This window comes from Chrysoperla carnea, chromosome 1 (genome assembly GCF_905475395.1).
Source record: "Chrysoperla carnea chromosome 1, inChrCarn1.1, whole genome shotgun sequence".
NCBI classification, from domain to species: Eukaryota; Metazoa; Arthropoda; class Insecta; order Neuroptera; family Chrysopidae; genus Chrysoperla; species Chrysoperla carnea.
Genome location: NC_058337.1, coordinates 19,024,953 through 19,313,310, shown reverse-complemented (window position 1 = coordinate 19,313,310; position 288,358 = coordinate 19,024,953). Strand labels below are relative to the sequence as shown.

The following is a 288,358-nucleotide window of genomic DNA, read 5'->3' as shown; positions in this document are numbered from 1 at the left end:
GGATATTTCATTGTGGGTTTATGATTCATAACGTCTGACACCTGTGTTAATAAAACATAATCATATAAACTCACACTTTTATCAATGTAAAGATGCACGTTAAAATTTATTTGAAAAAAGCGGTCTGGGTGCGACCCGAAAGGTCCACACGAAAGGGCTTCTCCCCTGGACCCCCAAGCTCTGCCCCCTGCACTCGCGATGACGTTAAAATTATATAATTGATTAGTGATAATAATGACAATTATTCAATTTTTCATTCGGTACAAAAAGGTTTTACCGATTTTGCTCAAAATTTAATCAGGTGTAAGTTACATAATTATGCTTTAAATGAAACTGGTCAATATCAGCATTTGTTCCCATGTCAATATCATAATTTGCTATCGAGATACGCGAGACGAAAATTGAATCCGAACATACATGCATACAAACATACATATATCTGCTCACACGGACATCCTTTTAAAAACCATACTATTCGATTCTAAAGGCCTTGAAACGTGGAGATATGTCAAAATTTTTAATTTGTAAAATCGGACCCATTAAAATAACTATCCCACTGGGAAGTTAATAATCTTCAATGCTCAAAATTTTTCCTAAGTTACGAAAAATATTAAATATTGAAATTTGAAGATAATCTTGAACCAAAAAAATCTCATGAATTCCAGATAAATAACATAGAGATCAGAAGAGAAAAACAATTTTATTTCAAATAGAAATGAAATTCTAAATTAAAATATTTTTTTATCCAACAATAGTGAAAAGAAATATTTTGCAATAATAATACCATCCACCATCATCGCATAGAATAAACAGTATTTTTCATTTCAACTCTACACACACACACACATAAAAAAAGGATTTTTCTTCAATGATTTTTCTTCACTCGGACAGACCACCAAGTTCATATCATCACCATCGTATCATTTTCCACGAATAATGAATAGAAAAATGTTATGATAGAAAAAAAAGTCTTTCATATTTATTTCTGTTATTTTTTTATTTTTTTATTATTATTATGAAAATATTTTTGGTAAAAGGAAAAAATTTCATATTTTTTATCAAGCATAGTCTTCTTGCGAGTAAAAAAAACATAAACCACACAGAAAACAATTATTATTGTTGTAAAACACAGTTTTTTTTTAGTACAACGATGGGAAAATTATTAATATGCAAAATTAATTTTCATAAAAATCCTATATTCTGTTTTTCGGGTTTAATCTTTTCGTGAATGTTTGTTTTGGTACAAATATAATATAATCTCAACTTAATACCTTTAACAATATTGCTTACAAAATATCCGTTTAACTGAATTTTATAAAATTACATTTACGCCTATCTTTGCGTGTTTCTCCACTTCAGCTTATTCAAATTTTTTTATTATTATAATCACTTAGATGGTAATCACTTCTTAAAAAATGTTTTCTTGAAATGTGTGTTCTTAATGAATTTAGATTTGCGTTAAATTTGGTAATTATTATTTTCGTCGTTTGTGTTGGTAAAATGATTAATCCAAGTTTTCGACCTCAAGCGGCGAACGCATTGCTTTCAAATTTTCAACAAAACCTGAAATTGTTCTGCATTTATTTAGTTTTTGACCCTGATGAACTAATTTTTTGAGAACAACTAGACGTCAACTTTTTCCACATAGACTAAATTTTTTGCAAATTTGAGCTTTGAATTGTCTCTGTACACCAAAGAAATTCCAAAATATAGCTGCTCTAAATTTATGTATTTTTTTCGAACTTTTTAATTTTAAGTTATTTTTTGTCGTTTGGTGTATATGTTGAACACTAGGTCTATTATCTGTGATATACACACGAATTCTTAAATTTTAAGTTATATTTTGTCATTTGGCGTATATATTGACCACTAGGGCTATAAGCTGTGATATAAATGAACTCTGTGATACCCGTGGACACTACACAAGGATGCTCAACATAAACGACAGAATTGACAAAATTTGACGATATGACAGAAATTATAGCGTTGCTGCTGTATAATTATTAGCTATGCACAAAAGTGCGTATAGTAGAGCGCTCCATCTTCGACACCCTCTATTTTAAAAACGGTTCAACGTTTAAATAAAGGTTTCAAACAAAATTTGTAGAGAATTTTATCCTCTATATTGATTGAAGGCAAAGGAAACACACGTGATCATATGTCATTTTTAAGACAACATTTGTACTATTAAAATAAAAATTTGTACAAATATTCAGCTTTTTGTTATATTCCGAGGTGAGACCCGAAGATGATTGGACTACTAGGGAAGCATTAGCATTTTTTTGGAGAAGTAATTCCTATGGTACAAACATTGTTAATGATATTGATTCTTAAATTTTTCGACATACTAATTCAATTTTCCACTTAATGTGTTTAATGAATTCCAGGTTAAATTTCCTTTCGAAACGATTCATGAATAATGAGTCTATAATCCCAAAATAAACAATCGATTCGATTGATATTTCAACAAGTCTTTGAAAATAGGGCTTTATATCTTTTCTGTCGATAAAATATATGTTCTTAATATTTTTGATAGAATGTTTGTAGTAACCTACATTTCAGACATTCTCCTATTGAAGGTTGATGAACTGATTTTTTTCTTTGACACTTTTCATAATGTCATTAAATTAATAAAGTGAATATTCATGGGAATAACAGATAAATAATTTTATTTTAAACCTAATTATTATAATCTCATTATTTGGGGATTACGAAAACGGTTTTCAGGATACAGAAACAACAAAGTGAATTATATTATTGCAACTCATTGGATACACACATGGAATCAAGTTAAAATCGTTTATATTCGTATTATTATTACATAATCATAAAAGGTTTGCATTTCGTTTTTTTTGACTCGAGTTTCAGTTTTGTTTTTGTTTGTCCGTTTAGTGTAAAACCGCCAATAGAGTAAATTACCATTAGAATTTAGATAATTACGCCCGCAGTAGGTAATTAAATAAACCTTTTTCTGTTTCTGGCGTTTTTTTCGTTCGACTAAATGCAATAATGACGTATTTTTGAGTCGCATTTCTCCCCGAAATCTCAAGATTCAAAAAAAAAGCTTTTAAAAAAATATACGTGTTTTATGAGGATCAACTGTCCAATTTAAAGTGTTATTTTCTTAAAACCTATATTGACACGTAAAACAACCCGGAGAACTAAGTTAAATCTGAAGTCAGAACATGATGCCCCCATCAAACTTTTGTTAAAGATATTTTTTTATTGATTAGCTCCGAAACGAGCTTTTAGCCATAATATATTAAAATGGTCAACCCTATATTAAAAATGGAATTTTATTTACTATGCGAAAACATTAATTAAAAGATCATAAAACTTTGTGGCTATGAAAAATAATTTGAAAATGTAGAAAATATTTCAAGGCCCTTATAGTTACAAGCAATAAAAAAAATTGTTTATAAAATGTGTCATTACCACATTAATTATTATCGTAAACTTTTTTATGGGTACTTTGAATGCATAGAGTATAGTACAGTCAAACTAAGTTAACTATGTCATATACACTATACATTCTGTACATTTGGAGTTTCTTAATTTAGTGTGTCCCCAGACATAGGTAACTACATTTGTAAATTTTGTTTTCATTTTAAGAAAAAAAGTCATTCTTTCAAAAATTTTGCTTATTCGGAAAAGTATGTAGGCATATTTAAAACTTCTAAATAATGTACAGGGTAGCCAAAAAATTGAAATCACTATTTTTCTTTTTGGTAAACTACCCTTCCTTTTTATAAGTTGAAAAAATGTTATTCTGAGAAGTTGCTCGCAATTAACAATGACGACTCTATACAATATATCAAGAAGATCAGTATACTTTCATTAAAGCTTCATTTTTTATTTGAACAAAAGCAATAATTACAAAAAAACGTGTCAAAGAAAATAATAATAAATCAATTAGCAGAAAATTAATTTTCTTGGACACTAAGAATTGAATTGTCAAAGTTGGAAGATCTTGAAATTTTGTATGGAATCATAATTGTTAATTTTGAGCAACTTTTCTTAGTAACAGTTTGTTTCCTCTATCCAGAGACTGTATAAGCCCGTATACATTAACCACTTCTCATCTTTTTCTCGTAAAGGCTGTTCTAGAGATGAAATATGCTTCAAAAACGTAAAATTTTTCTACTATCAGTTTTGTTGTGTACATTTTTAACAACTTTGAAAGTCTAAGTCTAGGTCATATTTCATACTCCCAGCAGAACAGATTCTTCATGGTTCTTTTCTTCAACAAAAATCTTCTTCGCTAAGAAAGTATTTAGCTGGATATTATTGAATTTGTTGATTATTAACTATTGATTGATTGACTAACTGACTGACGAATCAACGTAAAGCCTAAACCGTTGACCGTAGAGACCGGAAACTAGGAAAGTATTTTCTGAAATTCGAAGTGTGGAAGCAAACTTTGTATGGGACAACTTGATTCCTTGCTCCATTCAACTTCATATTTTGCAAAGACATTCATTTATGGGAGCCGTGTCTCATTTTTTTGCTCTATTACATCGAAATTTTATTCAATTTTGACAAATCAAGTATGTAATTCTACTAAATTTGGGCCATTCTTTTCAAATTTGTGGTCAAAATTAACCTAGCACTAATAGGTTTCAAGAATGTGGAGGTCTGGTTTCGGAATTAAGCACATAAGTGATAACTAGCGAAAAACTGACATCACAGCTGAAAAGAATGGCCCAAAATTTGTGGGTTTCAAAAAAAATTCCAATAAGATCGGACCAAAATTGCCTGTGTTATTAAAAAAATCGAATTTTATAACTTGATGACGTCATCAAAATTCAAAATATTTAATTTTGCTCTATTACATCGAAATTTTATCCAATTTTGACAAACCAAGTATGTAATTCTACTAAATTTGGGCCATATTTTTCAAATTTATAATCAAAATTAACCTAGCTCTATTAGATTTCAAGAATATGGAGGTCTGGTCTCGGAATTAAGCACATAAGTGATAAATAGCGAAAAACTGACATCACAGCTGAAAAGAATGACCCAAAATTAGTGGGTTTCAAAAAAAATTCCAATAATATCAGATCAAAATTGCCTGTGTTATTTAAAAAAATCGAATTTTTGAACTTGATGACGTCATCAAAATTCAAAATATTTAATTTTGCTCTATTACATCGAAATTTTATTCAATTTTGATAAACCAAGTATGTAATCCTACTAAATTTAGGCCATATTTTTCAAATTTATGATCAAAAATTACCTAGCTTTATTAGATTTTAAGAATGGGGCGGTCTGGTCCCGGAATTCAGCACATAAGTGATAACTAGCGAAAAACCGACATCACAGCTGAAAAGAATGACCCAAAATTAGTGGGTTTCAAAAAAAATTCCAATAAGATCGGATCAAAATTGCCTGTGTTATTTAAAAAAATCGAATTTTTGAACTTGATGACGTCATCAAAATTCAAAATATTTAATTTTGCTCTATTACATCGAAATTTTATCCAATTTTGATAAACAAAGTATGTAATCCTACTAAATTTAGACCATATTTTTCAAATTTATGATCAAAAATAACCTAGCTCCATTAAATTTTAAGAATGTGGAGGTCTGGTCCCGGAATGAAGCACATAAGTGACAATTAGCGAAAAACTGACATCACAGCTGAACAAAATGACCCAAAATTAGTGGGTTTCAAAAAAAATTCCAATAGGATCGGATCAAAATTGCCGGTGTTATTTAAAAAAATCTAATTTTTGAACTTTTGACGTCATCAAAATTCAAAATATTTAATTTTGCTCTATTACATCGAAATTTTATCCAATTTTGACAAACCAAGTATGTAATTCTACTAAATTTGGACCAAACTTTTCAAATTTATGATCAAAAATAACCTAGCTCTATTAGATTTTAAGAATGTGGAGGTCTGGTCCCGGAATTAAGCACATAAGTGATAACTAGCGAAAATCCGACATCACAGCTGAAAAGAATGACCCAAAATTAGTGGGTTTCAAAAAAAATTCCAATAAGATCGGATCAAAATTGCCTGTGTTATTTCAAAAATCGAATTTTTGAACTTGATGACGTCATCAAAATTCAAAATATTTAATTTTGCTCTATTACATCGAAATTTTATCCAATTTTGATAAACCAAGTATGTAATCCTACTAAATTTAGGCCATATTTTTCAAATTTATGATCAAAAATAACCTAGCTTTATTAGATTTTAAGAATGTGGAGGTCTGGTCCCAGAATTCAGCACATAAGTGATAACTAGCGAAAAACCGACATCACAGCTGAAAAGAATGACCCAAAATTAGTGGGTTTCAAAAAAAATTCCAATAAGATCGGATCAAAATTGCCTGTGTTATTAAAAAAATCGAATTTTTGAACTTGATGACGTCATCAAAATTCAAAATATTTAATTTTGCTCTATTACATCGAAATTTTATCCAATTTTGACAAACCAAGTATGTAATTCTACTAAATTTGGGCCATACTTTTCAAATTTGTGGTCAAAATTAACTTAGCACTAATATGTTTCAAGAATGTGGAGGTCTGGTTTCGGAATTTAGCACATAGGTAATAACTAGCGAAAAACTGACATCACAGCTGAAAATAATTTTTATTTGAACAAAAGCTGTAATTACAAAAAAACGTGCCAAGAAAATAATAATAAATCAATTAGCAGAAAATTAATTTTCTCGGACACTAAGAATTGAATTGTCAAAGTTGGAAGATCTTCTTGAAATTTTGTATGAAGTTATAATTGTTAATTTCGAGCAACTTTTCTTAGTAACATTTAGTTACCTCTATCCAGAGACTGTATAAGCCCGTATACATTAACCACTTCTCATATTTTCCTCGTTAGGGCTGCTCTTTCTAGGTATTCTAGAGATGAAATATGCTTCAAAAACGTAAAATTTTTCCTTGGTAATTTTGTGCTTTTTGATGGCTCATTTTGATGAAGTTTACTATTTATAATGTCGCAGAGCAGATGTCACAACAATTTAATAAAAATAGTCATATTCGTTCCAAAGTTGTGCTATTCTCTCCAATTTGATATTTTAAACAGCTACGAGATTTGAAGAACTTAAATTCTCTGACAACAACCTTAGAGTTTTTCATAAATATTCTAACTACAAATGTACTCATATCTTAAGAACTAAAACACACACCAAATAAGAAGGAAAGAGTGACCTTTTTTCGGATAGAGAAGCTTTCATTAAACGTTCGAAACTCACGCGGTACAAAACACCAAACTTGAATGTTTCCCTATTTTAAAATCTCCTGAATTTGATAACCTTGCCCACAGTGTAGGTATAAAAGCACATTGGATCAACGTATCTTTAAGTTACCTATTAACCTTTAAAAGATGATTCGAAAGATCCTAAAAAATACCCCATTTTTTGTTTGTTTGCTTTATTAAAATAACAAACGGATAAGAATAAATATGCATATATGTGAGTCTAATGAAAATATTTTCTTTATTTTTGACACGAAAATATTTTTTTTTAATAATTATTGTTATCTCTCATTTTGAAGGTAGATAATTAAGTTAGATATTTTTATACATTTTCTTTCTTTCATTAAATTAAGATATAATATATTTTTAGAAATCAACTTGCGAAGGTATTTTTATTTCTTATATCTATATATTTTCGTTTGTTCTTCTTCATCTCTATGATATTTTATATGAACGCTTATCGTATGTTGGAATGTTTTAATGATAAATAATTATAATGAAAAAAAGAAAAAAGAAAATTAATTATAGTTAAATAATAAAAATTTATTAATATTTTCTCTCATTTTTTTTAATTTAATTAATTTTTTTCTCTTATTATGGTATTCTAAGATTTATTTTTGTTTTTGTTCCTTATAATTATAATAATTTAAAAATAGTAGCCCGAAGTTATCCCAGAATTTATTTTCTTTGGTGCTACGAGGCCAACCAACTTGTGAAAAGCTTTGCGACCGTTTGTTTTATACCCAGAAATGCAAATACTGCCGAAAATATGCAAAATAGTAATACTTAATGGGAGAGTCTGAGAAAAAAAAAATTTTGAATTTATTAATGCTGATCATTTGAGGATTAGTTTTAGTAGTTGTGTACACACACATACTGCGGTCAGTAAAGCGAACGATAGAACAGAGATCAGATATATGCTATCGAAACAGTTTTGATTTCCGTGGTATTTAAATGATTTTACTAAAGCTGAAACTTGTTATACAAATTGTTAATTGCATATAAATAACAGCTATGACTGTCAGTCAATAAGGTGTTAGAACACGGCTAGTTAAAAATAAATAAGATTCAGTTACGATTGCCGTTGTATTTAAATGAATTTATTAAAGCTAAAAATTCTTATACAGATTGAATATGCATATAAAAAACAGTTATGGTAGTCAGTCAGTTAAATATTAGACTAGTGCTGGTCAGTGAGCCCTTATATATGTACAATAAATAAATAAGGTTTAATTCATTTATTAAACTTAAAATATTTTTAGAGGCACTTAATTGTATTACTACTATAACTGTTCTTAATTTATGAGTGTCAGCCACAATGTTAGAACAGGGCTGGTCAGTCAGCGCTTATGTCTCCAACAAAAGTTGTTACTTTTTATAAGGAACATTTGTTACATTTAAAAAATCAGTTCTATCTCTAACGGTTTACAAGATGGATCCTACGAACACAAGACCTAGCTTGCTCATTTACAAACTTGACTTTTTCATCCTGAGTACCTACGCTGTAAAAATTTCAACTTGATATCTTTTTTCGTTTTTGACAGACAGGCAGACAGCCGGAAATGGACTAATTTACCAATTTTATGAACACCTACATCAAAATTTTGTTCAAAGTATCAATATTCTTAAGGGGTACAAATTTGGGTTAAACTTAGTATACCTTGATATGTTTTACAAATACACATGATATAGAAATAATACAAGGACTGATATGCAACACTGTCTAAATAAAGTGTTTCAATAAGTAACTCAATCAATCGTTTGTTCATATTCACTTGTTTTTATTAAAAATCAATTTTTTATATCCCTGCATTACGAAAAGCTTTAAATAAAATAATTATGTTATAGACACGTTTTACAAAGAGTCTAAATGTTAAAATCGCCGCTTTGCCTAAGTGAAAACAGAAAAAGCACATTTAAATAATTTATATCTCTTTTTTTCATATCCGTATTAAATTTGTTTTCAACTGCATATAAAATAAACGAATAAAAATTCCAACAAAAAGTACTTTTTTAGTTTAATAATGATAGATTAATATAAATATAATGGTCGTAAATAACAATGACAATAAATGAGCTATGTGTACCTACATAAAGTAAAAGACCAAGTATTAAAAGTGAAATAAAAGTAAATGCCAGTGTGTTAGAATCGTAATGGATACTATACTTATACAGTGTGTCGCATTTAAGATAAAGACACCCTCCTATTTTCGTTATTTATAGGAATATCGATTTAAAATTTTGCAAAGTCATATAGGGTGATGGGTGAAATCTCAATTTTAAGGTCATCCCACAACAAATTGGTAAATAGGCTACTAGTTAATACTTTGTCTAGCGTCAGAGATGGTTAGAAATATCGAGAAAAAAAAACTTATAAGAAAAAGTTGCTTAGAATATTTTTTTATACCCATCCTGACACCCATTTTCATGACAAAACTCGAGCATTAAATTTTTCCATTATTTTGGTTCACAGTCATAACTATTACAAGTTTATTGAAATAGACAAATACAAAACACTGTTAAATTATCAATTTGTTCAGTTTTTGCATTCCGTAGCACACTAGCTATCCAAGTCTATTTTTAATTTTATTAAAATGTCTTTTTTAATAACTTTTGTAACTTGGTAATCTTTGCTTAACCTCACCCTTACCAAACTACATCCTTCTAAATATTATATTAAATCCAATAAATACCTAAGACTGTTCCTCATTGCTTGTTTTTAAATAATTTTTACAATTGGCTGCTTTCAATAAAAATATTACAAGAATAATATATCAATTTTATGATATAATAAAGTCTTGTCCGATGTTTCGGACCGTTTATTTACATTTTACTCGTTAAATTTGAAGTTATGTAAAAAATGGTAAATACAGAAGTTATAAATTTTTTTATTACCAAGAATTTTCTTACTTGATTTTTTTCTCTAAAATAAATACCTTAGCCACAAATCGCTAAAAACCATTTTTTATCCCTTTTCACCCCCAGCGCACCCCTTTCCGGCTAAATTCAGCTGTTTTAAGTTTTTTTCTTGAGTTATACATATTATGTCCTACACAAAAAAACGGGTCCGATCCTTCAACTAATTTTTTCCATTTTTTAACTCATATCAGAGGTATTTAGGCTGGTGTACAAAGATATACTATTTAAAAAAAATTAAATTTCTTCTGGCATTTTACTGTTCCGTCTATGATTATCATTTTTAACCATAAATTGAAGATTTCTGGTAAAGTTTATAATAGTAAATGTCAAACAATTCATGGCCTTCTTTTCTGAAATACTCAATTAATTATGACTATTTTACACTTAAAAAAATTGAAAATTGTGTAAATATTTTAGCAATGTAAAACAATTCCTTCGAGTATCGTGGAAGGAGAATAAATGAGATGAAGAGGGGTGGAGGCTATAAAGCGGTGGTTTTTACTTTTGAGCTAAGTGAATCGGGCGGGTATCAAGCTAGTTGTTTAATAAAGCAGGTACTAGAAGCATCTCTATATATTGAAGAGGCTCTTTACTCAGACTTCATTATAATTTAACACAATATAAAATAGTAATTAACTTGAGGGTGATGAGTCTGAACACGTAAAATAAAACCTATATATATGTATCATTATAACAAAGTGGTGGTTTGAGTCACTTCTTGTATAGCTACTACACACCACACAAATGAAAACTGAAAAATTATTTCTTAAAAGAAATATATTTAGTGGATAGGGTAAGTATGGAGGCGAGATTTCATTATTGTTACCTATATTTTATGTATGTCATGACACATGCTATGAATTTCAGTAAATGAAAATTTGTCCAAACATAAGAGATAGTCATGGCGAGTAATTGATTGATTTGTTTCTTATGTCGAACCATTGTGCAGTTATCTTCTTGAATTTCAAAACAATCTATAATATTCCTGAATTTTTAATAAGTGTACATCTATTTTAATACATCTTTTAATTTTTTTAAAAGTTTAATTGCTATGACGATTTTATAAATCTCTCTAATCAGCTCACTTAGCTGACTTAGTAGTGATGGGCTAGAGCAAGAAAGCCTTTCAAATATGCCAACAAATAAGCCCATCTAAGTAAAATCACTTCAGATTAAAAGTAATGCAGATTCTGTTTCTTTATTGATGCTATCTCATATTGTATGACGGTATGACATCATACCATTTTAGGTGGCATCAATAAAAATACAGAAATTTAGTGTTTAAGTATGCCATGCAAAATGTATAAATATTCGCCAGTAGACGTATAAAACGTAATTATGAAAAATTATAGTAAGGAAATATTATTATATAAATGAAACAGCTGAAGCGTGAAAACCTATCCATTATTCAGGATATTAATCGTCTCACAGAAGTTTAAACTCCATCGTAATCGCAGCGGTACTAAATAGAATAGTTAATACGCTCGAAGAGGTCAGCGATTGCAGCTACTGGCAGCGGGAAATAACGCGCGTATTTTGTTTTAATACAATCCTTACAATCAACTCCCATTTCACCCTTTCCTAGGGTTTCTAGTTTTAATTGGTTTTTACTTTGTTACGTAAAAGTAACATTAGTCGCTGTAAGTTTTGTCCACAAAACTGATATCCTACGACAGGACTATTTCTGAATGTGTAGACGTCAATAAACCTCCAAATTTAATAATCTACTTTTAACAAATAATAAGACAATTCTGCTTATTACATAAAAATACCTTTAACAAACATTTTACAAAAGTAATAAATTTAACAAACCTTCTACTGCTTGACTTGTTAGCTAGTAACATAAAAGGTGTAAAAAGAAGATGCGAAGTTTGTTTAAAACACCTACCATTTACACATTTTTACTGGTACTGTTTTTTTGACATAATATATGATTTTATTTCGTGTTCTGTTAATAATATAAATTCAAATTAGATTTTCTAGCTTGATTTTTGAATGTCGATATAAGTGTACGTGCACGGGAACTGTGCTGAAGTGTACTTTAAATATTTTCTTTTCGTTTCGTACTATAAATAATACCATTAAAATGTATATATTTTTAAAGGATTCCTGAGAAATACTTCTTGACCCTTGAAAATTCTAATTGTTATTAAAAACAACCTTTGAGCGGCATTGCTCCCTCACTTGAGTCATGTTTCCTTCATTTGTTATGTTATTTTTAGATAAACTTCCATCTTTCAAAATCAATTAAGATGGATAACAAAGGCTGGAAATAGTCATAGTCTGCCGCAAAATCAGTAAAATAATCCTTAAAATCAGTATAACTAATCGCAAAATTTAGTAAAATATATTGAGGATTGTCTTATTTTGAAAACTGATGGCATAATTTGATTCATGTCTCAACTAAACTTATGTGTCGGGTGTTTCTTCAATTTTTCGTTAATACCCGAACGTTTATATAAATCGAATAACAATAAAACAAAATACGCACATTATTTGCCTCACAGTAGTTGCAATCGTTGACCTCTTCGAGCATATTAACTATTCTATTTAAAACCGCTGCGGTTACGATGGACTTTAAACTTCTGTGTAGTGTCCGCCAGTAAGTTATACTCAGCCACAATGGCCACATAGCATTTATGTATGGCCAGCCACAATGGCCACGTAACGTGTTTATTGTTTATTGCTAATTAAACTTCACACGTCTAAATAGCGTCTCGTGAAGAGCGTACGGCTAAGTTATACCCGGCACCAAGGGCCAAGTAACATTATACATTTTTTCAATTTTTTGATTCATATGTACTCATTTTATCATGAATAAATGTTTAATTTTCATAAGTAATATATATATAAATAAATATTGCACAAATAAAGAAAACTAATATTGACATAAGATTGATTCAGTGTAAAATAATGTACATGGATAAAATATACCTGGCCAACACGGTTATATTTTGTTTGGTTACCACACAGATGCGGAGCTAATTTGAGCAAGTAAGAAAAGCAGTTAATTTGTACTGAAAACTGCCTTTTGTTTCCTTAGATGCTTATTAACCAAAATACATAACGGGCTCACATCAAAATATCGCCAAAACATCTGATCAAACAATTTATGATCAGTTTTCATTACCTCCTCACTGTTGTTTTTAACCCTCGAACCAAAAAGAGGGATCTTATAAATATGGCTGCTATGTGTGCCTGCCTGCCTGTTGTGGCATCGTATATCCCCAACGAATGGGTCAATTTTGATTTTTTTGAAATTTGTTTGAAAATTAATATTATGGAAAGTGTTCTTGCTATGTTTCAAGTTCGAGTTCTGCACCCGAAACAACCAAAAAAGAAGCGATAATCGTGAAAATCGTTTCACTTTCAAGGAGGCTTTAAGCAAAAGCTTAATTAATGGAGAGTTTTCTTAGCTATCTTTCAAGTGCGAGTTTGTGGTTTCGTACCCAAAACATTTTTTTTCGGGGCTTTTTTAAATTTTATATATTTTACTACTTCTTTGTTTCATGTTGAAATTAATGAAAAATTTAAACAGCATCGGTACATAATTTTTTAATAATAATTTTTATATGAGTTTTTGAAATATAAAAAAAAAAAAACATATTATACCTACCATCAGTTTTCAAAATATAACAATATCTCATATACTATCCGGATTTTTACGATACATCTTTCTCTGTTTGTATATACTTGTGCAAAAAATTACAAAAGTCGTTCTCGTTACTGAAAACTAAAGAGCATTTCCATGCAAGAAAAAAATTTTATTCAATTTTCTTAGAAGTTCATCAGTGTGTATCACTTAAAATCGATAGAATATACGAATTGAAACAAATAGTAAGCTTAGTGTACAGTTTTACCCAGGTGTATTTTTTTATACGAAGCTCCCCTACATAGAAAGTATAAAAATGACACCGTAATGAAAGTAATGCATTATATAATGAAGAAGCGTAATATATTTGCACTTAGAGTTTATATATAATTCTTATTTTGTATGTATCTCTCCCATATAATATTTACATAAACCGAATGTCAAACAAAATGATGTAGCATAAAAATAAAATAAAGTTGATGGTTTACATCATTCACGCATTTAGTTGTTTGATAAAATTACATCACTAGTACAGTACTGATGATATAAATGTGTTATTCCATAAAAAAGTCAGTAGGGAAAAATCTCATTCCTTCTCAAACGTTAATTTAATTTTCATCTATTTTATTCTCAATGTTTTATTTATTTTCTGAAACAAAATTATTTCATTCTCCTCAAAAATTGAAACAAATTCTATATCATCAATCCCAATTGAAAAAATTGAGTACCGGAATTGAAATTCAGGCGTAAAAGATTCAACTTTATATTGGTAAATAACAACAAAAAAAAAACACTTTTATAACTAGCTAAACTAAAATAATTCCTATAAGTTAAAAAATTCATTTCAATTAATATAAATATTTCACGACAGATATTGGTACAGTCAAATAGCTTAAAACGCAACCTTTTTACATTTTTTTACGATGATTTTTTGTAACTTATAGCAATAATTTTCTACTTTTTAGTTTAGGTATGTATAAAAGCGTGTTATTTTAATTGGAAAACTATTATTTTTTAATATTGTGTAATATTATGTGCGCCTCCATCTAAGATTTTTTAGTTAATCGTTTATCCTGAAGATCCTGATCAGGATAATCGGACAAACATATCAAATTATTTTATTTTCACAGGTCCAAGATAAGTGAACAAGGTTTTAATTCAATCCGATTGTTTAAAATGGGGAAAATCACGTTCAAAGATTCCGTTACAAAGATACACAAATACTACATACCAAGCTAATAGAAGCGTGTTTAAATGGAAGTATTTATTACTGCCAGTCGTTGTATAATACAATAAATTTTTTTTTGTGCAGGACTATAATTTGCAGATCCTAAATTTTGAACTTATGCGAGTGAGCAAAGGTATTTTGAAATACTATTCGGAAATAATGAATAAATAATTGCATAAAATTTTAACTATAAGATCTTCCTTCGTAGAATTGCTATTTGCAAAATACTTGTTTCGACATTATTACAAACGACAGAATTATTAAAAAAACTTTAAAAGAACGGTATTTCGTTCTTCTTTATCAAAATCGTGAACTCTTGATCAAAATGGTGAATTTTATTTTTATATTTTTAAACATAATTTGCATTTGCAAAGTACCTTAGCAATTTTCCGTTTATTTATATTTTTACATTTAATTATAAAAAACAAAATTTAATCAAGGAAAAAATGTTTCTCTTCCTCTCAAAATGTGTATTTTATATTTCATCTGGTGCCCTTATATCGAGATTAAGGCTGTGGAGTAACCTAGACCTGAAAATTCTATTTATTTTTTACTTGTCTTCAATCTATTGGGTAAGAAAACTACTTATTTTTTACTAGATCAGAGACCTTAAAATAAGGAAGAGAGAAGTAAGAAATAGAAAGATCCTATCATCATAGCCATTGCACTCTCAGAGTCCACACATTTTACCCATATTTCTTCCTGGACACTTTGAATAAGTAGCACTGTGTCCTACTAAGGCATAATTGCCCCCCGTATGTTATTGGATTAACATATATTATATCATGCTTTAATTTAATGAATAAACTAAAACTATGTCAAATGATTTAATTTAAAATCGCAATTGGCCATTTAATAATAATTAAATGTTTTTAAGAACATTTTGAAAATTTCAATTTATATTTTAAAATATTGTACAATTCCAATTTCATTTTTTGAGGCTTTCCTCTCAAAATTAACATTAAGAGTTTTTATTTTTAAAAATATCTGTAAGCCGTAGAAAAGGACTTACTACACAAGTTAAAAGAAAGTGATAAGAGACAAAAAAAACTTTTAACATTTGTTTAGCCAAGACAGTTGAAGAATTGTCTAGCACACTTATGAGAGAGAAGCTCTGAAGAGCACACATGCAGATATAGCTTCTAGAGAACACATGAACATTTATAGCTTGTAAATGTTTACCTAATTCTCATCACACTAACGATTAGATAGCCATAAGAAGAAAATTTTATTTACCTCCTCATTTATTTAGGTTAGATTAGGTAAGAGTGGTGGTCCTGGGGTGAGACATACTTTTAACCATAGAGTTTATTGCGAAGATGAGTCTATCCCGTGCCGTTACTCCATGAACTATTTGGAGCTGTTTGAAAACAGCAAAAGTGCTTTGCTTCAATGGGCTCCAGATGGGACAGGTTCATTTCATCATGGCAAGATATCGTCTGCGGAAGTCCATTAATAGCGGCGATGATGTTTCATTTTATTTATAAAGCCTCTTTGAAAAGAGATAAGATGATCGGAAAGCTTGCGACCGACAATCTTGTACCATTTCTATCAATCAAGAAATGGTACAAGATTGTCGGTCACATTCACTATTCCCTGGAGAACACTGTGCTATTTTCTCTAGTTGATTCTAATTAACAGAATAACCTTAATTTGTAATTTTTATGGCTGAACTTGAAAAATAGTCAAAAATAAGAAAATAAAAAATTATCATCTCTCAGTAGAAAATTGTCTAATCGCTACAGAAAGGTAAACATATCGCCTCTAATGTTCATCTACAGAGTCTCTGTTATTCCACTAAGTAATTCAGGCAGAGCATTCAGGCGTTTCAACTTTTACTTTTAAAATATTCACACACATTTTTCATATAAAATACACCAACAACCAAGGAAAACCAACGCCACTTTGATTAAATATTTTTATATTAGAGACCCGTCGATCCACCTAGTACAGAACAGCAGTATAAAATAATAAAATATAATATTAAACAAAGAAAATGAAAATTGTTTTTCACTCATTTTTCTTCATTCAATGCAATATGGTACTATGGTAATTAATCAGGTCATAAACCTCTCTTCAAATAACCATAATTTTAATTAACATTTTTAATATAACATATTTTGTCAGATGTAGATGAAACCTTATAATATGATGTTCAAAAGAAATTGTAAGTTTATATTTTTTAAAAACTGGACCACAATATTATGCTTCATTTACACGGTTATTAGTTAACTGTAGTCAAGTCAGTATCGCAACTCCAAAATACTAATCTCTGCTGATATCATTAGGATTTATAATAAAATTATCGTTAAAAAAAAGTAATAAAACATACTTTATGCCCAATAGTGGTTAGTAATTATACCATGCATATATGAAATATACATAGTATATTAAGTTTAGTCCCAAGTTTGTAACGCTTAAAAATAATGATGCTAGGAAAAAAATTTTGTCATAGGTGTTCATAGAATCACCTAATTAGTCCATTTTCGGTTGTCCGTCCGTCCGTCCGTCTGTGGACACGATAACTCAAAAACGAAAAAAGATATCGAGCTGAAATTTTTACAGCGTACTCAGGACGTAAAAAGTGAGGTCAAGTTCGTAAATGAGCATCATAGGTCAATTGGGACTTGGGTCCGTAGGACCCATCTTATAAACCATTAGAGATAGAACAAAAGTTTAAATGTAAAAAATGTTCCTTATCAAAAATTAAACAACTTTTGTTTGAAACATTTTTTTGTAAACATCACTGTTTACCCGTGAGGGCGCCAATTAGGCGGGAATTTTATAATATGTGTACAAACTATACACTAAATGTCGGTCGGTAATTCAGAAACCTATAAAGTCATTTACATATGTACTATACTTGATTATCAGTTATGTATGTGTCATATGTTTGTATGTGTAATGTGATAAAGAAATCAACATTGACTATGCATGGTATTTCAACAATTAACTCAGTCAATTGTTTGTTTTCACTTGTTTTAATTGTAATTTAAAATTCAGAGCATCAAGTAGAGAGCAGACGTTTATTGAATTAGCTGATTTAGCCGATATCCAGTATCCCACTATGTGGAATAAGGCGTGCTTTTTCATTTTTTTTAACTATAATTTATTTTCTCATGCTTTAATCTCGCTAAGTAACAAGTTGTGTAATCTTTGGGCTACAATGTAGAAACAATAGCTATTGTTTTGCACCTTGTCACATGAGGAGCAGGCACCATCGCCACTATACCATCGTTGATTAGATAAAGTATTAAAGATAAGATTATGAATTGTTTATCCTGGTGATGTTGGTCATAGTGCTAGGAAAAATATATTAAATTGTTGTATAGTTAAAGGTTCTTAATACGAGTGCAAATTCTTAAGTAATTAGGACGTCTAAGAGTTTCGGAAAATTACTTTAAAGGCTTTTGTTTCATACATACATAAAATTCAAGCTAATAAAAGTGTCTTACTGATAAAGTGAAAGTCAATATTTACAAATTACAATCAATAAAACTAGATAATATAACTTGCCAATTGTATTAAAACAGATAAAACAACGACCTATGTTGCTCATTTACGAACCCCATCTAACTTTTTACTTCTTAAGCACGCTATAAAAATTTCAGTTTGATATCTCTTTTCGTTTTTAAGTTATCGTACTTACAGGCAGACAACCGGAAATGGACTAATTGGGTAGATTTCATGGACGAACACCTATACCAGAGTTTTGTTGGTGTCATCAATATTTTTAAACGTTAAAAACTTGGGATTAAACTTAATATACTACGATATATTATATATATATACATGGAATAAATATGTCTCATCAGGTTATCAGATGGGTGAAGATCGATATTATACCTATATAGTCTCTTTCACAATAAGCTTTCAATGGCTATAATTAGCTTCTTCTTAGAAATCAAAATTTTATATAAAATGTCTAAGGCGATTTGTAGAAGTGACGCCACTTTTGTCATATCTCCCCCTTTAATTACCGAGTTTTTGACGATCACATTTTGCTCATTCCGAAAGATTGCTACTATTTTGTACATGAAGTAAAACTTCTTTGAGTACCTACGTTGCGCAATAAAATACAGGTTATTACAAGGCAATAAAAAATAAGTGGGTTGTACAAAATAGGTTAAATATGTTCTATGTTTTGCTTTGTTTATACCATGAAAATAGATGTTTATACCCTTTTCAACAAACTAGACGGTGTCACCAGTAGTTTCTTGGAGTCGCGAATATTATACACAATAATAAAAAGTAAAGATGCCTTCAAAAGAATAATTAAGAATGATAATTAAATTTGGAATATTAACCATTCGGTCGCCTTAGTTTCATCAAACGAAGGAGAAAAATTCGTATATAAACATAACGAAATTTCATCAAACGACGAAAAAGTAGACAGTAAAGTTTAGAAATAAAATTATGAAAATGCACCACTGATCTAAGATGTACAATCTGCTTCATCTACTAAGGTGTGCCTTAACAGAATGTTTATTATTTTCTCGAAAAACAGAAATGCCATAAATCATACACGAGTGAGAAAACATGCCACATCGTCTGAATAATTTTTAGTGGAGACTATAGATACAAGTTTTTTAATTTTACACAATGTACAATCCATGTGAAAATCAGATTTAATAGAATCAATTTCATTATAAGATGCTTAGGATTATGAGTTAAGATCTCATTTACTTTGGGGAGCTTTCTCATTGTCGTGGGGCATATCTAGTCATTGTGACGACCGATCTAAAAATTTATAAAAATTTAAAAATTTATTTGAAGAAAACCTTAATTATTATTGAATTATTTTTCCTGTTATAATTTAACAGAAAATTAAATTAATATAATTAAACATTAATATAACATTTTCTTAGGAGTATCTTTAAATCGTGCTTAATTTAAAGATTTAAGCAGTTTGCATTTTTAACATACAAATCCTATATTGCTAGTATTCTTAAAGGGATGTTTTAAAGGGAAGTTGGCTTTAATTAAAGAAAAAAAAATATTTTTACATTATTATGCAACATCCGGTAATTTTAACTTAAATTTTAACACATTTTCCATGCTAGATGATTACAAAGACCGTATCGTATCGCAAGCGCTTATAAATATGGAACAATAAACTTGAACAAAGAAATCATAAAGACAAAAAACTATAAACATCCATGTTTTTAATATGCTTGTTCTATTAAACTATACTTATTCTAAGAATTATTTTATTAGAGTGTAAATAATAAATTCATTTTAAAATATTTTCTGTAAATAAACAAATATATTATGTATGTTGTAGTGAATTTATGAGATTTTTAAGTAATTTCCGTTTTTAAGTTTCCGTTATATAAATAACTGGTGTGTATAATATTTCTATATATTATGTATACAGGTATGTAAGAAAAATATATACATTTCCCAAAAAAAATACTAATATATCAATTTTTTTAATACAACACGTATGTATGTATGTATGTATGTATGTTAGTATGTTAGTATGTATCATCATGCTTTTTGTATGATATCCACGTTCCAACATTTATATATATATAAACTTTTTTTGTTTTTTTTGTTTTTTTCATCAGCTGTTAGAATGTTACTCGTATATTATAAAACAGAAGTTTCAAAACTGTTAGTACAAACTTAGAATTAGGAACATTTTTTGTTTATATGTGAGGCATATTTGCCAACATATGCTTTGTTTAAGTCGAGTATAAATCACATATGCTTATCTACTTTAACATAAAAATTATAGGTAAATACTAAGGATTTGAATTTTCTTTTTTTAATGTCTCCTATTTGTAAATATAGTAATCATGAAAGAAATTTATTTCCCTTTTGTCTACGAGTTTTTATGTTTTAAGATTTTTCGTGTTCTAGATATACCTGTACATTTATTTGTGACTGTGTAGGTCACATCATTTGGTTCCTGATTATGCTTACGATGTTGGTTAGACAAAACCGCAAATTAAACCTGAAGAGTTTAGCATTATTGCACTGAAATTAGATAACTTAAAGTTGCGATGGTGATAACACTAGCAGGACAGGGTTATTTGCTGCCGCGAAAAACATTTCTTTGCCAATATGTTTGATAATATGAAATATACAAAGACGGTTGTAGGCTATTTGAAGAGCGTTATTGTTTTCATATTTTTCACAGGAGCCGAGTAAAATGCATTAAAACTTATATTAATTTTTATAATACGTTTTATTACCACCTTAAAATAAAGCTTTTAAATTATTACTACCATTATTTCTTCAAGTAATTATTACTTTTATCAAAGAATGTAGTTGATAGGAACGGAGTTTGACCTTCAGAAACTTCATTCATTTTGTTGGAAATAGGGTTGCCACCTTAGGGTTGCCAGACTATAATTTATCTTTTTCCGTTGTATTAAAACGAAAGTTAAATGCAGGGCAATTTATATTTAAAAACCTAAAAGACACGACCACGCGTTGCTGTGCTAAGATTCTTGTTATATTACATTGTAGTAAACTATTCAAGGGGAACAGTAGGAGGACATCAGTCATGAAGACCACCATGATTTTTTACATACATGCCACTTTTAAAGAAACCTGGCGATCTCCATGGCTGATTTTCTACTACCGTTACCCCTTAATATAATGAAATTATTATTTACGAACGAAGACGGAAACGAAGACGTGTTAGCCGACTATGCTAACATAAGAACTGAAAAAGTAAGAAAAATCGAGTTTCACTGTATTTCGTTTATTACAAAATAAAAGGTTATACCTTAGCCACAGCAACATAAAAGGTTATACCTTAGCCACAGCAACACGTGGTGGTTATGCTATTAAATTGTAGCTTATATGAAACGTTTGTATTTTTAACATAGCGTCATCTATTGAGTACTTACTCAATCCAGTCAACAGATACCGCCATCTGTTACAATTGTTTGGAGCTAGCAGATAATTGAGACTGTCAAATAATAGACAAATAATTTGCAATAAAATAATATTGCGACTATAAATTGAGATGTTAGCTATCCTACTTTTCAAGTTGGATCAAATTGCACACGTTGTGCAAATCAAATTTAAAATCGGCTCAGTAGCTTAGGACAAATCGCGGACAAATAACGTGACACGTAATTTTTACGTATAAAGATGATAAATAATAACGTCTACATGATGGTAGTAATGATAACGTCTACAAGATGTATCCTTTTAGCGTATTTAAAATACGAATGCATACTTAACTTATGTAAACATGAGCCGGCCTACACACTACACATGCGTGCGCTAGTTTGAGATGTATGTAAATGTACTTGTACTTTTATTAATAAAACATTCAAGTGTTATCTACAAATTCTAAATAAGCTAATGTAAAATGGTTTTTAAAATACCGGAAATTTTATTTAAAAAAATTATTTTTGAATTTTCCCCGGTGATATTATTAATCGGTCGGAGAACGAAAAAAACTTTTAAAACGAAGTCTCCGGTCCAAAACAGAAGAGACAAAGACAGTAGTTGGAAAAGTGCTGGTCTTGATGAAAAACGGTTTTATTATTGACAATTTTAGCCAAGCAATACAAAAAGGATTAAAATCCCTATATATAGGAAAAAAAGTAGGTAAACAATAAGAAATACGGTTTTCGATTTCTAAAACCTAATATTTACTCAAGTAAGGTTATGAATATTGCTAACTGGAAAATTGAAACCGAGGAAAAAGTTTGAAGTGTATTTGAGTAAATATTAAACTACAATTGTTTAATTTTACTATGTTTTCCGGAGAAACTATCACTTGAAATATATATAATATTTGTTAATCAAAAATAAAAATCTGAATAATTTGAGACTATTTTCTTTACCATTAATCTAGCTGCACCTTTTTGTGTATACACACCCTTTAACCGTACTATTTTTACTTCTATACTAACTTGCTTTAGATCCTTCACGTTAAATTATTTTTTCAATTGAAATAATTTTTCATAGCTGTACCCATTCTAACTCCCACTGAAAAAAAAACACACACACAAATGATTATATTTAAGACAAAGTTCTATTTTTGAAGAGCTTTGTTGCCAAAGAAATTTTGATAACTGTTGGTAAGAAAATAAGAAGCGTAAGGATATGAAGTTCAAAAATGTATTATGAATAATGTAGTTTTTTATGATTTGTTATTTACAAATATATGGAATATTTTCAAATGACGAAAGGTGTTTTGACATAAAAATTATATTCCAACTTTCAGATAAGATTATATTTCTTACATTCTGAATATCTTATGAAACACATATTAATATTGCTAAATTCAATGGCAAGATAAAAATTTTCAAATATTTTTTCAGAAATTTATAATATTAAGAAAATCACTGTTGCCAATATAAATGAGCATTAAATAGATTTTAAATATAAATAAGCAATAAATAGATTTTAAAATTGATAGATTTCATTTTTTAAACATGAATGAAGAGAGAATTGTATGCCCCTTCAAATAAGATATCACAAGTTATTGGTTGCCATTTAAAATTTCAAAGTTGGGGTGGGTAGGGGTGAAGGGTTGAATCCTAAAATTCAAAGTACCTTTGTATTTTGTTTTCTACCGTTTCGTTAAAAAAATACCTGTTAAGTTATATTGGCTGTCCACGAGAAACACACTTAGACCCATATGATCCATTGTGATATGTGTTTACCACTATAATTTAATTTATCAGTTCATCAATTATTTTGAGTAGCTGAGTACACCTTTTTCATACATATACTATGCACGACACCAACCCATTACAACCATTAAATTAATTTTTTGTTGTGACGGCGGGAATCGATTTTCAATTTCAATAATAATTTTAAAATGAAGTGAGGTAAGAAACATTGCCCCATGATGTTTTAAAAATTTTCCACCTCATTTTGAATATGTGGTAGAGATTCAAAGTCAAATGAAGATAATCTCTGTTTTAAAACGAAAACACTTTTTAAAAAACTTCTGCTGTTTTGAAAAAGAAGCGAAGATTTGATTCGACTAAAATTAAATTTATCTATCAAAAAATATTATTCAAATTATAGTAGTTGCAAGTGAAAATATTATAATTAGTTTTTTTATTGGGAAATTAAAACTAGTTTCTACTAATAAAAATAACCCTAATGCGGGTTTACCCCCTTAACGGACAAACAAAAACAAGACTCAAACTCAAATAACTTAACTTTTCGCAAAATTTTTTAAATAGCGTGTTTTTCAACATTTGAAAAACCAATATTTAATTATATTATTATTATCTAACTGTCGCAAAACATGTCAGTCATTATAAAGTTTGCGAAAAGTTAAGTTATTATTTTAGTTTGAGTTTTCTTTGCCCTTTTAGTGGAAAATCATTATAAAACAATAAAAATAAATTTTTAGAAATCAGAAATTGAAATCTAGACAAAAAATTGAAATATAAAATAAATACTAAGGTGGAGATTTTTTTTAACATAAATTGTATCTATATTTGTTATTTTAACCCGAAATTTTTTCGAAACAATTTCCATAATTGCATTTGCCTGGAGTATTCATCGATACAGTTTAAATTAATAAATTTTTATTCATTTGTTAGTTTAACCTATTTGTATGGACTTTTTAGTATCATTATTTATCAAAGTTTTATTATTTATAAAATTCTGAAACTACAATTCCAATTCAAATTAATATGAATCCCAAGTGTGTAGTATTTGAACTATATTGTTGTATCATGAATTTGAATTCAATTGCTGTTAGTTAATTGCGAAAGTAAAATATAAATTTTACATTATATGAAAATAGTAAAAGAATAAATAGTTTTAAATCTACAATACCGAAGTGAATTTATTGCGGTTAGATGTGTAGAGATTTTTAAATTATACAGGATAACATAAAAATTTCTGCCTTACTTACGGCATTTCACTAGTTTGATAAATGTTTGTAACAAATACCACTAATGCAGTCCAAATTTACCAATTTTTCGTGTCAAGCATATGAAAATTTGAGTAAAAAAAATTTGCGCTCGATCAAAACTGCATTGTGCGTATAAAAAATGAACTATTAAATACATATTCATAGAGACCGTGAACTCTCCTGGGAAACGGGCTAGATTTTTCGAAGTCGCTGCTTAGTATAATAAACCTGGAGATTTTTAAAATGAGGATCAGAGAGAGCGATGTGGATTTAATGAGGCCTCCAAAATTTAAATGGGGGCCGGTTATAACAAATATGTCGGAAAAAATCATTGTAAATCTGCTTAAGAAACAGGCGATGAGGGTCCGGGGAGATAATTGGACATTTCTTTTTAATTATTCGCCATATCGTCACTTGTTTTTGTGTTGCGAAAATAATGCTCAAAAGTTTTCGATTGTCAGAACCACGGTATGATATATAGAGTTTGGATACATATTAAAATAGTTATGTTCCAATATCTAATTGTAACCCCTCATCCCTTCACTTTCTGTGTTAGCTCTCTTAAAAGCATTAAAATACTTCTTCTAAAAACACCGGGGGATCAATTTGGAAGATATTCGAAAAAATACGACCTATAATTTTTATCTATATTCCCATGTTTCTAAACCAAGATGCTTAAAATTAAATTTTCATAATTATTCTTGAACAAACGCCGAAAACTTCATTAAAAAATTGGAGGCTTTGTGTTCATATATACCTGGTCTTTACAATTAAAAAAATAATAATATTTTTAGTAAAGAATCTTATTTTTGTTACTGCATAATAAATATTGGGTACAAGTTTGAGAAAAAATCGTCTGTTTGTTCCATAGACATTCATGAAAATGACCATTTAATCGTTAAATTACCAAAGCCACTCGTACGTAATGATAGCGAGCGGATTTTAAATACGAAAATAACAATGTTTTCCATGCCATATTGTACTTAATTTTTAAAATAATTAAATTTTTATTATATTTTATTTATTAATTTCTGTAGTTCAATATAAAATCCTAACTCTCTAGGTATTGTCCCTAGGCCAATAGAGTTGCGAATTGTACGTGCTGTTTTCGGGTACAGGCCAGAAATACTTTTAATCTTTGGAGGGGCATACTCACGTAATGGACCTGCCGAGTCCCGAACCTGGGGACTGGAGTTTATTAAACGAATTCGACTAGAAATTTGGTTTTGGTTCTTTGTAAGTGATATAACTGGGATACTGGTTCTATGGAACTTCTAGTTCCTTACCTGTTTGTCTACAACTAAAATAAAAAACAATAACTAAAAACAAATTTTTTGTTTGCAGTTGTTCAGATTTTGCAAAAAAATGCCTAAAAACGCTATTTTTCAATTGACTTTATTTATTAGCAAATAACTATTTATAATAAAATTGACCACTCTATCTTCTAGCTGAAATTCCATTTTGCACTTAATAATTGAAAAAATTCTTTTTAACTTCCCTGTGGCATACTCAAGGCCTTTAGAGTCTAATAGTATGGTTTTTAAAAGGATGTCCGCCTGTGCACATGTATGTATGTATGTATGTTCGGATTCAATTTTCTGCTCGCATATCTCGAGAACAAATGATGATATTGGCATGGAACCAGTTTCATTTAACGCATAATTATGTAAATTAGACCTGATTAGGTTTTGAGCAAAATCGGTCAAGCCGTTTTTTGTACCGAATGAACAATTATACAATTGTCACTATTATCACATATCATTTTTATAGTTTTAACCTCATGGGAGTGCAGGGGCGAAGCCACCGCTGGGGTTGCAAGGGGCAAAGCCCCCGCTGGGTTGTCCACGGAAAAGTGAAAACAAAAATTTTTACAAAAAAAACCTTTTGCGTCGCACCTAGACCGCTTTTTACTTTGGAAAGATCGCAAGGTCTGAGCTTTTATCCGATCGCTATCTGCTAAGCGAGAATCGAAAGGTTGAAATATCAACTGTTATTAAGTATTTTGTTGCCTGAACCCATATTCAATATTAACAATATTTAAAGCGGTTTAAAAAAATGAAAAAAATGGACAAAATTTCTTAATTACAAGATAAAATTTTCAACTTCGCGATATGCGGTTTTAAAATTAACAAAGTGGTTAGCAAACCAAAGATTCAAAAAAAAATTAACCCGAGTTATGGCTCATTTCGCGATTGTGACCTTAATAACTCCAGTCTAAAGGTGTCAGGAGAGTGGACTTGCCAGGTTTATTGGGGGACACACCTCTCTGGAGATTTAAACAACTTCTGACCTGTAACAAGCAACACGTAAGCCACATCTTTTTCCGTTATTCTATGGGCCCACTCACCTTAACTAAAAAGATGATCTTTTTTTTTCAATTGAATATTTTATTACGCTTTAAAAAAAAATTGTTTTGAGCTTTTCATAGCTTAATTTATTTTCACGATATTAAATAGTAAACATGTCTGAGAAACATGTTGCCATATTTTATGTGGAACATTCGATATATAAAATAAATTTTCTGTTTATAATAAAATATTTATTTGCATACTATTATTATTATAAGCAACACACACAGATCAGTTCAAAATCCATTTTAAAGTTTATAAACGAGTTTCCAAAATGCTATTCGTTACTCTCTGTCTGTCACACTTGTTCTTTACGTTTACGTTCTTCACCAATATTCTTCAATTTACAGTAAATAGAGCAATATTATGGTAAAATGTATTACTTACATGCATACAGTTATAAAATAAGATAAAGAAAGAGATTATTTATATTTACTTTTTTATCGTGTTGTCTAAAATTTATGGTCTTATATAATTTATATTATTACTAGCTGTTAAACCCGCTTCGCTGGGTTGTTTTTGCACATTTAAATATCAAAATTGTTAAATGAAAGACTTTTTTTTTAATTCTCTCTGTAAGTAGTAACAGTAAGATTTTTTTGGCCGATCCCAGTATTATGTCTACACTCTCTGTGTGTACGGAAAAGTAAGGGAAAGATCGATAGAAACCCATGGAACATTCCAGAATATTCGAGAAAGTTTTAGAAAATTCGATAGAAATCCATAGAACATTCCAGAATGTTCGAGAAAATTCTAGAAAATTCGATAGAAATCCATAGAACATTCCAGAATGTTCGAGAAAATTCTAGAAAATTCAACAGAAACCCATGGAACATTCCAGATTGTTCGAGAAAGTTTGATAAAATTCAATAAAAATCCATACAACATTCGAGAATATTCGAGAAAGTTCTAGAAAATTCGATAGAAATCCATAGAACATTCCAGAATGTTCGAGAAAATTCTAGAAAATTCGATAGAAATCCATGGAACATTCCAGAATTTTCGAGAAAAATCGAAAGACATTTGCGCCAGTAGCGCCATCTAGTGAAAATTGTACTATTGACAGTGGGGCCTATTGTACTTTTAGAACTATTTTTTTAATCTATTTTCTATGAATTTCTAGATCATTTTTAATTCCACCCCCACCAAAGTCCCTTATTCACAATGGGAGCCTAAGGGCTACCCAATGACATAATCCCCTACCGAAGGTCAATGGTTAGTTTTAGGCAAAATCAGGGACATACAAACAAACACTCTCTTTTTATATATATAGATTTAACTAGATATCGTAGGGGAGAGATGTCCAACTTTTTAACTGTTCTAGACCAAGAAAAAAATATTATTTTAGGCAACACTCAAATAATTTGGATACAAAATTTTTTGATCCCTATCATATTTTTAATTATAGTTAAAAAACAATTTAAATATTTTGTATTACGCTGTACTATACGTATGTACAGAATGTCCATATGCTCATCATTACATTCAAATAACGGTCTTTTTTCAGAAATGATAAAATGTATTAGTAGAATTTTGCTAATCATTATCGAGAAAACCTTAATTTCGAGAGAAAATAATTATTTAATTAATTAATTAATTAATTATTTATGAGTGTTTTTATATATGTGTTATTAATAATAAGTGTTATTAATATTAATTTTTAATTATATTAAGTGATAATATTTTATCATTTAGGTAGGTACTATAACCTACTGTAAACCTTGATTTTTTCATTTTTTACATTTAGGTAAAACAAAAGCTTTACTAATACAGGGTGGATATCAACCATTTAGAAGCTCACAGGCATAGCGGTTAAAGTTTCAGCTCCGCCACCCTTTTTTGGATCGGTGGTTACAAATATTCTAGTAGCAATTATAATCAATTAAATGTTTCATTTTGGATGAGCGAACTTGTACACATAACTAGCCATCATGCACTTATTATTATTATTCTTATCGTTATATTTATCCCCGAACCAAAAAAGGGGTTTGATCAGTTTGACCGCTAGCTCTTCAGCGGATGAACCGATTTTGATTTTTTATTTCGTTTGATAGGTAATTTAATGGCGAGTGATTTTCATTCTGTTTTGATTGCGAGGTTAGGTTTCCGTTCCCCAAATTTTGTCGGAGTTTTTTTTAATTTTGTAAATTTCACTTGTTGATCCAAGCGATTGAATAGTAAGGTTAACGCATTTTGTTCCCTGCTGCATCATTTGTGAAGGCTCAGTAGATTCGGTTATTTGTGCGTTACATAATGACTCGTTCTATATCGTAGACATCTGCGCTTCCTTCCAATGGTAAGACAATGATAAGAAAGATAAGGGTAGCTTACATCTTTTGGAATAGTAGACCGTGAAACATCACGGGTTTTTCAAATGATAAATACATACTTAAAACTTCGTCAGTGGTTTCCTTTTGGCGAGTCTACCAAACTTTTCTCTATGATTTTTGTCGAAAAGCCTAGATCATTCTGAAAAAACGCAGTAACGAATTTGTTGCTTATGACAACATTAATAAAAAAATACTGCACCGATGTGCTTGCATACCACTTCGAACATGCCGTACTTAATTCTTTTTGTTTTTGAATACGGATATAGATGGTTCACTTTGGCTGAATTGATTAATATTAATTAATGTTATCAAGTGGTCAAAGTTCCCGGAAAATTCCTAGCTGCATTTTTCAGAACAATAACTCAAAAATGAAGTCATTATGCTCATTTGAAAAAGGAAACTTTTCGAAAAAAATCGAAAAGTTTGGTAGACTCATCATAAGGAAGTCAATCGCGAAGTTTCAAGTATATATTCATCATTTAAAATAAAAAAAACCGTGGTGTCCCACGGTCTACTGGCTTTATTATAAAGATGACAATTAGTAGTTTGGTGCCATGTAAAAATCTCGTGAGCTAATTGGTGCCAACCTGTTTAATAATGGGAAGTAAAACAAAGACCATTACAATTCTTGGTAATTTATACATATAATGCTACCATTACAAAAGCTTCATATAAAGTATTCAAAAACAGTTTTAATTTATTATAATGCATAACGAACACCAATATATACACAAAACATTAAACTTTTATACATAATTTAAAGTTTAATTGATCACATTGTATTTTTACTATAGAAACGTGCACGAATGATATAGTAAAGTCACCTCACTTCGACTGTTCGTACAACCTAGAGTATGCTCCCTGAAACTAACATGAAATTTATACATTTATGTATATATGTATGCATATAAGGGTATTATTTCTAAAATATATCTACGACATTTCATGTAAATTTATAAACTGTCTCTTGTTCTAAATTACGTTCGAACTTTATTTTAATCACTATTACTTCTAACTGAATGTCACTATTTGAACTTACCTTTTACAAATCTAACCAACAAGGGCTCTATGATACTTATAGGAAAGGAATTTTGAGAAAACTTTTTATATTTGTGGTAGATGTAGGTACTTGGTCACACAAACATAATGTACGTGTTTTAAATGATTATTTTCAGATAAATAACATTTTATACCCTGTATGTATGAAATATATATCAACGTATAATAATATTAGTCCCAAGTTTTTAACGCTTAAAAATATTGTTGCTACTAACAAAGTTTGTTATAGGTGTTCAAAAAATCTTCTAATTAGTTCATTTTCGTTAGTCCGTGTGTCAACCTGCACGTACCTAAACACGATAACTCAAAAAGATAAAAGATATCAAGCTAAAATTTTGTAATGTAGTCAAGATGTTAAAAAATGAGTTTGGGTTCGTAAATGAGCAACATTGGTCTTGAAAATTACAAAAGTTTAATTGTAAAAAATGTGCCTTATGAAAAATAAGCAACTAATGTTTGAATTATTTGTTCGTTAATTTTTTACCCGTGGGGGTGCAAATTAGGACACAATTTTGGTGATAAGTGTAAGTGTACGAATTGTCTGACGACTTGCATAAGAAACGAGTAAGGAGGCGGTACGGTTAATTGTCAACACTTTCGCCTTAGTGTATTTTAACAATTAGTTCAATCAATTGTTTATATACACTCATTTAAAGTATATAAATTGCTAAAATAGTTTGGCGGAAAATAAAATTATTTATTTGGGGATGCTGGCTTTTCCTTATCACTACCACTCATGCGAAAAAATTAATTTTCAAAACTCAAAAAAAATTAAATAAAAATGAAATTAAAGTAATAATTAGGTGCATTTAATAATTGCTCGTAAAACTTAATATTCGTTGTATGCAGAACTAAATTAAGCAAAACACGGAACTACTCATAATGCTATAAGTTCTATATATCTTATAAATTGTAGTAATTTTTAAATTACTATTCTAAAGTATAAATAGCAATATTTTTAATCAAAACTTTTTTTACTCCCAAAATACTACATGAAACAAGAATAAATAAAATTCGAACAAAACAACAAATTTGTAATCCCTTCTCTATAAGAGTTTCGTAAGAAACCGCTGAAAATAAAGCTTGGCAAGATCATTCTCTTTCACTTTGTCAATATTATTATCAGACGAAATTAGCAATTATAGACGAAACACTCGAAGCTATAAGAGATAGAAGATATCCGATTTGTAGGTAGGTTGTTGTATAAAGGAAGAATTTTAAGTCCGGAATGGATTCTGTAGGCTCAATTTAGGAAAAGGGATTTTTACTTAATTTTACTATAAATTGAATAATTTTTATGAATTAATAAAAACAATTTTTTCTTAATTTTACTAAAAATTTGATAATTTTCAATTTTTATAAATGAATAAAAACAAATGCTGCTTTTTTCAATAAATATGGAAACATTTGCTTAAAAATTAAAAGAAATACGTTAAAAATAAAAAAACCGCCATGTTTGATGATTTCTTGCGATTTTATCCTAAACTATACAGCGTATCTTAATCAAACTCAACTCATTCGATTCATCTTTTTATTATCAACAATTTTCTACCAAAGATTTACCTGTTGGATGCTTCATTTTTTTTTTTTTTTTTTTTTAATAAAAAAAACCGATATTTGGACTTTTATGAATTTTTTGCTATTAATGCAACAGCTACAGGGATGCAAACTATAGTGTGTTTTTAAGGATATTTGCATAGAATTACTGGACTTTTATTACGAATTGGTGCTTGTATGAAATAAGGTATTACCGACCAAACACTATCTCAAAGTGGAATTTGGTTTACAAACTAGGATAACATTTTAATTAATATAGGATTTTAAAGCTCAAAAAAAAAGAAAATTTAATTTCTCGCTTGGTAGTGGTTTTTGTTTGTAAAATATTAAAATAAAGCTATTGTTACAGCCCGTTTGAAAACTTGATAAAAATGAAATTAACTATAATATACTTCATACGTACATTTCATAAACGCGTGAATACAAACTATACATTAAACACGTTGTAATGTAATATTTTCAAATTACGTTGACATTTTTATCTAAAAAAATAAAACAAAGCTCTGTGTTATTACACACTGATTTATTTTAAGTGTCAAAATATAAATTTTTTAAATAAAAATTTTTGTTCATAAATTATATCCACTTTGAAAATCATAAAATTGAATTACAAAAGCATTTCCATATACATAGGGTACCTATATTTTTTGACCTAGATTATATGTCAATTACTCACACATTCGTTACCTACAAAAACAATAATTGAGTTTCTATTTCCGTTCAGATTGTTGCCAATACTAATTAACTGTAAAATTATTTATTTTAGTAGGTTACTAGCTTGATACCCGCCCGCTTCACTGAACTTAAAAGTAAAAACCACCGTTTTATAGCCCCCACCTCACTTGTTCCTACTTATCTCCTTTCCATAGCACTTGAAGGGATTGTTTTACGCAGCTATCAGTTTTCAATTTTTTTAATTGTAAAATAGTCATAAATCATTGAGTATATCAGAAAAGATGGCTATGAATTGATTGGCATTTACTATTTTTAACTTTTACAGAATTATTTAATATATGGCTCAAAATGATGATCATACACCTGCTCCATCTATTATCATCATTTTGAACTATAAATTAAAGATTTCTGTAAAAATTTAAAATAGTAAATCTCAGATTAAATTTAATTTTTATATTTTTTTAAAAATATATCTTTAAAAATTATAGCTCTTGTGTTATTCTGATGTATAAGCTATATTACTGTTTAGTTTCATTAAGAACCATTCGCTAATTTTAACGTGAAAGCGTACCAAACAATTAAAAAAACAAACAAACAAACAAACATCCTTACTTTCACATTTATAATATACAGGGATGGGTTTATTTTGTATTCATTGATTTGTTTAACCCTTCTAATGTCCGGTGTTGTTTCACAAATCATAGGCAATATTAAGAAGTTATTTAACTTGTAATTCCTTACAGCGGCAGTACTGTTTGAATAGGTTGCATTGATATTAGTTGTGGGGTTATAGCCAAAGTAAGGAAACAGTTTCCAAGTTACGTCATTCATGGAACAAACTGTGTACGGACTTACATTAATTATCTTTTTTTTTTTTACTCATTTAAAATTTGAAAATTGGAAAACTGAATCTGCATGTCTGTTATTAGTTGTAAACATATTTGAATTATACGTGCTGCCAACTTCAATGATTTTATTTTGTCGAAGACAGAACTTTTAGGGCACGTTCAACACTATCGTGATTGAATGGCCTTCACAGTTTTAATTTTTATTTCATTCAAATTTTGACAAATTAAGATACAGATTTTTAAATTTCGGAAACCTGAGAACTGAAAAAGGTCAGGTTCCACAATATGGCCCTTGAAGTAATATTGTTGTGCTTATTGCAAATAAATCAAAAAAAATGTACGCTTTTTTTATACCTATAAGTTTTGAGCTGTTTTTTTTTTTGAAAGTCATCAAATTGAGTTTTGAAAGTCATCAAATAGCTCTAAATAATAAAGCCTTCAAAACCATAAATTGTTTTAATAAATTAATTCCTTTATTGTGTGAAATACGATTTCATCATTTAATTCGAATGTGTTTGTTTTTGAGTGATTTGAGTTTATTTTTTCAAAAACACTACCAATGTACATACGTTGCTAGAAAAACTACAAAAACAAAATACTAGTCATTATTACAAAACACAATGAACAAAACGCACAAAAAAATACTAAATGACAAAAATTCACATTTCCGTGTATTAAATTGAAATGAAACGGGAATTAATTAAAACGTTTAATAAAATTAAACTTGAGTAGGTATGATGTGAAATAGATTCGTGCTTTTATTGTTCCATTCAATGAAACGATTGGCAATAAAACAAGTTCAATTAAAGTCTATGGTGTACGCTTTATATACAGAATGCTACAAAGAAAATACTATTTTTACTCCGACTAATGGCGATATGTAAGTATTTTCATCTTTTCGGACCTAGCTTCTAAACTACTTGTCATAGTTTGACAAATGAGGTATCGTTAGAAGCGTTTTGATCGTCCGCTGGTTAAAGGGACTATATATATTGTTATACTATATATAAGGGAATATATATTGTTATACTATATCACGAAATTATAACCGTAAAATAGTTTAAAATGTATGTATTTTCATCTGTTCCCTCCAAGCTTCTAATCTATTTAGAAAAATTTGCCAAATAAGGCATAGTTCTTTATTTTTTCCAATAGTTCTGATTTTGAAAAATTGTTTATGATGTTGGTCCAATGAATAATCCTAGTTTGTGATCTCGAGCACCGAATGCATCTCTGTCAAATATTAAAAAAATCGCGAAAACTTTGGCTTTCTCTCAGATTTTGGCGATTATATTCCTAAAGAACTAGTTGTTGATGGTACTTATTCAGGATGTTTTTAAAAAAGACTAAATTTGGTACAATATGAGACTTAGAATTGTCTCTGTTGACCCGTTAGAGTCCGAGTTAAAGCCTTACACAGTTTATCATTCTTTCAAACTTCACAGTTTTTTGCAATATTATGTCGTTCTGAATGAACTTTGATCTAAGTGATTCTTAGTAACTTAAAATTAAATAGCTCTAGTAACTTAGGAACTCTTACTATTCTTTTTGAGTGACTGATTCTTAGTAACTCCTTTCAAATATGCATAAAAAGAAATTTTCATTCAAAATTATTTCAGAAAGATATAATGTTGAAAAAAAGTTCGAAAAAGTACTGTCAAAAAATTTGTTCTTTAGGGTTATAATTGTCAAAATTTGAAGAAGGTCAAAATTTTCGCGGTTTTCTCGATTTTTACAGTGTTGCAAAGGCGCTCGAGATCATGAAGCTGGATTATTCATTTAGAAAATATCAAAGACAAGTCTGCAAAAAATCAGAACTACCGGATTTGACGAAGGCTCTGATGTATACAGTTCCGTGAATAAACTTGGAAAAGCTTTATCTAGGATACTATTCGGTCTACAGAGACAATACTGTATCATATTGTAGCAAATTCAGTCTACTTTAAAAGCATACCGAAAAGGTACTGTCAAAATTATTCTTTTAGGCTTATAATGACCAAAATCTGAATAAAGAGGACATTTTTTATTTTTCGATGATTTTTTCTATTTTTGACAAAGTTTCGCTCAACACTTGAAGGCGCATGCTTGGTTTATTCGTTGGATTAACATCATAACAAGTCTAAAAATTATCAAAACTACCGGATTGGAAGCTAATTATCCCGCATTTTCAGGCGACAAGGTTGATGGATAAATATTCTATTTCAGATTTTTAACTGATTGAATTGTTTCTTTTTCCTGAATCTATTCGAACGAGTCCCTGGACTTTCGTCCTCAAAAGCGCTTAACTAATTTTCACTTTGATAAGTTTTCATTGTTGTTCAAATGACTCCGTTTAATCTTTTTTGTAACATTCTGTAAGTATATACCTCTCTTGTTTTGTTTTTATTATTCTTATGAGTAGATGTGTGTGTGTGTGTGTGAGCTATATATATGTGTTTTTATTTGTATATGTGGAATAATATGATACTTTAAAAACTACTTAAAAAGCTTATGAATAAATAGTTAACCCGAATACAAAACATACGCATTGTTTTTTTAGTCGACAACTGAGGTTCCTTTTAGTTAGGTTATAATGTACGAAACACCGTTCATTGTTGTTATATTTCACAGTCGAACCGAAAGGAAGTTTTACATCAGATGGTGTTTTTGTAATTCTATAATGTACATACCATATCCATCCAATACATTCTTGTTTTTTTTTACAGATTAACTGAAAGAATTATTATACACTCGAGAATCGTTTTCTAAATAACAAATTACACATTGTTTGTTGGTTATTTTGAATTTATTTTTTATGGTTTCTGTTACACGTTTTTGTTACACAACGAGTACTCTTTACATTGAATGGTGTATTATATATGTTTACTGTTAGTGAAGATTGAAAAAATATAATTCATTATATTAAGTGTCTTTGTTTATTAAAATATGATTGAACCATTGATTTATTAAAAAATAAATTTATTATTGTGAATATATATGATTATTTTTAAATGTACCATAAAATCAAAAGCCCTTAAGACGGTTCTTCACTCATTTTTCAAGGGCGTGAAATCATTATTTGATTGGCGTGAAACTATATAATTTTTTTAAGACACCTCTTAAATATTCATTGGTGGGAAAAAATAATTATAAAGAAAAGCAATTTTCCAGGTAAGAATGGTTAAAATTGCATTTGAATTTCAAGCACACTATTATACCCTTTACCCTATCGAATAAGGAGAATTATTGGAATAAACAGAAATGAGAAATATTTTCAACTTTTCTACAAATAATATTTTTTGATGTACTAAAAATAAAACCTAGAAATTGTCTATAATAACCGACCAGGTAAAATCAATAAGCAGAGAAACTAAATTTGCAAATACTTCATGCGTCTTAAATACGACCAGATGTTTTTAAGAACACTTAAAATTCCTTCAAGACTCTTTAGAGAGATAGACTCCCTGCTTCCTGGACTGGGGTGCTACGAATATGATAGGATACAGATATTGCAAACGCAAACACTTTCCATTATCATGTTTTTTTTCTATAAAGCCTTTTTCCGAACTGAACCGATTTTGAAAATCATCGACAATTTTCTTGTTTTTTTTTTTGTATGGAACCCTACATTTGCACGTGAAACAAAATCGGTTCATCCACTTAGGGGCTATGATGCCACAGACAGACATACAAACACAGCGGTCAAACTTATAGCACCCTTGCTTTAGTTCGGGGGTTAAAAATGCCTCCCACTGATATCTAATTTCTCTGTTATTTTGACAGATTATCACAGGAAAGAAATACACAGTGGCTGAAGTATCAACGTTTTTTTTTAGATTTTAGTAAGTAAGTACGTTCTGAAAGCGTATATTTTTCGATTGAGTAAAAAACAATTCATATAATAATCTATTTCTCTCAAATCGCGGTCAAACAATATCGGCTCAGTTTGGAGAAGGCTCTAAGGAAAAAGGTAATTTAAAGGAGAGTGTTCTTAGATATGTTTTAAGTGGAGGAGGTTTAGGGTTCCATACCCGAAAAAATGTCAGGGGTTTTTTTAAATTTTGTAAATTTCACTTGTTTCATACAATGTTTATAAGATCCCTTTTCAAAATTGTAGAAATTCTCTGACATTACACAAAGTATGGACTGTGTAGAAAAAATATACTTTCTTGTGAGAAATCGAAAACCGGTGAGTTTTGAAAGATGGCAGTATGACTTAACCAACGATTCCCATTATTTGGTAGATAAAAAATATGCGATTAAATGTTCTAAAGTTTCTTAATATGTCAAAACTTTAAATTATTTGATGTGTAAACAGCAACATTATTTATATTTAAATTAAAACAACATTTATGTCCAATTTGCATAATAAATTATAACACATTTCATTAAATTACAGTTCGTCAAACACATCAACAAATATTACGTCTAAATAAATACTCACAAACAATATATTGTGTGATATGACACATTATTTTTGATGTTTGGCACCACAGAAAATCTTTAAGGTTTGCGGTTCTTTAATGGCAAAGCCATTTTTCATATAATAGAAGGTATAAATTGTATGTCTCTAACAATACCGCAATATAACGTATAAATGAAAACTGTCTAATCTTGTATCAAAATATTTTATTACATTACCAAATCTGTTATTACCTAATTACCGCATTTATCACATAAATAGTTTCTTATATTATATTCCGTTCATTTTAAATTGTTGCAAATAGAATACGAGTTGTTCATAATGCTGACATACATACTAAGTAACTTGAAACTTGATCATCGTTTTCTCGGAAAATTTAAGTAACTTGTATCTAAATTATGTTTTGAATCTGCTTAGTTTTTGAACAAAAATTTCAAAGAAAATTATAACAAAGAAGTTATTTGAAACGGTGGTCTACACATTGAGAGATTCCCAGGAAATCAGAAATTATTTCTAAATCTGCTATAATATTTTTATACCGTGTTAGTTTTCTAAACATATGAAAGCACAAAGGTTACTTAAAATGACAATTAAAATATAAAATATTTCTTTGAATAGAAAAATACATCACCATCTATCTATATTGCAAAGAACAAAAGTTGTCTTTAAAAATCGTTTTTTATAGAATGAATAACTCTTCACTGTTGCTAATGAAACTTTTATTAAGCTCGCGGTTTTAAAATTGTAGTAAATTTACGTTTATATTTCATCGAATTTATAATAAACGGCTCCTAACGTCTTAGACAGAAATTGCGAGTCATTCTGTTCGTACCTCAGATAGATGTAAAAACCGGATGCAACATCCAATATAAATTCAAATTCTCCCAGCTACTTAATTCAGGATTACCCTAAAATTTGAAAGTGGCACCATTTCTTATTTGTCCAAAACTACAAAAATAGAAAATTTTAAAAAAATTTTTATTTAACTACACAGTTGTCGACTGTTTTTGGGAGGTCAAAATCTATAAGAAAATGTAAAAAATTCTATGCAGTAATTGTAGTAATAATGGATGCAAGCAGCGTCCCCAGATCAGATTTCCGACTAATTTTCTGAATATTGTAAAAGTGGATTCGCTAATCCCACATTCTTTAGTGTATCAAAGGTATGGATGAAAGTCAAAAGTAGAACTTGGTTGATCTTCCTAACAAAATATTTTGGATACGAATCTTTTTTTGCACAATGAACATTGTTCTATAATGTAAATTGATTGTCCTTGATTGAATGTTCATTAACATATAATATAATTATTTAATTGAAAATACGTAGACATTGTTTCTACCCTTCATAAATAAAAAATTTTAAAAGCTAATATTCGTAACATTTTATACGGGGGTTGTAGGGAAGGTTAATTTTACTCTTTTTAATTCATTTTGAAAACTAGGTTCCAAAAAAATCCAAAAAAATTGGATTATCAATGCGAATGATAGATAATCCCAGTCTTTGATGCATTCAATAGCGTTAACGACACATTCTGTGAAAAATAGTCTCATTATATCACAAGTGGGAAATTGGATTTTTTTTAACATCAATCGTGTAGGTTTAAAAATGACTGCGATGGAATAAATACTATTTTTGGAGTTAAATGCGGTAAGAAGAACCGTACCTTCAGATAGGGGATAAAGAAAAAAATTTAATCACAAAAGTCGATCAATTGATCCAAATATCTCACAATAATGCATGCAACTAAAGTTGCATTACAACTAACGATAATTTTTTTTTAAATTTTTAATTTAAAATATTTGGAAAGTACACGATTACGGAGATATAGGCTGAAACGGTTTTTTTTCAAAATGCTAGCACTTTCGGCCTCTCTTTTGTAAGGGTTTTGTGCATTTATATTCAATACGTGATGCAAACCTATTTGTTTTTAAAAGTAATCCTGTAATTTAATGCAAAAAAATCTCTGTGGGCTGTATTACTAGTTACCATAAATTTCGTAACTACGCTTAAGATAAATTCAATTAAGGTAGTTACATACGAGCCGGATAAATATGAACTACGCTTACAGTAGTGTCCAACCCGAATAAAATAATTCCAATTGCCTTCTTACGAATAAACACTAATTAGTTAGCAACAAACTAATATTGTACCTTTTTGTTTCAGGTATGGTATTAAAGCAAAACTCACGATATTGAAACTTTAATTTCGGTAAGGTAAAAACAAAAAATAAAACACACTATACTGGCAACAATAAAATCAAATCTCCATTTTTTTACCTTTAAAAAAAATATACTTTGAAGGTTTTTAGTTGATTGATTGGACTGCAAATTATTTTATCGCTTTGTGGCAAGGGTTGAAAGGTAAGAAAATTTTTTCCTTTTTTTTTTTTAATTTTGGAAAATGTGTCCGGATTGTAAAAATTCTATGTTGTTACATGTTTTAAACGGAAATTAACCGACAGAGAAATTCCTTTTTTTACAAAGTCAAATATACTGAAAGAAGGTACTTTCAGCTTTCGAAAAAGGATAGGAAAATTCTTTTCCGTTCTAAATTAATCAGGTTATCTAACATATTAAAGTCAAAACTAAACTTTTTTTGTCCATTCATAACACGTTGAAAAAACTTATATGCTCTGTCATAATAGCGCGTTGTGACAAATAATGAAGAAGCTCTAAGCACAAAGTATTATTAAATTTGCCAGAGAATAATTTTTGGACGCCTTTAAGCAAGCTTTTTCTGGGCATAAGGAAAGGTGCATAAGGATAACTTTTCTTTTCAGAGAGATTTTAATTTTGTTCTTTATTATGTTCTTAAGTGACCAAAATCTCCTCCACACGTTTGATATTCGTTGTGTCACTTCAGTGTTGGAATTTCCGTCCACTCTATTTGTCCAAAAATCCAACTTTATTTATTATTTAAATCCAACTTGTTTGACATATAAATAAATCGGCAATACAGTTGGTGTGGTACTGAAGTCATGTGAGTGCGAACCCTGTAGTCCACACGCTTTTCCTACATGGGAAAAAACATTAAAAAAAGGTATTGTTAAGCTTCATAGATTATTCTTCGAACATGTACTGCACCTTATGCTGAAACGATCATTATCTCCATAGATAAATGATGTGTTTTATCCATCTTTCAGATTCTGTTTATTCAGTTTTTTCCAGTTTTTTTATTACCATTAAAACGGCTCAACTAATTCTGCTGAAAACTCTGTCAGTTCTTAAATACGCGATTACGAATAAGTCTAGCCAAGTGTTAATGTCATAACTGGTTCGCGAGATAATCGAGGCGAAAGAATCCGAACGAACATACGCACATACGTACACACACACACACAGACATCACATTGAAAAGGTTTGATTCGGATATTGCGGCCTTTTCGAAATGCGGCCTTTTCGGGTATTGCGGAGGTTTTCAAAATCGGCTCCATTACATTAACTTACTCTGGGAAGGTAATAAAGTTGGTTTAACATGAGCGGTAGATCTTTAATGTTGGAGGATAACAAAACAATGCTGCTCCCAGCCTATACTGCTATATAATAATTTGATTTGTGATGAAATTATGTAAGCTTCTTTTATTATCTAATATTTCAACAGTATACCTATTTAAATTTTTATATTTTTATAAACATATTTTATGTGTGTTTTAGTTTAGCACTATTATTCGTTTTAGCAACGGAAAAATCTAACGAAAATGTTAACAACAAATAATGAGACTGAGCAACAAAAGTATATACAAAGTAATACATAATAATAAATAATAGAGTACCTATAGTAGTATTATTTCATATACCTCACTACCTCTATGTGCAAATAGCGAACGTACAACAAAGTAAAAACAAGAATAAATTGTGCAGAAAAATATATAAGTTGATAACATAAAAATCTTAAAAGCAAATATTAATAAATCCCAATAAAATACAATTTTAAATCTAAAAACCACCTTCACAAAAGCTGAAAACAAGCATCAAACTTGAAGGTCCAAACTCCAAAATCTTGGCATCAAGCTCTTGATGTTTTTGTGTCTGAATGATTATTTAAGCCCCTTTTAGTTTTTTACTTGTATTTTAATATTTTTGGTAGCCCGTCAATATTTTTATTTTGATGTATAACATGACACACACTTATTTTTATGCTTTTTAATCCATAACTTTATGGCAAAGCTACCACTTTTTGAAATGAACTGTGTATATGTTCTCTTCGATACTTTTTTGGTTATTCTTATGTATTCTTCAAGTCCTCGCAACCATAACAAATGTAATGCATTAGCTTGAAGTTTTTTTTAATTTGTTGTTTTTTTTAATGTGATTTTTGACACGTAGGCTATCTAGGTCTATAGAGCTATCTAAGTATAGAGTTTGATTAGCTTCAACACTTATAATCATACACTCGGTACAGGTACCGTGACATCATTATCTGGAAAAAACCGTAATTATACTAGAATAAAGGGGTAAAAACTTCCCAGAAGATACATAATAAAAATCTCTTTAGTATTTTAGGTATAGCATCAAAACAATAAATGTAGCAACGTTTATAAATATTTATAGCTCAAAAAATATATTTTCCAAAAAAATACAGGGAGGACCATTTTAATCTAAAATTGCTAATAGCTCGTTTTGTATTTAACCAATCAAAAACTAACTTGACTAACAAAATTTGCAGAGTTTAATGGTGGACATCATGTTCTGACATCAGACTAGACCTAATTCCTTGCGTTTCTTTAATCATCAATTTAGATCCTTAACGGTAAGAGATTGTGTAACATTTAAAGTTAGAAAGTTGATCCTTAACTACGAAACGAGCTATTGTAGAAAATAGTCCACCCTGTACTATTCTTCATGGGTGCCGAAAGTATTACTTTCAGGGAGGTTGATTAAGGGAATCTGAGAAATTTAGAATCAAACTTATACATACGTCTTAAGTTTATATTACAATTCATGTTAATAATTTTTTCTGTTTATTTTCTTTCGTACCAAAGAAATGCAAGTGCATACCCTTGCGTAGATTTCCCTTGCGGACTCTACGCGGCAACCAAGTTAAATGAAAGCGAGTTTTTATTTTTGAAATGACTGCCGTTCTCTTAGTAAATGTAGAAAATGTTTTCTCAATATTAATTTTTTCTCAGCCTATATAATCATCGTCCTCAAGATATTCTACTAACAAAGTAGAATCAAATGAAATAAAACTCAACGGTATAAGAGTATATGTGTGATGATGAGGATGTAAAGAGAATGGGTACGATGGCCTTCAAAAGTAATGTTAACAACAGTTGTGGAAAAACGAGCGAAGATCGTAGTAGTAAAATATAAGAACGGATTTGGACTGAACGAATAACGGCTTGCTTCTAATAGTATAGCCTCAAGTACTAAATAATTGCATGGCGTCTGCAACAAGGACCATTGTCTTGCGTACAATAGATGTCGTTATTGTCGTTGTTTATGGTAGTGGTTTACTCACTATGGGAGTGCTCAATGTACTTCTCTCTTACGTCATATTATATATTGGCGGTTGTAGGTGTAGTTGTGAATAACAATAGGATTGTATAGTAATCTCACAGGGTGAGGCTTCTGTAATAATTTTTTTGAAATTAGTTTTTTATTTTTCTAGATATTATTTATACAAAGATGATTTGCTGGTATGAGAGAAGTTACTCTGAAAATAATTGATTTGGTTAACGATTACCGTATACCAAGAGTGGATTCAATAAATATCTTTTTAATCTCAACCAGAATGTAGGGTCTCACAAAGTTTGTACCAAACTGTTATTATTTCCAGCTTCCTGAAAGCATTGTATAGTACAACAAATAAGCGGACATGCATAGAAAAAGTGAGGAAACAGCTCCGATTTTAATGAAATTTTTTGTAGCGTGTTTATAGGACCCCCATAAGAAACATTCAGCCAACTTAACTGAGTCAAGAAAGGACATAGGACTCCAGCGGGGGGCATAGCTAGTCCAAGTTATTTTGAAATGCGTCTAGTGGGTAGTTTTGGTCGCTGATACGAATCCGATATCGGATTACATGAATTCTGTCACGTATTCCAAAAATCGTGCCATTTATGGAACAAAAACGGAAAACTAAGTATTTATCGTCTAAACTGTTCTCTAGGAGGTGTTTTTGATCGCTGAATACGAATCTGATGTCAGGTTAACAAATTTCAGTTTTTTGGTACAAAACCGCAAACTAATTATTTGACTACCAAAAATTGTTCTAGGAGTTATTTGTGGACACGGTTTACAAATTTGATGCCCGGTTTACAAATTTGATTTGAATTACACGGTTTTTATGATATCTTCCGACACTTAGTTTGCCGTTTTTGTAGCAAAAAAATTGTTTACAAAAATGGCACGATTTTCAGAGAACGTAACAGAATCTGTGTAATCTGACATTTAATTCGGAAAAGCAGCAACCAAAAATACTTCCAAAAAAGTGAAATCCTTGGCCAAAAATGGCAAGAATTTCGGAAGATGGGCAGAATCCGTGCTTTCAGATAACGCACTAGTAATTAGTGGCCAAAAATTCCTAATAGAGCAATTTGGACGATAAATACTTAGTGAAATACTTGGCAAATAATGGCATGGTTTTTGGAATGCGTGACAAAATGCGTTTATCTGATATCAAATTCGTCATCAGCGACCAAAAACCATGCAAAGTGAGAATTTTTTCGTTCATAGCTGAAAGTAGCATTTATGAAAAAGAATGAAACATTTTTTTTTTTTTGGCTTTACAAGCGTAACAAATTTATTTAAACCAGTAGTATTTGTTTTTCAATTGTTCCTTGGCAGATTGAATGTTGACTTAACAACATATATTGACAAAAAAAAGTTTATTGAAAACGCCTCTTTTCTATTCTTTTATTCAACGGAAAATTATTGAAAAAATATGCTTCCGTTCGGAAAAAACTCAAAAAATTGCTTTTCACAATAACCGCTTATAGCTCAAAAGCTTTCGTTTTCCTTTCCCAACCCACTCGACTCGAGTGAGATAGGTTTGTGGTAAAAAATGTTGGAGACCGCAGGGTATTTTCCCGGATCAAAACATAATTGCTCATCAATTAGCTGTTTGCTTGAACTTAACGAGTTGTTGTAAATTCCTCAGATATTTGCAGAAAAACTTTCACTGGTGACTTAAACAAAAAAGCAAAAATTCACTATGGTATGAATTTTAAGCATGGTCATTCTCTACATCTTTTTGGTGGGATTGGAGAATCGAGCCTTAGCATGCACATTTAGTCTTGATCTTTGTCTTGCTTTATAAATCTGACCTTAATCCTACCGTTGCACTTAGTCTTACAAAGCAAGAGTCTTGGCTTTTACTTACTCATATATGCTAACTTTATTATACGAGTCTATTTTCAAAAACTTTGAAGGGTTGTTATTAAGTAGTACATCATTTTAGTAAGAAGTTTACCAGCTTCTTCAAAGTTTTGAATTTTAAATGATCTTGAACTAGGTTATGGGGAGCCAATTTCTTCTTGTAAGGTATTCATCATTTTGAGTTATTAGCTTATTCCTGAAGATTTTATTGAAATTGACCTGTGAAGAAGTTAAACATTATAATCCTAACTGATATAATCCTAATTTCATGATGATGCAACCCAATAATATTGAAAGTGAGAAATATAAAAGAATGTATGTCTCCTCCGAAATTTAATCCTATCAGGGTGTAATAAAAATATTTATCGTCTTGTCGTATAATAAAATTTGAATTTTAATACAGAAAACACATTCACAAGACTTGATCTTAGTCTTGGCCCATACAAGTCATTTGAGCTGAGAACATGATCTTAGTCTTGAACCATACAAGTCATCTTATTTTTGCAAGCCTTGCGTGATCGAACAACGTTTATTGTTAGAACGCATATTGAAAATATCCGTTCAACTCATCGTTTTACAGTTCAAGATATCATTTAGTATTCGTCCTGTAATAATGACTGTTCCGTAACTCCAATTCATATGCCTTCTCTAGAAAATAATTTTACTCTTTAGCCTCTATATCACAATTATACTATAACACACAAACACCCATCTCTCACACAGCAGCAAATACTAGAAATTCCATCAAATAATAATCATAATAATCATATACGTACGTATACATACCTCAATGTTCGCTACCACTAATTCAGAAAGTTCTATATGCGATTCTGCGACCACCACAACCACACTATATACATCAGTCATTTCATTGTTCATATGGTTGCTGCATTCTGATTAGTACAGTTAAATCTCTTTATTCAAATGTATATTAAATTTAGTTTATCCACCATTATACAATAGAATCTTTTTAATGTTTTTTTGAAAGATATTTTAATAAGTCCGTTCACATCGGCCGTTTTGTTGGATGGCCCGAAAAAAAAATGTATATCTTAAAGTAAGCAATTTGATAATTTAGTAAACATTTTTTGGAATTCATTCAGTCTTGAAAATGTTTATCGCTGAAGTGCGGCAAAGAAAGCAGCCAAATCAAAACAAATCGATAACAATGAAAACCAGTAATATATTTCCGTAATACAAAATACGTTACACTTTCCTACATATCGGAGATCATATATCTGTAACTGCTAAATTTGTGTAAATTAACGGTTTATGTATGATTTATTTTATTGCACCCCTGTTGCACACGTTTTTACCCCGACGACGGCGCGGCTTATGTATGTTTGTTCATCTTTTCCCTCATAACATATAAACTACTTAATAATTATAAACTGCATAATTTGACAATTGGAGTATCTTTCAAAACGTCATTATCGTCCACTAGCTATAGGCTATGAGGTCACATTAAATTAAACATGGCGCCCTTTTGGAAGAACTACAAAAAAATAATTTTAATTAATTAATATCACATCGAGTATCAAATGAAAGAGTATAATATATTATATACAGTGCAAAAATATAGCAAAATATATTATATGCAACATTTCAGGTGAAGACACCCTCATATTTTCGTTATTTACAGGAATATCAATTTGAAATTTTGAACACTTACAGGGTGTGATGGATCAAATTTTTAAAGATACTTGGGGCCGATTCTCAATATTTTGCTTATTTTAAGTTTATTGAAATATTTGAATACATAACTTTTAAATTCTCTGAAAATCTGTATAAACAAATATTTTTAGCAACTTTTTGAAATAGTTATTTTTCGATATCTCTAACCATCTCTGATGGTAGTTAAACTATTAAGAATCGGCCCGATTTGTCAATTTGTAGTAGGCTGAGTTTAAAGTTCAAATTTCGGTTAAGTATCTTAAAAAGTGTGACCTATCACTCTCTCAGTATCTTAGTAAATGTGACCCATCATCCTGTAAGATATTTCTCTAAATAACGAAAATATGAGAGTGTCTTCATCTTAAATGCGACACACTGTATATTGTTATACTTTAGCGCTAAATTATATCACCAAAATAATCTTAATAAGATAAAGTTCATTAACTGAAACCCTGACGATTACTACAAAATAACGCTCTAAAAATTATTAAACAAGCAAATATTATCATCTGAAATTGTTATTATTATTATAGTAAAATCGTCATTACAGGCGGGGGATTGTTCTCTGGCAATCTTTTAAATCTTCTTTTAGATCGCCTAACTGTTATGAAGATTTTACTTATAATAACAATTTCAGATGATAATATTTTCTCGTTTCATACTTTTTAAAGCGTTATTTTGTAGTCGTCGGGGTTTAGTAGTCGTTGATAGTATCTGTTGGAAGGTACACACTGAAAAAAATTCTTAATACCAATCGATATGAGGTAGTCTTAATTTCATTGCGAGATCAAATATGGCGAATGGTGCCACGAATGTGATACAACTACTGTACGGGTTAATTCATCGATTTGCTTTATTTACAAGATTGTATATTCCAACTAAGTACAATTTTATTTTCCATCAATAAAATGCATGAATTTAAACTAAAATCAAACTCTTTTATAGAAGTAATGATTTTGTTTATTTAACTTCAGGGATTTTGTATCAATCAATTCATATTTTTAATTCAATCTCATTCTATTGTAAATACAAATATTTGGCTGTACTTGTTCCAATCGTTATAATATCAAACAGTGTAGCAAAAAAAAGCATCAATTTAACTAAGAAGCAGAAGACGAACTATTTACAGCTGCCAATAAAATTAACGTTTCAAATTCTATTCTGGACATTTTTCCCAATTTGTTGAATGAATGATTTATGCTTCTGGAAAGCCACAGCCAAAATTTGCAAATTTTACATATTATTTCAAATCTCAACTATATAGATAATGGTAAAAAAATTGAACTAGTCTCCGTTCAATACTATCGTTACATAATAAATCAGATATAAACCCAAACAACATAAAATAAATAATTATGTGATACGTGGCATATTTACTCCCGAATGTTACTCTATTCTATGACTATTTTTAATGTTTGTTTTTGGAAGTGTTTGAAACGATAATCGGAAAAAATAATCCTGAAAAAATGAGATACGAAAAAAAAAAACCAAAAAAGAAAAAAGACCCAGAAAAAATAATCCGGAAAAATAGACACAGAAAAAATAGATCCGGTAAAAATAGACTTGGGAAATGGAATCGGAAAAAATAGCGACGAAAAAGATGATATGAAAAAAATAGATCCCGAAATATAGAACACTGAAATTATTAGAGCTTCTCACGATAGGACGAATTAGGCAAGCGCATACTATGATATTCGGCTGTACTTTTCGGTATTTTTTTTCGGGTCTTTTTACGGCCATTAATTAAGATGTCCTTTCTCAGACTCTGGGCTACAGCTGAATCGGTTCATTAGTTAAGACGTGATTGCATAACACGCAGACAGAGTTATTTTCGCTTTTATAATATTAGTAAGGACTAGTAAGGATTTATTTATTACATACTATATTGCTTAATGTATAGGCAATTACATTATTAAATAAAAACTCCACATTTAATTATTTACATAATTATTAACAGATGTCCATAAATTGTATCTACTTCACCCTTAATTATGAAATGGCAAAACAAAAAATATGGTATTTTTAATTTCTTTTTTTTTTCACTTCTTAGGTGACGTAAATTATATTGGAAAAAGGGCGGAAATATTACATATCTCGAGCAAATTTTCACTTTCACCCTCGTATCCTCCACCCCCGCATCAGTCATTTTATTCGCCATTACCGAAAAAGGTTCCCCACACCCCGTTTACATAATGACAACAACATTGGAAGGACTACAGATGGAGCAGAACACGTCTCTATCTCTTAGTCCACAATAAATAAACACCGTGTATGTACATCCAATAAAAGGGATCGGCTTGTTAGTCAATATTATTCTCATTCGATTCGTTCTAAATTCTCCCAACGTGATAGATCTTTTGGGAAAAAACAAGGCACATAAATCTAATTGACGGCGTTTAAAATAACTGCTGTATAGTATCAATCCTCATACCACTTTTGTTGTTCTAAAGTAGATATTAGTAACAGATATATATCTAAATTTAGTTTAAATAGTTTTACTGTGTACATTTCCTTGATGCAGTTTTTATATATATTTCTTAATATAATTCCTTAGTGACCTAACACGATTTTGAATACACACATTCATGATTTCCACATACATTTCCAAATGAAATAGACAGACTGGTTGTTGTTATATTATGTGGTATTCTGTAAAATATGTCTCTACATTATGTATGTATGTATAGACGGATCGTATTCAAGTTCGTAGACGAGTCTATTGTGTCATTTTATTATTTGTTCCCCGTATAGTTATCCTTGGGTTAAATTCATTCTTTTTCATAGTACTTTAAGTAAGTAAATATATACTCAAGAACAAATATAAAGATATAATATTTTAAAATTTGTTTTACATATATAGATATATAGTTTTGAAAATATTCTACTCCGTAGACAAAAGTTATTAATGCTATCAAATTTCTTAGATCATAAAATGATGAGAAACCTGGATTCCTTGTTTGTTCTTGCTGCCTCGGAAGGGGCTTAAAAGTATACCGGTCTTGAATACTATGGTTAAACTTTCTGAGATATTTTTAGCAGCAGATAATAATAGATAAGAGTTAAAAAGTGGGAAAAGAATTAAAATATTTTTTTTTTTCATTTACGCAGTGTAATTAAAGTTTCATCTCATTTTATTCAACATTGAATGAATTTGAACCCCTTTTCGAGGGACCACACGAAAATATGAGACACCCTTATCCTACGGCCTATTTTCTAGAGGAAAAACGGTATCTTGGTAAATGGACTCCGGTGTGATGTGGATAAAATTCTTAGTACTTTTTAATGTCAATTGATTGATAACTACAAAACTGCAATAGCATAAATTTCATGAAACACCTGTTTTATTTAAGTTAATATACCTACAGTGTGTCGCATTTAAGATGAACACACCCTCATATATTCGTTATTTATATGAATATCGATTTGTAATTTTCATACAAGGTGATGTGTCACATTTTTAAAGATACTTAACACAAATCAGAACTTTAACACAGCCTACTACAAATTGACAAACAGGGCCGGTTCTAAATACTTTGCCTGGCGTCAGAGATGGGTAGAGGTATCGAAAAAAAAAAACTAATTAAAAAGTTGCTTAGAATACCTTTTTATACCCACATATCGATTTTCAGGATAAAATTCACATTTATAATTTATTCATTAATTTTTTCTAAAATAATTACAAGTGTTATATTGAGTATGTACGTAACTTTAAATACAATTGAAATATTTGAGAACGTAATTCAATTTATCAATTTGTCAAATTTTTACGTTCAATAGCACACTAGATGTAAAAGTTTATTTTGAAAAGGTTAATGGGTATAAAAACATATTCTATGCAATTTTTTTCTAACCATCTCTGGCGCTATAGGCAAGATATTAAGAATCGGCCCTATTTGTTATTTTTAAAGTAGGCTGAGTTTAAAGTTCAGATTTCGGTTTAGGATCTTAAAAAGTGTGACCCATGACTCTATATGAATGTGAAAATTTCAAATCAATAAGGATGTCTTTATCTTAAATGCGACATCCTGTATTAGGTTTTTTAACTTGTTATATCGGATATTGTCTAGCTCATTCTGGTTATTCTGCCTACATCAGAAGTAATTGGAGTTTTCTTGTAGGGTAATTTCTTTTCTTACTATAATTTATATGCATACTAATGTTGATTTAATTTTAACAATTGGTTTGGAATTCCTAATTTGATGGTACAAAATTATAGGTATTTTATTATCTTATGATAAATTATAGCAATTACCTATTCTATACATCCACTATTAGGTAAGACAAATGATATACTTAATGGAAATACTAGAAAAGAATCGAACGTATTTAACCCAATTCAATCTTGATTCAATACATAATAACTTACACGTCTAGAAAACAAAAGCATTTCCTTTGTGTTGGACGTGAGCCTAGGTCCTACAAAACATTCTGCCCCATTTGAATTCGTTTGATTGTCCTCAAAAAGTTTTTAATCTAAAGTTTACCTAAAATGCTTTAAATTTTTAACTTCGCAGCCACCTAAATTATTGGAAACGTGTTGGAGAATTTTGTTTGTTTTTTTGTTATATTAGTTTATTTAAATATCCTAGTTCATAAGTGGATGGAAGAAAACTTTGAAAGTAGTACAAAAATATGAGTCAGAAAAACTAAATAACACGCTTTTGTAAATAGCTGAACTAAAAAGTACACTATAAGAAATGTATGGCGTTTGCTACAATGATTGTTGTAAGCATTAGTAATAATACAGTATTGAATAAGGCTATCCTCCAGAAGGATTGTTGGTATCGCCAACCAGTATGGGCCTGACGCTCATATTGCATTGACTTCTTCTTCTCCGCCCTAACTACTGCTTATTTTAATAATTTTTTAAAGATACAAAAATTATATCATGTGAATAAAATAAGTGAATAATCGAACAGAGTGTAGAAATGAAATTAAATACAATAAAAAATTGGTTAAATAATAAAAACACAGTACCTTCATAAATAAATACAAGACTACACATTTAAAAACAATCATTAATAAATATTTAGAATAGATTTTAAAACAAACATAGAAAGTGTCATGTGATAAAAAAAAGAATAGAACACTCATCACACCCATATCACAGAAAGCATTATTATCACTTTTAGATGTTGGAGGGATGAGTCAGATGTTTGGGCCATCCAATACCTGTGTACAGGTCACAGATGTCACGTGCCCAGTGACTTCGCAACCTTATAATTCTGAGCTAGCCAGGGCCCAAGCGAATCAAGGACAAAAGCATCCAATGAGACCTTATAGCCTTTTGAAGATAACTCAACAGCAAGTTTATTATATTTGTCGAGCTTTTGCTGCCGAGCTACATTTAAGGCATCTGGAGCACCCTCAATTACTATTACCTCCATGGCTAAATCAGTTTGGCGTGCACATCAATACTGGCATAGTGTTATCAACAAAAAATTTCTTACCGTGTACAAAATAATTTATGTTAAAATATAGTATAGGTTTAAAAAAATCGATTGATGAAGAAAAAAATTATTTTTCTCAGTTGCACGAATGACTGTTTATCGTAATAGTGCTGATTTATAAACAATTAAAATCCGCCTTGGTTTCAATCTTAGAAGAATAAGTACCGGCGATTACCAAGACGCCCTCTTCGCTTTGGACTTATGCGTGCTATAAACAACTAAGTGTCAATTCTTTGAAGCAAGTAAGTTGCTTTAAAACTTTTTAGATTGTCTTCCTAAATGGTGCTTGTTATTTTTACCATTCAATTATATTAACCACAAAAAGACCATTTTCAATACTGGCAAATAAAGAAATAAAAATTTAAAATTTAAAAAAACTAAAAAACACGCTTGTTGCTAGTTATAAGTATATATGTATAATATGGTTATCGGTAGTATAATAAATGTATATAACTGATGATGTTCTATGCATGGGTATGATATTAGAGAGTTACATACGAACATACAAGCATACATACATACATACAGGTGAAGCTAATATAAGCGTGTTAAAAATAAAATTTTGCATGTATCAAAATCTTAAATTGTCTTCGTGATTTAAAGAATCTTTTAATAAAGAACGTTCTTAAACAAAGTCCTGAAGAGTAAAATTACAGATTACTTCAATCCATAGCCTTAATTATTTATTTGTTAGAAATAATCTAATTCGGATTAAGAACAATGTATAAGTCAGAGATATTAAATATTTCTGGCTTACATATTCTTATTAATTTATTACTTTGTTATTAGCTTTTTAATAATCCGAATTAAAGGCTTTGAATGAAGTTATCTGTAATTACTAAAAGAGGTACAAAAATTTAAATTTAGTTTTCAGCTTGCAAATGGTCATTTTGGAATTTAATTGTTCAGGTCTCGCAAATGATGAACTTGAAAAAAATGACGAAGAAACTTTTTGACATAAAATAACGTCAAAACTGTTTATAGAAACCATTATCTTGGAGAGAAAGAGACAATATGCTTTAACATGGGTTTGCTTAATATTTGGGTTCTCAAGAATCAGATTGGAGAAACAGTCCATATTTTTCATACAAAACTATAAGCTATAAAAGTGAATACCTAACCATTACATTATTTTAATAATAGAGCACGGGGTATAGAAGCATTTGGTGTGGGCTCGCGATTACGTGTAGCATTTTCATAGATCGATGGAAACTGGTGAATAAATTTTAGTTTATGCTCGGAGATACAAATTTGCAGTACAACATACTATTGACACAACAAATGCTATTTAGTGCCTCCGAACCATATTTGAATTTGGCTATCATATACTTGAAAAATACTTTTATATGTGAGTGAGTTAGAAGGAGCTATTTTACGAGCTTTATGTAAGATTTGAATCTGATTCCACAATGTACTTATGATTGTTATTGTATGGTTTTTTTTATAAACTGTATAGTGAATAGTTTTACATTATCTATTTTTACGTAAATGTCTTTCGTGTAGAAACATTTTAGAAAACCTGCACTATACAATTTATATTTTTGATCTTCGATAATCATGTTGTATGGATACCATCTCTTTTGTAAATCGGGATTAAGCTTACAACAGGCGATAAAAAACTAACATGGTTACGAATATATATTTTGAACTCTGATGTGTGGCAAAAATATTATGAAACAAGTGAAAACAAATAATTGACTGAGTTAATTGTTGAAATACCATGTATAAACAGTGATTACACAATCGTTTGTTTTTTTACGTGATGTAAGTAATGCCATGTATATATAACGGGACTGTGTTGTAACTCTAAGGTTCTAACTTAATTTCACGGGTAAACAGTGATGTTTATGAAAAAATATTTCAATCAAAAGTTGTTAAAATTTTTATAAGGAATATTTTTTACATTTAAACTTTTGTTCTATCTCTAACGGTTTACAAGACCCAATTGACTTATGTTGCTCATTTAAGAACTTGATCTCACCTTTTACGTCCTAAGCAGCTTGATATCTCTTTTCGTTTTTGAATTATGAGGCCCACAGATGGGTAGACAGATAACCGGAAATGGTCTACTTAAGTGATTTTGTGAGCACCTACTAAAATTTTGTTCATAGCATCAATATTTTTAAGCGTTCAAAACTTGGGACTAAACTTAGAATACCTTGATATATTCCTTATATACACGGTAAAACAAACATTATAAAAGAAATATTTTTTGTCACAAAGATTAAAGAAAGTGTTATAATCCAAAATTTTCGATGATGAGTTTTCAACAGAAATATCGATTTTAAGCATCCCTCAATTTATTGCGACTAAATTTATCGTGACATTTCCCATCTACCTTGCACCCGTATATACCTCACGCAATTTTCAGAAACCTTTCCCCGTACAATTTTGAAATGTTTTGTATTAGGGAATGCTTAAAAAAGGGACGCGTCTCTTCTTTTGTATTATCTTTTATGTAGACATATGAATTTTTCCGATCTTTTTTGTAAGAATGTTGATTTTTTGGATCTTAGACGTTTAGTAAAGTATCGACTCTTTAGTACTTACCTCGTGTACGTACAGCAAAATACAATAAAAATATCAGTTTTGATATGACAATCCCTGTATCCGTTTCGACCAATTTATGTACGTACAAAGATATCAAGAATGTGTTTAAAACTACAATTAATAAAATATATTCAAAAACGAGACCTTAAAAATGAAACTATTTGATTCTATATGCCAACACTGTTGAACATTTTCCAAGTGATTCAAAATACTCTCGACCAGTACACAATAGAGCAAAAAAAGTTAGACGACCTTGTAACATTTTTGTTAAATTTTGTTTACACACCGTACAAATTGCGTGATAGTTTATTATTTTTATCAATAATTAAAACAAAATTTATTAAGTTTTCCGATCTTAATTTGAATGAAACGTGAAACTTTCTGAATACTAATATGACTTCATAAACATGACAATATATTTTTTGTATTTTGTAAGTTTTTATAATCTTGATTCTATTCAAATACACGTTTTTATTCATACATGCTATAAATGTACAAAAATATAGTCCTGTACACTGTATTAAAGGAAAACGGAGAATGGCGGGGCGCTGTTATAAAACCGTTTGCTGACTCATAGAAAACAATTTTTAGGATTTTGGTCATGTGTACATTATAAATTTGTATTTTATACAAAACACCTTACAATAAGAAACATTCAATAAGGGAGAAATATCACTATAGTGATGGAGTTCAACTGCTCATGAGTTTTGTGTTTTGTGCGCAAATGAGCTTAGTAACGCATACTTTAACTTAAATAAATGATATTTATTCAAATAAATTAAATATTGTACACATTTAGTTATACAGTGTGCCGCATTTAAAATGAAGACACCCTCATAATTTCAACATTTATAGGAATATCGATTTCAAATTTTGCACAGTCGTACAGGGTGATGGGTCAAATTTAATAAGATACGTAACCCAAATCTGAATTTTAAAGTCCGCCTACTACAAACTGTCAAATGGTTCTTAATATTTTGCCAAGCGCCTTCGATAGTATCGAAAAAAAACCTATTACAAAAGTGGCTTAGAATATTTCTTTATACCTATATATCGATTTTCATGACAGAACTCGCATTTTTAATTTTTTCATTAATTTGCTTTTTACTGAAATTTATTGAAATATTTTAATATATAAGATTATTAAATTATCAATTTGCCTAGTTTTCACATTCCATAGCATGCTAGTTATAACAGTTTACATTTTTGTTTTATAACTAGTGTGCTATGGAATGTAAAAACTGAACAAATTGATAATTTAAAGTGTTGTCCATGCTGAGTGATCTTAATAGTAAAGAAATTTACCATCTTAATTTCTCCACGAAACACGTGTGGCGGCAGTTGATACTTATTTACCATTAAAAATTTCATTTTAAAATATATACACAGATAATAAAATAAAAAATGTTTCTATCAAATAATGAAAAAATTAAATAATGAAAAAATTAAAAATGCGAATTTTGTCTTGAAAATTGGTATATATTAACAAAATAATTGATTAATTTTTAACCGAAAAATTAAAATCATATCCTATTTTCGGTTTTACTTCAATTTATTACCTGACAGTTTTCCTGCGAAGCTACTATGTTTTGACACGTATTTTGTAGTTTAACACACACTGATTGGTCATATGCAAAATAGTACGGTTCACGAAGTCTATGCAGTTGGGAACTGGATGTTGTGGATGTAGGGAACTGGAGTCCCTAATAGTCACGGTAAATGGCTTAATTTTCCTGTGTTAGTATATTTTGATGATGCAAGACTTATGTTTCCTCTGAACATGGCTCGGAAATATGGCGTTTTTAAGAAACTCAGTTTTGGGCTACAGGAAAGAGTAAAAAAAAATTATACTCATTATTTCTGTAACCCAATATTAGATAAACAATATAAATTTAAAAATCACAAAACCCGACTGGGTTTAATAAAAATTTAAAGGAAAAAAACATCCAATAGTTGAGTCGGTTTTATTTTCAGCCTTTGTATGAATGTTTGGTCGTTTGTGGCGCTCGAGCTCTAAGGACCAAAAGTCTGGGCCAATTTTATGATTCTTATGTCAATCGATTTGTCTATTCAATACCTTTTCAGTGAGACTCCACTTAACAGCGTTCATCGACTTTAATTTTTATCTTTTTCACAATATTGCATCTGATGGTCGCCATCGATTGACAGGAGACAAATCGATCGACGCAAGAATCACAAAATCGACATATACATTTGGTCTCCAGAGTGTGGTCACAAAGAAAAAACATACATACATAGTCTGATTACAAATTACCACTCCTTTGCTTCGCGCATTCGAAAATTAAAGAATCATGTGGTCAGATAATAATTTTAATTTCTACTGAAACATTTCGAAAAACACATTGTTGCGTTAAAGTAAGCTAATTATAAAATGTTTAAGAACATTTAAAATATACAACTTGTCATAGTGGAATTCTGAATTAAAGCCTGCTTTATCATGCTCTTGTTTTCTGAAAGTATTTCTGAAACACTTTATATATAATTTAATATCTTCTTACTTTTTTTATGAGCTTTAATAAAACAAAATTTTTAGGCTGATATAAGTAGTGTGTATATATTTTTCCTTCAGAAATAAATATGTCAAATATTATTTGATTCATGGTCACGTGAGCAGAATTAATTATGTAATTAACGTATATACGTTTGTTGAAATAATATGCTTTTAGCATTACAGGATTATTTCTTAAATTTGTTTTGTTTGATTTTTTACCAAAATGACATTTGGAACCATCTGGGTCCCCTTTGCATCTGGGTCCCCAAAAACGACTAGTATTTCAATATGATGCATTAATCTTTGGAAGTTTTTTTATAATTATTCGCAAAAATCATTTCCAAGCTATTTACTGTAAATATTATATAGGCTGTCCCTGTAAACTCCATACTTTCCCGAGTGATAATTTGCTTCATTTGGCCCTATTTTACTTGGAATTTAACTTTTTTTTGAACTGAAAATGGAGTGCCCGATTTTTTAAACATTTGGTATGGTGACAAAAATAATAGTTGTTATGAACTCATTGGCGTAAAATACTTGGGGAGGGCCTTTTGGTAATAAAACGACCCATCTTTCTACACCAATGGAGCTAAATAATTCTAAGTACGAAATGAAGATTAAGTAAGTTGCTTTCCACAAGGAGATACTCTTTCCAAGAATTTAATACGCCAATGTTTTAGTCGAAATTTGCTTCTTAAATCATTGAAACTACCCACAAAATAAAATTTAATTACGAAAAATTATGTTAAACTGTTCCCGATATTCCTTAAATCAGAAACTATTGTTAAAAGAATACTGAGACAATACTACATCCACACATTCAGGGCTTGGTTCAAGATTTCTCACTCCATGATTCTGAAATGCACCAAGGTTTTAATCGAAATATGTAGTTTTATTTTTCGTAGCTCAATTTTGTCGTGATACCAATTTTTTTAAGTTTTGAGTATTTCAAGACAGTAACCAATTCCTACACAACCAACTTTTACCTTATTTGTGATAAACAACTCACTTAAATTAAATTTCGTTGTAAAGGTCACGTAATTCTGTTGGCGTTGAAATATGGTGAAGGGAATGGAGCCATGAGTAGAAGAATAACTAAAAGCATAAGCAATACGCAAAAAATTATATAAAATGAAAAAAATTCTAGCCGTTGAAAGTAGTATATCTTAATCAAAATTTATGCCAAAAAGCCAGCATAAAAATGACAGATAAAAAAAAATAAAAATTTGCAGAATTTTGTCACCTGCATCATTTTTCCGTTTAGTATAGTTTTCGAGTTGTTGGAAGGAAACTGTATTTCAAATTTACTAACTACGTATTACCAAATTTTCAACAAGCCCCTAAAATTTTTTGCTTAACATTTTTATTTCTTGTACTATTTACCGGAAACGGATCGCCTAAGTATGTTCATTGAAAGTGTATAAATTTTCACAGTATTTAATGGATTTTGATGAATGATATATTAATTGATCTATCATACTAACTAGAGTATGTCTTTTCACGCAATGTTTTAAAAAAATGCACGACACGTAAAAAATATTTATTCAGTGGTTATAAATATTAAATTTTCACTAACACACGGGAATACGTTGGTCAAGGTTTTTTTTTTCCAAATATTAAGAGTCACGTAATTATGGTGTCTATTACCGTCTCAGGTGATTTTTGAATGTTTTTCATATTTCTAATTCATATTTTAATATTTTATATTTATTTGTGAATTTTTTTTTTTTTTTTTTGTACAAATTTTTGTTTAGCGTTTCAAAATTTTCAAATATTCTTAAAAATAATGGACGTAGCTAAAAAGACAAATGTGGCCAATACTCCTAAACTTATCAACACCACTGTTTGGCTAGGCATTCTGGTTCTAGGCGGCTGAAAGTTTTTTTAAGTGTTATTTGAATTATTACAAATGGGGGAGAGGGAGTATTGTCCGAAAACCCTCTGTAAATGCTCCTAGGCTGTGCAAAAGTAATTGGCAAAGTACTTTAATTTTTAATTTTCATAGAGTTTGGACTTTCTAGATATAAGAATGACAAAAAAATATTACCTCAATAGTAAAATCTTTGGAGGAGCAGGGGGTGTCATTGAAATCAAGGGAAGTATTTTTTGAGATCTAATAGTTTGTTTTTATGGATAAGCTGTGCATATTTTTTGTGAAATCATGCATGCAACTTTGTTGCTGAATGTTCATACTGAACTTTCATAGTTTGTTGTAATAATTTGTTGTATTTTAGTTATTTAACATGTTTGTCAAATACAAAATAGTTATACAAAACCCGGATTCCACACCCATTTATGATGAGTGTCTGTTGATATGAGTTAGTTAGATAAAGCTCACTTTCTTTTAAAAATCGTTTGATTAAATATCGATTCTAGATCCCAGTTTTTGTGCTTGTTCTTACCCATAAACGAACTTTGAAATTAAAAAAATTCGGCAGATCATTCATTCATCTGTACACCGTTAGACATTTACAACAAAAATTTAAATATCATGTTCCTTACAAAAATAAACAATTTTTGTTAGAAACATTTTTTCGTAAATATTATTGTTTACCTGTGAGGGTGTAAATTAGGACAAAACTTTCGTGTCCATTTGTTTCAAAATCATACAAGATGAGTTGAAAATTTGCAGGTAGCTTCCACTAGTACCCTTGTAAAAATTTTAGAAAAGTACTCTTATACTTTTATACACATTCTACACAGGATAGCTCTCACTCAGTCAATTATTTGTTTTCCCTTGTTTTCAATAATAATTTTTAACCTCATAAAAATTTAATACTTGTCAGACCGCAGAGGAACAAGTTTATTTGATACTCGAAAACCCTGCTGGGAGATAAGACAAGGTCCAATATCTCGAAAACGACGGATTTCTCAGCAAAGTGTATAGGAAAAAAATTTTTGTCTTATGATGGTTGGTATTTTTTCATAAAATTGTATGTCAACTTCTTTACTTTAATAATTAAGTGGTACAATGATTGAATTATAGTAATAAGTACTAGGTATAGGGGACAGTCAAGTTGAGACTAAGTATTTAGTTTGAGTTGGTTCGTTGTTTTGTCGTTGTAGATATAATATAGAAAAATGTACATTAATCAATTGAAAATATAAAATAATGTAACACGCAAATATAATTTTTATTTAACGCCTTGTTCTGTGTGTATATAATTGTAATATTATTAAAACTAATCGTGGTACATAAGGCGTTTTACGGTCTGACCAATAGCTACGTAATTCAGAAAATTATTGCACTTATTCATTGAAAAATTAATTATCTATGAAACTACTCGTAGACACTCTAACTAGTGGTCAGTAAAAACTAATAATGTCAACCTACTTGGCAAGAGGCATAATCACTTGCATTTAACAACAAAAACAGCTGTTTATTGTTCTTAAACATTGCAATTATACAAATGATCTTTTCTTTAGAAGAAGCACACTTTGATAGAAACATAGTTTCATAACAACAACAGGTCCTAGGTAGCTATAACAACAGGTCTTTATAATATTTTTTTTTGTTTGTTTTATGTATAAATGATTATTTCTTTTTACTACTTCTTTTCAATATCAAAATATGCAATAATCAAAATTACACTTCTTCGATTGTTTTAAACAGATTATATGTATATGTATCAAATAATCATTTTTCTATTTTTTTTTTTTTTTTATTGTAAGAAGTATGTCGGATAACATTCGTTGAACAGATGTCCATAAATTGTTTCTCCTTCACTCTGTTTTATTGTCAAAACAACAAATATATATAAATTTTTTATTTTTAAAAAATTATATCTTTTTAAACTATAGCGCATGTGTTATCCTGATGTATGAGCTATATTATTGTCAAGTTTCATTCAAATTCATTCAGTTTGGGTGAAAGCGTATACAAACAAACAAACAAGCATCTTTACTTTCACATTTATAATATATAGGGATATCTTTGCTAAAATTACACTTTTTACAATAACTTTTATAATAGTATTTAATAAAAGTTATATTTTCAAACAATAGCGGTATGTTGTTTTTTATTTATGTCATGGAGTTGTTGGAATCTTATCTATAAAATTGGATAAATTTCATATCCTTAAGTCTCTTTAAATGTGGATATATAAAATAAATCTTGAATTGATAAATTCTATTTTAGAAGATAAATTTTCTAATACATCTACAGTCAATATACATAATGTAATTAATATTATCTAGTTAGTGTACCTACAGTAAATGGAAATATTTAAGTCTAGTTAAGTCTTAAAATCAGAAAACCTGTATCTGGGAATATGAGGAAATTTGCTTATATATCATATTTCTAACTATAGCAGTGTATACTAATAGTGTGATCAAATTAACTTTTTGAATAATTTAATTCTGAGTTCGGAGAAAAAAATTGAATTTAGTAGATCATTATGATACAAATTGAAGAAACTAAAATCTAACATTTTTTGATGTTCGGAAGGGGTCCAAAAAAAATGGTAAAGTGGCCTAATCCGGTCTTTCGAATCAGACACCGTCGGATTGAGTTAAAAATAAAAAAGTGTTTAATAAGCTTACGCGCCGTAAAAAGGCGAAAAGAATGAGCTGCGAATGAACCCGATTGGTCCATCGATGTCCCCACAAATTGCAAAAAACCATCGATTTTGCTCGAAATTTCAAAACTTCATAGCTCTTGTTGTTTTAAAGATTCAAAGCTGAGATTTAAATGGATTGTAGCTTTTGTACCCATGAAGTATCACACACAATTTCAGCAAGATCGAATGTATACTTTTTGCAAACCGCAACTGAATGCAAAAAACAGGGTTTTGTAAAATGGCCCTAAAAAAGTTGGGGTGCGGTAACGCGCTATTTTTTTTACGCGATCATATGCTTCAATAGTTAAAGTAATACCTACTAAAGTGTCAACCTCTCATCTTAAGTAAAAGTTACTAAAATATTAATTTTAAATTACTATTATTTTAAATTATAACATTAAAAATAGGATGGGAGTAATGGGAGCAATTATTAAGACTATAATGTCACATAACTTCTGTCTCTTAATAATTGCTCCCATTACCCCCATCCTATTTTTAATGTTATAATTTAAAATAATAGTAATTAAAAATTAATATTTTAGTAACTTTTACTAAAGATGAGAGGTTGGCACTTTAGTAGGTATTACTTTAACTATTGAAGCATATGCTCGCGTAAAAAAAATAGCGCGTTACCGCACCACAACTTTTTTAGGGCCATTTTACAAAAGTCCTTTTTTTTGCATTCAGCTGCGGTTTGCAAAAAGTATACATTCGATCTTGCTGAAATTGTGTGTGATACTTCACGGGTACAAAAGCTACAATCCATTTAAATCTCAGCTTTGAATCTTTAAAACAACAAGAGCTATGAAGTTTTGAAATTTCGCGCAAAATCGATGGTTTTTTGCAATTTGTGGTGACATCGATGGACCAATCGGGTTCATTCGCAGCTCATTCTTTTCGCCTTTTTACGGCGCGTAAGCTTATTAAACACTTTTTTATTTTTAACTCAATCCGACGGTGTCTGATTCGAAAGACCGGATTAGGCCACTTTACCATTTTTTTGGACCCCTTCCGACCATCAAAAAATGTTAGATTTTAGTTTCCTCAATTTGTATCATAATGATCTACTAAATTCAATTTTTTTCTCCGAACTCAGAATTATCTAAAAATTGACGCCATTTTTTTTTTATTTGATCACACTATAAGCCATGAAACGTAGAACTGTCATAACATTTTTTATTTATTTTTTCAGTGAACATAAAAACTTTCTCTCAGAAATTTAATCGTGAATATGTTACATTTGTGGAATATCATTTGAAAATAGTTATTATGTAACAATGTTCTATTTGGTAATTGTGTTATAGTTTATTACACTGCAATATTATATGGAGATTGCAAAGCCAGATATTTGTAACACATATTTTATTATATAGTTTTGCGTACCGGAATTGTCAATATATGAAAGCAATAGTGCTATGAAAATCCTCTCTTGTTCTCTTTTCAGGCCCATCGGTAGATACATTGTTAATATAAATTTTAACAAAAATATGCTGTAGATATAGAGATAAAGAATGGGTTTGATATAATATTACGTTATTTTATTAAACCTTGGGCTATCGACACTATCCACTTGCTCACCAGATAGCTGCACAATTACAAACTCAAATTTAATGAGAAAAAATATGTCTAAAGTTGTTAATGAACTATTCATTTTTAATCGAATTCAATAACAAAAAACAAAAAGTATTCAGTTAAAATGTCAAAAGTAAAGTAAAGTACTTCGTTGCCTAATAACGGTAACGGTATTAGGCAGCAACGGTTGCGTTGCCTTATTAGTTCACTTAATAAGCCGGAAAATGTGGAAAAGTGGTGGAACAGATCCGATTTCAAAAATTTTTTGTATACGTGTTCCTTAGACCTTAAGGAACATTCAGCCGTACTAATCTTGGAATTACAAAAAAAACTGAGAAAATTAGTTTAGTTTTCCCATCCTCAAAACACTCCAAATAGTAACAGTGAAAACAAATCAATATTTCACCTCAGAAATCGTCCCCTGAGGGTTTTTGAGGGAGCTGATCATGAATTCAAGGTTAAAAAGCAATTGAATACGGTTGCAACCCCATTAAAACTACCCCTGGAAGTGATAGACAAAAATTTTATTAAATTCAAAATTTTGCTTCAGAAATCATTCCTTGTGGAGTTTTTAGGTTCGTTGTTCACAAATTCAAGGTCAAAAAGCAATTGAGGATGGTTTCAACACTATTAAAACTACCCCTAGAAGTGTCAATGATAAAAAAAATTTGAAATGGCGGCAAGGCTGCCATAATTGGGTTATTTTTATAAGAAACACTGACATTCCAACACCTTTTTATAGGGTATTTCAAAAATTAACTCAATCAATTGTTTGTTTTCACTTGTTTATTCCGTTCATTATTTGGTTCCCGTGTAAATCCATATGAATTTTATTTGAATTTGGCGTAACTATCGACAAAGGATTGGAAGCAAAGGAAACTGAATGATATACCTAAATATTTCAAACGTAAGATTGCCTTAAATTCAAAACTATGGCTAGTAAAACATACCAGCAGAAGATAAAAGTAGAAAATATTATGCAATAATTGTTTTAAATCTGAATGGTGCCAAATAAAAACAACACTTCTTCAGCTTTTTTATATACATCAACATTTCACTTTTCCGTCAAAATATTTATTCAAAAAATAACTCATTATTATTATTATTTAAGAAAAAAAAAGTAAAATAAATATTTTGATATTTTTTTATTTGTTATATTTTATTCTTCTCAAATAAAAATTTCATTCGAGAATATTTTACCATTCATTTTTGTAAAAGGTTTTTCATGTTATTTTATTGTTAATATTTTGTAATACTGAAATTTGTGTTACGAAACGAAAGAATAATAAAAAGATGATGTTATGGCAGCAAAGGAATATGGTTGTATCATTGCGATTTCATAGGTAGACATGGAATGAACTATAGAGAATGTTTTTGTTATAAATTGATTTGTCAAATTTTCTGTTATTTATGTTTGATGAATTATTAAATTTGTGTATAGTTTATAATTTGTCGCATATCTACTTTTGGTGAATGTAGTAAAATATATGTATTTTTACATTGTTTACTCATATAAAATTAAAATTCGCAGCGCAAGAGCTGCGTAAGCTAAGCGAATTCCTTCAGAGATTGAAAAAATAACATATTTTTCTTAAATCGAATAGTGAATTTTTAATTTTTCAAAATTTTTATTTCGAAAGCTAAGCGTCTAAATAAAAATATTTTTTATTTTGAAAAAATTCAAAATTTTGTACTTTGCGGGAACCCCATCCCTTGTTTATCCGTCGATTTTCCTCATTATCCAACTAGACTTTTCAAATACCAAAATCCTTTTGAATACAAAATTTTATTAAAATCGGATTTCAATTACGACCACTAGAAAGTTTAGAGACAACATATGTATATAAATTTTAACGATGTTCATTTTTTAATATCGAGTAAGTAAGATCGATGAACATTGGAAGAAATTTTTCCAAAATTCCACCATCAGTACAAAAGCAATAGCTCCATTTCCTTCGACAATTCGCTAATATGACAATGGTTAGCGTGCGACTGCTTTTGGGACCAGATGATTACCAGTTTTTCAACCATAAAAAACATGTGGTAGCGTCTGTTTTAGTTATAATGGTAAGTATCGAAGTTCACTTCGTAAGTTAAATGCCAGAATCTGTTAAAAGATAGGCATACAAGTTATAAATACAAATGGATAGAAAAAAAAAACATGTTTTTGCTAGATACCACGTCAATTTTCATCATTTTAGAAATTTTTGTGAATCTAAAATACGAAAGTAGTATCCGAAAACTCATAAATAATAAGAATTATCATAAAGATTTGGATTCGAGGTGGTTGCGTCGAGATTTTAATAATAGCCAAACGATCCTCACTGCTGCTTCACAGATTCGGTTTCATATCCATAATCAGAGGCGAAACATACACCTACGAAATTTAAATTATCCCTAGAAGGCCGCTTCGTGAAATAGATAGATTTTGTAGCGATAAATCTCTCACCCACCTTGTACTGAATACGTTCCCAAAAAGTTATTCCAAAAGTCTTTCATGAAAGTAGATGGGCAAATTTTGTTATAAAGCGGTAAATAGATCACTTCAATTCAATTTTTGGGGCTTATAAAATAATTTATATTTCCTCCTCTGCTTAGGATTACGAGACTAAATCTTGGAGCAAGACGCCAGGTGGGATGGTACCATTGACAGGTATTAAAATCTAGAAACCGCTATCTAATACGGGTTTTTTCCATTCATCGTTCAAACCGTTAAAGCGTTTCTTTATTTTGAAAGAAAATAAAGCTAGATATAGAAAAAATAACTTTTAAAACAAAATTAACATCTAAGTCGAAAATATTCGAGTAAACTTATTTTCTTGGAATTACTTTAAATATCTTAACCTAATTTGAAATTTCAAGTGTTTTCTGATTATGTTGGGTTTGACAGTTTGAAATTTGAGTTTATCGATATAGGTATATCAAAATGTTGAAGAATGAACCCTCTTCAAAAGTTTTATTAAGAATTTTCAACATATCTATATAGTTATTATTAATATTCTTGCTTAAACTTTATTACTTATGTATATTTTAATTTGCAAAAAATTCATTAAAATTTTAATGAAAAAGAAAAAAGGAAAACTTAAAAGTTAATTAAAAATATAAATGAAATGACCAACCTACGTTTGCTCTCAATCGTTTTTTAAATAGTCATAATCATATTTAAAACGTACACCAACATAAAAGCTATTATTATTATGACATCATGGAAAAATATAATTACTTTTATCTAGTTTCACGAACTAATAATAAAACCACTCTTATGAAGTACACCTACAAAAACCTTATAAACGAAAGTTTTGCATACACACATAGATACCTACATAATGTGAAGTCATACAGATTATTTTATTCATTTAAAAGTCATTTTATTTCAACTGAAAGTTTCGGGTATTTCCGTGTAATCAATCTTGTCATGTATCTACTAATGACTATCACCTTTATATTAAAGCTATTAGTTATTCAAATTTCGCCATTTTATTTCATTAAAATTAGATCATTAATATTATTATGAGATTTAAACATACCTTTGACATAAAAATAATAATTGAGTAGATTTATAATAACGTTTGCTTCAACGGATCAATTTAAATCTTAGTTTTTTATTATTTAATATGTTACAAGTAATCAGCTTCTTATTTTACTACAAACCCAGACAATTGCTGCTATAAGAGCTTAACTTATAAACTCACATAAAGACGGAACCCATATATTTAGTAGGAACTCCCTCAAAACGTTTTTCTAATTTCTAATTGAATTGACTACGTACTATCTAATTATTGTCTATATATTAAAAATATAATGGTTATGCTAACTTATATTTGGCTATGAGGGAGATAAATATTCAACGAAAGAGATAAATGAGCATTAAAGTTTTTGGAAAATCGCAGGAAGCATTAAACTATGACAACTGTGTAGCTACTTTGCAGAGAAAACTTTATATTTAAGTTTGTATATACACAAGCAAAGCATTAAAGAAACATTTTTGTAACACCGAAAGCTCATAAAATTTAAAACTGTATCTGTCTGAAAAAAAAAAGAAATTAGCAATATTTTGGATCAAAACATATTCTCTTTCCAAGCATAGTTGACTTGGATTAAAAATCCTGTATTTTCTGAATTCAAATACATATCGGATCGAAAACACATACTAATTGTTAATTTCGATAATATCAGATTTTCCTCAAAATAACGTTTTTTTTTTTTTTTTTCAATTACTTGTATCTCTAAAACGAGGTTTAGAAAAACTGGCCACGAGACATAAAATGCTTAAACAATCCTAGATATAAGATGCAATGATTGTTTTCTTAAACTTCACGATTATTCCAACGAATTTACACTCTCATATAAACATTTTGTGGCAGGTCCCATCAACAATCATATTGTACTATTTAATTATGGCTTTAAATTTTTCATTTCCAACAGTACGAAAATTATAACATTAGAATGGAAAAATTCTGCTTGATTCGTGTCTTAAGGTATTGGGTTTTTCCAAAAAGAAAGAGTGGGCGAACAATGCATATTATTTCGTATAATTGTTTTATTATTTTATTGTATAGTGGAATTCCGCCGTAGATTTAATAGCAATCGAAATTATTATTTTCCCACCCAAAACACAATTAACATTGAATCTTCGGAAAAAATCCTCCTTTTATACTCCAACGTAAGATTGTGTCTAGAGCAAAAAAGTTAAGGAATATATGGCAACAAACTACTTTTTGAAACAGATAATCTTTTCCAATTCTCGGTCGAAAACCACTTGTTTCCTTTTTTACCCCAGCTTGTATACGGTGATTCAAAAATACTCTACGCGCCAGATGTAGACGTTTCTATTTCAAATTTTGAGAATGACTCTTTAAATTCGGCTAGTTTGTTTTTTAATTTTTCAATCGCTAATAAAGAGGAAACTATTTTTTAAGTGAACACTTCTTTTGGCACGTTGAGATCTTTTTGAGTGAAAAAAATCATGAAACTCGCGTCATCGCGTGTTTGCAACTCCTCCTAAACGGATCGGGCGCTTTTGAACAAATTTTGTGTTTGTGTTCAAGTGCCTGCGAGGATGGTTGAGATTCACTGTTGAATTCGGTCCACTACAAAATGTTTTTGAGGGTTGCGCACCAAAAAGAAACGCATATAAATTATATATTACATTACATCTTACTATTCAAACGTATTTATTTGCGCTCCCGTCATATTTATCTAGAATTGTGAACAGATATAGTTTTAGTATTATTCAGATATTGCGAATAGGTATTTATCAGAGCTATTTGCGAGCGCCGCGAAGTAGGCTTCCTGTCGAAGCCTACATCCAAGCCTGAGGCCAGTTATACGAAAGTTTTAAGTTGTCATTTACTTTTTTATCAGTTTCTTGTTGTTATATATTGTGCAATATACATCTTATGAGAAAACAGAAGTAAATTGAAAGTAAAATTAAAAATCAGCTATTGTTAACTTATCCAATTTATTAATTATAACCGAGATATATAAAACTTCTGGCATCGAAAGAGGGGAGACAATATCCTTCTCCGCATCTGTCGACGCCATTGCTCTAGTAAACGGGACTACGTTCGTTAAAGTTTTGAACAACTATTCATTTAAATAACAGATTAATACGAGAAAAAATACTTAAATGGAATAGATAATCAATATACTTAGTTGTTTAGTTTTTGAATCCAGACGTGTACCTACCTACCCACGATTTGTTAAAAAAGTATCTAACATTTATTACCGTATTCGTAATTTGATTGAACTTAATGTAAATCATCGAATTTAAAATACCTTTTTTTATACTTTTTTAAATTATAACTTACAGTCATACAACGTATAAAAAACTGACAAATAAAACAATAAAATATCGATTATTTAAATGCTATGATCATTAAAAAAAAATAGTTATAACAATAACTTGTGATTAAAAAAACGTACCAATGGTTGTTGAACAGCAGAGCGATCGACCGACGAACGACATGAAAAACTTTATAATTTAAAAATTTATACGTTTTTTTACATAATATGAATACAAAATTTCTGGAAAACAGTATTACCAGAATATCATGCTTTTAAAACCCTATGCTTATAACAAGTGCGATTAAAAAGTTATTAATTGGTCCCAAATTATCAGGCCTTTGTTTTTAGTAATTTATATGGTAATTTTGTAATCCCTGTTATGCCATTAACGAACCCGTTTTTCCAATATTATATGATGTGAATGAGTGAGACAACAATCAACTTTGAGTTGAACCAAATGATTCGGTCGATCAGGCGTCGATTAGAGGGGGTTGGTTGTTGAATAGAATGTATATGTATGTTTATATATGTATAAACGGTTGTCTATTTATACAGGATTATTTGTGTTTGACAGTATTAACAGTTTTCTTTATTTGACATACATAAATACAACCCGGTCTATTCATAAAGTATGCACTTACGAAGAACCCAATTGTCTAAGAGGTTATTTTTTGTTACAATTGTCATAAACTTTTAAACGTTTACGGCAACATTCTTAATTATTTTACTTTTGAAAATTTTTCGTTTATTTCTTTCCAATAACGGTTTTTTTATAATATTCTTATATTAAGGATGTACGAACGCCAGGGTAATTTTGGATAAAACGTTTGATTTTTTAAAAATATGAAATTGGAAGTTTAAATGAATTCTTAATGTTTTAGGGGGGGGGGATTAAGTTCATGGATGGAAAGAAAAGCTTACCTATAAAGGAAACTGATTTTCCAGATGGAAAGAATGGTTAAAGTTACAATTGAAATTCCAAGAAAATTTGGGATATTTTTTTTCACCATTTTAATAGTAGGGTATTTTTAATTTTTACCTGCTGTGGTTCTATAGAAATTTTTCAGTATGATTGATTTTTAACCCCAGAAATAAAGGTGGTGGTGGTTTTTGGTTTTGTTTGAAAAGTCATTTAATAAAGAGTGTTCTTAGCTATATTTCAAGAGCGAATTTAATATTCCGAACTCGAAAAAAGTAAAAATCAGCGACGATGTTAAGGAAAAAAGCAGTTTAACGGAGAGTGCTATTAGATATGTTTCAAATGCGAGTTTAGGATTCCATATCCGAGAAATTTATCGGTTTTTTTTTTAAATATTTAAACTTCACTTGTTATTTATTTTTTCTGGTTTTATTTCTAACCTGATCGGTTGGTTTTTAAGAAATTGAAGTTTAATGTAAAATATATTAAAATTAATTTTTTGCGCTTAAAACAATAATTCGCTATTTTTGATAATTCTTGGAATCTGAATATATATGAAAAAAAAAAGAGATACATTCAAAGGAAGTCTTATACATATGTTTTGGCTTCAACGGGATACAATTTAAGGAAGTTTTTTGAATATATTTTCAATTCGTATGTGTAAACAAGACAGAAACAAGGAATCATAATGGCAAAGGTTATGAAAATATAGTACGATTCGTTTTTAAATAAGTGTTTGGTTGTGATGATCATTCCTGCAATAGGGCGGTAATGAATTCAGTAACTATAGTCACTTTTTTAATTTTCTATTTTTCTCAATAAGCCATGACAAATTTTAAATAAACTATCGTATATTTTCACATTTATGAGTCGTAAAAAGTTTTGTACGATATATACGTGTGACAACGCATTATAAACGTAAAATTTCGCAGGCGTACGTTAATAATGCTCTTGCCTCACTTGTAAAAAATAACTGTTATTTTTATTTATAGCCAATTTTGTTACAGGTATTATATACAAATAACAAAATGAACAAAATTGAATGTTTAAATGTGCCAAGCATGTTTTTTCCCTAAGTGGTATATTTTTAGTTAGTCGATAGTTTTCGTGAGTAGCCAGGACGATAAGCTTAAAATGTATGGATAAATGATGGAATTTGATAAAATATTAAGGAAGATATCGCGTTGGCAAGAAAAAATAAGCAAAATAATTAATATATAAGATTAACGAGAAATGATGATGTATTACCTGTTTGTTTTTAGTTGATTGCACGTTAATTTCATCGCAAATCGTTAATTTAGTATTTTAGTAGTAAAGCATCGAGAGAGGATGAGAGAATAAAATTTGTCATGAACTGCTTTGAATAAATATTTAGAGAAAAATTGGTCTTAAAATTATTATGCGCCCTAGAATTTTATTTTCCAAATCCAAACTATGTAGCCGAAAACATTGACAAATGATGTTTCTGCTTAACTTTTAAATGCTTATTATTTTTGTACTTTCATATATTTTTGCAGTACCAATCAAATGCTTTAATTTGCTGCATCATTTGCAAGTTATAAAATATGAGAACTGTAAAATAGAGTTTATCACTGAATGTTCCTGTATTTAACAGTAGTAAAATATTATTTTAAACATTTAAAATAAAATGTTTACATTTCCACTGTGTGCTGAACGGATGGTGGTTTGGAAAATAAAAAGAAAGATAGCTCTCTCTATGTTTGAACTCAGTTTAAATAAATATTGATTTGATAATCTTCTTTTTTTTTTTTTAATAATATCTGTTTTTGAATATAAATTATGGTATACAAATAATTTTTATTTTAATTGAAAAGTAGTTATAAAAGAATCTACATATCATGGAAAAATGAACTATTTTCCAACTGACTTAAAATAGATTTTCTATAGCATTTATAATGCATGTTGAGTATCGATGTTTCTAGAACCATCGATCGTATTGCAATGCCGTTTATTTTTTCGAATAAATTAGGTTTTTATGTATACAATACAGTACGGCTCCATTCAAATTAATTAGTGAATGAAATACAAGGAACTATGAATAATTATTATTAACTACCTTTTGAAATATTCAACGTTAAATGAGAAACAAAGAAATGATTAATTTAAGTTTTTCAACAAATTCAAATAAATATCTTGATGAGAAAATGCTCTTACGTCGGTTGTATATTTTATATATTTGTATGAACAAATATAAGCGATATTTGTTTTATAAATAAAAACTAATATAGTTTATTCAAATCGTCAAGCAGATTAGATGGTTAAATATATCCTTGAACGCTAATATCTTGAAGACATAATATGTTAAAGTAAGACCAAAGTTCAAGGCTGAATGAGTACGATAAAGCAAGGTCAATTTTCGATGACTTTCCATTGTCGAGAAATTTGTGGATCTGAATAATTTTTTTAGAAGTGAATATTTCAAACGTCAACTTCATTAGTGAATACACATTATTGATGTGTCTAGAAGATAGGCCTAGTTTTAGGCATTTTTAGTTTTAAGATACTTGAAAATCAATTGCAAAATAAAATCCGCCTTCAGCAGTGTTTTAGGCAGCTCATGACATCAAATATCATTTCGAATCGAAAAAAATAAAGTGGAAAAAGTTGCTTAGAATATTTTTTTATACCCTTAGAATATTTTCTGTATACTTTAAAAAGGAAAGAAAAAAATAGTATTAATTTTTTTACCCATATACCGATTTTCTTGACAAAAGTCGCATTTGTAATTTTTTCATTAGTTTGGTCTTTACTCAAAATTATTACAAGTTTATTGAAATATTTGAATACATAACACTATTAAATTATAAATTTGTCGAGCTTTTATATTCCATAGCAAACTAGTTTTAAAAATTTATTTTTGAATTTTATAACTAGTGTGCATGGATTGTAAAACTGGACAAATTGATAATTTAAGAGTGTTATGTATTCAAATATTTCCATAAACTTAATAATTTTGAGTTCTATACTACAACATTGAAAAAATTAAAATTGTGAATTGTGTCATGCAAGTCGGTACATGGGTATAAAAAAATATTCTAAGCAACTTTTTCTTATCGTTTTTTTTTTTTTTTTCGATATCTGTAACAATCACTGAAGCTATGCAAAATATTAAGAATCGGCCCTATTTGTCAATTGGGAGTAGGCTGAGTTAAAAGTTCAGATTTCGGTTAAGTATCTTACAAAAAGACTGTATAATTTCTATTCGATATTTCTATAAATGATAAAAATAAGAGAGTGTCTTCATCTTAAATGCGACACATGTATGTATGTATATTATATAGTTTTTTTATTATATAATAAAAATAATATAATAACTAAATGATATTAAACGAAGATATTCGGTCTTACCTTTAACCAAAAAAATAGTGGTGTCCATCATCCAAAGACTCTGACAGAGGAAGTTTATAGTTTGTCGGATGGCAGGACACTCTGTTTGTTAAAATCTGACGCCCAGTTACTTTTCTATTTGTTTCTAAATTACTTTTTATATTAAAAAAAAAAGTTATTGATCAGTTTTAAATCTGTGACGTAATTACAAATTTTCTTGCTCACACACAAAAAAAAAGTTCCATTTTCCAGAATTTTCCAAGTAAGTAATTGAGATTGTTTATAACTAAACTACCTTGCATACTAACCAGCTCATCTTGGTCAAAAAAAGTGATCAACCTCTGAATCTAATGGAATAAGCTAATTTTTTGTACAAACCTTTATTTTGATAGAACAAATTTTTTTCAAGGTCAAAGTTCTCGAAAACAAGTTTTCGAGAACCGTTCTCAAAATCTCGTTTCTTTTGCCTTCAATCGTATTAGCATTTAGCATAAAGGTTGTAGACAAATTTTGCTTGAAACTATTTTTTGTATGTTGAACCGTTTTTGAAATAGGGGGCGCAGAAGGTGTTGCACTCAGCTTAACGTACTTTAGGGTCAATATTTATAAATATATGGTATTAAAAACTTATTTAAGTAGTATTTAACTGATAATTAAGTGAAAAAACTATATAATAGATAAGGTCAATCGTGAATCCCAGTCTATTATTCGATTTTTTCCATAATTATTCATTAAATATTACTTAAAGAATTATTTAATACCTTATGTTTATAAATATTGACCCAGAACTAAATTTAAACTTGGCGGAACACCTTCTGCGCCTTCTATTTTAAAAACAGTTCAACATGCAAAAAATAAGTTTCAGGCAAAATTTGTAGAAAATTTTATTTTCTACAAATTTTATAGAATGCTAATAGGATTGAAGGCAAAAGAAACGAGATATTTACAAAAAACTGATTTTCGAGACCTTTCATCTTGAATATCTAAAGACGCAATCGCGTGATCATTTGTGACTTTTGAGACAACATTTGTACTATCCAAGTAAAGGTTTGTACAATTAGCTTAGTCGGTAAGATTCCGAGGTGAAACCCTAAGATGATTGGAGTATATTTAACTACGTTTGTAATTACTTAAGAAAAGAGTGCTATGCGGCTACACATACAGTGGAATATTATGAAATATTGAATACAATATAATAGAAAGTACAAAAAATTAATAAAATAATGTAAAAAACTGAATTGTCATAAAACCAAAAACAAATATTTGTATGAAAATCATGTTGTTGAATGAAAAATTTCTATTTATATAAAAAAATAAAAACCATTGTTGATTATTGTTTTGTAATTTTCCAATTTATAAATGCAAATGAATATGTAAATTATTCGATTTACAGATTATTTATGATTAAACTTGATTTGTGAAATTGAAAAATAATAATAATTTTATGAAACACAATAATCTATTATTAATGTGTAGACACTGTTTCATTTTAATTATTTTCACATTTAAAATTGGCAAATAGTAAAAAATGTTATAGTTAGAGTAAGATTCGAATACTGAAATTATATTTTGAGCGATATATAAACAATTTTTCCTTTTTAATGCAACGAAAATCTGCCTTTCAATGTAAGATTTCCGTTAAGTTCATGCTTTGAAATCAATTTGATAAAAAAGAATTTTGGCTGATATAGGATCGAAATAAATGTTACATTATATAGTTGATTCCGAATTCTCCGAAGAAAAATGCAATTATATGAATTCACAATATCAATTTACGACAATTAGTTTCGAATTGTAGTATATAATACTGTGTCCAAAAAATAAGGTGACATTTGAATTTCAACTGCGCGCGTTTGTTGTGCATTATGAATTCCTTCCGCCCGGCCAAACAGTCAACAAGGAATATTATTTGAACGTTATGCGTCATTTGCGTAACGCTATCCGTCTAAAAAGGCTGGAATTGTGGAAATGCAATTCATGGTTTTTACACCACGATAATGCACCATCCCATATTGCACTCATAATTCGTGATCGTTTCGTCAAAAACTCAACCCATATCCACCGTATTCACCTGATCTGGCGCCGTTCGACTTCTGGCTGTTTCAAAAAACCGCTCCGGGGACACCGTTTTGATACGATAGAGGAGATTCAAGCCGCAGCGAAGACGGAACTGAATACAATCCCGGAAAGTGACTACAACCAGTGTTTTGAAGATTGGAAAATCCGTTGGCCATAAGTGCATTGCATCAGGAGGGGATTACTTTGAACTTTGAAGGGTATGAAATTGATTTCCAAGAATAAATAAAGAATTTTCAATAAATACAATGTCACCCTATTTGTTGGGCACTTTATGTAAAGACTCCAAGAATTATACATGTAGGGCCATTTTAAGCTGTTATGGCTAATAGCTCATTTTATAGTCAACCAATCAAAAAATAGCTTAATTAATAGCTTGTAGTCACAACTATATGATAATCGTCAATTTTTTGTCATGACAAAATTTTAGATTAAAATGCTAACTTTTAGCTCTGATATCTAAAAAAGTAAGGTAAGGGAAAAATGAAATACACAAAAATATTTAGAATCGTTCAAATGGATTTGTAATCATATACACAATAATCGATAATTTCGACATTTTCAAATTTTCATCAAAATTGCGTTTTTTCTTTTTCTATTATTTATTATCTAAAAAGCGAGGAGGCTTAGGAAAAAATATCAATTAGTTTCATTGATTTTCGCGCACGTGCTGATTGAAAGAGCGTTCTTTCTTATCAATGTAGTTCTGTTCAACACACATTTTCGAACATTTTGAGACAGGTCCCATGAAAAATCCAATTGAAATGTAGAATAGCTATCTTGAGTGCTTAATTTCTTACAGTGACACGAAACTCTTACTCAGAGTTAGTGAGGTTTCCATGTTGTATATTACGCTGATGAAAATTGACGATTTTGATCGCTAGGAATATACAATTTTTGGATACTGAATTCATCTGATTGAAAGAAACTGTTTTAATATAATTTTACACACTTAATCAAAAACTCTGATTATAAAGAAGGAAAGCAAAATTATTTTAAATTAGCAAAATGAAACGATAAAAGTTTCATGTTTGAAACCTAACATTATTATATTATTTTTTGTATTTCTAATAGGTACAATGGTATTAAAAGAAGACCACCATCGAATGAATAAAATCCTTCTACAAATACCATCATCCAAAATGTATGTGTATATAATACATATAATAGTTTATAAGGGGATTTATGTGAGTTAGAACGGGTTATTTAATTAAAGCATCGACCACAGGCGTTTTAATTCTAGCCTAGCCTTCGCTCCTAGATCAAGAGAACTAAATATCCATCTCTCTGAATAGAAAGCTGTATAGTTATACATAGCATCTACGTGTTTATACACAGTGTTTCATTTACAAAATGTTCGCATGGAAAACAATTTAACAAGAGAATATTTGTTATATTCACAAGGTAGTTAAGCCAAAATAATTAGTATGTAAAAGACCTTAACTAAGATCCCGATGGTTACAAAAAATATTTGCTCTCAAGATGTAATGCCTTCAAGGTCTCCTCGTTCTGGGCATATCGACAGACAATTTTAATTATGTTAATACTCATTAAGAATATATAATTAAACATTTACCATAAAAATTTAAAGTCGAATGACCGTCTCTAACTCGAGATAAGTTCAATTAAAATTCATAATACTAACATGGTGAGCACAGGAAAATTTGTGTTTTGTTGTGTTTTTAACAAGTTTTTAAATTCTAGAAGAAAAAAAACTATGTTTATTAAGATATTTTCCAAAAAACTAACTAAACATTATTAAATTTGATTGAGTTTAAAAAAAAGCTATTGATCGATTCTTTCTTGAGGTATACTCACTCAAAGTTATTAAAATTTTTTGTATAACAGAAACAATTATATTTAGAGTATAAGTAGTGTAAGAGGGATGTCTATTATATAAAGAATCAAAAATTTTTATTATTATTATTTATCATACAGAATACATACAGTACAGTACAGTATAGTTATGTGTGCTAAGGATGTGTATACATTCATATTACTTCTGTTGAAGTAGTATACCAAATTAGACACTATCGTACGGAGACAATAGCCTCAACATGAAAGCGTTAAATTGAGAAAAAAGACAGTCAGTCATGGGAATTGTTGAAGGAAGTAAAAACTTTAAACTTTGGAATGACTGTGTTTTTCACTTCCAACTATAGGTCCGTTATAAAACATTGTAATGGGTACGATTTGCGAAATCGAAATTTGCAACATATATTTACGTTTCATGGTTAGGACAAGGCATTAACACTAATTTTCAGGAGAAGTATACGTGTGGGTGTGGGTGTGTGTGTTTGTTTGTGCTCTTGGTTGAGATGTCGATCGATGCGTATTAAAGGCAATATGGTCCGAAAAAAATTGTTTAGCATACGGTCGAGTAATTTCGAATCTGGCGAGAATTTTCTTAAATTTTTTTCAGACCGATATCGCACGAAAAAAAAAAAAAATATTGACTTCGTTAAGGTGTCGATTGAAGCTTATTAACGGAAATATGATTCGAAAAGAAATTCATAACTTCGATTGAATTGTTTCGAATCGGGCGAGTTTTTATTTTTAAAATTGTATGTAATAATACTGGGCAGTTATTCATGTGAACCTCAAGGGTAGTACCAGACTCTATCCACGGCTTGTTTTTTTGAATTAATTAAATATAGGATGAGTAAATGAAATTTCATAATTTGAAATTGAAATTATTAATATGTTCATAAAAATCTATTATAAATATATAATAATTTTAAAAAATGCCATGATAATCAAAAGTTACCACAGATCAGAATTACTTAAGTAATATTTGTACATCTTTAATTATTACTACATAGTTGTAATTTTTTTGATTGAATAAGTTTCAGTTTTTAGGTTACGGTGTTATATCTGTTATATTCAAAGCATGTTGATGACCTGATACCATATATTTTTTCTGTTATTCTGTCAAATTTTCTCTACTATCACCAGTTGTCGAATTGTTGAAAGAGTATTTAATGGTTAATGTTTCCAGTTCGGTATTACTTTAAACAAAATATTTTTCAAGAACCAATATGTAGATGATGATGTACTGATATATGTCGTAACTGATGTTATCTACATCTGTCTTTATTTATTTAATAATATTATACAGCTATATCCTTTTTGAGATAGACAAAGAAAATAACATTTTACATACCTATTGCCTATGTAAAGATCTTCTACTTCAGTCATTATTGTATATAAACCTAGCTTCACCATGATGGTATTTTCTTTATCATTTACCTATGTACATAAACTAAGTAAATTCATTCATGTATCCTATCTATATTATATATACATATATTCCATAGTACACGTATACAACAATATATATTTTATGTATACAATATGGCTAGTATATATCAGGTGTACCAAATTAATAGGCGGCCCAATAACTTTAGTCGGAAAAAGGAATACATAAAATAGCCATTCTTAGTCCTCAATAACACAATATATTTTTTTATAATATTTAAAATCAGCAACATTTCAGATGGGAGAAATAATCTGGAGGTGGAGTAAGCAATGTCGCGACTGATATATCGACTCCCAGCCTAAATCCCTAATGATGGAAGTTTGTAATTTCGAGAAGATATTGATTTTATACTGTAAGGGTCACATAAGAAAGAATTTTTCGAAATTCATCCCTTAAAATGGTGAAATAGCGGATGAATGTTTGTATGAAAATATATATAAATTGAGTTCACCACTTAACCGAGTTTAAAAGTTCTTTCACCTTTAGAATGCTGCATTATCACCAATTAATATGGATTGTATTTTATTTTTAAAAAAAATAGGTTTCCGCACCAAAAGGTAATTATCAATTTTTATTGTTATTAAGTTAAAAGACATTTTTTGTGGAACAAAATCGCGCAAGAATGAATTTTTTTATAAGTTGCACCAATATTGTATTGTAAACAATATAAATAATTAGCAGTTATCCACGTTATAGCCTTCAATAGCCTTTAACTTAGCTTGTGTTCACTAATTAATGAGATGCAACTTTTAGTGCGAATCTCTTATAATTTTTGAAAAGAAAATGCGGCCGTCACTTGCTGATAATGTAGCATTCTATAGATGAAAGAATTTTTAAAATCAGTTAAGTAGTGAACACAGAAATGGCGGTTTATATATATTTTCATACAAACTTTCATCCCCAATTTCAACCTTTTGGGGGATTAATTTCGAAAAACCCTTTTGTATGTGACACAGTATAAATTCAATATCTTCTCGAAATTACAAACTTCTATCATTAGCGATTTAGACTTGGCGCGTCGATATAACAGTTGCGACATTGTCTATTCCCCCTCCAGATTATTTCTCCCATCTAAAATGTTTCTGATTATAAATAATTGAAAAATCAAAATCGGAGCTGTTATTAAGGACTACCGAGTAAAAACATTCATTGATGCGACTAAATGGGCGGCCCAATAACTTTCCATTGAAGCTTCTATTATTAAATGTTTCATACAAAAGTGTCAGCAATAATGTAGTTAATATTCGGTCAGATATTTAAACTAACTTCTCGAATAATATTATATTAATTGTTCCATCGAATACTAGATGATGTAAATGGAATGATTATTAATAGAAGGTCCAACATTAAAAACTCTTTGTTGCGAGTATAACTTTGTGATCTTAACATGATCATCGAAGGCCCTGTGAAGATCAACCACAAATTTTCAAATGCTGATGCCCATTTTTACTGTCGCTTTTTGGAAAAGACAAGAGAAAAATAAATTTGATTCGAAGCTTTTCTTTGTAAGCCGAATAGTTACGGTAGAGATTAAAAGTAAAATTATACCTATAACCCAAGTAATGGAACAGACGGATATTCTGTTACGTTAGTAATCTTATATTAAATTTATAATCAGTGAGGAAACTCAAGGTCATGTTACTTTGAATCTTGACATTGACATTTAAGGCTATTTGAAAATTTTTTATTTTACTATTATTTTTTATCAGTATATTACACACGTAGGGACAAAAATAAAGAATGTCTTATGATCTAAGTGTGTATTTAAATTTAATAATAACTATGAATTTTAGCTTTTTTTTTTAAGTTTATGTTTAAATGACCTCTCTAAGATCAACGACAAGGGCAAAACAGTTCAACGTTAGTATTTTGTTTGAGAATTATTTAAAAATAGCCTTGATATATAAAAAAAAATGGCTCACTTAATAAAAGTTATACGTTTGTTGTATGACTTTATATAATAATTTTGCATTCGATATTTACCATCAGTATTGAAAAAATAAGTTTAGATTAAAATTTGCTTTTTTATGTCTTTTACATGAGGGATGATTAAAAATGAGTGTTCCAAGTTGAAATTTTGAAATTCACCTTCATAATACCCATATTTTAATGTCACAAAAAATAGGCCCACAAAATGCATTTCTGGACCTCGAAATTTTTGTTTGAAAGATTTTTGAAGGAATACTTGATCACTTTCGCGACACTGTGTAAATTACTTATAACTATGTAAATTTGTTGATTCAATTATTTTAATATCAAGGTGTTATCATGTTATCTATGCATTATACACAAATGTATACACAAATAAAACCTTAATATTTTTATTTTATACTCTGCACAAGAATAATATGATTTTGGAATAAAATTCTCCTCCCTGGTATTACTCTACCGTATGCCCTAAAAGTCTACGGTCACCGTTAAATGATATCGTTCTATTTAAAAAAGTTAGAAACGGCAAAAATTGAATGTAAAAATATGTCCATATATGAAAATTAAAAGGCATTTTTATGCATAGACGAATTTAACATTCAATTTTTGCCGGTTGGGGGAAATAAGGAAGTAAATTTCAAAAAGACGCTCGCTGTTGTGCCTTAGGTCAAACAACGTTCTGTACCATTCAAACATGAAAGCGGGTACGCATTAAAGTTCACAATTATATTCGGCTTTTTATCGAGGTGTTTTGTAAATTAATGTATTAATGTATGTGTAAATTAGTGTAGAATAGGTGAAATAAAAGAAGTGTCATTCGCATTGAATAAATAAAAAATAATTGTGTGTAGTCCATAGCTCTTTAGCAGTTGCAGTATTTCATCGCTCACACAATATGTATAATGAATATCCAAAATATTCAAAATATGCGATAAAAATTGGTAAGCAGTCAAAGTTTTTATAACATTTTGAATTTTTATTAATTGCCAATTTGCAACTAGGAACCTCAAAATTTCCATGGACTTCATTCTCGTTAAAAGATAATAATAATAATAATTTCAATAATTTTATCATAACTAAAATTTTCTATTGTGCCATATTGATTTTTCAATTTTTACTTACTACAAACAAATCTGCAACTTATCCTATAGATATCAAGTTCATTAAAAAAAATAATTTCGGAAATTTGCGGTATGCGCACGGACAATGATCGCTATTTTATTCGTTGTGTCCAGATTTTAACATGTTTTTATTAAGTAGTTTTTTGTATGTCGGGACGAAATTTTGTTATTAATTTTTAACTAACTTACCGACGAGCTGAAGACTTGAAATTTGGATCAAAGCTCAGAAGTGGATGACACATTCACAAATACCAAAAATGCAGAAAAAAATGTATGTCAATTTTTTTATAGCGTACTAAAAAGTATAAAATAATAAATAGCTATTAACATACTTGTAAGATTGGAATTGGAAACGAAAAACATGGGATGCATGTAATGCAAAACTATAAAGAGAGTAGTGTCTGCTTCATGCACCCCTTGTTTTTCGTTTCCAATCTTACAAGAATTTTTATAACAATTTATTCTTTTATTCTTTTATACTTTTTTGTCCGTTATAAAAACATGGCTAGTTAAATATTTTTGTATTTTTTTTGTTTTTACTAGCTGACCTGACAGACATTGTCCCGTCTTTACTATGGATATTGAATTAGAATTGGTATAATTCATTTAAAAAAGTAATTTTCAAAAACATAGTGTTTATTATTGTAATGCTCTACGATACACAACATTTTTCGATTTTCGATATATTTGTTGATGCGTATATGAATAGGTTTTTTGGTATGCCAATACGAGAACAGACGACATACAATTGCCCATGTGAAAAACATGAATTTTCAATATTGATGCCACAAACATTTAACGACTGCCCTTGCGATTTATGTATCGACAATCCCGATGCTAGATGACTCGGTGACTTTCGTTTCACCTACAATTTACTTTATTGTGATTATTAATTTTAACTTACCTACATATCCAATTCATTAATAGCTATAATATGATTATTCCGCCCGCTAAGTCCTTTAAGCCCAAACGCAAGCTCGTCCCCTACGTAGCCTGATCGCTAAACACAAATTTTCCTACTATCCCTTGGACAGGCCTTTGGCCTGGCTGAAGCCTTCGGCGGTGGAGCTTGCAAATAGGTATAATAAATACCTATTCTCAATACCTGAATAATGATAAATCATGCCTCCATTCTATCAGATATTATTATTATTATTTCTATAGATAAATATGGTGGGAGCGCAAATAAATACATCGTGGATAGGAAGATGTAATGTAATGCGTTAATTATATGCGTTTCCACCAGTTATTGCATTTAATATTTTTTCTTAACCTGATATTAATGAACAAAACAAACAAAAATTACTGAAATTGTTCCATCCGTTCACGCATGATGCAGTTGCCTGAATTTTACTCAAAGAATATGTGGTTAAAATTTCAGCATAGGTATCCATGCAAATTAAGAAAAATATGAATTAAAGAGAATTGAAAACAGGTCTCCAACCCGGACTTCTTGGATTCATGTCAAGCGTCCTACCAATTAGGTCATTCGAGTTCTAGACACAGAGTGCAATTTTTTCAACTTTTTAATATAAAGTATACATATAAGTAATGACATAGAAAAGAAAAAACCAAGTGTATCTATCCATATAAGGGATGTACGCGCAGGGTACAAATTATTATTAGGGTTGAAATTATTTTTATGTTATTTTCAACTTTGATGATGAATTTTAGTGTATCTTTATGAATGTAGACGAAAATTAAGAATAAAATTTTTTAATATCTGCCTTGGTTTACCTAATATCGAAAGCTGAATAATTAAAAAAAATTTTCAATTTTCGATATTTTGCATTTTGCCCCCACTACAAACAAATTCTAACATTGAAGTAATCCTAACATTACAATCGATTCTCCCCGAAATTATTTAATTTTTTTCAAGTATTTTCTTCTTTAATACGTAACTTAAATATACCATGCTTTGTTAATTTTCAATTGTCATTGTGATAACAATAACTTTCTTTTAGAAAGCTAATGAAACCATACACCTGATTTGACGTATATTTTAATGACATTTTGAAATTTTTACTACCATTCTGTTTTGAATCTCATTGAACTTGGATTCAACAACCAGAATACAATCTGATATCCTGGTATATGACCATAAAACTTTTTGTTATGAAAATATCTGATGTCTATAACCATATAGAATACGATTTTTATATAGTTCATTTTGATTTGGAATTTAAATGATTTTCTGCAAAACCATAAAAGACAAAATGAAAAGTATTTTATAACTTGGCTGTAATAAAATATGTGCCCTAACAAAAATAAGAATGAATCATTTTTAATGCAAAATTTTTTTTAATCGTTTTCTGTGCTTTGCATGTTTAGTCGTTATTTTATACATTTCTTTCCTATGATGAATACAATAAATCTAATTTTACTGTTGTCGTAAGTTCATGATTTGTACCTATATAGTCTTATTAATTCAATGTTATATTTCGTATTCATTTAATGTACTTTCAACAGTTAAATTTCACTTGGAATGATTATAATATAATTATGTTACATTAATGTGTTTATTGTATACTTAAATTAACAAAAAATTGATCCTGTTTTCAAACAAGTATTTATAACATTTAAGAATTTCAATACATATTTGCACTAGAAACACTTCCAAAAAAAAAAAAAAAAAGATTCCCATTATAAAATATTTACATTTAAAAGTGTTTTGCAATAAACTTACTCACTGAAAAAAATTGTGACATTAAAACACTTCAGAATCGTGCGTCATGAATCATGACGTCATCTGTTATGACAATTCATAGTATACATAAAAGAGTTTATACAACTAGAGAACGCCAAGGCCCAAAACTATATGATGAATGAGAGAGAAGACTGGGCGAGTTCACCTGTGTCCTTGTCTAACGAATATGTTAACAGTATTTCTATTAAGTAAATAGTTAAAAAACGATTTATGGAATATTATTTAATACATTAAAAGTTATTTAAAAAGAAAAAACGTCAAAAGAAACTTTATTTACATAACAAACACAATATAAACAGTTAAATTTTTTGTAAAATTAACTAAAAGTTTTATTGAGTATTATATTTTTTAAATATATTTTTATAAATAATTATTTATTTTCATATAATATTTAATATCATCTTCCATTATTTATATTACAATATTTCTGAAAAAACAAATTGTGTACTTAATATGTTGCATACTTAGTTTAAAATACGGTCACATATGGGAAAATATGCAAATCTACATATTAAACACTTTTTCATATTTCAGAAAAAATAATACAAAGCTGTATTTATAACCAGATCCCACGCGTTCTCTATTTATATAATCTCTTTGGATTCAAAACCATTCATAGATAGATATTTATATTATCTTGAAAAATTTTTTACCTTAACATTAAATTTTTAATTAAATAAAACGATAAAAACCAGTTTCGATAGCATAGATGAAATTTTTTGGACGTTAAAAAAAATTATTTTGGAAGTGTCTATTCAAGAATTTCTGTAATACTTACTCTTTCTTCACCAGCTACAGTTCGAAGGGACTTGCAGAAAATATGAGCATTAAACATTAATGTTTTGTTTACGGTATAAGAAGAAGGTATAACCATTGAAAATTATGATCAAGAAAATTTGCTTGTTCAAGTCTTCAAATTTAAGACAAAATGAAAAAATTGCGTCCAGACGTTGTCGTTTTCAATTGCGTCTAGTTTGAACAAGCTTCATATTAGGGGGTATGTGAAGCAGACAAGTGTGTATGATTTGACATTATAAAAACAACCGAACTATTTTTAAACCTTCTAAGGCTTTTTTGACAAATTTAACCGGCTATAATAATTGTTCTAAAAATTATTTATATTTAATGTTCACAGCCAGATTTATTGCTAAAAAAAATTTCTTCACTTTCAGGTTTCACGTAGTACACAACGTGGAATGAGTGTTTCTCTTTACTTTTGAAAGGAACACAAAATTTTCCCTGGAGGACTAAATTCCTTACTTTATGACAATATTTCGATTAATTTATTTCTTCACACGTAGGGCCAAAACTACAATAGGGCAATGCCCCGGGGCCTCCGGGCTCTGGGACCTACTAAGCGAAGGGCAAAAACAGAAAAGTTAAACGAACTACTAAAATCTTATCGAACAACTTCAGAACATTAGCGAATTAAAGGTGATTTATAACGACTACCCGAATATCTCATCCTTCTTTATATAATTCATAATTTTGTAATGTAAGGGATGAAAATGCCGTATATTATTAGGTATTATAAGACTATATTGCTACTTTACATGATTGATGATTTTATAATGTCTTATGTTTTAACTTACAAATTAATATGTAATACAACATAAAAATGTGCAAGACAAATAAAACAAATCATTTATGAATAGAAATAATAATGCCCTATACTTGAGTTGACAAACTTAGTAGAGAAATAGGGCTTCGAACTTAGTCTTGCCGTGAGGCCCATTGAACTCTAGTTCCGGCTGTGTTCATATACCAATCGACAACCAAAGTAACGAAAACACAGTACTTGTAAAATATGAAAACTAATTTTTTCGCAGCATGTATTGTAACATTAATATATAAAAAACATATAGCAAATAGTATTTTTTGCCAATTTAGAAAATTCGTCAATAATATGAAGTTTCTGCGCAGTTTGATATTCCTTAATTTTATATTTCCTAAAGTTTAAAACAAAAAATGTATATTTTAAATTACCCACAGTCCTGTGGTGAGTTTTTTTTACAAAGAGTGAATATTTTCATTTTAAACAATATAAAAGTGACTCTCTGAAAGAACGCGTACATTATTACATGTACAAATATAAATGTTATTCTTGCATTTGACATATTTTTCTTACATATTTTCTACATAGTTTAAATAACTTGTACTTTTTTGTTTTTAGTATCTTTTTTCCAACAAAGAATTTCCAGATTTAACAACACCGATGTTATTGTAACCCTTTCATATAAACGGAACATAATTATTATTCTAAATTTAACAAAGCATTCAGGTATATATATATACAGAAATCTCTAAGAAATACGTGCTTCTAACTTTCAAAAATACAGAGAGATAAATAACTATTATGAATTTTTTTTATAGGTTGAAACAGATTAGAAAAATACAGGTGTAGAAAGAATTTCAAAATGCAATTAATGAAACACTGAAAAAAATTTCACATTTTAGATTTGATTGAATTGACTTGTGATTATCTTATTAGTAAAAGTCAGCGACACTTGCTATCGGACAAAGGTTTTTTTAATGGAAAACCGTATGTGTAATTATGTGGAGAGTTTTACTCAGAAATTTCATCTATGACCTGATTGTCTGATTATCATATTATGTCTTTCTTTAATACATTGTCAATTATTGCGAAATATGAGGAATTATTCTAACTTCCCAATTTTATTGTGGTTTTTGGGCGCAGAGGGAATGAAAAGGAATGAAAACAGCTCATTGTCTAAAGTTTTTTTTTTTTATATATTAAATAAAATAAAGTTCAAAAACTAAAACCCCGACGACTACAGAATCACGCTCTTAAAAGCATGAAAACAAGAAAAATATTTTCATCTGAAATTGTTAAGTTAAATCGTCATTACAGTCGGGGGACCTCTTTTCTGCCCTGTGAAAAACTGTTTAATCTTAGAGGTTCCCCAACTGTAATGACGATTTTTTTAAACAATTTCAGATTTAGTTTTTGAACTTTATTTTATTTAAACTATTTTGGGGCTATAATTTAGTAAGAAAGTATAACAATATATATATTTTTTAAAAGCACTAATTACTCCCTTTCATTTGATACCAAGCACACTATCTTTAAATGTAAGATACCAAACACGCTAAGATACCAAACACGCTATATTAAATTTAATTGTACGCTACATTGTCTATAACCAGCGAACAATCAAAATGCTTTAAACGATACCTCATTTGTCAAATTATGTCAAATAGTTTAGAAGCCAGGTGAGAACAAACGAACATACATACACATCGGTTAAACACATATCCCTTTCCATAGTATAGTCCGGGTAAAAGAAGTTTGATTCGAAAATTTAGTAAATTTGGCAGAAATCAAAAATCTTGTATTTATACAATTTAATTTTGCAAACAAAAGCTGTTAATTTATAAACAATAACGTTATTTACGAAATTTACTGTTAACGATTTTTTTACACCGCTGCCGCTATGAGTCACGTTGGAAAATGGAAGTTAGTATCATTCCTCATTTTGTACATTGTGTATAAGTTTTGTTAATCTTAATACACACTGTACGGGTATTATCTTTGTTTATATAATAATAATATATACTATCTAAAATGATGTTCAACCTTATTCATATTTCGCATCGGTGATCTTTGTTAGACTTAGTGTCTAATCGGGTTAGACTAAAAATGTTAGATATACCTATACCCATCACGTGACGCGGTTGCTGTCGTATATAATATTGAAAGGTATGTGGAAAAGCATCAAATTTGATATGTCTTCTCACCCGCAATACCTACTACGTTACATGTATGTATATGATGGTGTGTGGTTGTATATAGTTGTTAAATATTTATATATCAAGTTATTTTCTCCCCCTTTTAAATTAAAATCCTTTTAAAACAGATTTTGCTTTGCTATGGTAGTAGTGAGTATTATGTTGTGTATGTAGCATATATGTAGCAGGGATATTGTTTTATTCTTTCTTATCTTTTTATTTTTTGTTATATTTTTCCTTCCCATTTAATATAGAATTACTTAAATATTGTTTTTGTTTTATTGGATTTCATAGCCACTTCTATTACTTTCTTACTACATTAAACACAAAACTTGAAAGGATATTGATTTGAAAGTAAACAAGTCTTACAATCATCAAAAATATGCGTTTCCTTTTTTTTCCCTTTTATATTTGAATTGTATTATCTGTTTATATTAATATTCTCCAATGCCAATTTGCTTATTTAAAAAAAAAAAGAAAGTAGAACCGGCAAATATTCTATTCACACCGGTTCTTAATACATTTTCAGATTATTGAAATCATTGAGACACCAGAAAGTAAGCGAAAACTTTAATGAAAAAATCTAAAAGAGACTAAAGTATAAAAAAAAAATTCGAAGAAAAAATATTGGGCTCTGAGCGATACATTTCTTAGGCAGCCTGAATTAAACCTTGACTTCAGAATCATCAAACGAGCATCTTGAGCTCGTTAATGGTAACAGATAGTACTTTTAATTAGTCAGTTGTTTCTTAGAAAAGGGAACACTTTTTGTTCGAAACAGTTTTTCATAATTCGAAAATATAAGACAAAAATTTATTGGAAAAATCTAACTGTACGTAGTAAATTTGTCGATATTCATAAAAGACACTGGGAAGACTTAACAAACTAAGACCGCTGATATTTAACATTAAAAACCAACAAACATTGTTTTAAATATTTTATCTCCCTTGACTTTTAATACTGTTTATTTTTTATCGAAAATGCTCTTTTTTCATATTGAATTTCTACTGCAACTATTGAATTCCCAAAAATGTGTTTCAAATAAACGATGCTTGTTTTTTATTAGGAATAACTATTTTATTTAAAGTATTCTTCTATTTCTTATTGTTATAAGTATTAGATGAGTAAAAAATGCCAATCTTATGCTCAAATTTTTTTGTTAACAAATTTTTTCGTGTATTTATCGTCAAGGTTTTTTACCATAGCGGTTAAAAAATAAAACTCTATATTAGATTGATCTGTACATACACAAACAGATCAAACTAATACAAACTTGTCAAGAACGCCATCGTAGTACACACAGCCTAAACATATTGTTCTATCCTCAAAGATTGTTTAAAATTTTTTATTGGAAAACTTTGGTCGGCCTCAAATTCTTGCGTAACTGCATAAGATGCATTCCCCAGATATTTTAAGAAAAATTGTTACTAGTGTGTTAGATTGTTGAATTTTGTATGCTTTGTGCTGTATAAATTATTGTCAGTCTATTAACAACAAGAACCAAGCTGCGGGTAAATGCTTCTCTCTATGAATATAAATATACTTTAAATTAGAAAACTATCTTAAATTATATCGGCAAGAAATGTTTATCATTGGGACCAAAATTTGTATCAATATTATTTTTGAGATTTGCTTTTGAGTCTTGAAAAATGATATTTTACACTGGCAAAACAATACTATCGAAAATGTATACAAACTTTCAAATTCGATTTACGGGAAAACATGACCAAAATGACTATAGATTGTAAAAGCAAAATTGTTCACCTCCCTTAACTGCATCATTTTAACATACTGGAAGTAGCATTCAGTTATTACACTTTTTGATGCCATGCGTCCAGCTAGTTATTTTGTTCGAAAAAATACGAAAAGAACTAACCCTAGAATTATATTTGAGTATAAATTCTCAGCTAAAAATAAAATTATATTGAAGAAATTACATATTTTCACTGAACGGATTAATCGATAAAAGTGAATAATAGTTTTCTATAAATTTTCAATTTTAATCATTTAATGCAGTCACAACACAAACACTAAATCACAATAAATTGTGTTAAATACCTCTGAATATTTTTTAAATCTAAAAATATAATAAAAATAATTTTAGACGCTATACTTTTTTCATACGTTAAGCACTCAGATCAACATTTCTTACCCCGTACGCCAAGGTTTTTGATTTCGATTGTTCAGATGAGCAACTGCAACAACAGACCATCATTTTTCGCAGTTCAATTTTTGATATAACTTTCAACTATTAAAGTTCGAGTAAACAATAAAAGTAACTAATTCGTACAAAGCGTAGTTTTTTGTGACAAAAAAATTACTTAATCTAAACTTCGTCCTGAGAGTCCTTCATTTTCATTAGCGTAAAAATTTGAGAAATTTTAGTATTGCGACCCTCCAGTTTCCCACTGCGTTTCAGTTTTTGTAAAGGAAAATCTCAAAAATCAAACTTTTGGATCGGGCCGAAGCAACTTAGTACTAAGGCAAAGTAAGCTAAATTAGTCTTGGCTGAACTTAACGTGATAGAGCGTTGAACAAACCTTAAAGGAACAGCCTGAATATCGATGAAATTTGCTTCCAGATTACATATTGTTTTGGAAAAACTTTTTTTGGAAAACAAAAAAAAGCTGATTTAAAAATACATTCCAAAACAAATTAATTTGCACTAAAAAGTAAATATAACGATAATAGAATGTAGTTACAATTATTGTTATTTTTGGAGTCGGTGTTAGCCAAGGAAACAACTGTGACAGAACAGTTTGCTTCTCTAACTTGGCTGACACCGACTCCAAAAATAACAATAATTGTAACTACATTATATTATCGTCATTTTTTAGTTTGAAAAGTTTGTTTAAAGTTTTTTTATTGTGTGATTTTTAGTGAATCTTGTGATTAACTTTTTTTTGCTCCCATTGGTAGCCAACATAAAAACATTTTAAAATTCTAAGAAAACTTCTTCAATCGGAAGTGGTTGCAATTCTATCAATAACCTTAGAAATATATTAAATAAAATAAAAAATCATGTTTACGTTTAGTACCTAGGCGCTCTGTCAGTTTACTGATGTCCAACCCAACGACAAAAAAAACATTGATGGTCCACTTATGCTGAGGTTCTGACCATCTGCAGAGCCACCTAGCGGCAGTTAATGAGGATTTAAATAAATTTGTGTATAAACAAATATTTTCCGCAAGTGGTCATTTAGGATTCTTCTCAAACACCAACTTGAATTTATTTAATTTAATATCATTTTGAAAGTGGTCATTTTTGTAAACTAGAGATGGTCATTTCAAAATGACAACACCAAACTATAGTAAATGTATACATTTAAGAGGTATACTATTTTATTTTGTATGTTAAATTAACTAGACATCAATGAACCGAACTGCCACGAGGACTTAGTTTGACTAACGCATCCCATAAAAAATATCCCGTAAAAGATATTATTTAAAAGAATAATTCTCAAAGACGTTTAAATTCGTATTGAAATGTCTAGACTATAAAAATAAAATAAAAAACGCTTATTATAAACATATAGAAACTTAATAAACAAAGAACGTTTCAAAAACATGTTCAGCTCATTATTTTTAAATAAAATATACACCCTTTTTCATCGTTAATAAAATACATATAACATTAAATTAACATAGCTAGACTAGGAATATACCTACGAAAAAACCACATAATGAATTTGGTATAGCCTTACAAAATAAAATATTATACCTCTTAAATATATACATCCACTATAGTTTGGTGTTGTCATTTTGAAATGACCATCTCTAGTTTACAAAAATGACCATTTTCAAAATGATATTAAATTAAATAAATTCAAGTTGGTGTTTGAGAAGAATCCTAAATGACCACTTGCGGAAAATAATTGGGTACACACAAATTTATTTAAATCCTCATTGCCAAAACGTTGTGTATAAAAATCATTGTATGTACGTTCGTTAACTGTAAGTCGTTCGTTCTTATAGGTAGGTACTAAAACAGTATTTTGTGTTTTTCATTTGATGTAGTGTCTAGATACATGCAAAATGTATTTAAGGTACCAAAACTGTGTTTTATTCATGAAATGGTTATATCAAGTATGAGTACACAATGTTCTTTAAAACTTCATCTTTACTTTAAGGTAGTACCTACACGAAAGTGATATTCCAAGAATTTCTCAAAACTCAGAATATAAAATATTTAATTCATAATACACTTGCTGTTAAAATTAGAAGATGATTTACCATGCCATACATGAGATATTAGCAATTGTACGTGTACATGGGAGAAGTGTATAAAAATACACAAATTTACAAATATTATATTTATTTACCAATGAATGACGTCCACCATCTCTATGAAAAACTAATATAATGTAGAATACTATATTTAGAAAATATATAAATAAAAATAAAAATTATTTACCATATAGTTTCGATAAAAAACTTAAATAAATAACTCGTTTTAGCGATGATTTTTGTGGAAAAGATATGAAGACTAATGTTAAAGGCATATGTCATAGTGTGTGTGTTTATATGTATACTAGAAACAGTAGTGAGGAACTACAGTCTTGTGAAAATAATATATGGTATATGTATAATAGTCATAGCACAGTTAAGGCACTGAATGATAGTATTAGTCCAAAACTTTTTGACTGGACGGTCGCGGAGGAACTACCTTAAAGAAAGATTCTTTCTTACACTTTCAATAGATCAATAAAAGCTAAAGCTCGACTAGAATTTTAAAGAGAAAATCTCATTTAGAGTATGGGCTAAATGTAGCAAATGATGAGCATACCGAAAAGGAGGTTCCTTAAAAGGAAACCACAAAAAAAAAGTTATACCATAGGGAAATATTCCGAATTAGCTTCTCATAAGATTTTTATAGGGAAAATCACATGAGCAATAATTTTATTATTATTATTATTATTATTATTTTTTAAATAGGTAATTCCCTTATCTGATCTATAATAACCATTTTGAGCAATCATTCAATAGTTAGCGTCTTGTCAATCACAGCATACCACAAAAACCGGTAGTTAAAGCTGCTGAAATGATAAAATTTATATTTGTAGAAATATCTCAAAATTTATATGGTCTATCGCGAAAACGATCGGTTTACCGTAGCTTTGTCTCAGCTTGAAGATAGTTCTTGGTCTTTAATTTCCATCTTCCTCATTATATCTTAAAATTTTGCACAAAATTTTTCTTCCGAAACTCAATGGGTAATTTTCTTATCTTCCAATAATGCTCAAGTTCCACTACTGTACTGTGCTATTGGTATAGCAACAGTCTTGAATAGGCATATCTTAATATATCGACCTTTGATCCTAAGAATTAAAAAATCTGGACGCATTCGATTTTATAGATCGAGAGTTTAGTCCAATCCTACCACCACTTTTCCTATCTTTCACTGCTTCTTCAAAGCCCGGTTATTAAAACAAAAAAATTTGTGCTTTAGTATCGATCATATAGTTAGTTGGGTCGATCGGATTAACTTTCACAATATTCGAAATTATCATTAACCAAACTTTTCATTTTAATCCTCAAATTTTCAGACAAAAAAAATAACAGAAATTTCGCTTCATGATGAGTTGAAGTTATTTTGAACAATTGGTGTTTTTCATCATTAAATAATCAGTTTATTTATATTTATATATTTTATACTAGCCGTCACCCGGACTGCTGTAACATTATTATCAAATGCCACCACATCATATTCTCCTTTGGTTTCAATTTCTCTGCCCCCTTTTTCCCTTTTACCTGACCATCTATTAGACTTCGTCTATCTGATCGTCCTTTAGGCCCCTTTGACCTAAAACGTTGACAAAGAAGTCTATCCCAGCGCAAACAAATATAAAAAAAAACGACGGGTTGCACTCTGGGAGTGCCGGCAGAAGTGAAAACTTGAATATTAACGTTGTGCATTTTTGATATTTTGGAATGGCCAGGGAATAATTTTGCACGAATTGCTTTAATTATCAGTATAAAATTACTATCATTTATGTGGTAGAATACAATATTTATTTATTGCGCTATCGTACACAAACATGACAATTTCATGAACGAACATTTTTTACCCATTACAAAAAAAGTGTATAACGCCGATAAAGAAGCCTTCACTTAAAAAAAAAACCAAAACCAAAAAAAAATTTATTTTTAATAAAAAGCCAACCGCACACAGTGTTCCCAAGCGGTGTCACCCATCCAAGTACTGACTGTACCCAATGTTGCTTAACTTCAGTGATCGGGCGAGAGCCGGTGTACTGACTGTGACATAGTCGTACGGTTTTTCGATCAGGCCACGTGTCCTGACGCGAGTTTAACATTTTTTACCCATTACAAAAAAAGTGTACAACGCCGCTAAAGAAGTTTTCACTTCAAAAATTTTCCGGCAAGTTTTTTTTTACACTTTCAAAGAACATTAGGTACTCATTATATTTTCAATGTACGTACCTATGCAAAAGTTATAAGCATAAGGCAGCAGTATACATATATTTATCTTGTAACTTATTTAAATTCACAAAACATATTGTTTGTTTCCGTTTTTCTATGTAATCTAAAATAAATGTTTGAGATTATGATATCATTATTATAATTTTAATAATATATTCTGCAAAAGTTTTTTTCTAGCTGTTGTGTTTGTTTACTTTGTGTAATATTGTTAAGTGATAATTTAATCGAGATTTTAGTGGAAGAAGTGGAGACCAGAAGGTTTTTCAATTATTTTTTATCCTTTTTGGGGTATATTTTCGGTTAAGCTGGTTACTTCTTTATTGTTAATAGGCTTTCATTAAAATTAAATTTTAAAGAATTTTCATTTTATTTATTACAATAATATCAAAAAAAAAAAAATTCGAATAAAATGGTATTTTTAAGCGTACTTTAGCAAGCAGAAACTCCTTTGTTAGAAACTAGTCAAGTGCTAGTTAAATTCACATAGAGAAGGCTTTTTATACCATGTAACAAACAAAATAAGACAAAAAAACAGCCTATCTGCTTAAAATATCCAAGTGAAGTTTTTTACCAGGATTATCATCATTTACATGCAAGAAATGATCTATGAAGAGAAATGATCCTTATTCAAGATCAAAGGTCGCGAAGGTAGTTTTTTTTTTTCAAATATCTCGTAACCTGTTAGTTTTATGTCACTTTGTATAAAATTTGTTTATTAGTTCATTTTAATAACAAAATATTCGTAGTGATAGTTCTCAAGATATTTGGCTCAAAATAACCAAAAATATGAAAAAATTAAATTTAAAAAAAAAAATGTTAAGTTTAAAATAAAATATTTTTAATATTTAAACAAATTTTAAATATTTATATTTATTTTTATTTTAATAGTTTTTTTTTTATAAAATATTTTAGAAATTTTTCGTGTTGATTTCGAAAACTGTTCGAAATCCTCGGTAATTTTGTAAAGAGCCTTTTTTATATAAAATTAACTCACAAATAAATTTCATAATATCTAAATTGGAGATAAACTCAATAGTTTACGATATATTTAAAATAAAAATAATATTAGGTAATAATTCCAGTGAAAAAACTATAATTGGATTTTTTAAACAGAGAAACCATTATTTTCCTGGGTTATATAAAAAAAAACTATGATATTAACGTTCTTTGATAACATTAAAATTGATTTTTAATGTTTTCAGAGAATGTAAACCACGATCAGCTTTAATAATAAAATTGTTGAAACTTACCTTTGTGACTGTGGTATAAACGGTAGAAGCTTATTAAATAGAGTGAACTGGTCATTTCAAATGTGGTTACACTAAAATTAATTAACATACGGTAACATACACAATTGAAATAAAGAGTAGGTAATTAAAATTCAAAACGAAACAATACAATAAATGTCACATACAATGTTTACATTTTTGTAAGCTTTTTACAAGAGATGTGTGTGTTTTTTTTTTCAACCAAGTTAAAACTACATAATTAATTTTACTAAATTTTCATAATAACAATAATATATTAAATTTGTTGCAAGATTAAAATATAAAGATTTTAATTGCAGAAAAATTTAGAGAGCTTTCGTAAATTTACTAACCTTAAATTTATTAAAACAAAAGCAGTTGAACACACATTTTACCTTTTGTGGGTTCATAAACATAATCTCTTTTAACCAATGCGATATGAACCTTGTTTAAATTCAAATGAAAGTAAAGTAAATAATTTATGAATGATAATACATTCTGTTATAAAGTGTTTTTTCTTCACCTACCGAAACCAGAATTTTTATTAATTTTGGTTTTAGATCCCTTAAATTACAAACAAATCTAGTTATCGGTTTGAAATTGTGATACATATGGGTCGTGCAAACTGAAATAGGACTGTTTGAGAGAGAGGAAAAATTTGAGTACCAATATTTACATGCATATACAGGGCTATTGAATAAGATGTTAAAACGTATGGAGTAGAGTAAAAGGAGCACTCTCTCATATGGGGCTTCATTTTCAAAAGTGTCCATGATAAGCTGTTAGATTATAGTTCCAAAACCAACTAAAAAGGCGCTGATGACCACTGATGATTCTTGGCTATCCTACTCTATTAACTTGTTTAGTTATCTATCCTACTGTTATTACTTTGAGAGGCGCTGATGACCACTGATGATTCGATGTGAATTTGGCTATCCTACTCTATTAACTTGTTTAGTTATTTATCCTACTCTTATTACTTTGAGCACATGTTTTAAAATGTACACTTTTGATACATTATTTAATGCTTTACGATGGACACTTTTTATATACAGAGATGATTGTCCTTTTACTCCACACTCCATATTAAAACGTAAGCGGGAAGCATTTTGCCAAAAAGATGTTACCACTCAAATAATAAAGATTGTTTTCCAAAACATGTTATCACTTGCATATATATAGGTAATAACTCACATTTATATTATATTTTACTTCTATTTATTTATATTTAAGAATAACACAATATTACAATAATTATTTACAAATTTAGTGATTTTGAGGTTGGTGTGCCACCCGGACATGCCAGCACACATTTTAGAATACCAATTTATTCATCACATTTTCTAAATATTTTAACCACCTATTATCAATTCCGTCCTTTCAATGATTTAAATTTTCATGGTCGTTTATCCTGATACAGTTTCTATCACTCCGGTCAACCCTGTAGCTAGATAGCTACTCTATTCAGTTAAACTCACAAGAAAGCCGCAGACATTAAAACGAGATCACTTTTTCTTAAATTAAACACATTTAAGCAACTAAAATGTGTTTAATTAATGTTAATAACTTCCACAAATTAACGCTCTCAAACTTAAATCACTTTTTCTTTGTTTAACAAAGACAAATTTCAATAATAAAATTTAGGTTACAGTACCCCCCGAAAGCGGTTCTTTTTCCATTTCTGCGATCTTGTAACGAACTGTCTTTGTAAAATTTTATTTCGCTTAAGTTTATCAAAATCGTATTCTTGAATATTTAGCGCTAAAGTCATAAAACTAGAATTGTTACCAGTGTCTTTCAATGCCTGTTACTTAAAATCTCTCGGATAATAAAGTAGACTTTAAGAGATCTTTCTCACTGACGACTCGTTTTCGGTTCCAGTATCATGCGACTTTATCGTATATATTTTGTTGCAAAATAACACGAATGAATATAGCTAAAATCATTTTTTATTTTGATAAAAAATTGTTTGCTTCAATTGAATTATCAATACCTTCGACAACTTCAACTACACTAAATCACCCCTCTTTTTACGTTTGTTAGTTAAAATATCTCTAGAGACGTTACTTATTTAGGTACGCGTGGCGCCACTTGTACAATATACTGTGTATATGTCAACATAATATCATAATTTCCATCAGATTGTAGACTCGTTAACAAAAACTACACTCCAACTAACGCTAAATCAACACCTATTAATGAAAATCAAATCATTGAGTTATGTTAAGTTGGTCTATCTTCTTTTAACCGATATTTCATTTAGTTCAAAATACAGTAACCTTGTCGTATGAAAGTACGGGGTAGTCTGCATCAAATCCGGTAGTTCCGATTTTTTGCTGACTTGTTTATGATGTTGGTCTAATGAATAATTCAAGTTTGTGCCCTCGAGCGCTGAACGTAACTTTGTCAAAAATCGGTGAAAATTTTGGAATTTGGTGATTATAACCATAAATGACTAGTTTTTTGATGAATTTTTTTTCAGATTATTTCTAAAGTAGAATAAATTTGCTACAATATCAGACTAGAATCGTCTCTGTAGACCCAATATTCTCCGATATATTCTTTTTAAAAAATCATTTTTTCGAACTTTTTGCAATATTTTATCGTTTTGAAATAATTTTGACCCAAAACAACACTAGCACACTCCGTCAGAGGTAAGTAGAACTACTTCCAGCTAGAGTAGATGATGCAAAAATTGAAATATTGCAAAAAATTGCGAAGTGAGAATAAATTATGAATTTTGAATAGTCTCATAATGTACAAAATTTAGTCTAAAAACATCTTGAAAAGGTACTTCAAAAACTACCCTTTTAAAGTTACAATCGCCAAAATCTGAAAAAAAGTTAAAATTTTTACGGGTTTTTTCGATTTTTGACAAAGTTTTGTTCGTCGCTCGAAGTCACAAACTTGGATTATTCATTTGAACAACATCATAAACAAGTCTGCTAAAAATCAGAACTACCGGATTTAACGTTATCTTTGACGTATAAAGTTAAATTTTGAAAGGCTTTATCTCAGAAAGTATTGGGGCTACAGAGTCCATTCTCGTCTTATATTGTAGCAAATTTAGTCTACTTTAAAAACCTTTTGAAAAGGTTTCATAAATAAATAGTCTTTTTGGGTTAAAATAGCCAAAATCCAAAATTTTCACGGATTTTTCGATTTTTGAAAAAGATGCGGCGCGTTCGGCGCTCGAGGTCACAAACTTAAATAAGGTATTCATTGGATTAACATCATAATCAAGTCTGAGAAAAATCAGAACTACCGAAATTGATGCATACTGTAATGTATAAAGTTACTGTAATATTGGGTTTAATAGAAAAATTGATCAGAAATAATTGACTGCAAGCGCTAGCTCACCTAGGTACTATTCGAAGTAATGTATATAAAAATGAGAATAACTATTCCCCCATGTTACTGTGTTATTATGTTTCAGTGTTTCAGTACAATTTTTTGTCAGTTGTATCATAATTAAATATTGTTATTTTGAAATTTAATGGTTGGTTAACAATTATCATCAGAAATCTCTTTGTATTTTTTGTTGTTATATTTTCTCTATTGTGTGCTCTTACATACCATCACATTTATCATCTCAGCCTATTATTATTATCATTCATTAGTGCTATCTCACTTTTTTACTATGTCGTATTTTTTTTCTCATTCCATTTTGATATATTTCACCGTATACAAATTTATATATTATTTATTTAAGTGACCCTTCATATTTTGAAAGTTTTTTAATTATATTTGTATTATTTAAGTGTAAAGTACTGTATTTTATGAATGAAATGTCACCGACAGTGACAGTAATAATTACAATTTTTCAATTTTTTTGTTTTCATCTATGTCTCTATTTGTAATCTTCAATTGTTTTCCTGTTTTTTGTTTTGTCAGTTAAGTGTGTCAGCTTTTGAAAGAATGAAATATACGTTTAATTTTATTGATAGGATCAGTTTTTGCAAAATATTTAAGAAATATCTTTCAGTTTATATAAAATTTGAATTTCTTGAATGAAAACATCATTATTCATTGTTTAAATTTAAAGTTTTCTACATGAGTCATGATAAAGTTAATGCCATTAGAATACAGAGCAAAGTGTTCATTTTCGAACAAACCTTATGCGGCTAGGCCACCACAACACGGGCACTCTGCAACATAAACGGAGAAAAATGCATTTTCTTGCATAACTCCTGAATTTGATGAATTTTGCAACATGCATACATACAATCTTTTAGCGTCGTAAAATCATCTAATTAGTCTGCTCGTCTGTATCTATCTGTCATCACGAGAACTCATTAACGAAAAAAACAATTGATGTCATAGGTTAGTAAGGTATAAGTCTCTGTAAGAAATGAAACAAAAGTTCAAATGTAAAATATGTTTCTTATGAAAAGACAAACAACTTATGATTGCCACTAAATTTTTACTAAATATTATTGACTTGCCGTGAGAAAGTAAATCAGGGGAAAACATTAGTTTCCTTGTTCTCAAAAAAAATAAAAGATATGGTGTTGAAAATTTGTAGGTAGCTTCAAGTGAATCATTCAGTTTGAGTGTTAATCAAGTCAAATGAAAGAAAAAATTTTTTTAAAGAAATTCGTTAAAAAGGTGAAATTGTTTTAAAGAATACTTCAGAATATTTTCGAATACCAAAAATCCTATATAAATGTTTTTGTTTTTTAAAATTATCTAATTAACCAAATAATGCAAGTACTGATATTCGACATTGGTAGAATACTCCAGCAATTAACTAAGGCTACTGTTAGTTTTCACTTTTTATCTCCATAAATATAAAATATATTAGTTAAGTCCCAAGTTTGTAAGACTGAGAAATATTCATGCTAAAAAAAAACTTGGGTAAAGTTTATAAAATCACCTTATTAGGCCTATTTATTTACCCGCAAATCCGTCTATCCTTGGACTTAGAATGTAAAATGACTTGTAAACCGAAAAAGACAGAATAAACATTTTAATTAAAAGATTTCCCTTCTGAAAAAATAAACAAATTATGTTTGAAACTTTTTTTCGAAAATATCATTGATTTGCAGTGAGATCGCAAATCAGGGTAGGTTTTTCCAAAAGTGTTGAAAGTTTGTAGAAAGCTTCAGGTAATAGTTTTTTTTATTTTTTATTTTTGTTTATAAATTTGTTTTTAAGCAAATGATCGGAGAAATAAATTTTACTCAAAAAATTTTCGAAATATATACAAATCGGCGTTCGGGACTGATATTCAACACAGTCTAAACAGGATATTTCAACAATTAACAAAGTCAACTACTTATTTTCACTTGTATTTTTACAAATTTTATTTAAAAAATCTTTTTTGGCATTTACATCAAAAGAAATGCACAAATAAATAAAAAATTGTTCAGTTTATAAAATTTATTCATTATTTAATTAGTATATAAAAATTTTAATGTAAAGAATGAGTTTTTAAGTGTATTTTCATTTAATTTACAGATGGTGCAAAAGTTGCAGAATTCACAGTTAACTCACGACCAGATTTGCCAACATTTAAAACATCGAGCCAAGTATTTAAAGTAATTGAACATGAAACGGTTGTACTACCATGCGAAGTTACACATCCAGGTAAGCATGAAATTTAAATAATTTTATTTGTACATTTTTTTTAAACGTTTTAAAATAATATTTTTAGAACATAAAGTTATTTATCTGTAAGTGTATTTGATTACGTTTTTTAATGTTTAAATGCAATCTTTAAAAATATACAAAATTTTTACGCTATAAATACAATACAATAACTCATAAAGTTAAGTTAACATTTTTCCTAGTTAATTGGCCTGCGTCCAAGCGCAGCTTTAGAGAGTAATTTCAGAAAGGCTTAAACTTTCATAAGTGTTAACCAGTACCACATCCTCAATCGTAAACCTATTCCGCATTCTTAAAGAGAAGGAGGGAGGCTTTGGTCTCAATAGAATGCATAAGCTGCCACGACTTTATTTCAGAAAGGCTACAACAGGTTTTAGTTCGCAGATATTTCAAAAAAATATAGTCAATTTTAGATCGTCTACTAATGAAAGGAGACGCGTTTAGCTAGTCGTTAATGCTAAATATGTCGGTTTTATTTCTCATCGAGAAACTAATTTCAGAATGAATGAAAATTTGCTCGGCCATGAAAATATTGTTCGAAATAGCGTCTCACAATATTTTACTGCTCGAGGAGACGTATCAGATAGTCTAAGAATGGAGATGAAGTTACCATTACATTTCTTTGATTCAAAATACATCGCAAAGAACAGGAAAGGTATAATTTTATTCATGGTTGTTCATAATCGCATAAGTTGTTTGCTCAAATACTCGAATAGGAAGTGTTATACAAAAAATTTAATACCGAGTATTCCTTAAATTTTTTCGTAACTGTGCATACATAAAACGAAGAAAAACAGTAAATTTTGAAAACTCTCTTAAATTGTTTGTCAAAATGCATAAACGTTATTCAAGCGATAAGTTAGAGAATATCGAAATATCAAGCTTTCTAAAATATTATACTATTCTAATAATTTTTTGTAAGTCCCTTATGTATTGCTTAAATTTTGTTTAAGCATCTTTTCAAACGATTCACAGTTTATCACGATATTGAATGTATGATGAACTTTACAAATAATACTAAATGTAATGATGCAAAATAAAATAATAATGATAATAATAATAAAGATAATAAAGAAATTGGAGACCTTCTCTTACACAAGATATTTTACAGGATTAAAAAATTGCTTTAAATTTTTTATACAGATTGGCCCCAAATAGTTTGGACAACGCTCTATCAGGTTTACTACTCTTTCTAAAATTACCTTAGTATAAAAGTTTGTTAGCTGACTAGCTAGGCGGTTTAATAGTTCAAAATTTGTTATGTATCTGTTTTACCAGATGCATAAAACAAATATGTAAAAATATGGATTAATATCAAGTCATTGGCATAGGACGTGTAGGGTCATTAAACTTAAACCCACCTAATTCATACGCCCATGGATATAGTAGATTATATGTATGAAAGTTAGATTTAGGTAGAAATTGATTTTAATCATGGTTTACTAACAATTTGTTTTTTTAATTATTAGAAGCAGTTTTAACACAAAAAATGAACCGCCAGAAATTATATTTAATGAATGTTTAAATATGAAAACGTCGTTAATAGAGATTTAAGAGATCATACTATTTCCCTATAATAGGCATACTAATCCAAACTCTAACCTCACGATTCTAAACTGCGCTTAGGTTCTTGTCGACTTGTTTAGATGTCAAGAGTGGATTTAAACTACTTTATGAACGAAAAATGCTCTGTAACTACCCTGAGAACGTTAGTTTTAGTTTAAAGAGTATCTGTAACATTATCACCATAATTTTTCATATTTGAATGTTTGTGTTAAAACTGTCTTCCATACCCTGTTCGTAAAATCATAGCCTGTACAAATATTTTTTTCTTAAACGTATTTAAGTAAGTAAATATAGTTTGAACAACGCAATATTAAATTTAAGTTGATTTGATATTCCACTTATTTAAGCATTTACTAAGCGTTTGCATAATCGATAGATGTATAATCGAGCCTTAGAGGCTTAATAAAGTAAAAAACGGTAATATTTTAATGTTTTGACTGAAATGTGAACATTTAATACATTTGTTTTCACTTTTAAATAATAGATATAACGGAAGTAAATTGTGATGTATTTTGTCAACTTGTTATATCAATAATACTAAAATATTATTACACTAAATTGAATTAATTGAATATTTAAAATAATTGTTTCTTCTATTTTATATTCCAAAAATGATTGTTGTATATCCACCTAACACATAAATATCGTTAATTAAAACTTCGATTAAATAACAGATGTATATGTATATTTTATATGAACCTATGTACAATGTGCAATGCTGATACATAACTAAGCACCACAATGTTCAGATGGATACAAGATGTGCTGCGCAATTTTTTTTTCAACTTTCTAATACAATTATTGAACCGGGCAGTTAAAACAAACAAGCCGTGGATAGAGTTTGGTGCGACCCTTAGGGTCAACACGAACTTCCCAGCGTAATAAAAAGGTATAACAAATTTTAAAATATACATACTGTACCGACTCGAAAGGACTTGATTAAATGTTATGAAAATGTTCGGATCATTTTTTCGTTAATACGCTTCGATCAGCATGGCACGTTAACGTATTTGATATCATTTTTTGTTCGCGCGATATCGATCAGGATAAAATTAAAGAAAAAGCTCATCCGCCTCGAAAGGACTCGACGAGGAAAAATTGTCTACGGACGTACGTACGTTTGTACATATGTACACACACACACACACACACACACACACACACACACACACACACACACACACACACACACACACACACACACCCACTCGAAAGGACTTGATTAAATGTTATGAAGATGTTCGGATCATTTTGCCGTTAATACTCTTCGATCGGCACGTTAACGAATTTGATATCATTTTTTGTTCGCGCTATATCGATTAGGATAAAATTAAAGAAAAAGCTCATCCGCCTCGAAAGGGCTCGACGTCGAAAAAATGTCTACGGACGTACGTACGTAGGTACAAATGTACACACACACACGTATATTTCTTCTCCAAATTAGAGTTAATGGTTTTTCCTAACCATGAAACGTAAAGATATGTTGAAAATTTCGATTTCGAAAATCGGACCCATTAAAATCACTTCTTATAGCGGGAATTTAAAAAAGAACCATAGAAAAACCACAACACTTTTAATGATATAATGGTACGGATGAAATATTGGAATATAAAATTTGCAATACAATTTTGATAAAAACCATTAATCCATCACGTTTGACGATCCGATTTGATCTGCGTTTTCTTAATACTCTATTGCATTTCATAAATTGTTCTGGCCTAACTTCATGTTGTACCCTTTAAATAATTCGGACATAAATCTCAAATGTATAACCTGCCATTTCTAACATTCCGGGATGGATGAATTTTGTAGCAGAGAAAGGATCAGTCCTTAGAAAAAGTAAAAAAACAACTTTGGAGTAACTCCAGCGCTTCATATGTTGAAAATGTAATAGTCACACGTATCTCTGACAACGGAAATATATTAATCAGGCTTAAAGGGAATTGAAAAAAAGACACTAGAACCAAGACTCGAACCCGGACTTCTTGGATTCATGTCAAGCGCCCTGCAAATTAGGCTATTCGAGTTCTAGACCTGTATGTATCATATTACATCAAATATAGTCGAATAGACCATGATGTAAATAAATATCGTATGCATGAGTAAAAGTAAACAAAAAACAATAAATAATAATATTAATCATACAGTTTGGGAAGCGGGGTTGGCCGTGCGGGAAGGTTAAAAAAGTAGCTCGGACGCATCAGACTTTCATAAGGGACGTTCAGTGGACCCCAACGACGCTCCCATACCTCAGACGGACGATTTGGAGTTGACGGAAGATCATGGCGAATTTGCATTGTGAAAATAGACACGTGTATTAACTCGGGAGTATAAGATTTTCTTACTGGAAGTTCAGCTTGATGTCCTGGCCATGTTGTACCTTAACCTGACAAAAACCTTGTGGAGTGTTCTTAATTCGATGGTTTGATTTTTCTTTTGACACTTACACTTAATTATTTTTAGTGATATTCCCACTAGTCGACAAAGCCGGCTATCTTGTAACTTTCGTTTTTCGTGTTTCTTAATTAAACAAACATTATTATTATTTCATTGCTAATAGATTCAAAACACAAGCTATGCAAGTTCCAAACATACCGTATTTACCTCTGCTTCTAAACTGTACATAGTTTCCAAGTCGAGCGCACCGACACCGAACCTGTAATTGAGTATATATTTAGGATCCATTAAATCCACATTAAAAATACGTGTAAGTATTCGTATTCGTAGGCATACATTTTTAATGATCCGGTACATCACTATAAAATATACATTCGATTGACACTGCTCGCGCAAAAGTATTTTTGCGATTTAGAGGCTGTGGCTTGCGGAAATCGTTAGATTGTATGTTTTTCGTGTTTCCTTTAAAAAAAAAATTGACCGCGTTGGAGTAACTACAGGTAGTGTATTTCTTTGCAACTTTGTAAGCCTCCCATTTCCTTGCATCACCCTTAAATCACCAAATGATTGAAATGTCCACTTTAAAGCATGTAATTAACTCATCATATCTTAATCTGCGCTCGAGTTAACATATCTGTCTTGATCTGATTTTTTTTACTTATCTGATCTTCTAGCTTTCGCGCGCGTCCGTATAATAAGGGCTAATGCTAATAATTGGTGGAGGTACTTAGGAAGGTCCAAGCAATCTCTCATGTGTTAATCTCACGAGCTCGAGTTACACCCCAAATCCCCTCTTGGATTCCCCTACTATTTAATTAATGGAATACTGTGCATTTCTTCCTTTTCCTATAATGCTTACTTTACTTTTAGTTTTTTCATATATGATTGGAATAGGTGCTAAAATAGTGTAAATACTTGTTAGATTTCACAAATTCTTGCACTCATATTTCTGCACAATTTTTTTGAACAACCTGTACGTATGAAACCAATTGATGTAAAATACAAAATGTATATTGAAAATACCAAGAATGATAACCAGTTATATATTACATACAATTTATATACATATTGGAATATCTATGATAAATTGTTTGCCACAGAGTTATGAGGTCAATTCATCGTATCAGTTTAATATTCCAATGTAACGTTTTAAATTCAATTTTAAAATTATTATTTAGATGGATATTATATTCAATAGAATTATATGGCGCTTTATATTTTCAACTCAAATATGTTCGTATATATGTATACAGTCATGAATTCACTATATTTAAAATATTTCGGATAATCTAGTAGGCCCAATTATTCTAAATAATTTCATGAATGCTTAATAGTCTAAGAGCTGTTAAACAATTTGGACTAGATTCTTGAGGCACTATGGAAAATTTTGTGGTTGTCCCCTTGAAGGACCCCTAAATAAGATGGTCGAGATCTGGTTGGAGGGTAGCGACACCCTACCAACACTTGAATTTAAAAAAAAATGTTCTTTATAAAAAAAAATGTTTATGAAGCATTTTGAAATTTTTATATTCTTAAGTTGTATCCTTAAGGAATTGCTAAATCATAAAGTTAGACCTATCAGTCTTTAGATCCGACTGATAGGTCACACTTTCTCGATCATCTTGCAGGTGAAAAGGTTTGTCAAAATAGTTTGTCTTTAAGTATCTTTATTACTCTCCAAAAATCCCAAAGTGCCTCAAGAACGTTTTTGCATTTGTACATAAAACCATTTTCAACAGTCTGGTTAACAATTAGACCCGTCTGATTGGTCTGCCTTGATTTTGATGATTTTTCAATTCCTTATAGATCTTACTCAAGGATAAAAACATTTCAAAATGCCTCATAACTTTTTTTAATAAAGAAATTTGTTTAAAAAAAATTCAGGGGTTGGTAGGGAGCCGCTTCCCTGCAGCCAGGTCTCGGCTATCTTATTTAGAGGTCCTTCAAGGACAGTTACAAAATTTTCCGTAGTGTCTCAAGAACTTACCTCAAATTGTTTAACAGCTCTCCTACTATAAATAACATTTACGGTAGTATAGGCAGACTTATTGTGCATAACTATACTTATTCAAATTAAGACGGCCATTTCTGTAGGCTTTATTATGCATTGTTTTTTTAAATATATCCCATTCAAGACCCACAATAAGATTGTTAATTATATTTAAATATGCACAAATACAACAAAATACATTTTGTGTTTCCCATGCAATTACTGTTAATTTGGTTTATTAAAGAAAATTGACCAAAAAAGATTATAAATGCGGATTTTCATTGTTAGTAAATTATTTATCAATGAACTGATTAAATTTTAAATTAAATTATTCTATTAGTACTAGAGTTAAATTAATTAAATTCTTTTTAAGTTTATTATTATTTGTCAGTTTTTTAATTGTTCATTTCGATTTCTTGTTATTTTCCTTATGAGCCGTGTACTCGTTTTGAATGTCGAACATAAGCTGTTTTTTGTTTGCCAACGTTATTTTTGATAGTTATCATTCCACTTCCCTGTTCAATCCGCTCCGATTATAACTCCTTGTCAGTATTTTTTTATTTTTTTTTATTAAATTAATTAATACTACCTATATAAGTATTTCAAAACTTATTATAATGCATGTTTTTACTCGTAAATACTCAATAGCATCTCTGATTTTAATGTTTTTTTTTAATGTCTTTTTTTATATATTTTTTTGATATGTCAGTCGGGACATTACTTGTTCCCTCTCCAGATTATTTCCGCTCTCTGAAATGTTTCTCAAACAACATATAAAAAAGAAACATTTAAAAAAAATCTAAATCGGGGCTGTTATTGAAGAATTATTTAGAATGACTAATTTATGTATTCCTTTATGCGACTAATGTTATACACTTAAGAAAACTAAGCAATAACGTTAACAAGATCAGTTTATTAATTTTGTTATTATAGAATAACAACTTCTTCGAACAATCAGCGTACACTCAACAATTTGAAATGCACAAAGGTTACAATTTCGTAAGCAATGTTAGTTTATAATCTTAAGAAAACAATTTATCCACAGTTTACAATCTCTTTGGATTTATTATAAGCTAACAATTCTTACAATAAAACGATGACATATAAAACAAACGTTTCATATTTGATGTCAACTGAAACATCTTGACAAGTTGCCAACATTTATTTTTAACACCAAAACTCGAAGATGACCAATAGGGTTGAAAAGATAAAAATAAATTAAACTCTACACAAAAAGCTTACATTGCTTATTTTAAAGAAGCCTAAGAATTTTCTTAAGCTTATTGAAAACCGAATCATTATTTTGGCTTTCCCCTTAATTATGGTTTGATTGTTTGCAGATTTGTTGGGTTTTTATAGCAGCTTAACTGCTGCCTTATTTAGACAACAGATTTTCAAAACCATATACAAAGCCTAAAGAGCAGTTAAATTGGTAATTTTCAGTCTCCTATTACGTATTTCTTGAATTATTATTTTGATTCCCCAAGGCTGTTTAATATCATTTGATCAATTATTAATAACTTTAAATTTGAGTAGATTACTTGGAGGACAATCAAATATTTAGAACCTATAGGTATTATAAGTAGTCTGTATTATATCACACAATATACAAGACATTCAGATGGTATTTTTAGAAAATGAATAATATAACAATGCGTGTATGTATCTAATATCTATATGTATTACCATGGATAAAATTTTCAACTATTATCCTATGTGATAAGGGTCTTAACAAATACAATGGTACATGTAATAATGGCATACAAAACTGAACAGACCACAATACAAAGTATTCTAATAAATTATTAATTAGATTTTGATAATGTAACAGGTTGTTCTCTCTTTTTCAGACTTTATCTTAAGCCACATATGCCACTCAAAAAGTTGTTTGTACTTATGAGATGTTTTTTGATATTCAAAATTAAATTTACCGTAAATTAAATTAAAAAAAAATCATTACGTCGTTTTAACTGACTTCCAAGAAACATGAAATGGCAGGGCTAGGCTTTTACAACATAAAACTGACAAAACACCTAAATATATAAATGACTGTAAAATGAAAAAACGATGGATTTGCTTAAGGTATTTCGATACCGTAAAAATGAAAATGATACCAAAAATTTCAAATTTATTTATCAATTAATCGTCCTTTTATGCCTTTTGTGAAAAATTCATATCTATCTGTACAGTTTATGAGAAATTAACTATCAAAGTTAGTGTTTTTACCAAAAAAAGGTTTTCATTTTTATGCAGTTCTTCATTTTGGTATAAAGCTTAAAAATTGAGGAATATTTTTAAGTTTTTTCTGTAAATGGAAACATGTTTAAAAGCACTTATTAACGAAGCACTTACCACCATGTAAAAAGGCCTGTCTTTAATAATTAATTTATCGGAAACCGGATAGAGAATCGACTTGAAATTTATACAGAAGACGTATTGAATACTCATTAATTGACACACAATTTTGGTAAAACTGTCGTTTTGATGTAGAAACGCCTTAATAAAATTCCCTCTTTCAAAAAATAGGTGTCAATTAAAGGGGTAAATTTGAAATTAAGTTTTGACATATGAATGTTAAGACTATTAAAGATCAGCATAAATAGGTACTTTAAAATGTGACGTAAAATAAGGTAAAAATGGGCAAAATAATGCTATAGCTAAAGAAGGCTTAAAAATTTGGCGAGGAGCCCAAAAGGACTCAAATATGACTTGTATATTATTAGTTCATCCAAATTATAACAGCGACATTTCATAAAAACAATAAAATAATAACAAATTCTCAATATACTATTAGCTAGGAAAGCGTCCTTTTCTAGAAAACTCCTGCTTATGGTCATGAATAAGGATAATCGGCCTATGCCACAAACCTGCTTCGAGAAAAAATCTCTTGCACTTCGGACTTTATTTAAAATACAATAACATTATGTAATGTCCAATTCTGGTAACATTGTGTACCAAATTGCCAATTTTCTAAGCAACCATTTTTCTGTTTCATTGGAAAGGTAATTTATTGGAGAGTGTTCTTAGCTATTTTTCAAGTGCGAGATTAGGGTTCCGTACCTGGAATAACTAAAAAGTAGGCGATGATTCTCAAAATCGGTTCAGTTTGGAGAAGGCTCTAAAGAAAAAGGTAATGTTATGGACAGTGTTCTTAGATATAATTCAAGTGCGAGTTTAGGGTTCCGTACCTGAAAAATCTATCGGAAATTTTTAAAATTTTGTAAATTTCACTGAACAATGGTAAATATTGTTCGCAAAATATAGGTCTTATTTTACCAATTTGAAAAATCAAAGAATGTATCATATTTGTCGTCTACATAGAGATTGGAAACTTTTTCTGCCAAGTTTTTAACCATTTCTTTTTTAAATAAATTTTTCTACCTGTGCGACGGTAGTTGTTTTGATGAAGTGACAAAAATAATTTATAATAATAAAAAACATGCTTGTTAAATAAACAATGAAGTAAGTATGGCTTCACTTTATGATGTTAGTAAAATTAACTTGAAAGTTTAAATTATAAAATGAAGTACGGCTGTGTAAATAATACTTCTCTTCTGACGAAATAATACTTCTACGCTGACGGGCTAAGTTTTAAGAGATAATAATCATTTCATACTTCAATTGGAGTAATCAATAAAATTTCATAAATGAATTACCAACATACCAAGAAGCCATGGGTAGGATTTTGTGTGCCCTTGGTGGTCCACACGAATAACATCCCAGCATTTTAAACAGATATAAAAAATCTAAAAACTTTAAAACTCGACGGACTCGAAACGACTCCACCAAATGAAACTCTTTTCGGATCATATTGCCGTTCATAATCTTCGATCGACACCTCAACGAAGTCGATATAATAATTTGGTTGCCCGATATCATTTAAGTAAAAAATAACAACGTACGTACACACACACACACACACGCACACACGCATTTCTTCTCCAAATTTGTGTTAATGACTTGCCCTGACCTTGAAATGTAAAGGAATGTTGAAAAACTTCCTTTACTGACAAGTTAACAAAGGGGCTCCGCCCTGTTCATTTGTTGAGTTTGTTAAACAATGATTTTAAATTTATATCGGTACCTATGCGATACTAGGAATTGTTTAAAACAAATTAAAATTTCATTACACAGATAATAAATAGTATTTTATATTGTGTAGAATGTAGATATTCATTTTAGAATTAACAATCAAAGTGCAATTGTATTTTTACTTATTGGGAATTATTTCATAATTAATTATGAATTTGCAGGTAAATTTGAAAACGATAAATTGTCCTTTATTATTCCTAATGGAATATTAAATTATATTTTAACACCGAATTGATATTTACAATTCTTTTATGAAACTTGAGTGACTTTCAATCGCGTAAATCAGATGAACATTTTTCATATTTGAGCCATTTTGGTCGCGGCAGAAACTACGTTCGATTTTATATAAATAATATTTTATATTAGGGAAAATATTAGGAAAGCTCTGTCTGTAAAAAGTGGCAAAAAAGTAATAAAGTGCGTGTCGTACATACATAAACTTATATTTTTGGTAATTTTCTTTCATCAACAAATTATAATAAAATAATTTTGAAGAGAATAAAATGCATTTTCGTGTTGCGTATTTTAGGGGGGGGGGGCAAGTTTTTTTTAAATGAAATTGGGGACTTAGTGATACCTCACTCATATTATTTTATGAAGACGAATAATAATTGATTTTGAAAATATAAAAACTTCAGCGCTTTATCTCGAACCGTTTGTAAGTAATGTAAGAGTTGGCGAAGATTTCCCCATCACTATACAATAAGATGTGGCTCCGATAATAATAATTTTAATCCGCTAAAGTAACTCTGTGTCAAAGTTTATGAACGTGTTCTATGGAAGTGTAACTGAATCATATATTAAGAAATGAAAATAACCTACATATGTCAATGTCGTAAGTGTCGAAGAAACGATTATTTTTATGAAAACATTTGGAGATACAATGTCTAAAATGACATTGATACCGTACACCGTTTTGTTTTTATTCCCATTAAAAAAAGGATAAATACCTTTAATCTTTGAGATTCGGTAGTTTACAGAGTACTAATAGTTGATTATCATCAACAAATAGTTTTTTGTGTGTTACAGTATAAGTTGATTGAATCCATAATTAGCAGGACGCGTAAGATTTGAAGACCTAATACAATTTACCAGCTTCCATCCATTGATGAAAGTTTTGAGCGGCTGTGGAGGAATTCACCATTAAAGCTGGTTGCGCATAATTAATCACAAAAAAATTTTAATAAAAAATACATTTTAGGCCTTTATTGTACTAAAATGTCAAAAATAATTTCATCTATGAGTTACTCATACCCAACTTTTGCAAAAGCTTGAGGCGCTCAATTTAAAATATCAAAAATGAATCGGAACACCCCATCTACTCCACATGACTAATTATTTTTCGATTCATTCTTGATATCAAGCGCCTCAACCTTTTACAAATAGTCGCGTATGAGTGGCTCATAGATAAAATTATTTTCTACTTTTTATTCCAATAAAAGCTTGTCCTTTAAAAAGTTAACTGGACATTTTCAAGCTTCTATAATACTGCCAATTTCTTTGGTACAAACTAGTTGGATATTTTTGCTCAATCATTGGCAGTATCTATGCTGTAAATAAATATTATTTTTATTTGTTTTCTTGGAAAAAGGAAAACAGATATTTGATAAAATTAAATTAGGTTTTGAAGGGCAGTATATAAAAATATACATCCTGAAACACTATGTCTAATATAGGGAAAGGAAAAAAAATCTGATATTAAAGTATAAAAAGTTTTAGAAAAAGTCATACTAAGAGCGAAACTAATTATAGTTTCTGCTTCTAACTTTTGAAATTTTTCCCAAGTACACAGTTTAATAGTGAAAAACTATATCACTCCATTTTTTTCTTATATCTATACATATAAAATGCTTTGTCTTGAATGACTGACTGGCGGATCAAAGCACAGCCAAAACTGCTAATCGTAAAGACTGGAAACTTGGAGGGCATGTTCTTTGTATGACGTAGGAATCCGATAAGAAAGTATTTTCCAAAATTCTACTCCTAAGGGGGTGAAAAAGGGGACGTGAATTTTTTATATGGAAAACCCATGTCAATAATTTTAAAGACAAATGTAGATCAACGCGTTTGCATGCTTGTCATGTTACTATAGTTTTTTTTTTTTTTTTTTGTTAATTTAATGTGGTTTATAATATTTACAGAGAATTTTAATTATTACTCTTACAAGCGGTATGTAAGGAATGCTTAATTATAAGCTGAAAGTCTGAAACTATATTTTATCGTTTTACGAAATATTTGAAAAAAACCATTGAAGATAGAAATTTGAATTATTTTTTATAGATTTCTAAGGGAAAAACAGTATAATAGATTTCATTAAATATCTTCGAAATAATATTTAATACAGAACTACTAAAAGAGTTACGTTTCTATAAAATAACTACTTAATTTTTTCTTTCCTCTCATGAACACTATGTTCCTATCATAGATAAAATATTTATATTATACTATAGATAGGCATCTCTATCATCACCAAGGAAACTTGAGATTTAGTTCTCACTCCATTCACGAGATAGCGCTTCAATCAATTGACCGCCTTTTTTAAAATACTCAATGCCAAATTCTAAATATAATTTATATTTTTACTTTTTTTTGTTTTACTGTTTTAGAACATGTTTTGGTATCAAATTTTTACTTGAAATGCTATCAAATATCTTTTTTCCAAATCATGTGCTTAAAACAGTAAAACGAAAAATAATTAAATATTTTAAAGAAAAAAAAACGCTTTTAAATTATAAAATAAATTTATTAAACAACTAATCTTTACAAGTAAAAATTTTAAATCGTGTTTCTTACAACTAAAATTAAAACTAATAAATGTTTGCATCCGTGTTTGCATTTTCCAATCTTTTAAGATATGTTTCATTTTTATCTTTCAACTTTCGAGCAAGTTTTAACATATCTTTCGCAATATGGTAATATTTTCTTGCTGTTTTCGATAGTTCTTTCACCCTTCTCACATTTCCTTCTTTTAGTAAATAGATTTTTTTCTTTAAATCTATGAAAATAAAATATAGATTTTTGATAAAATAGAAAAAAAAGAAACAAGGTTGGCAACAAACCTATTTGAAACGCAGGTCGAATTTGTTCTTCTTCGATATTTATGGCCATAATCTTTCGACTCGTAGAAGCAATAGGCGATCCTAAAAATTGATTTCATTTAAATTTGCCGTTATTGAAAAAAATTAATAAAAAATTTTTTGAACAACAATTAAAAAACTCATATTCTATATACATAATATTATGATTTTAGGTGTCAAATAGTGAAAAAGTACAAAAGCTCCTAAATTTCAATAACAATTCCATTTTTTGTGATTTAATAAAGTTAAATTGAATCCAAACAGATTGTAAATGAGCACAAAATATGCCTTCTCCTGAAAAATCATACAGAATTGGATGGTGGTTCGCTATCAAAAGTTCTCCTTTAAAATAAACGCTAATAAAAGCTAAATTTTCCAAGCGGTTTAAGAAAATAAACTTGTGTTTCATGGCGATTTATTCAGTAGACAAAACAAGTTAAAAAATCCATTAATGAATATTTAATATCTCTTTATACAATAATAAATTAAACATACGTTAGTTACATAAGGATTTTAACTTACTACTTAAGTGGAAGCTAGGAAAAGCATTAGGCTTTAAGTTAGTTCGCAATTTTCCTGTTGAAGCCTGGAGTTTCATTTCGTCGGCGAAATGTAAATCGCAGACACGATAGTTTTCACGTTTCGAGTATTCGATGCCCGTTCGACCAATCGCTATTGTCCAATTTTTAAACTTCTGAAAAATTAAGTCTTCCAAGAATATTTCTATCCAAGTTAACAATTTTTTTACTTACCTCAAAATTCTTAGGAATCACATGTAAACTAATATCCTTCTGTGTTTTTACACAACCTTTCACACAACAATGAAAAACCATCTTAATATTTATTTAATTTTTAATTAATATTTTATTTGACACTATTGCAGATAAATTTTTGTATTAGTCTGTCAAATTTGACCAGGCAACTATGATCAAAATGATTGTAGAAATTTAGAAAGTTTATGTGATACATACAACGTTTTTGTAATATTCATTGCCTATACTGTATAAATTAAGAACTTGATCTACAGTAGTGAAATCTTTTGAACAGAGTGATAAGTTTTTGGAACTCACATGGTAAAAACAGTTCAAGTTTCTTATCTATATTATAATTAGTTGTCTATGGTTCCTATTCATATATCAAGTATTAAAATTGGTATCCAATTTCTGTTCAAAAAAATAAATATTATAGAGGAGCTGCGTAAACACTAGTTACTGTATAAATTACATTACACATCTTTGTTTTTGTTTGTTTATAGAAGTTATATAAGACAAATTTTAAATTATCGATCAATACGAAGAATTTACTGGTTTGAAGTATTTGAATACCTTTTGACTTTGGTACTATAGACATAATTCGCATCGTTCAACTTATGTATTATATATACATCACCTAGTAATTGCAAGTTATACTTGAGTGGCTTATGTATGATTTGTAATATTGTTGACATAGATAAAAAATGTCTCACGGTAAAAATTACAATATTTCTTGTGTGATAAGTTTGATGGAATATTTCATGCAATACAGGCTAGAATTTTTATGGATTACTCCATTATATTTTGTCGATTACTCGATTTCTTTGAAATTCTTGTTCAATTCCTAATAACAGTTGAATTGTGGGATTTTTGTTACATCTAGTTGCCTAATAGTCTACAGTACAGAGAGGGGGTATAGTTTCGTAATAAACACACATACGAAACTTCGTGAGTGGCTTTATTGCAGTGTAACTTACAACATTTACATTTACGGAAACTTTTTTACAAAAACGAAATTGGTTTTTTGTAAAAAAAACATGTCAATTAAATGACCTATTGAAAAAATATGAACAACCGTTTGCTTTTTTCTTGAATGCAAGATATATGAATATAAGAGGACAGAGTAATAGTGTCCTACAAAAATATTGGACCGTTTGATGTGACCTCCACCTCCAACATGTAGGAAAATTTATGAACAACGGGGGTATGCAAATTTATGAACAACCCGCTAATTTTTACACAATTGTTTAATAAATATGCGTAAAATTAAATGTACATACTGGCCTACATATTGCACGGGCCGTTTTCTCAGACCTACGGCTTAAACATGTCAGTTTAACGATTATATGTTTTATTATACTAACGCCCCAATTTCCAAAGTTTTCGTAATTAAAATTATTGTAGGTTACACTGAAAAGAAGCCACTCACAAAATTTTATGAGTTTGTTAGTGACGAAATCATATCCCCTTCTGTACTGTTGACTATGAATAAATGGAATTCTATATAATTCCAATACCAACAACTAGAATTAATTTTCATATTTCAATATTGTATTATTTTCATGCTTGTACATCAGGTTAAAAAAAGTATTACGCTTAATCACAAAATTATTTTTGCTTCACTTTTGACGTCTCAAATTTTCGTACATCATGTGAAACAATATAATTTGCGTAGAAAAACTTTTAACAAAAAGAAAACCGACTTCAAAAGAAAAACTTTTCCAAAACAAATTAATAATCACTAAAAAGTAAAAAAATAACAATAATATAATGCAGTTAAAATTATTGTAATTTTTGGAGTCGGTGTCAGCCAAGGAAACAACTCTGACAGAGCAGTTTGCTGTATTAGCTTGGCTGACACCGACTCCAAAAATAACAATAGTTTTAACTGCATTATATTATCGTTATTTTTTTACTTTTTAGTGATTATTAATTTGTTTTGGAAAAGTTTTTCTTTTGAAGTCGGTTTTCTTTTTGTTTTTTTATTTTGTGATTTTAAGTAAATCTGAAGTACATTAACTAATTTGTCACTAAAAAAGAATCATTGGTTGGCGTGATATTGAGCTATTCGTTCTCTTGTCGTGCATACTTAATGCAAATTTAAGACTTTTATGGTTTTCTCATGGATACCATTGCTAGACCAGAATGGAAAGGGACCACACGGGAAGCACCAGCTTTCAAATAGATAAAGAATCATCAAAATCGGTTCACCCAGTCAAAAGTTCAGAGATAACAAACATAAAAAAAAAAATACAGACGAATTAAGAACCTCCTTTTTTTGGTTTGAAGTCGGTTAAAATTGAATGTTTTGTAGATTTTAAATAGTCGCCCATCAAAATTGATCTGTAACTATACGACTTTTTTGTACTATTTCGATTAAAACTTAAACGTTGAACATGCTATTGTGAGTCAATCTCGATGCTTGCGAATTAATAAAAAATAACTTAAGAAAAATCTTTAAGGAGTTATAGAACGAAACGTTTGCATGTTAAAATTATACAATAGCTATCATTTTTTAGCTAAGTTAGGGAGAATCTGATTTTTATTACAATTCAGTGTTGAATGTGGGTACTCAAATATTCTGCAGCTTATTGATCAATATGAAATCAAAATCTTGGTATTTTACCGATGGATCTCTTATTAAAAATTTAATATACTTCAAATATTACTTCAAGAACTAACCTCAGTAAAGTGTCCCCGTTAAATTTTTGTTTAATTTATAATGCGTTTAGTGTCTCTAGCGGCACAAAGGCTCAATATCTTGAAAAATGCTTTACTTTCGGTGTATATGCATATACAGGGTGTTCTGTTATTAACTGCAGATCGTTGGCCTACAGAATAAGCTCATAAAGACGAAGGAAAAAGTCATTTAACAATTTTGGATCTGAGCCCTAATTTGGGCGCTACAGGTATGACAAAAATTGATAAATTAGTAAATTCACTGGCTATCATTCGATAACCAGTAGCCAATGATAATCAGTAGATATTAATAAATGTCATTTGATAATATTCAACCAAAGAAGGGGTATGAACTGATTTCAATTGGGTTATATTATTTTGAAAAAAACATTTAAACAAAACTATTATATTATTTCATTGATTTGTTCAATTCCCACTTTTTTTTATTATTATATTTTTGCAAGAAAACATTAGATTCTTAGTAAAAAAACAAATTACGTCACAAAAAGAATGTTTTTAATTTAGCGTCAATAAACAAAAAACGCCTTCTTTGTGACGTTATTTGTTTTTTTACTAAGAATCTAATGTTTTCTTGCAAAAATATAATAATAAAAAAAAGTGGGAATTGAACAAACCAATGAAATAATATAATAGTTTTGTTTAAATGTTTTTTTCAAAATAATATAACCCAATTGAAATCAGTTCATACCCCTTCTTTGGTTGAATATTATCAAATGACATTTATTAATATCTACTGATTATCATTGGCTACTGGTTATCGAATGATAGCCAGTGAATTTACTAATTTATCAATTTTTGTCATACCTGTAGCGCCCAAATTAGGGCTCAGATCCGAAATTGGTAAATGACTTTTTCCTTCGTCTTTATGAGCTTATTCTGTAGGCCCACGATCTGCAGTTAATAACAGAACGCCCTGTATAAGGGATCTTCATATTATATATCTAAATCTAAAAGTTAGTTACATATCCACTGCACAGAATTATGCACGTGTACAATATATCTTTGCCAGGATATTTATGTAGGTATTTAAATATTAAAATATTTCAATTTAAAAATATTTTCAAAGATAAGTTATTGTTTTCATTGCATAGTTGTTTTCCATATTTTATAATTTTATTCATTTTTATGAACTACAATTATATTTATTATATTTTTCTTATTGTTAGTTTTTAAGTCTGTATTATCAGTTTCTGTACTTTGTTTTTAACTTTTAATAATTGTGTTTTAAATCAGTCACTTGGATAATTTTTGCATCTTTAAAAGAATATCGTATTATATATTTATTTAAAACCTTTACTGTAGATAATAAAATTTCCTATCATTTTTGTCGTTTATATTACTAATTTTTTTCGTCGTAAAATGGCAAATTATTTATTGCTAATTATGTCACTATTATTAATAATTTTTAACTTCCCACTACAGGAAGCTATTGTACCAGTATCTTGATAAAAAAATTTATAGATATATTGAGTACATGTTGAATCTATTTAAATAAAGAAATAACTCCTGTAAGTTAGTTCATTATGGGCAAGAACGTAACGACCTTTCATATTATCTGCATTAAATGTTTTAAATCATGAAAAAGGTATTCTCAGTAAGAGAAGTTTGTTAATGATGAACAAACGTGTTATACAAAAATAAGATAAAAAGGACAGCTGCTACGTTTTCGTTTCTTTTACTGGGAGGTATAATTCATATTAAATTATAAAGCTTACCTATATTATTGAAATTTATATTTTTATCAAATATTCATCGGCCCTTCTTTTTAGTTATGATATCATTGACCCTACTTTTCAGGAATAAGGGGTTCAGATTTCCAAAGAAAAATACAATAATAAAAATTGGTACGCGAAAAATAAAAAAATACAAATTGAATTTATTTTTTAAATGAGGTACAAACCATTCTCTCAAAATAATGTTGATAGAAATTGACAAGAAATTGTCTAATTTTCTTCTTAAAGTGATTGTTTCTCTACAGTATTGTAAAAGAGTTTTGATTTATTGCACGGATAATATAAACCAAATACATGCTTTGTAGTCAAGTAATGAGTTAATTTTAGCGGTTCAATACCACGCAACTACAAAAATATATAAAATATTCTGCGCAAGTGATGCTTTTAAATTTGATAATATAGATATCGCTCTTCAATCATCAATACTTACTATAGTCATCTCTGTTCATCAAATGATGGATCGTCGATGAATTCATAAATAAATTAAAATTCTGTTTTTAAATAATCGACAACCATATCTTTTTATGGTATTATTATAAACTACAAGATTGTCTAGATATTTTAGATAGTTTTTATCACACTTACTAGATTTTTTTATACAGAAATATCCCATTGAAAAGGATAACATATATGATCAATAATTTTTTTAGGCAACTTTGAACGATAAATTAATAATAAAAAACCCGATGACCTTTTGTGATTTTCGGAAACTTTGTTAATAAAAAAATATATTTATAAAGTTTTATTGAATTCCCAGTATATATTCAATTCTGGCATATCTCTTTAAGTTACTGCGATCTAATATGTTAAATAAAGTATCACTCTCAGTACTTACACATAATGTGAACAGACCAACAAAGCATTTAATAAACAGAACATCGCTATAAAAGTGATTTTTCTGAGCATGTATTATTTTTGATTGACAGTTTGGAAAATAATAAAACATTTTAATAATAAAAAAAGCACAAAATTGTTTTTCAAAATATTATGTACAAAATTTAAATTTCATTTTAAAAATTGAAATTTGTTACGTAATGCATATATGTGTGTATACTGTTTATATAATGATAGATTGAAGAAAACATATGACGACACCATTGCGCCTAGAATCAATCCAAACCACCGTTTGCTACTGTTGTCAGTGAATAAACAAAGGGAAACACAAAGAGTATGATTAATACATCAATATATAAACATATATGTATATATAAATTTGTTTTGTGTGTGTAAAGTTTATGTATATATAATAGATAAAGTAAGTGAATAAATTTAAATATCATAAAATGCCGTATGCGACATGAATACAAATTTCAATATTTTGTATTATGTATTTGTATAAAGTTATACATAGTACTACTATATAGACTAAGGTGACATATTCAAATTTTATACACTTATCAATACAGACGAAAATATCGGTAGAGAAGTGGTAGATACATCGTCATTTCGTTGATACATCCAAATAAAAATTGTATGCCTGTTTCATACAGATTGTGTGTGAAAAGTCAAATATTAAAATTATTATAATGATCATTTAAAAATTCATATGGCCAGCATTCCGAAACTACATCTTAAGTATCTTAAGGCTATAACGACGCTACAGAAGAAAAAAAAACACCACGCTGTGGTAAAAAAAAACACCGTTAAAACAAAATTTTGAGAACTTGCTCTTAAACATGTTAAAAAGTCACAATTAAACTTAGAAAAACGTTAGTTTCTATGGGAGTTAATAAACTTTTTCTTGCACTTTTTCTTAAATATTAATTGAAATAATCAGTATAAATTATTCTTCTGTATCCCCAAACCGAAACTACGTACTTTCTGGCCGTATTTGACTCCAGAAAGAACGACTTTTGGGACTTGTTAAATGTAATGAAGTTAATGACTCGGTAGCATAGCAACACATGATCTGTCAAAATAAATACAAATACAAAAATAATAGTAAAATAAACTCAAAAATAAATATAAGAAATAAAATTACTAATTAATGAACTTTTCATCTGAAGGCTCGATCCATAAGGCTTTAATCATAAAAAGTCTGATAAAATCAAATGTGAAAGGTTACCAATCAAAGAAAGCGCTTGTTTTAGATGGAGCCAAATAATGATTTTAATTATTGAAGCTCTAGAAAAATATTTAGGCATGAGATATTTATGTATTTGCTTCTCAAATAATACTTTACTTGCTATGGTCTGTCTAATTAGATTTGTTTTTCTAATGGTTGTAATTGCAATAAAGAAAATAATTATTTTCTTAATTTTCGGGCTTAATCAAATAGTAAAATACCGGAAGATCGTATATACTTTCGCAAATGGGATCAGAAAATTGTATTTTTGGCAACTAAATATATTTAGTTTGATTGCATTATATTTTTCATACAAGATTTCCATTTTCAAAGAGATTTCACTTTCAAATGGTTGATTTTATCCTTGTCATAGTTTATTTTATGAAATATATTCATTGTTTTTTTTTTTAATCTATCTATAATTTTACAATGCATAGTAACATTGTTATCAAAACAAACGAGATATTCTGTTGTTGCTGTAAAACAATTTGTATGGAGTTAACAAACGTTAATCGTTATTTAAACGATTATTTGTCCGTATTTACGGCTAGCGGATACAGAAAAATAGTATACAACCCACGGCCATAAGCTGGATACCATGGCGGGTGTAATATAACAGCAACAAGTTCGCATCGGCCATTTCACTACACAATCCAGGAATTCAATCTTTTTGGCCTAGGGTCGTAATATACTATCTTATAAGAAACCAAATATCAAACTTGAAGCTTAAATTACTTTTATTGTAAATTAATCAAATATGATTTTATTTTACGGTTACTTATTTTTTTCACGGTAAAAGATTAATTGTGACTTTTTAACATGGTTAAGAACGTAATAATTTCTCATAAAAAAAACACTATTTACTTAATGGTGTTTTTTTTCCTCAACAACCTTAACCAGCAAAAAGTCTAAACTACAAAACTGAATCCCATAATACTCGCAAGAATGTATTAACAACTGTCTGTTTAAGTCTATAGCTAAATTTATTTTTATAAACATAGACCTTTCATTTTCAAGACGAGAAACAGTTCATAGGAATATGTGGTCATAGACCTTTTTATGAGATTGACAAAAATTATTACAAAACTGTTACTATCGTTTAACTTGAAAATAAATATTTAAAAAAAGTTTCATATCATTTCTTTAAGAGGTTTTTACCATTTAATAAAATTTAATTATATACTTATTATATTCACTGCACTTCAAACAAGAAAAGTCTTTAATTTGTTTATTTCTTTACAACAAACATTAACTTTTTTGCAACTCGTTAGTGACTTAACACTTTTCATGATGGAAACGTAAATAAGAACATGGAAGTTTGAAATAGTGCACATATTATATTGCGTTTCCGCATTTCTGAGAGCATATATTTGCATAATTTTTTTTATTATTTCATTATTTTTAATAAAAAATCAAAAATAAGAAAAACATATAAAAGTCAATTCAATAATAAATTCTTAAAAGTTTGAATTTTAGTTTGGTATCAGCTATAAGGCTCTTCTTTATAGATATGCTCTGTTTTGTATTTATTATAATTTAATAAATTATGTGGATATTGTTAATCATGTAGGGAATATCGATAAAGGCAATCATCTATTTCTAAATTCTCTACCATTGGATAAATTTATTAATTTATTTGGTTAAGTATCTCGTAAATGAGGCATTAGATCGAAATTTAGTAAAGAGCTTTTCCGTTCGTCTTTATTCGATAGTAAAATGTAACATAGTTTACAGCAAGAAAATATTTCAAGATATGGTTAACATAAGCTCGATAATTATCCTAAAACCGGTATTTAAATCCATTTCCGAAACTTGATGTGAAACTTTGTGTTTTACGTATTTCCCAAAGAGACATGAATCACTCTGATTAAAAATGAATAAATGAAGACTTTAGAATTTCTTTAAAATTTTCTATATGGTGCTTCCTATAACGTTTAAAGTCAGCCATGAAAAAATGTTTTAAATTAAATTATACGAAAATCAAATCCTACATTAAATCGCAAAACGCGATGTAAAGCTACTTTTTTGGGTTGTTATTTGGACTCTTAGGGGGGTGTGAAACTCCATTTTAACAAAAAAGGTATTATATATATTTTGTTGATTTTAGTTTTTTTTTTTTGGTAAGATTTAACTGGCGTACATTATTGATATTTCATCAATAAAATCGATCAATTGAGTAATCAGAGATGTTCAATATAAAACTTACTTTGATCATTTAGTAACCGCATCTTATTATATTAAATTCTGTACACATAAAACTATTTAATAAAAATTCACTGAACATTCCACAAGGGTATTTAATAATGACTTTTCACATTTGATTTGATTCAAATCTAATCTATATTGGTTATGTTAGTAGTAACAACAAACTAAGGCTATGTGGATCAGACATTACTTCTTTAATACTAACAATCTATACAGAAAGCTGATTCGTGTGACTAGGATTGAATATTTTAGTGTTTGGTAATGGTGTAGAAAGTATTCGACTTCTATAATATAACACATCGTCTTAGATACGATGTGATATTCCCACAAAGATAAAGGATATTAGGTATATAACGAAGATTTAAACCTCTCCGTTCTTGTGTATGAAATGTGCGGTATTATTTGTGTGGGTTTGAGGTAACTCTTAACTCTCTTATAAATATATATTTTTGTATATACACACATACACACAGAAAGTTTCTAAAGTAACTATTGATACCAAAGATGGCTTATGTTGATTTAATGATCCACGAAATAAATATATTATACTTAGAAATCTATGTGTTTGTTTTATGTAGATTGGTATAGATAGGGTGGCTATGCTGTATCATTTAAATATAAGATTTTGTTCAAACAAAATAATGAACAGGTTATATAGGCATATCCTTATATAATAATGGGTGTGAAAGTTAGTATGAATAAAAGCTTTATTCAAATAATATGATACTAGTTTTAGCTTTATTCTCATTTATAAACAATAAGGGAGTAACTATTAAAGTCGACCGTATAAAAATGCATTTCTTAGCATGTAGATGATTTCCAAAGGAGCTTCTTCCAAACATATCAGTTAATCTACTTCAAGCCTTTACTTACAAATAAACTGAAAGATTTATATTTTTACTATCACTTACCCACCCACGTTGCTGGGCAATTTCAACTATAAAAACAAAGACTACCGCGCTATAGCCGTCTCATCCTTTACCCTCACAATTCTCCTTTTGTTAGCCATTAAATGGGCAATATAAAGGTGAAAGACTTTTTGAAAATCGGTTACGTAATGGACTCAAAAACGACGGATTTTCATACAAACTTTCAACCCCTATTCCCTCCCCCGCTCCGGGGTATAATTTCGTAAAATTCTTTCTGATCGGATTCCTACGTCATACAAAAAACATACCCTCCAAGTTTCAGGTCTCGGATGAACGGTGGATCCATGAACGGTGGATCCGTCAGTAAGTCAATCAATCAGTCATTCAGGACAAAGCATTTTAAATGTTTAGATAATGGGTACAGGATGAAGTTGTGACACTTATATAACAGATATCAGAAGAAATTAAAAGACTTGAGAATCATATAGTCAAATTTAATATCGAAAAGTTGCTATTTATTAGGTTTAAGAGCCCTTAAGGACATACGTTGATGAGCGTTTAGAGAATTACAAAAAATTATGATAATATAAAATATTAAATGGTTTTGAATGTATTAAGAAAGAAAAAATACACTGTTATCGAATTAATTTCGTTGACTTTTAAGTGTAAGAAGTGACAAAAAGCAAGGTTTTAAATGGAACTAAATGGAAAATGCAAATCGATATTTCTCAAAAATATTATCAAAAACTCTACTTGAAACTTTTATCAGTTAATAATTATTTAAAGTTTTAACAGAATTAAAAAATTTCTTTCAATTTTCTATGCATTTGAAATGTTTTTTATTACTATATCCTACATGGGGAAATTTTCCCTTTATTTTTTCCTTATATTCTCCCTTTATTCCATACCCACGGGCTTCTAAGAAGAGACTCCACATTTTAAAATGTGCTGGTTTGAGTGAGTGATTTATGAGAGACAAACTGCATCAAATGGCGTCGCTATCGTTATTTCACATAAGCTAAACTAATATGGTAGAGGAATAAAATTTTGTTTTTTGTGTGTTGTGAATAATTTCTGAAATAACTGGATCGATTTTGATAATGGCCACCACCATTCCTCATATTTTTGAAATAAATTTAATATACTACTATCTACCTAATATATACTACAACGATTTCCGAAAAATTGGGTAATAAATTAAGTTACGAGTGGGAGAAAAGCAATTAAATGCGAGTGAGGAATGAGTTGATGCCAAAACCAGTACCTTGCCTGAATCCTTTATGAGAAGGAGAAGCGAGGCGTAATCAGAAGGTTTCAAGAAATTTGACAAGCTAGTTTGCGGGTAAGTACTTATAATTAACGAAGTACGGTTTTCAATTTCGAACGTAAGTGAAATATACGCATACGTAAAGGCACCGAAAATTCACTGTAGAGATACTGTCGACGTTCTGTATAGTGCATAAGAAAATATGCCAAATTCACAAATGACAAAAAAATGCATATATTTACCATTGGCTTTTTCACACCATTAAACAATGCTGTTAACCTATAGTCATAAAAATATTACACAACCAATCACCTTTTTTATATTTACTACATATTGATTGATTGTGTTTTGTTAAACCTTTGGTATCATAAAAATGTAACCGTGTATCCTGAAATTGCTTTTCACCATCAACCAATAACAATTTATGGAAAAAGTAGTAAAATATATTCATATATTCGAAGAATTTGGGGAAAATCATGTTATTTAAGAAATGTATCAATATGACTTGCTTTTCGCTACGTCATAAAAAAGTGTGGCTGCCAGTTCGAAATTAAGTTTTCATCAGAAAGATCAGTTAAAAATAACTTGTATAATTAATTTTACTACGTAGGTTTCAAGAAATTGGAAATTAATAAAATCTTTTGAAAATTGAAAACGCTGCAAATGAATGCTATAGAATGCTTTGAATGCTTTTTTTAAAGAAAAATGTTTACCCCTAATTTGGGAACCCAATTTTTGAAACAAAGGCATATAAGGTACCAATATCTTATATGCCTTTATTGCTATTTTATTATATCCTGTTTATATGTTATATATATCAAGGTATACTAAGTTTAGTCCTAAATTTGAAACAATATTTAGTATAGGTTAGAAATAAAACAAAAGTTAAGTGTAAATGTTCCTTATCAAAAAAAATACAACTTTTGTTTGAAACATTTTTTCGTAAACGTCACTGTTTTTCCGCGAAGGCGCATATTAGTGTCCATTTTCTCCAAAAATATTAAAGACAGGTATTTTTAAATTTACAGGTAGCTTTAACTAGTGGTCTTGTAAAACATTCTCGATAAAGGACACAAAATTTTGGAATATACTTTTATAAATTTTCGTAAGCTGTATAAATGGCGGACACACGTCGCCATAATTATGTTGGTTTTTGTAATTCATCTAATTTTATAAAAAAAAAAAAAAAAAAACAAGCTTGATGCAGCTCGTTTCAGTGAAACCTGCCCGTTTCACTGTACTTAAAAGTAAAAAACACTGCTTTATAGCCTCTATCTCTCTTTATCTTACTTATTCCCCTTCCATAACACTCGACGGAATTGCTTTACACAGCTAAAATATTTGCACAATTTTCATTTTTTTTAAGAGTAAAATAGTCATAATTCATTAAGTATATCAGAAAAGAATACCTTGAATTGTTTGACATTTACTATTATAAATTTTTGCAGAAATTTTTAAATTATGGTTTAAAATTATCATCAAAGATAGAGCAGTAAAATATCGGAATAAATTTATTTTATTTTTTTTTTAATATATCTTTATATTCTGATGTATTAGCTATATTGCTGTAGAGTTTCATTCAGCTCCATACGCTGGTTTTTGAGTGAAAGCGTAACAAAAAAACAAACAAACAAACATCCTTACTTTCACATTAATAATATATAGGAATAATGCAAACAGGTTGGTTTTCAACACTTTCGATATAGGATATTTCAATAATTAACTCAGTCAATTGTTTGCTTTCACATATATCACGTATTTTTTATGAAAATTTCATGTAAATTTCGTGTCATGTAGCACCAAGCATTTTTTTTTTTTTTTTAAACTATCGATAAAATTTAATAATGCTTAACTTAGATTCAGAAGACGTCTAGAGCAAATATAATTCCCAAGTGACAAAAAAAAACACAGACGCATGAGTTAAAACAAACCATGCTATCATTTTCTTAGTAATGCCAATTTAGTGAATGTGGGGTGACTTTTGAGACATAGTTATTATTCTTCCCAACATATTCATTGTTTCAAAAAGTTTTTTACCTAATCCTATACGCTATAACTATAAACAACATTATATTCATGATTCGATTGTTTTCTTTTATTGTATTCTACATCAAACTAGAGAGTCCAGAGGATCCATGTTTTTTTTCATTCTTTATATTTATATAAAAAAATATTATTCATTGAATTTGGTAATAGTTATATTGCTATGAATTGCCTTTTTCTTTACATTTACAACCTTGAAATGAAATGAAACTTTACTTTTTAGAAATAAATGCTTTATTCCTTTATACCAATTAAGTATTAAAAAATTTGCGGAAACTCCGCCCAAAAATATCATTTTGGTGCAAAAGTCTATGATATGCATAAATGTGCACGGTTGAGGGAAACCGTGGATTTTGGCGTTTCAAAAATTGGCACTTTTATCGAACCCTACGAATTTTCTATTCTATTTTACTAAAATTTATCACTTACAGATTGACTTAATTGGAAGAGACAAAAATTTGGTATAATCTCAAAACTTATAAAATGACTTTATTAAATTTTATGAAATTAACATATTTTCAGGAAGAATATCCGAAAGAATTTTTCCGTGAAGAATATTTTGTACAATATTCACCGAATGCGCTGACATCAAATACCCTGCATCATGTACTTGGACATCAATATACAGGTTATTCAAATAATTCAGAAACAGTTGGAGAATTTGAGAAAAGCAATTGGTTTTCAAAAACAAAAAGATGTGTCCAGTAATTTTTTATTTAATTTATCTTACTTAAACAATTTTCATGTTTGTTAAGCTTTCTATTTGTGTTTGTTAACGCTTTAATAGTTTAAACATTTTTTCGTTAATTTACTTATACTTTATTCCTTCTTATGACTGTGATTAATTTTTTTCAAAAATTATGAAATGGGTTTTACATTTAACATTTTAAATTGGAACCCTGTTCCAGCCCACGGTATTAATGGCAGGGTTTGATTTTCATTCATTAGATATAATTTTTTACGCTGTATATATGAAATATATATCAAGGTACTTAATAGTTATAGTCCCAAGTTAGGAACCAATACCGACCAATTTGTATAGAATTCGAATTGTACTACAATAAAGGCAATGGTAATATATAATTTTAATAGAGTTAGTTTTTTAATTTACATTTACAAAGAGAAGAACCCATTATTAAATATTATTTAAAAAAAAAATATAATAATAAAAATTATGTTGGAATATAGATAGAATATATGAATATAAACAGTAGTATAGAAGGTAGATACACTACATATACGTATAATATTATACATATATACAATAAGTGGTTATAACTAGAAAAGAATATAATAATAATATCCTTTTAATAATAATATCTAAGGTTTTATTTATTATTTGAGACGACTAAACCATTATATATTACATAATACATAACAGAGGAAAGGACAAAAATGTGGCAAAAATATCTTAACAAACTTGGGTGAAACACTATACATACGTATATAAGTGATGGGACGAATATTCGCGTATTTTTTAAGATTCGCATTCGCTTGCGCAAAAAACGATGCAAATGTTCAAACAAATGATCATCATTATTTTGTATCATAAATTGCAAAAAAAACCCAAACAACATTAATATTTACTTTACTCATATTTTTAGATTACTTTTTAAATCTAAATGTTGGAAAAATGCAATTGTAATAAATTGACCACAAATTAAACAAGACTGAAATTTGCTTTTAATGGACATATATGGTTTGTTTTTAATTGACTTATACGACGAACTCTTTTGCGTTAATGAATAATTATAAGTACTAGCTCGAATCGTGAGGAATTCCGCTCCATGTAACCCATGGCTACCTTATACTCGTGACTAAAAGACAACAACAAATTTCGTAGCAAAATGGTTTCGGAAAAATCAAAAGTTATTTAATTAATATAAGAATAAGAAAGAACATGTTATAAAGTTGTTTCATTTGAAATATCTTTACAGTTGCTGATTCGCTTCTTAATTATGTCTTCAGTATTAGGAAAACATCTATAAAAACTGTAAAATTAGAATTATGTTTGCCTGATAAATTTATTATTTAACTCATTTAAAAAACAAATATATATTTTTTCGTTAAAATTAATTATTGTCTAGCCTGCTTTTTCCTAAACATTAAATTTGACTAACGAATAAGGAAGATAAAGTATGGAGAGAAAAAAACATGCTGGAGAAATAATAAATAAGAAATTATTTATGTTAATTCATTAGAATTTGAGAGCGCTTCATTTGAAAGTTAACATTCGCATTCGCATTCGCGAATATTGGCAATAAACATTCGCATTCGCGTTTGTGAATGTACAAAATTCCACAGATCGTCTCATCACTAATGTATATATTTCAAATAAGTTTTACATCTCTTTCTAATATACGTGTATAGCAAATATAAGTAGAGAAACGGCATATAGTATTTATTATTTGGTACCTATGCCTTAACAAAACCAAATAAGAAGTTACTTGAATAACACCACCTGTATTTTATAGAGTTCTTTCAGATTGTTACGTTGTAAGACATTGTATACAACATACAGGGCAATAAGCGAAAGGGATCAATTTAAGTAAAGTTTTCCTTGCCACTATTCGATCTGTTCTGAATGTTTACGTGCATGGTGTTTCATGCCAACGCCTCTTGATCCTACACTTTAAAGATCGTGTTCTATGGTCCAGCCAACAAGAGACAGACTAAATTTTCAAAATTAAACAATATGGATTTTTAACAAAGTTATGTATGAAATAGTCTTCTTTAAATCTAAAGATCTTTCACATTGACGGCCGAAAGTCTTATCGACACTAGGTCGTTCGTAGGTCGTTAATTCAATCATGGGCTGTGCTTAAGTATAATGTGGGACATATTTATCTATATTAGCAGCAGAAGAAATAGTTAATTTGAAATTAATTGATGAAAGTTCTCCAGAGCACAAAAAATTATAAACATTGGGTTTTTATCATCACTGGCCTTTAAAAGCACACATATTTTGTTTCGCGCATTTTTTGCCATACCGTACTCAAATTACACAGTTAAACAGAAGCACTATTCATAAGCAGAAGGGCGTTTTTTTTTAAGATAAAGATACCTAGAATGAATGCTACTACAATATATATTATTTATTAGAAATATTAGATTTAATTCTTTTTTTAGTGTCAGCTGTCTTGCCCATCCCTATGAGTTATTTTTAAATCATTTAGAGATAGACGCAAGTTCTCCAGGTCACAAAAAAAGGTATAGACTGTGTTTTTATTATGACTGTCGTCAAAATAAAACACATATATTGTTTGCTCATCTCGCAATACAGACAAATTATGTAAGTTACATCTAATTGTGAATGAAAAATAAATAAAATATATAAGGTAACCTTAATGTCATAGAGAGAAAAAAACATAATTTCCCTTTGCAGAGTTAAACAAAAAACACTATGTATAAAACATAAGTAATAGTGTACTTTTTAGAAAACTTTGAAAGTACAAGGTATGTAATATATTAACAATAATAAATTTTATTCAGTTTTTTAGTAATCACTGACGAAAATCCTGACTCACACAAAATCAGTCTACAAAACTTATCTCAACAACTACACAGGGAGAAAACAGTGGCTTTTAATCACAAAATTTAAAAAATTTGATTTAGAATGTATTATACAATTTTACATTTACATATTGACCCATTGACATATGGGTCAATGAAATAAGACAAATTGTTTGAAATTATCTATGATCACTTTCCAGCAATATAATTTGTACCTAATGTTGTACAGTAGTTGATAAAGCGTACACTTTTCTCTACGAAATTTTTTTTCCCTCCTAAAAGGAGATAATTCTATGAAATAGTGGAGTTATAGTCAAATTCATATGAAACATGAAGCGTAGAGGCTTAATTTGGATGGTGATGTTTTTGAATGGTGATATTAGCTATTATGGCATCATCTTAAGTACGTGGTATTATGACTATGTGATATTTGCAAATAGCTTCTATCCACTTGCACTGATACCTCAAATGCTGATGCAAAATACCAGACGTATAGCTTCGATATACGCACAATGTCTAGTCTAACTAGTGTAAAACTTTTAAAATTGTTTTAAAAAATTAGTAAATAAATTAACTTAATAATAGATTTTATTTTGCAAAAAAGAGTGATTAGTTTTTTCTAAGCAACTTAATTTGAAATTTGAAAAATTATTGTTATCTATACATATAAAAAGCTTTGTCCTAAATGATTGACTAACGGATCATTGCACATCGCAAACCGCTTATCGTAGATACCTGAAACTTGGAGGGTGTGTTCTTCAGGGGACAGACTAAGCGAAAAAAACTAGGGTATAAGTGAGGTAAAGATTGGTTCTCTAAATGAATCAACGAAGGGAGCGAAGTTTTGGACAAAAACTAGTTGATAATAAAAATTTGTTGTTATTGATAATAAAAATTTTCATATTGATATTTTAACATTCTTCATTGATAAAATAAATGTTATTTCAAAATGTGTCACAATTGTTTCAATTCAAAACTAATATATTAATATTAAGATATTTAATTATGCATACTACGCAATTTGGAACAATGTGTGGTAATAATAACATAATAAAACAATGAAGTAAAAATTTTAAATCAAAAATTAATTTGCATAAATTTTCATAAACATCCTTTCACACACAACACAAAACAAAATACACACAAGCATTGTAATACTATACGACTTATACTCCTGCTACATAAGTATAAGTACATACTTCAAGTAACATTTTATGAAAATAATAATAATAATTTTTTTTCAGTCAGTTGAAATATATATTATATAATTTTTTCTTCATATTATATAACAACAATGTATCCTTCCCGTCTTGAATAAATTTATTTCTTTTCCTGTCTACTAAACAGGATAAACTAACAAATAACAGTAAAAAAAAGAAAGCTTAAATAAATATATTTGATATAAACTTTATATGTGTGTTTTTTTTTTTCTTTTTAATATTTTTTTACTCATAGATAAATTTTTTTTTTCTTTTGGTAAAAATTATTACACAAATTAGTTATGTTTGAGTCTTCTTTTTTCAAGAAGAATTTATGATGTTATGAGATTCAATAAATTGTTTTTTAACTTTCTAATAGAAAGTTATTGTTTTCTTTAAGAAAATTGAAATCCTAAATTTATATTTTTATATTTAAGAGAAAAAATCGTATAATATAAACAAATTTCAACATACTGAAAACAAAAGTTACTTATATTCTTTTGAAACACAAAATTGTTGTGTTTACAATTATTACGAAATGCATTTTAATTCGTATGTCTTACTGAAGTCAAATTTTTGCGCTCTAATAATTGTTAAATAAAACAATGAAAAATTTTAAAATCCGGTGGTAATTAAAGGGATAGAAGTCATAGAACGAGGTTACTACCCAATTAGACTTTCAGTTACATTTACATTTTGGGAGGAAAATTGTATTTCAAGACTGAAAACAAAATGTATATGCTTTCTAAACACAAAATTGCTGTGTCTCACTCTTATACGCCCTACCAAAACTAGTAGGTACTTTGTTATTAGTTTTATAAATATTTCTAAGACTTTCAAGTATATATTATCGTTTCCTTGGCCAAATGGTATACGATTTCTATGGCTAAATATTTTTATTGTGGGTCCTTAGGGGGATATATTTTAACAAAATGCATAATACAGCCTACAGAAATGCTCATCTTAATTTGAATTCTGTACATACATAAACGAAATACATGCTTTGTAGTCAAGTAATGTGTTATTTTTAGCTTTACAATACCACGCAACTACAAAAATATATTATAAATTGTGTTCAAGTGCTGTTTTTGATAATATAGATATCTCTCTTCAATGATGAATACTCTAACTATAGTCGTCTCTGTTCATCAAATGATGGATCTTCGATGAACTCATAATTAATTTTGTTTTTATATCATCGAACCTTATTTTTTTAATGTATTATTATAAACTACAAGATTGTCTAAAAATTTTAGATAGTTTTTTATCATACTCTGTAGATTTTTGATATAAAAATATCCAATTGAAAAGGATCAACTTTGAACGATAAAATAATAATAAAAAGCCCGATGACCTAGGAATTTTTTGTGATTTTTGGAAACTTTATTAATCAAAAAATGTAATTATTAAGTTTTATTGAAATCGCTAGTATTATTCAATCCTTGCATATCTCCTTAAGGTGTATGTCAATATAAAAACTTGTTTGCAAAGTCTATATTTGAACTTAATGTAATCGTTTTGAGATAAACTTAGGATTATGTCAACAATCGCTAAGCAGCCATTTATCTTAATCAATAAATGAGTAATTCTATGTTAAACGGATATCTTTCAGCATAGCGCATCGAAAACACGACTTGCACATTATCGTCTAGTGTAATTTAGTTTAAGACTACTTGGTATCCTTATATATGCTGAGCTATATGCACGCTTATCTCTATTTATATAAATATAATTCGAAAGTGTTTCTTGTAAAAATTAATATCAATTATGAAATAAATCAATCAAGAACATATTAATGCGACTTCAAAGAGTCGTAGCTACCAGGACTTATATTTGTTTTCTTCTCGATTATGTGTTCATATGTGTTGTTCTTTTTCTACATATTCGAATGCTATATGTATATCATTGTCTTCGGTTTGCTTACAGAAATCACTATACTGTTGTTGCTGGATTCCATTGTATATAAATATTGATTTTGTATCCTAAAATATTGTTTATTGTTGGGTATTCAATATTTTTAATTTGATTGTATAATGGTTAGTGTGCTAGCAGCATGGTTTTGATTTTCCTGAATATATTCTGATACGATTCCTGAGCTACTTCGGGTATGAGATGGAGGGCCGTAAAGCTGTCAACGAAAATTGTGTTTATATTAGATACTAAATCAAAAGTCTTGTAGAGCACGTTATACGACTTATGCATATATTATGTATAAAAAATAACGTCTTTGGTACATTGTCCGCAAATAGTTAAGGCTCAATAAAAAAGTCTATATGGTATTTTCTATATTACTTCAGATTACAGAGAATTTTTTCTGTATTAAATTACAGGAGTTATTTTTTATTTAAATATGTTCAGTATCACGTACTGAATGTAAATGAACAAAATCCTTACAAAAATAGGCGGGGAAAGTGCCTCTATTTTAGGGAAATCTGTTTTAAGCTATACCTCCATAACCATACACTTTAGACCAAACATTGTAATAACTTTTGTTGTGGATAATTATATTTCATTGTACTTTTTTTTTTTTGTATCACGATTATTACATATCATGACGATTTACTTATTGACTATTTGACATTTACTATTGACTACAGATAATTTTCTTTTTCTTGTACTAATTTACAGTAGTTATTTTTTTCTAGGTTAATAGGTTTATTATCAAATTTGGAGGGGAGGAGTGCCAACATTTTGAAGAAAACCGTTATGGTCTATAGTCCCGCAACTGCGCACTTAAAGACAAAAATGGTTCTAACCTTTTGCGTAGATAATTAAATTTCCTATCTTTTTAGTGAATTTGTTTTTTAATTAAAAAAAAATTTCAAGGGGTGGCCGCTGCTTTTGCAGGTAAGAAGGCAAACTATTTATTGCTTCGCGTTATAACTTCATAAATATTAATTTTAGAAAATAATGTTTGAAGTAAATGTTTAAGGAAATTTGTAGATTTAAAGGTTAAGTTATTGTCATTTTCTTGTTAATTTAACAAATATTAGAAGACATATCGGTCAAATAGTCAATAAGTAAATCGCCATAATCGTATAAGTCATAAACGGTAAGTGATACAAAAAAAAATGTACAATAAGGGAATGTAATTTAATTATCCACAATAAAAGTTATTTCCATGTTTGGTCTCAAGTGTATGGTTATGGAGATATAGCCTAAAACAGTTTTCCCTAAAATGGAGGCACTTCCCCCCGCCTATTTTTGTAAGGATTTTGTTCATTTACATTCAGTACGTGATACTGAACATATTTAAATAAAAAATAACTCCTGTAATTTAGTGCATTATGGACAAGAGTAACTTGTTCCATATAACCTGTATTATATGGTATCCGTGAATCATTTTCAACCAAGGGTTTCGACGAGAATATTTCAATAATACGTATTCGCTCCGTGCGTGAGTTTCGTTTCCATGGTAACGATACACTACTTTAATTATAGAATTGTATGGATGCATATATAATTGTATGGATTGCATTAAAGACTTACATTTAAAATTTAATATTCTTGTCTCACAAATTTAAATAAATAATTATGATAATTTACATTTGAAAAATAATATTTGTTCAATTTGATTTCTTATTTTCACAATTTTTAATGCATTAAGTTTAATTAATTAGTGTTTTTCAATAATTTTAATTTGACATTTCTATTACATTAACATGTAAAGAATTGCAAATTAGTCATAACAGCCCCCTTTAACTCCAAAATTTTTCACTTAAAGCGCTGGCATCGATTTTATTGTCCCCTACCATGACTACGCACACAACGAATATGAAACGTACGAAAAACAAAATAATGCCTACTTTATGCTGTAAAAAGGTTATGATAAAACAATAAAAGTTTTATGATATATATTGTTATATTGGTATTAAATCAAAGGTCTTGATGAGTATATTCCAATATTACAAATATTATGACTATATTAAATTACATGTGGCTGCATGTGTCATCCTTTATACAAGGTGCTCCAAGTTAGGACTTCATCAAATGGTAGATACAGCTTAAATAATGATTATTTCTGGACACACTCGTCGTCGGAAAAACCACTTTGATGATTTGAAGCTTTTTATTATTTTAATTTCTTAAATTTTAATACCCTTTATCAGAAGAGGACTCTGCTATAAGTGTATTGAGTAGCTTATATTTTAAAGTGAGGTCTTGATATTATAGTTTGAACCACCTTATACATATTTTAGATTATTTTTTTTCAAAAAATCTATGTGTGTAAGGACTATATTTAGATTTGTTTGCATTCGAAAAATATTTTATGAAAACAAAGCAAAGGTTCACTTCAAAACAAGATTCTTTCTAAACGACTGCTCTGGTCTATATTAATATTGCTCTGGTCAATCATTTTTTTATTATAAACGTAGTGGTCTGTCCAAACGATTGTTGATTTGACTGTGTTAGGAAAAAGCACTATTTATCCTGTTCTTTTATAAATCAAAACTTAAAATGACTTTGACGTCATTTTTATTTGAGACTGTTTCAAAATATGATATAAAAATTAAATTAACTTACTTTCAAATAACATTGAAAATTAAGTTTAAGGTCAAGCATATTTTCAGTTGATTACCAACAAAAGAGTTTTATACACACAGGTTTAAATATGAGTAATCGAAAACGTCTACCTCTCGGAAAAATTTTTCGGAAATTATTATTTTCTAAGTGCCCATTATGACTTCTAGACTTGATATTTTCTGCTAAAAGCTTTATCAAACAAATTGATAAATTTATTGATATGGTACCCTATTTTAAATTTCCCGGTTTAATTTTTTGAAAGAAAAAGTAAATTAGAAAAAAATGTTTCAAACAAAAGTTAACAGGTTTTCCGAGGCAACCTGTATTAGTAGGTCCTTTTTACCTTTGTATGAAGTCAAAGATACGTAGATTTTTGTTTGTAAATTTTAAATTTTTGATTTTCAAGCATACTTATTCGTTTGAAAACTACAAAAAAAATAATAAGGATTATCAAATTAAAACACGCGCGTAGATGAAACTTTTTATGCTTGTTGTCTATAATTGTTGCCAAGCACGGAAACTGCTAGTTTCCAAAATATCAATGAAGAAATAATCCGAAATATTCCCAAAAGTATAAAATGTTCCCGTCAAAGTCACATTGACATTTAATCAACTGTTTCCGAGCTTGTATTATAAAGTGTAAGCCTTCTTAAATTTTGGATAGATTTCAGCTCTTGGAAAAATGTTTCAAAGAAAAACTATTATTTTATCCCGTAAAACACGAATCTCTAGAAAAAAATGGTTACATTTAAAAAAGGAAGCTTGCTACAAATTAATAATGAACATGAGGCTTCAGGTCAAGGTCAAGATCTCAGCTAGTTGACTTCCGAAGTACCTAAAATTAAGTTTTTGGAAAACTTAAATTGGGAAATTAAAATGAGATACCCTATATTTTATTGAAAGACTTTTTAAAAAATTTTATGTTGCGGTCTTGCGATCCTCGATGACTTTCCTATTTTAAAACATGGTGTATTAATGTACTTGAAAGAATAATTGCCTACCTTGTAATGAATATTTTTCATTGATCAAATGCAAGATAGCTCTGGGCTTTCTCCTTGGAGGTTCAGTTGGAAGAAAGTCAAATAAAAATAAAAAGCGAATAAAAAACCAAAATATAATTGAGAAGTCTTGGCTTTCTCCAAGGAAGTTCAGCTGGGAGAAAGCCAAATAAAAATAAAAGCGAATAAGAACTAAAATATAATTGAGAAGTCTTGTCCACGTCGTGAGGACTATGATAGTCAGCACTCTAGTAAATTCAACAATGAATTCTAATTTTCCTCAAAAAATTTTTTTCTGTACGTTTAGTAAACGATCAAATGTGAGTTACCTGTAATTAAACACTTGGTCATAAAACAGTTGATTGCTATTAGAAACAAACCCCAGAATAAAACTCTATAGGCAATTGTTAAGATTGCAACCCATATAGTTTTCTTGTTTTCTTAATCCATACACATATATTAGGATCAAAATGTTATTTACATTTAATGAAGATAGCACCACCTTTAAGTATACCTATTCATTGTTATTAAATAACCAATTTTTGATAGTGTAACAGAGTAATAATCGTAACATTAGATTATGGTTGAGGTTATATGGGGGGTTAAATAATCATGATGTAAGAATTTCATTTCTTTCTCTGAAAATAACACAACACTGTCTTTAAGAGATTAAATAAAAAGACAAACTAACAACAATTTCGAAAAAAACATGTTTCTTAATTTACAAACAATTACTTTCTTGAGAAAAATGCATGCTAGAAATGTTTTAGCTTCGATTGTTGAAAGTATCTACTACATGTTATTTTTATTAACAGAATTTGTTATTGCATGTAACGTAATCATGAAACATGATACTTTACGGAAAAACTTATGTTTGTATAGCTTAATTTTTTCATCTTATTGACTGAATTCGGGAATTGCATGAGAAAAATCCTTGCGAGTTGCCTGCATGGACATTTTTATACCATCCCACCATGAAGAGTAATGATATCTTCTCCTAAAATTGAAGAAAATTTGGTTAGGCTTGTCCGGCACAGCTGCATCACGAAACATGGACATATAGATACCTGTGTTATTTGCACCAAATTCCATACACCTAAATTGAGTTAGAAAAGAGATAAAAGCCCTCGATTTTTCCCAAAAATCGTGAATTTCATTAACCTTGGTGGACGAAATTTGAGTAGAAGTAGAAAATAAGTCCATCTCACTTTTAAATGATCTTCTCAGTGGGTTGTAATTGAAGGACTGACTTGGTGTTACACGGAAAATGAATAGAAATCTTTGACAGATATTAAAATCTTCACGAAGGCGTCTCAAGCATTTCCCTGACCACATTAAAGTGTATAATTGATTTGTCACCGCCCGAATAGCAGAATAATTATTTTTTTTAAATTTTCCCTTCCTCGGTGAGAAGGCAGGTTGATGAAATTTTGTTTGAAAATCTACTTCTTAATCGATTTTAAAATTCTCTTTCGTCTATAGAATGCTTCATTGTCAGCAAATAACACATGGCATATTTCATTTTCTAAGCAATTAGGTTTCCGCACTAAAAATTAAAACTCCTTAAATTTTGAACACAGGTGGAGACAAGTGAGGCCCGGAGAAGTGAAAGTTATAGCGCGGCAGTCTTTGTATTCAAAGTTGAAATTGTCCAACGAACACGACATTCATTGACTGTTAGGCGGTACGAAGTTCATCGAGTCGGCTAGTTCAAAATAAAATTATTTCTGTAATTTCTACTCATTTGATAATTATTATTTTCTTAATGTAAGCCAAGAAATTTCAAATTTATATGCCTCTTCAAAGCTTTGCCCTGTTGCTATTTCTTTTTGACTGTCAATTCCAATCAATTAATTAATCTATAATTATTAATGGTTTTCAGAAAAACAACGCTGTACCACCCACTAGGCCCTTGCCTGCTTTTAAAAAAAGTTGTCATTAATTAATTTAATAAAATTATGATTAAAATTATATTTTTAATAATATTGTGAATACACAAACGGATATTTTGAACCCCCCCCCCCTTTTCTTTAAAAAAGGGGCGCAGTCGAATCAATTTTCAGCTAAAGTATGATGGGTGATAACTTTAAAACATATAGACCTTAAGGCCACATTGAACTAATTTAAATTTCAATTTCAGTAAATCAATTTAATTAGACCTGTACTCTGCTCGGTAATGTCTTTTATAGATCTTTTATAAAGTAATTTGTATAAAAAGTTGAATTTAGTAAATTTAAAATGCGGTTTTTTTCTTTATAGCTCTCACCAAACTGAATCGATTTTCTTGAAACATAACTAAGAACAATATTTATTTAACTTTCAAGTAATACGATGCATACACACAAAGACACATACATAGACCTAATATATCCCTCTTTTTTCGCCGGGGATTGATAAAAAAAACATATTACGGGATATTAAGATTTTACCTGGGCCACTATTATCCTCTGATGTTGGTTTCGAAAAGCATTCAAAAAGCCTATAAGTGTTTTCTGGCGTGTATCCAATAACTAAACTAGCTACACTAATAGAATATTATACAGAAGATTTATGGTTATAAATCTACATGAAATGCAATAAGTTTATATATATTTTACATATACAGGAGTGTAAAAAATAAAAATAGAATGATATAAGGATCATCATTTCAACGCTAATATGCATGGCATGGCGTATGAAAAAGAATATGTAGCTATGTGTGTAAGCACAGCGAATGAATGTTTTCTGCACTTCTGTATATTATTATTATTGTTATAGTATAAGTAAGTATCATAATATTATACATACAACATTGTATATAAACTTAGTACGTAAAAAGGGATAATAAGCTTCTCTGTCTCATTAACTCAACAAAACTGCGATCAAACCAAATGTTGCTTTTCAACAACTGGTGGTAGTAAAATTGTTTCTGTAATATTATTATATATTCTGTGAATTTTACAGTGTGACACATGAGCAAGGAGTATGTGTCTTTAGTTCCTTTTCGATGTAGAATTTTACGTACTCAACTTCCCAGTATAGGAAATTATCTTAATGGGTCCGATTTTCGAATTTTTAATATATCTTATGTTTAAAGTGGTACGAGGGCCTAGTCAAGTTAAGACTTGCGGTTGAAATTATTTGTACCTTATTTTCAACTTTCATGATCAATTTTGTTATAACTTCATGAATGTAGACGAAAAATAAGAATAAAATTTTTGCCTCGATATTTACCTTTGTTTTCGAAGTATCGAAAGCTAAATAATTATACAAAATTTTCAATTTTCGATATTTTGAAAATTATTCAATATATTATTTAAATATTTCTTACATTTCGCCTTATATTGTCAAATTATAACATAATTCATCATCAAAATTTAAAATATATATTTTTTTAAGTTTGTGTTCACAATATCGTGCTCATTTTTTTTTCAATAATTTATTAAAATTTTAACGTTAATTTAAATACTTTTTTTTTTTTTAATTTCCACCCACTAGTTTTGGATAAATCTTTGAAAATATATCATCCACCACTTTTGAAGTCATTTATTTATTTAAATAATCGGGCAACCCCCCCCCCTCAAATTTTCACAATTGGTTTGGACTTAGCCCAACTTTGTATACAAAAAAATCAAGCCTTTTATCCAAAATGTCCCTGACGCTCGTACATCCTTAATGATCAGTGTAAGGCATTCAATGTCACTAATTTGGAGAAGTATGTGTGTAGTCATTTTTTTCGTGATTGATATCGCGCGAACCAAAAATGATATCGACTTCGATGAGGTATCGATTGAACTGTATAAATGATAATATGATCCGAAAACATTTTTATTATTATTCGGTATTGGTATTTCATAATATTTCATATTGGTATTAGGTCTAGTCGTTTTGAGTCCATCGAGCTTAAACTTATTTTTTCATAACTATTTATGATGCTTGGTAAGTTCTTCGTGTGGACCTCAAGGATCGCACCAAACACTCACTACCCACGGTTTTTTTAAATGTGAGCTCAGCCCATTGCCTGCATTTGATTATAAAAAATACTTACTATAAAAAAAATTTTGTATGGATGAGTTAATATCTTTTTAATTATTATTGAGTGAAGATCAAAGCTAATACCAAGTGTAGCGAAATAAGGAATAAAATAATAGGAAAAGTAAATTGAATTTATTTAAAAATAAAGGTAATAACTTGCTTTGAACATTCTTAACACTATCTTAGAAGTCACAAATCATTAAAAGTAGGCATCTTGAAATATTGAAGCTCTGATTAGGAAAAAAATATTTGTTCAAAAGTTTCCTTGTAGTTTATAAACATAATAAAACAAATAATTCATATATCGGTCATATTGAAAATTACTCAACCTTTTTACTCAACTTTTAACTGCACTTACTATGAAAACAGCCAATAGTAGGTAGTAGCAAATGTGTTAGTGTTTAAAAGTTTTTTTCCAAGACGCTGAGAAGGCTAATCCAAAAACAGTGATGTTATAATCTGCCTGTTATATAACATAAATAGGTGAATTAATTTTTTCACGTATTTGATGAAAATTTGAGGTAAGTTGAAAGATGCAGAGTATAAGTTATGAAAAAAAAATTTTTAATGGAGATATTGCTAAAAAAAGGCAAACAAAATTTTTGCGCATTTAGAGATTTATAGATGATTTTTTTAAATTTAACATACATTTTCTTTACATAAAGCTATCGAAATAATTTTTTGAGGAATTTATTAAAAATATTTCTTTATTACCTTATGCAAAAGGACTCTCAATAGCCGCGTATACCGATAACAGTTAAAGACGAATCGACTGTTTTTAAACTGCAAAAAAATTTAAAACTTCAATTATATTAATCTATTCATCTATTAATACTTTCACACTAGCTTTTAGGTCGTGAACTTATTTTTACAGCAGCATTTGAGAATATAGGATGGCTGAAGACTTTTTTTCATACAATCTGTCAATAAAAATGGCTTGGCAACATTTAGCAAACAGATTAGCACATCATTAACTAATATTTTGACGAATCATATAGGGGAGAAATAACGCGTGAATGAGTGTGTTTTAAAATTAGGTCTATTGTGTCATTAATTTATCTGAAATGCGATTTGATCAATGAAAATAAAAGTTTGAATTCAATTGATAGAATATCGCATAATGAAATCAAATGAGTAGACTTCGAATTATTTTAGGAACTTGTATAGTGTGGCAGATGACCCTGATGTCCTCACCTTGGCGAGGAGCATGCCTCAGCGATTTATCTGAGATTGGACAACATAATAATCTATAAGATTTTATCGAAAATACACCTTAAATATAAAAATTTGAAAAACATATTATCACAAATCTAATTTATAAAGAAATTAATGTAAGACCAACGGATGAGGAGCTAGGTACACCAACAAGAAATTTAACGAAATTTATTTCACAAAATTTATCTTTTAAAAATAATAAATTTCTTTTTTTTTAGAACTTTTGTTGGACACTTTTGTTTTTGAAAATTAAGTTCATCGATCACCCAGTACGCCCATATTGTCGTAAATGATAATATATTTATACGTTACTAGAGTATATTTTAGTATTTTAGGTACACTGTGAAGATAGAATAGTTAAAATTCTCCCAAATGTATACTTTTACGAACTAAATTAGCTACGCTTATGAATGCTGAAGTTACCCTATATAACAAATGTATAAATAAACGCTCGAGTCATCTAATACTTTTTCGCGCATCAAACACAAAATTTATACAATAATTATATACAGAGTGTATCATATAAAACATTTTTGTTTCTTAGAGAAGCGGTTCGAAAACAATTTAGTCAAGCAATTCCAGATTAATTATTCATTTTCCAAATTTTTTTCATTTTTTCATACTTCACAAAAAATCGTAGTGCAGGAGCTGCGTTAGCTAACCGAATTCCCTCAGAGATTGAAAAAATAACATTTTTTTCTTAAAATCGACCATTTGCATTTTTAATTTTTCAAGAATTTTTAGCTTCTGATTAAAAAATACAGATTACAATATTTTTTATTTTGAAAAAAATTCAAAATTTTTTACTTTGCAGATCTTTCCACCCCTTGTTTATTGGTCGATTTTTCTCATTAACGAACCTTTCAAATACCAAAACCCTTCTTGATACCAAATTTTATTTAAATCGGACTTAAATTGCGACCGCTAGAGAGTTTACAGACAAATAAACGTATAGATGATACATATGTAGTATTTACATACATATGTATATACTAGCCTGATACCCGCCCGTTTCACTGGGCTTAAAAGTAAAAAACACCGCTTTATAGCCTTCCCTCTCTTGATGTGCACGGTTTTCAATTTTGTTAAATGTAAAATAATCATAATTTATTGAGTATATCAGAAAAGTTGGCCATGAATGGTTTGACATTTACAACTTTAATCTATAATCTGTAATTCAATCTATAATTTTGTGTAAAAATTTAAAATAGTTAATGTCAGATTAAATTTTATTACTTTTTTTTTTAGTATTTTCTATTTATAGCTCCAATTCCTTCGACAATTCTAAAAATAGCTAAGAAAGGTATCTTCATTTAACAAAAAAACTTCTATCTTCAAGAAATACATTAGAATTACTAAATACATGGTTAGCAAATATATAAAAGGCTTGCCATATAAAATATTGTAAAATTTGAAAATATCTCAAAATCAAATTTTGACCGTTAAAACTGATCAATTTTAATCGACAACATCTGCTGTCATAAAAAAGTCATAGAAAAGTTATGACAAATATTTTCTTTTACGTTTCTTTAGTTTTTACCCATGTTATCAAAATTTTTGTGCCAATGTTATGTGCTTTATTTCTAATCTTTTTTTTTTTTTTTTTTGCTTTCATTCTTAGATTCTAAGCCGTTGTATAACTAACTCGACAGTCTAAAATAACAAAAACATTTCCTTACTTACAAAATATAGCTTATAGGTATCAATTGAGATTTTCCCAACAAACTGTATAAGTATTTTTAATATTTTTCATTTAACAACTCAAATGTTTTTACTTGAAGCAATCTGTATACGCTAGTTTATAATATTTTAATATTGGTGTTGCCAAATGTGTCATTCGTACATAACCATACCCTACGAAAAATGTAATAAAAGAGAATTTAAATTGTGGAATGAGATACATATCTATTAAAAATTGACATAAACTGTTCCTTAACTAAATTATTATTACATTTGATGTGATAATTTTTTAATACTTTTGCTTAATAAACATTTTTATGTTGTTTTTAAAATTTTTATTTTTTATTTTTGTTTTAATGTTTTGTTTTAACGAAAGAATTAGTCAAAAAATAAGTTTTCCACAAAACAATATATGCAAATGGTTATTGAAAATTTAATCGACTCTCAATAACAAAATTTTAAAAAAAAAAAAAAAAAAAAAAAAACAAATTAATATGCACTAAAAAGAAAAAAAATAACGATAATATAATGTAGTTACAAGCATTGAAAATTTTGTTACAAAGTTGGGACTACACTTAGTATACCTCGATATATTTCATATATAAATGGTTTAAAAATATATACATATATAGTGTGTCCCCGGATAGAGGTAACTATACGTGTAAATTTCCTTATTTTGCATTTTAAGAAAAAAAGTCATTCTTTATAAGAAGTTTTGCTTATTCTGAAAAGTATGTAGGTATATTTCAAACTTCTTAATAATGTAGGGTAGCCAAAAATTTGGGATCACTATTTTTATTTTTGGTAAACTACCCTTCTTTTTTATAAGTTGGCGGAATGATACTAAGAAAAGTTACTCGCAATTAAAAATTATGACTCAAAAAGAAAGAAAATAATAATAAATCAATAAACATGTACTATCTGAGAGTGTAATTTTTTGTGGACTAGTTTAGAAAATTAAAAAGAAAATTTATTTTCTCGGATAAACATTCAATTAAAATGAAATTGCCAAATTGGAAAGATCTTCTTGATATTTTGTATAGAGTCATAATTGTTATTTTGGAGTAACTTTTTTTAGTAACATTTTGTCAACTTTTAAAAACGAAGGGTAGTTTACCCAAAAAAATAAAAGTGATACCAAATTTTTGGCTACCCTATACATTATTTAGAAGTTTAAAATATTCCTACATACTTTTCAGAATAAGCAAAACTTCTTATAAAGAATGACTTTTGTTCTTAAAATGCAAAATAAGAAAATTTACAAGTATAGTTACCTCTATCCGGGGACATAAATATACCCTGTTAATTTCATTTCACATACAATTTGTTTCATTATAACTTTTGATCAGCGATTATTAATCTTAATTAACCTGTAGTTTCGATTCGTTAATAGCTAAGCTATGCTTAACTGTACCGCTGAACACATGCTTTACTCCTATCTCTTGTACAATGAGAACTAGCATGCAGCTATCGCTTCGGCTCCACTTCATTAATAGTTATCGCTTCGGCTGCCGGGTGCAGACAAACTTTACTTCCACCTGTTGGTCAAATCAGTTTCGTAAATCGAAATAAAGATGACTCGGAAATTTTATATTTTTTATTCTATTATGTCTCTAATTTCCAGTTTTTAGAAACTTTTATCAATACTCCAACTTTAAACATAAAAACTTATCGATGGGGAATTAATCAGTCATTCTAGTATATCAGTAAAAACAAAACTTTTTTTGAGAGTCGGTTTACTTTCCAATCATTCAATAACCACTTGTGATAAATTGATTTTTTGAAAACTCTTTTCTTAAAACAAAAAGTTTAAAATAAGACCAAAATTTTGAAGATTACTAAATAAGTAGTATCATCTCGTCGCTAGATTTTTTGAATACCAGTTCTTTGGGTACTACTTTTAACTACATGATCGTATTAAATAGATAATGCCACTTTCTAGAAGAGAAAAATTTACAATTTTTAACAGCAAAATTCGTGTGAACGCAGACGAGATAAAGTAGAACAACGAAATGTTAATTTATTCTGAGTTCACATAGAAGTCTAAGAGTCAATGATTAATTTAGCGTTTAAGAAACATTTTTGTTCTTCTACATTAAAGCTATGAATTATTTATTTTATATAGAAGAAAACTGTTGTACTAAAACATTTAAAAAATAACGTCCAATACTTATCAATCATAAAGTCGCTTTGAATTTACCCTCAAAATAGACTGATTAATGGATTGATCGTGTCATATGCTATTAAAACAAAAATCTATCAAAAAAAAAGAAGACAATAAATAAAACAAAAACAAAACATAAAACAAAGCAATAAACAAATTGATTTTTGTTCAAACCTTCGTCACCAAAAACTCATATTGAAAAGTGTTATTTCAAGCGTATAATGATATAATTTTCTAGATAAACACCCAACAACATAAAAGCTACAGAAAAAATTATTAAAATGTAATCGTTATAAAACCATACAAAATATTAGTTATATATATTCGTTTTGAATCAATCAATTCACCATTAGAATAAAATACAAATGGACATTTATTATTAATAAAAAATGTGTAGATAATTCCTTTGAAATTAGTCTATTACAAGGTGTGCCTGTCAATAAACTTGTTTAATTTTTTATAAAAACAAGTGATGGAAATCTTTTTTACCCGACTGAAAAGGAATGATTATTTTTTTCGTGCGTATATTGTATGTGTGTATGTATGTATACAGGGTGGGTCATTTTAATCTATAATGGCTAATAGCTCGTTTTGTAGTTAACCAATCAAAAAAGACTTGAACACAATTTGAATCCATTTGAGTTTGATGGAGGACATCATGTTTATAGTTTTTCGGGTTTCTTTAGTAGCCAATTTATATCCTAAGCGGTGAGAGATATAATAACACTTTAAATTAGAAAGTTGATCCTCATAAAAACTAAAATTTTTCATCTAAACAATTTTTTTCCAAAAATGCTAGCTTTCGTAGAAAATGCAACTTAAAAATATGTCATTATTGCATTTAATCGAAAGAAAAAACGATAACTACGGAAAAATATTTTAGCCAAAAGTTGTCAAGCGCAAAAGAGGACACTCGCCTGTATCCATGATTTGGACCTACAATCATCGATAAACTGGAAGTGTATTTCCTTTCGATTAAATGCAATAATGACATATTTTTGAGTCGCATTTCCTCCGAAAGCTGACGTTTTTCGAAAAAATGTTTTAACCAATAATTGTTAGTTCTTTCATGAGACAAGAACAAAGAACTATGGCCAATCTGATGTCAAAACGTCATGTGCCCCATCAAACTCTAACAAAAGTATGCATGTTTATTTGTTGGTTTGTTTGTTACGCTTTCACGCTTAAACAAGCGAATGGTTTTTAATGAAACTGTACAGCAATATAGTTGATATATCAGAATAACACATGAGATATAATTTATAAAGATATGTTAATTAAAAAAAAAATAAAAAATTAATTTAAATTGACATTACCATAAATTACAGATTTTTGTAAAAGTAGTCATTTGACATTACCATAAATTACAGATCTGTAAAAATAGTCAATATAAAAGATTTCACGGCCATCTTTTCTCAAAAAAATAGAAAACCATACATATATTTTACCGGTGTAAAACAATCCTAACTATTATTTCGAGTGTTATAGAAAGAGGCTAAGCGAGAGCAATCTTTACTTATCTTAACTTTTAAACCCAGCAAAGTAGGTGGGTATCACTCTTGTTTTAATATAGTATAACAAGAGGGGTTTTTTTGTTCTGGAATATAAAAAAGTCTGAATTAAAATAAATAATTTAATAAAATAAAAAACCCGAGTCGCTATGTAAACAACAGGACTTATGTCTTTTGTTCAGATTTTATTTAACGCAGGCAATTTGTTATTATTTAATTTATTCGTCCGAATAAATAAATAAATTTTGATCTGATTACAATGAACATTGTTAAATAATAATAACGAACGGATCGTTAATAAAACTAATATTGTATTGAAAACATTACATTTTGTAACTATAAAACACCAACTAATATTAACGGGAGTGTTTTTTTGTATATTACATTTACAATAATGTGTACTGTTACAATTCACATCTTTTTATTAATACTACACTCTGGATGGATAGGCTAATAAAATTGATAGAATTTTCAAATAATTGGCAAGCTATTCAATATTAAATATTCGATATTTCTTTCGACTCGAATAATAGAATTTGTAATAATAATCATTTATCAATTTTTGAAAAGTTCTTCTTGAAAAGAAAAACCAAAATTTTATTATTTTACCCTAAAAATTTGCTCCAAGTGAAATCGAAAAATTTATGCTCTACGAAAAATTTGTATGCAATTATGTTACATCGATATCGCAGTACAACGCACAAAAAACAAACTGTCGAGAAGTTTACTTATTAAATCCCCAAGAGGAGAAAAAAAATTTCGTACGGTTGGATGAATTTTCTGGGTCACCATTACAAGTATGTGCATTTGACACGTACAGCAGTACTGTGCTTTGTCCCAAGGAATGTTCTTCCATTTGAAACCTTACATTTAGAAACTCTTATAGCTGCAACGTGCGCTCTAATATGTGATTAAATTTAACTTTAGAGGAATTATTGAACTAAAAACAGTGGCTGCATAGTTTTGGATGTTTTTGAAACATTTGTGGGCATACCAACCTGAGCAAGATTGTATTAGTGAGAATTTTAGTGCGAAAAATCCATTAGAAAAATCACATAAATAGAAAACTTTTCAGGTTTTCATAAACAGTTGATTCGTACCAACTCCATATCAAATATCTATTCCTGCAATATCTAACTACCAAGAAACTTCGGACTAGAGCCAACATGATGAGTACGAATAATAATAACCAAAAAACTTGCCAAAAATAAAAAAATGACCTAGAATTAGAAACAGCACAGGAGAAAACTCCAAACAAACATGATCCAAACAAACATGAGTAAAATAAAGCAGTCTAAATGACTGCTGAAACAAAATAAACGAAAATGTGACATTTAGACATTGATAGTTTTAGCTGGAAAGTTTTGCGGGTGGATGTTGGAGTTTTGAAAATGGATGATTTAATGGATTTTTGAGTGCTTCTTTCGAATTTCCACTCTGCTATCTCGTACTTTTGCCTCTCACTCCGTTGTATTCGAAAAATTGCGTCGAAAAGCAGTTTTTTGGCAATATCACCTTTTCGAGTCATTTTACGAGAACAAGTTTTATATACAAAGTAAAACTTCTGTATCTCTCTCTAATAAATGTATCTATCTTAAATTTTCTACAGTTTATGCCCATACAATTTTTTTCGTTAAATCATTAGTTTCGGCGTACGAGCGCGCTAGGTGATTATATTAGGTGAAAGATTAGGACATCGGGTTTATATTTTGATTGAACAGATATGTAACGTAGTTATCACAAAAAGATGATTCACCGGGATGCAAAATAACTCGGTGTAATAAGTGTCCTCCGTCGATAACATTCGTTGTATTTCCAAAAGTAATGTCTCCAGAATGTACTTTACATGCCTTTTACATTTAAGAAGAAGAAGATTTAACGCATTTACGCATGCCTTCGTCATTGAAAAAAGATAATGAAAATGGGGCAAGTTCGTACATAAGGAACTTCTCACCATCAGTTAGTAGATTTTCGCAAATAATATATCTTTTATTAGATACCATGGCTCTATGAAAGCAAACGACGTTTTTAAACGTTACACGCGTACTAAATGACTCAGACTAAATACTCTATTGAGTTCCAGTAGATGTTTCGTACAAAGAAGAGAAAGCAACCCAACATAAATACGACCCATAAAATGATATTTTCTGGTGCTCGTACGCCGAAACTATTTAATTTATGAAACAAATGGCGCGGCCATAAATTGTAGGAAATTTTTGTTTGTTTAATGTTTCATACAGGTATTTTTCCTTGTAAAAAGACTCAGAAAGGAGATTCCGTCAAAAATTCTTTTCGACGCAATTTATACAATATGGTTCCCTTCAGCGGCAAAAATGCGACGTAGCAAGGTAGAAATTCGAAAAGAGCACCTCAAAACCTAGAAAGTCACCCGCTTTCAAAACTCCCGGAAAACTTTGTAGGAAAGCCCTTTTTTTAATCAAATGATTAGAGTATCTGTGAAATTGATATAATTGATAAACTTGATGAGCTGTAAGTGAGCTTCGAGAGAGGAGATATTAAAAAATTAATACTTAATTCGGAAATTCGTATAGAGTTTTGAGCACTTCTTACTTATTTTACTGATCAGTAAAACCAACAATTTGTTTATTGATTGACAACACTTTTTTATAGTATAACTGCTGGTCTAATGTGTACTAAGTGTAAACTACATGTTTCATTTTTCTCTACGTGTGTCAAAGGCATGATATGAATACCAAAAACCTTTGTCTGTCGAACAATTCAGATTTTTTTCAAAAACAAACTGTCAATAATGTACTTTGATGAGCAGACATTAATATTTCTTGTTGGCAATTGCATGATCATTTCAAGAGTCAACCAACCCATGTATTATTTCATATTTCTGTCTATTAGACTAGAAAAGTTGTCATTATAATAAGATACAATTGAAAAAGTTTGTGTTGAATTTCTTGTTGAAAAGTTTTTGATATTTGAAAAAGAGATAGTAAAAAAAATACTTAGCCGGATTCATTCTAATGACAAATAGTAATGATATAACAAATTTTGCTAATGGCTTCAACAACAACAGCACTAGTGTTATAACCTACTTTAAAACCAAACATAAAAATTACATTTGTCAAAAAAACCTTTGTAAATAATTCAACGAAAGTTTATTATTATATTTTCAACTATTATGATAGCTTTAGAGTTTTTGCATGATGTAAATAGTTTAATTAAAATATTACAGAAAAAAAATTAAAATAATCTCATTACTTTTAAAGTAATTACCAAATCAAATATTACTATGTGACTGTTACTTTAATTCATTTATCAATACCGTATTTTAAATTGTGCCATTCGTTACACGGTCACGTTGCTGAATTATCCCAACTCTCTAATCGAATATCATCACATAATATCATTATATTTTTGTTTTTCCCCTCTCCTTAACCACGTTTGACCTCTTAAACGACCTTTATCTAAACCTTCTTTAGTCCCCTTGACCTGAATCAAACAATCCAAAAAATAATTCAGAAAAATATTATAAAAATAGAACAGGCAGTGTAATGGGACATCCGTTAGGAACTTTATTCCTTCCATACCTTTGCTCATTATAAATGTAGAGCTTACTTTTTTATTTACAAGAAATTTTTCTGAAAATTTAAAACATTAAGTTTTGATATCAAATACTTGCTCTATTATTCAAAGAATTTAATTTTATAGCTACTTTTTAGTTTATGAATTAATTGTAATATTGTAAAATTAATTTTAAAAATGACATACTCTTATACTTTTGATTTAGTAGTCAATCCAATATGTCCGCACATTTCAATTGTTTTGATCAGGATATTCACTCTGTCGTAACATAAAATTTCCTTTTTATCTGGATTATCTCATTTCTAATAAGTCATTTTCACAACTCATTTTTTAGTCAAAATAACATAAAATTTTGACAAAAAATGCAAAAAGTTTTAGTTTTCTAGGTTAACTAGATGAAAATAGTCAGTTTAGATGTCGTTTTTTCGTTTCAATTTCTTTGGTTTTACCTCCCAACCCGCAAACAAATCAGAACGATAACGTGTGAGAAACATAATTCCAAAAGCGCTTTCAATTTTACCTAACGACTTTTTTAATTTTCTTTCCTTACAAAACTTATTCGGACTATTAAGAACATTAAAAAAATTGAACAATCTTTATTCTGGAATCGGGCTATCGATCCATCGGATTTTTATTTATACAGATTTTATGGTGTTCTTTTCATCGACTTATAGGATATTTAACGTTGATTTTGGGTATAGCCAATGGAAAATCTCACAAATTAGATAATTCGGTTTTTTTGTAATTTTTTAACCCCCGAATTAAAAAAAAAAAAGTGCTATAAGTTTGACACCTATGTGTGTGTGTCTGTCCTTCTGTCTGTCTTCCTGTCTGTGATGAACCAATTTTGATTTTTTTTTTCGTTTGAACGGCAATTTAATGGAGAGTGTTCTTAGATATGTCGTATGTGCGAGTTTAGGGTTCCGCAACTTTAGCGGGGATTTTTTAAATTTTGCTTTTCTTGTGTATCGTACCTTGAATAAATTCATTGTTCTAATTATAGGTTAGAGCATATAAAATCTGGAATAGGAGGCACGAACTGCATATAGCCAATATTTTATTACTACATTTCCAAACCGCTGAAATATTGCGAAATGGAAAATGTTTTTATTTCGACTCCATTACAAAAGTTTACTTATTACAAAATTTTTAACAATAAACTAAAAACCATAAAAACTTTCCTATTTTATAAATAAAATATTATTTTATTGAAAAAACTAGGATATTTTAACGATATAAAAAACACAGAGGTGTATTTAAAAAAAATTGCTGTAATTTATTATATAATTATTATTTATGGTAAATTGGGGAATTGGTCGAATGCTACCGTTTTAATGTATGTACAGTGTAATTAAATTATAAAAGAATTGTGGAATACTAAAAAAATTTGTGAAAGCGTTCGTTTTATATAAACAAACAATAATTCATAACTTGTGAATAATTGTTTGTTAGTAGGTATAAAACGAATACTTCATAAAACTTTTGTGTGCTATACCTTTTTGCAGAAAGAAAATTTACCTTTGAGAGCTTTTGTCGGGTTACTAAGAAGAGACGAAATCTTTAACATTAGTGGTGTTTTGAACCACTTTCAAAACGTTAAAGCTTGTTAAGATTTTGCATTATATGAAATGTGAACTAAGACTTTTATTGTCAATTTTACTCCGCTTCATTTAGAACAGTAAATCTAGATATTTTACTTAAAAAAATACCCCGTGTCAATACAGGGGTGATTTTGTTTTTATAAGTTATGTTTGTTGCTTTCTATATATAAATATTTTGGAATTTTGATTGTCTATCGAATGGTAACATCAAGCTCGTAGGTAAAATCAAGCTCGTAGGTCAATAACGTTAATGACAATGCCCGGTCAAATGTCAAACGTGGGGGGTAGTTTTTGTTTATTGATAATTGCTGAATAACTGACATGTATTTTTTCGACTTCAAACCTATTAATATGTTTGAAACCTATTACAGACACTAAAAAGCAGATCAATAAGGTCAATGACAATGGCCGTTCGTAGGTCAATTGAGAGAGGTAGTTTTTTTGATAAATATTCGTTTATTGATAAATTTGTGACTCGATAATAAATTTTAATGTACAGTTTTTATGCTTGCAACTTGGTTCTTTTGGATGGGCAACTTCCGCCTGCTTCAGATTCATTATTGCTTCCGAATATTTCACCATGGTCCTTTTCTGTCCAATCACCTTCATATTCTTTAAATCATGATCTTTCTCCAAGCTGGAGTATTCAGCAATGTTGTAGGTGCCGCTACAAATCACACAAGTTAGAGAGAATTTCAACCCAGATTTTTGGCATCCGCAGACCTTCCCACAGTCAGTTTTGCAGGTGCAAGAAATAAGTTTCATCAAACTTGGTGGCGCTCTATCTTTTTCGCAGGCAACACTCAAACAAATGTTTTTGTTTTTTCCAACTGAAGTTTTCCCGATCTTTGTAATTTCTCATCCACTCTTGAACCTGATGATATACTCTATACGCGTGGAGGCGAGCAGTATCTTCAGTAGATGATAGAAAAGCCAAATTGAAACTATTTTTCTTTGCAAAATTGAAAAAAAGGCTTGTAACGATAGAATTTTAAAATCTCGTTGGTCTTGTTTCCGTCGTACAGCTTGTAGAAAAATGAAATGTTGTCTAATCGCTTTATGAAGTTCACCGCGATAATAATTTATTTCAATAAATTTCCTAAATTAATAATTTATAGAACGTTGCTTATAATACAGAAATGCCACTTTAGAGAAAAATCCATCTCGTGCTATCCTCCAACTCGTTTGCACAATATCACATGGACAATAACACTACATTAGTTTAGAATGTGTAAGTACTGGCTGTACTCTAAAATGTAGAAAAGAAAGATTTGTTAGAGTTATTTTTCCCATTTTCAGGCGGTTTCAAGAATTGTGTCGATTTTATTTAATTACGCATCGAATTGAAAGAATCCCACCATTGTAGCAAGAATACAATGGTAGTAAGTTTGTAGTGAGAGGGGTAGTTTTAGGGACGTTTACCTATTTGAAGAGGGAGGCGTTTGTGATGTAGAAATTTATATAAATTATTCTCTTGTTTTGATATTCCAACTTATGAAATATTTGGATGTCGATACAAACTTTTATTTAATATTTCACTATATCTTCAAGTTTTGTTTTGGCATAAAGTTAATTAGGCTCTTCGACAAGGTGCTCATCTATCTCTAAATTAAAACGGACAAAGGAAGGATTGTATATCAAATTGAGTACTGTTGGATGCAATAAAATGCTCAATAAATTTTACATAGCATATAGATGATAGTTTTTTATTGTCTTATTAATGTTTTTAGTCAATAAAGTTTTGCTTGTAAAGTTGCTTGTACAGCTCTTTTAAAACTGTTCCTCTGGTATTGGAATATTCTTGCTATAAGAAAGTTAACAATCTGATAATAACAATAATAATAACATTTAGAATTGAGATATTTAGTATAAAGAAGGTTAGGTTTAGACAAATATTTGCAAACAAAAGTTGTTGAACTCTAAAGGGGCGTATGTATAATAGTACTTGATCCTTGGTCTTTAGCATTACTGTTATAGAGATGTTAAACTTGTAACTATAATTATCCGGTCAATTTAAACATCCGAAGGTACAAAAATTTGCACCTAACTGCAATTTGGTATAGTATTGATCAAAATACCATCAAAAATAAAATCTAAAAAGTCCTCATCGACCCTAGATGAGGAAACAAATTTACGCGGGATCAAAGGTTACAGAAACGGGTTTTTCGCGAAACGGTAAGTTACAATCACCGATAGGAAAATATGTTTACCTGTATTACAGCTTCAGTGATGTACGTGGCGTAATTATACATATTATGACGATTGCAACTCTCCAACTTTTTGAATCGTTATATCTCAGAAACGGTGGCTCTTTCGAAAAAAAGTATGGAGACATTTTTATATTTAATTATCTGATCTACAATATTCTTCCGAGTTAATTTTATGATAACATAGTTTTGCTAAAAATCACAAAAATTCCGTTTTTGTGACCTATGCCGCCGCGAAAATTTTTTCTTACGTCTCAGATCGATGAGAAATTTTTAGATTTAATTTATGATGGTGTTTTGATAATTAACTTTATTTAGGTATTGGCAACAGGCTTAAGAAGTTCTAGTAGTTTCGGATAAATAATTGTTGAAATATTGCAACCTAAATGCAAAAAATTTTTTTTTTTAAATACAAGAAAAATGCCTTTATCGTTAAATAACTCTAAAAATATTAAAGTTACCGAAAAAAGTTTCGGGGGAAAAAATTTAGGGTTTTTTCAGCAAAAAAAGAGTTATTTAATGATAGACATTTTTTTGTATTATTCGAAATTTTTTTTTCATTCAAATTTCAATATTTCAAAAAATATTTATCCGAAACTGCTAAAACTTTTTCAGCCTGTTGCCAATACCTCAATTAAGTTGATTAAAAAGCGGCAAGTATGAACTTTGTTTTCATCAAAACTCCATCAATTTGCATGCAAATGACTTGAAACTTTTTTCATTTTCATGGTTTTTAAAAGGGTATGATATACTTTTTTTCACAAAACGTCAAATTTTTCTATTATTTGACGTTAAATACTTCGAATTTTAATCGCCAATAACTCGGGGAGTATTGACTTTTCGAAATATGTTTAAATGACACTTTTTGCTTAGATTCCGTTCCTTCTACCCATTCTCGTTGTCATTTAGAGCATAAATTATTCCACCCCCTGGGCAAGATCGCACAAATTTCTGTTTTTAACTTTTTTAGGTAAGTAAGCTTTAAACAATCCAGTCGCACAGTTTTTATAAAGATTCATTGACTTTCCCTGGATTTCGAAATTTTAAGATATTTATACATAAAGACTCGCTGTTAACAGCAATATTTACTATATTGTCAACATCTATTATTAAAGATTTATTTTACTTTCAATAACAAAATCGCAAATTGTTTAAAAACTAGTACATGTGCTTCAATATATATTACAATCATAAAATTAAAATAATGGTCTTATAGTGCACCCTATCTGTAGAATTTCGCATGTTACCACGTCAGCCTAGGGATGTTGTATAATATGTTTTATTCAAAGCGAATAGCTAGTCAACAACCCTATTACTAAAGTAAGTAGGCTACTTTTGTGGCCATGATCATGGTGGTAGGTGGTGATATTGGTGATTCCTGAATTCATAGAATATTGCTTATTGCACACTATATAGTTTATGTTCATGTAAAGTTCAAATATATTAGCGTGAACAAAAATGGAGTGACGTTACAATAAGAATATTTTCCGGTAACAATAAGAACAATATTCGGTATGAGGAAACTGTAAAATTTAAACATTGCTAAAAATCTAGGCCTTTTGCGAGATAAATATTCATGTGCAGTTCAGTGAGTCTAAATCGAAGAGCCCAGGTAAAATAACAATAATAATAAATAAATTTTATGTCATAAACATAATTCCTTGTCCCAGAATAAATATTTTCGTAATCTTCTACTCAAAACAAATAAAAAATATTTTCGCATTATTTTTCTAACAGTACGAGATACAAATTAAAATGAACTTTCGCCCATCCATAAAGGATTGATCCAACTTGTGGATGGGTTGCCAGTTGTGCCCTTTCCTAAACCGTGGATGCTAAATAAAGTCTTGTTTTTTCACCCTTTTCCCAAGTCTCGACCATAGTTAAGAAATCAAGCCTTGTGATCCGAATCGTCACCTTAACTTGGCTATGGCTAATAAATCCTATCTCGGTCCAGTGTTTGTTTGGATTAGCCTTGGTTAAGCGTTATAAATTAAGTTTTGCTAATTCTTCTCAAAATTTCAACCAAATCGAATGAAGCAAAGTTTGTCAGTTCACACCCGAGCTTTGACAAAGTGTCAAAAATAAATTTATTAACGTTTTCCAAACTTGTCTTAGCTTAAACCAAATATGGCTTACAAACTATTAATTTTCCATTTTTTGTCCAATTCTCGGCCAAATCAAAAGTTGATCACCTTTAATTTACCAAATCATACACACTTAAGTATATCATATATGTTCGATACGATGGAAATGAGGGTGGGCCAGCATTGTCAAGTCTTGAATATTTAGTCATTGCCAAATCCTTGTCAAAACGTAATAAATAATGCTTTCGTTATCCAATCGTTGCCAAAGCTAGTAAATAAAAGTGCCGAGTGCAAAAATTATCTTGCATGAAAACCAATATTACCAAGCTTGTCTTTTTTCCCATAAAAGGGCTATTCAGCATTATACCATATAACATAAAAGGGCAAAACTGTTAACTTCAATAGATTAACGCACATTACGTATTTTCGTTTAAACAAATAGAAAAAAATGAAAAAATTACCTTACAATATCACAGTAATGGTAAAAGCAATTAAAAATATCATGCATATATATGCATGCATAGTCCCTTAAGGGGAAATGGGACCTACCATGTTTTTTTTAATGGAACTGGAGAAGTGTAGTAATGGCTCATTTGAAAAAATTTTACTAGAAGAATACTACAAAATCGCAAAAGATTTTTTCTTGGGTTGAAATGGTTGAATTTTTTTTACATTAATTACAACGAATACACGTGCATGCTCTTGCGATTTGCGAACATGTGCGAATTTTTTGTATTCTTCTTTTCAAATGAGAAATTACAAGACATGCCCAGTTCCATTAAAAAAAAAGCTTCATCTCCCCGTGCCCTGTCAAGGGAACTGTGTGAGCGGTAGTGTCATTAAAAAAATCCGTATTATATCCATCTTGAATTCAAAAAATTTCGGCATTTCATCTTGAATCGTTTGAAAGTAATTTAAGCGTTACTGAACTGTTTCCCATCACTCTAAATATGAAATATTGGGCAGGGTTGTTTTTTTGATTGTGATGACCTTCCACGTGATTAGTAGTATCTTAGATTTAATGGGCTTATAATGAAGTGAAATTTCTATCGTTCTTTGTGTCTGATATTTGGAGTTGGAGGATTGTTTACCGTTTGGTAATAAAGAACATGCCATTTTACTCCTGGCTCTGGCATTAGAATTTATGGAAATGAATTGAAATTTTTGAATTTTTTATTTATTTTTTCAATAGGTAGAAATAAATGACAAATGACAAGAATATTTCGTCATAGGGTTTGAGAAATCGTTTCGAAAAATCTCTTTTAATTTTGTATCCCTTCGGCAATCGAAATTTTCCTGCTACGTATCTTAATGTTTTGCGAATAAAATGGTTTGTTTTAATAAAACGATTGTCCATTTAAATTTCGTAAGATTTCGTAAGAACATTAAAGGGCAGAAATTGAAATTTCATTTTCATTCGACACCAGAGCCCCTAATAAAATCACATTTTCTTTATGGTGGGTCTGTGATTTATTTGGAATTTATTTCTCTCTTTTAATACCAGTTCTTGTTATACTTGCTCTTTTTATAATTGCGGCTTCGCTAGTCTAAAAAAAAAACACGTTAATTTTGCGTCACTATATTTTAATACAAGCGACACGCTGCTAAAAATAACTCGTGGCAATACGATAATTGAAACACTGAAACTAAAACCCTATTTTATTAATACAGATTTCCCTTCATTAATTGCGTAGTCCCATTAACAACGTCTACATTTAATATTATTGAATTTAACAAAATCTAGACTCGTTAAAATGTTTGATCTTCTATTACACAAATCTGGTACAACAAAAGACGCTTTCGAGGTTGTTATTATGGTTATATTACATTTATTATTAGAAATTTTAGTCAATTTACAATACAAAACCTATCAGATTCAATGGATGTAGAGATATAATTATATAGATTTATTTATTAATTCTGTTGTGATTTTCATTTATTTTGATAATACCAAAAATTCATTTCAAACATGTTATCTTGTGTAGTATAGAGAATTGAAAACTGTGAATGAAATTCTGACAACAAAAATTCCATGATTTTATTGTAAATGATATATTTTCCGTGATTTTTGATTTCATAATTCATTTACCCCTTTTTATACAGTATACTTACTCTTTTTTTAATACCTTTTTCTTGTGGCTTCACTAATATAGAAAAATATTGTACTTTTTGTGCCCTAAATTGGGAGAGAATGGAAGATAAATGTTGAGCAATTCTAAAATGTTTTCGGAATATAATAACATCGAATAATTACAATCTTAATCAACTATTTCTTTTATGTGTCAACTGAATTGGGAAACATGATTCTAAACTCAAATGCTTTGTTTTCTACTCTAAATGGTTTCAAGATGATTTTTTGTAATTAGAGATATAAATTTTTTATATAACCAAAACCCAAAGTATTTCGCATTAAATAATAAAATTTTGATTAGAATGAAAACTTCTTTTTATATATTTATTGAAATAAATACCACCATACTCAATATTGATATTCTGAACACAACCATCGTCAGTAGCTAAATTTATTCATATAACACATTACAAAAAAAGTAAGACATTTACAGCAATTACAGTAACTTTCTCAACAAATTATTTAATGGGCTTTATTTTATTTCTAATATCGTGGTGCTTATTTCAATTACTATGTCTCAACTCGAAGTAAAAAAAAAATCAGTCTTATATTCTTTTTGTATGTTGATTCTATCCCGACCAAAAGCGTAGACTGAAAAATGGTTACTTTTTATAACATATAAAATTTAGAGGTTCATTGCTGTAAGAGCCTAAATTAACTCATCTTTACTTTGTCATTCTTGACTACATCATTTGAAACGAATGTGTGTAACACATTTCAGATTGAACTCTTGATTTTCCAGACAGAAAGTTATTATTTATAATGTTATAATCGAGAAATAAGTAGTGAAATTTACAAAATTTTTAAACTTCCGACAAAACGGGAAACTCTCGTAACTCTAACAAAATTATAATTTTATAAATGAAATAAAAATTTCATTCCTCTAGTTCACTTTGAGTTGACTTTGAATTCTCCGAAAATTCTTAAAAATTACAAAAAACACTATGTTTTGTTATAAAACGGGGTTGGAGATGTGGGGTAATTAGAAGCTTCGATAGACACTTAGGTTCTATCTGAACTTACATACGAATTTCAACGCGCTAACCTCATTGGGAATGGCTGTAGAGATGAGACCCTTAAAACGTCGGTAAATACGAATTTTTTCCTTCGGGACCTCTACAAACTGTCAAACTATCAAGTCACCTTTCAAACCAATATATAAATATAACAGTTATGTTTATGGAAGGAAGTAGAGACATTACACAAAAAGGGCCAAGCTATGACAGAAGTCGTAGCTGTGATAGCATGGACTTTGTGGTTAGAACTTAAGACCGGATATTTATAGATCCGTGTTTGATTCCCAGGCAATAATTATTCTATTAAATTTATTATAAAAGAACAAAGATTTTCACTGACTCTTATTATTAATATGAGTCGAATATTCAATACTGAACAATTGTTTGATAAGAATATACCAACTAATTGTAAATAAACTAGGCCAGTTGATAATCAGACAACACGTTTACCTCTTCTTAACTTCAGCTTAGCTCGAGTCCCTTCAAAATTAAGCAAAGACAACGCCATCGATGATATCAAACCAAATTCGAGACCATTGTATATGTGCTTAATTTTAAAAGCACTCGATCTTAACTCAAGTTAAGACACCATTCGTGTATTTTCTGATTATTAACTGGACTAATTTATTTATACTTCAGTACATTCTTACAATACAACAAAATTAAATAAAATATCATGGTAAAAAAGAAAAAATTAATGCATCTTTGAATTTTTCACAGTTGCTTATGAGATTGTAAAAACTTCGTAAAAAAATGTTGACCTTTCAGGGGCAAACCTAACGTCTATTTTTGGGCAAATTACAAAAACGCTATGCATCAATTAAATAAAAAATAATAAAATAATAAAAGTCTAACTGTATTTGTGCACATATTCGTTTTTTTTTTTCGAGTTTCTAGCTTCAAAATTGACTAGATATGAAAATTTTAAAATATAATCAAATATTCATGTACCCATAATTCGTATAAACATGTATCATAATTTTTTGAAATTTGTAAAAAACTGATTAAAACCCCCATCTACCCTAAAAAAAGGGGAGTTAAGTTCGCCCCTGAGAGATCGACATTTTAGTACGAAGTTATTACATCCTAATAAACAATTGTGGAAAATTTCAAAGATGCATCAATTTTTCCCTTTTAGATATTTAGTTTAATTGTACTATTACTAAACATATATGAGTACTATCAGGTATTTATGATACCATTAAGTGTTTGTACTATATAGGTTCAATGAATGTACATACGTACTATAATACTTGTACACAAAACAACGATGAACTGTTGTAATAAGTAGTTTTCTTAGAATAACCCAGTTTCCTCGATAATTCAAAAAAAAAAAAAGAGTAGAAATAAAACAAGTTGTGTGTAAGTTATATGGATTTGAAGGAGTATTTGATTAAAGTGCTTCATGATTATCCACATTATCCACATTGGCTTCCGCGATTACTTATATTGGATCTATAATTGAAATTAGTCGACTTTAATCCTTCAGTAACACTTTAGTCATTTGGTTTAAAAATTTTAATAATAATTTTTATAATTTGGTTTACGAAGAAAATATCTATTTACAAAATTAAACTATAGGAACCATTTTTTTCATAAATTTAACAGCTTTGGCTTACGAGCGCTGCAAAGTGTGGTGCATTGATTATGCTGGTTATGCTGAAAAACTTGTTTAAAACAAGCTAATACCTCTAACATATCTCTCAAAAGTAGTATGTCTCTTTTATTATAATAAAAGTCAGTTTTTCATTAAAGTTTTTATCGAGTACATGCTCATAGGGTATCTTTTGTTTATCGCCTGTCATTCGATAAAACATTGTCTATCGGCAGAACTCAATAAAATAATTAGTTTGCGTTCATTGAGCCATGGTTTCTGATAAAGTTAACCTTTTTATTTGCGAATATCTACTAACTGATGGTGACGTAACTGAAGTTAAGGAAGAAGGATTTAAGCCACAAATAAAAAAACGCGCCGCTTTCCCTACATCAAGCTGGTGTGGAAACGAGTTATTCAATGAAAACCCGTATTAATTAAGTAAACACTTTGCAGCGCGCTGGTACACCGAAACTATTGATTTTTTGAAAAAAAATCTTAAGACATAAATTGTAGGAAAATTTTTTTAGTTAGCTTTGTATATAGACATTTTTCTTGTAATGATATCGAGAAGGATATGAAAATCATTCAATTAAAAGATATTTTCATGATATTTCATGTACAAAATGATCTTCAAAATCGATTCAGTTTATCATATAAATAAGTACTATGGAAATGAATGGTCAATTAAACCTGCCTCAATTCATTTCGAAAAGTGAAATGATAAAACAATTAGGTAATTCAAATGAATAATTCAAAAGAACAAAGTCAACTTAGATATTTCAATTCCAATTAAAATATCTCCAATTTGTCCCAAAAAATGATTGCTCTCTAAGTATCCTCTTCATCTCATCTGATATCCTTGACCATCACTTTGATATTGATTTAAGAAGGATTTTTATAAATTTAAAGTGTTTATCTGTGCGTCTGTGTATTTCTCAGTGTCATCGTAGCCCCTAAACGGTCGGACCGATTTGATTGAGAACATTTTTAACCCCCGAACTAAAAAAAGAGGTATTATAAGTTTGACCGCTATGTGTGTTTGTCTGTCTGTCTGTGGCATCTAAACAGATGAACCGATTTAAATTTTTTTGGTTTCATTTGAAAGTTAATTTAACGGAGAGTGTTTTTATTAATGTTTCAAATGCTTAGGCGAAATATTTGTCGGGAGTTTTTTAAATTTTGTAAATTTCACTTGTGAACAATTATTGTTCAACAATTTCCTTGCATATATAACTGTTTATTCCATCAACCTATAACTAGCACAACTTGATATAATATATACTTAAGTATATAAATTTCATTTTATCTTTGTTAAATGCATACAACACCTTTAGTATGCTACATTTTAATGGTATTTTGTAGTTCTAATACTAAAATAGGTGTGGTATATTCCTTACGTAGAAATGCAGATTTTCCTCTCTTCAATCCGCTGTAGTAGTTCCGTGTGTACGTATATACTTTAGATTTTGTTTAACTAACATAAACGACTTAGAAGTAAAATACATTGTACACTTACTTAACGAATGAACGGCAATCTAACTTTATGGATAAACTTTTTCATTTTAAAATATATTTGTGTACATTTTATGTACATATATATGAGAAGGTTGTCAAGGTCAGTCAAGGTTTTGGTCTACATTTCTAAACGACCATTAAAATTCCTATCGAACTTTAACCCTGTATATTCGATGTCAAAAATGAATAGCTGAATGTTAATATTTTCGAAAGCTGACATTTTTTATATAGAATAACTTTTTTTCATAAACCTTATAATAAAAAAGTTTTCCATATGTAGCCAACTTAAGTAGTATAAGCGCTAGAGTTTGATGCGATAATATTTGGAAAAGGCATTTAGAAAAACCTTATATAGGAACTGAAGAGATCAGCGAAAAAGGTGATAACACTTCAAAGGCGTGCACCGAAAGAGTCGTACGAACCTAATGCACCGAACGAGTCAAAAAGTCTAACCTTAAGTCATTAAAAAAATGTTGCTAAGTTTGTCTATTTTTTCTAAGTTAGTTTCTATATAATTGAAAAGCGGCGACCTATCTTCTGAAATCTAAAATGAGATACTGAATTGAATGAACTAAAAATCCAATCGAAATTTGTTTCTTTTATTATTCGGAATGTCAAGTTTTACGTTAATTTTCTGTTGTGTCATTGAATTGATGAGTCACTACTGACTATAAAAATTTGATTAACTTTGACGATATTGTCTCATTATCTTTGCCATTCATTCTCAAAACGAAAACAAACTTTGACATTGGAGCAAAAACATTTTCATTTAAGGCTGTAATGTAAAAATTGTAATTATTCTTCGATTAGCGATTAAAAAATCTGTTAAAAAAGAAAAGTGGTTTTCCAGATAAGAGGGGTTAAAGTTAGAATTTCATAACTACGATTATACTCTTTACTCTATTGATTTGAAATTTGGATATGTTACAGGTATTCATATTCTACCTGCCCTAGGTAGATTTTTTATTTTCGATATCCGCTTTAATTTTCCCAATTTTCATTTTTCAGACCCAGGTACAGTGGAATAGGAAAAATTTCTATAATCTCTTATTGAGTTCTTAAGTTGAAATATTTTCTTATTAAAATGGTGAAAAAAAAATTTCTTGTATTTTACTAGTAAAAGACTCGTATTTGACTGTTTTTTGATATTTCAGTCCGCTTGTGAAAAGATTGCAGGAAACTTATAAAAATCACTCTGTTTAATATATACCTCTATATATTTCCTTGCCGTTACTTTCAGATGTCTCTAGTATCTCCTTATGTTTTGTAATTGAATGAACAGACTAATAATTAGACGAAACGATACGAGGGCCACATAAATTGACAGAAAAATTGACGTGGGGTCATGAAACGTATTTATAGCAGAACCCCAATCCACCCCCTTCGATCTTCGATTCAGTGTATTTTTGGGAGATGTGACTATTCAAGTCAGCTATTCAAAAAACTAGAATGTGGGCCAAGCTAGACAAGAACTTGCCAAGGCAACTTTCCCACACCTGCTATACCATGCCGGTGTAAATGATAGTATAGTTTACACAGTTGGTTTTCTGTACTATAATTATACCAAGTCAGTGTCGTATAAAGTTTCATACAATGATATTTTAAATGTTAATTTTTTTCGTTTTCGTTTTTCGACGTTTTAAAACAACTGTCATACTCTTTTTGTTTTTTTGTACAATTGATGGTTTAATTCTTTTTTTTTCCAGTAAATAGGTAATTAAAAATACTTTGTGTTTTGTTGTTCATTTTATTATTTTACGGTTGTAGTTAATTAAATTTCCTGCAAGTGAATTTTATTATGTAGAAATAAGTGATGGAAGAGTTTATTATTGCGTATGTACCAACATATTATACAGTTATACACTTGTGTTAATCATTGTTAGTTTTACCACACAGAATAATAAGATTTCTAACAATGTGATTGTGAATTTAAAGTTAGCTTAATATAGAGCTATTTTGACAGTCTTGTGAATATGATTCATTGTACAATATAAGGAATGTAGTTCTGTTATGAAAAATAAACATGCATTTTATTAAACAAAATGCAGATTTCCGAAGAAAAAAATCGATTTTTAGTCCTCCCTTTGGTAAGGACATTGCAATTTATAGACGAATTTATAGAATATTTGAATTTCATAGACGAATATTCAATCGATATTCATTGTAACGAAGGTAGTGGAAACTGTTCACATAATTTTACCGTAAATTAATACAATTTTATTATCCTCAAAAGATGATTCAAATTCGATCGATAAATTTAATTAAAATGATAAACTGAATCCCTTCCTTAAATTAAGACTTGTTTGGATAACACCCATAAAGAATTTTTCAAGAACCCATCTTTTCGTGACTTCATTGTGTGATACATTTCAACTAATTTCAACATACGTCGTCCGTTATCATTTCGATTTGTTCTTCAATCACCACCAAGTCATGTTCATCAACACTACGTCATCAATGAAGTACAAGAGTGAAGAATTTATAGACTCTTTAGAAGTATTTCTTCACTGTAATTAGAAATTGCATAAAATTGGTTTTCAAAATTTTTGATATTTTCAATATCACCATAATTTTAACAAACCAATTTCTAACCTTTTCTTTGTCGGCAATTGTACTTCACCGCAAGGCTATAGTTTTTTCTTTTTGTGTGGTTTTTCCCTAACTACGAATAATCACACAAATTAAAATCAAATTTGGTTTTTGAATTTGTTGTTTTCATTCAAGAAAAAAGTATCTGGAAACCAAAATTCCACGCACTTTTTTTTCTGGTCAGGGGAGGTAATGTTACGAAATTACAATTGCGTTGCTATCGAATGTATGTACATTCGATAGATGCGACTTTGCATTGTAGACAAATATTACCTTAGCAACGCCTATTTTTTGCAGTCTTTATAATTGCGAAGTCAGAGCAAACTCTTACACTTTTAATAGAATTAATTTAAAAAAAGTTTTATAAAATTTTAACTTGATTTCTGGATACAATTCATTTAGCTATTAGCACGATGACGTAAAAATTCAATGTTTTTTGTCTTTTTGAATATATTGTAGATGGTTGTTTGATGTATGTCAGGATAGCCTGACCGTAGCCTTTTAAAAAATGGCTCGTCCATTGGTTTCCATTTTTAATTTCGAAGTTCACCATTATAGGGCTTTCCAATTTAAAGGCAACATTAATATTCTCACTACATACGTTTTTTTGATTCATGAAGCTTTTGTATGTTACATTTTTCAAAATAAAAACCAAAGGAAAAGGAAATTGTGAGACAGTCCTGTTATTTTTGTAACGCTCGACAACTTTTTATCCATATAAAAGTGACAGTCATTTTACTCAAAATTGTGTTTAAAAATCGATACCAGAATCATGTTTGGAACTACGTATGGAAAGTTATAATTTACACAATTATCAAGTAGGTACAATTCATTTTTTCGACACCTGGCATAGTTTTTTTTTCGCGTCAAGGTTACTGAAAAGAGTGAGTGCGAAATATCGCTATTTTTTTATTCAAGTAACTGAAAAGAGCGCAAAACAAAAAAAAAAATTTCAAATTCACAATCGATAAATTTTACTTTTATAAGAAATAAACATTTTTAAGATTAATCTAGCAGAGGTACGTCTCTTATCTACCCCCAACCGCTTTTATTAACAATACGTCCCAGGAAAACAACTGTGGTTTTTAACTTTTTGAAATTATGTAACCAACTTTAAACACAACTTACATAAAATCTTGTATTATACAATTCTCGATACATACAGGGTGTTTTTTTAAGTTGACATATGCTTAAAACTCGATAAATAAATTTAATCGACGAAAAATGTTTTTTTCAATGGCACACATCTTATACTGGCATCGAATTCGATCTAAATTTTCAGGTTCAATTAAAACCGGATTCATAACTGACAAACATTAAACGAACGCTTTAAAGAGGTTTGTTCTTTGTAAATACGCAAACATTTTGCGTTTGAAACATTTTTTGGTAAACCGAATAGCTAGACAGTAATTGATAGCAAAAATTAAGCTTTTTGTGCAATTGTTATGTCTGGCAGTTTGATAAAAAATTATCTTTATAAGAAAACAAACCACTTTTATAGGATTTATTGGAAAATATTTTTCGAAGATTTCCTAGATTTCGCAGAAATAATTATTCGCAATAACAATTTTGAAACGAAAGAACAATTTTAGTGAAACTTAAGACACCCTGGACATGGTTTTTTCAGTTTTGTAGCAAAAAAGAAAACACAGGACCTAACGAATAACCGACTATGGTTTACATTAATAAATAATAAATAATTAGACCCTTAATAAATAATAATAAATTTACACTTCGCTTGGAAAAATTCATACTGACTTTACGTTACATAAACATAAGGATGATGATTTACACAAATTTTTAATTTATTTATTTTATTTATTTACAGGACAATATGTATTAGCATGGAAACGTGGCATTGCTGTTTTATCTGCTGGGTCAGTCAAAGTCACTCCTGAACCACGATTACGACTTATGAATAGTTACAGTCTAGAGATAACAGATGCGCAACCGTCAGATGCTGGTGATTATACATGTCAAATTGGTACTTTGGAACCCAGAGAAATTACACATACATTGGAAATACTAGGTAAGTTTTTATGTTATCATATAATGTAAACCTTCGAACTAAAATTACATTGATATAGATAAATACTACGATACTAGAAATTAAATTCTATATTAAGAAATTTTATTTAAAAATATAATTTAACATTTAAGGATGTTCCCGCGGCAATAATAGAAAAAATAGATTAGTAGATAAGGATCCGAATTTTTAGTATGTTATAGTTAACGAAATATATTATTGTATAAAACAAAAATTTGGGTACCTTACCGTTCAATTAAGAGAGTTTTTATTAATTAAAAATACACTAATACTTATACTATCATATATAATACTTATGTTATCAGATGCTTTAAACAAAAGATTCTGGGTATGTAGAAGCACATCTAAAACAGACGTTAAACTTGACCCACGTTTTCTGGCTCAATGAAAAACTCACTCTACTCCATACCTGATAATAAATAGATGGACACTTGAAATTAGAAAATTGTTATCGTTAAGAAACATTTTTTGTTCGAAACCTTTACTCTTAAACCGAACAGTTTTGGCAAAAACAGGCTGAAAAGTTTTAACGAAAATTGTTTTTGCGGAATCTAGACATTCTTCGCAAACAATTTTACAATAAAAATGGTTTGTTTATCTATCGTTAAAGACCATTTTTTTTAATTGAATGAAGAAACGATAAAAAACTATGCAGTTTCTTATAAGCAATCAAATATAAGATATTTTTGCAATTAATACTGTCTATTAATTACAACTATTCGATTTACAAAAAAAAAAATTTGTTTTTTCATAAAGAACAACTTTTTAATTTAAAGTGTTCGTCTAATGTTTGCCAGTTATGAATTGGAGTTAGGTTTTAATTGAACCGGCAAACCTACACTGAACTCAGTACCCGTATTAAATGTGTTATCTTGAAATTAATATTATTCGTTTGACGCATTTTCCTCGATTAAACTTATTTTCCAAGTTTCACGCACATATCAAGTTAAAAAAACAGCCTGTATATCTCCTATTTGTCAAAATAACTATAATGTCAAGTAATAATTCTCATGTCAACTATTTTAAATTGAATTGAAAGTATATAGGACGGTAGAAAAAACATTTCTTTTAAAAAGTTTTCTGTAAGAAAACTAGTATTTGTAACAAGAACAAGAAATCAAGATACAGTATTTGTGACTAGATACCCTTTGATCCTGAAATACTTCCTAATGCTTAACGTTACAAAATTCCAATTCGTTACCACAAACATTTGAAGGCGCACTTGATATGTTATGTAAATCAAATTTTATTTCTAAAAGTAAAAGCTTTTTAAACAGAAAGAGTACAAGTAAAATTAAATTTAAAAGAACAATATAAAATATATAAAAAATAATAAATTCAAAAGAATAAAAATAATATCAAATAAAATTTATACACAAAAAAAATACATAATAATTTTGTATTTTATGTGGTATTTGTCTTTTAAATCTCAACTGGCTTGTTGGATTTTTGCACACACATTTTTTTTTCTTCGCATCTTTGTTAACTATTTAGCGTGTAAAAGCTGAGATAGGAAAGTCTAAATGTATATACACATACACCATCAACGAAAAGACAATTTAACCGAGTATACCTTGAAAATGTTCCGCATGTTCAAAACTTACATTTAAAGTGGGATGTGGTGACACGATTTTATTACACCAACTTCCCACTTCAAAATAGTAATGGGTGCCGCCACTTGTCGGTCATTTATAATTTTATACAAGGAAAACAAGCGCACCAAAAACCCATTTAAATCACGTCGTTCAGTACTCTAGTGTTAATTTTTCGAAAGATGAAATCGGTTTTGCATCATTATCACTCACCATTTAAAAAATATGGAGCTCTCCAACCATGATTGCATCCTTTAAACTTAGCGAATAGAAAAAGAAAGTATATTTCGTAAAGTCAGCATTTGCCATCGAAAATAAATAGCGCTTGCTTTATCAACATATATAAAGTACAAAAATTTCAGCTTAATATGAAACATTTTGGAGGAAATCATGTAATATTCCAGACTGAAATTTTATAAGTAGGGGACAATAGTATACAATGATCCTTCAAGGTAAAATGACCCCTCGTTGTTTTAAGTGAATCATTTAAGCCGTTTAATATATTTATCGATAGAAAGCTTCCGCGTGATCAAATTATTTGTCAACAAAAACTTATGGCAATGTATATCCTAATTTGTGTTTCGAAGCAAAAATATTAATTTTACTGCTTACGATGTGGGGGTAAGGCAATTTTCAACGCCAAATTTCTTCTTTTGTGTTAGTTTTTGCCGGCTGGTTGTTTTACTGTTGGCTTCTATTGACTTTTAGTAATATTATAACACATTTTGATGGGCGTATAATAAATGTTAATGCCAGTTTTTACAACGATATTCAAATATGTCGTCACGGGGAAAATGATTCCCTTTATATAAGCTAAAATGATCCCTATTTCATGTGTAAAATTATAATATATAAAAAGATCCCCCGTTATGTGGTGCTTTTTGAATGTGATATTTTAGCTGATTTTACCGATGATTTTCGTTTTTATACTAATCGTTGATGCAAAGTTAAAGAACAGTTAATATTTTATGTGAACTGTTTGGTAAAAAAGCAATAAGATCATTTTACCCACTAGTCATCCGAGGTCGGTCAAAACGATCCATTTTGAGAAATATTGAAAGAAATACATCAAAAGAAATTAACATTCCAATATTGTAACACTTGAATAAAGAAACAAAAAAAAATTCGAAGTTGAATATATTTCGAATAGTTTGGCTGTAAATAAAGGTGATCAATATAGGCCACCTGTGTCCACTCTCAATCGGAGTCGTAAAGTAACTCTGAGTGAACTTTGATTTCCACAATTAAATAAACTTTTTTTTTTTAATTATTATCATTTTTAAACTCTCTATCCAATTTAATATACAAAATATTGAAAAGTTTCAAACAAAAGTTGATAAAAAATATTATACATGTAGAAAAAAATGTACGTTTCAAATTTAAAGAAATGTTTATATTTTTATTTGCTACACTTTTTTACGACCTACCATGCATTCAACCCAAAGAACAACAACAATACAACATTTTTACAAATTGTAAAGCTTTTAACGTTTATTTTATATGTTCGTTAAAGTTACGCCTCATTCGTTGAATCTACCACCATTTATTTTTAAAACATCCCTTGTGACCCCTTTTTCAAAGATCAAACTTTATAGATCGGCCGTCGTTTTTCTCTTAAAACAACATACATGTTTGGAAAAAAAATTACTTATAAATATTCCTTTTTTGTGTAAATATGTATGTGTGTGTGTGTGTGTGTGTGTGTGTGTATGTACGTTTCGTTTATGTGCTACGTTTAAAGTTTGGTTGGGACTTTCACTACTAAATTATTTAATTAGAAATTTTTTTTTCCATTCTGTTGTGCTCAGATAATTTTTTTTAATATGTTACGTGGATACTTTTTTATGTATTCCCATCGAAATATTTAAAATAATTGTTACTAAATTTTCACAGGGTGGGATAATACAAACCTTTTTAATTTTTAATAGAAATTAATTGTTTCAAAATTCTTGAATAATTTTCCAAACTATATAAATGTAATAAGAAGTGTATGGAAAGTGTTGAATATCAGTGCTTGCAATATATTTTTTTTTTTTAATAAGAAGGCCATTTAAAAAATCCAACGCAATTATGGCCGCCATATATTTTCTAGAATTTTTTTAGTTTTTCGAGAATGTTTTACAAGCCTACTAGGTGAAGCTACCTGTAAATTTTCAATTCTCTGTCTTTTATAGTTTTGGAGAAAATGTACACCAAAGTTTTGTTCTAATTTGCGCCCTCACTGATAGTGACGTTTACAAAAAAATGTTTCAAACAAATGTTTAAAATGCTTATTTTTGTTTTCTCTAACGGTTTTCCATCTGTCTGTTTGCCCGTCCGTCATCATGACAACTTAAAAACAAAAAAAGAGATATGAAGATGAAATTTTTATAGTTCAATAAACTCATTTTTTATGTTTTTGATCAAAGCGTAAAAAGTGATTTCGTAAATGAGCAACATAGATCAATTGGGTCTTGGGTCCCACATTGTAAATAGTTAGAGATATAAAAAAAGTTTAAATGTAAAAAATTTTGCTCATAAAAAACACTTTTAAACATTTTTTTTTTTACCCATGGGGATGAACATTAGGACAAACTTTGGTGTCCATTTTCTGCCTCACTATTAAATATAGAAAGTTGAAAATTTGCAGGTAGCTTCAAATAGTGATAGTGTGATTCTCAAAAATGAAGAAAAATAAATCTAAAAAATACTTTACGACAATTTTCTAAATTTTCGAAAACCATAACAAATTGTGGTGGTTTTTTAAACTTTTCTAATTTCTCTAGACAATTTCTAATCGAAAGTTCCTTTCTTTTGTCCAAAACCAACCAGCTAAGAAGTGTGCACTATTAAATTTAACTAATAAGGCAAAGCAAGAGTACGAAGAGGTATTGCTGAGCAAAGTAGTTTAATGTTTTATTAATAGATAATTATTGTATTGCCTATACACAAATGTATAAATTTTGGTTCAAAATGTCCACCTGCTGCCTCACAAGACATTATTTCTCATAAAGTTATTGAAAATGTAGCTCTCTGAAGAGTATCTAGGTTATCTTGTATGAATGTAGCTGAAGCCATAATATTGTGAATTATCTCATCTCTGGTGTATTACGACTGCAGCGGTATTCATATGTGACAACCCAGATACTCGACAGAGATCTACGTCTCCAATTACTATGAAGAGTAATTCACAGATATTCATGGGTAAAATTGATTGAAATTGAATAATGGTTTTTTATCTGTAGAATAAATATTCATCATTTTCAGAAGCCAAAGTTAAAGAAGGGATATTGATTGGTTCAGATATTCGAAAACTCATGAAAGACGAAGATTTTGAAACTAAAATGAACTTTGAAGAAAAGGAAGCATGGGTTTCTTTCAAAAAGTTGTAAAAAATGTTCTGGGCAATCAGAAAAGTTCAGACTACGTCCAATTAGTGGAAAATATGTTAGATAATTTCAGGAGATTGGTGTGCAATGAGCTTAAAAATCCATTTCCTAAAATCTCGGGGATTTCAGTAAGGAACACGGAGAGAGACTTCATAAAGATATAAAGCCTATGGAGAAACATTATCAAGGAAGATAGAATATTATTATGATTACATACTATTGCTAGATGTTGCAGAGGGACACTGAGAAGACCGAACATAAGCGAAAACTTTTAAAAACAAGCTTCAATGACAAGCGAAGAAGGTATTACGAGTATTTATAACAGTTTATTTTGTGAATCAGTTTAGTGTTTAATGTCATAAAAATTAAAATGTGAAAGTTAGCTTTGTATTTTTTTATTTTAATAAACATCGTTTTGAGCAAAAAAATTTATTTTTATATTTCATATATCTGAAAAACTTGATAAAATGTGATAAAAAAAAACATTATTCAAATTCAGCGCCCCAAAATTACCTAATGTAGATACTTTTCAAATCAGCAATTTTCAAGCGAGTATTTATAACAGTTTATTTTGTGAATTAGTTTAGTGCTTAATGTCATAAAAATTAAAATGTGAAAGTTAGCTTTGTATTTTTTTTATTTTAATAAACATCGTTTTGAGCAAAAAAATTAATTTTTATATTTCATATATCTGAAAAACTTGATAAAACGTGATTAAAAAAAAAAACAGCGCCCCAAAATTACCTAATGTAGATACTTTTCAAATCAGCAATTTTCAAGATGGTCAATTTTACATACCTGTGTTATGTGTTGTGAGGCAGCAGGGGGGCATTTGGAAAAAAAAACTTCAATTACAAATTGTGTTTGCAATAGATAAATTTTTAAGTAATGAATCATTAAACTACAAAACAAACTCTTTACTTTACTGGTTTTTAATAGTGTATATAACTGATTACATTTGACAAAAGTGTTGAACGCACTTTCGACTTAAAACTGAATACGCTGTTAAGCTATATCCATCGAGTCACGGCACATTCTGTATATACAGAAAATAATTTACACTACAAAAACTACCAACCCATAATATATGTATAATAACTACCATATATATTATGTAATAATAACATAAAATTTTGATTACAAAAATAAATATATTGCGTAATGCTAATCGTTTATGGCGTAAAATTGGATAGATGTGTGGGTGTGCATGTGAGTGTTTGTATGTAGATAGCATCATTGTAAAAAGTTAAATATATGTGATATATTTTCCTTTCTTTTATTATTTATGCAAACCTATCTCATTTTGGATGTGAAATGGCTCATACCACTTTATTATTCATCGGTATATTTTACCCGACTGTAAAGAAAACTCTCTCCTTAGATGATTTTTTTTCTTTATCTGATCCTTTAATTTTGTTTAAATATCTTTTTTATCTGTTTTACGTGATGTTAAGATATGGAATTTTAAAAACCTAGAGTTGTTAATTAATAGAGTTAATTACGTGTAGTAAATTAGTTAAAAAACTTAAAGACCCGACAGCGATAAATAAAATCGGAAAAGACAGAAAGACATTCAGTAGTTTCTTTTCACCTTTCAATTTCTTTTTTATTGATACCCTACTTGTAATTACCCAATTAATTAATGCTTCGCTCTGAAAATTCGCCATTTTGTGTTTCAAACACCTACCCAATAAGAATACTTGGGTTTTTGAGATAAACATATTGATACCTTACATGTTGAAATCCGTTGAGCCAGTTAGAAGATACGAGGTAAGAAAGAAATTTACAAACAAATATACATACGTACATACTCATTGACAGTCGGGTAATGAACTTGACTATTTAATGGAAGTTATGAGAAGATTTTGTTTTCGGTTAGTAGATAAGGATCACCTTTTAATTGATTTTTAAAATTTTTATTTATTCTCTATTGGAAAAGATTTCAATTAATGTAATATCTATTAAATCTTTTTTTGTACCAAATGAAAATAAAGTTCCCTAGAGTTTTCATAAAATAGATGATGGCTTTGTCTAAAAAAATACTTCCATCGGATTGAATTGAAAGAATAAGTCTATGAAACATGAATAACATACTCATATTTGAATCATTGTTCTAGTGACAATGTTCTCCCTAACAAAGTCATGCTAGAACAATTTTTTATTATTTTTTATCGCTACGTCGATTGAATTGTTGCTTCAAAAATATGCACTTGTTGGTTATGTTAATGCAAACATCGAAAAAAAGATTAGTCTATAGAACTACATTATTTTTATAATTAATTTTACAGGCATTTATTAAAGAAAAAATTTCAGAATGGATGATACACATCTAATGTCACTTAGCTTACTAAGTTCACTATCGCTGCTTTACTTAATCCAAGTCAAATCACAACAGATATTCACTTTTAATGATCATTTCATTGCGATCGAAGTTAGAGGGCAACTGCTTTTGTGCGCTATTGGAGGATATAAGCTTTAATTTGATACTAATCACTGGCTTTACTTGTTGATGATGACTTTCAAGTAATCATATCAAAAAAACGAATAAAATCGTCTATTTATATTTAATATCTGCTTTTTCCCTGTGGTGTTAACAATTAACCCGGCAATATAAATAATCTCTAAACAATTCTAAAAAGAAACAAACAATATCGTTTTATATTACTTAAACAGAGATAGGAAACATATACAAGTAAAATATATGAAAAAGAACATACATGACAGTTCTAGAATTTGTTAGACTGTACGATAACAATTAAAAGTAAAATATATGCAATAGAACATACGTGACAGTTCAATTTGCTAGACTGTGCGGTGACAATTGATTGTAACTATATAAATAGAGCACAGTGTGCGATACCAGGAGATTATAATACAGACTTTTCAAGTTAACTACAGAATGAGTCCAATAGACTCCAAGCACATTTCACATTACAAAAGTATTTTTGATGAGCGGGTCTATTATAAGTTAAAAAATTGTTTAATCGATTCAGCTTGCCATGAATTTTGAGAATATGCAAAAATATTTTACAATCTATCAATTTGTATTTTTTGTCTAAAATTTATGTTTTTTCATTCAAAAAAAAAGAGTTGTGGGTTATCAGAAGTTAAACATAATAGAGATAATTTAAAGTAAGTACAATGAACCTTTATGTTATGCTATATAAAATATCCTGATCAATTAAATTGCGGGTAATGTATCTACATATTGGGTCGATTACTAAATCAGGAGCATGTCTTTTTTAAACTTATATTAATTAATTAAAGTAATTAATTCATAAAGTATAGAATTAAAGTAGCTATGATATTTAATTCTTTATACAATAAAACAAGTTTTTGACTTCTTAGATTAATACTTTAAAATTTCAGAATTACCAATGAACAGTATCATGCAAGAAAATATGGAAAAAAAAAATTAAACCTAAAATTACCAACGCACAGAAAAAAAAAACAATTAAAGGAACCAATTACACTAAAGCACAAAATTAATATTAATAATTAATTACTGATAGAGTTATTGGTATGAAAAGAAAATAGTTCCTACGGGGTGCCCACGATACCTCTCGCTCTTTTTTTAAACGTATGTATACTACGTTCTCCTAAAATTCTCTTTCTAAAATAAAAGTAGCCGAATGTAAGTACCGTGTAAATTTTCTACATTTGTATCGATAATTTATTAACTGTATCAAATAATGGACTTTGTTTTAACCATTTTTAATGAAGACAAAGAGATATTTTCCATTCGAATAAATTAAAATTTATGTGATGTAATTTATCCTAAAACACTGAGTACATCTTCATGAAACACGATGTATATATATATATAGATACATTACTTATTTAGTAAGTTACGGTTTGAGATAATGGTTTTTAGTAAAAAGTTTTTCCTCACGAAAAATAGGAAATTATTTAGAAAGTAAAGAGAAAAGGTAAAATTTTATGTTGTTTTATTGGTCAGATCGTATCATAAATTTTTAGTTTTAAAATTTTCATCAGTTACTATAACTAACTTGTTGGTTGTTTAAACAGAGTTACATCATAGCAAACACGCTCTTATACATATACATATTCTTTTGTTTACTATTTTGTTTGTTATGAATTTTAAACAATACAATGGGGGATATTATAAACAAAGTATTTATTGTCATAAAAAATACAAAAACATCAGTAAAAACTTTTTTTTTTTATTGTTGCCGTTACGGGGTTTTTCACTTTGTATTTTAATATTTAATACCTTTTATTTTTATTTTTACATTTTTAAGATAATACTTAATGAATGTGATTATTGTATTGTATTTCTTTCCAAGTCAATTCAATGCATGTTTTTATTTTATTTGACTTTGAAATTTCGGTATGTCGTTTAAGTGTTTTATTTTTCGTTTTATGGTGCTTTTAGTCTTTCGATACACGGTAAACTGCACCAAACTATCTTGAAGGTTGAGTAATGCTAATTTGCTAATTTACGGTTCTTTTAACTTGCCTGTAGTTGAAATAATTATAAATTTAGGTTTAAAGAGCTGTTTTTTATACATTAACGCTAATAAAAAATTAATTTGGGGAAAATATTTAATGAATAATTGAGTAAGCTACCATTAGAAGTAAAGATTTTCTATCAGCAGGTGAATGATTGCTTTTTGTACCATTCATGCAAGTGTTGGTAATTTGCCAAATTTACAAAAAAGTTTTTTATACGAATCAGATAAAACCGAAAAATAGAAGTAAAGATACAGAAATTCGCAACCAGTTCAAAGCTGGTAATGTTGTCCGAAACACCATTCTAGAAGAAATTAAAAAAGTCGTCATCGAACTGTACCTGAAAAAAATTTACTCGGAGTGAAATGTCACAAAAACGGTTTTTTTGCGATTTTCAGCAAAACGGTAAGTTTTATCATAGAATTAGTTCAGGGGAAAATTGTAGATCACATAATTAAATATAAAAATGAAATAATACTTTTTTCTTAAAAGTCACCGTTTCCGAGATATAACTATGCAAAAAGTTGAAAAAGTTGTAATCGCTATATGATTCTATGGATGGGCTATAGATAACATATATAGATAACATTGAAAATATAGTAATATTTTCTAACAAATTTAAACAAATAATTACAAAAAATTTCATTTACAAGTTTAACATGAAAACTACTGAACCATTTACATGAAAAGACAAATTAGGCATAACAGCGAGCTTCAACGCCAAAATAAGCCACTAAAAGCATTGGCATCGATTGTTCGTGCCATAACTGTGCACCCAACGGATATATGTAATTAAAAATTTTATATATGTAAGTTACACTCACCGAGAGAAAAATATTTTTACATGTATTCCAGCTTCAGAGATGTATATACGTGACTTACATATTAGGACGATTGCAACTTCAACTTTTTCGTTATATCTCAAAACGGTGGCTCTTAGGAAAAAAAGTATAACATTTAAAAGGTAACATTTTTAATATTTTATTACCTATGTGCCGAGTAAATTTTTTTCCAGGTATCGGATCAGTGAGAACTTTTTAGATTTCATTTATGATGTTGTTTTGAACTATTCTACCAACTTTGAGATGAATGCGAATTTTTGTACCTTCGGATGTTTAACTTGACTGGGTAATTTTTAAGAATTAATAGTACGTGGGTGTATTTAAGTTTAAACAAAATCATCGTGGTAGGTAATTAAATACACAGTAGAATTCGTTTTGGTTAAGATTCAGTTGTTAAGAGAGAACCTATTGTATAGCCAGGATGTGAAAATATAGTCAATTTGGAGAAAATTTCTGCTCAGTATTATGAATATCCCAGTGAACTATTTCCGAACTATTACTTAATCTATAAAAGTATATTAATGAATCTCCGTCGAATCGGAATAACGCATAAAAAATTCGAACGTTTGACACATGGCAATAAAGGAACCGAAAATAATCAGCGAAGCCAACATGAATTAACGAAGCCAACAATAATCTCTATATAAGATTTTACTGTTAATTTTTTCAATCAATTCTATCTCAATACATCATACTCACGTCAATTAGAACGGCTTTTAACTTCATTCAGTGTTATATGTTGTAGAGAACAGACAATATTTTCAAAGTTATATGTTGTACAGAGTTATCTGACACAATTCTTAACAATTTCAAAAGTTTCACTATGCTATTTTATGCTATTTCAATCAAATGGAAGACTTATAACTAATTTAATTATTTTATTTTAAGCAAGTGAAAACACAATTGGCTGAGTTAATTGTTGAAATACCATGTATAGACAGTGTTGATTACATTGTCACATTACACATACATACATGTTACACATACATAACTGATATTTCCACATAATACATACTATACGATTAGCGCCTTATTTGCGCTCTCACGTGTAACAGTGATGTTAACGAAAAAATGTTTCAAACAAAAGTTGTTAATTTTTATAAGAAACATTTTTTACATATATAACATATTGACCTACTTTGCACATATACGAAATCGACCTCACTTTTTACGTACTGAACACGCTTTAAGAATTTGAGCTTGGTATCGTTTTTCATTTTTGAGTTATGGCCACAGGCGGAAAAAAATGAACAGACAGACAACTGGAAATGGACTAACTAGGTGATTTTATGAACACCTATATCAAAATTTTGTTCATAATATTTTTAAGTGTTACTAACTTGGGAGTGAACATAGTCTTCCTTGATATATATTACATATATACTTGGTATAACAACCTTGGGACTAAACTTAGTATACCTTGATATATATTACATGTATGTATGGTACAAAAATAGAGTGAAAATGCTACACGACCAGCATACATAAGCTAGAATACTATACGGTTGAATGGATACTTTACTAGACAAAAATTGTTTAAATACTTGATTCAATACGATTTAAAATAATATTACTTTTTACTTTTACTTGTAGGTTTTCCACGATTGCAATGGTATAAATATACCGTTGGACTAAGTCTTAGTTCTAACATTTTTAATATACATGATAACTTGCTAATGATCTTGATGATAATAACTTATTGATCTAGCGAGTATTTGTAACTATTCAAATCTGATATCTATCAATTTACTTTCTTAACGTATTTCAAAGAATATTTTCTCCAAACAGCTTTTTAAAGGTAAATTACGAAAAATGAATCTTCTTAGCTCTTTAGAGCTCATGTGCGTAGCAATCGAGAGACTAATTGAGCAATTTTGTTTCTATATTTATAAATGTAGAAATTATCACATATTCGATCGCTAAAATTATAAGTATGATCATTCCTATAATTTTATTGTATAAAAAATATATATTACTGTTGCAAGCGACTCAATCTTGAATGTAATTTTCATTTTTACTAATATTAAATTTAGTATACATAGAATTTTGGCATTATATGTCACACGTTAGTAAAGATCAAGTTCTTTATATCAAATTTAGTTACTTAATCTATAAAAATATATTAATGAATCTCTAATTCCCTTTTCGCTAATTCCTTTTTTGTTGTGTTAATTATTACCAGGACAAGGTTCCCTGAAAAAATTAAGAAAGTTGAGCGGAACCATAAAAAATTTAAGACAAAATATTAAATACAATAAATGGTTGAAACGCAAACAAATAATGTGCTATGTTTATAGGTATTTATGCATTTATTTGCGCTCCCACCATATTTTTCTAGAGTTGAGAACAGGTATTTGAATAGGATTGACAAGACATAGTAATAATATTAGTTCTTCGCGGGCGAGCTAAGCAGGGGCGGACTTGTGGATGGGCTTAAGGGGCTGAGCGGGCGCATTATCTATAGCTATTAATGAATTGGAGATGCAGGTTAATTAAGATTAACAATCGTTGATCAATAGTTACAATTATATAAATTGTAGTTGATCCCGGGTCATCTTCTAACAGTATAAATCATGAGATGAATAAAAATATTTGGCATTTAGGGAACGATTAAAATTGGGAAAACATTATTGATTTAACCAGTGATCACAATCATTTATCTTGATTTAATTATTTGAGACACAAAATACGACGAACAAGCTCTGTTCACAGATTTGTTGACTCATATTTGATTGAAAATCAGTTCAGTTCCGACCACCACTATACATGAGCTACAACAACTTCTATTATCTCGAGCAACCTCTATATTACCGTATATATTGTAAGATTAATTAGAAAATCGATGATGTTGTATCGATGTAGTAAGGATAACATCGATGAAGTAAAGGTAACGTGACCTACTGGATTCCTGACGGTCTGAAATATATGAATGAGGCATTGCATTTCGTTCCTAATGCTTTAAAAATTGACTTTTTCCAGGACCATATCTATAAATTAGTATGATTGAAAGCATGTCATTCATAATCAACCTGTACTTATTATTTTCCTTTTTTCTAAAAGAAGTACATGATTAAGAAGATTATTAAAACAAGAAGCTCAAAGGTACTACAAATATGAATAAATATTAGGAGTGTATAGAAGTAAAAAGAGTGCTGTACAAAGTATACAGAGGAATAAATTTAGGTTTACAGAGCTGTATGTGTGTACATTAAGGCTAATAAAATATTAATTTGGAAAATATATTTAATGGCACCATGTTAAAGAAATTACTACTATTGTAAAACTTAAATGAGGATTCAAAAAAAAAAAAAAATGGATAGCTTATATAATATCTGTGAACATTATTAATAATTAAACAATTACTCTAAATACACTTAAATTTAATTAAATTAAAATTTGTTCATAAAATCAATTATGCGTTATGTTAAGCAAGTGAAAACAAACAAATGCCATAGTTAATTGTTGAAATACTATATAAAGACAGTGCTTAAGAAAGTTTGTTTTTTTTTTGTAAGAAACATTGTTCACATATGAACAATGTAAACAATGTGCACAATTTTAACAAGATGGGTCCTACGGACTCAAGACCTTGATCTTCACCCATGCTGCAGCTATGTATTTACAAACTTGGCCACACATTAATATACGCCTTAAGTACGCTATAAAAATGTCAGCTTGATATTATAACAAATATCAAAATTTTGCTATAGGTGTTTATAAAATCACCGACAAGCATCAATATTCTTAAGCGTTTCAAACTTGGGACTAAACTTAGTATACCTTGATATATTTCAAATATACGTGGTATAAAAACAAAGTGCTTCATTTAACCTATGTAGGTTTTTTAAGATTATCTTATTACAATTTAAATGGAGAGTGAATATGAAATGAACGGAAAAACTATACCATAGATTCAAATTTCTTTTCATTATTTAAATGTATTCCGTTCCAAATAACTTTTAACGAAAACAAGTTCTAAGTTTAGTCTTTTAGGTTTCAATCGTGGCAGTAAAATCGAGTGTCAAGCTTGAAAATTTATTTCATGTACGTGTTTTCCAATGACTGAATATCTTTTCTATAAAGAAAAGGCTTCGCCGAAAACATTTTTAACCTTTGAAGTATGGTAGGCTACTATGCGAATAATTATTCTGGAAGATTAAAGTAAAGCCAGCGTCAACTTTGCTTTGAAAGTTAATAGCCCGTTCAAAGAAAATAAAAATTAGATATCATAAATTTTAATATAAGACATTTTAAGGTCATAAAAATAAAACTGAAAAGGGACATTTTTTGAGTTACATCTTGAAAAGTTTTTGAATGTTCAAGATTAGGTGATTTTTCTCCGAAGTAATGATGTCTGCAATTGCATATATTTTTTGATAATTTTATCTACGAATTTCCGGGCAGTTGAGAAACGAAGCGTCTTTAATACGCCACTCAAATCACAAATCGCGATGTAAAGCTATTTATGTTAAAAATTTGATCCTAAGCAGTTTTTATAAAATCTATAGAACTATCATACACGACATATTAATATATCATACACGAACCATCAAATACGACATATAATATATAAAATTGTTTTTAGCATCAAGCAGTTAGCAATTGTTAAAATTTTTCTTAATACACTTATAAAATAATTTACAAATAAGGAAAGCGATCTGAAGCATTTGTCAAAGCTCGAAATTTTCCATTCAGAATCATATAAAACATGCCTCATCAAGTTTAAGGATCTGGAGGGCTTTTTATTAGCACACGCATCAATCATTCGGTGATCTTTAGTCGCCTCATGAGAGATTTGGTCACGCGTTTTGAACTGGCTAATTTGTAAAAATATTTTTACCTGAAAGAACTCTTCTCAAAACTACTTATAATTTGTAAGGACTATGTATTATAAAATCGCCGCCTGGTCTTGTCAGAGGAAAATTATCAAGGTGAGGTCTTGAAGAGACAAAGGACGCTTTTCATATAGATTATTTTACAAATTAAAAAAGTAATAAATTTTTCATTTATATAATATATCATCCTATACGTGAAGTAGATATATATGGAAAAAAAAACAATGGCAAGAGTGAATTTGAATCTAATTTTGTGTACAAAATACGGACAAATGTTGAATGAATAAAAACATAAAATAAAAAATGTAACACTAAACAAAAAATGTATTTCGTTAAGAGTGATACGTTTGAAGTATTGATGCAGTTATACCTGTTGTAATAATAAAATATTAAACATAAATCCGCATCATTTACAAAGAATATTTAATAACGCAATTTACAAATGTTAATAATGCACCAAATTTTGGCACAATTTTTTTTTCTATTTATTTTTTATTTACAAAATGTATTAATATTATTTGAATGTAGAAGCTTACTTATGGCTGTTGTGTACAACTTTGTGATTGGGTGAAACTTTATAATTTTTTTAAAAATGCTCTTCAATATTCATTGGTAGGAAAAGCTTATTTCCAGATAAGAATAGTTAAAGTTACAATTGAATTTCCAGCAATGCGATTATACCCTTTACTCAATCGATTTGAAATTTGGGTATGTTATACTCTATTAAGTTTGAAATAGTGAAAGTTGTCAATATTCACTATTTGTTAGCGAGAAGTATACCACTATTGTAAATAGTAGTATACTTCTCACTAAAAAATAGTGAATAGTCACTATAAAATAGTCATTTTTTATACTTTTCACTATTTCGTTTTTAGAGAGTAGGTATTTTACCTGTCCTGGGTACCTACTTTTATTTTTCGAAAGTTCTATTAATATTCCCGCTTTTCATTTTTCACATCCAGGTTAAGTGGAATAAGAAAAATTTCTATTGTCCCACGGCAGGTAAAAATACCCACCCATTAAAATGGTGAAAGAAAATGTTGCAATTTGTCTTTCACCATTTTCACCTTCCCTGGGTACTTTTATTTTTCGAAAATTCTGTTAATTTTAGGTAGGTAAAAATATCCTCCCATTAAAATGGTGAAAGACAAATTGCAACATTTTCTTTCACCATTTTAATGGGAGGATATTTTTACCTACCTAAAATTAACAGAATTTTCGAAAAATAAAAGTACCCAGGGAAGGTATAAAATGAATACCTGTAACATAATATCAAGATTTCAAATCGATAGAGTAAAGGGTAGAAAATTGCCTTAATATAAACTTCCATTCACTGACTCATCCTTAAATTAATCCATGTTTAAAATAATAAATTGATAAAATAAAGAAATCTGCCTATGAATTAAAAAGAATTCGTTCGAGCCTTGAACATTATTTGAAGGATTTAGTAAGCAAATTGAAAGACTTCCAACTGCTTCGTATGAATTAGGAATTGCGCGAGTCTTATAATTTCCATTTTCATCGTTATAACGCATATTTTATGGAATATAGTTGCTGAAAAAAATATAAGAAATGAGTCACGTAAGTCTAACATGCATTATCTTTGAGTTTCGAATGAGAAAGGTACAAATTGAAACTTTCATATCTGACCGCCCTTTTCTATGCTCATAATTGATCACAGACCTAATTATATCGTATTCTCATCGAACCCACCATCAAAATTTTGCACATATAAAAAAACGTTTTTTAATAATTTCCATTAAGAGAAATAAAATCTGATTTTCGGTACGGACAACTAAAAACAGCAACAACATCGTATTTATATTTTACAAAATAACATTGTAAACTGAAATTGCTGTCGGAAACAAAAATTATCTACAGTAGAACGGATTAATATAAAACTGGTATACATATTATGTTCACAGCCGTACCCAAAATTTTAATTGAAAAACAATTTTTAAATTATGATATACCATTAATTGATTCAAAAAGTAAGATTAATTAACCTATCTTTGTTAACATTACCATAATATAAATTTCTTTTATTTAACCTTACCTTAAATTTCTATAATACATTTATGTACACAACGATGAATATTTTATATTCAGGTATATTTTCAGATTTTAATTTTTGTTGATTTAATTTTTTATCAAAATAAATTTAAGAATAATCTCTTTTATTTAAAGGAATAGATTCATGATAAAAAGTTATTGTTGCCATCACCGAAAACGAAATTTAAATTTTGAAGATTTTTCTTTTTACCCGACTGTTAAGGAGTGGTTATGTTTTTAGCGCATATCTTGTATGTATGTAAGTATCTTAATTACCTCGTATCTTCTAAACGACTCTTATTTTGGATATTTAGTTTCATTTCTTATAAATGTTTACTCCAATAACAGCATCTCCGTTTTGGCGAAGACATTGCTGTAGGTAACTCTTGCAGTTATTCATTGTTTGTCGTAGTATTGTAAGTAGGATTCGAACCAGCTCATGTCGATATGGTTTTTTCAGATTTTAAAGATAACTGTTTTGATAAAATGATTTCACAGCGTCAGCGCAATGCCAAGGAACCAACCGCTCATGTAAGACTGATTGGATGACGTGACGAGCAAAAGGAAAAAATACCTTCTGATTTCTTATACAATTTTGTTAATAATTATTGATGACTCAAGCTCTGTATTCTTAAATTATTTAAAATTTTGATTAATTATCGTCAAAACTTAATTCTTTTATATGCAGTTTAAGGTGTTACAAAGATAGATAGATGAATGCGTTAATTTACTGAAGTGATGAATCTAACCCCCAAAAGCCATACAAACCACGAAGTGTTATTATCGCTAAGTAAAAAATCAATGAACATAAATATTATAAGAAAATATCATCTGTTCACTGAAAATTATTGTTCTTCTTGTCTCGTTCTATCCAATGAGATGCTTCTATTACTTTTTTATTGATTTTAATGAAATGTTTTAATTTAATAAATTTTTTATCATTTTTTATCCATTTTGAAAATTAATGGAATTAAATTATTAATCCCATTCTGTATAATGGGTTTTATTTAACATGCTTTGTTTTTTCTTTGTCTGATACAAATATTTGGCAATAGAAAGTTCTAAGTTTTATAATGATCTTTTAGCTAGGATAGATTTGTGTGTGTAATATCTAAAAAAGTTTTACGTGGGGTTTTCAAAAGAGAAGGTCTCGCCCACCTGGGAAGTCTTGCAAGAAATCCGATAGAAAAATATGGTGAATTGGTTGTGTAACATTTCCATCCGTAGCTTGAAATGCCACTAGTTTTCGCAAACGTGATTGTTGTATTGTTTGGTCGTCCATAGCGTATTGTTTGGTCATCCATATAATATAAATTTTCACGAAATTTACCCAAGTGATTTCAATATTTTTATGAAAAAAAGAAATAAAATGGTATAAGGTGTTGAGATAGAAAAAGCTATTTAAGTATCATGTGTGAGGGTCTTGTCTTGTATAAAGTACACAAAAACATGAAATAAATGAAAAAATTTAATTTCATAATAAAAATCTATAATTTGTATCACTAATATAGCAACGTTCGTCTATAGAGGGCCAGGATTCGAGTCCCGGCTTGCAGGTCATTTCTATTTGTTTATGTCGAAAACGAGTCGTGTAGATATGAATCATTTTTTAGTTAAAAATGCTTGTTTTAATGTTGTTTACAACTCGAAGTTGACGATATGGTTATGAAATATTCTGTATAAAAATGTATTATTTATCAAGCCCAGTAAGCAAAAAATAATCTCTCCGATAATATCTAATCGAATTTATGAAGTCGTGTAGTAAAAAAATTGTGTTTTCGGTAAATGCGCCTCATTTAACACGTCAATTGCCATAAAATACCCCTTTAAATAGAAAAAAAATTTAATGGTAGCTCATACAGTATTTGTTTAATTAAAATTTCAAATTTTATCAATTTTTGTGGGTGTTCACTTTGATTGCTTTGGTAAGCTTTTCCCCATGGAGTTTATTAAGCTAGGTAAAACAGTATCATGCAATTATTTCAACAGTTCCTTTCAGAAACGTCAAAAAAATGAAAAGGGTTTGTGAGAAGCTTTGTAGAAACATATCAATAAAATAAATATTTACATCTGGGATTGATGTGATACATAAAATGTTGGGCCTTTTCTGGGCAGGTAAACTTAGATTGCAAATATCTTCGAAAATATCTTAAAATATTTATAGTATTATTTCTTTATAATGAAAGATACTTCAAAACTAATCGTATTTTGCACAAAACCGATTAAATCACGATTAGAGAGTTGTATATGTATTTCAAAAGCCCTCATGTCTTGAGAACGAAAAAACGCATGAGGTTTGAATCAAATAAAAAAAGAAAACCAAGATTTTCTCATGAATGTAATTGAGTTTAAATTTTTTTATTTCTTGTTATAAATTTACTTTCAAATTATCGACTTGAATTACAAATCATATCAGAAACAAGTGTTTACCCATTACTAAAAACAAATGTTATTGATTTTTTATAATTTCGCAATTTTTTTAAATATATTTTTAACTAGATTTTGCCCACGGCTTCGCTCGTGAAAATGATTCATTTCATTGTATTCCATAAATGATTCATTTCATGAATCGTTGATTCATTTAGAGAACCAATTTTAAAGACTTAGAGAACCAACTTTACTTGCATCTCCTTGGAAAACAATATGAATTAAAAAAAAAAAAATGAAATAAAAAAGTGATACAATATCTATATACTGCCATATACACAATGTCAACTTTGAAGATCCAAATGCTACCCTTCCTAATGAATCCTCAAAAATAATAAATCAAAAAAACGAATCCTATGTGATAATAGGTAGGTAATTGATTCTGATCTCTGGTAACTTCTTATTATTCTGTTATTAATATAAGAAAATGTCTACTTTCAGAACTTGATAAACGAAAAATAATATATAATTTATAACAAAAGAAACATAGTTCCTACCTGGTGTCCCACAACACCTCTCTTACCGTTAAGACAAGTTATTTTGCGAGTCGCTTCCAGACTATTGCGGATGTTCATGATTGATCCTTTCAAACTACCTTCAAAAAATTATGAGAACTACACAGAGCTAATTGGCGAAAAATGAAGTTTTCTCTATTTTGGATTTTTAAGCTTTGTGAGTGAACGATTTAGCCTACAGCCATCGTTTTTTGCTTATATTAAAGCTAGTAACATTTGCTCTAGCAACTTTCCTCGTGATTACACCCATAAAATTAGTATTTGCCCCGATATCTAAGTCGAAAATAGACCAAGTATGAAAATTTCTCTTTTTTCGAAAAAATGGCCAATTGTCGGAGAGCTGTATCTCAGTAAGTATTAAACCTACAGATCTGGTTTTGATTTCAAATTGTAGCAATTTTTTTCTTGAAAAAGTTGTAGAGAGTATTTTCTGAAAAACCGCATAGTTTCGGACTTACATTGAGAAAACCAAAAAAAGAGGCAAAAATTTGACCGCCATCTTGAATATCTCACTTCCGGTCGAGATTTTGGTTGGGCAACCGGCATATTCGGATTCAGCAGGGACGAAATAGGCGGAAAAGACCTTTTGTCCAGAAGTAATATGATTAGCTTCTAAAAGTTATATTTTCTGAAATTCTTTCTAGTCTAATACCTAGTAACATGACAAAAATGCAAACGTTGATCAATATTTGTCTATAAAATTATTAACATGGGTTTTCCATATACAAAATTTGCATCCCCTTTTTACCCCCATAGGGATAGAATTTTATAAAATATTTTCTTATCGGATGCCTAGGTCATACAACGAACACACTCTCCAAGTTTAAGGTCTGTACGATCAGTGGTTTAGGCTGTGCAATGATCCGTTAGTCATTCAGAACAAAGCATTTTACAGATATAGATTTACAAATGAGTATTTAGTTGACAAGGGAATTGCAATGGATGACGTCTGAGACATTGTAGCGCCTAAAAGAATGAACTAATTTTGATTTGTTTTGTTTCGATTGATAGTTAATTTAATGGAGAGTGTTCCCAAGAAACTAAAAATATAGGCCAAGATCGAATTTAAGGGTAATGATGTCAAATTTCTATTTTCCTCAAAATTTAAAATTGAAGGGTGGACAAATAAAACTTTTGGGTGGACAAACGAGGACAAACCCTTGCCTAGGAATGGCACCTGAACTTTATGAAAATTCGCATTTTGGGGCTGAATTAAATTTTAATTTCCTCATAACTTAAAATTGAAGGGTGGACAAATGCAAATAAAAATTTAGGGTGGACAAACGAGGACGAATAATTCTCAAACGAATGACATCAACATTTTATGAAAATTGACATCTGGAGTGCTAATGTAAGAATTTTTGACTTTGCCACAACTTTTAACTAGAGAATGGGCAAATGAACATTTTGGGAGGACAAATGTGAACAACTGATGGACAGGCGAATCCAAAGAGGATTTTATGAAAATTCGCATCTGAGGGTTCTATTTCTACAGGAATCAATAGTTCGGAGTAAATATTAGAGTAAAATATTTTTTTCCCTTTCGTGAAAACTTGAAAGTTATACAGGGTGTCTACTGAAGTTGGCTACATATGGAAAACTATGAGGTTTACGAAAAAAATCTTAAAAAAATAACCTCTTTATAAAAATCTCTGCTTTCGAAAATATTATCATTCAGCTATTTACTCTTGGCAACGAATGTACAGGGTGCACAACTTAAAAAAATTCGATAGGGTGTTAATGGTTGTTCAGAAATGTAGACCATTTAGAACATATAATAAGGGAAAATCATGAATGGAGCACGAAGGTGGATACGTTGAGATAAAAACAATTTTTAATAAAATTTTGCAAATTTTACTTATAAAATACGTTATCTGTTATCCTAATTAACCAGTCATCATACTTAAAATGTTTATTTGCTAGTTTCCAACATTTAAAACCAAATAATTATTATTTTGACGTAAGTAAAAACAGTTATCTTCAGTTCGGTTTTGCCTTTTATAATAAAGAAAGTTTCCCATATGTAACCAACTTAAGTAGACACCTGGTATAATAAAATTAAAATAAATATAATTTTACCTATGTTATGGTTAAGAATTACCATCAAGGATATGGTTGGTGCTTTCTGCCAATTTTCTTACTCAAATGTGTTATAAGATTATTAAAACCTATATTTTCTTGTTAATCGAGAACGGCTTATTTACTATCATTCATTGAACAGTTAAAATTTATTGCAACTTCTCAGTTAAAAAGACAGACGCTTCGATTACCAAAAAACATCTTGTATATATATATTTATACTTAAATACTCATAGCTACCTACCTACCCTTATAAATGCTGTTTGTGTATTCACTAAAATTATTAATTGCATACAGTGTACGTTGTTAAATAGTGCGATTTTAATGAAATTAAAATTTCATAAGCAAATTTTCCGTGTAAAATAACAATATAAACAACAGCTCATATATATTTTCTAATTTATCATCTTTACGGTATAGATATAATATTTAGAGATTATAGAGATGTATTAGAAAATAAGTTTAATGGGGTAATGTTTAGTACCATGGATTTAATTTACTGTGTATCGCTCTCTATATTTTCTCAACAAATATCATTCATTATCTTTGAGATAGGACCTATATGAAGACAACTTACTTACTTGTGATGGGATGAATATTCGCATTTGCGAATATTCGCGAATTTCTTAACATTCTCATTCGCAAAAAACGATGCGAATGTTTTTGACCAAAAATCATCATCATTTGTATCATAAATTGGAAAAGAACCCCAAACTTCACTTATATGTACTTTACTCATATGTTCGACAAATGCAATTTTCTATCCTCAAATATAAAAAATCTGAATTTTGCTTGGACTTATAGATTTGTTTTAATAGACTTATACGACGGACTCTTTTACTCCAATGAAGAATTATATGTAATAGGTCAACTTGTGAGGAACCGCGTGGCTGTCGTAGTCCATGGCTAACCTGGACTAAAACAACAACAAATTTCGTAGAAAAGTGGTAAAAAAAAATAAAAGTTACTAAATTAATATGAGGAGAACATGTTTTAAAAATAGTTTTATTTGAAATATCCTTACAGTTGCTAATTCACTTCTTAAAGTTGTCTATTAGGAAAACATCTATGAAAACTGTAACATTCGAATCATGCTTGCCTGGCACATTTATAATTTAACTCATTTATATAGATATAAATTTTTTCGTTAAAATTATTTATTGTTTTTTCTCTAGCCAGTTTTTTCTAAGCGGTACAATTTTAGTCCATCGGTATATTTTTCGTCAGGAGCCAACAGGATAAGCTCGAACATGAGGGTTAAATCATGGAATTCGATAAAGGAATATGGAAAATAAGATATGGACAGATAAAATATGCTGGTAAAATAATATATAAAGATTAATTACTTCATTAGAATTTGTGATCGCTTCATTTGGAAGTTTAACATTCGCATTCGCGATTATTGGAAATAAACATTCGCATTAGCATTCGAATTCTCGAATTTATAAAATTCAACATTCGTCCCATCACTATTACTTACGTTACTTACTCGAAGGCAAGTAATTTAGAAAATTGCTGTTTCATGTGCATTTCTGTGCAAAGAATTTTAGTGATTCGAAGAATTCTAAGTCATTGTTAATTGGTGAATATTTCGTGCCGTAACGAAACGTTTAATATTGTCACGGTAAATTTGAAAAGACCCTTAATCAAAGAACATGATGTAACTATGATACATAGTAGTAATTATAGCAACACGCACTAAATTTTAGAATTATTTTCACCGGATCAAATAAGTAAGCGAGTATTATACGAGCCCGTTATAAGCTCAAAAAAGGAGTATCATTCAACCTAGTCATAAAAATAAATATTCAAATTGTTACTTGACATCTAGAGTTTTCAAAATTATTATCCTATGCACTATTTGATGGAGATCCCTAGAGTGAACAGAAAAGATTACATGCTTAAGGAAGAGCCTCTAAGTAAAATCACTTGGCGTGGTTCTAGGAACGTACATTAGATTAAACATCTTGTGTTTTGCACCAACATCTTTTACCCCGAAGCACACGTACCTATAACCTAAAGCTGTCCAATATTTTCATTCTAAAAAAAAATACACGGCATGTAGGAAAAATACTGATATAAGAAAAGGCTACTCCCATCTTTTTGTTTAAAAAAAATGTTTTAGTAACCCACAAATGTTAACTTTGATTATTGGCACTACACTCTCCCCTGTATGTATTTGGCTTTATATTTTATAAGATGGTATTATTTCTCTTGACATATGGGCTCACATAAATTATCAAATTACTTTATTGTTGTTAATTGGTAAAATATTAGTAACGCCCTCCATTTTAATTACATATAATTTCAAGTGTAAAATGCTAGAACAACCAAACCGTACTTAATTAAATCGCAAACTACATTTTAACACCTTCTTATGAGAAAAAATTTTTGTAAAGAAATATTTTACTGTATTGCTTGCTATTGATTGTTAAATTTTGAAACAGCACCGTAGCGAATAAACCAAATATCTTTATAACAGTTACTGTGAAATAAAGAGTGGGATAAATTTGCGAATCTGAAAACGCTGTAGCATCAAAACAGATCAATTAACAAAAGCATTTAAGAAAATCATATATTTGAAGTGCTAAGTAAAGTTTCATTGGTATTCATAACTGAATAAAGCTGACTATTTAAGTTATAATTAAGTTTGATCTTGAATCTTTTGATTTTTGATGGTGTCTTAATTTGAAAATAACTAGTATCAAGAAACACTGACCACAATTGGTTGAAACATTGAATGATACAAAATTTAAATAAGTGTTATGTGTAATTTGTTAAATGATTTTTTTGAATAACTTTTTATGTTTCTTAAAATCATAAAAATTATTTGGAAAAATACAAGAGTTTTTTGTTTTACAGAGTTTTCAAAATCGCACACATTTTTATCCCACCCTGTATTACAAAATAATTGTACATAACAAGTTCCTTTTCATTAAAGATGAAAGTTAATGAAATTTTCAGTTACATTTTGCACTAAATAGCTTTGCAAGCAAGTAATAGAAAATTATAATAATTAAAGAGAATTGAAAAAAAATACAAAAAATGCAATTATTTCATACAAACTTTAAATGTAATTCTTTAAAGAACCAAACCAGTATTCGACTTCTAAACTTACAAACTTAAATTTTCAAAAAAATAACTCATCAATTAAAAAAATAAGCATTTTCGTACTTTGATACATTAATTTCTAATGTACCAAGTTACGAAAGGAACATAGTTCCTACCAGGTGTCTCACGACACACCTCGATTTTTTTTTTCTTTAATTTGTTTTAAATTTCACCTAGTTTTGGAGATATTGTCAGAAAAGTTCCAAACTGTATATCCTCGTCTCACGTAAGAGACATAATGTTTTTTTATGTTCTACTCATCAAACACTTCATTTTTTAAAAGTTTACCTTCATTGTAAAAACTCAGAGGATAATTGATAAATTAATTTCAGTTCGATATCTTAATTTCGTTGTGAGTTACCGCGATAGAAAAACTTAGGGTTAAATTTAATATAATCCAAATATGTTCCATATATTCAGAGTATAGGAAGTATTAATAATTGGAACGTTTTTCGTAACACATCAGTTTATATAAACATGCATGATTCAACGATAATACCATCATTATGCTTATTGTCGTGTTATATTAGATTGTATGTATGTATGGCACCTATGTATGTACCGTTCTTTATATATCTGGAGTTCGTTTTGTGCCCCTTTATTTGGTTTATTCAGATGAAAGAGATATGAATTCCTTTGTAATTGTCTATTTTCTTGGATCATATACACAGTTTATGCAAACATAACGATAGAGAGATGATCATAATAGTAAGATAAATATATTCCTGTTGCTTACCTTTATATCTAAGCTGTGTAGACATAAATAAACATCATTTGTATGCCATACTAGATTGTAATATTGTAAGGATCGGTTTAAGCTCAACTGTATCACATTAAAAAGTAGTTTAAGTTTTTTTATTTGAAATATGTAAATATACTTTATGCAGGTGTAGAAGTGGAGTAGATTTGTTGATTTATATTTATAATCATCATCAGATAAAAAATATCGTTGGAAAATTCACTAATTTTACATCTTTGTACTCGACTCTCCACGCATAAAAGGTATAAATTAACGAAGTAAAACAGCAAAGTCAACCATGTCAAGTTGTAGTAGCAAAAGTGTATCATTTTTTACGAGAGTTATTTTTGCAGTGATGAAGTGCAGTGTGGGTCTGAGTGAATGCAATATTGCGAGTAGAAATATCATTCTTTATGTGGTATACACTATTTCTTCCCCATCCCCCTCATATTTTTATCGGTTGCAGGCAAAGGGTGATTTCAAAAAATAGTAGGTACAACATTTATTCATAATTTTTTAACATTTACTCGACGTTTTTATTAGCGTGGTATATAATAGGTTGGCTGATAAGTCCCCGGTCTGACACATAGATGGCGTCGCTAGTATTAAATGCATATTATTTTTATATAGTACCAACCTTCAAATGATTCGTGTCAAAATTTGACGTCTGTAAGTCAATTTGTTTGTGAGATAGAGCGTCTTTTGTGAAGCAACTTTTGTTATTGTGAAAAAAATGGAAAAAAAGGAATTTCGTGTTTTGATAAAATACTGTTTTCTGAAGGGAAAAAATACAGTGGAAGCAAAAACTTGGCTTGATAATGAGTTTCCGGACTCTGTATTTTTTCCCTTCAGAAAACAGTATTTTATCAAAACACGAAATTCCATTTTTTCCATTTTTTTCACAATAACAAAAGTTGCTTCACAAAAGACGCTCTATCTCACAAACAAATTGACTTACAGACGTCAAATTTTGACACGAATCATTTGAAGGTTGGTACTATATAAAAATAATATGCATTTAATACTAGCGACGCCATCTATGTGTCAGACCGGGGACTTATCAGCCAACCGTTATCTATGTCATGGAATCTTTGAACGTAATTTTCAACCAATTCAAAACGTTGGATTCAAGTGACATAAAAAAAGTTTTTCTGTTTATCCTGCTTGGGATCTTCAGAACTAACGCTTTTTCTACATGAAAACATGGTAGTGCCTTGTGCTACGTACTGACGCGTTTATGGAAGTCTATATGACTTATTCCTTGAGACAAGCATATGACTAGTGTCAAGATCAACTGGGAAGTTTGCATATTTCGCAAAATAAATAATGGTTTGGAAAAATAACAAAAACACGTTTTTGTATCTAGCTAAACTAAAAAGTAGAAAAAATGATTAAAAAAAGTAGAATGATTAAAAAAAATATTTTATCGTAAAAATGCGTGGGGTGCTTTAGATATTTTAACATGACTTTACCTATACCAATATCTGTCAATAAAATATTTACAATATAATTGAATTCTGGCACCCCAATCTTTTTTATGATAATCATAGTTAATCATAGTTTTTTTAACTTGAAGCAATTATATTCTACTTTTTAGTTTAGCTGGTCGCCCTATTATCTCAGTTGGTTAAGGCGAAACCAATTCCGTCTGCGGTATGCTTAGGGTAGCGGGTTCGATTTCCGCCGTCGCAACAAAATTAATCTAATTAATAGTTATGATGGGCTGGAGTAGTGCATCGTATATACATGAAGGAAGGGAACTCAGCCTCTGAAATTGAGGAGCTGATAAATGAAATTACCAGCAGAAAGGTGGCAAAACACATGTATGGTATCACAATGGGCTCTATAGTTTAAGTGTGTCCTTCGTGGACAGCCAATAAAACCTAACCTAACATAACCTAGCCTAGTTTAGCTAGTTACAAAAGCGTTTTGTTTATAGTTTTTTTAAACTTTTATTTTTATTTTAGAGAAAATACTCCAAATATTCAGTAGGGACCATTCACATCTCTTTTAATTTAATACAATTGTGCACATGTAAAGGTCTAGTGCAGTATGTCACCTTTTATATTGAGTCCTACCCTATAAATCTGCAATTTAAATATAAAATTAAATCAAAAAATTTGAATTTCTTTAAATTTTTTTAATTCTTAAACAACTAAATTAAGATTTAATTTCATAAGTGTTTGTTTCAACAAGATGTATTTTTTACGCGAACAAACCATCTTCATAATAATCTATAAAGAAATTGCGTGAATAAGATGGAAATAACCATCGACTACCCTCTGCTTCACTTTATGGTAACGGTATTGCATCCACATACTCTAAAATGAATACTTTTATGGGATTTTTGGAAAGGTTTGCTGAAATTGTCCAACGTTGATCGCGTTTTGCGTTATAACTTTCAAAAAGTATCTTTTGATAATAATAGAAAATACAAATTAGACTAAATCCGATTTGCGGCTCTTTACGTTTAGCTGTTCTCGAAGTACGACTAATGTACAAAGCGCAATTTCCTCACGCCTCCAATATTTATTCTTATATATATATATCCATTACAAGAATTAGAAAAGAAACTCCGTGGCATAATTTTTCGGCCTCTATATAACGCCAGCACTAATAGTTGTTTTGATCACTGAATTGTAAAAGTTCTAAAATTCATAGAGGTTAATGCACTGTTTGATGATTATATTATATTCCTAAATGTCAGATAAAATTAAATTTCTGAAAGAATAATATTAATTTAAAAAAATATTTATGGTTAACGCTCAATTGCCAGACACTCGACACAAAGGGAGATCTTCTGTATATATTCATAATGTAAAAAATGTCTGATATTTAAACGATTGTAAACAAAAAAAAATCTATTATATAAAAAAAAAATATTCAATATGACTTTGCAAAAGCATTTTCTTTGATAATGTTCATTCAGTCATTATAATTCATTTTTATTTTATCGAAAGCAAATCCACTCCATAATCAAAGAAGATGGGGTTACAAAATAATAAAAAATAAAATAAACATATCATCAGTAACGAAATTTTTTTTCTATTCTATCAAAAAAAAAATATAAACATTTTTATAATATATAAATGTTTCAGCAATGAATTTTCTACGAAAAATCCCTTCCCCCTAACAGCACGGGGGTTCAAACTAAAAATTTTGCTTTAAACCATATAGACCTCTTTTAAAAATAGTTTTCTGAAGCCAAAGCAAAAAACACCTCCCAAAGCCAGTCCATACACCCCCCAAACAATTATTTCCAGAAAGTGCTAAATTTTTCGTTTTTCGCAAAAATATGGATGAAGGAGTCATTTTACGAGTAAGCCACTAATTAAAAAAACCGAAAGATAATAAAAAATGCTACAATTTAAAAAAAATTTAACCTCGTGGGACAAAATGGCATAAAATGGCAGCCATTCAGGGCCGGATTAATCCTCAACGGGGCCCTAGGCAACCATCAACTTGGGGGCCCTTTTTTCACGTCCGTTCCCTTCTTTTTTCGATTAAAAAATACAAACTTAATCTGACTCAATGCAAAGTATACCTAACATCTCGAATCGCTCTTGTCGCGTTGTAGCTCTTTCAGCATGATTTTTTTTTTAATTGCGAGAAGGATCGTTCGGCAGAACAATTTGTGATCATTAATGTTAAAAAAATCCGAAGAGCTATTTCTGTGTTAGGAAATACATCGGCTAATTGATCTTCCATTAGAATCTTATACAAATGACTATAAGTTGTGTCAAAGTAGTCGGAAATGTCCTTTTTAGGAACTTTGTCTAGTTCGTCGGTCGTCGCCTTTTGAATGTGGCCAATTGAGTTTTATTTTTTTGAGTAAAATTTATTTTCAGTTCTGATTATATTTCCTTTCACTCTCTAGAATTTTATGTTTGTAAGAAAATTTTAGAAGTCTTTTTCATTTTTTGGGGGCCCCCTAAAATCGGGGGCCCCAGGCAACTGCCTTTTCTGCCTACTTGTTAATCCGGCCCTGCAGCCATTTTAAACAATTCACTAAATTGGAAATATTGGCCGAACTATTTAACGGATTTCGTTAAAATTATAACAGAAAGTTGTAAGTAATAAGACCTACTATTGATATTAGTTTCATTAAAATCAATCTAATCTTTTTCAAGTTACAGTCAAATGAACTGTTTTAACATATGTATGTATACATATATATATAACTGGTAGGGGAAGGGACGAAACCCCACCAAAAAAATATGAGGAGTAGTTCTTAACATTGACTACAAACCTACAAAATTTGGATATGTACCGATATCTCCTTTTGCGAATATAAAATAAAAATTATAAAATTTCTGAAAAAAAAAATCCATTTTTGGCGCCATTTTGTTGGTTAAACATGTTGCACCACTCCGGGAAAGTAAAAAATTTCAAAAAATACTTACTTTGATGTGAAAAGAAAAACCCCAAAGTTTCGCTGCCCGAACTTTTAATCCATATAACTGCCTTTTTTTGCTTAGTTTTACTCCAGTACTACCATTCTATAGTTATAAAAGAAAAACTATTTTAAAATTACAAATTCAGGGGCGTATAGCACCAAGATTTTTACAAGAACAAGATCAGCCAAATCGACTTATTTTGAGCTAAGCTATATGTGGTAGAGCAATGTAAGGACATTTCAAGGAACACTTTGTATAGTGATGACTGTTAAGCAATTTTTTCAGATTATTTTTTTAAGTTCTCAAATTTCGAAAATTCATTTTTTCAAATTATTGATCTTTGATATTTTGAAAACAAAGCCAGATACACTTTCGTCGCGTTCTAATAATAATCATTATAAAAATTAGAAATAAAATTAATTAATTACATAAAAATATTTACAATTAATGTACAACCAATTCGTACATCCCTTATATGGGCTCGGAGTCTACCAAGCACATAAGGCATGCAATTTGGAGTTTCGGTCACTTTTTTTGGAAGTTAATATATAAGAACAATGAAAACCACAATTTTAACATTAAATACATTTTTAAGGACCTAGGTAACATTCTAAAACAATTAACCATGTTATTTTAACATTTTTCTATTTTATGTAAAATACTAGAATGGAAAAATGTAGCACCGTACAACCACTAAGAAGGACACTTTGTACCCAGTATTACAGAACAAATATCTATACAACCTAAAGACTATAAAAGTCAGAAGACAGCTTTACAATATGTTTTGTTTTTTTTCTCTACAACCATTTAGAGGCTCAGACTAAGTTAAAAACTATAAACATGAATGCTTGTTTAATTTTTTCCTTGTGTATCCTGTTTCGCTATATTTTTAGTTTACGTTGCAAAACATTACTTGTCTGTTTTTTATTTTTCTTTTCCAAGTGTTTTAATTAATTTTATAATGAACCAAGATATAAAAAAAAAAATACCTACCTAGTTTTATGCTTTATTATTTAAGAATACATAGTTCAATATTATGCTAAGTTGATTAACGATGAATTAGATAATCAAAGTATAAAGAGAATCCATAGGGTAAGTATCATTGAAGTTTACAGTTTTTTATTAGGCTGTAAACACTCTCTAAATTCACCTTTTTTGGGGGTAGTTGGGGGTTATAATCAGTTTTTTACATATTACAAAATAACTGTGCATCAAGAAAAGATGTTCTAGCTGAAGTATTTGTGCACATTTTCGTTTTTTTCCGACTTTCTAGCTTCAAAGTTGAAGCTAGAAAGTCGAAAAATTTTTTTTCCTCATTCAATCAAATGAAAAGTATCCATTTTGTAAGCCGTTAGAGATAGAACAAAAGTTTTCCTTGTAAAAAAATTAACAACTTTCATTTGAAACATTCTTTTGTAAACACTGTTTACTCGTGAGGGCACAACTAAGGAAAAAACTTTGGTGTTCATTTTCTCAAAAACGATAAAAAAAGGGTGTTGATTTTTTTCAGGTTAACTTCAACCTGTGGTTTTGTGAAACATTTTGTGTGAAACAGAAAAGCAAAACAAAAATCCAGAAAATACTTGCGAAAATTTCGAAATTTTCGAAAATCTTTTAAAGTATGTTCTAGAAGATTTTGCTCATTCAACTAAATAAAAAAAAAAATGCAATTTGAAATTTCAAAGTTGGGGCGGGTGAAGGCGAAGGGGTGAAACCTTAAATTCTAAGTACCATTTTTGAACCTCCCTTTCGGTATCTAAATCGACGTGCTTTCATTTAAAATAATCATCACATCAAGTCAAGAGTTTTTAAGGGTGGATAGTTTTGAAATGAACACACTGTATATAAAATATTTATTTACGGCTGGGATCTCGAAGCCTTCAAGTCTAGGTCTTAATCACCACTACGTCATATTTTGATACCCAAGTCATTATATCCAGGATAATTAACCAAATAATTTTGTCAGTTGTTAACTTCATCTGCTTATTCAACTAAAATAAATTCTAATTTTGTTTCAGTTCCTCCACAAATCGACTACATGACCGCCGATGGTAAGGTTGAAGTGAAAAAAGGATCATCTGTACGATTAGAATGTCGTGCATCCGGTAATCCAGAACCAGTTATCACATGGTCACGGCGTAATAACTTATTACCAAGTGGTGAAAAAACACGTGCCTCACCAAGTCTAACTTTAGAACGCGTGGATCGACATCAAGCCGGAGTGTACCAGTGTACAGCAACCAATGGCATTGGGCAACCTGCTATTAATCAAATTAATGTTCATGTATTATGTAAGTATATTTTCAAATCAATTTACTAAGCAGCAATTCAACCATCTTACAAAATTTGCCGGGGTGTTTACTTTGTTCAGAAAAATGTTTCTTATATGGTCCTTCCGGTTCGGATACTAAGTATAATAAAAATTATTAATCAATATTCTATTAAAATTCTAATATTGAGCAGAATCAACTGTTATTCCTGCTAATTTGACTAAAATTAGTAAAAATTTCCACTTTTATTTTTGTTTACTTGAGGTATTTCTAGCAAGAAAGCACTTGTCGACAGATTTGTCCTATTTTTTTCAGGAACTTAGAATAATGTTGCCTGTGAGATTACGAAATTGCGAAATTTTTTGCCGTTTAAATCGCAAGATAAACCTTGAGAGTCAAAGCATGTAAAAAATTGCGAAAAAAAAATTGGAAAGTTGAAAGGAATGTTTTTTGAATAAAAAAATAATAATAGCACCACGTCGTTTTGTAAACGTGATATTAATTTTGACGTAAATTTTCAAAATTAGGAAGTCATTAATTATCTTGTGTTTTAAACGCTCAAAATTTCTGAAACTTTGGGATTTAATAGTATCTAAGCCCTATTCTTAGCCTGTGAAAAAATTCGTTAAATTCTGTTGAAATTGTGTTTAACCCTAGTTTTAGCATAGAAACTGCAAATACCATGCTAAAAATACCTTAAATAAATGTAGTTTAATGGCTTAAATAAGTTTTTACTACTTTTATTTTCGAAGAACAGAGGCAACAAGAGCTACTTCGCTCAAAAAGAATAGAAAACATCACATTTTTGAAATCAACAATGCAATTTCGTAAATTCGTTCTTAAATTCGAATGGAAATTATTATAAATCCAATATCTCATTTGTTTGCCTTTTGCTAAAATAAATGACTTCCTTTTTTTTTTATTTCCTTTAAATAATCTCTTTCGAGTGGCCCTAAAACACACAAATTTCAAGAATAAACCGAGTGAAAATGGACAAATGTTTTCTTGGATGGTAAAACAATAATATCGTACTATTTGCTTGAATAGATTTAAGCCATTCAACACTTTGAGATTGTGATTTATATAATAAAATTTTCATATAATATTTCTATAATATAAAATTTGTACTCTAGAGACAGATTTAAAACATAGAATCAGAATATAGTTATTTTATTTCTTTTAAAATTAACTGCTATCTAAAATTTATAGCAGATAATTCTTATAACAACCTGCACAATGATTCCCTATCGACCATAAAAATTACATAACTGAAATGCTTAAGAGTAAATAATGACCTATAAATCTGTCTTCCTACACATAATTATTATAATTCTACTATATTTACGCTAAATGAATCAAGTGTTGATTTTGAATAAAATCCAAAAAATATAATTTCAAATAGATGTCTGACAGAAAATGAGACCAATTCAATAGTTACGCGAGGCCTATACTACAGTCGGTTTCAATCTTGTCTCGAATATGCTACAAGATCAAGACCAAATGTTAAACGAATAATCTAGACTATATCGAGACGAGACCCTGTAAATAAACGAAACTCAATGAGCCTTCTGTTTAAATTTCGATATAAATTAAAATATTCTTGACTCATTAGGTGTAAGCAAGCCGGTACGAGATGCCAACAAATCTCATGATATTTTGCACAACACTTTCATCTAATCCGTGGGACAACTGGTGTTTTGTTAAATGATCAATAAAGTCTTGAAATTTCATAAGTGGCTTTTTTTGACGAGTCTACCAAACTTTCCTCTTTTTCAAATAGGCATGATCGAAGTATGCCGGAAACATGAGTTTTTCTTTCTTGACAAAAACATACTTTTGTTTTAACGTACTTGCTAGAATTCGAAAATTATTTTGTCCTACAAAAATACTACACCGATGAGTTTGTATACCACCGCGAACATGCCGTACTTACGCATTTTTGTTTTTCATTACACACATTGTTCACTTTTGCGGGTTAATAATTATTTATGTTATCAAATGACCGTAGTGTCCCACAAATTTTTTGCTGTATTGTTTCAGACCGATTGCTTAAATATAACATTATCATGAGACTATACATATTTTTTGATTCGACAATTCTCGTTATCTTTTTTGTGGGACTTATATACTTTTATGTATACTTTAAAATGAGAAACTTTATTTACTAACCTTGTATTTATTTGTAGCACTTAATGTATATGTATGGCAAATATTTTAAACGTAAGTAAATTACTAACTAATCTAAAATGTTAGTAAATTACTAATTAATCTAAAAACTTCCGGTTGTTGTCAAACCAATTTTATTCTAATGAATTATATATTATCTGTACCGAAATATTAGATTGAATATTAATATGCCTACTATTTATTAATATATCCCCCAAATTTCTCATTATGTTAATTTTAAGGAGTTTCCATACCAAAACGAGTGTGTCAATTAATGAGTATCTAATTTATGAAAGAAAATAAGAACATAATTTTCATTTCTAAATTATTTTCATTAATTCAATAAGTGATTCAAAAGAAACCTTTTTACAAAAACCTACAGACCCAGGCGAATGGTGCTTTCATTTCCCATATCGTACATTGGATTCAACAGTCGATTTTTTATATCCCATATCGAGCATTGTATTCAACAGTCGATTTTGAATGTAAGCTTCAGCCAATTAAAGCGAATGAAACATGTTTGCGTGGAGTTTCAAATCAAAGAACTTATATCCAAATGTCCTTGGAAACTTTTTATTACAAATTTAATTGTGATTACAATTTGGTTACGCAAGTTGTAACTGGTTTGCTACTAGTTTACAACCATTCCGTTAACACAATTGTATACATGTGCGTTGGACCTTACAATGTAAACTTTTCATATTGTTTTGTCATGGTTTGAAAATTTAAACAAGCTTTTTCATTATTTGAATTTTTGTCTGGGTTTTTCATTAATTGAATTTGATTTAATTACATTCTTTGTCTTTAGCAGTTAGCACTTATTTTCATACCTTGGACATTAGCCTTGCATTACAATCAGCTGATGATTTCAATGATTAAAGAGGCTGGAGATATATGCTTTATTATACATTTTAATGTGCTGTGCTATATTTGGCGTTCTGACAATAGTTCTTTTTTCTATCGCTAGATAGAGTCTTTCTTAGCATTAAAATCCAATAGAATCCGGATTTTTTAATAAATATAACAATTTCGGATATTTTAATAATTATAAAAAAGTTAAGTGCTATCTTCTCTTTACTTTCCATACACCCAGACCACGCGAATATAGTTTATTTAACTTACTGTTTGTTGATTTGTTAATTAGTAAGTGAAAAAAGGAAATTATTCGAAATACACGAGAAAGTCCAGAAATCCTGGTTGAGAATTTTTGTGCCTCGAGAAATAAAAAAGGCCAAGAAACCAGAAATCCTGATCTAAAAATTATATTTATACATCAAATCAAATTTACATATAGTGTAGAGAATAATGATAATTTCAATGAAAGTATTATTTTTGTCTAAAAGTGCCAATTGAGACATAATACTTTCAGAATACCAACTGTCATACATATAATTTTTTTTTTGCAACGAACCGATACGTGGCTAATCTTTAGTCAGAATGTTAACGGAGATGCTAAAAACAGTTTGCCAAAACATCAGACAGGTAACCGGGGAACGTAAGTCTTAGTGGAAAGCCAAACATGTAAATAAACTTTTTTTGAAACGAACAGGAACGTGGCTGATGTTTTGTTAAAATATTAACAGTGATGTTAAAAACAGTTTGTCAAAACTACAACCAGGTAGCCGGGGACCGTAAGTCTTAGTGGAAAGCCAAATATGTAAATAAACTTTTTTTGCAACGACCAGGTACGTGGCTGATGTTTTGTGAGAATGTTAACAGAGATGTTAAAAACAGTTTTCCAAAACATGACCCAGGTAAGCGGGGACCGTAAGTCAGAGTGGAGAGTTAAACCTGTAAAAATTTTTTACTGGTTTTTTTGCATGTTTGACTCTCTACTCAGACTTACAGTCCCCGATTACCTGGATGATGTTAAGGAAAACTGTTTTTAACATCTCTGTTAGCATTCTGGAAAAACATCAGCAACGTAACTGTTCCTAGACCTAGGTCCCTTGTTGCCTCTCTAATGTTCCGGCTTTTGTTTGAGTAACCTTAAATCTTGCATATCTTTCTTGCTCTATAAGTATAATTTATAAATTTATTACATATTATTCACATACTAATACTAAAGAATAATTACGTTCAAAAGATTAGTTTCTTTATTTTATTATTAAAGAATAACAACTTCTTGAACCAATCAGCGAAATTACAACTGACTGGTAGCATTATTAGTTTTAAATCTAACGAAATCAAAAACGTTAGATTGTAAATCTTTTTTTGCGTTCATAATTTATCGACAGCCTACAATCTGACCAGATTTATAATAAACTAACAATTCTTACAAGAAAGCGGTGACGTATATAAATATAGTCATTGCATAAACAGGTGTTTAAACAATTAACTTTGTTCTCAATTTCGTCAATATTTCGACAATACAATTTTTCTAAAAGATTTATTTTGTATATTCAAATTAAGCTAGAACTTCATGAAAATTGGATTTTTTAAGTGTGATGCACGAATGAATTTATCGGAAGGTGTATCGAATTTAAAAATACAGTTTTTCCAAAAACATTTTATTGTGTTTTTTAAAGTACAACAAGAATCATCACATTGTTATATGTACCTAATCATGCATAAAAAAATAATTTCGATGTAGGAAAAGAAATCTGTGTATACGAAAAGCGTTTAAGTAAATGTTATTTTTATCCTATATAATGTTTATACAACACATACATATTTAGAAATATATACAGCAGATACACAGTTTAATAGTGTATGTTATCTAAAAATGGGGATTTGTTTCCGTATTTTAAAGTGAAATAAAGGGGAATTTATTCAACAATAAGCTAAATTCCTTAAGGCCTTTTTTTTATATATATATATTACGCACAATATTATGTGTGAATATGGTTAAAATGCAATCATTTGTTTATTCATCACATATACACTAACCGTTATATATGTATACTAGAGTCATACCCACCCGCTTCGATCGGTTTAAAAATAAAGATTGATAAAGATTGCTCTCGTTTATCCCCTTTGTATAACACTCGAAATACTGTTAAGTATTGTTTTACACAGGTAAAATATATCTATGGTTTTCTATTTTTTTAAATGTATAATAGTCGTAATTATTCATTGAGTATATCAGAAAAGATGGCCGTGAAATATTTTATATTGACTATTTTTACAGAAATCTGTAATTTATGGTAATGTCAAATGACTACTTTTATCATATTTCCAACTTTTGCTTGCTCACTACACTTCGGGAATTTATGAAAACTTAAATCGGGATTTAACACATTGGCAAACCATAATGATATTTTAACCACATGACATAGTGACCAAAGTTAGAATAAAAACAATTGTCTTAAAGTTTTATATATCTCTTTAACGAACATTTTTTTTTTTTTTTTGGGAAAAATTATTACTATTAAGTGAAAGAAAAAATAATTATTAACTAATTATTACTATTATTATTTCTATTTATTTATCTCATAGGCTCAGATCATGTCAAAAAGGAGCCGGCGCTGTAATAAGTAGTCTCAACATACCAAAAGGAAAATTTTAAAATATATATATATATATATATATATAATTTTACAAATTCTGGCTATGCTGCAACCTGAAGTAAAATGCGGCCAGAATAACCGTACTTTTAGCTTAGGTATGGAGAAAAATTAATTTTTTAATATTGAATATGGCCTCGGTAATGAGTGTTTTTAACATGAAACCATTAACTAAGCATAAAATTATAATAATAGATTTATCGTAACAGCTTAATGGATTTTGTTATTCAAATCATAATCATTATGAAATATCTCGGAAAAAATTTCATTTAATGGGGATAGGTTTTTTCTTCCTAAAAGTATAATCGAGAATATTAAAATAATATTTCAAAAAAAAAAATGTAAATAGATCGTGTTTTTTACCCAAAAAACATGATTTTTTCTTTCATTTTTTTTTTAAACATAAATATGTTTACTGTCGGTATAAATACAAAATATTGTCAAAAATGATTGAAAGAATAAAAAATTTCCAATTTAATTGAACATTTTTAAATGTCATTTTTGATAAAGGTCGATTTATGATGATCGTAAAAAAAATGTTCTTTGCAGAATGAAAAATAAAAACGAAAATATGTTTATCAAAAAACCATCATCAAATTTTTTTCCATCCTAAGGTAGAATAGATATGTGTTGGTTCGATATTTTATTTGTAAATAAAATTTTAATATCAGTGTCATCAAACGACTTTCAGATCAAGTTAAATTAAAAACCGATATCATTTACTAGCATATGCAACTCTATGTATGCATTAAATTTGATTATTAAAAATTTTACTTAAGCATCGTACTTAAGCCTTGTTAAGATACTTTTCACAGCCGATGGATGCCCATACCAGCAATAAACTTTTAATCTCGTGCTAATGTTAATCGAAGACCGCCTCAGTGGTCGTGCGAATTAAATCTTTAAAACGCTCGGCTTCTGACTGGGAGGTTGCGGGTTCGAATCCAGGCAGCGGCAGTGTGAGCAGATATAATTAATGGGGCGATAAAATTGATTACACTGTCGTCGCTTGTATAAGAGCGAAGTAACCGACTTCACCCACGTCTTAAAAATTTAATTGTACATATGTATGTAGCAAAATAAATAAAGACTAAAATTATGATGTGGGTGGCTTCTGTTATAGATAGGTTTGTGAAAGACGGAAGTTAAACCCCCAATAATCAAATTTAATGCTTGATGAAAGGTGTTCCAATTCTTAAACAAAAATTTTATTAACAAAAAATAGTTTAATATTTTTTAACGAAATGATTTTGAAATTTTTTGATGACAAATTTCCAAAACTTTGATTTAAAAAACGTGAAATTTTCTATAAAAATGTTTCTTATCAAATAGGACTCGAGAGAAACCCTTCAGACCACTTGTTTTTGTTTTTTAAGGCGGTACGTTAAGTTTAAAAGATTTGAGAATAACACTTGAAAACGCACGTGAAAAAATTCAAGAGACCAAATTCAAAAAGAAAAACAAGGCTCCCGAATGAGTTACAGGTTTTAAACTTGAAAAAAAAAAATTTTTTTTAATTATACTTTAAGAACAAACTTTTATTGTATTTAAAAGAGGGAAATAATTTTTAGGGAGTCACTCATATCTGACTATTTGTAAAAGTTAGAGGCGCTCAATACAAAATATCAACAATGATTCGAATAACCTCAATGTATGTATGTAACTACTTTTGTTCGGGTAGAATCTTGCAACTCAAACAACTTGCAACTTGAATTTTTTATGTTGAGTGCCTCAAGTCTATTTTCTACTTTTAGTACAGTTAAAGCTTACCCTTAAAAATTATTATTTATTTTAAACTAAAAAAGGTATGCAAATAAATTATGGTGGAAGTGACGGCAAAATCAAGACGCTCAGTCTGTTGAGGATATCTGCTTCAAAATTGAATTGCAAGATTCCAACCGGACAGTAATACATACAGACAAACATTGCCAGATAAAGAAATGCTTGTAGTAATAATAATAATAGTATAAAAATAATTTAATTTTTATAATTTTTTTGTGATTCCATTCATCACTAAAAAAAAAAACATAAATTCCGGCAATAACATTGACTATCATTATTCTGTCTTTGCATACATATCTGCATGTAAACTTTTTTAATTTACTGTAAATGATTTGTCACATTTTAACCCCCGACCTAAAAAAAGGGGTGGTATATTATAATTTTAACCGCTATACATGTGTGCCCGTCTGTGTGTCTGCCTATCTGTGACATCATTGCACCTAAATGGATGAATCGATTTTGATTTTTTTGGTTTCGTTTGACAGATAATTTAATGGAGAGTGTTCTTAGCTATGTTTCATGTGCGAGTTTAGGGTTCCGTTGCCAAAAAATTTGTCGGAGGTTTTTTAAATTTTGTAAATTTCACTTGTACGCTTATAGCTTTTCAAAATAATGCTTATGTTTGTATAGGAACATTTATATACGCCCGTGAGAAAAAAAGTATTTAATATTTTTTTAAATTTCAAATAAAATCCAAAAATTTCCATCTTAAAAATTTTTATTACGTAGGATCAAAAAAGTCTTCAATTTTTTATTTACAATAAATTAGTTTATTGAAAAATGTTCGTCCTTTTTTTCTTTGGGAATTTATTAAAAATAGCACATTGTCATTCAAGAATTTTTAGAGATCTACTAAATTTTTCTCCTTGCTAAATAACCTAAACATTAGCAATTTTATTTACTTTAACTGATATTTCTTAATATTTGCTTTCTTTTGTTTTTCTTAAAGTGTTTGTTTCCCTACAGTATAGTAAACATATAAACCAAATACATGCTTTGTAGCCAAGTAATGAGTTATTTTTAGCTTTACCATACCACGCAACTACAAAAATATATAATATATTGTATGCAAGTACGCTTATAAATTTGATGATATAAATATCGCTCTTCAATCATCAATACTATAACTATAGTCGTCTCTGTTCATCAAATGATGGATCTTCGATGAACTCATAATTAAATTCTAATTTTGTTTTCATCGGCAACCTTATATTTTTATGGTATTATTATAAACAACAGGATTGTCTAAATATTTTAGATAATTTTTTATCACACTCTCTAGATCTTTTTATATAGAAATATTCCAATTGAAAAGGATAATCTATATGATTCATAACTTTTTCAGCCAACTTGAACGATAAAATAATAATAAACAGCCCGATGACCTAGGAATTTTTTGTGATTTTCCGAAACTTTGTTAATCAAAAAATGTATTTATAAAGTTTTATTGCAATCTCTAGTATTATTCTTCAATCCTTGCATATCTCCTTAAATTCAATTTCGTAGAAAGAATTAAATAATTACAAAATTGTCTAGATTTTAACGCAATTACTGTATATCACGTCAAAATAAACCTAGCTTCCTACACCCAGGGCCGGATTTAAATTTCTGCCGCCCTGGGGCACTGAAGAAAATGCCGCCCTATGACTGAAATTTTATTTTAATAGTTTTGATATCTTATTTTTTAAGAATTAGAATAACTAATTAATTGAAGAAAAAAGGACCGCTTCATAACGAGCTAACTATCTGGTTGCAGATAAAGATTTTAACGCAATTCTTTTTTCAGTATGAAACTGTAAGACTTCCCAGCGATGCGTTGATGCAGTAAAAAATTTGTATAAAGTTTGTACTGTATGAAAGAATGAAGCAGCTTCTGGGGCGCATTCTACTGCGTGAACCCAAACTAAATTCATAGAATGAGCAGCACAAGGAGCATGTTCTGCAAGATATAATTTCATGAATTCTTGCCTGTAAGCCCGAATAAATCCCTGATACATTATTCGCGTTATCATATGACTGACTTTGACAATCTGAGAGATCAAGATTAAAAAACTCAAGAACAGATAATACAGCAACTAGCAAATCTTCAGCTTTATGTCCAGAGTTCTCAATAAACATGAGAAAAAAAATTTTTTTTAATTCTTCAAAAAAAAACTATATTTATCAATTCCAGAAAAAAAAATATCAAATTTTATTTTTTCAAACCTTTATGGAAATAAATTAATTTTATTTTAATATAGTTTTCACTTAAATTTAATATATTATAATATACAAAATTTTAATTTGATACATAAAATTATATATTTCTTGAAAGATCAAATGTTTATTTAAAAGAATTAGTTATTTATATATTGTATAGAAAATGTTTTCTCACTTTCCAAATTTTGCCGCCCTAGAAAATTTGCCGCCCTGGGCGCTAGCCCCGACTGACCCTAGTGTAAATCCAGCACTGCGCTACACCACTTGTAAAAACTACTTATAAATAAGGTTATACCAAATTTATTTTAAATTTAGCCTATAAAAATTCATAAGTCAACGTTCCCAAAACTTGATTTGTTAAAAATCACAGAAATAAATTTTATAAATTTCGTTACGCAAATATAGGATAAAATTACAAATTTGATACTCAAACACCTTTGTATAATAAATCACAATATTTTTTTTTACGTCTAAATCCTATGAATGTGTAGTACTTTACATGAATGGCACCCTTTAAGTTTTCCTACTTGTTGTTGTATGTGTATCGTATTAAAAAATATATATTCTGTATATATTTTATATACGACAAGAAAGAAATGTTAACTTTGAAATTGATGGGCTCTTGTCATTTTCTTCATTTCCACATATTTTTCTTTTCGTCGAGTGTTTTTGTCAAAAAATTATTTAGAGCATAAAAATAAATATACATATAGAAAAATATATTCATAGGTACTAAAAAAAATTCGAAAAATATGTGTTGTATAAACACCTAACACATATGGGAATAATATCTTACAAGTTTTGATAATTTAGAAATACCGGTAGTACCATTTTAAAAAAACAACATCAAAATGTCTCCACGAAGAATTTTTGGAATGTTGGTCTTTGAAAACTCCGAAATGTTTAAATTCAAAAGTAATTCATAAAACAAGTGAAAAAAAAAACAATTGACTTACTTAATTGTTGTAGTACCATGTAAAGACAGTGTTGATGACCCAATCAATTGTTTTTTTACGTCATGTAAATAAAGAAACATATCCACTATTAGATAGCCACACACATATAACTGATACCCACAACTTCCGAATCAGATCTCAGATCTTAGGGCTTATTTACTAAAACTGCACATTAAAACATTAAAATAGTATGATTTTCAGCTAATAGATGTGATTAAAAGAATTTGTTTCTACCGTTTTAAAGTGTCAGTGTTTCGTGTTTTTCGATGATTTCACTGTCCCTATTATAAGAACGTCAATGACTTACTAAAACTGCACATTAAAAATATTAAAACTAGTATGATTTTTAGCTTCTCGATGTCGTGACCAAAGCGATGGAGGTAAATAAAGGAAATTGGTAACTAAAACAGATGTTTTTGACGTTTTCAAGTGTCAGCGTTTCGCGTTTTTCGATGATTTTACTGTCCACATTATTATAACGTCAATGAAAACACAATTCCCAAAAAAAGCAAGCCAATTTTCTATTAAAAGCGTTGAAATTGATTTGTTAAAAAAAATTTCAACCCGTTCGATATTTTCAAATAAGAAAGCATTTTCTTTCAAATTACATGATATTGTCTACCGTCAATGACTTAATTTTAATAATCCGACACTCGGACTGCTGTATATAAATTTTAAAAATAAATTTATATAAATATAAATTTTACTTTTTTATTTAATAAAGGGCATACGTACGGAAGCTTGAATAGCTCATGATCAATTTATGAACAAGTGGCGCTACACTAGATTTTTTTAAAATGTGTATTACCCACTAGTATAAAACCGACTATCAAAAAGTGCGCTTGTGACTTGTGGCTATGGATACAAACCTTGAAAATGTGAGTCGGTGATAACTATTCTTTAATTAGCCACTACCGAAACTTGGAATTATTAATAATTTTATATCCGGATTTAATGATAATGTTTATAATTTGTATTATGTTGTTAGTTAAAATTTTTTATTAGTATTATTTAAAAAATATAATGTTTTTATAGCCTTTTCCCTAGGAAGATTAAAAAAAGATTCGCTAGATGGCAGAACTAGGGAGATACAAATATTTTGATTTACTATATTTTGATTTCCTGCCATCTAACGAATCTTTTTTTAATCTTCTTAGGGAAACGGCTATAAAAGCATTATATTTTTTAAATAATACTAATAAAAATTTTTAACTGACTACATAATACAAATTATAAACATTATCATATTATCATTAAATCCAGATATACAATTATTAATAATTCCAGACAGTTTCGGCAATTCTTTGGTTTCGGAAATGGCTAATTAAAGAATAGTTATCACCGACTGACATTTTCAAAAAGGTTTGTTTCCATAACCACAAATCACAAGTGCACTTTTTGAAAGTTGGTTTTATACTTGTGCGTAGTACAAATTTAAAAAATAAACTATTGTTGCGCCACTTTTTCATAAATTAATCATAAACTATTTAGGCTTCCGTACATACGGTCTAATGCCATACCATCTAAACGAACATTGATTAAATATACATCTAGAATGCAAAAAAGCTACTATTTTTACACAATATATATACAGGATTTTTCAACAAAACAAGTTCATGGGAAGTTTTTAAAAGAAGCAACCACATTTACCAATACTATGTTAAAGAAGCTGAAATAATATTCTTATTGGATCCATTTAAATATATTTTTTTTATTTGGTGGGAGATTATTTTATGTAATAAGAACAACACATAAGAATAAAGTATAATATCTATTTATAAAACAAAAAAATAATAAGTAACTTGTATAGACATGTAATTTGTTTGTTTATAGACGTGTAACTAATTATTTTGTTGTTTTATTAATAAATACATATTATACTTTAGTACAGAATTATATTATTACAAAAAATAATCTTCAACCAAATAAAAAATTATATTTAAATGGATTCAATAAAAATATTTTTTCAGCTACTTTGACATTGTATAGGTAAATATGGCTACTCTTTTTAAATACGCCCCATAAACTAGCTTTGCTGAAAAACCCTGTATATATATGTATATACACATTCTTTTCATATCATGCTACAAAAAGTAACATTGTACACACGCTCTAATTCCTCAATACAATTAAACAAAAGTGAAAAAAATACATATCTACATGATGTAGGCAGGACATCACTGTCAACATTTTATTGGGGGTGACAGAAAAATTCATTCACCCTTAACTCACTATTGTTATCTATAACTAACCCAACAAATAAGCATTAAACGCCAGTTTTGTCTTGGTAAAAAATGTAAAGGGACTTTTCATTCATAGAATGAATATTTTATTTCGTGTAAATGACTTTGAAAAAAATTTTTGCAATTAAAAATGCAAGTTTATCAAACTGCCTACTCGAAATTTCATTACGAAAATTAAGTATGTAGCAAGGTTTTCAAGCTCAATGGAAAGCAGACTCTATTCTATAACTGGTAATAGATTTACGAACACTTTAAATTAGAAAGTTGTTCTTGATTAAAAAGATAAAAGAGAACATTTTCTGTTCGAAACTTTTACCTGTAAACCTTTCAGTTTGGGTAAAAACGAGCAGAAAAGTTCGAAACTATTTTTTCGTATCAAAATTGTTATTTCTTATAATTGTTTCTGCAAAATGTGGACGTTCTTTGAAAGAAATTTCCTAAAAAATCCAATAAAAGTGTAAAAAGACCAAATTGAATGAACAAACGCACAAAAAGCTAGATTTTTGCTATGAATTTCTGTCTAAACTATTTATAAAGAACATTTTTCTCATTTCAAGTGTTTATTTAATTTTTGCCAGTTATGAATCATACTGAGTTTTAATCGAATATGTAAATTGCGATCGAATTCGATGCTGGATTCGTCTATAAGATGTGTGCGATTGAAACTAACATTTTTCGTTTGAAACATTTTCCTTGATTAATTTATTTATCGAATTTTAAGCATATGTCAGCATAAAAAAGACATCCTATATAAGACAAAATAGAGTTGGAATGGATTTTAATAAAAAATCTAATCAAACTGTCAAAATCAATAGTTAATCAGCTGAAATACAAATCAATTATAAATATATGGTATATGGGCAAAAATTTGATCTAATTATTTGACCTGTGTGCGTTAATCTCCTAGATTCATGTTGACAAACCAAATGGATTTGGATTCTACGATAAAATATCTCTTAAATAAATAAAAAAACATCTTGAAGCTCGGTCACGTAAAAATGTTGCTAAATTAACGATTATTTTCCCGCCATTTACTCTCTTTACACTTATTATCAGCCCGAAGTTCGAGAACTTATGAAGTTTGCCTTGACCGCCTAGTATCACTTAACAGATAATTGTACTTTTTATATAAAATAAATTAATATTTCCATATTTTTATAGTATCTACTATTTATTATTCAAATGATTATAAATAGAGAAAAACTTAAATGTTTGCATGTTGAACGAAGTTATGTTATATTTAAATGTGAAATATCAACAGATTGGAAACAAAATACAGAACTATGTAAATTCCCCAGATGTTATACAAGATACAGTGTTGAAGAAGATATTCCAATAAGTTATTTATATGAAATATTGTATATCTGATTGGAGTAAATGCAGCTTTTATTGCAAATTTATACCTGTAGTAAAATAAAAAAGTTGTAAAAATACCAATCCTTTCATGAAAAATATGTAATGGACTCAATTGTCTTATTTTATATTCCCGGAATATATAGTTTATAACCAATTTTAAACCTGACATTTAACTTCTGTTTAGAAATATGTCAATTTATAGATAATGGAATATAATAATATTTCTATTTTATAGTCAAACATAAAATATCGAAACGAATTTTTTATAAATAAATGTTGGATAAAATGACGAAATGAAATTAATCAATTAATAAATTATTAATATCACAATATAAAAAAAATTAAGAGACAAGACTAAAACAAGCTAAAAAATTGAAACTGAGTTAATTATTGAAAAATCCTGTACAGGTAGAGTTGATTATTTACATTATTTTTTATAAATTAGAATAGTTTAAAACCAAAATATATAGAGTGCGTCATATTTAAGATCCTCATATTTTCGTTACTTATGAGAATACCGATTTGAAATTTTTCACAGTCATGCAGGTTGATGAGTTACATTTTTTTAAGATACTTAGCCGAAATCAGAACTTTAAGCTGAGCCTACGACAAATTGACAAACAGAGTCGATTCTCAATATTTTGCCTAGCGTCAGAGATGGTTAGAGATATCAAAATAAATTATTTAAAAAAGTTGCTTACCGATTCTCATGACAAAATTCGCACTTTTAATTTTTTCATTATTTTGGTGTTTACTCCAAATAATTCCGTTTATTAAAATTAAGTTTTTTGAAATATTTGAATACATAGCATTATTAAATTATCAATTTGCCCAGTGTTTACATTCCATAGCACACTAGTTATAAAAGTTTATTTTATTTTTATAATTCTAGTGTGCTATGGAATGTAAAAACTGAAAAAATTAACATCCATAAATTACGTGAACATTTTTATACAATGTATATATAAAATATACATAGTATGTTAAGTTTAGTCCCAAGTTTATAACGCTTGAAAATATTGATGCTACGAAAAACTTTTGGTATAGGTGTTCATAGAATCCTCTAATCAGTCCATTTCCGGTTGTCCGTCCGTCCGTCTGTCAACCCGATAACTCATAAACGAAAAAAGATATCAAGAGTTGGACTTCGTAAATGAGAAACTTAGGTCAATTGGGGCGTAGGACCCATCTTGTAAACTGTTAGACATAGAACCAAAGTATAGATAGAAAAAATGTTTCTTATAAAAAAGTAAACAACTTTTGTTTAAAACATTTTTTTGTAAACATCACTGCTTACCCACGAGGGCACATACTAGATGCAAATTTTATAGTATGTATTAATATGTGTAATGTGATCAAAACTGTCTATACATGATATTTCAACAATTAACCCAGTTAATTGTTTGTTTTTACTTGTTTGTATTCAATGTAGACCCCTCTTATCCCTTGGGTGAGATTTGTTGGGACCTCCTTCCTCCTTACGTGTGCTATGCCCCATTGCACGTGATTTATGGATGTCCCATTATGTATTCAAACATAAAAATAATGAAAAAATTAGAATGCAAATTGTTCCATGAAAATCGATACATAGGTTTACTATTTGAAGCAATTTTTTCAAATAGTTTTTTTCGTTATCTCTAGCCATCTCTAACGCTAGACAAAATATTATAAATCAGCCCTATTTGCCAATTTGCAGTCGGCTAAGTTTAAAGTTCTGATTTCAGTTACGTATCTTAAAAAATGTTACTCATCACTGTGCACTGTGTGTTACTGTATGACTGTGCAAAATTTCAAATTGATATTCCTGTAAATAATGAAAATACGAGGGTGTCTTCATCTTAAATGCGACACACTGTATCAATTGAGCAGCTTATAAATTTTATAAAACGATCTCCTACTAGATAGTGTCATTATAACTGAAAATTAGGTTTGGTATGGTACTTCAGCCTTCCTCCACTTTAATTTAAACCCATCATTTAAGCTCCCACGTACTCCATTCAAATTATAAAAGAAATTAACTATGCAAAATTATTATTTATTTATTTAAAGTCGCTTTTTAACGGCGAGGTCATTAACGACTACTATTTACAAAACATTAATTTGCTAAATTTTACCTAATAAATTCACACTTTTAAGAAGGGAGATGGCTCGAAGACATTGTTCTTGATTATTTAATGTTACTTTGATGTTGTTTGACAGACCCATTACTCTTCATTGTTGTTGGAGGCTCTCACATTTCACAATTATATGTGGAACGGTCACTATGGCTCCACAATTTTGGCATGCCTCTGGGTTTGCTTTCGTTATCAGATGCGTGTGGGTGAGTTTTGTGTGTCTAATTCCCATTCTGGTGATCAGAACCTGGTTTTGTCGGCCAAATTTGGGAATCGAATCGAACACACTCTCACGCATCTCTTGCAGCTTGGTATAAAACCTTTTTTTACGATTTAAATAAATGTATATTACATAAAATAATATTAAATAATGTTTACTCTTACTGAAACCCCCTTAAGGATGTACAAGCGCCAGAGCAATTTTTGATAAATGGCTTGATTTTTTTATGTAAAAATCAATTCCGAAAATTTTAGGGGGGGTTGCCCGATTATTATAATAAATAAGTGACTTCAAAAGTAGGCATATTTAACATTGGTCTTATGGGAAAACGGTAGATGGATGATATGTTTTTATAGATTTATCCAAAACTATTCGGGGGAAATTAAAAAAAAAAACTATTTAAATTAGTAAACCTTAATAAATTATTGAAAAAAAAACCCGTTATGCCCGAATAATTGAGAAAATGTGAGCACGATAGTGGGAACAAAAATTTTGAAAAAACATAATATATTATCTATTTTGATGGTGAATTATGTTATAATTTGACAATATAAGACGAAAAGTTAAAATAAAATTTTTCGATATATGGGGTAATTTTTAAAATATCGAAAAATGATATTTTTGTTTAATTATTTATCTTTCGATATTTCGAAGACCAAGGCAGACATCGAAAAATTGTATTCAACAAAGATACAAATAATTTCAACCACAAGTCTTAACTTTTCTTATTGGTGCTACCCAAATCTTGATGATTTGGCTAAGCAGGGCGGAAAGGTTTTTCAACTCATGTAAGTAAAACAGTCAGGTGATTTTAAGATTCTAGATTATTGCCTTTTTCTACGTTATTTATACTTGTATGTGCTTATTTTCTCGACTATGCTTTATACATGCATTTCTCTAAATATACAGTAGTAACGAAGCACAAGCTACACTCAACTAATAATGTCAATAAAAGCATTCAATCTATTTTTTTTTTTCTTTACTATGTTTTAACCAGATCATCTAATACAGACAAACCATTTTGTTTTTCGTGTTTTTAATCATTTGAACCCTGAAAATAAAGACTTTTTCACCGTATCTAAGATTGTGATATTGGGATGGAATGTTATAAATCCGTTACGTAATTTCACTCTCCTACACTTTGAGTATAAACACCCTCAGACATTCGAGCAGAAAGAACGATTTCACTTTTTTCGCAATAATAAAATTTTCGAATTACATTTTTATCAATTTTTGAAATAAAAAAACCGAATATATTTTCTCAATTTCTTCGTAGTAGATTGAACCGCATGACATAGCCTCCATATAGCAAATTATAGCATCATCGCAACTCATTTCCAACGGCTTCCTTTAGTTTAAATGAACTGAGCTCCGGTAAGTGGGCAATCATTTGAGCAATTAATTTTTTTTCTATCTCAAAATTGAACTAGACGGTTGAAAATGAGGGTGTTAGTTGGTAGAATATCGGTTTGGAGAGTTTCAGGGATTTACCTATCTTCCCAGACCTTTTTCCCATTTTATAAAGTACAAAATCATAATTTTTCACGATTATTGAGGCTTTGCGCAATTTCACACTCTCTCTAAATAGGTTTACGGAGGGTTATAATTTATGTTAGCTGAGTTCACGTTACGGAAGCATATTTTTTTTTTTATGTACACTCAGTGTCACCAAAACTTCCATATATTACTATATGTAATCCGTGCATTTTTTTTTTTTGTATGTTTCATGATTTAAATAATATTAAAAGCCAAAAAACTCATTTCAAAAAAAGTATCTAACAATAAACAAGAAAACATCTGAAATTTTTATGATAAGCAAAATCGTCATTACAGTCGGGGGACCTCGAAGAGTAGCCAGTTTTCCACAGAACCGAAAAGAGGTCCCTCGACTGTAATGATTGTAATTGTCGGGGTTTTAGTTTTCGAACTTTGTTTTATTTAAACCATTTTGGAGCTATAATTTCATGAGAAATTATAGATATGCTGCTATAATTTCTTTCTTCTAACATATTTGAGATAAGTGTTATCAAAGCATTATGTCCGCCAGAGGGCACCATATTCAATTTAATTTGACGCCTATAACCATCGGGCAATCAAAACGCCCCTAATGATACCTCATTTGTAAAATTCTGATAAGTAGTTTAGAAAGTAGGTGGGAACAGACGAAAATACATACACTTTAACTATTTTGCGGTTATAATTTCGTCATTTAGAATAACAATATATATATTTTTGAAAAGTGCTAATTACGCCCTTTAATTTTTATACCAAACACGCGACCTATAAATCGAAATTTGATTTTCGATCATTACTTTACTAGAAGGCGCCATATTCAATTTAAAGTGACGCCTATAACTAGCGGGCTAGCAAGACGCGTCTAACGATACCTCATTTGTCAAATTATGATAAGTAGTTTAGAAACTAGGTCCGAACAGAGGAACATACATACATATGGGCCAAACACATAACCCTCGCCATTGTATAGTCGGAGTAAAAAAAAGTTGAAATTAGGGAGAAATATGAGTTTAATGATAGAGCTCTGCTGCTCATGAGTTTTTTTTATTCGCCCTTAAAAATGAATAGAATTTTTGTTCGTTTGCACTTTGTAGCAAATAAATAATAGAATTGCTCTCAGTTTTTATCACCCTTTTTATACACGTCATGTGTCACTCATTTAAAAAAAATAAAAATAAGGGCGAAGTTAAAAAAACGAATATATATCAACGACCGTAAGCTCCGAATGACATGAAAGTGTGTGAGTGTGATTTGAACGATTGAGAAAGATAAGTTTGGAAGAAAAATTTAACCGTGGCTCGAATGTTGAATTTATGCACACCAAGTTTACCGATTTTCGTGCTTTGACATATTTAGCATGTCGAAAGAAATTCAATGACAGCGTTATACGTAGAAAAAAAGGGCAGTATGATTGCAACTATCATACTAATGAAATGCAATTTTTCTATTTACTATTTCGTCAGCTTCAGACACCATGTCCTTTATTTCAATTTTACCAAGGACGTTATTTTAACATCAAACGTCTACCCAATGAATCCAAATAGCACGCAAACGGATCATATAAATGTGATTTAATTATGGGCTTACGGTCTATCACACTCACGTATATTAAATTTACTTTTTTTATTGTATTCTTGAATTTCTGTTTATGGCTTTATTTTAAATTTTTCATTAAATCTTGTATCAGCTAAAATTAAAAAAAATTTCATGTGAAACATTAATACAGAAAATAGGTATTGTCATAATTTTTCAACCATGAGCCCATAGTGCAACAAAAACTCAATTACTCAGTTCAGCTACCTTTTGGAAAATTAAGCGATGAACATTAATAAAACAACACGGAACATAATCTCAAGAACTGTCCAGAATGCAGTACTTTAAATATTCACTCCATTTTATTTGATGAACTATAATAATGAAGGTTTATTTTAAAAATCTGAACGTACTAATTCCGATGAAATTTTGAAAATTTTCGCATACAATAATAAAACTCCAAAAATAATTATCCCTATCCAATAAATGTGTTTATTCACCTTAATAAAAGCTTTTCTTAAGGCCAAAAAAACCTTTTTAAATTGGAATAAAAAAGAATTGATACAAGATATCATTATGATTTTTTAAACTTTTATTATCATTTGATAGGTACATTTGATCATAAAACCATTTTTTTTTAGAATTGATTTCATGTAAATAATTAATTGGCTCTTTGACGTAAGTACATCAAGGACTCAAAAGTACGTTATTGGCCAACGTAAATAAAATATATTAGACTTCTTATGACATCTTACCATAAGCTATTACACAAATTCAATCTCATCAAAATCGGTATACTTGTTTTTATGTGATGCATGAATAAACACACAATTAGACAAGCAGGCAACAAAGTAAAGAGTAAAGGATAGAGAGTAAAGAGTAAAGCGTAAAGAGTAAATATGTAGGGTAGGATAAAATAAACGGTGTTCCATAATGTATGTAAGAAATAATTTTTCTAGAATAGGTACGCAGAAAGGTGGAAGGATAAAGGAGTAACAAGTCATTTCCGAACGACCGGAAGTTTTAGAGGCTGTTGACAAGACGATATCATACAAATTTTTTCACTAAGTAAACTTTTATAGTCGTGGGTTTTTCTTCCGAGGTACCTAGAATTTTTATAATTGCGTGGAAAGCACATAATTTTTTATATTCAGGGCGTTATTTAATTTGATTCATAAAGTACGCAATGCAGAGTTAGCTATGAATTAGCACAATGGGAAAATTTTGAATTTTGTGATGTGCAAGCACACAGAACAAGTTGTATATTTTTTTACACAATAGATCAAAAAATGTAGTATGTATTAATCGCCCACATTTAGGTTCGACGTCCCTTCTATATTTAGCCTAAAACAAAACAACCTTCTATTATACTTTGAAAATAATATTCATTTCTAGAAATAATTGTCGATATTTGAGAGAGCTTCTTATTTTTCAAGATGATAAAACTCACAACAATATAAATGTATATTCTTGAAACAGAGAAAGACAGATGTTAAATCAAACCAATTGAAATTCAAACGTAAACTATTTACATTTTATAAAAATTGTCATATAATAATACCCTATAGGGAAAAAAAGTAAATCATTGAGGGAAGAGTCATTTCATTGTATACAATTCTATGACACAATTCAACATTTATCTTTCTATATATATTTTTTCTTTCCAATTTGTTTTAAAAACGATAGAAGAGCCTTGGGGTGGGTCGCAGTATGGGATATGATGGCTACAACAATCCTTGACTACACCATTACAATCAATATAGTTAGTATTACGCACGTGTTGAATTCGTTTCTATACAGTTTTCTAGTTAAACGTTTTGTAAAAATAGCAAATAAAATAAATAATTAAGGAAGTATAAAAAAAGGTCTATATCATAAAATTAATTTCATTAAATTCGAACAGTTTTTCAGCTGTTGGTAAGATTTTTATCCAATTCTATGTCCTCAACACTGATTATATTCTTCGAGTTCATAGAGAGTAGCTCAAGATACTTGGTGATTTTAAAATATATTGAAATTGAATTAATATTACTATGGCTATATCCACAAAGAGATTATTATACAAAGAGATGAATAAGAGAGAAAGTTGCCAGTGAGCCCTTGTCTAATCTGTATGTCATTGGCTGCATATTTTTGTTTATTGCTTACTTATGAAAACTGCGGCCACATACTGGAGAATATGCAAATATGCATGTTAATCACTTTTTCAATTTTTAGAAAAAATAATACAAAACTGTATGTGTTGGAAAAATTGAATTAAGGATATTAAAAAACTAAAATGTAATAAAATTTACTAAAAACTAACTTATTTTAAGTAGTTTTAAAAATGATTTGAATTATAAAATGGGCGAAAATTGGTTTTTTAAGTTTAAGGTAGTGCACAAGGGGAAATGTACAGCTAGACGTTACAAAAGTTCAAAGCTCAATATTTTAATCGACAAATGATTCTTGAGATAGACGGTAGACATATAAGATTTTGGCATTATTGGTTTATGTAAATTAATTTCTAAAAACAAAAAATTGCCATCATTTGTAAATTTGGGTTTCATATGGGTCAGTGCAATATGCAATATAGAAGCGTGGAAGTTGATAGCTACAACAACAAACCTTACTTTTGAGTATAATCCTTTGAAAATATACTAACTAGAATTGGCAACAGAGTGAGAACCACCTCTCCAAGATGATTGAGAAGGTTAATAAATTACGAAGCATGATTATTAATGCGCATGTCTTAATATGTAATTTAATATCCTGGCGCGTATTTGCAACATAATAATTGTCATTTAATAAATATTATTTAATAATGAAACTTTACTAACCTGTGATACATGTCTACTTTAAAATATTCCTTGCAAATAAAATAATATATAACCATTTTTAGAACTTTTATACAGAAGTAATTAAACAAACAGTAACTATTGAATCAGCTAACTTCCGTCAATATGATCATGCGCATTGAATACTATGCTCTGTTATTGTGTTTTTCTGTCAACTGTTTAAAAACTGTGTTATTGTCTTTGTGGTTATCTTCTGTGTGAAACAAAAATGTACATACTTCGTACACCATGGGACTATCTAGTAATAGATGATCTAAGGTGTAATCAATGACATTAGATGGCCTTTAGCACGTGTAGAGCGGGTTATTACTCTTCGGTATTTATAAAACTAGCAAATAAAACAAATAATTAAGGAAATATATAAAAAACTGAACTATACAATTACTTTCATTAATTTCCAATAGTTTTTCAACTGACTGTTTGTGTGTGTGTTTTTTAATCAATGAATAAAGTTTTTGCTTGAAAAATGTTATTTGATTTTTTATCATAATTTAGTTAAACTGAAAAGTTTCAGACCAATTGTAACGTTTTTCTTTATTTTTCTTTCGTCTTCTTAATTGATATTTGCGGTAATTGTCATTAGTTTTTTTTTTTTTTTTTTTTAGTCAATTGAAAAATGTATCTAAACAAAAATTCACTGATTTAATTGTTTAATTTAACAAAATTTTCTTGTTGATATTATGTCTTATAAAAAAAATTTTGGACCACTGCAGGTATTTGAAACATGGATTGAATGTTTTGAAGATTCACATTAAATTTTCTTCCATGTTAACTAAGAGAAGTAAAACTCCAAACTTGCTTGTATACAAAAATTTCGTCTTACTTCGTCGTAATAAGTGAGCCTAACAAAAAAAGTAAAAATTATTTCAACTCAGCTCTAACTTTATTCAAATTTTTATCATTTATTTGTAGCAATTGATTGTCAAGGAATATGATATAATTTTTAGAGTAACAGAAACAATCTTTCCCTTTTAGATGGTGTGCGTGATGCTGTACGCGGGAACACTTCCAGGCCAAAATTTTATTTGGAAGAATTATCAAATTTTTTAGATTTATTATTAGAATTAAACTGGTAGTTAACTTAGTACGATTAACCGACATAGAAATCTTTAAATATAATCAAAGGAAGGAGAGTTATGGTAGCTATGAGGGTTGATAGATTATTATTTCGGGATAATATGAAAAATATTTATATTTTCAAGACTTTCTTGCGGCTTCTCATGAAAAAATGATCATCATACCGAATGTTGAGTTTTGTTTATTTAATTCTCTAAGTTTCAAATCTGTGTTAGCTATCGATGCAAGCGTAAAATTAATGATTATTTCTCAGTATCATTTCAGCAGCAAATATATGCACCTTATGAACTAGAGCTTTGCCCAATTTGAAATATAGCAAGTTTAAAAAGATAGTTAGTTAAGATAGGTAGTTAATAAAATACTTTTGCGGCCTTTAGACTTGATTCTAAACACTGTTTGATAAATTGTTGGTCTTCTATGTTCAGTATGAGTTTTATCAACCGAAACTATTGAATTTGGTTATTGAAATTTTAATTAGTTAGGGAATTAGCACCGATTAAAAGTAACATTCATATGAAATTTCAGAATATTTTGTTACACGTAAATAACAGCCCGATAAACCTACAAAAAGGCCCAGATCGAATATCTATTTTTGCAAATTTTGAAACTCGTCGAAGTTTGGTCAAAATAAATATTGATGTGCAATTTCAGCAACGTGACAAAACAACAATTTTTAAAAAAATTTCTCTACAATAGTTATTGTGAAAATTCGCGATAGAAAAAATTATTTATTTATATTATTTAACTGTTAAGGATGTATGAGCATGACAACAATGTTTGATTTAAAGACTCAAAATTTTTTTATACATAGACTTTTAATCAATGAATAAGTGCTTAAAATATCAGCACCCATGCAAATTTTTAAGTGAAAGGTCATTGAAAATCTATATAAAATACATTAGCTCTTATGGAGGAATCTCAAAAACACCACATATTTTGAAAGTTTTTGATAATTTTTACTTGGAATGAATGAAAACAAATTTAAAAAAAATCTTTTCAATAAAAAGTAAACATATAAGCAATGGCATAGAAAGATGAAACCAAGTGTCTCCGACCATATAAGGGATGTAATAGCAAGATTAGATTTAGGGTTGAAATTATTTTTATCTTATTTTCAACTTTGATGATGGATTTTGGTATAACAATATGGACAAGATCCATCTCCACATCCATTCCTGTACCGTTTTTCATTCAAGTTATAGTTTTATCTTATCTTGTTTAATTGATTTACAAAAAATGAGCCCATTGTGAACTTTATGAAAAGTTGCATCAAAAAGCATCATAATAGCACATACATGACCAAAAAGAAAATCTATTTTTATCATTTTTTGGAAATTTAACGATGAAAATATTATTGAAAGTTCCCTGTTTTATGAATAACACTGTATTTAAGTATTTGATAAACAAAAATGGATATTTTATTATACCTACATTTGAAATGTGAATTTCCATTTCACTTCATCACTTTCATGTTATAAAAAAGCGGGGAGTCTTTTTTATTAATGTTGAAATAAAGTAATAATATACGAAATTATTATGACGCTAGATACATATTTATCCACATTGGGGATGCTTATTATATATAACAGGGTGATTTGATTTATACGAATTGGGGAAAGTATTATGTGTATCCATGGTGTATTCTTCTTTAGCTGTTTTGATTGATGATATCAAAAATTTGTTGAGAGTTATACAAGTACCTAATGGATGTTTTCCGGAAATAAAATCTTCACTTCTGTATATACATATATGTTGTATTCAACCATGTTGTAACTAGCCGTGATAAAGACGGGCTTTGAAAGCCAAATCAATATTTTTCTGATTCAATATATTATTGTACTCATTAATTGGTGAAAGTTAAATCTATTTTCTAGAATTTTACTTCAAAAAATTATGGATTAGATCTAAATTTATGCTTTAGAATATTTAAATGACGTTAAAAAATACCTGTATAAAACTTGTTAAATATTTCGAGAAAGCATGACAACTATAGCTGTACTGTGTATTCAACAGCGCACCAACATGTTAAGTCTAATATTTGATATTAAAACTAAAAGCGTATGATTACTATTAATGTAAATATGACAAAAAAATTCAAATGTACTATTTCAGATAGGCGTTTTTTTAAATATAGGTTTTTGCTTGAACTTAAAATGTAAACGAATTGTGTTTTAAATATCATGAAAAATTATTAAATTCGAAATACAAAATATCACAAATAAACTACTATAATACCTTCCAAATTATACAGGGTGTTCTGTTATTGATAGCAGAAAATTATGCCACTAAATTAAGCTTATCAAGACATTTGGAAAAGCTCTTTACCAAATTTTTATCTGAGGCCTGATTCGGGAGGTCTGGCTATGGGCAAAATAGAAAGATTTACTAATTCACAGACCTATCATATTCATTAAATTAGTAGGTGTCACTTTAGAATATAAAGTGTACTATCATAAAACAATAATTAATTGTAAATTGATTCAATTGGATAGTCACTTAGATGTGGGAGTTTTCAAATTTTTTAATAATGTAGGTACGAGATGGGGGGGAGGGGTTAAACTGTGTAATACATAACTCAAAATTCTAAACATGGTACAACTTTACAACACACAATATACATAGTGTGGTTTGTCTGTGAGTATGTGTGTCTGCATGTATTTGATTAAAACGGACTATGGTCCGTTTTATTAAAAACAGGCTTAAGGTATGCGATATTCGCACGATATGTTACGTACAAAACTTAATTTAAAAAGAAAGGGAGTGTAATAATACTTGGTTTTCATGGGTGAGTTTTTATAATAATATTAGTAGTCAAATAGAGTTTCTCTTTAAATAATTTTGCATTTAGAGACGCCTTCAACCATGATAAAATAGATCCTCTGTTTAAGTAGTGTTTTATTGTATGAATTTGATTTTGAGGATTGTATTTTTTTTTTAATTGATTATAATAAGAGTAGGATAATTATCTCGTAAATTAGACCTCAGATCCAAATTTGGTAGAGAACATTTTTTTTTTCTTAGTTTTTTCAGGAGACAATAGTTCTGCAGTCGATAATATAGCACCTTGTATACATATAGGAAGATACACTTTTTTAATGTTTTTTCGCTGAAATTTTATCATCATTCTAATAGGACCCGATCAGGTAATATCAAAATGATTTTTTATATATATATATATATAAGATGTCATAAAATTAGTGTGTTTGATTTTCGGTTTGCAAACAATATCTAGCTATCAGAAAGTTAAGAAGAAGCTGTCTGTTTACATTTGTTGTGTATGTCAGGTAGTATATAATTCGATAAAAGAGTTTTAAAAATTAAGAATTCTACTAACAGAAAAGATTTTAAGAAAGTAAAAGGTGCAATTTTAGTGTTTTTAAAATAACAAAGATGAAAGGGCTGTAACATTTAATTACACGAATAATACCGAATCTCAATAGCTGATCTAAAAAGTATTTAGTTTTGACTTTTTCAATTAATTGTGCGTTTATAACCGATCGAAATAAGACAACACTTTCTATGTTACGACGAAGGTAATTCACTATTCCGATTATTGTAGGCTTTGAAGTAACTACAGGTTATGTTTCTTGTAAAATGTTTAAATTAAAATGTTTGTTTTAGAATTTCTTACAAAAATATATTTCCTACAGTAATTTATAAACCAAAATCTAATTTATTACCCCGACTATACAATGGCGAGTGTTATGCGTTTGACCCACATGTGTGCATGTTCATCTCCTCCCACTTAGCTTCTAAGCTACTATTCATATTTGACAAATAAGGTATCGTTCGAGGCGTCTTGATCGCCTGCTGGTTATGGGCTATGTGGTGTCACATTAAATTGAATATAACCCCCTCTAGGTGGCATAAAGTTATGATTGAAAGTCAAATTTCGATTTAATGATAGCGTGTTTGGTATCAAATAAAAGGGCGTAATTAGCACTTTTCAAAAAAATATATATTGTATTGTTAAATCGTCATTACAGTCGAGGGACCTCTAAGATTTTTAAGAACAGTTTTCTAAAGGACGGAAAAGAGGTCCCCCAGTATATTGACGGTTTTACTGATTTTAACAATAGTTTCGAATAAAAATATTTTCTTGTTTTCATTTAACTGTTTTCCATAGGACGGGAAAAAGGCCCCCCGACTGTAATGACGATTTTACTGATCATAACAATAATTTCGGATGAAAATAATATCTTGTTTTCATACTTTTAAGAGCTAGATTTTGTTAGAGAGTCGGGATTTTACTTTTCGAGCTTTATTTTATTTTAAACAAATTTATACGACCACAAAATATTTTGAATTGTACTTACTATCTTTATTTTCAGTATTAAAAACTGCAGACTAAATTCTCCTATTCTGCTATTCCTGTTAAAGTCGTCCGACATACTATGGCAGGAATCAAATTCCAGGGTAGTAAACTCGTTGAGAGATATCATGAATCTATGCTAACTTTGTCTAATTTAAGCCTCAAATAGATGGCTTATTGTATTCTTTTATATCGAATAGTGAGTGCATTTGAACTTTAAATAAACCCTGTAGGTTATTAGTTACATAATCAAACACATATTATTCTACTTATGACTGATTTTTAATGTATCTCTATATATTATAAATACGAAAGTAAGCATGTTTGTTTGTTTGTTTGTTACGCTAAAACTAGCGAATGGTTTTTAATGAAACTGTACAGCAATATAGCTTATACATCAGAATAACACATGAGATATAATTTATAAAGATAAAAGATAACAAATTAATTTAATTTGACATTAACATAAATTACAGATTTCTGTAAAAGTAGTTATTTGACACTACTATAAATTACAGATTTCTGTAAAAATTGTCAATAAAAAATATTTCACGGCTTCTTTTCTCATATACTCAATGAATAAGTACCACTATGAAGCATTTAAAAAAAATAGAAAACCATACATATATTTACCTGTGTAAAACAATCCTAACCATTATTCCGAGTGTTATAGAAAGGGGGTAAGCAAAAGCGATCTTTACTTATCTTTTCTTTTAAACCCAGCGAAGCGGGTGGGTATCACTCTCATATATATATATATATATATATATATATATATATATATATATATATATATATATATATATATACAGTGGACCCGCGGTAATCCGACAAACGTTTTGAAAGATGTTGTCGAATTATCGAATTTGTCGAACTATAGAGTATTGTCACAAACCCCCTGTAGTCCGGAAGTTTTTGAAAAAGAAACTTTGTAATCCGACAAAGGGGTAAGATTTCAATCATTTTCTAATTTCAGCCACGAAGAATTCATGTATTTTTAATAAATCTGCATTGTAATTATCGTTATAGTTATGTTGGATTACAAGGGGTGCCGGATTAGACCGGGACCGGACTACCGCGGGTCTACTGTATATATATATATTTACAATGAACCTTTCATCTGAATATGAATAACATATTAGTATTATTATGACCGGGGAATTTCGAAAACATAAAATTGATTATTTTGATAATTATTAGTGAATGTTATCATCATTTTATGGATATACTTTTTTAATAACTTTAATGTAAAATTTGCATATCGTGGTAGGTAGCATGATGGGTGAATTAAATAATATTGATACATACCTATATCAGCATTTATTGCTATAGATGATTATATGAGTCACTGTATTTATTGACTGATTATAGCTGTACAAAATTTTAACGAATTTAAAAATATGCCATTAATCAGACGCTCGCTCAGAATTAGATTTCGTTGACGTTATTGTGATTACTCCATCAACATGTGATAAGAGAGGGGCGTCAAAATCGGTCCATAGCCGAATGTTTTCATATTCCATACAGTTTTCGTGAAAACTGTTGAATCTTGAGTTTTCCTACTCTTATAAATTATTTGAATGCCATTAAAAGTATAATAAGTTTCACAAATAATTGGATATATTTGATAATGTCAAGGAGGATGCAGAATTCTTATAGGAAATAGTTAGTTCTTCACTAACTTTGGTGAACAAAAATTTCAAGTGATTTAGTGAACAATTTATATTTCGAGGCAAATGCTATTAAACTTATTCTATGATTTTTCATAAAACGGAAAAATAGCTTCCCACCTCAAAAAGTAGATCTTGACTACAATGACTTATACCCATTACTACGGTTACTACTGCTATTCGTCAATACACGGCAAGAGATTTTTTGTGGATATGGTCATGCCGGTATCGGTGTGAACGCCATAGGGTGTATTGTATTAAGAAAATAGTAACAATTGCAAAAATTGTAGTAGAAAAGTCAATGCAGTATGGAAGTCAGGTGTCTACGTACTGGTTGGCGATACCCACAATACTTATAGATACTAAAGTATCTGTCTCTATACCAAACCAACATTGTAGGTAGCAAACACCATACATTTCTTACCGTGTTTATCATCCATGGGAAATTCGTAGCCCTGAACCCTGAACGCAAGGATCATACTATTATACTAATATCCTACCAAGTTCATCATTTACATATGCCACTACAAAGTAATATGTTACTTTAATCCACTTAATTCATTAATAAATAAAATCTGTTAAAAAACGCATTAAATTTAACGTAAAATATATGTTGGTAATTTTGTTTTAATCTTGCCTGCGAAAGAAATTTCTAGAAAACGGTTAATAAAAAAAGTATGAGACACTTTTTATCAGAAAATCAAATTTGCAGGCCAGCGTCCATAATTTACATAACTAGAATAGATGTGCAAGAAGACTAGTTCATCAATGACGACATGTTTGAAACTCGTGTATTTATACGAAAATGCTACTGTCAAACCTTGACTAGACAGTGAATCAAAAAAGCGAATGAAAAAATTCGAATACTCATAATATTGTATTTGTTTCAGATCCACCAGAAATAACTGTCGAACGGCCAATGGTGTACTCTGGTGAAGGATTAGAAGCGCATTTGGTATGCATTGTATATGGAGAAACACAGCCTGAGGTAATTATTAATGCATCTCGTTTTATTATAGATTCATAATGCAACTTTATCACGTTTTGGATAAGTGGTTTCCTTACTTAAAATAAACTGAATAATATAAGTCATTAAAATATATAAAGTAGTCAATTTCATCAAATGTTTCCAGTATATTTTATGATCCACGGTATTTTGTATACACCAGTATTTAGCGTTTTTAATTTATTGGTAAAATAAATTGATAATCATCAAGCTATATTGAATTTCTACATTTAATGTTTTACTTTTGGTTAATTTATTTCGTTTCATATATTGTATCCAAAATTTTAATATAAATAAACAGCGCAAAATTTTATTCGGCTCGGAATACTTTATAAAAAATTAATCCCACTAAAAATTTGGATACAGATATTTGAGAGATGTCATTATATTGATTCTTCTAGTGGACATATGAAAGAATACACTGTGTTTAAGTCGTGAAGCTATTCTATATAGTATAAATTAGATTTTTTCTTATTCATAAAAAACATATTGGAAACAAGTGAAAACAAAAATTGACTGAATTAATTGTTGAAATACCATGTATAGACAGTGTTGATTGCTCTATCACATTACACATACATACATGTCATACACATATAACTGATATACCCATATAATACTACAATTTGCGAATAATAATATGCGCTCTCACGGGTAAACAGTGATGTTTACGAAAAAATGTTTCAAGCAAAAATTGTTTATTTTTTTTATAAGGAACTTTTTTTACATTCAAACTTTCGTTCTATCTCTAACGGTTTACAAGATGGGTTTTACGAATCCAAGATCCAATTGACCTATGTTAGGTGAGGACCCAATTGACCTCAGCACGCTATAAAAATTTCAGCATGATATCTTTTTTGCGTTTTTGAGTAATCGTTTTGACAGAAAGACAGACGACAGACGACAGGCTGACAGACAACCGTAAATGGACTAATTAGGTGATTTTATGAACACCTATACCAAAATTTTGTTCATAGCATCAATATTTTTAAGCATCAAGTCACAAACTTGGGACTAAACTTAATATACTATGTATATTTCATATATACTTGGTATAAAAATTGGTTTAGGTTTACTAGAAAGTCTACAATACAACACCTATTTTTTTTTTCATATAAAACACAAACAAACACGTATAAAACTCAAACAAACTGATAAAAAGCTTCACATGCACAACACATTCATTCATTTGTGTATTGGATGTTCACTTGAAAAGTTGTGAGTGTTTTCGAGTGGGATATTAACTATTGAACCGTATAATGATTTCTACAATATAATTTATTACTATGTTAACATGAAAATAAATGAATAGAAACTTAACAGATTTATTTTTAATTAATTAATTATGTTTTATTTTGCTATGAAATTTTATTGAATAAATTGTTTGTTTTGACAGTAAAATTACAGTCTTTATTCATTAACAAATTATTTAAAAAAAACGTACTAATTCCATGCTGTTATTTTGGTTAAAATTTATTTGCTTTTAAAATGGTCTAATTTTGTGATATTATTTGTACGCCTTGTAAATACCTGGTGGTAATTTTTGGACAGGATATAGACAGGGACCGTGATGGTTGCCAATAATATTTAACTCAGTAGTCAGAAAGAGAGTTTGAACAGGTCCCGATGGAGACTATAATCACGCAAATGTGACTATAATCACATTTGCCGAGTAAAAATATCCAAAGAGGCGAAAAAATGATATTTGACCTGGCTTGTAGTTTTTTTTGTGTAGCTTCTCCAAAAGTAAAAGTATGAATATTTGAAACGGTTTCTAATTTTGAAGTCAAGTGTTGTTACAATTCCAGTTTAGAGAAATTTTTTGGACATTTACTTTAGTCCTTAAAATGTTATAACCTTAAGTAAAAAACACTAGAAGAAACAAATTATAGTCTTCACACTTCAACCAATCAAACACTTCAACCAATCAATTATCTAGGAATAAAAATCCGACTTTGTCGATAATTTGGGCTAAGTTGTTAATAAAAAAAACTAAGAAAATGAAATAGAATAATACATAGAGCAAATAGTTTTAATCCCTCGATGAAATCAAAAAGCATTTACGATTTTAATGCGTGTCCAAACATAATCGCTAGCTACAAATAACTACAATAAAGTAGTAAATTACAAACATTCCAGCATGTTCAAAGCTCAAACCAGTATAAATTCTTTATCGGGAACCTAAATTCAAATTGAGCTGGGTATGTGGGTCGCTGACAATTGGTGCATTACATAAACTCGGGGTTTCTAAAAACCTTCCCTACAAAACACGTCAAGTAAAAATGTTGGGCCGGTAAGAAAATGGCAATATAAAATATACAGTGTTTCGACGGAAAGCCGTAAATAGTTTTTTCTGTGGAAAATAATATATTTTTCAAAATATTCAAATTCAAAAAAGTATATCCACTAAAAACAAAAAGTTCTGAAAACTAGAATCGCACACTCAAGCACCTACCCGGAACTTTTTATATTTTCGAAATCCTGTTATCACATTTTGTAAATAATGAAAATAGATATTGCCAAGAAGTTTAATATAGCTAATGTAAAAAAAGTAGTAACGTACACATAATAAATACATTCTGACAAATTGATTTAATTCTGTTTGAATTACTGTAGTAGTACACTTAATTACAAAGTTGAAACAAAGGAAACTTCTATCCAACTTGTAAGATTAGTTAATTGTAGAGAAGCTTTACCACAAACCAAAATAGTAAATGTACATGCTTATTGAATACTAACATTTGTGTTCTAATGCTGTGTAGGTAAAAATTAAGAAATTTAACTGTTTTATTGTTATTAGGTACCGGCATGAAGAAAGTTTCATGTATCATAATTAGTACATATTAAATAATACGCAATAATTAGAGCGTGGTGAAAGTGTTGACATTGATTCTCTCTATATATACGAAGATAATGTTTTTCGTAACAAAATTCGTTAGGAGATTTTCTTCGGATTTCTAAGTTTCTGTTTCCTTTAAGTCCTACTTCTCTCCCCTTGTAAAAGTGATACTGCTTCATACATACTGTGTCTAACATATTGGGTGTTTAGAAAGTTCGAAATCCCATATGAATTTAAAAAAAATAGTGGCAGCAGTTCAAGTGGAATTCTCAATCTACCTATATATAGAGCTATATATAAAAATATATATATATATTTTATAGCATTCGAAAATAGAGCTCGCTGCGCTCGCATAAAGCTCTAGCACACCTGTTCACAATTCCTGAATACTAATTAATAAATGGTTTCTCAATACTATTAAAATACATGTTAAATATGGTGGGAACGCAAATAAATAGATAAGTATATAATAAGGTAATATGATGCATCATTTATCTGCGTTTCCACCATTTATTGCATTTAATATTGCTTCTTAAATTTTCTAATTTTCCGCTCAATTTCCTTAATTTTTCACCTAAATTAATATATCTTTATTTTTTTCTAAATTAGATTAAAAATTTTTTTTTAAATTCTAAATTGTTTTTGGTCCGTTTTTTTAATCTAATTTAGAAAAAAATAAAGATATATTAATTTAGGTGAAATATTAAGAAAAAAGTTTTGAGCACACCAGAAATATGTGTACGATATTTTGACAACCATTGCTATTTAACATTCGCATCAGATTTTAGTTCAAATTTTGGTATCAAATTGGAAAAAAATATAAAATAATGCTCCTACGGAAAGACGCCTCCCCATATTAGTAATTTAATTGTGATTGTATTTATTAATTTATCTACTGCTTCTTAAATAATTATATATTTTCCGTTTGTTAAACCCGAATTCGTTTTTAACTCATCTGTTTTCCAATATGGTATTTCATTAATTTTAACAACCGTAGCAAGTTTTGAGTTAAGCCTATATTTTAATGAGATACACAGTAGACAAACGTTTGGTTGGTATATATTTTTAGTTTATGTTTATAATATTATATTTTTAATTTTTCAGGTACATTGGTATCGTGATACAATGTTATTGGATACAACAGAACGACGTATAATGGAAACACGTGGATCACGACACACACTTGTTATTCGAAAAGTTCATCCATCTGATTTTGGAAACTATACGTGCGTAGCAGACAATCAACTTGGTAAAGCCCGTAAAGTTATTGAACTGACAGGTAAAGCATTTCATATTATTAATTTTCGTCGACAGTGTGTCCATCGATAAAATTAACCCATCAGCACTCATCTTATGAGCATTTTGTTCACACTTTATTTAAAACATAATAACATTCAAAACTCGATTTAAAACAAAATAATTGAGTGCGAGGGTCTTGTGACCTCAGCATGAGTTCCAGATATGAGTGTTTCTTACTTATCCAGATCCCACTTAACCAAGTTTTAATGTATATTTCTTTCAAGTCCTTCAGAAATTGTGGAATTTCTCTTTTTTATGCAGTAATAGTGAAAGCAAAATATTATTAAATTTTCGAACTCATTCGTGTACTTTTGTCACTTTAATTTAAGTCGTACTCAGTAAATTAAAAAACTTGTGGTAGAAATATAGTGAAATTACTTTAAATTAATTAAATAATTTAGATAATTTCTCTGCTCTAGTATTTTCACTCTCAAACAACATTCAATAATAACGTAATCAAACTATTTTTTATTAGCTAGTTATATTTTTTATAGAGGTTATAATACGCAAAGTTAAAGAATGTTTAACGCGCGAAATTGACGCATATGCAGAGCGCGTAAGCAAATCTCTCAACGCGTGACTTAATATTACCGAACGATTGATGCGAGTGCTGACGGTTTAACAAGAAGAAAAATCCATTGTTTGTACCCTGCATATACGTAGTAAAAATGAGGAGTCTATTAAATTTTTTCTGTTTACACTCTGAACCTGTGAACTAACATCCCATTTTTCTAATAGTACCAGATAGAAGGAAAATTCAAATTCAAGTATTGTTCCTATTGAGAAAACATGTTTATGTATTTAACCACGGTATGGTTCTATGGTCTTCCGAATCTTAGTTTTTGAGCTACAAATTTCGTTAAGGGCGGACTTAAAGTAGTTCGGGCAGAAATACAGTTAAAAATTAAACTTTTTTTTCTATGCACTCTGACTTTTACGACTATTTTTTATTGATTTATATACTCGCACAATTTAAAATGCCCTAGTGAGTTTTTTTTAGTGAATTTTTTATGCATTAAGTTTTCTGCTTCTTCTTCGTTGAAGATCCGTTAAAAAAGAAACATATTGTATACTAACTGTAGCCAGCGCCGGGCCAAGGGTTTAGCTAGTGGAGCGGGCGCCTCAGTTTTCAGGTTGCAAGAGGCGCCAAAATGCCAAAAGCTCGCTCTACCTAGATTTGGGGGTAGAGGTGTTGGTTGTAGCGTTTAATGATTTGTAAGAAGTTTTGATCTTGAAAAAACATTCATATACAATGTCTTAAAATTGAAAATTGAATTCCCACTCAAAGCTAGTAAAAGTTATAGGAAATTTAAAATTAAAAAGTAACTTATTCATTTCGTTTTCCTGCATGTCCCACTTAAAAATTTCACAATTTTTGTTCAAAACATTTTTTCGAGAACTTAATAGATACAGAATAAATTAACTGCAAAATTGTTATAGGGAACTAAGTTTTTGCATAAAAGAGAACGATCCCAGTTGGTATGATGCATTTTCCTATACAAGAAAGATTCTTTTTTGGATATCCTTTTTCGAAACTTACTAGGCACAGAAATTGAACTCAAGTATCTATAAGTAGAATTTCGAATTCTGCTTGTGCCGTTTAAGTGTTCCTTTTGATGACCTAGAAAGTCAAGGTCAATTTCTAGGCCCAGGCATAGCGAAAATTTTTAAATTCTACAACTTTTGTATAAGTTCTTCTACTATTTCGATATTTTTCATGCCCACTGTATGGAGGTTATAGACACGGGGTCAAGATCAAGACAAAGGCATGGGATCTTTCTTACAGGTTGTGCTTGATACTTAATTATACAAAATTGACACAAAAATATCAATGGTACAGTCTGTAATTGTAAAGAAAATAATCCAATTTAAGTCTAACTACTCGTTAATTGTGCTGAGCCAGTGACTGGTATTATCTCAAAATAAATTGACAAAATTCTATTTGGGTGTATAGTTTAATCACAAATTATACAGAGCAATTTTATTTTCTTGAAAAGTATCAGTTTTTGTGTCAAAAACTCTTGCTCTTGCTTATCCCATTGGTGAACACACTATACATATATTTAAAAGATTACACAAAACATACATATTGAAAAGAACTGCTTAACTGGACCAAATTTTGTTGAAAGAAAACATAAAAAGTTTCAATTTATATTGGAAATCAGCCAATATTTTTCTATTTTTCATGTGATTCTTCAATTTGATTTAATTCATTTTGGAAAATAAAACGAAGCGTTGTAGAGCTTTTACAATATTATTTAGGTTGAACTCCGTTTTCTCACGAGCTTTCTCAAATTGACTTTTTGAAAATATCAGCTTATAAAATTTTTTTATAAGCTGGTCCTACAGTGTACATTTGTACATATATTAAACAATTCGCTGGGTAATTTCAACTTTTAAACAACGACTTCCACGTTATATCCTGCTAATGCCCTGCAAGACGGACAGTGTCCACTCTAAAGACCATCTTTCATCCCACATGCTCCCCATTAACTTCCCCCCAAAACAATAACTTTACTTCCCTCCCTTGGACATTTAGACAGCCATCATTGTACCTTCGGCTTCCAACCACAAAGCTCATTGCACGCTTAATTAATTATAGCATTATACATTTTGTTAAAATATATCCCCTTAAGGACCCACAATAAAAATATTTAGCTAGATTATAAAATTATTAATTAGCTAGACCGGTTTCGATTGCTTTGGCAATCCTCTTCAGTAGCATTAAACCTCTTAAAATTAAAAAGTCTTAAAATTAAAAAATATTTACAAATCCGAAAAAAGAACCGCATCAATCTGAAACAAATAATAATAAAATATTACCCTTAAAATTAAAATAAAATTATTTACCCGATTATAATAATAATAAATCTTTATGTTACACCCTCTAAAATAATGTAACTGTCTGCTTTCACCTAAAACACAATAAAATATTAAGTTTTAATCCTAAGATAGGATTATCGTTATGAAAATATCAGAAAACTAAGGGATTAAGCCTGAAAATAAAATGTAAGATAAGAAACGTTGTAAATATAAAATAAAAAACACAGAAATAAAAATAAAGAGAAAATTAGATTACCAACAAAATAAACATTTTAATCCTCGGTATACCTAAAACAGAATAAATAATTAGAATTTAGAAAAACCTGCAACAAACCAAAATAAAATTAAATGAAAATAAGCAAATTAAAAACAAAAATTAAAAAATAAAAATAGAATTAATTAAAGAACAATAGAATAAGTATTACCAAATGAAGTAAAATGGTGTACCTAAAACAGAAGAAATTATTAATTAGCGTACCTAAAACAGAAGAAATTATTAATTAGCGTACCTAAAACAGAAGAAATTATTAATTAGTGTACCTAAAACAGAAGAAATTATTAATTAGCGTACCTAAAACAGAAGAAATTATTAATTAGTGTACCTAAAACAGAAGAAATTATTAGTTAGTGTACCTAAAACAGAATAAAATATAAAATAAATAAAAAAATGAAAGTGAGCAAAATTATAAAAATACAAGAAAATAAGTTGAAAAAATAAAAAATTTTACCAAATGACAAACTGAAACAAACAAAAAATCAAATTAAGTAAAAATGATAAGCAAAAATAAAAAATAAAAATTAAATCAAAAAATAATAATAGGAAAGATAAATAAAAAAGATGAAAAATAGCATAAAATATCGATTCTCGAGACAACACAAATGAAACAGGTAACTAAAAGAAACCCTGCCCAAATTGTGTTTTGGCAGGGTTTTGACACAATTTGGGCAGGGTTTCTTTTAGTTACCTGTTTCATTTGTGTTGTCTCGAGAATCGATATTTTATGCTATTTTTCATCTTTTTTATTTATCTTTCCTATTATTATTTTTTGATTTAATTTTTATTTTTTATTTTTGCTTATCATTTTTACTTAATTTGATTTTTTGTTTGTTTCAGTTTGTCATTTGGTAAAATTTTTTATTTTTTCAACTTATTTTCTTGTATTTTTATAATTTTGCTCACTTTCATTTTTTTATTTATTTTATATTTTATTCTGTTTTAGGTACACTAACTAATAATTTCTTCTGTTTTAGGTACACTAATTAATAATTTCTTCTGTTTTAGGTACGCTAATTAATAATTTCTTCTGTTTTAGGTACACTAATTAATAATTTCTTCTGTTTTAGGTACGCTAATTAATAATTTCTTCTGTTTTAGGTACGCTAATTAATAATTTCTTCTGTTTTAGGTACACCATTTTACTTCATTTGGTAATACTTATTCTATTGTTCTTTAATTAATTCTATTTTTATTTTTTAATTTTTGTTTTTAATTTGCTTATTTTCATTTAATTTTATTTTGGTTTGTTGCAGGTTTTTCTAAATTCTAATTATTTATTCTGTTTTAGGTATACCGAGGATTAAAATGTTTATTTTGTTGGTAATCTAATTTTCTCTTTATTTTTATTTCTGTGTTTTTTATTTTATATTTACAACGTTTCTTATCTTACATTTTATTTTCAGGCTTAATCCCTTAGTTTTCTGATATTTTCATAACGATAATCCTATCTTAGGATTAAAACTTAATATTTTATTGTGTTTTAGGTGAAAGCAGACAGTTACATTATTTTAGAGGGTGTAACATAAAGATTTATTATTATTATAATCGGGTAAATAATTTTATTTTAATTTTAAGGGTAATATTTTATTATTATTTGTTTCAGATTGATGCGGTTCTTTTTTCGGATTTGTAAATATTTTTTAATTTTAAGACTTTTTAATTTTAAGAGGTTTAATGCTACTGAAGAGGATTGCCAAAGCAATCGAAACCGGTCTAGCTAATTAATAATTTTATAATCTAGCTAAATATTTTTATTGTGGGTCCTTAAGGGGATATATTTTAACAAAATGCATAATACAGCCCACAGAAATGCTCATCTTAATTTGAATTATAGCATTATAGTCATTAGATCAGAATGGTTCAATAATATGTACGTATTGTAATAAAATGTGGTCTTGTAATAATAGCTCGTGACTCGAATAAGTAATAAAATAAGTTTATGTATTGCACTTTTATCTAAACTGCGTAATGACCTAGATGTTATAAACGCAGTAAAATTTTAATAAAAAACAAGTGAAAACAAAAAATTGACTGAGTTAATTGTTGAAATATCATGTAGAGCGTGATGATGACGACATCGTTTATTTTTAAACGTCACGTAAAGAATGAAAGATATTCACTCTTAAATGGCCACACACACATAACTGATATTCCCATATTAATACATACTATAAAATTTTCTCCTAATTAGGGCCCTCGTGGGTAAACAGTGATGTTTACAAAAAATATTTCAAAATTAACAAAAGTTGTTAATTTTTTTATAAGGAACATTTTTTACATTAAAATTTTGTTCTATCTCTAATGGATTACAAAATGGGTCCTACGAACCCAAGACCCATTTGACCTATGTTGCTCATATACGAACTCGACCTCACTTTTTACGTCCTAAGCACGCTGTAAAAATTTCAGCTTGATATCTCTTTTCGTTTTTGAGTTACCGTGCTTACGGACAGACAGACGAGCAGGCGTTCAGACGAACAGACAACCGGAAATGGGCTAATTAGGCTAATTTGAAGAAATTTGTAATTTTCCGACGAATCAAACAGGTATCGGTTAGTGTTTTATACATTTTAAAATACGTTTTAAAGCTATATTGGCTACAATTTTTTATGATCAAAGAAGTAATTCCATGCAAACTAATTTAAAATGTTTTTTTTAACGAATAACCGAATTACAAATTTATTGTAAAAAATATATGCATTAACATTTTTAATAAACAAAAAAATATTTTCATATATGCTTGCAGAATTAATCCAATATTTTTGTTAAGCTAATAAAGCACATCCTAAAAATCAAATACATAAAATATTCTATACTCATGTCAAACTTTACATATGGTTTATTTCAATATATAGCTGAAAACGTTAACCTCTGAAGCACCAAAATGAAAATTAATACACATGTGTGTTTTTGATATAGAATGTTATCGAAAGTCCAAAGAGATATTTAGTAATTATTATTGGATATCTTGTGTCCCATAAGAGCAATAGTCAGTAAATCCAACTACAGGTTGGCAATAAGGATGAATTCAAAATCCAAAGTTGTATAAATTTGAAAAAAGATTATAAGTAGCTGTAGTGATACAAATGATGAATTTATGACGATAAATCCCCAAAAATTTGGTGTTGCAAACGGTTTCTGTGGAAATTAAAACATTCTAAAACCGTGAGCAACGAAAGAGCAAAAAGTTCTGCCAGATTGTCCTAAAATCTTCCGGTAGTTTGATATAATATTTGAGGAAATATTATGTAAAAACTGGATATAATGACAGACCATATAGCAATCGATACTTTATATAGATTGACTACCGGTATGTATAAAGATAGACTGAGGAGCCAAAGCCGTCAAAATTTACGATAAAAATAGTGAAATTATGTAAATTAAGCACGAAAAAGTTGAATATATCAATGCCAGATGGATTCTGTGGGTGAAAATAAATACGAAACGGACGTATTATGTTCAAAATTACTAAGTTTGCAGTAATGTCTGAATGCAATTCTTCGTGCAGCTTTCAACCTACGAAGGGGACTTTTGGATTTGCAAAAAAATTTACAACTTAATTTTATTTTCCTAAATGTATAGACGCTGTCAGTTGCTGATTTTCAAAAAAAGCATTCTGAGAAAACAATATAAACAAATTTTTTAGTTTGCTTTTTAGACCAACTGAATTGCATTTTGTTAAAGAAAAAATTAGTTGCAGGATCGGACCCGTTTTTTTTTGTGTAGGACATAGTATGTATAACTCAGGAAACAAACTTTAAACAGCCGAATTTAGCCGGAAAGGGGTGCGCCGGGGGTGGAAAGGGGTAACAAATGGTTTTTAGCGATTTGTGGCTAAAGTATTTATTTTAGAGAAAAAAGTTAAATTGGAAAGTTATTGGTATTAAAAAAATCTAGTTTTGTATTTCCATTTTTTACATAACCTCAAATTTAAGGAGTAAAATGTAAAAAACTATTTTTTTTGTTTTTAGCTTCTCTTTTTAGAAAAAAAATCGGAAAATTTTGAAATTGTCAGGAAACGTTCGTTTTTTTATTAGCAATAAGTGGAATTTTGCTTTAAAAGTTAAATAATTTTTGAGATATTCAATTTTTTAGCAAAAACCACCCCTTGCTTGAGCTGGATGAACAATCTATTTTTTTTCCATCGTACAGAGTTGAACATGGTCTCATTTTCTTCGTAAGGATGTACATTTTAATTTAAAAAAATAAAAACTTAAAATTGCAATGGAAAAACATTGTTGAAATCGCCAAAAACAAACGTTCAATTTTTTCATGTATACTTTTTCAATGTATAATGCCTATGATAATTATACCATTAAACAATAAAAACGTTTTCATAATTAATATTTTTGCGTTCCCTATTTGTTACCTGTCATTTTATATATAAATTTCTAAAAAATTTTCATTTTCATTGCTAGAAATGGATTATTAGATTTTTTAAATAATTGAAATTTGTGCAGTTGTAAAAATGCTATTCGTGGTACGAGCCCCGCATTTATATATTTTTAAGTTCATTCATAGATTTCCGAACCTTTTCTTGCAAAACGCTGCATACTTTTTGGAGCCACTATGTTGCATTATGATATTTTAGATAGTAGATAAAGTACAACGTTGCGTATTACAGAACACACCATTTGAACCGAGAAAACCCTGTTTGTCAACTACATACTTCCTAATAGAAGAATGCACGGAATTTTATAAAATTTATAGCCTCAGTTTGTCATTTTAAAAATTACTTAAACAAACACTGGCTATATAGTTCTAAATGGCGCTCAAACATTTAAGTATTTTGGCAATATTGTTAAAAATGTTACGTTTCGTTTTTAATTAATGAGGACTTTCTCAAGCAACTAAATACATTACGATTTAGCAATAGATACAGGAAAAAGACATAAATAGTAAACAATCAATATTTCTTGGATCATGATTGTGATATATTATATCAAATATCAAAAATATACCAACATGTCGATTGATTAACATATTTAAAATTTACAAAATAATTACACTATTCTTTTGAAAAAATAATAACAAAAAAGTAGCAAATTTTTTTACCCACACGTAACCATCAAAAACAAACAGGTTGTCTATCACTAATGGTCAGCAAGCAAAATTAATAACGCGTGGGCATAGCAAAATTTATTTTAGTACCGCTAATATTTCAAAACAAAAAAGAAACTTCACAAATAAATATAAACACGATACATAAAAAAAGGTCCAAATTCCCATTTAGCTCCATTATTTATTCTTAGTAATCCTGTATACGGCTTAAGTAATGTCATGATTCACAGAAACAAATAAATTTCAAAACCTCAAGAAATTGAATCGTAAAACGATAACATAAAAAATCATATTTTATGTAGGCAAACTTATAATATATCTATAAATACAAAAAAATGAACTTTTATTATCGGATTTAAAAAGAAAATGAAAAAATTATTTACCTCTATTGTAAAAATATTTTGTTTTTGTATAAAATAGACACATAAAAGTATAATGTTGTTTTTGATAAAATAAATTCTATTTCTGTCTAACAATAGATTTTTTCCTAAATAAACTTGTAATGTTTTATTTCTTTTTATAGCTTTATGCCTCTTTTCCGTTAACGAATATCCATATGCTAACATAAGTCTAACGTCTTATCTTTCCACAGATAATGCAATTGAAAATCTACTTGCAAACAGGTGAAATATACAGAATTTAAAAACATAGAACCTCAGATTTTCATAATGCAAGAACTATCATATAGAAGGTGTTTCAAAATCGCAAGGCACTTTCTCAGAAGCGATCTTCTCTAGCTCAAATTGAGCAAACAGGATCCTATAAATATATATGTCAGGAAGACATTTATTACTCAGATATGAGAAGTTAAAAATATTGCTCAAAATAGCTGGCTATTTCCACCACTATGTACTTCGCATTTTGGCTGTACATGACATGACGTTTTTGTTTCTAGTATAATTATCTAAAAAATAAATAAAAAAATGTTTATCTGAACAAAAATTATTTAGTTTTCTAAAACAGTAAACAATAAAGTAAAATGTTTGTTTAGGTTTTCTTGTAAATATTTAAAACAACATTTTTGTATTCATGAATATTTTTACAAAAATACAGTTCAATGCATGATTATGTAATATTTATAATTTTTATATTTTTATGTTTATAGGTAAACCGAATCCAGCCATATTCCGGAGTTCAACATTAGGTCAATGGCGTGATCGATATAATATTAGTTGGATGGTTGAATCACATGCACCATTAGAAGAATTAAAATTGTATTATAGAAAGTTACCTGATCAATTAGAACAAGAACAACTTCAACCATTACAACATCAAAGTCAACAAATTCCAAGACGATATCCAAAGAAGGTAATAGAAAATGAATTACTATTAAATTTTATATTATGTATAACGTTAGTATCTACCAGTATGTTGGTATGCAATATGTATTGTTTTAGTTCTTACAACAATACTATCTCAAAAACAACAAATTTAATAAAATTGTTTGAAATAAAGGTTTTATAGTAGTTTCAAGAAATAGTGCAACCAAATCAGTTTTAAATTTAAAATAATATTCCCGTCTAGTTTTTCAACGGAATAATTATGTTACAAATGGTAGTTTTAAAAAAAAACATACTTTAGAAAAAATTGGAGTGTAGGAAGTTATTCTAATACCATCGAAAAGATGCAAAAACACGTTTCGAAAAAATGATTTTGATAAAAACTCATATTTTTGCTTTTCGGGAAATTGTGCGGAAAACATATTATTTTGCAACGAAATTTTTTTACAAAAAGATATATTATTAAAAACAAGAATTTCAGACTAGAACGAATTTATTGTGATTCATATGAACCGAGAAAATTAATGGCGAAAAACGCGATATTTTCGGTCATAAAACAGTGTTTTCTCGTCAAGTTTCGATCAGATTTAACTTCAGCTAGGTTCATTTTTTAGGTTTTTTTATCTCTAGTACGCAAAAAAACCCTGTTTTTTGCATCTTTTCGATGGCTTTTTAACAACTTCCTACACACCGATTTTTTCCAGATTATGTTTTCTAAAAAACTATTATTTTTATCCCGTTGAAAAACCGGACGGGAGAATTATTTTAAAATCTGAGGTATTTTCATACCTACGTATTTACTGCACTAAAACTAAACAAGAACTACAATCCATTTGAACTACCCTACAAACGGAAAGTATATGTGTTGCATTTATATGACCCTTCAGTTCCACTTTATATGCGTCCCAAACTTCTTAATTGATCTAGAAAAAATAAATGTGATCGAATGGTGGTAGCAGGTGGCAAAGTTGAATCGTCAATTCTCTCTCGAAAGTGTGTAATAAAGTTCATTTTTCATCTTCACTGTTTCACTGAAGTAAGCAATGATAATTTCAAAAATGAAGCGCCGGAATCAATATTTTTTATTAATTTGTGGGCACGGTCCGAGAAACCCAATGTAGGTTTTATCACAAAAAATGAAGAATGCGGATGTCAGTCATTATTTTTTTTCACAACTAGTTACATTGTGAAGCCCAAATATTCCCACTGATTTCAACAAATAACGTTTTGTTAGAATTTTGATAAGAGCTCGGAAAACATATCATATTTGTCGTCGTACAAAAAGTTTAATATCAACTTACGTCAAACCAGTATAGAATACACAGTACCTACATAATTTGATGTCGTTGGAATCGTGGTTATAGTCCGAGTAGCAAAGAACGTCACTAAGTATCATAAATAATCCGATGGGAGTTTGTCAAATTTTCGAGTGAATTTTAATTCAAAATATACATTTTGATCTTCTAGATATAAGTTGAACACCAGTCTTTTTTGAGAGAATCTTTATTTTACGTGTAATAATTGATGGACAAACACTTTTAGCTTAAGTTTCGTTCTCCTGAAAAAAATTTACTTCACGGAATTACTATAATTATCAGCTAACAGTATTTAGTAATGAAAGATTAAGAGATCGATATCTTATTTTGCTTTTGTACAATAAAACAAATCCATAATAGCAGAAACTAAGTCACCCTACGCCCCAGTATGTCTTTTTGTAACGCTAACTCTTTCTAAAACAAACAGCCAATTTTGAAACGGTTTTCGCTATCGTGAATATAATTTTTTTCTGAAGGTTGTTATGTATAGTACATCCTGATTAAAATTTCGTTTTTATCCCATGACAAACCCGGCTTAGAAAGTACAATAAAATAGTGTTGCAGGTATGCATTGGAAAATAGCAAATGCAGCGAAAAAATATATGAAAACTTATTTTATTTTGAAATGTATTTTTCTACTTATTAAAATTAGTTATCAGTTTAATGTACTGTCAGTGCTTATTTGGCTGAATGTAAATGTACTATTTTAACAATATTTAAAAAATAGTAAGTGTATTATTTATTTTTAAACGAGTTACAAAATTTATGGTGATTGTATGCGGTTGTTTTTCTTAGAAATGAAAAAATAAGATTTTGATGCTTCTATCACGGAAAAATAGAACTATTTTCGACAGAGTCTCATTGCCGTATCCTAGAACCGAACTTTGTATAGGATATTATTATCCTATTGGAATATATTCTAGAACTATAGATTGGCAATTGCCATGACATTGGCGACTTTATGCTTCACCTAGATATGTACCTTAGAGTCTTTTGTGAATTAAAGTCTTTAAAAAAACATTTTCCAAAACTTGTATGCCACTGATTGCAAATCATTTGTGTTACTAACACTTTTCAAATTTTGGCTTTGTACGAAAAAAGATAATTGTTTTTAGCGAAAATAGTTGGATAAATTTAGCGGATTTTGGCTAGTTTTTTTTAAAGGTTTCTTTGGATGTAAAAAATACAGAAAAGGAGCGTTCCGATTCATACAATATAAAAGATTTTCTTTCAAAATCATATATCATTTAATGAATAATTGATAAAGAACTAGTAATAGTTACGGTTCTATAAAATTTCTACTAAATTTTAAATATCTACTAATATTTTCAAATATACCCAAGTCTGGTAACAAATAAAAGGGCATGATGTGTATATTTAAAAAGTCTAATCTAATAAAATTTATTAGATACTTCTCATCTATTTCCATGTAACCATAATGTCCCACAGCGAAGTGTGGTGGAATAAAGCTAGTATATTATAAATGTGAAAGTAATTTTGTTTGTTTGTTTATTTGATTATTTGTTTTTGACGCTTTCAATCAAAAACTACTGAATGGTTTTGATTGAAACACTACAATAATACCTCAGACTAACACATGAACAATAATTTATAAAGATATTTAAAAAAAAATTATTTTAATTTAGTCTGGCATTTCACTGCACCATTTGTGAGTAGTATCGAACCATAAGTAAAAATTTTCTGTAAAAATGGTAAACGTAAAAATGTATTAATGGTAAAAATCCAATTCATAGCCATCTGTTCTGATATAACGAATGAATTATTAAATATATAAACAGTTTAAGTTTAAGAGGGTTAAAATCATCAGAAGATATCTCGGGGTATTTTACCCATTTCAGGGTAGTTTTATTCATGGTTGAATTAGACAAGGTATGCTCTTGCGCAGGTAGAGGAACAGTGAGGGCATTCTCTCTCCCTCGGTTATCTCTCCCACACGGTATCCAGTCACCGCCATATTGATTATTTGTTTACGTTCGAGCTGTCCAGTTGGTCCTTTTGTGATACCATATATGTATTTTACCACTTTTCCGCTGATAATTTCATTTATCAGCTCCTCAATTTCAGAGGCTGAGTGCACCTCCTTCATGCATATACCATGCACTACAACAGCCCGTCATAACTATTAATTAAATTAATTTTTTGGAACGGCGGGAATCGAAACCGCTACCCTAATCAGACAGCAGACGAAATTTGTTACACCTTAACCAACTGAGCTAATAGGGCGAGTTGTCTAATAAAAGATTGAAAAAACCTGAAGGCTCATTACATGTTTTTCCGCCATTTTTACTTTATAATTTTGAGGATTTCGATGGGGAGCTTTATTTGTTATGGTCTCTTCTTTACCAGTAATACTATTACCTTTATAAAATTTGACTACTATTTTTCTGTAAGAATGGCGCTTCGTTCCTTTTTAACCAGCTATATTTTTTTAAAAATATCTTTTCATACTTAAAATGTATTTTTGTTCATACAAAATATACAGTAGTTGTTTAGTATATATTATACTCGTTGTACTAATAACAACAAAGAATAAATAAAAGAACAAATATATGTATATGAAGTCTATATAGCGACAACAATAACAACAACAACAAAAAAACCTTTATATTGAATTTATCGAGTGGAAATTGATTTGAATAAAACAGATTTCATTCTTCTTCAACAAACAAGCGATATTTGTGTATATAAATATAATAATCATAAATAAATATATTTATTATTTTATATCTACTTTGATTTGTATTCATTTCTACATATTTTGTATGTGTTTGGTAAATTGATAAGTGTGTGTTCATCTGGGTACTAATCGGCTGAAAAATTATTTCTAGTTGTAAAATTATTTTCCGAATTCCGAGAGTAAACGAGAAATTTTAACCTTACTTGGACATATCCCGAAAAGAGAAGAATAAAGTTGATAAAAACCCATGTCGCCACTTTAAAAAGATTACGCTCATCAAATTTATTTACATAATTTCTGTATATGTAAGAGTCAAAAGTTCTCGCACCACAGTCACTCTTTAAAAATTAAACAACTAATTTTTTGCATCGTAAGTCTGTGGGTCATTGTCTGTGGGTCTGCGGATCCACCCATATGGGCATGATGGACATGCCCATCACCTAAGTAGACTAATGATTTAATAAAATTGAAGAAAAAAAAAACAATCATCGCTTCAAATAGTTAGCCTATTGTTCCTAATTTTATAAACCCCCATCTGATAATTTTTGGGGGGAACATTTATTTTGTTTAAAAATTCGTTTCAAAGCATGTACATAACAAAAATCGACAAAAATCATAGCGAGATCGATAGAACAGTACTTCCGGAAATCAATTTACATATCCCCATTAGATTCCGTTACCAATGATTTGGGGTAAAGATTGTTTTGGAGGTACTCGACTAATTTCAGTGGGGAGTTTTGCTACCTGAACCAAATGTTGGTGTCAAGGACTTGAATACTGACAACTCTTTCGGCGAACATAGCTACCGCAGAGAGATCGTTTTCTTCGCGGGAAAAATCTTGGTTTCGTGTCTCAATGGGACAGGAAAGATTAGTCGAGCTAGCTCTCATAAACATCAGGATATCGATGACATTATCAATGCTTTCGCAAAAAAAAAAACGAAAGCTTGAATTTGTTTTTTTAAATAAGTACTTAAACAAAATTATTTAATGTTTAACGTATCCTAGCGTTAAATTTAATTTGAAGTTGTAAAAATTGCATCAAAATTTGTTCAGTAGTTTAAAGTCTAAATGTGACAACGCTGTGATGTGCAAACAAACACGCTTTTACTTTTGTAATTTTCTCACAGGTTTATTAAATTACTAGTGTTTGTCTCACGGCTTTTCCCACTTGGGCAAATACACTGTACAAAATCTTGGGCAGAGCGTCATATATTTTGTAAACATCCCCTTTGTAGGAATGCACTTTGTCGATCATGAGCGAATTCATACTCCAGATCGCATTTTTCCGATTTTCGGGTGGCTGCGCCGTACCCATCACCATTTTGATGGCTGAATCCGCGCCTGAGCAAAGTAGACTTTCGAATAATATAAACTGATTTGGTAGCAGGCATGACAAAATAAAGAGTCATCGAAAGTATTTTTTAAAATTACTATACTTCTCGAATATTCAACTTTTATTACGCATGTCATTGACATTGGCATGTTGTTTGATATGCAATAACTCGAGGAGTTTGTGCCACTCAGATTTAACAAGGTAAAAATTGATTTTTAAACTTTAGAACGGCGATATTCCAGAAACTGATCAATTTAGGTTCAAAGTTTTCTTGAAAATTTTTTAAACAACATTAATTCTCATGAATGGTTATAATATTCGTGCCCAAATATCTCATATATATTTGGTTTAATAGAACAGAGTTTATTCAGCTTTAAATTTTGAACAAATTATTTAAATTTGCATCACAAATTTTATTATCTACTGAGAATTTTTCCTTGTTGTACTTAATATTATAGCAGTATGGAAATGGCGGATCATTTCAAATTTATTGCGCAAAGAGAGGCTAACAATAAGCCAACAATGAATACAGTTAAAAGAGTAATTATATATGTTCATAAAAGAATAATCACATAGATTACTGAATATTTAGTGACATAAAAATATTTTTAACAACAAAAAAAAAAAGGCTTAAAAGAAAAACATTCCAAAACAAATTAAAATGCACTAAAAAGTAAAAAAATAAATCAGTTACAATTATTGTTTTTGTTTTTTTTTTTTTTAGTCGGTATCAGCCAAGGAAACAATTGTGACAGAACGAACAGTTTGCTACATTAACTTGACTGAAACCGACTCCAAAATAACAACAATCGTAACTGCATAATTTTTTTACTTTTAGTGCATATTAATTTGTTTTCGAAAAGTTTTTTTTTGAAGTCGGTTTTTTTTTGTTAAAAAATTTTTTATTTCGTGATTTTTAGTAAATTTAAAGTACACTAGCTAATTTGTCACTAAAAAAGAATAATCGAAATCGTTTGGTGTGATTTTGAGTTATTTGTCCATTTTTCGCGCACATACTTAATGCAAATTTAAAACTTATATGGTTTTCTCATAGATTCTATTGTCAAAACTGGGGCAAATTGAAATGAGACCACACGGCTTTCAAATAAAAATCGGTTTACCCAGTTGAAAGTTCTGAGGTAACAAACATAAAAAAATACAGTCGAATTGAGAACTTTCTTCTTTTTTGAAGTCGGTTAAAAAGAGGCTATATCTATATATAAAAATCACAATGTGCAATATTTATCTGCAACCGTTCTAAGGAATGCTCAACTCTCACAAAAAATTGCTTAGCGAAATTTAATTATAGCATAGAAATTTTTAATAATGACATCATATCGAATAATATGAAATATTTTATGTACATGTTGTTTTAAATTTTAATAAGCATTTCCCCAAAGGAATAAAATAGGTACTCTAACAAAAACCTCTGTCAATTATTGATCCGTACACCGGATATATCAGGAATATGCAGGTACATAAGAAGTATCGTATCCTCATTTTTCCTTTTAGCAACAACTGTTCTCTTACATGCATATCTGAGGGATTTATTATCCATCGTATGAAGAAATTTGAGTATACAGGGTGTTCTGTTATTGATAACAAAAAATTATACCACTAAATTAAGCTATCAAGACAAATGGAATAGCTCTTCACCAAATTTCGTTCTGAGGCCTGATACGGGAGATGTGGCTATGGTAAAAATAGAAAGATTTTTGAATTCACAGACCTATCAAATTCATTAAATTAGTAGGTGCCACTGTAGAATATAGAGGGGAGTATCATAAAACAGTAATTGATTGTAAATTTAATTGGATAGAAAATACTAAAAAAAATATTTGTTTGTCGTTATTTATAAAGAAAACAATACTTATTTATCAAATTATTTTACCAATACACCGACGCTTAGATGTGGGACGTATCAAATTCTATATTAATATAGGTAGGCGGGGGGAGGGATTAAATTTTGTAATACATGACACAAAATCTTAAACATCGCATCACTTTACAACTTCAACACGCGATATGCATAGTGTGGTTTGTCTGTGAGTATGTGTATCTTAGCATTTTTAGGGTTAGTGATATTCGTACGATAGTTTGCGTACAAAACTTAATTTACAAAGAAAGGGAGTGTAATAATTCTTGGTTTTTGTGGGTTAGATTTTATAATAATATAAGTAGCGAAATAGAGTTTTTTTTATAATAATTTTGCATTTAGAGACGACTTCCACTATGATAAACACATTCTCTGTTTATGTAGTGCTTTATTTGATGAATTTGATTGTGAGGAATATATTTTTTAATAATTGATTATCATAAGAGAAGGATAATTAACTCGTAAATTAGGCCTCTGATACAAATTTGGTAGAGAACAGTTTCTTCTTTTTTTTCTTAGTTTTTTTTATGTAGCAATAGTTCTGCAGTCAATAATAAAACACCTTGTATAACCTTCTCATCAACATAGACAATCTGAATTAAACTTGATATCTTTTGCATTTCTGGTCAAAAATTCTATTTACATGTCGACTATTGTTACATTTTTTCTGCATTCAAATTAGATTTGCTCAATTTACTTGAAATATGTAGGTGATAAAATATAAAATGTACAAAACGAAACAATAGAAAACAAATAAAAAATAATGACTGAAACATGAATTTAAAACTTTTCTTAATGAGAGAAATATATATCCAGTACTTTAAAGACATATTTTCATTTTAAAGTTCTTCTGTCAACGATGCCTTTTCACTTGAATTAATTGTTTCTCAGAAATACTATTCTTCAAAGTTTTCAACTTTTATTTCTTATTTTATTTTAAACTATCTTTTTGGATTTATTTTTGCAACAAAAAAAAAAAAATGTATAACAATTTTATTGCACTTAAAGATTTTATATCTTAAACATGAAAAATAAGTTTTTCTCACATTTAACAAATACTACCAATAAAAAGTAATTTTATTGTATTATATTGCAAAGTTAGGAATTATAATTAAATGTATAAAGTATGTTATTTATAGGTCCTTAAGCAAATGTTCTCATTCAAAAATTTTATGCCAGTTTATCACATATTGATACAGGATTATTTTCTTATTTAATTCTTATTCTTACTAAGTTGTATTAAATTAACTTTACTCATTTACTTTGCATGTCTTTGTTCGAATTTTGAAAATAAAGAGTGTACTATATCAAAGATACTATTTATAATCCATAGTAAACGATTTTTACCCCTCCATATATACTTGAGAGAAGCATTTGTAATCGTTTATTATCATATTTGGCAATTCGAAGACCTTGCGCAATTTTTTTACGTCACGGTATCCACTTTCATATTTTATATGCATATACACATAGTAAAAAGAGAAACCGTTCATACGGAAAGCAAAAAAACAACGTTTTTGATCAAATTTCTCGATTTTCGATGTAATTTCGTGATTTTCTCGGAGAATAATATATATTATTTGATATATCGTTTTTTTATTCCGTGCAACTTTCATATTTAATTTTTGTAGATTGCTTTTTATATATACAACTATATTAACTTTAAAATTTTCGGCCCTGTTTGTGATCCGTTGGTTTAATATAACTCGTACACAGTACACAAACTTTTGGTAGAAATATGGTGAAATGAAATATGAGTTATTAATTTAATTATTTTGATTATTTCTCTGCTCTAATATTTCCACTCTCAAACATAATTCAATAATCGCGTAATCAAACTATTTTTAATAAGCATTAAAAAATAAATTGATTTTCCGTTACAGAAATTTGAATTTCTCTCACTACCATAAAGGATGTCTACAAGTCTGACAAGCAACATACTATGACGTCACTTCTGTGTTAAACTTTGATTTTCCGTTATAGAAATTTGAAAAAGATAATAATTACTAAAATAATGACTTTGTTCAAATGTCCAGCCAATAAAGTTATGGAAAAAAAATCTTTGAACTGAATTTAAATTTCATGCATCTATTGTAACTGAGTATTTTTTCGGCGTGCCTTTATTATATATAGATTATTTTGGTATTGGTTATATTATATTAAATTTATATATTAAAAAATTGATTTGAATGACATACGATTCTAATTCTTCTTGTTTTTTGTCTACAGGATAGTACACTAATGTACGGTCTAGCAAGTACATCATATCATGGTGGTCCTGGTGAATGGCATGATGTGTTAATAACTGGTAATCGTGATCGTCAACCACCAATGAGCTACATGATACGAGGACTTGAACCGCAAAGTTTGTATGAGGCGAAAATTCAAACAAGAAATAAATATGGATGGAGTCCTGTATCACCAAGTTTCACATTTCAAACAACATCCACCGGTTTGTTTTACATTTAAAGAATATTAGAATCATCACATTATAATTGTAAAAAAAGTCGCCCTATTAGCTCAGTGGGTTATGGCGTAACCAATTCCGTCCGCGGTATGCTTAGGGTGGCGGGTTCGATTTCTGCCGTCGCAACAAAATTAATTTAATTAATAGTTGTGATGGGCTGGTGTAGTGTATGGTATATGCATGAAGGAGATGCACTCAGCCTCTGAAATTGAGGAGCTGATAAATGAAATTATCAGCGGAAAGATGGTAAAACACATATATGGTATCACAATAGGCTCTATGGCCTAAGCGTGTCCTTCGTGGACAGCCAATGTTACCTAACCTAATTGTAAAAAATATCCATAAAAAAAAATTTCGAACGCTTAAATATGATAAGTTTCGCTAAATTAAAAAATTTTAAGACAATATGATATTTAAATCATGTCTTAACGTTTCGAAAATGTTCGTATAGTAGTGTGGCAATGCTATGTTTCCAGCACGAGCGTTTATTATTTTCAGGTGGTAACGTAGAACGTCCAACGTTAGTTGACAAAAAAAACACGATTTATATCGGGAAGTCTTACAATATTTACTCAAGTGTTGCAAACGCGCGTTTTGCTGATATGTTGCAAGGATGTGGTTTCGTTAACGCGCTTTTTACACTAGTGAACATACCCAATTTAATGAACAGCATTAGATAATATCCAGAAATAACAGTCTGATGCCAAAGCAATTTGTCGAAAATGGTTATTAACAGAAACGTTATTTTCAGAAAACAGATTTTAGTTTTTAATTTAACAAATTTTGTTGAAATTTTTTTAAATTACCGGTATATCAGCTTATTTCTCATACGTAGAAAGAGCAGATTAATGAACTTTGACTACGTGTTGTCATTTTTGTATTGAATATTCGATATTTGATAACTAGGAGTTGCGGCTCGCCAACTGGCGACAATGATTCGTACTAATTAAAATCAGCTGAAGACTCAAATTCAGCAGTTACAATTTCGACTACCAGATGAGAATACTTTTACATCAACATTTTTAAGATCAATAAAAATATTCAAATTCAAATCAAGTAAATTTCGCCAACTATCGATAAAAATTTGTACTATTAAACTGGACCGCTTTTTCAGTAGTTCCAATTGGGACCACCTGATTACTTTTCATTTATCAGTAAGCACTGGTTTCTCTCTCTAAAGTTCATATTTTATGCGGTCTTGGTTTTTAATTTTATCTATTTATTATTTCGTCTATTTAATTTTTCATAGTGAAAACAACAATTTACATCGAATGTTTTTTTTATAATGATTATTTATTAAAATTTAATAATCCAATCGAATTTATATTGTCATAATATTTTTTGCAGATAATGTCATACGAGATATTGAAGTGTTCCCATCATACAATAATGTTGGATCAATATCATCTTCAACATCTGTAGCTGTCAAACTACAATACAATTATATAATTCATCTTTGCTTACTTATTTTATTACTTTTTATTTCAAAAGTGAAATAAAAGTAAAAACTATTTCAATAAAAAAAAAGTGAATTTTATTTTCATTAATTTTTTTTTCTTTCTTAAAACAATTTTGAAAAAATTATATATTTTGAAAAGAAAAAACCTAAAATAAAGTGTATGTTGATTTTAATTTCTAATAGAAAATAGTTTTTTAATATAATTAATGGTGTAACATAATTTCAATGGAAAATATTTTTATATAATGGAGAGGTAAATAGTTTTTGATGTAATGAATGGGTAAGGCTTTAAAAATATGTGGGAATAAAAAATAAATAAATAAATAAATTTATTTCATGCTTGTGTAAAAAATAAAGTTAAGTGAAAACTATTACTTTTTATTGATAGTTATTTGGTGTTAATAAAGCTTTATGTGACTAAATAAAATATAAATGGAACTAAATACACAAAATATACACTAGTGCCATCTAGAATACTATTCAGTTCAAGGGAGCATTATTTAATTTTTTTTATATATTTATGTGTAAATATTGTTATTAATTATCTTTATGTGTATAAAAAAATAAATGAAATGTTTATATACAGAGAAAATACGGTAATAGTTATCTATTTAATGAGATGAAAATGTATTTATTTTCTCATTTTCTTTTTGAAATTATACATATATCAAAATTTTTGGATTGAAAAATTAATTATATTCTTGAATATTTATAGTTTTTTTTCATAATATTTTTTTTTTCTGATATACGATTAATATTTAATCGAATAATCGAATGTTTTATACTTATGAAATTATTGTCTGGTCACACGATAGCATCTTGATTAGTTTTTATGTTTTTTAAATGTGAATGAGTCCGCTCTAACGAAGTAATTAAAAGTGTTTCTTGAATTTAACTTACAGGACCTTGTCATACCCCAGTGTTAAACTAGTACGTAAATACGGTATAAAAACATTTGACACCAAGTGAAGTTATATATTTGACACCAGGTGAAGTAAATCGAATGTTCTCGAGAAGTAAGATCATTCAACAACTTGATTGAAAGAGACAATTATTTGTATTTAGGAGCAGAAGTTCTGTTTCTTAGAATTAAGACGGCTCAGTTTGTTAAATTATAAACCTTTTTGAAGCGCATGATATTTCCCCATTTTTATTTTTACAATAAACTTGTTGTAATGGAAGTCAAAAATTCTACAGGCGCGTTAGATCAAATGTAATATATCTTTAACTAAACACATTTTATTTGCTTAAAATCCACTTTATTTAAGATTTTGTCAATCAAAATATCTTGTTGTTTATGCACATTTCGACTTGTTATTCATCTTCAGAACAATGTTCTGAATTAAAGATCAGTTACTTAATAATTAAATTGTACAGCTTTAATTATTATTACATAGGTTTCGTTTTCTCGATTGAGAAAAGTTTTAGTTCGCTGGGTCATAAAGTGTTATATCTGTAGCTATATTCAATCTTAAATAAAGTGGATTTTAAGCAAATAAAATGTGTTTAATTAATGTTTATAACTTCTACAAATTAACGCTCTCAAACTTAAATAACTGATCTTTGGTAACCTCTGATTACTATTCATAGACGTTTTTTTGTTTTTTAATATTTTTTAATAGTTTTTATACACACATTAATAATTTCTATTTACAAATAATGAAATTTTTATTATTCATAATTAATTTAAAAAAAATAAAAACAGTTATTCAAAAGATTAAAGTTTTTACTTCCGTTGACAGTCTCCATGACTGACTATATTTTTTTAAAGAAATAATTCTGGGTTACAAAGAAAAATTTGTGAGTCACTTTATGAAATTTTTAAGAACTAAGCAAAGATAGATAGCTTCTTACGCGTTGTTTGGAATAGATGTATGGTTTGGTATTATGATTACGAGTATTTATCCCAGAGAAACATAAAATAATAATTAAGAGGTTATCGTGTGACTTTTTATTTTTTTCTCGAAGGTTGTATATCTTTCAGGTATATCTCGAATGCTTGCGTACATATATATATACTAAATTAACTTAAATGTGAATTAACGGGGGAAAAGAAATACAAGATAATTTATATACTCTACCTGTCGTTACAATTTTTAATTAATTGAGATTAAATCTTTCTTTTTTTTCCGCAGTAAGTTAGCAGATATATGTATTGTAGTCTTATAAAGAAATTTAAAAATAATTTTTTTTTCTTAGAATAACATTTTCATATAATGAAAATTTAATTTTTTATTTTTAAAATTTTCCAACACGATTCTTAATTCTTTGTGTGAGTGTCGTCTTTTGTTGTCTATTTTTTGTTGTTAATTATTTATTTTTAATTATATTTTAAAGAAACAGAGTAAAGATGTTCAAAATTTGTGACGATGAATTTTATTGGTGACTTTTAGTACTTTATATATAAGTATCTGAAGAATCTTTTTGATGTTATGCGCTTCTTAGAAAGAAATTGAAAATTCTCTCGAACAAAAATAATTATAATAGCCGACGATACATTAAAACCGAATCTACCTGGTCATTAAAAGAGAGACACCATTTAATAAGTATACCTATCTACCGATACAAAAAAACTTAATAGAATTTTTAATATCACATTTTGGTACATTTTTCACATATATTTTACTGTATTTCCACTTCAATCGGAAAGGGTATTCTACATGTTTTGATGCTTCATTAGATGTTTCCATGTTTCCTCTTTCTGTCATAAATCTCATAAAAAGCGGGCTTATATCATGCAACAGGGGCGGACTAGCCATATACTAGTATGAGAGAATTTCTGGTGGGTCTACGGTCAAAAAACAAGTAAATGGGCCTTCGATTCAAAATGCCCGATTATTCAATTTTCAAATGTGAATAGCCAAGTACTTTAAGTAGTCGAATATTATACTATTCGAATATTAATTTAAGTAGTTGGATTTAAAAATTCAAATTTCATTCGCCATTCGATTGCGTGTAAAAGATCATTTCAGAGTCAAGCTGTACACAGTCAAGAAAGGGTAAAACATACGCCTGCCAATGATAGAAGTGCGTGGTCGATCAATTCTTGACTAGCGAATCCGTTTACTTTTTTTCGAATTCGGATTTCGAATTTCATAACACTCGAAGGGATTGTTTTACACAGCTAAAATATACGCACAGTTTTCAATTTTTAAAGTATAAAATAGGCATAATTCATTAAGTATATCAGGAAAGATGGCCATGAATTTATTTAAATTCTTTTACTATTTTAAATTTTTACAGAAATCTTTTATTTACAGTAAAATATCAAATTAAATCAAATTTTTAAAAATTTATTGTTTCTAAATATATCTTTATAAATTATAGCTCATGTGTTATTCTGATGTATGAGCCATATTGTTCTACAGTTTCATTCAAATCCATTCGGTAGTTTTGCGTGAAAGCGTAACAAAAGAACAAACATTTATAGGGAAACATATAAAATATAAAGAGATAGCAATTGGTTCGGTTAAATTATGTATGGAGGAAAGCATAGCCAGTATATAATCGAGATTTTAAGAAAATAGTTAAGAATTTAATGAAAAAATAGCCGAATTATTGTAACTCTCAAATGTGACATGTCCTGTGTGTTTATAATATATACCTATGGGATAGCAGTTATAATTAGTTTGATTAATTTCAAATTTTATGCCTTAAAACTTTGAACGTTAATATTTTTTTCGAAGAAAAACGTTCCTATCAAAAAACTTTTGGACTAAGGACTTTTTGACTTATTTCGTATTGGCAAATATATTTTCTAGAAAATCGTCGTGTACTATGATGTTTTTGAACAGTGAAAATCAAAAGCACTTCCTGTTACCTTAGACTGAGAAAACTCAACACTAAAATAATTTATACTTGTGTCGATACGCGTTTGGTAGTTTCCAAAACATTAAGTAGATATTAAAGGGACCGAAAAGTGTTATTGTCATGTGCCATTAAATTTTTAATTAAATTATTTCCTTTTATTTCAAAAAGCTTTTATGTCACAATACCAGCAATTAATATGTATATTTTTACATACTTAACTTTTAAGGGCAATGAAAAAGTAATAAGAATATTAATTTGATATATTTGAAACAAAAAAGGGGTGTATAATAAAAGTTATGATGAATATTATATGTAAATATTGTATTGTATAAACGCAACTCTCCTAGACACACATCGCTTACACACAATGCTACAGGTGTTTTTCATGTGGTTGTTATGTTTTACTTGTCACAAAAGCTATAAAAGCTATATTTCTCATTCGTTTCATCACGTCTCTTCCCTTATTTTATGTAGATATGTATCGGGCGTTACAAAATTAAAATGCGAATAATATTATTTTTATTCATCTTTAAAAAAACCGTGTGAAATACGACTTCAGATTCAAATCAATGGCTCACATGAAAATAAATGAATTCGATACACCAGATATTTACATACCAACTCTCCCAAATTTTCTCGCATACCAACTCTCCTACTTAGTTTTGTTGCTTAAGCGAGAAAATTTTATATTTATTACCGCAGGTGCAGATTATGTTTGTGTTCTCACATGATTTTTTGTTTTTTTTTTTTTTTTGTTTCCACGGCCTTTAGTTTTGAACTATGATTAATGATTAAATTAATTATTAAACAATGATATTCGTTTGACATATCAAGCTCAGTTGGTTGCAGCGCAACGCTAAGAAATGCATGGCGTTGACTACAATGTTATAGAGACAAATAGATACAGTAAGCATAGGTAATAATATAGCATTGAATATTCTATTAACCAGAAGTATTATGGGTATCATCCACCAGTATGGGCCTGACTCCAATACTGCATTGATTCGACCACCATAACTATTGTTAATGTTTCCGTTCCCTCAATGCAGTATACAGAATGGTGTTCACACTGATACAGTATGGCCTTCACATCGGTCCTAACATAGTGATATAAACGATATATTTCTTACCGTGTACCATCTACCGTATGTGGCTTACCTGCAATAGGCTGGTGTAGTTCATAGTCTATGAATGTAGATGGTACTCTTAGTCTCTTAAAGTGAACGAGAAGCTGCTGATTATAAGCGGAAAGTAGGGATCAGAATGGACTTTGTGGAATAAATTAGTCTATCATAGACAATCCCAAGGTTGTCTTTAATTCCCTTGTTTCTTCAGAACTAGGCTAACTTAACTGCCGTAATTGATCTCTATTTTTAAGTAGCTTTGATTTTATTTTATCCCAGTTGCTAAGCCTTACTGAGATTAATACTTGTATGTAATTTTTGAGCAATGAAAACTACTGCGACTCTCGTTCTTAACGCTGCAATTTTGAGCCTAACCCTCTTAGGAACCCCCAATCTCATGTAAAAATGCCACTTAATTGCATACAATATGGTTTCTAAGTGACGATTTTATAAGAAATAAAATTGCTCAGTCAATGTTAAATCGAATTAAAGAATGTTCCATATTATTTTCAGTAGGTTATGATTAACTATTTTTCAGGTTTTAATAGTCAAAAAGCTTTTATTCTATGACCATTCTTTGATAAAGTGTAAGTTTATCATCGTTGTGTTACTTATTGGTCCTCGTCTTACAAGTCTTGTTTGGTCTTGTATATTTGTAAGAGCAAGATCAAAGTAAAACGCCAAGTATGTTAGGCAGAAGCAGATCATTACAACAGGACCAAGATCAATGTGTAAGACACAGATAAAACTTCAAGCCCAAGTTTGTACGATAAAGACCGTCAAATTAGCCTAGTGTTGGACTTGGCGCTCATTACTACACATGATGGGCTATTCTTGCTTTAATCTATTGGTCCATTAAGCTTAAGATTAAAACGAGTATGTAATTTTTGAGCAATGAAATTTTCACAACTACTGCGACACTCGTTCTTAATGCTGGAGTCTTACAATCGATTCAGGGCCACTCTTGTGTATCTTATGAATATCCAGTATTCTTAAAGAAACTCGTACACAAGTTTCAGCAAAAGAGCATACAAATAATATGTCTTAACTTGCAAATAACAAGTGGAAACGGACAATTGACTGAGTTAATGGTTGAAATACCATGTATACACAGTGTTGATTACACAATAGTTTTTTTTTTATGTGTCATAAATATAGAAAGATGGCCACTCTAAGATAGCCACACATACATACATGTCACATACACACATAACTAATATTCCATTATATATTATTTATTACATACTATTTAATTTGCACCGAATTTCCGCCCTCGTGGGTAAACAGTTATGTTTATGAAAAAATATTTCAGACAAAAGTTGTTTATTTTCATATAGGGAAATTTTTCTTATATTTTCTTATAGGGTTCTTTTCTTAAGATGGGTCCTACGGACCCAAGACCCAATTAGCCTATGTTGCTCATTAACGAACTTATCCTCAATTTTTACGTCCTGATCACGCTATAAAAATTTCAGCTTGGTATCTCTTTTTGAAATTAAAATTTTGCTCGTAGCATCAATACTTTTAAGCGTTACAAACTTAAGACTAAACTTAGTGAACTTTGATACATTTCATATCTACGTGGTATAATAATGTAAAGTATATGCAGTTTGTCAGATTAATTTTGGGACACCTTTAATTTGTATATTTTCTGATATGTGTATATACACATTTATACTATTCCAACCCATCATATGAAACTTGTTTGTATGTGTCATCTTTTTGGTCCCTTGTCTATTAACCTGCTAACTAACTACAACATTGTTGTCATCCATAAATAAATGACAAACCAAATATCAGCAGGAAATTTCTTACAATTGGAAAAAGCATTTATTATAAAATAAAATGCGTATTTTATGTTGTTGTAAACGTTTACATACATACAGTGCTAATCAAAAATAGAAATGTCATTAGGTATACATACTTTTATTCTTTGTGATGATTACTTATGAAAAGGTTTCTTTAGAAGGCCATTTAGTTTTTTTTTTTGTGTGTTTCTATTCTTTTTTTATATTATCTATATTGTATTGAAAACAGGCTTGTTTTCATCGCAATTGTACTTAAGTGATTTATTTTTTGTAGTTTTTGAAAAGAAATACGGAACAGCAATTTAATAAGAATACGTAATCATTTATTGCAATTAATTTTTTATCATATGTTTTTGTTTATCGCCAACTATTTATTTAATGCAACGATAAATTAGTACATTATTGAATCTTTTGTTTGCACCTCTGACGTAGTTAGTTATATAATTGCAAGCTTAAACCAAAAGAGTGCTCTCTGAATTGAAAATGATTTAGTTACAAAAAACGAAAATTGTTTATAAATATAAAATATTCCGTCCAAATCTTCCTAATTAGATATAAAGCTGACATCCATCGAAATAAAACTTGGCAAAATCGATCATAATCAATTATAAATATCAGTTTGACGATTTGTATGTTTTGTTACTTTTTCACGTCAAAACAATGGATCAAAACCATTTTTGTGCCGAGAAAGTTCCATAGACCTAAACAAGGTATTATTCTAAAATTGTTTCATTGGACAAATGCTTTTTTTTTTTGAAAGTGAACAGCAAGACCAATATCAAGACCCAACACTCGTTTGCTCCTTGGTCTGACGCATATAGTTTTGGTTTAGGTCTTGATTTCTACACCTGGTCTTGGTTTTGATCTTGCAGCAAGCAAGACTCTTACAAGAGTCTCGATTGTAGAGATAACGCGTTCACAATTTTCAAATTAAATTGTTTATTTTTCTTTAAATTCGATTGAAACGAAACTGCCGTTAAATTTGAATAATTGGTTATAATCCCAATTTTATGGTGATAGAAATCATTTTTGTTAGAAAAGAAAATGTACAAAGACTTAATAAGTAACGTATTTCCTTTTGTGGAAGGTTGTTCAATTTTTATCTCAAAATTCGTATCCTGGATTATATTTCTGTCTTGCTGCGTAAGATCTTAATAAGTACACTTGAATAAATTTCTTTAAAATACCAGATAAAAGAGCAATAGGCTCCTGTTTTTCCTAACGAAGAAATTGGTTAGAAAATAAGTGTTTGTAAAAATTGTATTTTTGTTAGATTTTGTTTTATCGTTTGTTTTGTTTTCCGTTTTCCTTTTGCAAATCTAACAATTGTCTAGTATGACTTGTCGTCACAACCTTAGTGCCCACGCAAAGATTTTGTAACTGTCCATACAAGAATTTTAAATAAAATGAAAAACATTTGTAAAATTTGAGCATTTTAACTATTTATAAAAATAAACACATTGTGATTCGAAGAAACAGGTCTGTCACAATCATTCTTCATAGAATATTAAGTCATACGTATCTAGAAGTAGTGACGTGACATGTCACTAGTGTTATATATTGTAGTACTGTCAACAGAAAATGAATGACACAAGACTTGTTACCGAGATAGAATAGATACATAACAGACACTCACAAATACACACCCATATGCACCCAACCTTTGGAATACACACATGTGAGCATGTGTATATGTTGTGTAATACAAAATAGCTTTGATGTTTCCCAACAGAATTTGTATATCCAAGAGCACCGGTGTATTATATTGCAAAGCTCTCATAGCACACACAGTCTCATATAAAAGTGCCACTTTAATTATATACAATATGGTTCAAAATGAAAATATTATAAGAAATAAAACTGCTTTGTCCATGTAAATGTAAATCATTCCATACTATTTTCTCTAGATTAAAATAAATGATCACTTTGATTATCACTTTGATAACGAGTACGTTTTTTCTATAATAAGTTCTAAGAAATCCAATTTGGAAAACACTTTGATATTTATTGGCACTCAATTCATACATCATGCTGATTTTGGTTTTTATCTGTTGATACATTGACTTCATAATAATTTACTCTTACTTATTCAGTAAGAAGCGGTTCATTGGTCCTTCAAAAATCGAAAAGCTTGGAAATCATTTTCCTTGACCATTGAAGCATCTCATTGCAAAGCATTTGAGAGGTGTTGTATGAATTTGGTCATGTAGACCTAATATTTCGTAAATGTAATAAACGGTCCGAAACATCGGGCAAGACTTTATTATATTATAAAATTGATATATTATTCTTGTAATATTTTTATTGAAAGCAGCCAATTGTAAGAATTATTTAAAAACAAGTAATGTGGAACAGGTTTAGGTATTTATTGGATTGAATATAATATTTAGAAGGATGTAGTTTGGTAAGGGTTAGGTTAAGCAAAGATTACCAGGTTACAAAAATTACTTAAAAAGACATTTTAAATAATATTTGATCAATTTTGGGTAGGGTTGATTTGATCACTTTTGACGATTTCATCCCCTCCAGCTCCACGGATCCTGGGGGAGGGGTCCCAGAGAAGAGTTATATCAAACCTAGGACCTTGTTGATATAAACCATGATACGAAGATTCACTGCTGTCCCTTCAGCCTCTCCCTAAAAAATCCCATTTTCCTGTATTTGGAAAGGTTTTCCCTAGGGTGTAGGCCTTCTCGAATTTTCCCGGATATGTGGCTTGTACCAATCCTAAGAACACCTTAAGGTCTAGCCTTGTGCCAAGTTTAACCGAAATCGTTAGAGCCGTTTTTGAGAAAACCCCAAAAATCCTGTTTTAGCCTAAAGGGAAGTACCCTTGAAAAAAGGCCTAGGGAAAAAATGAAAAAAATTATCTGAAATTATGAGTAAAAAAATATTTACACACACATCAATAAAAGAAAAGAAACAAAAAATCGAAGCGCCTCTTGAGATTTTTTGGAAGCTGGGAACTCCAAGCAACTTTAATAAGAACACTCGATATATTTTAAAACCTATGATGTCAGATACCGAAAATTTTTTTTTTTCTTGGGAATGCATATTTCATCATTTTCTATACAAACTGCATAATATTAAATGGTAATGAATTAACCAACTGTCTGAGATGTACTTCAAAATGATTTTTTCATTTCATCGTTTGGAGTGTTAAGATCAGCCCACAGCCCAAAATTATTCTGCACACTAAATTTATAAAATCGAATACCATTAATATCTTATTATTAATTATATTACAACGTCATTTGTAATTCCTTTTCTTGTATTTCGTTCAACACATAACTCAGACGAAAACGCTTTCTTATGAAAAACTTTCTGATTTTTCTTAATATCACGTACGAAGCACTCTTGATAATAGTATAATTGATCACTCGATCACTCTCAATACACGGCACGCTTTTCTATGAAATTGATTGTGGCGCGTCAAATCTGTAGTGAATACTTGTTTGCATATTCGAAGAAGTTCAGCAAAACTAACATTAAATAAAATATTTTAAGAAAGATTACACGGACATTAGCTTAGCCAAATTAAAACTTCGCAACAAAAAAGATTGAAAAGTGAAGGAAACTACATAGCGCTGCTCTACTCTTGATCTATACAACGATACCTTAATCAATAATGCTTAATTATAATTGTAAAATTTACATTTCGTTTTGCCGCTCTTACGCTTGGTGGGAATCATCTTATAAACGCTATCTTATGGACGACTTTCGTGAAATTTTGAAAGCAAGAGGCTTTTGAGGCAAAAAAACGATTTAGCTAGGTTTTATTGATAGAAAATTCGTTTTATCCGTCTTTTCAGGAAAAACTGAAACATAAACTGCAGAGTACGACTCTTCCTTACATCTATTGGCGAGTATATACAGTGTGCGGTCCGTGTGGCTATGTCAGGTTTGGTTGATAAATAGCTGCTGTGATATACATATTTCGTAGTTAACAGAATCAAGTACATTACCGGGATATTCAAATTGGTATTTGTGTGGACAAATTTGTCTTTTTAACTCAAAAAATACTGAGCAAAGTGGTTTTCCAGGTATTTGTTTATCAAGGGAAAATGATCTCTCTGAGAAACAGAGGTGAAGCTTGCGTTGAAATTAACGTGAACATATCGTTTACCAGGAGTGTATTTTCAAAGGTTTTTAACAGTATATTTGACGGCTCCATCGAACTTACCGCTGATCGTTCATTGACAACGACTGGTGGCCATTTTAATTTTTCTGAAAGTTTAGCAATTATTACATAATAATAGCTACTCAAAAATCAAAATTATACACTTTGTGAAGTTGTTATAATGCGTTTGGTAATTATTCTTTCATCGTTTGGTATTTAACCATCTCAAGCAAAATATTTTCTTACTCAAGAGGCTGATTTGCAAATTGATATATTTCTATTTTGTATACATCCAAAACCATAATATGCGATGTATAATATACAAAACTAACATGTATGTTTTATAATATTTTAGCATTATGTATATCTTCCTATTACCATAAACCAGATTTGTTTTAACTTTAGCGAATCATACGTAGTAGAAGCAAGCATCTTCTCAAAGTAATATGCCACATATATTACACCCCCATGTAAAATATAACTACAATTTATATAAAACACACATATACATACCTACAACTAACACAATCTGTCATAAATATTAAATATTTCCTTGTTAAAATCATAGCACCGTCGTGTATACATATATAAAGAAAAGCTCATTCACTCAAAAAAAACTTTCCCATATGGAAAACTGTGATAAGTTTTGTTTAAATAAACATGTAAAACAACAAAAACTATTTCTATGTTAAAATGATTATTCAAGTCCTTATGGATATTCAATTTATTATCTATGTTACTTTCTTTTAAAATCATTAAATATTTAATTTGATGTTGTGAAATAATTTAAAAAAACTGCTGTGATACAGCTATTGGTTGTTTGTTGTATTTGTAAGATTAAAAAAAAAACAGGACGAAGTCAGATTTATCAGGCGCGGTCTGTCTCAATATCACAGGACAAAGAATACAAGCTATCATTTAACTGAAATAAGTAGGTACAGGCTGGGAATTAAATTTTTGTAATTTACCAGATATGTAACTAGATATCTGGAAATTGGTTTGAAAATATCCCAAATACCTACCTCTTATGAAGTGATCAAATGAGCTCAATCTCTGAAAAATTATGGAGTAGGTGAAATTAATTAGCAGATACCCGCCCGCTTTGCTGGACAATTTCAACTTTTAAAACAAAGATTACCATGTTATAGCCCTCACTTTCCTTGACCTCACTTAACGTCCCTTTTGTTCGCTTTTATGGATTTTAATTTAATTTTATTTTTTTGAAAATAAAATTTAGCCAGTGATACTCGCTGATAATGTACCTCTCTACAGGCGAAATTAATTATTTAATCGGTTAAATATTTAATTGAAAAATGACGAATAACAACTTCAATGCAAATCACCTCCAAAATAACTTTCTGCCCCTTTTTAACCCCGTCAGGCGATGAGTTTCAATAAAATATGAAACACATGTTCCACCAATTATGCAATATTTGAAGTAGATTGGAATCACGTTATCGCATACAACTTTGCCCCGTTTTTCACCCTTTTATTTCTTATCTTAGTTTATGCTGTACCTGCTCAATCAGTCAGTACGGAATCCTAATTTTTTAACAGCCTATGTTACTTGCTGACATTGTAGCATTCTTTAGGTGAAATAATTTTAAAAAAGGGTTAAGTAGTGTTCGTACTCATTAATGACGGATTTTCATACAACTTTCATTGCCCATTTGAACCCCTTTGGATGCCTACGTCATACAAAGAACACACACACACATCAAGTTTCAGGTCTCTACGATCGGCAGTTTAGGTTGTACTTTGATCCAATAGCATTAATGAGCCATTAAGGACAAAGCATTTTATATGAAAAGAAGATTATAACCTATTTAACTCATTTTCTTTTTTGGGCACAGCGATGTAGAGATAGTGCAAGCGTGTACCTAATATACGCCATGTTAATTTTTTACTTTTAAAAAGAAGTGATCTTTCATTGTGTAGTTTTTAAATTTGTCACCACATCCTGCTCTAGCAATGCCTATTACTTACTGTATTCATCTCGAAATAGTGCTCTAGCTGTCCATCTTTGTGGTATTAAGACTTGTTAATCTGGTTGAAACAAAAACACAGAATAAAGACCTTTGTGGTGACATTTATTAACTTTACAAAAACTAACAAACATTTCAGAATTTTAAAACTAAAGATTACAAAACCCTATACGAAAATATGTCGGGGGAAATGATCCACCAGGAATCATGTTGAAAAAGATTCTTCTGTATACAAAAGTAAGATTAAGCACCATGGCACCAGTTTTGCGCGGTACAGGTGAGTATAGGTGAGAATATGACTTTTACACCTCTTGGTATCTCACCCCTGAACCAATAAATATGTACGGTGTGGCTGGATACTAGCTATGCATAAGTATTCGAAGCATAAACGCCCTACAGAAATAAACCACGTAGAGCTTCAGAAGTTATCAGATTTATTTCTGTACGGCATTTACGTAATTTTCGTCGAATATTAATGCAGAGTTAGTATTCAGCAACGTCGAACATATTTTCCGGGGCAGGGCTGAGATACCAAAAGGGGTGAGAAGTTCATATTCTCAGCTGTATCACGCAAAACTGACGCTCTTAAACTTACTTTTACATATAGGGACTTCTTTTTCAACATGATTCCTGGCGGGTCAGATCACCCGAAAAGTTTTAGCATGGGTTTGTAGTATAGTTTCTTCAGAAGGATCACTTATTACTCGGGTTCTGAAGCTCTTCATAAGCATCGGAATGTGGCTTAAGATTTTCTGCAATTCATAATTCAAACGAAAAGATCTATCGAATGCAAATAAGAGACAAATAAGTCATAATGATTACAAAACATTACTTAGTAAATTTAAGTTTACTTAATTAATGAATGTTAAATGATGTGTTGTAAGTAATACGTTCATGATGTTTTACTTACAAATCCGGATGTCCGGATATTACTTTTTATTTTTATGGCTCTTAAGCGAGTTGTTTCCAGTACATTTTACAGTTTCTCCTCGACAGTTTTAAAAATGGTAATCTTCCACTGCTAAGACTTTTCTTGATAGAAAAATAATCCCTCATATGTGTAACTTTAATAGTGCTTGGTATAGACTGTTGAAACATTTTACTAACTCTATTTTTTAAATGTTTACTTTAAATTTCTATCCACCTTTTTTTCAGTAAAACTTTTTAATTTCTGATTATTAATTGGTATTTTATATAATTATAAAACAAAAAGCAACAAAAAAGGTTTGTTATTTAGAATAGCACTGTATTAATTGTGAAACAATTGTTGTATTGTTTGCAGAAAAATGTTTTGTGTGTGAATTTTTGCGTGAAAATAGTGAATATTGTGTTGGGAGTTATATTTTCCCCAATATAATTTCATTATTCCTTACGTACGAAAATTTATATATGAAAAAACTTATGCTCTGCTGATTTTCATTAAAAATATTTAGATGTATTATAAAGTCGTGCATATACAAATATCCTATTTTACACTATGTACTTTAAAAACGTAGTAGCTAATATTAAAACATTTTTGCTTTTATAACTACACAACTCATGGTTGACTAATTAATACTGGTTACGGAACTGTAGTTCACTGAAAAATATTTCTCAAAAATAACCTTGAGAGAAAAAATATTTACGAAAATAGATTCTTCATAAAAAAAAATATCTTAAGACATGTTGAAAGTTAAATCTGTAACACCGAGGAATAGAAAAAAGGTACATTGGAAAGATATTTTTTCAATATATCGAATTTTCTCTTCTTATTAATAACAAGTTTTTATAAACTCGCTTTTGTTGTTCGGATGAAATTTCGCAATTGATTTTAAACTAACTTCTCGATAAGCTGGAGACATGGAATTTGGACCATAGCTCAGATGTGGGTGACAATGCATACACATAGCCATAAAAAGGCCTTAAATGCATAAATATAGCCTTAAAAAGGACTTTATAACGGACTAAAAAGTATAAAATAAAAAATAGTTATAAAAATACTTATAAGATTGGAAGAAAAAACATGGGGCGCATGCAGCAGACATTACACTCTTTATTATGTATTGCATGCGCGCGTCCTATGCTTTTCATTTCAAACCTTACAAGCATTTTATTAGTTATTTATTATTTTATACTTTTTTGTATGTTATTGAAACTGGAAACTAAATTATAAATATTGATGGCAAACAATACAAATTTATGGCAACTGAAACTATATCAAGTTAACTTTCAAAAGAAGCGAATCAGCCATGGTAACATTAACTAAACTTATAAATTGAGACGGCTCAAATTTAAAACTATGTAATGTGATATTACGTAAGGTGATAGTGAGTGAGATGGCACGAATTTATCCTATGCAGTCTCTCGTGCTACCGCAAGGGGTCAAAAAGTAATTCCTTAATCCGTGAATCATTATCTATCCTGTTTAACAAAAACCAAAGTATCTGAAAACATAGCAACAGGTATGAAGGGACAGGATAAGTCTTTATCTCTACTTCTTTCTTATTGTGTTAGCTTCTTAAGTCGTTATTTGATCAGAAATAAATAGCTTTATCTACGCCCGTGAGAAAAATGTACTTCACTAAAAAAAAATTATATATTTGTATCTAAAATTTATGTCAATAATTACTTTGGTATTTGGGAATTTAGTCAATATGGACTAATTATTTAATAGTCAAGACGTTTCCTTCTTAGATATTTTATCCTTGATTAGAAAAAATCTAATTGTTTAGTGCCTATTCACTTTGAAATACTGTTCGAAAACTCCCGAACCTTGCATTGTGCGAAATTTTTAAAAACCCGCTTTTCGATTGAAAACCTCCCCGCATCCCCTCAAAGGTATTGTGTTGTGACACAGACAAAAATCAGCTTTCTTACTTAATAATTAAATAATTATTAAAGCATTAATTAACCTAATAAGTTAATGTAATTAGTTCGAAAATCAAAATCAAAATTAAACTGGAAAATTTTCATATTAAAAACTGGAAATTTTGATAAGTTACAGAAAATCACTTAAACAATAATTGATCATCTGACCATTTTGACTGTTAAACTAATATTTTCAAAAATATTTACGATCCTTGATTTTTGTTTAACATTAAAAAAATATTTTCCCGTGACGGGTATTCATCTTAGTAACTCTTGTACAGAAAGAACGAATGTAACTTTCTGTTCTAAAACAATAATTAATATTGCAGTGTGTTAGGAAGTTATTTTCATAATCTGGGAAGTTGAATGGTTGGGCCATATTGTTCGTGCTCAAACGGAGCGTTTGTTTTATTCATTGAAATCAGCACTGTTGAATGAAAATTTAAAATGGAACTTTTTCGGAACTAAAAGGTATATCAATTTATAATAAATATAAAGATATATATTTTGTGTTTAATTAAATAACTTTTTAACTATACCAAACTGACCTTTTTACCGTGTATTTATTATGATTGCTGTTTAACATGGAAAGTAGGAAAATGCTTGTTAGAGCATCTACCAACAACAACAGAGGTATCTACTATATACTACTACCTTTACAAACCAGTCATTTATTTATTATCTACTAATGAAAATGTTATGAAATAAAAAAATTAAAAACAACTCCAATTTATAGGTCATCCGATTTTTCTCATTATTTTAACATTAATTTTATAATTTTTAAGTATACTTACAAATCCATCTACATACTACACCTATAAAAAACATTTTTAGGCAAAGTTTGATAATTAATTTAATTATTGCGTGTAATGTAACCAACATAATTTTAATAAGCTAATTTAATAAGTTGAGAAATATTGACTAGGAGGTTCCTGCTCCATTTAAATTAAATTAAATTTAAGAGTTGAATGTGCAAAACGGTAGCTACTTACCTGCATATTGTCAGGGTGAATTTTTGGAGTGAGTTCTTAGACATAAAGCTCAAAGATATTGCGATCATGCAATGTGCGGAGTCACATTAATTAACAGGTTAATACGTTGGTTGATTAACAGGCACCCTTGAGAGACTCAATATTCACCCACCGGGACAGAATTTCATCCAGATAGAATTATCAAAAAAATTGCGGTTTGAGAGTATGATATGTATCAGGACAAAAGTCATTCCTTAACGGTTAGCACCTAGGGTTCAAAGGGTGTAAAAAGTGTTCCCATTGACTTTTGTTATTCGAAAAAGTGGTCAGAAAAGCTTGTAAGAAAAACTTGAATAACGAAGGTGTCTTTAGAGAAAATCAGAAGCTTTCCAAGAGTAATATCGGTTTTGTTTTTTTGCAAATTAATCATTGCACTCGGCGGTGACTTTCTAAGTCCATTATAAAAATTGAAACATTTTCCACCTGCGCCGTTTCAACCCTAATAGCAAAACAAAAGAGGTTGGGTATGATAATTATTTTAAAAATTTGCAAAAAGTTGGACGTATGTACATTAAAATGAGCTGTATATTGCCAAGATCAAATCTGCTGTATTATAAATAAGTATAAAACAGCTATAAAAGACAATCAATCATTTCCGAAAGAATATAATCATTCTGATTAATGTACGACAAAGAATGGATTCATCAGAAGACAAAATTTTTTTTGTACCATGTATATATATCAAGTTATACTAAGTTTAGTAAACGTGTTCAAAGAACAAAAGGAGCAGGAACAATAGTTTAGTATCCGTGTTCATCAAATCACCTAATTAATCCATTTTCAGTTGTGTGTCCGTCTGTCGACACGATAAATTAAAAACGAAAAGAGATATCAAGCTGAAATTTTTATAACATATTCAGGACGTAAAAAGTATGATAGAGTTCATAAATGATTAACATAGGCCAGCTGGGTCTTGGGTCCGTAGGAATCATCTTGTAAACCTTTACAGATAGAACAATAGTTTAACTCAATCAATTGTTATTTTTCACTTGTATTTATCTCTAACTACACATAAGATGGAAGGAAAAAGACCAATCTTTTTAAAACTTTCATATACTTGACGATATATTAATTAAAATTTCAAGATAGTTGAAGCAGTACCAAAATCTGCTAAGATCAAACTGCTACACGAAAACAGATGATAGGGACCGATTTTGAATACCTTTTATCGTCACACAGCAAATCCTGAATAAAAATAATTTGATTTTAATTCTTTTTAAGATTTTTGTGATAAGATTCTATATTTACAATTAGACAAGGAATTGGCTGACTTCTTCTAAAAAACCCTTGGCGGTTCTCGGAATATAGCTTTAACCTAGTATTAAAATCTACTTTCTCGGCTGAGCTTTTTTTGTCTTTAAACGGCCGTTACGTGGTATGAATATTTCTTGTAATAAATTAACGCACTTTTCTTCTTGCATATACATATTCGAAAAACTTTTTGTACACCATCGCAAATAAAAAACTATTCTATATATATTAGAAATTTCAGTTTCGTAAATACAAATGCATATTGGACAAGCAACTATATTGTACTAAAATTTTAATAGTTCCATTGTTAAAGTACATTTACATACACAAAGTAGACCTCGAAGGCTTTAATATTGGCTGTCTATCACCACAAAGGTGTGAATTAATTGTCTTTGTTCCATGTGATCTAAACTCATCCAAAGTTAACTAACTTTGTATGCCATTACGATCATAGTATTTAAATTTGATATTGAGATGAGAGTGATGATGATAAATTCACCCTTATAATAATATTACCCCTTGATATACTATTAATCAATATTTCAGTACATTAACACCGGAAATTAAAAAAAAAAAAAAAGAGAATAAAAACGTATGAGACAACGTAAAAAAGAAAGTACTTTTCTGACAAAATAAAATGATGTATAGTGATTATTGTTTTAATAAAGCGAAAGAAAAAAAACAGCCTTGGGAAATCCAACCAGGATATAAATTTTATTAAGATATGTTCGTTTCTCAAGGTAGGTATAAAAAATATTTTTGTTTTATTAAGATTGAAAATGTAGAGGATTACATTTTAGCTAGTGAGTAGATGTAACAAAGTCAAGTTAATCTTTAAAAAAAAATTAATATTCTCATGTTTTAAGTTTACCTTTTCTATAAAAAAATGAAAAATAATACTTACAAAAAATGTTATATTATTAAAATAAGACCGTTTTTACAACAACAAAAATGTTAACTTTGAGTGAAAAAGAAAGTACAGAGCATGTAGATGTGTTTCTAATACGTATTATATTTTTTTACATGCTTTAAACCAGAAATTTTTTTCGAGCCTCGTTTATACATATTGTTTTATTGATTTTGACATATTTTGGCATTTTTTTCTTCGTTATCGTTTAATAATTTGGCTATGCAAATTCGTAAAATGATGGGTAGAAAAACATAAATGTTCCTATTTAACCTGACCATAGAAAAATTATGGTTTTAGCATTATATGCATGCATGTACCAAGTCTCAGTTCTTGGAGAAACGAATAATTTATTTTGACAACACATCCAAAATATTAGTTAAGCTTTCTAAAAATTTATACAATTATCGTTTTTAGTATCAGTTGACAGGTTTTGAAAACAATTCAAATATGTAAAACATGACTACAACTGTTAAGCCTATTAAAAAATTGTTATTTGGTACTAAATTTACTTGTAAGTAAACGTTCAAAACTATTTTTAAAATAAAGTTAAGTAAAAAGAGTATATTTTTTCTCACTTCTTCAGTGGATATAGTATATGCTATAACAAACAAACACGTATACTTGATTCCATAAAAATCGCCACAGTTAAAACATTCTAAGCGTACTCATCATATGTTATATTATAATAGTAACACTTAGAATGTTTTAAAACGAGAATTTTTTTTGACATAGAGTATATATATTCAGTGTGTTGCATTTAAGATGAAGACACCTTCATATTTCTGTCAGTTATCTATTCGAGATTTTGCACGGTCATGCGGGCGGGTACAAATTGACAAATAAGGCCGGTTCTTAATATTTTGCTAGCGGCAGAGATATTTTGAGATATCGAAACTATCAAAGTTTATTTTTTAATTTTATAACTAGTGTGCTATAGAATGTAAAAACTGGACAATTTGATAATTAAATTTAATTTATGTATCTATTCAAAATTTCAATAAACTTTGTCATGAAAATCGGTATATGGGTATACAAAAATATTTTAAGCAAATTTTTCTGATTTCGGGTAAGTGTCTTAAAAAATATAACCCATCGACGTGTATCATTGCAAAATTTCAAATCGACACTTCTATAAATAACAAAATAAAAGAGGGTGCGTGCCTTCATTTTAATGCAACACACTGTGTACATAATATATATATGATATGATAAACTTAGTATACCTTGATATATTTCATACATACATGGTATAAACTTCGTAAAAGCTGTAAGCAAGCACAAAGGATTGCACGCAATAATTATTGAGATATCTTCGACAGATTGTTATCATACTCTTCTTGAGAATACAGAAAAATATTAAATGCTGCTTTATTATTTAATAGTTACTGTCCGAAGTATGTCTAGTTCCACTATTTTGCTGCAAGAATAATATATATTAGGCCGCTCATTTTATGAAAAAAAATGCATCTTTAATTTAAGAGTACATTTGTGGGGAATTCTTTTTCTAGGCATTTTGGTAGTTAAGGTATTTTCTTATGACAGTTGGTAAAGCTTATTGCATCCTCTATTTATAGCATAAAACAAAGATGTGTAATTTAAAGTAATTATTCTCACTTGTACTTTATTACAGGACACTGGCTGGGCGGTAGGCATGCTGAACGTCTGGGCCTGGCAGAGTATCACGACTACTGCAGGAGCTGCCGCAGTGGTGAGGAGGAGGAGACAATGTCTCGTCTTCTCTGTCACTGCCCAGCTTTTGTCATGAGGAGATGGACTTACTTGAGCCAGCCTCTCTTTGACGACCTCTCCGACTTGGAGTCTGTCGACGTCAAAGCTCTCCTGCTGTTCTTAAACAGCTCCAAATGGTTCATGGAGTAGTGGCCGAGAATGGTCCAATCCCTTTTTCAGTATCACAACGGACCCTATGGTCTAAGTGTGTCCCACCCTAGGACAGCCACTCTAACCTTACCACTTGTACTTGTTTTATTTCTCATACACGTCAATTTGCACAATTTTTCTCATTTATTTTACCAATCTGAGTAGATCAGTTGCTTAAATCGTATCCAATTCGGTATCCTAAAAGGCTTTTGTAGTCAAAAGTGAATGTATGAAGAAGGTGTGGGTACTAAGGCTCGGAAAAGAACAAAGGAGCAAGAATTATTAGCGGAAAGTTAGTATGACAATGGACTCTATGCTCTTAATTTGTTAAATCATATAAAATTCGGTATCCAATATGCCTAAAATAGTGGATTCAATCCCCGGCGTCACAACATAAGTTCATTTAATTAATAGTTGTAAAAGGTTTGTGTAGTCAATAATGAATGTATGAAGCAGGTGAACTTACGTCCGCCTGTGAGGCTCTGCAAAGAACAAAGGAGCAGGAATTATCAGCGACAAATCCTAAAATATCTATGTTTGACTTTTTCTAATATAAATCATCAGTGAGATTTTCAATTTTCTTCACAATCATAAAATTAGTAATTGCGGACTTTTATGAATGACAATTTCATTGTATCGTAGAGTAGTAATTGGATCATTAAATAAATTCACTGCTCTTATCATCTAAAAATAAAATGCGAATCTTATTTCATCATTAACAAGCCGTTGACAGTATGGACTTTGAAGGCCAGACCAATAAGTTTCTGGTAGAAAATTCTTAAACTAATTGATCCACGATAGTAATTTGTATATTATTGTACTTCCACCAAAAGTCTACATGATTCGGTAAATTACAAGACTTATTTTCAGAAAAAATGTTTCAAAAATCACTCGGCTTCGCCTCGGATGACAATCATGAGATATGCGACATTCTTTACTTGTTCCCGTGGTGTGTATGCTATTTTACACCCGGATTCAGAAAAAGATAACTTCGTTTTGCACAGCGGGACGAAAGTTGACACTTTCTGCACGGAGAATGTGTTCCACAGTTAAACTTCAAAATTGATCGGTTAATTTTTTCGGGAGCTATAGCGCAAACAAATTGTTGTGGCACATTATATATGCATATTTAGAAGAAAAATTATCGCATAAAATCATAAAATTTTAGAACTAAAATTTCGAGATTAAAACAAAGACTTTATATCTAGAAAATTGAAAGACATGTGAATTATAGAAGATAACAGAATAAAGTCATAAAATCAAAATGTATAACAAGAATCACTTATAAGAAAAGTATGATTCTTATACGATAAAAAAATCTACCAACAAAAAATAGCATTTCCACTTTCTATTATTTGTTCTTGAATTAATTTTAGCAACCTAAAAATCATTTCTCCATTAAATGGCATTATTTTAATAGCCTTTAAAAAAATTTGATCTTTTCCAAAACTAATTGATTATGTAGCGTGTCGGAATTTTTCATATTACGACGATAAACAGCGTAAATTTCGCGTGTTGTTTAAACTGTTATGCAAATGTGTTGTAAAAACAATACATATAATGCATAATTTAAGGATGTATGAACACAGGTATAAAAAAATTAGGTATATTGTTATTTTTCGTCTACATTCATAAAGATATACTAAAATTCATCATCAAAGTTGAAAATAAGATAAAAATAATTTCAATACTAAATCTATCCTGCTCGTACATCCCTTAAATGGATGGAGACACTTGGTTTTTTTCTTTAATATATCATTGCTAATACTTTTACTTTCTATTAAAAGGTGTTTTTTTTTCAACTTTTAAAATCTATCATTTTTTGAGATTTCTCCATAAGAGCAATTTATTTTATATCGATTTTCAATGATATTTGTCTTAAAAATTAGCATTGATACCTAAGCTGAAATTTTAACCACATATTCTTTGAATAAACGTCTACCTATAAAAAATTTTTGAGCCTTTAAATCAATTATTGTTGCCCTGCTCATACAGCCTTAGATTCATACATACAAGATTAATAAATGTTTGTATTATAGGAACTAAGACCATACTAATTACAAAATTAAAACCCCATACTTCAACTATGAACGTGGGAATATACAGTCAAAATAGTCATTCAACTCAGAAAAATTTTTGTCGAGGAGAAGAGAAAGGAGTGTTGCTTGCACAAATCTTTTTTTTAAAGGGTGATTAGGTGAGAGTTATACGTTTTTAAATTGGAATAAAAACGAAACGATATAAGATATCCACAGAATTATTTTATCTTTACACATTCTATCATGGCATTTTTATTAACAAGGTTATTTTCATTTTCAAATTAACGTTCTTATTACAACCACATAGCACAAACACACACCACAAGGTTAATTTTTGTGAATTTTAACGTGATTCATGAACATGAGAGTTTATCGTAGAAGGTAATGTACGTTTTTTTTTTACTTCAAAAGCGTAAATTTCTGCATTCAAACTGATTCATTAGTTCATGAAAAATCGATGCATTCAGTATTAGATTAAATGGCTTGGTAAATAATCAAAATTGCCGCTTGCGATTTAAGAATCATGTTTATTTTCAAAAATATTGATTGTTTGGTTTGGTGTGGGGTATAAATGCATTATATTTTTTCCAGAAGAAATAGACTTTTTGTTAACTGTAGGAGGCATTCATTTCAAAAAAATTCTAATGTAAAACTTGCTGAATACGTCATGAACATATTTTTCAAAAATAACATCGAAAAAAAAAAAAAACAAGACAACAATTGACCAAAACTGTCATTTATAAATATAATTGGAAAAATTACTTTCATCCACGAATAACTTTGCTCCAAAGTTTCTTGTAATTTGCTTTATATTAAGTTGTCTTACTTCACTTCTAACTTTTGTTTAACGATGAAGTTTTTCAGACTACTTTGTTTTTATTTTTTACGTGAATTTTAACCTCAAATATTACCTGATGAAGTTGTAAATAACAACGAAACGTTGCAAAATTTGACAATATACATTTTTTTTCACTGTCCTGATAAATCTTCATCACAATTATAAATATAATTGTTAATTAAAGTGAAGGCACATTTCACTCTTCCTTTGGCGTCTACTTTTACACTTTCATAACGAAGAGTTTTGCGAATTTCTGTTTTCAAAGTCATGGTTTCACCGCCTAATAATGTAAATGATACAATTCGCAGTTTCTTTGCTCTTCTCGCTGAGTCTTTTATAAACGTGATTTTTGTCATTTATTTATTTATTTACTTCATATAATGAATCTTACTGTCGCCTTTAAAAGTATGGATATTATAGTTCCATAACGTGACTTTCCATGGCGAGCAAACTGGCAGAAATCATCACGTACGTTGTAGGATATGCTTTGTGTAAGAGTGTGTGCGTGTACCATATCTGCGGAAACCATGATATGTTATAACCTATTTTATATTATTATACCCTGTATTAATATAATATATATCAAGGTATACTTAGTTTAGTCTCAATTTTGTAACGCCTAAAAATATTGATACTACTAGCAAAATTTTGGTATAGGTGCTAATGTTAAATCACCGAATTAGTCCATTTCCGGATATCCGTTTGTCTGTCTGTCCATCTGTGGACACGATATCTCAAAAACCAAAAGAAATATCATGCTGAAATTTTTATAGCGTGCTCAAAACGTAAAAAGTGAGGCTAATTTCTTAAATGAGTAACATTGGTCAATTGGATCTTGTGACTGTCATACCCATCTTGTAAACCGTTAGAGATAGAACAATAGTTTAAATGTAGAAAATGTTCCTACTTTTAAAACATCTAATAATAAAAATTTAAAAAAAAAAAAAAACGAAATTTTCACGGTTTTAGTGATTTTTGCCAAGGTTGCGTTCGACGCTTAAGGCAAAAAATTGGATTATTCCTTGAGCCAACATCATAAACAAGCCTGTGAAAAATCAAAACTACCGGATTTGACGCAGACTGTAATGCATAAATCTATTGAATTACTCAACGTAGTCGCGGATTTTAGCTAATTAAGAAATAAAAATTTGTTTTTGTTAAACAAATTCAAATTAACTTTACATAATAAAGCACAAACTCTCATACATTTTCGTTTATAATAAAACGCATGTTATAGTTTTAATGTTTATTCTAAATAGCTTTGGTAGCAAACAATTATATTTTACAGAATGAATAAAAAAATTACATAGAAAAGAAGTATACAGCGATTATTATTTATAATTCTTTTTAAATGCAAATTTTTTACACAACACATAATACAAACAAAGATATTATTATTTTTTATGAAACATACAATTATTTCTTGAACAAGTTGTTTGTTTGATTAATTTATGGGTGTTTGTATTATTTTTTTTATTTTTTGTACTTACATTACAAATGCAATTACAATAATCAAGGATATAGTCAAAGCACTACATAGTTATACAAACCGAAGTAAATGGAGGAAGATAGAAAAAAAGTATATAAATACATTAAAAACGATTGTCCACGAATGAATAAAATATTATTGAGTGCATAAGGTTCTGTACCTGTATACGATGTTGCTATATTTTCTTTTTAATTTAAAATTAAATAAGATAATCTGAAATACATTTCTTATCTCTGATCCAGTGGCCCCCACGCTAGTAAAGTAGAACTCCATTTCATGTTTACTTTTTATTTTTGGTTTTATTTTTTGTCCAATTCATAAGAATATCCAGGAAAACGGTAAAATTGCAATTCTGGATTATTACTGGGTGTGCTTTCACAACTAGGTTAGGTTATATTGGCTACCTACGAAGGACACACTTAGGCTATAGAGATATTGTGATACCATGTATGTGTTTTACCACCTTTCCGCTGATAATTTCATTTATGAGCTCCTCAATTTCAGAGGTTGAGTGCACCTCCTGCATGCATGCATATACCATGCACTACACCAGCCCATCACAACTATTAATTATATTAATTTTGTTGCGTCGGCGGGAATCGAACCCGTTCCCCTAAGCATACCGCGGACGGAATTGGTTACGCCTTAACCAACTGAGCTAATAGGGCGACTTTTTACAACTAACAACACAACACTTTTGATTCTGGAATCTACCGAAAGCTGGTAGATATTTTTGAGTAGATGTTTGAAGTATTCTGAAAATTCATCTATAGAGCCCCTACATTATTAAACATATAAAATTATTTGTTGCTAAAAATATCTATGAGGCAACTTGTATTTTTTATAAGTAAACTTTGATATTAAAAAATGAAGAAACTTTAGAAGCCAGGACATTTTCGACGGACTTTAACCCTGCAATATGCTTGCAAAACTACTTCTCTTATAATCTTCTCATCTAATCATCTGGCAGGCAGAAAATCACACCATTATGACCTGTCTTTTTAAGAACATTTATTTTAAATACTAAACAATCAATACATTCTACACAACAAAGAAGCTTCCCGTTATCTGTCCCTATGTATACTTAGATCTTTAAAATTACGTAACGGATTTGATGCGGTTTTTTCTAATAGATAGTGATTCAAGGGGAAGGTTTTGTTGTGTAATACATGCATAATAAGTGCCAGAATATGAAGTGAAGGTCATGACACAATAATCTTTGAATTTAAAATTGAAGTTGCCCAGCAAAGCGGGTAGTTGCCCGCTAGTGCGCAGTAAAAATTTGATATGCAAAGTACTTTTTTAAGCATCTTGCGGGGTTAAAATTACCTCAAAGTTGCCTCATAGATATTTTTGGAAACCAAAATTTATATCTTTGATAATATAGTGGCTCTAAAGATACCGCTTTCCTCCAGCCAGATCTGCATTTTTGTATGAGAGAGGTATCTGACGAATTTTTACAATGTCTCAAACACCTATCGAAAAATGTCTACCAACTCTCCTACTGTTTCTGCTAACACCATTTTAGAAAAAATAATCCGTCAAAGATACTTTACTAGTGTACATTTTCAGCTAAAACTTAATTTTTTATACATATCATACATGAAATGGAGACTCAAATTTCTAGCCCGTGGTATCTGCTTACCAAATCAGTCACGTTAAAAAGATGTAAATAAAACTTCGACAGTTTTGAACGTCATGGTAGCTGTACTAATAATTAATAATTAATATCATTATTTGAAACATAAATTACATAATGAACGAAATTAAATGTTAAAATTACTTCTCTAGCCTGCTTTTTCGTACGAGACATTTTTAGACTGTGAGTCTACTTTTCGTCACTTGTCAGCAGGATCAGACTGAAAATGAGGGGTAAATCATGGAATTTGATTGAGATAAGGAAGATATGGCTTAGGCAGGAAGAAACAGGCGAGAGAAATAATATACACATAACATCAGCTTCAGGTTCTTTAAAACTACACTATGGACGTTTTTCGAAATATATATCAGTATACTGGCCATTGGTAGAGACGCTATGAATTGCCAACATACTGAAAATTCGTTCCGAAATACACTGGCTTGCATCAAATTTTTAACTGTAATCTATTTCAAAAGATTGGATGTGTTAGCTATTACGATAATGTGTCGTGTTGTTGTTGAATCATAATTTAATAAAATTATTATTTTATTATCATTTCACACAATCTAACGCATACACACCCGTTTAAATAGTTATCTGTCACGCTGTTCTCACCATTACAATATAGTGTCGGTTTCCTGACGTCATTACTACTGGTGAGTATACTGATGTATATTTCGGAAAACACCCTAAACATTGTGTAGGTTTTCGAAGTTTTTGAAGCATTTTATACCATCTGATTTACTTTACGATTTAAACGCCACTCACCCCAACGGCGCAGGGGTTAAAATAAAAAAGTTCCGCATTAAACCGTAGACACTTTTTTTAGGATAATTTTCACCCAGCAAACAATTTTTTTGAAGGAAAAAGTATGCTTTATTATACTATAAAGCTTTCGGTTATTTTGAATGCCTACCATCATATAAAATGTTTTTGTGAATGTATTTGACACCTTTGAAAGATTATTACAAACTTCAGGAATCTCCTAGTTAATACTTACAAATTTTACAGTATAAAAATTTTAAGTTGTAGTAACGATCTAAACCACGGAACCTTAAAGTGAGAGTTTTTCTAACTGACTTTTCGTTTTTTTAAATAAATTACTTTATACAAGTAAGGTTTGTATTTTTTACACGAAAATAAATAAACATTGGCAGCACTTTAATGTTATTTTTCATTTAATTTAAAATCAAGTATTGGAAATTTAAAAAATACAGATTACCATATTACTACACAGGTCGATAGGTTTAGAAAGGAGACTGTTGTGTAGCTATCGTAAAATATTGCAGATTATACTCAATGAGTCAAGATGTCGAAAAAAGAAATATTGTTTCGATAAACTAACATATAAGACATACTATACTTTTATATACTGACACAGTGGCTTCAAAGAGTTTTCATAAATAATAGAAACTGGAAGAAGTATAAAGCACATATAATACAATGAGTCTTCAAATTCACTTGCTTCTACAATAGTTAGTTTAACTAAGGTTTACCAAACAAATTTTAAAAAAATATTTTAAATTTTTTTCGCAGTAATAGAGTATAATTTGGAATATCCAAAGTTGGATTCTCCAGACATTTCCGGGCGCTGGTATTGATTCAGGTTGTGGCTAAGTTTAACACAAATTGAAATAATTTAAAGAGTTTCATAAGGATACCGATAATGCATCCCTAGAATAGCTTCATATAATATGAAGATTTAAGATTGCACCTCCTATTTATTGGCATACCGTTTGCTACACCAAACCTTAATGCTACCTATGAATAGATCTTGAAAAATAATTATGTGTTTTTAATAATTTTCAGTTTTAATAATTTCTGAAAAGCATAGTTTGGGATGGCAAATTTTATCGAAATTTCAATCTTCATTATTATTTCGACAGTGCTGTAGCAATTTGGCTGCAATTTTTACCTTTAATTTTCAATAGCCTTATTCGGGTTAAAACATCACACGCTCAATGGAATAAAGAACGCTTCTCTACCTAAGACTTATACTGACATAAAACAAAATTAATTAATTAGGGATACAAGAACTTATGTAAGCAAAAAAAGGTCTAATTTACTTAATTAAAGAAAAAAATATTTGTGTATATCCGCTACAGTCAAAACTCCAGCCTGAATTGGTTCTGACTCAAAAACCAGCCTGAATTGGTTCTGACTAAAAAAAGTCAACATCGATTTTTACTGGAAAAATTAGTTCAAATCAAAATTGACTGAACGCTGGACGAAATCGATATTGACTGCAGCAGACTGCAACCAATTTTGACTAATTTAAAATTGTTATTTTTTAAATCTACTTATTTATGATGGCTAATCTACTCCTGAAAGAAATATAGCTTGCATATTATATTACAGTATAGCTTTTGCTGATGCTATATAAGCCAGTCACCTGGTAGTCAAAATCAAAACCGTTTCGAAGAAAATTGCGAATAGCTGAAATTACTTTTCTAAGGGGTAATTTTAGCTCAGAAATCGGGGTATTGTCCAAACTTACAACGGATAGTATTTTTAGATTATACTGACCTAAATCTACAAGACCTATTTTGACTGTTTTAAATAACTGCATTTTTTTGTTTAAAAACTCAATTTTACGATTTTCTACTTTCCTTCCCGACATATAGACGTTATATTTTTAGAGTCAAACTCCTACTCAAACAAAATTATTCAAAAAAACGGTTATCATTGAAAATTAAATTGGACTGAAATCTCTTGTAGTTAATATCATTTTTAACTGGTTTTTTCAGTTTGAACCAATGGTGACTGTTTTAAGTTCTGACAGTAACAAATAAATTTTGTGACATTCACTGCCTCCTCATAATCACTCCTCCTGACCAAATCATATGCCATTGCCTCTGGACCCATTTATTCTAAAATTTTGACCCATATTGGTCTTAGAAGCGCTGAAGCTACACTCGGCGTACAATAACGGTGAAACTAGAATTCAACTTTCACACCATAATTTTTTGGCTTGAAGGATACAGAATTTTTTATCACATAAGTCTCTTAGAGTTCTTTATGTTCATTATTATTTTATTCTAGCAGTATTTAAGAGATTACTGCCTTGTTTAATTTAACTTATATAATATACCGATGAAGCCTCTGTAGGAAGAATAGAAGACTCAAGGAAAATAGAAAATACAACACACACCTTTCACGAAAAATATTTTCTTATATTATATATAGTATAAAAAAATCGTTGTAAAAATACATGAACCGTAAACCTAATATTAAAATAGTGTGAGGTTGAAACAATCTACCTACTTAACCATACTACAAAGGTTATGTTATACATTATGTTCAATAAAAATAAGTCAGTCAATTTTCTATAATTTTTGAGGTTTAAAAAATTCATGTGAACAGTCTTAAGGTGTATCCAAAATTGTCATAAATAGCTAAAAAAATCTTAATATCATGGGTAAAGAATTTACGATAGTATGGTGGCAGGTGTGACTTTCACTATAAAAAAACTAAAATGGCATTAGGCTGGGCACGAAGCACGAATAAGAGACAATCGCTGGACATTACGCTCCGCTGTGTGGGCGCCATATGAGTTAAATAGAAAAAAAAGCGACCTCTAACAAGATGGCGTGACGAACTTATGCAGGTGCACAATGGTCTACAAAAGCTAAAAGCAGAAACTAAATTTGAAGGTTGAATCTTCAGTTTTAATTTTCGGTTAAAACTAATTAACTTCATATTATACTAACATATATCTCAAGTAATTAATATCCCTACTTAATATGAATTATTGTTTTGTTTAATAAGTCGTTATAGTAGTTTATACAACTAGTGTGGAAAGCATGAAGTACATTGACTTAAGAGTAACTATAATTACGAGTTCGTCATTGTATTACCTACTTCTCAAGTTTAGATGCAATA

General features: G+C 29.2%; 1 protein-coding gene across 1 annotated transcript; it reads left to right on the top strand.

The window, feature by feature from the left end:
- Nucleotides 1-101,190: 101,190 nt before the first annotated feature.
- Nucleotides 101,191-258,128, top strand: LOC123290887 (limbic system-associated membrane protein). Its single transcript, XM_044871247.1, has 10 exons — nt 101,191-101,197; nt 101,717-101,845; nt 169,567-169,767; nt 202,234-202,506; nt 232,862-232,959; nt 236,921-237,095; nt 246,382-246,584; nt 256,011-256,233; nt 257,596-257,666; nt 258,096-258,128. Exons 1-10 carry the CDS (start codon nt 101,191-101,193, stop codon nt 258,126-258,128), a joined length of 1,413 nt encoding a protein of 470 aa, XP_044727182.1.
- Nucleotides 258,129-288,358: the final 30,230 nt, after the last annotated feature.

Bases quoted from the DNA above. Each gene is read 5' to 3' on its own strand.
- LOC123290887 (XM_044871247.1), top strand. The intron at 169,768-202,233 runs GTAAGTTTTTAT...ATTTTGTTTCAG, and splicing joins ACATACATTGGAAATACTAG to TTCCTCCACAAATCGACTAC. The intron at 237,096-246,381 runs GTAAAGCATTTC...TTATGTTTATAG, and splicing joins TAAAGTTATTGAACTGACAG to GTAAACCGAATCCAGCCATA.